General features: G+C 48.2%; 1 protein-coding gene across 6 annotated transcripts; it reads left to right on the top strand.

Annotated features, from left to right (window-relative positions):
• Positions 1 to 49,059: 49,059 nt before the first annotated feature.
• Positions 49,060 to 233,707, top strand: LOC138266072 (oxaloacetate tautomerase fahd2, mitochondrial). 6 transcript variants are annotated; one of them, XM_069214426.1, is made up of 8 exons: positions 49,060 to 49,395; positions 66,993 to 67,266; positions 106,147 to 106,363; positions 212,853 to 212,912; positions 213,160 to 213,322; positions 232,378 to 232,486; positions 232,808 to 232,895; positions 233,160 to 233,707. In XM_069214426.1, the coding sequence occupies exons 2-8, from the start codon at positions 66,998 to 67,000 to the stop codon at positions 233,220 to 233,222; spliced, it is 969 nt and encodes a 322-aa protein (XP_069070527.1). In that variant the 5' UTR covers positions 49,060 to 49,395; positions 66,993 to 66,997; the 3' UTR covers positions 233,223 to 233,707. The 6 variants fall into 6 exon arrangements, with proteins under 6 accessions (XP_069070527.1, XP_069070526.1, XP_069070524.1 ...); XM_069214425.1 differs by having other exon boundaries at positions 49,078 to 49,395; positions 67,069 to 67,266; XM_069214423.1 differs by having other exon boundaries at positions 49,382 to 49,510.
• The last annotated feature ends 54,651 nt before the right edge of the window (positions 233,708 to 288,358 follow it).

Genomic DNA, 288,358 nt, shown 5'->3' with positions numbered 1-288,358 from the left:
GGATTGGTGCCTTGTAATATTGTGGGCGGTACATTGTCTTCTGCCTGGCTGTTGGCGGGTACCGCCTCGATGTTTGTTTCTACCGCCGTGGCGGCTGGAGTGTTAAAGTGGCTGTGTTGGCGGTTTCCGCCATGGTCGTGATTCCATTTTTTTACCGCCGGCCTGTTGGCGGTATTACCGCAGCTTTATCACCGACCACCAGGGTTGTAATGAGGGCCATAGTGGATTATTTACTTGGCCTAACATCTAGAATGGCTGAGTACATGAAAAAGGCCACTAAAAACCTTCAGGCCAGCCAAGAGTTGCAAAAACAATGGCATGACCAGAAGGCTGTCCTGACAGTGTACCAACCAGCAACACAAAAGGATGATGGACGGAGTGCTGAACAATGCAAACACTCACCCCCAGTCACAGATCTGGGTTTAATCCATTGTTCTTTTGCTTACCATGCCACCTCAGTTTGGACCCACCATATGCAAATCAGTCTTGACCCTGTTTCTCACGGGAACTGTCCAGCCCAAACTGCCAAACCAGGTCCTCCCTCGACCGGAAACAAGCATCCTGGGACCAGTTTCAGGTTATCACCCTTCATCAGCCAGGCTAGCTTGAATCCAGTGGCACAGTTAGCACGGGACCCACGTCTAGACATACCCTTCCCACTTAGGGCAACTTTAGCAACACTAAAGGATGATGGACGGAGTGCTGAACAATGCAAACACTCACCCCCCAGTCACAGATCTGGGTTTAATCCATTGTTCTTTTGCTCACCATGCCACCCCAGTTTGGACCCAGCCATATGCAATCTTGACCCGGTTCCCATGGGAACTGATGGCTCAGTGGAAGGAGTTATTCTTGCAGACTGTCTTTCTGAAAAGCAGGAGGATTATTGCAGGAACCTCCTAGGACAATTTTGTGAACTTTTCTCTCTGACATCTGGTCAGGCCACTTGGTGTGAGCACACCATAGATACTGGAGACAGTTTACCTGTCAAAAGTACCCAGGGCAGATGAGCTTATTGAAACACTGGCATCTGCCAAGTATCTCAGCACTTTTGACTTGACTGCAGGGTATTGGCAGATCAAGCTATCAGAAGAGGCTAAACCCAAAACAGCTTTCTCTACCATTGGAGGGTATTATCAGTTTACTGTTATGCCATTTGGTTTGAAGAATGCACCTGTCACTTCACAGAGGCTGGTGAACAAAGTCCTCCAAGGTCTGGAAGCTTTTAGTGCAGCATATCTTGATGAGATTGCTGTCTTCCGCTCCACCTGGGATGACCACCTGGTCCACCTCTGGAAAGTTTTGGAGGCCCTGCAAAAGGTAGACTCATTATCAAGGCTTCAAAGTTCCAGATAGGACAGGGGAAGTGGTTTATCTGGGACACCTAGTTGGAGAACAGATTAAACCATTACAGGGGAAGATCCAGAATATTTTAGACTGGTTCCCCCTTACAACACAGACCCAGGTCAGAGCCTTTCTTAGTCTCACTGGTTATTACAGGAGGTTCATTAAAAACTATAGACCCATTGTTGCCCCTCTTAATGACCTCACACCCAAGAAGATGCCTAAAAAGGTATTGTAGCTGTCAGAAAGCTTTTGAGGAGCTTAAGCAGGCTATGTGTAGGAGGGGCAGAGCTAACTGCCGAAGATGGCCGCAGCATAACAGAGTAGCTCCGGACTGGCCCACAATACATTCTGAAGATTCCGGTGCTGCCCCCGGTTCAGCAACACACTGGGAGTGACGGCAGCAACCGTAGAACAGCGTTGCCTGAGGATGGAGGGTGACGACCCTCCAGTAGGGCAGACAGACGCAACGAAGATGTGGCAAGCCGCGACGGACCTGCCGCACAAAATGTTGGGCGCGGGACAGCCCTAGAAGGCAGACATGGGTGCCAACCATCGCCGGAGGTTCTGGCGCCCAGAGCTCTGAAGGGAGTGGACAGTGCTGAAGCTCTGGGCCCTTCCGCAGCTGAAGTGGGAGGCAGACGGCCGCAGAGGACGGTGGGTCAGAACTGCGGAGCAACAGACCTAGCACCTCCTCCCCACCAGGCCTCCTAGAGCGGCCGGGCTAACTGTGCCCTGCGCTGGAGTGGAGGACCCTTACGCACAGGAGGTGAGATGGGCTGGAAGTGGGGGCACGGCTGGAGGCGTCCCAGCAGTGTGCCAGACGGCAAGCTCCCCCCAACGGGCCCAGATGAGGGGGGTTTCATCGCTAGGGGTATGGGCCGCGCTTGGACAGAGTGCCCTGTGTATGGCGATACTGGGGTCTGACACAGGTGCCCATTGACTAAAACCTTAGCAAACAACTGTGATAGTGGCACGCATTACAGGGTCTGTGGCTACTGATACTTCAAGGTGGAACATCGCTTCGCGGTGCCACTCAGGTTGCTGCTCTAGCGCCCTAGAGACCCCTCACACATGCGGCGACGAACACAGGGCACTGTGAGACCAACCTGCTGTGATCCTACTGGACGAGGACTGCAGCCTTAAAGCGGAGGAGAGCCAAGGCGAGAGTGCACATAGCAGGGAACAGAACCAACCTGATGGACACTTGAGAGCCCGGGAGAGAAGCAGACAACCTGGTAAGCGAGGACTTGCCATTTTCTGAGAAATGTAGGAGGCTGGCCTGGCTTATAGTGGGTACCTGATGGTACTTACACCTTGTGCCAGGTCCAGTTATTCCTTATTAGTAGATTAGTAGTGTTCTAGCAGCTTAGGCTGATAGAGGTAGCTATAGCAGAGCAGCATAGGCTGACCTAGGAGACATGCAAAGCTCCTAAGGCAGGCTGCACTATACCACAGGTGAGGGTGTAAGTGCATGAGCACTATGCCCCTACAGTGTCTAAGCAAAACCTTAGACATTGTAAGGGCAGGGTAGCCCTAAAGAGTATATGGTCTGGGAGTCTGTCAATTACGAACTCCACCGTTTCATAATGGCTACACTGAAATCTGGAAAGTTTGGTATCAAACTTCTCAGCACAATAAAGGCACACTGATGCCAGTGTGGGATGTATTATAAAATATACTTAGAGGGCGTCTTAGAGATGCCCCCTGAATGCCAGTCCGACTCCTAGTGCTAGGCTGACCAGTTTCTGCCAGCCTGCCACAACCAGATGAGTTTCTGGCCACATGGGGTGAGTGCCTTTGTCATTCTGTGGCCAGCAACAAAGCTTGTACTGGGCGGAGGTGCTTCTCACCTCCCCCTGCAGGAACCGTAACACCTGGCGGTGAGCCTCGAAGGCTCATGCCTTTTGTTACAGCGCCCCAGGGCACCCCAGCTAGTGGAGATGCCCCCCCCTCCGGCCACTGCCCCCACCTTTGGCGGCAAGGCTGGAGGAGAAATACAAGGAGGAGTCACCCACCAGCCAGGACAGCCCATAAGGTGCCCTGAGCTGAGGTGACCCCTGCCTTCAGAAATCCTCCATCTTGAGTTTGGAGGATTCCCCCAATAGGAATAGGGATGTGTCCCCCTCCCCTCAGGGAGGAGGCACAAGGAGGGTGTAGCCACCTCCAGGGCAGTAACCATTAATGAGACCTCAACACACCCCTAAATTCAGTATTTAGGGGCAACCCTGAACGCAGGAAATCAGATTCCTGCAACCTACAAGATGGACTGCTGAGCTGAAAGCCCTGCAGAGACGACAACTGACTTCGCCTCAGCCCTACCGGCCTGTCTCCAGACTCAAAGAACCTGCACAACAACACATCTGACAGGGACCAGCGACCTCTGAAGACTCAGAGGACTGCTCTAAACCCTAAGGACCAAGAAACTCCTGAGAACATCAGCACTGTTCAAAACCTGCAACAACTTTGGAGCAAAGAAACAACTTTTAAAGAACTCTCTCTTCCCGCCGGAAGCGTGAGACTTCACACTCTGCACCCCACGCCCCCGGCTTGAGTTCAGGAGAACCAACACCGCAGAGAGGACTCCCAGGAGACTAAGACGACGTGGGTACCCCTAGTCGACCCCCCTGCACCCCCACAGCGACGCCTGCAGAGAGGCTCCAGAGGTTCCCCCTGACCGCGACTGCCTGGTAACAAAGAACCTGACGCCTGGACCAAGCACTGCACCCGCAGCCCCCAGGACCGAGAGGAACCACCTACCAGTGCAGGAGTGACCAGCAGATGGCCCTCATCCTAGCCCAGTCGGTGGCTGGCCCAAGAAGCCCCCCTGTGCCCTGCCTGCATCGCCTAAGTGACCCCCGGGTCCCTCCATTGCTTTTAATAGCAAACCCGATGCCTACTTTGTCTACTGCACCCAGTCGCCCCTGTGCCACTGAGGGTGTGTTTTGTGGGCTTGTGTGTGTGTCCCGTCCAGTGCTCTACAAAACGACCCTCGTCGGCTCCCCGAGGACACAGATACTTACTTGCTAGGAGACTGGAACCGGAGCACCCCTGTTCTTCATAGGTGCCTATGTGTTTTGGGCCCTCCTTTGACCTCTGCACCTGACCGGCCCTGCGTTGCTGGTGCTGTGGCTTTAGGTTTGCCTTGAACCCCCAACGGGTGGCTGCCTATGTCCAGGAGACTGACTGTGTATGTGCTTTACTTATCTGGGAAACCTAACTAAACTTACCTCCCCCAGGAACTGTTGATTTTTGCACAGTGTCCACTTTTAAAATAGCTTATTGCCATTTTAACAAAAACTGTGTGTACTACTGTTTTAAATCAAAGTTATATACTTACCTCTGTGAAGTACCTTGCATTCTATGTACTTACCTCAAATCTTGAATCTTGTGGTTCTAAAATAAATTAAGAAAATTTATTTTTCTATATAAAAACTATTAGCCTGGAGTTAAGTCTTTGAGTGTGTGTTCCTCATTTATTGCCTGTGTGTGTACAACAAATGCTTAACACTACCCTCTGATAAGCCTAATGCTCGACCACACTACCATAAAATAGAGCATTAGAATTGTTTTATTTTGCCACTATCAACCTTAAGGGGGAACCCTTAGACTCTATGCACCCTATCTCTCACTTTGAGATAGTATATAGAGAGCCAACTTCCTACACACCGGTGTTCAAAATATGCTCTCTCAAAAGAAGATTATACAAGCTCTCATAATCAGATACTTTGCTGCCATGTAACCAGCCTTCTAAAGCTTAATTAGAACAGTCCACAAAGTCAACCCAATCTTGGGAGTCCTTTTTTCTGGTCTCCCTGAACTTTATTCTATATTGTTCAGTGGTCACACCAATCCCATCTAAGAGTGCAGTCTTAAGAACACTGTAGTTGTCTGAGTCTTCTTCCCTGACAGTGAGAAGTCTATCCCTCCCCTTGTCAGAAAAGGAAAACCACAGAATAGAAGCCCACTGCCTTTTACAGACCCTCTGAACTAGGCTGTCCGTCTCAATTACAGCAAACCCCTTGTAAATGCCATACCCCCACCTTGTATGGGGGAACAATTCTGTGCAAGTTTCTGGAATAAGTGGTGTCCTCCCTGACTCCATAACCTTTGAAACTGCTGCTGCTGCCATCATGGGATAGTAACCCAACCCCTGCCTTTCCCTTTCCACAGCCAAGGTCTAGCTATCTAGGGCTAGCTGTTGCTGCTGCAGCCTCAGCCTGGCCTCCTCCAGTCTCAGTTTCCTGAGCTCTCTATAGAGTCATCTCCTAAAGTTGTGCCATTGGATCCCTCAGACACTGAGGTGATATGGGAATGGGCGGAGGTAGATCTTTCCCTAACTTTTGTGACCCTAGTGACCTGACCTCTGGGTGTGAAGGGAGCCCTACCTGTGTGACTACGCCTCCCACTACCAGCTACGCTAGTGGGTCTGCTAGGTACTAAATCTTTGGAAGAACCCTCCCCTTATCTGAAGGGTGATTCTCTGATTCTGTGGGGCATAATCTCCCTCTACCTCCTCCTCCTCCTGGCTACCAGCATGCTCCTGGTCATCCTTGAGAAGGAGGCTCAACAGGAAATTCTTATTGGGGTTCTTCCCCACATCTAGTTCTCTGTCTGTGCAAAGCCCCTTTAATTCCTTGAAGGTCATGCCCTCATAGAGAGTACCCTTGACCTCACAGCTAGGCCCAGCAAATAGTCATGATGTGTGTTAGTGTAGTGTAGGGAAAACCTACCCCACCTAACCTCTAGTCTCTTGGAAAGGAAAGGAAGAGACTATACCCTTATTCTAGGTATATATGTATAGCTCTAGGTATAGAGTAATCTTTCCTGTGGAAAGCACTAGGTGACAGAGTGATAAGGCAATTTCAAGTACTTATCCCACCACTGCACCACCAATGTAGGAGGCTGGCCTGGTTGGTAGTGGGTACTTACACCTTATACAAGGTCCAATTATCCCTTATTAGTGAAATGTAGGCAGTGTCTAGAAGCCAGGCTTTCTAGAGGTAGCTGTGGCTGAGCAGCCAAGGCTTATCTAGGAGACATGCAAAGCTCATGCAATACCACTATAGTCACACAGTACTCATACCCATGAAAGAAAATACTCAGTGTTACAAAAATAAAGGTACTTTATTTTGGTGAATCAAATGGCAAAAATACCGTAGAGACTTTACTCCCTTAGGAGGTAAGTAGTACACAACTTATATACACTAGCATGCAGAAATAGCTGTAAAAACAGTTAGAAACTAGTGCCAGTAGTGAAAATCACAATAGTTAGAAATGGGTATGGGGGAACACAAACAATATACTAAGAGAGTGGAATGTGAATGTCGGTTTCCAACCTAGGCAAGTGTAGCGTGTGGAGGGATGCTGGGAGTATTAGAAAACACCAAAGATAAGTAAAATAACCCTCCCAAGAGCTCAGGAAATCAGGAGTAAATCACAGTAACTTTGCTAGAACACGAGAAGAGACTGCAAGACATCAACAGTGGATTCTTGGACCTGACAACCTGCGGAAGAAGGGGACCAAGTCCAAGAAGCACAGAAGAGTCCAGGGAGAACTGGCGCCTATGCTGACCGTATGAAGGTGTAAAAGAAGAACCACAGGTGAAGAACAACAGTCAGTACTGCACCCAAAAAGATGGATGCGGGTTTCTGGTTGGTGCAGATGATGTCCCACGCCGGGTGCAGTCTGGTTTGCGTTGCTGGATTCCGTCAGCAAGCCTTGGCACATGCAAAGCTCACAATCAGCGGAAAATGGCGCTGCCCGGGACCAGGAGGGACCTGGCGGACTTTATCCCAGAGGGGGAGTAAGATGGGGTCTCAGCAACTCAGCACAGGAGTCCCATAGCATGGGGACAAAGAAGGTGCAAAAGGAGGCCCATGCAGCACCACAACAAAGGGTCCCACGCTGCTGGAGAACCACGCAGGAAGCTGTGCATCGCAGGATAGAGTGCTGGGGGCAGGAGCTGCACAGTGCATGAAGAACTTTGTGGAAGGATGCCAACAGGCCTTGGCAACTGCAAAACATGCTGTGCACGGGGTACTGTCTTGCGTGGGGAGGCAAGGTCTTACCTCCATCAAAGATGGACGTCGGGACCACTTCAGTCCACCACCCGTGTTGCTGGAGCCACGCACTTCTTCAGGAGAGGGGACCCAAGCCACCGGTTGTCGCTGCAGAAGGGTGCCTGCTGAAGAAGGGAAGTGACACCTTCATTCAAAGGGAGATTCCTTTGTTCTTCTGGTGCAGGCTGAAGACTGGCTGTCCTCTGAGGATGCACAACTGGGAAACAGTTGCAGCTGCTAGCAGGAGCTGAAGATACAACGTTGCAGAAGTCTTCTTTGTTGCAGCTTTTAGAGTTCCTGGAGGGTCCAGATGCAGTTTCTTAGATACGAAGGTGAAGTTAAGGATGCAGAGGAATCCTGCTGGAGTCTTGCAATCCAATTCTGATGAAGCACTAAGAGGAGAGACACCAAATAGCCCTGAAAGGGGGATTGGTCAGCTACACATGTAAGCACCTATCCGGGGAGGGCTCTGACATCACCTGCTGGCACTGGCCACTCAGATGCTCCCAGAGTTCCCTACCACCTTGGAATCCAAGATGGCAAAACCCTTGGAACGTCTGGAGGAGCTCTGAGCACCACCTCTAGGGTGGTGATGGACAGGGGAGTGGTCACTCTGCTTTCCTTTGTCCAGTTTTGCGCAAGAGCAGGGACTGGGGGTCCCTGAACCAGTGTAGACTGGATAGACGATGCAAGGAGGGCACCATCTGTGCCCTTCAAAGCATTTCCAGAGGCTCTGGGAGGCTACCCCTCCCATGCCTGTAATACCTATTTCCAAGGGGAGAGGGTGTAACATCCCTCTCCTAATGGAAATCCTTTGTTCTGCCTTCCTGGGCTTGAACTTCTCAAGCAACATGAGGGTAGAAATCTGTCTGTGAGATGGCAGCAGCTGGGACTGCTTGGAAAACCTCAGGAGGCTGTAATGGCAATACTGGGGGTCCTCTAATGAGTCCCCAGAGTGCATGGAATCACACAGCCAATGCTTGCAAAAGCCTTGGGGTATGATTCCAACATGTTTGATACCAAACATGGCCATATTCGGAGTTACCATTATGAAGCGGTATATAGGTAGTGACCTATGAACAGTGCACACGTAAAATGGCATCCACGCACTCACAAAGTCTGGGGAAATGGTCCTGGACAACATGGGGGCACCTCTGCTAATGCAGGGGTGCCCTCACACAGAGGTACTCTGCACCCAGCCTTTAGGGTTGGAAGGCCTGGTATAATATGGGTGACTTATAAGTGACCTAGTGCAGTGTAAATGGCTGTGAAAGGGTGCATGCACCATTTCACACAGGCTGCAATGGCAGTCCTGTAGAAGCCTTTGCATGGGCTTCCTATGGGTGGCAAAAGAAATGCTGCAGCCCATAGGGATCCCCTGGAGCCCCAATGCCCTGGGTACCTAGGTACCATATGCTAGGGACTTATAGGGGAGCACCAGTATGCCAATTTCGGATGAAATACTGGGTTACTACTATGCAGTGATAACATTTAGAGGTGAGAGAGCATAAGCACTGGGGTCCTGGTTAGCAGGATACCAGTAGACACAGTCAAACACACTGACATCAGGCAGAAATTGGGGGAACATGCAAAAAAAAGGGTACTTTGCTACACAACTCCCCCCACCCCCTCAAGCGAGGGACAATAAGGCTACCCTTGCCCAGATGAGTCTTCATTGTCTAAGTGGAAGTATCTGCAGAGTCCATCTGCATTGGAGTGGTTACTCCCAGGTCTATGTTCCACTGTAAAGACCATTCTCTGTAGGGAAATGGACCACTTCAACAATTTAGGGTTTTCACCTTTCATTTGTTTTAACCATAAGAGAGGTTTGTGGTCTGTCTGAACTATGAAGTGAGTACCAAAGAGGTATGGTCTCAACTTCTTCAGGGCCCAGACCATAGTAAAGACCTCTCTCTATGGCTGACCAGCGCTTTTCTCTAGGGTTCAACCTTCTGCTAATGAAAGCAACACGTTGATCCTGGCCCTCCGAATTAAGTTGTGATAACACAGCCCCAACCCTTACCTCTGAAGCATCTGTTTGGACAATAAACTTTTTTGAATACTTTGGGCTTTTTAGGACAGGTGCAGTACACATAGCCTGCTTTTTTTTAAAAATAATTTTGTTTATTGGCATTACAAGTAATACATATCTGTTAGTTCACAATGCCATAGCTTGATACTCAGATTTCGTATTCATGTTATACAGTCTGTAGGTATCCATTACATACATTATAAAACCACAATCACAAGATGACCTATATCATATTCACACCCTAGCATACAAATTTGTAGTGGCAAAGTATTACGTTTATCATGTTCTCAGTGGCATTTTTGCAAGACAGGGAGTTGGTATCCACCCCGGATAACTTTGCAAGCCTGTATGAGTGTCTTCCCTTACTGTATAAGCAAGTAACAGAATAGGAGTAAACAAAACAACATAAACAGTTAACCTAGTAACTTGCCCATACTTCTTCAAATCGGCCATATGGTGTTCCCCACCCCATCCCCCCCACCCTCCACCCCCACGGTCCCCCTAGTTACGAGGGGAGAAGGTGGGGAGCGTGGGGAACCACAAGGCGGACTGAGTACCGGGAGCAAGCAGGAGGGAGGGGAAGGACTGGCAGAGGGAGCCCCGCTCATGGGGCAGGCCAATGGTGACCAGGTCGCTGCTAGCTCTTGTCTATCCTTGGCTCACATGGGGTGGGGATTCCGCCTGAGTCATCATCCGAGGCGACACCTAGTGTCTCCAAGGTTTCTACCACCTTTGCCCACATGGGGGCGATTGGTCGGTGCCTCATTCCCATCATCTGCTCCCTCTGCAGAGACCTCTCCTCTGCCCTCGCCCAATGAGTTACGCCTGCCACCCATGCGTCCAGCCTAGGCCCATTCTTATTTTTCCAGGCCATCGCCACTCTCCTGCGTGCCAGTACTAATGCTAAGTCCGCAAACCTATTCCCCACTTTTTTATATTAAAGGCTTATCGAAAAGGCTCAGTAAACATACCGCTGGCCGATCGCCGAGTTGTCTATGTAAAAGGTTATTGAGACGGGCAACCACCTCTCCCCATTAGTGTCTTAACATTGGACAGTCCCACATCATATGGCGAAAATCAGCGTCAGACAACCAACATTGGGGGCGTGCTCCTGTTGTTACCCTGTATTTCTCGTTAATTCTACGTGAAGTGAAGTAGGTCCTGGGAACATACTGTAGTTATACTGTATATACTTCAGTCGTGTATTACGTGCAATCTTGTGTGCAGAGCCTAAAATTTTAGTCCATTCGGTGACCGTCATGGTTTTGCCTATATCCGTGTCCCATTTCAGTCGCAGTCCATCTATTGGTCTTTCAGTCATCCCATTTAATGCCTTATAGATCTAAGTAACCAGGTGGGATCCCAACTGCAACCAACATGGTCTGGAGGGCCACCACTGTGGGGGGTTCCTCACCACAATCTCTCCACAGTTCTTTCTGCGCACTTGCGACAGCCTCATAAGTTAGGAATTGGCCAGCATGCAAACCCCTTTGTTCCGCCAGGTCCCCGAAAGTAACCAGCATCCCTACCTGATCGAAGTCACCCACTGTAGTGATCCCCGCCTCTGTCCAATATTTTAGTTGTCTAGGGGTGAAAGAGGTACCAGTTGCACCATGTGGGAGTCTAGCAAGGGGCAGTGTGGGTGCCTAGGGATTAGTCGTGCCCGTTCTTTTAAGGGCTCTACGCCACGCAGTTACGCCTGTGGATACAACTGTATTTGTTCTGGGTGGTACTTGTTTCCCCCTGTGCAGTCGTACTGTGAATTCCTCCCCTTGCCCAGCTTCGCCGCCCAGTGTTGTTTCTAATAACTCTAACTCGTTTAGCCATTGCGCCGGCCACTGTAGTTGAGCCGCCAGATAGTATAGCTCAAAGTCAGGGGCTCCCAGTCCCCCCCTCTCAGACAGCAGACAGAGAGTCCCAAGCGTCATCCGATGACATCCCCTGTCCCATATCAGTTCGCGCAATAGTGTGTCTAGCGTCTGGAGCCATGATGCCGGGCTGCTCAGTAGCAGGTTGGTGAAATAGTAAAGGTGTCTAGGGAGCATGTTCATCTTGGAAAGTGTGACCCTGAACATGACTGGTAGCTTTAAGAAGTGCCAGAATGCCACCTACTTTTTCAGAGCCCGGTATGTCCTCCCCAGGTTGCCCTCCCAAAGGTCCCTTCTATTGTGATAAATCTGAATTCCGAGATATCAAAATGTCAGGGAGCCCACTGTACATCCACCGGGCACAAGAGGGGATGCGCAACTCTGGTGAGCATCGGGAATACATCTGTCTTCCTTCTGTTGAGCCATAAGCCTGAGTGTTTATTGAAATCTTCCAGTATCTGGAGCACCTGCGGGAGCACAACATTCCCATTTCGTATATAAATAAGGAGGTCATCTGCATAAAGATAGATTATGTGTGAGACCCCCCCCCTCTAAGAACACCCCACTCCCATCCCCTGTTCCTGAAACTCTCCGTCAGCGGCTCTATGGCCAAGGCAAACAGCAAGGGTGAGAGCGGGCAGCCCTGTCTGGTCCCCCTGTAGACATCATAACTGGCAGATATTGTGCGCCCAGTGTTGACCTTGCTATAGGGTGGGTGTAGAGCAAGTTAACCCATCTCCCCCACTTCGGTCCCAGACCTATGTGATGCATCACCGCCTCCAGGAAGTCCCATTGTACTGTGTCACAGGACTTTTCCAGATCTACGGACACTATTATAGCTGTGGGGTCAGGTGGGTGTCACTCCTCATAGAGTAGCATGTAGAGCCGCTGCAGATTACTTGATGTGTTTCGTGCACGGATGAACCCATTTTGGTACTCATGAATGAGGTCCCTCATATGTGGGAGTAACCGGTTCACTAGCACTTTGCTAAGTAGCTTGAGGTTGGTGTTTAGTATTGAGAGTGGGCGGTGGTCAGCAACTGTCGCCTTGTATTGTTTCCTCTTGGGTAGGGGTATCACCAACGCCTCCCTAGTGGGGAGAGGTAATTCTCACCTCCCATAGGCCTCCGTGTACATCTCCACCAGTCGCGGTGTCAATGCTCCCACAAGCCTTGGGTAAAATTCAGGGGGGATACAGTCAGTCCCCGGGGTTTCCCCCATCGCCAGGTCCCTGATAGCACTCTGCACCTCCTGAATCCCTACCAGTGCCCCCAGTTGTTCACTGTCTAGCACCGGCAGCGTTCGCAGGCACAGCCCCTACAGGTAGGTATGTAGCTCATCCCCCTCTGCCGGCAGAGGTTTGCGGTTTGCTGTACAGGGTCATGTAGGAAGATCTAAACTCATCATTAATGTGTGTCGGTGCATACAGTATAGTCCCATCCTGAGCTGTTAGGTGAGTAATTGACGTGCCCCGCTTTCCCGTTTGATCAGCCAGGCCAGTAGCCCACCCGCCCTCCCCTCCTCTTCGTGGATCCTGTTTGTGTGTGTTTTATAATCATGACATCAAAGGCGCTCTAATGCCTCATTATGTGTTTGCCGCGTTTCTAAGAGCTGTCGAGGAGCATCCGGGTCGGCACCTACTTTCGATTCCCACCTACGTAGGGCTGCACCTATACGAAGGACTTCAGCCGTCAGTTCACTTCTGATTCCCACTGTTTGACCCTGGCAATGTCCCCGAACCACCACTTTCAGAGCCTCCCATTCCACCCTCCGATTTGACGCTGTCCCCTTGTTTAGTGTAAAGTATTCTATCAGTTTGGCCGTTAGGGTGTCCCGGAAGACCTTGTCTTCCAGGGCTCTGGGGTACAGGTACCACGTCAGGATCTGTGGTAATTTCTCAGCTGTCTGCATTCTTACTAGCAACGGACTTTGATCAGACACTGTGCAACCTAGGTACTCTGAGTGTGTGAAAGTACTGCTGATGCCAGCCGTACAGAACATATGGTCAGTCCTAGTATGTATTTGATAAATGTGGGAGTAGTGTGAGAATTTCCTGCAGTGTGGGTGCTGTAGCCACCAAATGTCTTCCATTTCCCACCCAGATCTCCACCTCGTCAGGTCCTTTGCCACTCAGATTGCCACCGCCCCCTGCATAGGAGGAGTAGAGCAGTCCATGCCTGGGTTGGAGACGCTATTAAAGTCTCCCCCCAAGAGATAGGGGCCACCCGGGTATCTGACCAGCTGGGTAGACAACGTGTGAAGGAAGGGGACCTGATCTTGTTTGGGAGCATATATGCTCAACAGCACTAATAATCGTCCGTACAGGCGGCGTTCTACCAATACATACCGGCCCTCCTTGTCTGCGTCTACCAAGACAGCTCAAATGGCAGTCCCGCCCTCACACAGACCAGGGCTTCTAATGCGGAGTATGTGGTGGCAAACAGTTGCCCCCACCAGCATTTATGGAGGGAATCTGCTTCCACCCTAGTGAGGTGTGACTCCTGCAACATAGCGATGTGGACTCCTCTTTTCTTCATGTATGTCAGAATGTTATGGCGCTTTGACACGTTGCCCATCCCCAGAATATTCCAAGACATCAATTTAAGAGTATTTGCAGCACACATCAGAGATTTAGTGTGCCTCCTAACACGGGATCCCCGCAACACCTCGACACTACTTCCCACCCCCAATCACACACACAATCATTGCTTTGGGCATCAACAACAATAGGAGGACTATTTCATCCCCAACTCCCCATCCCCAGGACAGGGCGGCAATGGCCGACCGCCCAAACCTGTGTTAACAGTCTGTGACAAGCCATCTTCTTCACCCCGCTGGAGAAGTCCAGGGGCAAATGGGAGGTGTGCTCGCCTTATATCATTGTGATGGCGTCAGTTGTTGGTGATGTCTGGACCAGCCCAGATCTGCCTACTGGGTGTACCTCTCATAGGAGGAGTTCTGTGCAATGGTGGAAGGTGGCAGCTACTAAATAATGTCTTCGGCTGTCTGAGGTGTCACATGCGGAAGATCGCCAAGAGGGTCTGCAACCGACTCACGATCTGATGAGTCCTCCTTCTCACCGGCATCCGTGTGGCTTGTTTTGTCTTTGTCAGATATGGGCAACTGCGTAACGGACATGGCTGCCTTAATTGCCGCCCGTTTTCCTTGACTTGTTTGCATTTGCGTTGGCCGAAGCATTCTGTCACTGCGAAGCTGATCCCTGGAGCCGTGTCTCTTTTTCCGGCATCTAGTCGTGGGGGGCTCATTCGAGTTCTGGTCATCCTGTCCGGTGCGGTACGTTTCAAGCCAGGACCATGCCTCCTCTGGGCTCAGGCAGAAATTAGTGTTGCCATCCCATATTATCTTTAGTTCGAGGGAAATTACGGAGCGTACCGGATTTCTCCAGTCCTTAGGTCCTTCTTCACTTCAGTATAGGACGCCCTTTTGACCTGTACTGCTGCCGTGTAGTCAGGGTACATATTGACCCTGCTGTTCTCCACTTCAAAGGGGCCTGTTTTGTGTGCTCTCTGAAGTAGCAAGTCCCAATCCTTATAATGCAGGAGCTTGGCTACAACCGGTCTGGGGGTCTACCCGGCCCGAGAGGCTTTGCCGGGACCCTATGTGCCCTCTCCAGGGTGAAGAGTGGTGTGAGTCGTTGTTAGCCCATAAGCTCTTTCATCCAGGGTTCCAGGTAGGCCGCAATATCGATGCCCTCCACTCCTTCCAGTAGTCCTATGATACAGACATTATTACGCCGGCTGCAGCCCTCCGCATCCTCAGCCCTGTGTTCCAGTCTCTGTACTCTCTGTGAGGTGGGTGAGTTGGGTTTGTTGTGCCTGAGGCGATGTCCCCATTTTATTCAGTTCTTCCTCTGCATTTTCCACTCTTTCCACCAACTTACGGTGGTCAGTTCTCAGAAGGCCCAACTCGGTCGACACCTTCCCTATTTCTTGCCAGAGGATGTTCTTAAGGTCCTCAATCACCTCCAAAATCTTTTGTAAGGTGTCTTGCATTTGGGGCGGCTGGGGTGGCTTCTGCAGTGTCATTGTCTTAGCCCTTTGTTCAATGTCTGGGCTAGCTGCTCATGATTCCTGCATTTTAGGGTGATGTTTCCCCATTAGGATCGCTCGGCTGCGGTAGTCGCGCTCTGATCTGTATATTCCCGTTCACGGGGAGGAAAGGGGGCCTCTTGACACCAATTTTGGCCCCCTCTCCACCTCCAAGGGTTCCCGGTGTCCCAACGGATCCCTCACAGGGCAAGGCCGCTGGAGCTCTGAGCCGCCCTCCCGGGCAACCCCACAGCAGGTGCTAGGTGCTATTACTAGGCTTCCAGATGTGGGAAAGTACCATCTTGCCTGGCATGTTACCCCCATTTTTACTTGTGTGTCAGTTTGTTTTTGTCTGTCTCACTGGGATCCTGCTAGCCACGACCCCAGTGCTCATAGTTTGTGGCCTGAATGTGTTCCCTGTGTGGTGCCTAACTGTGTCACTGAGGCTCTGCTAACCAGAACCTCAGTGCTTATGCTCTCTCTGCTTTTTAAATTGTCACTGCAGGCTAGTGACCATTTTCACCAATTCTGATTGGCACACTGGAACACCCTTATAATTCCCTAGTATATGGTACCTAGGTACCCAGGGTATTAGGGTTCCAGGAGATCCCTATGGGCTGCAGCATTTCCTTTGCCACCCATAGGGATCTCAGACAATTCTTACACAGGACTGCCATTGCAGCCTGAGTGAAATAACGTCCACGTTATTTCACAGCCATTTTACACTGCACTTAAGTAACTTATAAGTCACCTATCTGTCTAACCCTCACCTAGTGAACGTTAGGTGCAAAGTTACTAAGTGTGAGGACACCATGGCACTAGCTAAGGTGCCCCCACATTGTTCAGGGCAATTTCCCCAGACTTTGTGAGTGTGGGGACACCATTACAAGCTTGCACTACATATAGGTCAATACCTATATGTAGCTTCACAATGGTAACTCCGAATATGGCCATGTAACATGTCTAAGGTCATGGAATTGTCCCCCCATGCCAAATCTGGTATTGGGGTGCCAATCCCATGCATCCCCGGGGCTCCAGCATGGACCCCGGGTACTGCCAAACTAGCTATGGGGTTTTTACTGCAGCTACCGCTGCTGCCAAACCGCAGACAGGCTTCTGCCCTCCTGGGGTCAGTCTTGGCAGCCCAGTCCCAGGAAGGCAGAAGAAAGGATTTCCTCTGAGAGAAGGTGTTACAACCTCTCCCATTGGAAATAGGTGTTAAGGGCTGGGGAGGATGATCCTCCCGCAGCCTCTGGAAATGCTTTGAAGGGCACAGATGGTGCCCTCCTTGCATAAGCCAGTCTACACCGGTTCAGGGATCCCCCAGCCCCTGCTCTGGCGTGAAACTGGACAAAGGAAAGGGGAGTGACCACTCCCCTATCCATCACCACCCCAGGGGTGGTGCCCAGAGCTCCTCCAGTGTGTCCCAGACCTCTGCCATCTTGAATGCAGAGATGTGAGGGGACAGTGGAGGCCTCTGAGTGACCAGTGCCAGCAGGTGATGTCAGAGACCACTTCTGATAGGTTCTTACCTGGTTAGGTGGCCAATCCTCCTCAGAGGGTTATTTAGTGTCTCTCCTGTGGGTTTCTCTTCAGATAACGAATGCAAGAGCTCACCAGAGTTCCTCTGCATCTCCCTGTTTGACTTCTGCCAAGGATCGACCGCTGACTGCTCCAGGACGCCTGCAAAACTGCAACAAAGTAGCAAGACAACTACCAGCAACATTGTAGAGCCTAATCCTGCCAGCGTTCTCGACTGTTTCCTGGTGGTGCATGCTCTGAGGGCTATCTGCCTTCACCCTGCACTGGAAGCCAAGAAGAAATCTCCTGTGGGTCGATGGAATCTTCCCCCTGCTGACGCAGGCACCAAACTTCTGCTTCACCGGTCCTCTGGGTCCCCTCTCATCTCGACGAGCGTGGTCCCTGGAACACAGGAGCTGGATCCAAGTGACCCCGACAGTCCAGTGGTCCTCCTGTTCAAATATGGTGGAGGTAAGTCCTTGCCTTCCCACGCCAGACAGTAATCCTGTGTACTTCGTGAACTACAGCTGCTAGGGCTTCTGTGCACTTTTGCAAGGAATCCTCTGTGCACAGCATAGCCCAGGTCCCCAGCACTCCTTCCTGCATTGCTCAACTCGCTGAGTTGACCACTGATTTCGTGGGACCCTCCTTTGTAGTGTTGAGACGACCGCCGTGCTCAGATTTCTTGAACGCCTGTTCAAGTGTGTAGGAGGCTGCCCTGGCTTGTAGTGGGTACCAGAGGTACTTACACCTTGTGCCAGGTCCAGTTATCCCTTATTAGTGTAGAAGAGGTGTTTCTAGCAGCTTAGGCTGATAGAAGGTAGCTATGGAAAAGCAGCTTAGGCTGAACTAGGAGACATGTAAAGCTCCTACTATACCACTGGTGTCATATGCACAATATCATAAGAAAACACAATACACAGAAGTACTAAAAATAAAGGTACTTTATTTTTATGACAATATGCCAAAAGTATCTCAGTGAGTACCCTCAGTATGAGGATAAGTTATGTACACAAGATATATGTACACAAACCAAAATGATGCAGGTAATAGCAAGAAAAGTAATGCAAGCAGTGTAAAGTTAGAATAGATTGCAATAGGAGCACTTAGGTATAGGGGCAACACAAACCATATACTCCAAAAGTGGAATGCGAACCACAAATGGACCCCAAACCTATGTGAGCTTGTAGAGGGTCGTTGGGACTGTAAGAAAACAGTGAGGGTTAGAAAAATAGCCCACCCCAAGACCCTGAAAGGTAGGTGTAAAGTGCACCTACTACCCACAGAGAGCACAGAAATCGTGATAGGGCAATTCTGCAGGAAGAACAAACACCAGCAATGCAACAACAGTGGATTTCCGGACCTGAGTACCTGTAAGACAAGGGGACCAAGTCCAATAGTCGCGACAGTGTCGAGAGTGGGCAGGAGCCCAGGAAATGCCAGCTGAGGGTGCAAGGAAGCTGCCACCTGTTGAAGGAAGCTTGGAGTTCTGCAAGAAAGAAGAGGACTAGGAACTTCCCCTTTGGCGGATGGATGTCCCACGTCGTGAAGAAGCAGGGGTGTTCCCATGCAGAAAGACCGCAAACAAGCCTTGCTAGCTGCAAGGGTCGCAGTTAGGGTTTTTGGATGCTGCTGTGGCCCAGGAGAGACCAGGATGTCGCCACTTGGATGAGGAGACATAGGGGGCGCCCAGCAATGTAGGGAGCCCTCACAGAAGCAAGCAGCACCCGCAGAAGTACCTGAACAGGCACTTAGAAGAAAAGTGAACCGGAGTCCACCCGAAGTCACAAAAGGGAGTCCCACAACGCCGGAGGACAACTCAGAAGGTTGTGCACTGCAGGTTAGAGTGTCGGGGACCCAGGCTTGGCTGTGCACGAAGGAAATCCTGGAAGAGTGCACAGGAGCCAGAGCAGCTGCAAATCACGCAGTACCCAGCAATGCAGTCTAGCGTGGGGAGGCAAGGACTTACCTCCACCAAACTTGGACTGAAGAGTCACTGGACTGTGGGAGTCACTTGGACAGAGTTGCTGAGTTCCAGGGACCACGCTCGTCGTTCTGAGAGGGGACCCAGAGGACCGGTGATGCAGTCTTTTGTTGCCTGCAGTTGCAGGGGGAAGATTCCGTCGACCCACAGGAGATTTCTTCAGAGCTCCTGGTGCAGAGAGGAGGCAGGCTACCCCCAGAGAATGCACCACCTGGAAACAGTCGAGAAAGCCGGCAAGATGAAGTGATACAAGGTTGCTAGTAGTCGTCTTGCTACTTTGTTGCTGTTTTGCAGGCGTTCTGAGCAGTCAGCGGTCGATCCTTTGGCAGAAGGTGAAGAGGGAGATGCAGAGGAACTCTGGTGAGCTCTTGCATTCGTTATCTGAAGAATTCCCCGATGCAGAGACCCTCAATAGCCAGAAAATGAGGTTTGGCTACCTAGGAAGGAGGATTGGCTACCCAAGAGAGGTAAGAGCCTATCAGAAGGAGCCTCTGACGTCACCTGCTGGCACTGGCCACTCAGAGCAGTCCAGTGTGCCACAGACACCTCTGTTTCCAAGATGGCAGAGGTCTGGGACACACTGGAGGAGCTCTGGGCACCTCTCCTGGGAGGTGCAGGTCAGGGGAGTGGTCACTCCCCTTTCCTTTGTCCAGTTTCGCGCCAGAGCAGGGCTGGGGGATCCCTAAACCGGTGTAGACTGGCTTATGCAGAGATGGGCACCATCTGTGCCCATCAAAGCATTTCCAGAGGCTGGGGGAGGCTACTCCTCCCCAGCCCTTCACACCTATTTCCAAAGGGAGAGGGTGTTACACCCTCTCTCAGAGGAAATCCTTTGTTCTGCCTTCCTGGGCCAGGGCTGCCTGGACCTCAGGAGGGCAGAAACCTGTCTGAGGGGTTGGCAGCAGCAGCAGCTGCAGTGGAGACCCCGGAAAGGCAGTTTGGCAGTACCCGGGTTCTGTGCTAGAGACCCGGGGGATCATGGAATTGTCCCCCCAATGCCAGAATGGCATTGGGGTGACAATTCCATGATCTTAGACATGTTACATGGCCATGTTCAGAGTTACCATTGTGACGCTGTACATAGGTAGTGACCTATGTACAATGCACGTGTGTAATGGTGTCCCCGCACTCACAAAGTCCGGGGAATTTGCCCTGAACAATGTGGCGGCACCTTGGCTAGTGCCAGGGTGCACACACACTAAGTAACTTTGCACCCAACCTTCACCAGGTGAAGGTTAGACATATAGGTGACTTATAAGTTACTTAAGTGCAGTGGTAAATGGCTGTGAAATAACGTAGACATTATTTCACTCAGGCTGCACTGGCAGGCCTGTGTAAGAATTGTCAGAGCTCCCTATGGGTGGCAAAAGAAATGCTGCAGCCCATAGGGATCTCCTGGAACTCCAATACCCTGGGTACCTCAGTACCATATACTAGGGAATTATATGGGTGTACCAGTATGCCAATGTGAATTGGTGAATTTAGTCACTAGTCTGTTAGTGACAAATTTGGAAAGCAGAGAGAGCATAACCACTGAGGTTCTGGTTAGCAGAGCCTCAGTGAGACAGTTAGGGATCACACAGGGAACATATACAGGGGCACATACTTACGAGCACTGGGGCCCTGCCTGGCAGGGTCCCAGTGACACATAGACTAAAACAACATATATACAGTGAAATATGTGGGTAACATACCAGGCAAGATGGTACTTTCCTACAAAGTGCTTCTGCGGGTGCTGCCTGCTTCTGCGTGGGCTCTCTGTGCTGCTGAGCGCCCCCTCTGTCTCCTCCTCCAAGGGGCAACCTCCTGGTCCTTCCTGGGCCTGGGCAGCAACCATTTTTTTCAACTGCGACCTTTGCAGCTAGCAAGGCTTGTTTGTGGTCTTTCTGCATGGAAACAACTCTGCATCCTCCAGCACGCCGCGGCGCATCTTCTGTGCAAAGGAGAAGTTCCTGGCTTCTTCTGTTGTTGCAGAATCTTCAGCTTCTTCCACCCGGAGGCATCCATTTTGCACCTTCATCCGGGGTTTAGTGGGCTCCTGCCCCCCTGGACACTTTTGTGACTCTTGGATTTGGTCCCCTTCCTTTGCAGGTCCAGGAATCCGTCTTCAGTGCTTTGCAGTCAGTTGTTGTCTTTGCAGAATCTCCTATCACGACTTTAGTGTATTTCTAGGGAAGTAGGGTAACTTTACTCCTACTTTTCAGGGTCTTAGGGTGGGGTATCTTGGACACCCTTAGTGTTTTGTTACACTCCCAGCGACCCTCTACACACTACACTAGGCCTGGGGTCCCTAAATGGTTCGCATTCCACTTTTTTAGTATATGGTTTGTGTTGCCCCGAGGCCTATTGCATCCTATTGTATTCTACAGTGTTTGCACTACTTTTCTAACTGTTTACTTACCTGATTTAGATTTGTGTGTATATTTTGTGGATTTTACTTACCTCCTAAGGGAGTATATCCTCTGAGATATTTTTGGCACATTGTCACTAAAATAAAGTACCTTTATTTTTAGTAACTCTGAGTATTGTGATTCTTATGATATAGTGCTATATGATATAAGTGGTATAGTAGGAGCTTTGTATGTCTCCTAGTTTAGGAGGCTGGCCTGGCTTATAGTGGGTACCTTGTGGTACTTACACCTTGTGCCAGGTCCAGGTATCTCTTATTAGTAGAATAGAGGTGTTTCTAGCAGCTTAGGCTGGTAGAGGTAGCTATGGCAAAGCAGCTTAGGCTGAACTAGGAGACATGCAAAGCTCCTACTATGCCACTTATACTCAGGGGGGCAGGAGCCCACTAAACCCCGGATGAAGGTGCAAAAGGGCTGCCTCCGGGTGTAAGAAGCCAAAGATTCTGCAACAACGGAAGGTGCTAGGAACTTCCCCTTTGGTGAGAAGATGTCCCACAGCGTGCAGGAGGTTGCAGAAGTGTTTCCACGCAGAAATACCGCAAACAAGCCTTGCAAGCTGCAAGAGTCGGGTTGAGGATTTTGGGTGCTGTTGGGGCCCTCGAAGGACCAGGATGTCACCCCTTGGAGGAGGAGACAGAGGGGGCGCTCAGAGAGCCCACGCAGAAGCAGGCAGCACCCGCAGAAGTACCGGAACAGGCACTTAGAAGACCTGATGACAGCGGTTGTCTCAGAGTCACAAAGGAGGGTCCCACAACGTCAGAGTCCAACTCAGCGAGTTGGGCAATGCAGGACGGAGTGCTAGGGACCCAGGCTAGGCTGTGCACAAAGGAAGTCCTGGAAAAGTAAACAGAAGCCGGAGCAGCTGCAAATCACGCAGTACACAGATTTGCTGTCTGGTGTGGGGAGGCAAGGACTTACCTCCACCAAATTTGGACAGAAGGGCCACTGGACTGTGGGAGACACTTGGACCCAGCTCCTGTGTTCCAGGGACCACGCTCGTCAGGATGAGAGGGGACCCAGAGGACCTGTGATGCAGACGTTTGGTGCCTGCGTTGGCAGGGGGAAGATTCTGTCGACCCATGGGAGATTTATTCTTGGCTTCCAGTGCAGGGTGAAGGCAGAGAGCCCTCAGAGCATGCACCACCAGGAAACAGTCGAGAAAGCCGGCAGGATGAGGCGCTACAATGTTGCTGGTAGTCGTCTTTCTACTTTGTTGCGGTTTTGCAGGCGTCCTGGAGCAGTCAGCGGTCGATCCTTGGCAGAAGTCGAAGAGGGAAGTGCAGAGGAGCTCTGGTGAGCTCTTGCATTCGTTATCTTAGGAATAGCCCAGAGGAGAAACCCTAAATAGCCCAAAAAAGAGGTTTGGCTACTGAGAAAGGAGGTTTGGCTACTAAGAGAGGTAAGCACCTATCAGGAGAGGTCACTGATGTCACCTGCTGGCACTGGCCACTCAGAGCTGTCCATTGTGCCCCAACACCTCTGAATCCAAGATAGCAGAGGTCTGGGACACACTGGAGGAGCACTGGGCACCTCCTCTGGGAGGTGCTAGTCAGGGGAGTGGTCACTCCCCTTTCCTTTGTCCAGTTTCGCACCAGAGCAGGGCTGGGGGATCCCTGAACCGGTGTAGACTGGCGTATGCAGAGATGGGCACCATCTGTGCCCATCAAAGCATTTCCAGAGGCTGGGGGAGGCTACTCCTCCCCAGCCCTTCCAACTTATTTCCAAATGGAGAGGGTGTAACACCCTCTCTCAGAGGAAATCGTTTGTTCTGCCTTCCTGGAACCATGCTGCCCAGGCCCCAGGGGGGCAGAAACCTGTCTGAGGGGTTGGCAGCAGCAGCATCTGCAGTGGAGACCCCGGAAAGGCAGTTTGGCAGTACCCGGGTTCTGTGCTAGACACCCGGGATGCATGGAATTGTCCCTCCAATACCAGAATGGTATTGGTGTGACAATTCCATGATCCTAGACATGTTACATGGCCATGTTCGGAGTTACCATGGTGACGCTTCATATAGGTAGTGACCTATATATAGTGCACGCGTGTGATGGTGTCCCCGCACTCACAAAGTCTGGGGAATTTGCCCTGAACAATGTGGGAGCATCTTGGCTAGTGCCAGGGTGCCCACACACTAAGTAAATTGGCACCTAACCTTCACCAAGTGAGGGTTAGACATATAGGTGACTTATAAGTTACTTATGTGCAGTGAAAATGGCTGTGAAATAACGTGGATGTTATTTCACTCAGGCTGCAGTGGCAGTCCTGCGTAAGAATTGTCTGAGCTCCCTATGAGTGGCAAAAGAAATGCTGCAGCCCATAGGGATCTCCTGGAACCCCAATACCATGGGTACCTAGGTACCATATACAAGGGAATTATAAGGGGGTTCCAGTGGGCCAATGAGAATTGGTAAAATTATTCACTAGCCTGCAGTAACAACTTTAAAGCAAAGAGAGAGCATAAACTCTGAGGTTCTGGTTAGCAGAGCCTCAGTGATACAGTTAGGCACCACACAGGGAACACATATAGGCCACAAACTTATAAGCACTGGGGTCCTGACTAGCAGGATCCCAGTGACACATATGAAACACACTGACAACATAGGGTTTTTCACTATGAGCACTGGGCACTGGCTAGCAGGATCCCAGTGAGACAGTAAAACACCCTGACATATACTCACAAACAGGCTAAAAGTGGGGCTAACAGCGCTAGAAAGAGGCTACCTTCCTACACCTAGTTCAGCCTAAGCTGCTCTGCTATAGTTACCTCTATCAGCCTAAGCTGCTAGAACACTACGAATCTACTATTAAGGGACAACTGGACCTGGCACAAGGTGTAAGTACCATCAGGTAACCACTTTAAGCCAGGCCAGCCTCCTACAGGCATAATACATGCTGCAGCCCTTAGAGACCTCCCCTGGCCACAGGGCCCTTGGTACCAGTGGTGCCATTTACAAGGGACTTATCTGTGTGCCAGGGCTGTGCCAGTTGTGGAAACAAAGGTACAGTTTAGGGAAAGAACACTGGTATTGGGGCCTGGTTATCAGGGTCCCAGCACACCTTCAATCATAACTTACATCACCAAAAGGTAAAATGTCAGGGGGTAACCATGCCAAGGAAGGCATTTCCTTACACTGTGTGTCTGACGTGTTACATCAGTACTTGATAGACTCAGATCTGACCTCTCCCCAAGAATTGGGAAAGAAGACAGACAAACGGGTCAGAACAAGAGTGAGCATAAAAGCTCAAACAGGGGGTGACAAGGACAAGAAGAACGAAGGTGATAAGTCTCAGGACAAGGGTGGGGACAAACACAAAAGTAAAGACTTCTCATCAGGTCCACAAAACTCCTCTGGGGGAGGGAATAAACCGTTTTCTTCTTTTTCCTCTTCTGCACACACTAAAAAGCCTTGGTGCTATGCGTGCAGAGGTAAAGGCCATAGGCCAGGAGACAAATCTTATCCAGGTAGAGACCCTGAGCCTACCCCCACTACTACATCCACTTCCACATCTAGTGCCCCCAGTAGTAGTACTAATAGTTGTGGGACTACTAGCAATAGTCTAAGTAAAGGTGTGGTTGGGTTCACTTTTTGATCCATAAAAGAAACTGGGGTAGGTGTAGAAACCCCCAAGACAGTTTTTGTCTCACCTGGTGGCATTGGCCTTGCCACCTTAAAATGGTTAAGTACAAGCAGTCAATTCAGATAAATAGTGTTGAGGCCCAGGCCTACAGGGACACAGGTGCCAGTATCACTTTGGTGACTGAAAACTTGGTGTCACCTGCACAACACCCCTTAGGACAGAAGTACCAAATTATTGATGTCGATAACTCCACTCAGACTCTCCTCTTAGCTGTAGTGCAACTTAGCTGTGGTGGAGTTACTGGCCCTATGCAGGTGGTGGTGTTGCCTAGCTTACCAGTAGATTGTCTCTTAGGAAATGACCTAGAGGCCTCAGGTTGGGCTGAAGTAGAGTTTATGACCCATGCATCCATGCTGGGTATATCCAAAGAATTGTTTTCTTTAATCTCAAGTGAGATAAAATAAAGAAGAGAAGAAGCCCTGAAGCCTCAGGATCCTCCTCACACCACAGGTAAAAAGGGTATGAAAGTATCCCCTACTACTAAGGATATCATTCCTGTGGTGGGAGACAACCCTCCTAGGGTCCTGTACCAAAGGAGTCAAAAGCTACCACAGCTGGACTCCCAGAGGTAAAAGTACATCTCTGTGAGAAACCCAAGACAGAAAAGCATCCCGGCCCTGTCTTAGAAAATTTGGAGAAACCCTCCAGCCCTCCCAAAGAAACTTTAGTGCAGCACCCCTGCACTACCTCTAACACCATATGACAACAACCCTGTTCTTATGTAGAGCCCTTGGGACAGCAACCCTGTCCGGCTCTACCTCTACCCCAAGAGGGAAAGCAGCCCTGTCCTCTTTTAGAGCCATGGGGACAAACGTTTTGCCTTGCTCAAGCCTTGCTAAGACAGTATCCCTGTCTGGCATTACAATCCTTAGGACAGCAACCTGTCCTGACACAGGGTCTAAGGGACAGTCATCCTGCCCCACTTTAAAACTTTTTCATAACCTTAAACCTAAACCTTAAACCTACGGAATCTCAGAGTCCACAGTTTTACTGTTCTGTAACTAAAAGTAACCAAACAGGGTGGTTTACCTCCCCACAGGGAAGGGACCACACAGTGGAAGATAAAGGGAGTAACCACTTTATTACAGAGCTGCTCTCCACTTGTCACAATTTAAGTCTCAACTGGCCAAGGTTAGACTTATTGACCTTCGTTTGGGGGAGTTGTGTAGGAAAGTAGTATCTTTCTAGCTTGGTTACCTCCACTTTTGGCCTGCTTGTCAGTGTGTTTGACTATGTCTACTGGGATCCTGCGAACTGGTGCTCCCTTGTAATTCCCTAGTATATGGTACCTGGGTACCCAGGGCACTGGGGAATCAGGGGATCCCTATGGGCTGCAGCATTTCTTTTGCCACCCATAGGGAACCCATGCAAAGGCTTCTACAGGACTGCCATTGCAGCGTGTGCGAAAAGGTGCATACACCCTTTCCCTGCCAGCTACACTGCACCTGGTCACTTATAAGTCACCCCTATAGCACGCCCTTCAGCTCTGAGGGCAGGGTGCAGAGTACCTGTGTGTGAGGGCACCCCGCACTAGCAGAGGTGCCCCCACAACCATTTTCCCAGATTTCGTAAGTGCGGGACGCCATTTTACACTTGTACTGGACATAGGTCACTACCTATGTCCAGCTACATAATGGTGACTCTGAACATAGGCATGTTTGGTATCAAAAAGTTGTAATCATACCCCAAGGCTTTTGCAAGCATTGGTTGTATGATCCTATGCACTCTGGGGGCTCCTTAGAGGACCCCTAGTATTGCCATTCCAGCATTCTGAGGTTTTCCAGGCAGCCCCAGCTGCTACCACCTCTCAGACAGGTTTCTGCCCTCCTGTTGCTTGAGCAGCTCAAGCCCAGGAAAGCAGAACAATGGATTTTCTTTGTGAGTGGGGTGTTATACCCTCTCCCTTTGAAAATAGGTGTTACAGGCTTGGGAGTGGTAGCCTCCCCAAGCCACTGGAAATGCTTTGAAGGGCACATTTGGTGCCCTCCTTGCATAATCCAGTCTACACCGGTTCAGGGACCCCAAGTCCCTGCTCTGGCGCGCAACTGGACAAAGGAAAGGGGAGAGTGCCCACTCCCCTGTCCATCACCAACATGGGAGTGGTGCTCAGAGCTCCTCCAGAGGGTCCCTGGGTTTTGCCACCTTGGATTCCAAGTTGTCAGGGAACTGTGGGAACATCTGAGTGGCCAGTGCCAGCAGGTGACGTCAGAGCCCTCCCCTGATAGGTGCTTACCTGTGCAGCTGACCAATCCCCTTTCAGTGCTACTTAGGGTGTCTCTCTTGGGTGGTTCTTCAGATTAGGATTGCAAGACTCCAGCAGTAATCTTCTGCATCCTTTACTTCACCTTCTCACGGAAGAAACTGCATCTGGACCCTCAAAGAACTTCAACAAATAAGCAAAGATGACTTCTGCAACATTGTATCTTCAGCTCCTACCAGTAACTGCAACTGTTTCCCGGTCGTGCATCCTCAGAGGACAGCCAGTCTTCAGCCTGCACCAGAAGAACAAAGCAATCTCCCTTAGAGTGAAGGGGTAACTTCCGTGCTCCAGCAGGGACCTGTCTGGAATGACAACCGGCGGAGTGGGTCCCCTCTCCTGACAGGATGCTGCATCACGGTGGTGGACTGAAGTGGTTCCGATGGTCCGGAAGTCCTACTGTCCAACTTTGGTGGCGGTAAGAGCTTGCCTCCCCCACGCAAGACAGTACCCCCGTGCACAGCGTGTTTTGCAGTTGCCAAGGCCTGTTGGCATTCTTCCACAAAGTTCTTCGTGCACCATGCAGCTCCGACCCTCAGCACTCTATCCTGCGGCACACAGCTTCCTGTGTGGCTCTCTGGCACCCTTTGTTGTGGTGCTGCGTGAGCCTCCTTTTGTACCTTCTTTGTCCCCGAGCTGTGGGACTCCTGTGCGCGCTGCCTGGTCTTCTGAGGGCTCTTTCACTTGCTGGGAGCCCCTTCTGGGGTAGAGTCCACCAGGTTCCTCCTGGTCTTGGGCAGCACCATTTTCCGCTAACCGCACGTTTTGCGTGTGCAAAGGCGTGTTGGTGGGAATCCGGCAACACACACCAGACTGCAATCATCCATCCAGCATGGGACATCATCTGCACCAACCAGGAACCCGCATCAGTCTTCTTGGGTGCAATACTGACTTTTGTTCTTCACTGGAGGTTCTGCTTTTCCACCTTCATCTGGGTTAGCAGGGGTGCCTGTTCTCCCTGGACTGTTCTGTGATTCTTGGACTTGGTCCCCTTCTTCAACAGGTCGTCAGGTCCAGGAATCCATTGTTGGTGTCTTGCAGTCTCTTCTAGTTCTTGAATGATCGTCTTTCTCATGTTCTTGTGTGTTCTAGGAAAGTTACTGTGATTTACTCCTGCTTTCCCTGGCTCTCTGGAGGGTTCTATTACTTACCTTTGGTGTTTTCTAATACTCCCAGCACCCCTCTACACACTACACTTGCCTAGCTGGGAAACAGACATTCGCATTCCACTTTCTTTGTACATTGTGTCCCCCCTAGACCCATTTCTATCTATTGTGATTTTCACTATTGGCACTGTTTTACAGCTATTTCTGCATACTAGTATACATAATTTGTGTACTACTTACCTCCTAAGGGACTATGGTCTCTATGGTATTTTTGGCATTTGTGTCACCACAATAAAGTACCCTTATTTTTGTAACACTGAGTATTTTCTTTCATTTGTTTGAGTACTGTGTGACTACAGTGGTATTGCATGAGATTTGCATGTCTCCTAGATAAGCCTTGGCTACTCAGCTACTGCTACCTCTAGAGAGCCTGGCTTCTAGACACTGCCTACATTTCACTAATAAGGGATAATTGGACCTGGTACAAGGTATAAGTACCATAGGTACCCACTACATACCCGACCAGCCTCCTACAGCAGGTTTTAGGAGTGTGACTTTAAGGGATTCCCCTACTGGGGGTTAGGTTCCCCATGCATCTATGATCCTCATAAAGTGGCAGCAGATGTGGCTCAGCTGCTCGGCATACACCTTGTAGAATTGAGATGTCAGTCCGCTAGACCAGGGGCCTTATCTGCTGGTATAAAACCTGATGGCCTAAATTATGTCATCCGTGTTGAAGGGGATGTCTAAGCATAGTCTATGGCTGTTATTCAGCCAAAGCAATTGTATGGTATCAAACTAATCAGTGTGCTTGTAGGTGACACTTCTTCCTGGGATGTGTAGAGTGTGGCATAGAATCTAAGGATGGTCTGAGGAGTAGTGAGGTTCCCAGATGGGCCCCAGAAATTCAGCGATATATGAGCTCCTATATCTTTTTTGAGCAGGGTTGCAAGAGTCCTGACTGCTCTGCCTCCCTCCCCATAGTGGCATGTGGTGGCCTCCTTGTGTAAGAAGCACATCTCACTTTCTCCACTGTCTTCATACTGTGGAACTGCTCTGAAGAGTGCATGTCTGCCATGTCAAACTAGCACAACATGAGCCGGCATAGCTCACGCTCCATCATTTGCAGATCACAGGGGATTCCCAATAATTTAGATATGCATATTCCTCAAATGTAAGCCTTAAAGGCCCCCAAGACCGCTCTGGTAGAGTTGACTGTACAAGTGTTCTATATGAAATATTCAGTGCCTACATATCTCTGTATGAAAGAGGGTGTTATTGAGTGCATCTAAGGGGAGTGCCCACGTGAAGAGATGTTCGGAGGTGCCTCCAGTCAACAGAATCTGGGCTGCTGACACATAGTACGAGAGCATTCGTGCTAAACGCTTAACCCTTTCAGTCCACACGCATATATCTCTGGTGGCAAGCCAGTACTCGTTTCGTAACCACACTCCACAAGAGGTGGTCACCCAGGTACCCTCAGTTGGGTGGGGATGTCTGGCACGCTGGATATCAACCAAATCATGATAGGTCAAAAGGGAGTTTCTGTTTGCCACAGCACTGGGATGCAGTCACCAGTGAGAATGGGACCTGGCGACCTGAGGTTCTGGAATAAGACTGAAGTCACCTCCTGTAAGGAAATGCCTCCTTGGCATGGTTTCCCCCTGACTTTTTGCCTTTGCTGATGCCAAGTTATGATTTGAAAGTGTGCTGGGACCCTGCTAATCAGGCCCCAGCACCAGTGTTCTTTCCCTAAAGTGTACTTTTGTCTCCACAATTGGCACAACCCTGGCACCCAGATAAGTCCCTTGAAACTGGTACCCCTGGTACCAAGGGCCCTGATACCAGGGAAGGTCTCTAAGGGCTGCAGCATGTCTTATGCCACCCTAGGGATCCCTCACTCAGCCTGTGCATACTGCCTCTCAGCTTGTGTGTGCTGGTGGGGAGAAAATGACTAAGTCGACATGGTACTCCCCTCAGAGTGCCATGCCAACCTCACACTGCCTGTGGCATAGGTAAGTCACCCCTCTAGCAGGCCTTACAGCTCTAAGGCAGGGTGCACTATACCACAGGTGAGGGCATTTGTGCATGAGCACTATGCCCCTACAGTGTCTAAGCAAAACCTTAGACATTGTAAGGGCAGGGTAGACATAAGAGTGTATGGTCTGGGAGTTTGTCAAACATGAACTCCACAGTTCCATAATGGCTACACTGAAAACTGGGAAGTTTGGTATCAAACTTCTCAGCACAATAAATGCACACTGATGCCAGTGTACAATTTATTGTAAAATACACACAGAGGGCATCTTAGAGATGCCCCCTGAAAACATACCCAACTTCCAGTGTAGGCTGACCAGTTTCTGCCAGCCTGCCACACACCAGACATGTTGCTGGCCACATGGGTAGAGTGCCTTTGTCACTCTGTGGCCAGGAACAAAGCCTGTACTGGGTGGAGGTGCTTCTCACCTCCCCCTGCAGGCACTGTAACACCTGGCGGTGAGCCTCAAAGGCTCACCCCTTTTGTTACAGCACCCCAGGGCATCCCAGGTAGTGGAGATGCCCGCCCCTCCGGCCACTGCCCCCACTTTTGGCGGCAAGGCTGGAGGAGATAATGAGAAAAACAAGGAGGAGTCACTCATCAGTCAGGACAACCCCTAAGGCGTCCTGAGCTGAGGTGACCCCTGCCTTGAGAAATCCTCCATCTTGAGTTTGGAGGATTTCCCCAATAGGATTAGGGATGTGCCCCCCTCCCCACAGGGAGGAGGCACAAAGAGGATGTAGCCACCCTCAAGGACAGTAGCCATTGGCTACTGCCCTCCCAGATCTAACCACACCCCTTAATTCAGTATTTAGGGGCACCCCAGAACCTAGGAAACTAGATTCCTGCAACCTTAATAAGAAGGACTGCTGACCTGAAACCCTGCAGAGAAGACGGAGACGACAACTGCTTTGGCCCCAGCCCTACCGGCCTGTCTCCCAACTTCGAAGAAAACTGCAACAGCAACGCATCCAACAGGGACCAGTGACCTCTGAAGCCTCAGAGGACTGCCCTGCACCAAAGGACCAAGAAACTCCAGTGAACAGCGACCCTGTTCAAAAACCTGCAACTTCTTTGCAACAAAGAAGCAACTTTAAAGACTTCACGTTTCCCGACAGAAGTGTGAGACTTCCCACTCAGCATCCGACGCCCCTGGCTCGACCTGCAGAAAACAAACACCTCAGGGAGGACTCCCCAGCGACTGTGAGCCCGTGAGTAACCAGAGACAACCCCCTTGAGTCCCCACAGCGACGCCTGCAGAGAGAATCCAGAGGCTCCCCCTGACCGCGACGGCCTGTAACAAGGGACCCCACGCCTGGAACCAACACTGCACCCGCAGCCCCCAGGACCTAAAGGAACCGAACTCCAGTGCAGGAGCGACCCCCAGGCGACCCTCTGCCTAGCCCAGGTGGTGGCTGCCCCAAGGAGCCTCGCCTGTGCCTGCCTGCAACGTTGAAGTGACCCCCAGGTCCCTCCATTACTTCCTATCTAAAACCAGACGCCTGTTTGCACACTGCACCCGGCCGCCCCTGTGCCGCTGAGGGTGTACTTTCTGTGCCTTTTTGTGTCTTCCCTGGTGGCCTACAAAACCCCCCTGGTCTGCCCCCCGAGGACGCGGATACTTACCTGCTGGCAGACTGGAACCGGGGCACCCCTGTTCTCCATTGAAGCCTATGTGTTTTGGGCACCTCTTTGACCTCTGCACCTGACCGGCCCTGAGCTGCTGGTGTGGTAACTTTGGGGTTGCCTTGAACGCCCAACGGTGGGCTACATATGCCCCAACTTTGAGACTTGTAAGTGTTTTTCTTACCTTCAAACCTAACCTTTACTTACCTCCCCCAGGAACTGTTGATTTATGCACTGTGTCCACTTTGAAAATAGCTTATTGCCATTTTTACAAAGACTGTATATGATATTGCTTTTATTAAAAGTTCCTAAAGTATCTAAGTGAAGTATGTTACATTTAAAGCATTACTTGTAAATCTTGAATCTGTGGTTCTTAAAATAAACTAAGAAAATATATTTTTCAATATAAAAACCTATTGGTCTGGAATAAGTCTTTGAGTGTGTGTTCCTCATTTATTGCCTGTGTGTGTACAACAAATGCTTAACACTACTCTCTGATAAGCCTACTGCTCGACCACACTACCACAAAATAGAGCATTAGAATTATCTCTTTTTGCCACTATCTTACCACTAAGGGGAACCCTTGGACTCTGTGCACATAATTTCTTACTTTGAAATAGTATATACAGAGCCAACTTCCTACACCTCCCCTTCCTCATATCACTGGTAAGCGACCAAGGGCAACTACCATGTCCCGTATCTCAGCAAAGAAGCCCAAGGAGTCAACATTTGGGCTGTACACATCCAATTGTGACGCACCAACACAAAAGGACCCAACACAAAAATACATATCTGCCCCCTATAGCTCAGTGATGCTAGCATATCCCACTAATGTCCTCTCCTGAAAATTACAGGTAATTCAACCGGCGAATAGGCTAAATATGTGAAGATGTGTGCCTCTCCAATCCACCCCAAATGTAGCTGCCACAGGTCTGCTCCATGAGGTGAATTTCTTGCAGTACTGGATAAGCAAATGTTTGTCTTACTCTGCTCGAACCATTCAATCCCTGGATCCGCACCTGGCTGCTCCACTGACGGCACCATAGGGCGGGGAATTCCTCAGCAGTCTTCAAACGGTGTGCCTCCAAGTGGCTGCAGCGCCCGGTAGCAGCAGGTCCCCTACTGCCCAGGGCCAGACCACTATTGTCGGGCTGCCCTGGTGCCCCCTAGCAGGCTGCACGGTGCATCAGCACATACACTTGTGTCCACTGGGGCAGGATCTGGTGTCAAGAGCATGGATGGCGGCCTCTATGCATAGTAGTGTAGGATGATTTGACCACGCCAGCAGAGCCTCAGTTTGTGACAGCCATCTTGCTGTCTGGCTCTTTGGCGGCCTCCGTCTTCTGAAATATTTTCCTCTGCCATCCAAGATCTGCCAAACTGGCTTGGCACAGCTGGGCCCACATGTATGGAATCAGGGATGTGAGCCTTGATCTTTTCTGTGGGATACAATTTAGCCATGAATCCTGGGAGATTCATTTTTTCCAGATATTTCTACTCATTCAATATCACCTACTTCACAAAATCATGAATCAGCATAGCAACACATGATGATTTCTTTTCACTGCCTCAGAACACAATCATTGGCAGTACTAGGCACACAATCAATTGGAAATCCCATATTTTCTTTGATATGACTTACTACCTCTGGTAAAGCCTCTCTGGAATTAGATTTCCCTTTAAAATCCTTTACGAGGGTGGGGGAATCATCAGATTTGCCCCATTTAGAAACATTAAGGGGCATATTTATACTCCGTTTGTGCCGAATTTGCGTTGTTTTTTTCGACGCAAATTCGACGCAAAACTAACTCCATATTTATACTTTGGCGTTAGACGCGTCTAGCGCCAAAGTTCATGGAATTAGCGTCATTTTTTTGCGTGAACACCTTCCTTGCGTTAATGATATGCAAGGTAGGCGTTCCCGTCTTAAAAAATGACTCCGATGCTATTGCGTCGGATTTATACTCCCGGGCAAAAATGACGCCCGGGAGTGGGCGGGACTAAAAAACCTGCATTTGCGCTGGATTTTAGCGCCTGGGTCAGGGCAGGCGTTAAGGGACCTGTGGGCTCAGAATGAGCCCAGAGGTGCCCTCCCAAGCCCCCAGGGACACCCCCTGCCACCCTTGCCCACCCCAGGAGGACACCCAAGGATGGAGGGACCCACCCCAGGGAAGAAAAGGTAAGTTGTGGTAAGTATTTTTTTTTTTTTTTAATTTGGCATAGGGGGGCCTGATTTGTGCCCCCCTACATGCCACTATGCCCAATGACCATGCCCAGGGGACAGAAGTCCCCTGGGCATGGCCATTGGGCAAGGGGGCATGACTCCTGTCTTTGCTAAGACAGGAGTCATTGCAATGGGGGATGGGCGTCGTAAAAAAATGTCGCAAATCGGGTTAAGACGATTTTTTTGCCTCAGCCTGACTTGCCCCATTTTTGGACGCCCAAACACCATTTTTTCCTACGCCGGCGCTGCCTGGTGTACGTGGTTTTTTTTCACGCACACCAGGCAGCGCCGGTCGGCTAACGCCATTCAATAAATACTGCGCCCGCATGGCGCTTCAGAATGGCGTTAGCCGGCGCTAATTTTTTTGGCGCTAAACTGCGTTAGCGCAGTTTTGCGTCAAAAAGTATAAATATGGCCCTAAACTACCAAAATTAACCTGCAAGCTCAGGACCGCCAACCCCTCTTGTTCTTTTTGAGAGAGGCAAGAGTCTCCAAAATGATTCTCTTTTGTCTCTCCTCATCCATTCCTCCCCCTCTCAATCTGTTAGGCGATGGAGAACGAGACCTTGATCTCCCAGATGATTAGGAGACGAGGAGGGAGTGACATGCCATCTTTTTTAAGGAAAAATTCTGCATTGTTCAGTTCAGTTGTCCTCGTGTGAAAGCGCACTCCCAACAGGTTTTATAAACGGGAAGAAAAAGCAAAGCCAGCAACTCACAGTGAATTCTTTAAGCAGAGTGCGCTTTCACATGAGGACAACTTCGTTTTTGCTATAATTAACCGGCCTGTCCAGCGGGGAAAGCAGCACCACTGCACATCGAAGTTGGTATGTGTGACTAAAATGGATTGTCACATATGAGCAATCAGGTTGGGATATTTACAGCAAATCTGACAATTTTACTTTGGATTTGCCTACCTAGGTTTTTGCACTTTGTCTAATTATTTCGTTTGGCTCCAGCAACCCACTTGGGGCAGAATGAAAAAATTGCAGGACTACCACAACCAGCATGCACTGTTACACACTTGAGAGGCCCACTGGGGCAAGGCTGGTATTTAAAATAGACTAATCAGGTTCCTGTAATTAGACAAGCTGAAGCCATGCAATCGGTCTTTTCACTAAGAAAAAATGCCTGGAACTCTTCCAGCACTGGCTGCACCTACGAGGGTGAAACACTTTTATATTTTTCTCTGCTGATGAAGGGATTGACCCAGAAACACGTGTCCAGAGATGATTTTACAACATAAGGCCTGGAATAATGAAACTGCTTAAAGCAGTGGTTCCCAACCTGTGGTCCGGGGACCCCTGGGGGTCCGCAAAGCCCTCTCAGGGGGTCCGCGACTGCTTAGAAAATGAATAAATATTAACAAATAATGACAAATTAGGTCCCAAGCTTCCGGTAATGACTCCGTGGGGGTCCCTGGATTCCAATGATGATTCAGTGGGGGTCCCTGGGTTCCATTAATGACACAGTGGGGGTCCACAGAAGTCAAAAGGTTGGGAACCACTGGCTTAAAGAATTCACTGTGAGTTGCTGGCTTGGCTTTTTCTTCCCGTTTATATAACCTGCTGCGAGTTGTGTCCACTGGGGCAGGATCTGGTGTCAAGAGCATGGGTGGCGGCCCCTATGCATAGTAGTGTAGGATGATTTGGCCACGCCGGCAGATCCTCACTTTGTGACAGCCATCTTGCTCTCTGGCTCTTTGGCGGCCTCTGTTTTCTAAAATAACAGTAATAAGTAGGAATTGGCACAAGAAACAACAAGCATTGGTAACAATTAGTGAAAAATATTTAGGGCCTTAGGGGAGGACCAAACCATATACTAAAATAGTGGAATGCATTCAAAGTGAAGTCCCCCACCCCAGGATATGGAGTCATTAGAGGGGTGCTAGAAGAACTAAGAACACCAAGAGTTGAGTACCTGAGTGACCCCCAGCCACCAGGAGAGCAGACGTAGGTACCTGGTCTTCCCCAGAACTAGCAAGAGGACTTAGGAAATGGATTGTGCAATAACAGGACTAGACTAGGGGAAACCAAAGGTGGATTATGGCTATAGAGGATCTGCAAAAAAAGGGGACAGAGTCCAGTCCACAATGGAGTATGCAGTAAGGGGCAGCAGCCACTACCCACCATTCTGAGGATGGAGTTCCAGGTTGAGGGGGGAAGTAGAAGACCAGCTGTGGAGCCCAGGAGCTGAAGCGGAGTCCTTGGAGCAGTGCAGATGGTGTCCCACGTCAGTCGCCAAGTTGGAGATGGTCAGTGGTTTAGGAGAACCACCAACAAACCTTGGCAAATGCAAGAAGAAGCGAAAGAAGATTTGCAAGGCTAAAGAGGACAAGCAAGGTCCAGTGGACTCGACCCTTGGAGGGGCGTCCGGGCTGACCCTCAGCAGTCAGGAGAGCCATAAGAAGAAGTCCCAGCCCCCAATGGCAGCAGTCACGGTAGGTTGCAGTGAGGCCCAATCAGCACACATGGAGAGGAGTCACAAGTCCCTGGAGCAGCAAACAGGAGACTGTCCTTGGCAGGATGACGTGCTGGAGGCCTGGGCTACTCAGAGCCTGAAGACTCCTTGGAGAAGGAGTCAACAAGCCTTGGTTGCTGAAAGAGTCGTGGTGCACAGGGATGATGTCCTGCAATGAGAAGCAAGGGCTCACCATCTCCCAAATTAGACAGCAGGCAGAGAGTACCTGCAGGGGAGTGACTCCTTCACTCCAAGGGAGATTCCTTCTGGTTTCCTAGTGAAGTCTTGCCGACCCCAGAGGAAACACAGCAGAGGAATTGTTGCAGTTGTTGGAAGGAGCTGGTGAAGCAATGTTGCATGGAAAGGTCGTCTCAGGAGTTGCAGTCTTGTCAGTTCCTTAAGTGACCAGTTGCAGCTCTGGTGGCTGGGAGCAGAAGTAAACTATATACAGGATTCCTGGTGGAGTATTGCATGTCGAATATGGGGACTCAACTGCAAGGGAGTCCCTAAATAGCCCTAAAAGGGGGTTTGGTCACCTTGCAAGGTGACCACCAATCAGGAGAGTCTCTGATGACACCTGCCTGACCTGGCCACTCAGATGCTCCCAGGGGCCTCTGCGCAGCTTGGTTTCAAGATGGCAGAATCCAATGGACACCTGGAAGAGCTCTCATCACCTGATGGACAGGGGAGAGGTCACTCCCCTTTCCTTCGTCCAGTTTCTCACCAAAGCAGGGACCGGGGGTCCCTACACTGGTGCAAACCAGTTCATCCAAGGAGGGCATCAAATGTGCTGTTGAAAGCAAACCGGTGGCTTGGGAAGGCTACCCCTCCCAAACCTTCTAACACCTATTTCCAAGGGAGAGGGTGCTGCCAACCTCTCCCAAAGGAAAATCCCTTTGTTCTGCCTTCCCCTGCATGAGCCGGTCAAGCAGCAGGACAGCAGAAACCTGTCTGAGGGGTGGCAGCGCCGGGTGACCAGGAAAACCCTAGAAGACTGGTAGGAGCTATACTGGATGGTCCTCTACGAAGCCCACAGAGTGCATGGAATCATGCAAAAATACTGGCAAGAGTAGTGGGGTATGATTCCGACATGTTTAATACCAAACATGCCCAGGTTCGGAGTTACCATTATGTAGATTGACATGGGTCCAGTATACAGGTAAAATGGCATCCCAGCACTTACGAAGTCCAGTGCAATGGAACTGGAGTTCGTAGGGGCGCCTCTGCTCGTGCAGGGTTGCCCTCACACACAGAAACCTGCACCCTGCCCTTTGGGCTGGTAGAGCCTACCACAGGGGTGACTTACAGTGACCTGGTGTAGTGACCTGTGGTGAAAGGGTGCATGCACCATTTCATGCAGGCTCCAATGGCATGCCTGCAGACACATTTTGCATGGGCACCCATGGATGGCATAATACATGCTGCAGCCCGTGGGGGAACCCTGGTGCCCCAATACCCTGGGTACCTAAGTACCATATACTAGGTGTGAGAGGGGCTCTTTTTGACATGGTCATCCCCCCCACTTTTTGCATGATGTTGATGTGTCCTAGATATTGTAGTGCCCAGGGCCCCTGCTAACCATGTTCACTGGGCCAGAGCGCTTTCCCTAAATCTGTTGTGATGCATTTGCACAATACACCCTTACCTACCACTATAAGTCTCTAGTAAGTGGGCACCTATGTGCCCAGGGCATAGGATACTATAGGTATGCCCCTGAGGGCAGCAGCACTGATTGTGGCACCCTCTAGGGCCAAGCATCCAGATGCACCCAGCACTGCCCATGCAGGCTGAGTATACATGGGCAAACCTAAAAATGCAAACTTGACAGGGCACACTACCTGTGTGCCCTCTCCACCATACACTGCATTTACTATGGGTAAAACACCCCTCTGGCAGGCCTTTCAGTCCTAGGGCAGGGTGCACCATATAATATGTGAGGGCATAGCTACATGGGCAATATGCCCCCACTGCGTACTTGCCAAACCTGGGACGTAATGAGTGAACAGAGCAGCCCTTTTAATACATGTGCTGGACACTGGTCAACATGAGTTTCCCAGCTAAATGATGGCCACTCTGAACTCTGGGTTGTTGGGAAATGTAAGGAAATGACTCCCTGTTGTAGTTACCCCCCACTTTTTGTCTGATACTGATGCTGACTTGACTGAGACGTGTGCTGGGACCCTGCTAACCAGGCCCCAGCACCAGTGTTCTTTCACCTAAAATGTACTATTGTTTCCACAATTAGCACACCCCTGGCACACAGATAAGTCCCTTATAAAAGGTACCAGTGGTACCAAGGGCCCTGTGACCAGGGAAGGTCCCTTAGGGCTGCAGCATATGTTGTGCCACCCTAAGGGACCCCTCACCTAACACATGCACACTGCCATTGCAGATTGTGTGTGTTGGTGGGGAGAAAAAGGCAAAGTCGACATGGCATCCCCCTCAGGATGCTATGCACACAAAATACTGCCTGTGGCATAGTTAAGTAACCCCTATAGCAGGCCGTACAGCCCTAAGGCAGGGTGCACTATACCACAGGTGAGGGCATAGCTGCATGAGCAATATGCCCCTACAGTGTCTAAGTCTATTCTTAGACATTGTAAGTACAGTTGTGGCCATATTAAGTATATGGTCTGGGAGTTTGTCAAAAACAAACTCCACAGCTCCATAATGGCTACACTGAATACTGGGAAGTTTGGTATCAAACTTCTCAGAATAATAAACCCACACTGATGCCAGTGTTGGATTTATTAAAAAATGCACACAGAGGGCACCTTAGAGATGCCCCCTGTATTTTACCCAATTGTTCAGTGCAGGACTGACTTGTCTGTGCCAGCCTGCTGCTGAGAGACGAGTTTCTGACCCCATGTGGTGAGGGCCTTTGTGCTCTTTGAGGACAGAAACAAAATCCTGCTCTCGGTGGAGGTGCTTCACACCTCCCCCCTGCAGGAACTGTAACACCTAGCAGTGAGCCTCAAAGGCTCAAGCTTCGTGTTACAATGCCCGAGGGCACTCCAGCTAGTGGAGATGCCTGCCCCTGGACACAGCCCCCAATTTTGGCGGCAAGTCCAGGGGAGATAATGAGAAAAACAAGGAGGAGTCACCCACCAGTCAGGACAGCCCCTAAGGTGTCCCGACCTGAGGTGACCCCTGCCTTTAGAAATCCTCCATCTTGATTTTGGAGGATTCCCCCAATAAGAATAGGGATGTGCCCCCCTCCCCTCAGGGAGGAGGCACAAAGAGGGTGTAGCCACCCTCAAGGACAGTAGCCACTGGCTAATGCCCTCCCAGACTTAAACACACTCCTAAATGCAGTATTTAGGGGCTCCCCAGAACCTAGGAAACTAGATTCCTGCAACCTGAAGACGAAGAAGGACTGCTGACCAGAAGCCCTGCAGAGAAGACGGAGACACCAACTGCTTTGGCCCCAGCCCTACCGGCCTGTCTCCCCACTTCAGGAAAAACTGCAACAGCGACGCGTCTCCCAGGGTCCAGCGACCTCTGAAGCCTCAGAGGACTACCCTGCATCTAAAAGGACCAAGAACTCCTGAAGACAGCGGCCCTGTTCCACAAAGACTGCAACTTTGCAACAAAGAAACAACTTTTAAAGGACTCCACGTTTCCCGCCGGGAGCGTGAGACTTTCCACTCTGCACCCGACACCCCCGGCTTGACCTGCAGAGAAACAACACTACAGGGAGGACTCCCCAGCGACTGCGATCCTGTGAGTAGCCAGAGTTGACCCCTGTGAGAAAGTAGCCTCTTTCTAGCCTTGTTACCCCCACTTTTGGCCTGTTTGTGAGTATATGTCGGGTGTTTTCACTGTCTCACTTGGATCCTGCTAGCCAGGGCCCAGTGCTCATAGTGAAAACTCTATGTTTCAGTATGTTTGTTATGTGTCACTGGGACCCTGCTAGTCAGGACCCCAGTGCTCATAAGTTTGTGGCCTATATGTATGTGTTCCCTGTGTGATGCCTAACTGTCTCACTGAGGCTCTGCTAACCAGAACCTCAGTGGTTATGCTCTCTCTGTACAAATTGTCAGTAATAGGCTAGTGACCGATTTCACCAATTTACATTGGCATACTGGAACACCCTTATAATTCCCTAGTATATGGTACTGAGGTACCCAGGGTATTGGGGTTCCAGGAGATCCCTGTGGGCTGCAGCATTTCTTTTGCCACCCATAGGGAGCTCAGACCATTCTTACACAGGCCTGCCACTGCAGCCTGAGTGAAATAACGTCCACGTTATTTCACAGCCATTTACCACTGCACTTAAGTAATTTATAAGTCACCTATATGTCTAACCTTTACCTGGTAAAGGTTGGGTGCTAAGTTACTTAGTGTGTGGGCACCCTGGCACTAGCCAAGGTGCCCCCACATTGTTCAGGGCAAATTCCCCGGACTTTGTGAGTGCAGGGACACCATTACACGCGTGCACTATACATAGGTCACTACCTATGTATAGCTTCACAATGGTAACTCTGAACATGGCCAGGTAACATGTCTAAGATCATGGAATTGTCACCCCAATGCCAGATGGCATTGGGGAGACAATTCCATGATCCCCCGAGTCTCTAGCACAGACCCGGGTACTGCCAAACTACCTTTCCCGGGGTTTCACTGCAGCTGCTGCTGCTGCCAACCCCTCAGACATGTTTCTGCCCTCCTGGGGTCCAGCCAGGCTTGGCCCAGGAAGGCAGAACAAAGGACTTCCTCAGAGAGAGGGTGTTACACCCTCTCCCTTTGGAAAAAGGTGTCAGGGCTGGGGAGGAGTAGCCTCCCCCAACCTCTGGAAAAGCTTTGATGGGCACAGATGGTGCCCATCTCTGCATAAGCCAGTCTACACCGGTTCAGGGATCCCCCAGCCCTGCTCTGGCGCGAAACTGGACAAAGGAAAGGGGAGTGACCACTCCCCTGACCTGCACCACCCCTGGGAGGTGCCCAGAGCTCCTCCAGTGTGCTCCAGACCTCTGCCATCTTAGAAACAGAGGTGCTGCTGGCACACTGGACTGCTCTGAGTGGCCAGTGCCAGCAGATGACGTCAGAGACTCCTTCGGATAGGCTCCTCCAGGTGTTGCTAGCCTATCCTCTCTCTTAGGTAGCCAAACCTCCTTTTCTGGCTATTTAGGGTCTCTGCTTTGGGGAATTCTTTAGATAACGAATGCAAGAGCTCATCAGAGTTCCTCTGCATCTCTCTCTTCACCTTCTGCCAAGGAATCGACTGCTGACCGCGCTGGAAGCCTGCAAAACTGCAACAAAGTAGCAAAGACGACTACTGCGACCTTGTAACGCTGATCCTGCCGCCTTCTCGACTGTTTTCCTGGTGGTGCATGCTGTGGGGGTAGTCTGCCTCCTCTCTGCACTAGAAGCTCTGAAGAAATCTCCTGTGGGACGGCGGATTCTTCCCCCTGCAACCGCAGGCACCAAAGAACTGCTTCACCGGTCCTCTGGGTCTCCTCTCAGCACGACGAGCGCGGTCCCTTGAACTCAGCAACTCTGTCCAAGTGACTCCCACAGTCCAGTGACTCTTCAGTCCAAGTTTGGTGGAGGTAAGTCCTTGCCTCCCCACGCTAGACTGCATTGCTGGGAACCGTGTGATTTGCATCTGCTCCGGCTCCTGTGCACTCTTCCAGGATTTCCTTTGTGTACAGCCAAGCCTGGGTCCCCGACACTCTAACCTGCAGTGCACGACCTCCTGCGTTGTCCTCCGGCGTCGTGGGACCTTCCTTTGTGACTTCGGGTGAGCTCCGGTTCACTCCACTTCATACTGCCTGTTCCGGCACTTCTGCAGGTGCTGCTTGCTTCTGAGTGGGCTCCTTGTCTTGCTGGGTGCCCCCTCTGTCTCCTCACGCAATTGGCGACATCCTGGTCCCTCCTGGGCCACAGCAGCATCCAAAAACCCTAACCGCGACCCTTGCAGCTAGCAAGGCTTGTTGGCGGTCTTTCTGCACGGAAACACCTCTGCAAGCTTCTTCACGGCGTGGGACATCCATCCTCCAAAAGGGGAAGTTCCTAGTCCTCTTCGTTCTTGCAGAATCCACAGCTTCTACCATCCGGTGGCAGCTTCTTTGCACCCACAGCTGGCATTTCCTGGGCATCTGCCCACTCCCGACTTGATCGTGACTCTTGGACTTGGTCCCCTTGTTCCACAGGTACTCTCGTCTGGAAATCCATTGTTGTTGCATTGCTGGTGTTGGTCTTCCTTGCAGAATTCCCCTATCACGACTTCTGTGCTCTCTGGGGAACTTAGGTGCACTTTGCACCCACTTTTCAGGGTCTTGGGGTGGGCTATTTTTCTAACCCTCACTGTTTTCTTACAGTCCCAGCGACTCTATACGAGCTCACATAGGTTTGGGGTCCATACGTGGTTGACATTCCACTTCTAGAGTATATGGTTTGTGTTGCCCCTATCCCTATGTGCTCCCATTGCATTCCATTGTGACTATACATTGTTTGCACTGTTTTCTATTGCTATTACTGCATATTTTGGTATTGTGTACATATATCTTGTGTATATTTGCTATCCTCATACTGAGGGTACTCACTGAGATACTTTGGCATATTGTCATAAAAATAAAGTACCTTTATTTTTAGTATATCTGTGTATTGTGTTTTCTTATGATATTGTGCATATGACACTAGTGGTACTGTAGGAGCTTCACTCGTCTCCTAGTTCAGCCTAAGCTGCTCTGCTAAGCTACCTTTTCTATCAGCCTAAGCTGCTAGACACCCCTCTACACTAATAAGGGATACCTGGACCTGGTGCAAGGTGTAAGTACCCCTTGGTACCCACTACAAGCCAGGCCAGGCCAGCCTCCTACAACCCCCCTCCCCGGAGTCTGCAACTCCTGCAGAGGGAATCCAAAGGCTCCACGTGACCGCGACTGCCTGCTTCAAAGAACCCGACGCCTGGTAAAGACACTGCACCCACAGCCCCCAGGACCCGAAGGATCCGACCTCCAGTGCAGAAGCGACCCACAGGTGGCCCTCTCCCTTGCCCAAGTGGTGGCTATCCCGAGGAGCCCCCCCACCCTTGCCTGCCTGCTTCGCTGAAGAGACCCCTGGGTCTCCCATTAAAACCAATAGCAAACCTGACACCTGTTTTCACTCTGCACCCGGCTGCCCCTGTGTCGCTGAGGGTGTACATTTTGTGCTGACCTGTGTCCCCCCCGGTGCCCTACAAAACCCCCCTGGTCTGCCCTCCGAAGTCACGGGTACTTACCTGCTGGCAGACTGGAACCGGGGCACCCCATTCTCCATTGAAGCCTATGCGTTTTGGGCACCACTTTGACCTCTGCACCTGACCGGCCCTGAGCTGCTGGTGTGGTAACTTTGGGGTTGCCCTGAACCCCCAATGGTGGGCTACCTTGGCCCAACTTTGAACCCTGTAGGTGTTTTACTGACCTGCAAAACTAACCAATACTTACTTCCCCCAGGAACTGTTGAAAATTGCACTGTCTAGTTTTAAAATAGGTTATTGCCATTTTTGCTAAAACTGTACATGATATTGTGTTGATTCAAAGTTCCTAAGATACCTGAGTGAAATACCTTTCATTTGAAGTATTACTTGTAAATCTTGAACCTGTGGTTCTTAAAATAAACTAAGAAAATATATTTTTCTATATAAAAAGCTATTGGCCTGGAATTGTCTTTGAGTGTGTGTGTTCCTCATGTATTGCCTGTGTGTGTACAACAAATGCTTAACACTACCCTCTGATAAGCCTACTGCTCGACCACACTACCACAAAATAGAGAATTAGAATTATCTCTTTTTGCCACTATCTTACCTCTAAGGGGAACCCTTGGACTCTGTGCATGCTATTTCTTACTTTGAAAATAGTACACACAGAGCCAACTTCCTACATTGGTGGATCAGCGGAGGGGTACAAGACTTTGCATTTGCTGGACTACTCAGCCAATACCTGATCACACTACTAAATTCCAAAAACTGTCATTAGAAACTGATTTTTTGAAATTTGAGCTATTTTTCTAAATTTTTAAAAGCCCTGCTAGGGCCTTGTGTTAGTCCCTGTTAGCATTTCTTTTGGAGTTTAAAAGTTTTGTAAAATTTGATTTAAGTTCTAAAGATAGTTTTAGATTCTTAAAAAATATTCCAACTTTTAGAGAAATAATGTCTACTGCAGAAGAGACGGTGGTGGAGCTCAACTTCACCCCTTACCTGCATCTTAGGATGTCAGAGTTAAGGACTCTCTGCAAAATCAAAAAGATAAAAACTGGGTCCAACTCTACCAAAGTACAGCTCCAGGAGCTTTTGGCAGAGTTCAAAGGGGACCACCCCTCTGAGGATAATCCTTCAGATGGGGAAATTAGTGAACAGGAGGATGACTTCCCCCCTCCTGTCCTAAATAGGGAGAACAGGGTCCCTCAAACCCTGACTCCTCAAATCATAGAGAGACTGGTTCTTCCACAGGGGAGACCAGTACCTCTGAAAGCATTGAGGGCAGCCTCAATGAAGAGGACCTCCTGTTAGCTAGGATGGCCAAAAGATTGGCTTTGGAGAAGCAGCTCCTAGTCATAGAAAGGGAAAGAAAGGAGATGGGTTTAGCTCCCATCAATGGTGGCAGCAACTTAAATAGGGTCAGAGAGAATACTGACATCCTAAAAATCCCCAAAGGGATTGTAACAAAATATGAAGATGGTGATGACATCACCAAATGGTTCACAGCTTTTGAGAGGGCTTGTGCAACCAGAAAAGTAAACAGATCTCACTGGGGTGCTCTCCTTTGGGAAATGTTCACTGGAAAGTGTAGGGATAGATTCCTCACACTCTCTGGAAAAGATGCAGAATCCTATGACCTCATGAAGGCTACCCTGATTGAGGGATTTGGATTCTCAACTGAGGAGTACAGGATTAGGTTCAGGGGGGCTCAAAAATCCTCGAGCCAGACCTGGGTTGATTTTGTAGACTACTCAGTGAAAACACTGGATGGTTGGGTAACTGGAAATGAAGTGCATGACTATGTTGGGCTTTATAATTTGTTTATGAAAGAACACATTTTAAGTAACTGCTTCAATGAAAAGTTGAATCAGTATCTGGTAGACCTAGTTCCAATTTCTCCCCAAGAATTGGGAAAGAAGGCAGACCACTGGGTCAAGACTAGGGTAACCAAATCTTCCACTGTGGGTGACCAAAAGAAAGGGGTTACAAAGCCTCCCCAGGAGAAAGTGGGTGACACTAGAAACAAAGAGAACGAGTACTCTGTAGGCCCCCAAAAACCAGACCAGGTGGGTGGGCCCCAAGACACAACCCAAAACAAAGGTGGGTACCAGGGTAAGAACTGGGATGCCACTAAGGCATGGTGCCAAAACTGTAGACAGACAGGGCACCACACCAAGGACACTTCATGTCCCAAACACAAACCCCCTAGCAAAATCCCAAGGGTGACCAGTGTAGCCATTGGGGATGACTCCTCAGATGAGGAGGTCTTCATAGCCTTCAACTGGAAAAAGGGCCCAACAAGTGAGTTTGAGATTCCAGAGGGAAGTAGACACTTCCACCACCTACTGGTGAATGGAATCCCAGCCACTGCCCTGAGAGACACTTGTGCCAGTCACACTATTGTGCATGACAGGCTGGTGTTCTCAAACCAGTACATCCCAGGTGAGACTGACAGAGTAAGAGTTAGCCCAGACAGGGTCACTGATAGGCCTGTGGCTTTTGTGCCCATAGAAGTGGGTGGGACTTTTAGCTGGAGAAGGGTGGTAGTCAGTACAGACCTCCCCCTTGATTGTCTCCTTGGAAATGACTACTCAGAGGTTAGTCAGAGCCAAAGAGAGGAACTGGTCCAGTGCCAGCCCTCTCCCAAGAATTCTGGAGGTGCTACCCCTGCAGTAACTGCAAGTAGGCCCCAAAAGAAAAAGAAAGGAAAACAGAGTAAGAAACGTGGACAACCTTTAGCCAAGGTTCCAGCAAGCCAAGGAGATTCTGCTCCAGTAGGGGAGAACTCCAAAAATGGCACTGGTAAAGTCCAACCTGACCCACAAGAAGTCCTGGCTAGTCAGGCAAATGTTAAACCTGAGTGGGTGGCTCCTCAGTTAACAGAAGATAGAGTGGAAGAAGGGTGTTTACTACAAGATGTAGTAACCCCCCACTCTTACACAGCAGACAGGCACCCTGAACCCAAAGAAGCCTAAAACGTAGCTCCTTCCCTTGCAGGTGAAGAGCTAAAGGTGTGGTTCTGGGCACTGACAGCTGTCAGTGGCCTCTGCTGGGTGTTAGCCTTTATGGCTGCACTATCCTTGGCATGGTGGTCTGACCCCATGCCAAATAGCAAGTTAGGCCCCCTCACCCTGTTGGTCATAGTGGGGTTACTCCAGCTCTGGGTAACCTCTTTGGGTAAGCTAGGGGTGACCCTGGCTAAAATCAGATTAGCAGAGGTGGATACCTCTAACCCCAAAATAGAGAGAATGGGTGAAAACATTAAAAGCACAGACAAGAGGCAATTCAGACCAGGTCCTATCACTGTGGAAGTGGGTCAGTTCCCCAGAGGGAATGACCTGAACAGGAGGATGTAAGGCAGAGTAGGCCCTGCAACAAACCAGCCTATTTCCTCTACTCTTCCTCGCCTGACAGACTAGGAAGACTCTCCCAGCTTTGGCTGAGTCTCCTGGCCTGTGGGCTGGGGGGGGGGCTTGTGTAAGGAAATGGCTCCCTGTTGTAGTTACCCCCCACTTTTTGCCTGATACTGATGCTGACTTGACTGAGAAGTGTGCTGGGACCCTGCTAACCAGGCCCCAGCACCAGTGTTCTTTCACCTAAAATGTACCATTGTTTCCACAATTGTACCCAAGAAAGCATTCTTCTTACTGGTTACCATTGGCTTTGTGTTTTGTCACTCATATTTGCTGGCTTTATTTTCTTTAGCCTATCCAGCATGTAATTGTCTCTCCTGTGGAGCATAGCTTGCTTACCAGCTGATTGGCTCCTTCTATTTTTCCACAATTGTGCACTTTCCAGGAACTCTTTTTGCTTATAACTAAAGCACTCTAGGAGAGGGTATATGTTTCCCAGCTGACTTCATGGTGTGCTTCTCTACACATCCCCAGTGCTACAAGTTGTTCTATCGCCTGTGTGTTTCTCTACCCCAGCCAACAATCCATGGTGTCCTCTCTCGGTCTGTCCTCTCCAACTACTCAGGCTCCCCCCGATTTTGTGTCCTTGTCTCCTCCCACCCAGTGCTCCGCTTTGTACCCTTTGGTCCATGCCGTTCCATCCCCACCTACCCTCGGTGTTGCTTTGTTCTATCCTCTTCCTACCACAAAGCCTTTCACCCGTTTTTGTATTTGTTTTGAATGGAGTGCTTTTGCGCAAAACTGAAAAAAATATTATTGCTTTTGCCATTGCTTTTTATTTACCAATCCATCTCAGATTGATGATTAAACTAAAATAATAACTCACTTCATTTTGTAGGCGCATGTTAGGTTATGTTATTTTGATTTGTTTAGTGTAATAATCATCCAATTAGGTATCCAGGCACTTGGGGAAGGTGTGTGGTCCAAATGTGCTTTTATCTGCAGCTTCTTGCTGAACTCCAGTGAGGAGGAGACTTTGATGTGTTGAGGGAGGTTGTTCCATGTCCTGGGTGTGATATCTGAGAATAAGCGACCTCCTGTTTTGCTTTTAAGGATGCGGGGAGTGTGTGCAAGTGAGAGTCAGGCACAGCGTACTTGTCTGGTGAGTTGCAGAACGTGTTTCGGAAACGAAGCTTCTGTAAAGAAAGTAACTTCGTTTGCGAAGCATGTTGGGTTTTCTGCGCCCATTAAATATCTTCACTTCAGCGATATTTGTGTGACAGAGACTCATCATTGACGACCGTGGCATGAAGTGACGATTCGCCTGGCCGGATTAATGTTTTGTTTTTTTATACGAAGGGGTCGCGACCCCGTCGCAGTCTGCCGCGCTGTTGGCGAAGGACATAGGCATGTTCTTTACTAGATATATATGTATATTAGCCGTGCTGCTGTACAGCATGGTTAAATATACTTGTCATGCCAATAGGTTTCAAGGGCGGGACCTACTGACTTTGCCAAGGCTTGTTTTTTTTTCGTCACGGGGAGATTCTGAGATTTGCTCAGTCGCAGGCTGTTGAGTAGACACCTGGATTCGGACCAGCTTCCACGGTTCCGAAGTTAGAAGCTCAGGACCCATTTCCTCTTGTTATTGTATTAAAGCACATTTAATATCATATCAATTGTCGGCAAAAACAAAAAAGGATGTGCATGCATGCCAAACAAGCTTGTTTTAATGTAAATAGTCGCGTTATACTATTTTCACTTACTAATTACAACCTGATGCATTTGAATATAAAGAATTATAAATGTGTTTTATCAGGCAGCATGGCGGCTGTTGCTGGGGCAACGTCTAGGAAAGTTAGCAGTCTAGATAAATAATAGATTTCTGCAGTGCAGCTTCCGCCCACGGGGCCAAACTTTCCTCTACTCACGTGCTCGATCAGGCGTTTAACACTCTTTGCATGTGTGCGAGGAACCCTACGTTTCTTGGAGTCGGACTTGCTAATGTTATAATTCATCTCTTTGTATCTACTAGGAATTGTAGGTCTACGCTATGACTGAGCGTAAAGGCGGTATTTCGGACTAAAGTTCTGCGACATTTGTAGTACCTGGAGTCAGCGAGTAACAAGATTTGTGGAAGCTCGGCGGCGTTTTGATTGTAACAGGAAGAGGCAGAGCAAAGGCCGCTTTCTATCGTAGCTGGAAGGGAAGATATCCGTGTTTATTCTCCTGTATTATACCAGGTAACACTTCCGCTGTTGAGACCCACAACTTCCGGTACCTCTATATAGCTGTTCGAGCGGACAACGTACATTTAAGAGTACAACTTCAAAGGAGCGTGAGCTCTTTCGCACTGAGGTTTGTCAAACGGACATCGCCGGGTAGTGTTCGTTCTAAAGTACTAGACGAATGCAATCTAAAGTAATATTTTAGCTCGATATGCTAGATACGGACAGGTAATAATTACTTTAAGTATGTATTTAGTGCAATTACATAAAGTCGTTTGCTGAACCTTTCCACATCGTAATTAAAGTACGCCTTGACAGGAATGCAAATTTGTCGGCTTTGACTTGCATGCACTCACTAAAATTGCATCATGGGAGTTGTATTTTTGGGAGCTAATAAATACATTGGCCTGAAGCAGCTGCAAACAACGATTTAAAAAAGGAAACCAACGGGAAGCGAACGAAATATCGTGGAAACCTGACGTTTTTGTAGCTCTACATAATATTTGCGTAGGCCTTTTCCCAATGATCCCGTGGCTGTGAGCTCTCACTTCCCATTTGCCTGCTGCTGACCACGGACGGATTGCTTGGTGCTGCCTGATTTACCTGCACCGCAAAACCTCAGATTACCTGGTTTATATCCGCAGCTGCTGCCCTGAGGTCTCACAAGTGGCGTGCATGTGGCTGCTGTATTGGTGGGTGTTTTTGTGGCAGACTCGGCGGGTTGCTTTCCTCCACGTCCCCACCTGCAATTCTGGGCTGATCTCCACCGCCATTGCCCATAGCGTCCCAGTGTGACATGCGGCGGGCTGGCGGCCCATGCTGCTTCTATACCCTGGGTGGGGGGGGATCCTGATCCTGGACATGTAGTACAGGATGGAGCAGGCCCTCCTTCAATCTCAGCTGAGGATTGTGCCTCGTCAGTGGGGCCCCCAATTTTGAAATTATTCAAATCCAGCCCGGCCGCTAGCCTACTTCAGGCCTGCGGTAAGGAGCGACTTGCATCAGAGAGTAGTTTTGACTCCGCTGGCAGCGTCGTCCCCCCCCCCTAAAATCTGTTCTTAACCAGCTGCAAGCCCAGGTAATTTGGAGACTCACCATACAAGTGGAAAACATGAGCCCTCCCGGTTAGTGATGCTCAATCTGGTGCAGGCTCAGAGAGCTGAAGTGCAGCAGCACTATGTTCAAGTTCTGCAGATACAGCTTTAATTCAGCGATCTCTAGCAGAGGTAACAAGCAATGTAACTGCCCTTACTACGAACGTGGCTGAGCTCCTGCAGCATGCGGCAGTTGCGGAAGAAGTGGAAATCATGATCGGTAGCTGGAGTTTGTCCAGTTGAAAATCGAGGATTTGAATAATCGCCAAAGGATAAATAATCTTTGCATGTTTGGAATTCTGAAAGGAAAAGAGTGGGTGATGATCCCTAGGAGTTTATAGTGCAGCTATTCAGGGAGGCATTCCCTGATCTTGGTGAGGGGGATATGAATTCACAAATCTAGCATGCACATTCTTACAATACTTTGGAACAGCAATGCTGCTTTCAGTAGCACTATATCTCCGCATCCACGCCCAATTTTAATCTAAATTGGCAATTTCTTGCTGAGCAGGCAATTTCATTGAAGGCCCACCCTACTACACCTGTTGCTGTTGACTCAATGTTGATCTCAGTCTGCTCTGATCTGTGCAACGCTACTATGGACAGACTTTGGAAGCTCTGTCAACTAACTGACCCCTGAAGGCAGTTAGGAAACAAGTACTCTTACAGGAACCTTCCAGGTTAAAAATTATTAAAGATGGTCTCAAACAGATGTGACACACAGACGAAGATGCTGTGTCTGCACTTAATACACTTAAAGGAACTGTATCATAGAATTAATTTATCGATTATGTTTTCCTATGTTCAGATTTTTAATTTAATTATTAGAAATTTATAGAGCGCATGGCTACCCGAAGGCCTCCCAGCGCTAATGCAGGACTATCAACGAGCAAAGCTGACAAATTATGCTGGGAAAAGAAAGGTCTTAAATTTTTTTATGGAACTGAAGTTCGGAGTTCTCTGTTCCACTGGAAGAGAGTTCCAAAGGATGTCTGCTTTGCAAGCAAAGGACCTGCCTCCGCATCTTATTTTCTTGGGGCAATATATGCTGATCAAAGAGGCAGATGAAGATCCAAGTGATCTTTGGGGGACGTAAGGGGTTATGAATCGCCTAAGAAAGGCCGGCCCCTTGTTATGAAGTGCCCGATGAACATAACAAGCAGCTTTAAAGTAGACGCACTGTTCAACGGGGAGCCAGTGCAGGGAGACCAGAGCAGCGCTGGCAGAATGATATCTTGGGGTGCCCATCAGAAGGTGGGTGGCTGCATTTTGCGCCACCTGTAGTCTCTTTTGGACGTAGTATGGAGAACTCAGAAATAGAATATTCCCATATTCGTGACAAGACGATATCATAGCCTGAACAATAATCCTTTTAGCTACAAAGGGAGGAAAAGTAAAAATGTTCCTACAAGTCTTCAGTAACTGAAAGCATGTGGCAGCCAGTTTCTTTAAATGCATTCCATTGTAAGGCAGGAGTCCAGCCAAACACCTAAGCTTTTTATAGTACCTTTGGGCAAGGGAAGATCACTTAGTTCAGGTAACGTTAGGGCAGGGGACTTCAGACGAGAACAGTTCCCTATCAGCATAACCTTTGTTTTCTCGTTGTTTAAGTTTGCTATTGGCCTTCCATCTGGCAACATCAGACAGACATGAAGAAAGGACAGTGGAGAAAGAGAAAACCAATTGGGTGTCATCAGCATAGGACACAAGGGACAGCCCATAGGGTTCCACAATCTTTGCTAAAGGGGCCATATAAATATTAAAGAGTGTAGGGCTTAAAGACGAGCCCTGTGAGCCCCCGCAGGTTAGTGGAAAAGTATCAGAGTAATATGCCTGATCAAGGACTTGGAAAGTTCTCAGATTCAGATAGGAAGTAAGCCATTTAAGGCAGGTGCCCTCAAGTCCTATTTGAGATGCTCTACGAAGAAGAACCATATGATCCACGGTGTCAAAGGCAGCACTCAGATCTAATAAAATGATTGCTGCGTATTCGCCAATGTCCACACGTCGTCCGGTATCTTCAGTGACAGCCAGCATGGCTGATTCAGTACTATATAAGTGGTCTGAAACCCATTTGAGTGTCATGAAGAAGATTGTGTTCCTCGAGGAAGCCTGACACCTGAATATTGATATGTTTCTCAACTATTTTCTACACAATGGGGAGAAGGGCAATTGGTCTGTAATTAGAAAGCACTGTTATGTCAAGATTGTTTTATTTTTTACTTTTATAAGGGTTTAACAATAGAGTGTTTCCAATGTTGTGGAACATGTCCAGAAAACAAAGAATTGTTAAGAATATCAGTTAGTACAGTAGTTATGACTTCTGATCTTAAAGCTAAAACAGACGGAGGAGACGGGTCTAAAAGAGAGCCAGATTTTATAGAGCCAAGAAATTTATCTACAAGCTCTTTACTCAGAGGCCGAAAAACTGAAAGAGAGACTCGGAAAACCTGAAAATCAGGGTAGAAGACAGGCTCATCTTCATTAGGGGGGTAACTGGGAAGAGTTGCCCGAATATCAGAGATTTTCTCTTGGAAGAAACGGGCTAATTCATTGCTGTGTGCTTTAGAACCCTCTCCTATGTTGTTGAAGGAGTGAGATTCAGTCATTTCCCTAAAAATAGAGAAAATCTCTCTAGGAGATTGGGAGGACTGTTCAATCCTAGAACTATAGTGAGAGGCCTGTGCAGCTTTCATTTCCTGGTGGAAGGATCAGATCATGTTCCTGTAGTCTCTTTTGAGGCCAGGATCATCTGATTTTTTTTTATCTACCTTTTCTGGTGTGTTGTGCTAATTTTTTTCTTCTCCCTCTTTTCTCTTAATTCTTTTCTCTTATCAGCCATTAGTGGTGTGGTGGTTGACAGTGAAAGGGGGGGGGGGCTGTGTGTGTGGGTGGGGGCAGGGAAGCAGCCACATGCACGCCACATGTGAGACCTCAGGGCTGTCAAGGTCATCGACAGCCAAGGGGAGAGGGATGGTTCCTTTTATCCAATACAGGGTGGGGTTCTGGAGAGTTGAATTTTTTTTTCATAGGTCTGTAATTAAATTTTTTGTCACAGTTGGCGTTGTTATGGTAAGGGTAAAGTGAGTCGGAGTGATCATTGCTTACTTTTTGATTTGATGTTTATTTCATAAAGTCAGATCTTGAGCTTTGGATGGTGTACCTGAGCTGATGGGATGGGATTTTCCAGATGGTAGGTTTAAATGTATGTCCTGGATTGTTTTTGGCTTAAATTAGTTTAGCAAATGTCAATTAGTCTGGGAAGAGATTAAATGTATAAGACACACTTTTTTTATCCCTAACTGAGACTCACCTTGCCTATAAGGATCGATTATTGTTAAAGCATCTTGGGTATAACACTATTAAATGTACATCCCAATCTGTTTTAATTCGTGGGGTAGCCATTTTTGTCGAGAATAACCTAGAACATAAGATTTTAAAAACTGCTGTGGATCCCAGGGGCAGGTGGGTGATCGCCCAATTGATAGTACATGGCAAGAGGTGCGTGCTATGTTCAGTTTGAGCCAAATGCTGATGAGCCACAGGCTTTTGACTTTCTCTATCTTGAACTACTGGACTGTTCTGAGGAACTACTGGTTATGGGCGATTTTACCTACAGTATCAGCTCCACTGATCATCATGCTTCTCCTTGCATGCTAAAAACAAGGACTTCTATTCTTGAATTAATCTATTTGCATGGATTGTGTGATGTATGGAGGGTATTCTATCCAACTAAACCAAGCTATACCTTTTCTCCTCACCACATAAACACTACTTTAAGATTGACATGTTTTTTGCCAGCGGCAGTCTAATACAGGAGGCGGGCCACAGACATCTGCACTAAAATTACTTCAGGTCATAGTCTCATATTGGTAAATTTTAATTTATATATATGGCCAGTGCGGAGCAAAATCAGTTCTGTTTTCCCCACCACTCCTCCATCTATTAAAAAATCCTGCCTACCGTGAACTTATGATAAGCTCACAGTCAGAATTTTTGCAATTCAATGAAGGTATGGCATATCCCCCAATAGTGTGTGATGCAATGAAGGCTTTTATAAAGGGTACCACACTACAGTTTGTACCCAGTAAAACAAAGACAGTCAAGATAGTTCTAGGTCCCTTCAGCAGTCCATTGTGCTGCTTGAGACTATGCATGCACATGCAATAGCAACTGAGATACTGAACCAACAGACCATATATTTCCACTCAATTGAAAAACTGTCACTTTTGAGGCGGGCGCTGAAAAAGAAGGTTGCAGCTATCTTTTCTAAGAATCAGGCTCTCCAATACGAGTATGGAGAGCAGGTGGGGCGTGTACTTGCACATCAAATCTTGTACAGAAGTCTAGGGGTGTTATTCAGTTGATTAAAGGTAGCAACAGTTCTATATATACCAATCTCCAGGTTATAGTGGAACAATTCTCTGCTTTTTATCAGGAACTCTAATGCACCGGGGTTTATGCAATATCTCTGGGGTTGCAGTCTGCCCGTTTTGGTGGAATCTCAGGCTTCTATTATTCAGAAATATATCATTTAGTGAAATTGAGGCAGCTCTTCTTGCTCTCCCTTCTAGCAAAGTGGCTGGAAAAGATACCATTCCGTTAGAATTCTATAAAGTACTTAAGGATATTATTGTCCCTCCTTTATTTAGTGTCATTCAACATATTGATGCTGGTGGAGAAGTGTCCCGCTCTTGGAATAGATCCTGGCAGTTCAATCTGCTCCTCTTCTGTCTAAACTTGTTTGGCAACAATAGCATAGCTTACTTCCTGGCTGGGATACTACCCAGCATGTCAATACTGCGGTTGCTGTGTTTGATGTAGTGAAAAAGTCTGGCTTAAGGATGGGTATGATACTTCTAGACCAGTGACTTTCAAACTTTTTAATGCTGAGTTCCTCCCAGTGGAAGAAAAAAAAATCGGGCCTCCATGAGAATTTTTCACAATTCTATTACGTTGGCAATTTTAAAATATGTCTAGGCTTATTTAAACATTGCGGTTATGTTATGTTAAATGCAACAACATATTTTTTGCTTAAAACAAAGCACTGTTATCTGCATAATGCTTGTTATGGCCAGAGCCTGGTGCCCCCACCCCCTTGGGATCACTTGAGGCCTCCCTCAGGGAGCACACCCCCAGTTTGAAGACCCCTATTCTAGACACAGAGAAGGCATTTGATCATGTTGTATTGGACTGCCTCTGGGTAACAATGGTAGCCTCTGTCATCAATGATCGCTTCTGCAAGTGGGTGCAGTCACCATACAGGAATCCTTAAAACTCAATTAGTCCATGCAGGCAAATGCTCTACGCCTTTTCAGATCTAATTTGGCAGAGATGCTGTAAGGAAATGCCTCCTTGGCATGGTTACCCCCTAACTTTTTGCCTTTGCTGATGCTAAGTTATGATTTGAAAGTGTGCTGGGACCCTGCTAACCCGGCCCCAGCACCAGTGTTCTTTCCCTAAACTGTACCTTTGTCTCCACAATTGGCACAACCCTGGCACTCAGGTAAGTCCCTTGTAACTGGTACCCCTGGTACCAAGGGCCCTGTTGCCAGGGAAGGTCTCTAAGGGCTGCAGCATGTCTTATGCCACCCTAGGAACCCCTCACTCAGCACATGCACACTGATTCACAGCTTGTATGTGCTGGTGGGGAGAAAATGACTAAGTCGACATGGCACTTCCCTCAGAGTGCCATGCCAACCCCACACTGCCTGTGGCATAGGTAAGTCACTCCACTAGCAGGCCTTGCAGCTCTAAGGCAGGGTGCACTATACCACAGGTGAGGGCATATGTGCATGAGCACTATGTCCCTACAGCGTCTAAGCAAAACCTTAGACATTGTAAGTGCAGGGTAGCCATAAAGAGTATATGGTCTGGAAGTTTGTCAAACATGAACTCCACAGTTCCATAATGGCTACACTGAAAATTGGGACGTTTGGTATCAAACATCCCAGCACAATAAATGCACACTGATGCCATTGTGCAATTTATTGTAAAATACACCCAGAGGGCATCTTAGAGATGCCCCCTGAATACATACCGACTTCTAGTGTAGGCTGACCAGTTTCTGCCAGCCTGCCACACACCAGACATGTTGCTGGCCACATGGGGAGAGTGCCTTTGTCACTCTGTGGCCAGGAACAAAGCCTGTACTGGGAGGAGGTGTTTCTCACCTCCCCCTGCAGGAACTCAAAGTGAGAGATAATGTGCATAGAGTCCAAGGGTTCCCCTTAGAGGTTGATAGTGGCAAAATTAGATAATACTAATGCTCTATTTTGTAGTAGTGTGGTCGAGCAGTAGGCTTATCAGAGGGTAGTGTTAAGCATTTGTGGTACACACACAGGCAATAAATGAGGAACATACACTCAAAGACAATTCCAGGCCAATAGTTTTTATATAGAAAAATATATTTTCTTAATTTATTTTAGAACCACAAGATTCAAGATTTGAGTTAAGTACATTAAATGCAAGGTACTTCCCACAGGTAAGTACAGAACTTTGATTTTAAACAGTAGTGCACACAGTTTTGGTTAAAATGGCACTAAGCTATTTTAAAAGTGGACACAGTGCAAAAATCAACAATTCCTGGGGGAAGTAAGTTTAGTTTTACACAGTCAGTCTGCTGGGCATAGGCAGCCCACCGTTGGGGGTTCAAGGCAACCCCAAAGCCACAGCACCAGCAACACCGGGACGGTCAGGTGCAGAGATCAAAGGAGGGGCCCAAAACACATGAGTACCTACAAAGAACAGGTGTGCTCCGGTCCTAGTCTGCTTACACGTAAGTACCTGCACCCTCGGGGAGCAGACCAGGGGGGTTTTGTAGAGCACTGGGGGGGGGGGGGGAGGGGGGGCATACAAGTTCACAGAACTCACTCTCAGCAGCACAGGGGTGGCCGGGTGCAGTAGGCAAAGTAGGCGTTGGGTTTGCTATTTAAAGCAATGGAGGGACCTGGGGGTCACTTAGACGTTGCAGGCAGGGCACAGGGCGGCTTCTCGGGCCAGCCACTGACTGGACTAGGATGAGGGCTGCCTGCGGGTCACTCCTGCACTGGCAGGTGGTTCCTCTGGGTCCTGAGGGCTGCGGGTGGAGTGCTTGGTCCAGGCGCCGGGTTCCTTTGTTACCAGGCAGTCGCGGTCAGGTAAAGCCTCTGAATCCTCTCTGCAGGTGTCGCTGTGGGGGTGCTGGGAGGTCGACTCAGGGTGTCCATGTCGTTGGAGTTGCCTGGGAGTCCTCTCTACGGTGATGGTTTTCCAAACTCGAGCCGGGGGCGTCGGGTGCAGAGTGTGAAGTCTCACGCTTCCGGCGGGAAGGGAGAGTCGCTGTAAAAGTTGCTTTAAAGTCGCAAAGTTGTTGCAGTTTCTGAACAGTGCCACTGTTCTCAGGAGTTTCTTGGTCCTTTAGGTGCAGGGCAGTCCTCAGTGTCCTCAGAGGTCGTTGGCCCCCGTCGGATGCGTCGCTGTGCCGGTTCTTTGAGTCTGGAGACAGGCCAGTAGGGCTGGGGGCCAAGTCAGTTGGTGTCTCCGTCCCCTCTGCGGGGCTTTCAGGTCAGCAGTCCTTCTTCTTTCTTCAGGTCGAAAAAATCTGATTTCCTGGGTTCAGGGTCGCCCCTAAATACTAAATTTAGAGATGTGTTTAGGTCAGGGGGGCAGTAGCCAATGGCTTCTGTCCTTGAGGGTGGCTACACTCTCTTTGTGCCTCCTCCCTGAGGGGAGTGGGGGGCACATCCCTATTCCTATTGGGGAATCCTCCAAACTGAAGATGGAGGATTTCTAAAGGCAGGGGTCACCTCAGCTCAGGGCACCTTAGGGTCTGTCCTGACTGATAGGTGACTCCTCCTTGTTTTTCTCATTATCTCCTCCAGCCTTGCCGTCAAAAGTGGGGGCTGTGGCTGGAGGGGCGGGCATCTCCACTAGCTGGGATGGCCTGGGGTGCTGTAACAAAAGGCATGAGCCTTTGAGGCTCACCACCAGGTGTTACAGTTCCTGCAGGGGGAGGTGAGAAGCACCTCCACCCAGTACAGGCTTTGTTCCTGGCCACAAAGTGACAAAGGCACTCACCCCATGTGGCCAGAAACTCGTCTGGTTGTGGTAGGCTGGCAGAAACTGGTCAGCCTAGCACTAGAAGTCGGACTGGTAGTCAGGGGGCATCTCTAAGATGCCCCCTGGGTGTATTTTACAATAAATCCCACACTGGCATCAGTGTGCATTTATTGTGCTGAGAAGTTTGATACCAAACTTCCTGGATTTCAGTGTAGCCATTCTGGAACTGTGGAGTTTGTAATTGACAGACTCCCAGACCATATACTCTTTCTGGCTACCCTGCACTTACAATGTCTAAGGTTTCATCTAAACACTGTAGGGGCATAGTGCTCATGCAACTATGCTCTCACCTGTGGTATAGTGCACCCTGCCTTCAGGCTATAAGGCCTGCTAGAGGGGTGATTTAGCTATGCCACAGGCAGTGGGTTGTGGGCATGGCACTCTGAAGGGAGTGCTGTCAGAGTCACCAGATCCTCGGGGTCTGTGCACGTTCCCAACTCTTCCACCACAAGACAGCTCCAATACTCTGATTAGATTTATCACAGAGTCTAAGAGAGTCCAAGTGGGGAAAAGGGGATTAGGACGGGAACAGCTGGGAAGGAGACCTGTAGGAAGCAAAAGGTTAAAACACAACATCAAAATTACATCTCATGAAATCAGTACCATGCTACAACTCTAAGCTTCGTCTTTTCTGAAAAACATGAACAACCCTAGAATAGTCCTAAAACTGACTAGGCTTTAGATGAGCGAATGCCTGAGGAGGAAACAGGAAAAGTTAAATAGGACTTTCAGATTCGAGTACTTTCTTTAGCATGAGAATCAGGAAACACTCTGAGCAATTTCTAAACAACCATATGAATCTCCTTTTAAGAATATATATCAGGACCACACAGCATTACATCTAGAACTCTGGTATTGTTGTGTTCATCTCAGAAAAAACATTGGGAAGTGAATTGCGCACATTGCAGATTTTTATATGAGTATTAAATACCATAAAGTATTGTGCACCATGAAATCACACAACGTAGATTCAAGGAATAAATCACGCAACGTGTCAACTTGAAATGCTACCAAGAAAATGTCTTAGAATAGTAGCGCACAGTAATTTACATTATTTATACACGAGGAAAGAATTGCGCGTCTTGGCGATTCAAATGCCACCATGCAAATGCCAAGAAATGGTAGCGCACAATGAATAACATGAAAAAACACTCAAGGAAAGAATCGCGCGTGTTGCCGATTCGATTGCCACCATGTAAATGCCAGAAAATGGTAGCGCACAATGAACAGTATGAATTACACACGAGAAGTGAATCTCGCGTTTCGCCGATTCGAATGCCACTATGTAAATGTCAAGAAAAGGTAGCGCGCGCGCAATGAACAACAAAGTTAAATGCTCATGAAACGAGTTGCACGTCTTGCCAACTCGTAAAACATCATGTAAATGTCAAGAAATATCAGCGCGCAATGAACAACAATGTAATAACAAAGTCAAATCTTTATGGAATAAATTGCGCGTCCTCCCTATTTGCAAACCACCATACAAATGTCAAAAAATGGCAGCACACAAGTAATCTGTTATTCACTTAAGAATTAAAATCAAGAATATGAAAATTCTCAATTACGGTGTTGGGAAATGTCCAAACACCGTCTTACCGCCTGGAAACAGTGATCACCAATGAGAGATGAGTGCAGAAGACTGGAAAATCCAAATAGGCCGCCGGGACAGGAGCTCAGGAAGAAGCTTCTGCTCTGCACCGGGACCTCTGAATAGTGGGCACTGGAAGTTGGGCTGACTCTCTTTTATAGAGTCTTGGCCCAGCCTAGAACCACGCCTAGGCATGTTGCAGGGAAAGTCTCTAGAAGGCCCTGGAAAGGGACCACACCCTAACACACTCTGAATGTCTGCAGCAATACATTGCAAATGTACAGTATTTATAAGCACCTTAAAAATGAATCTTTTGGATGGAATTCTGCAATGCAAAAGGTTAAACAATAACATATCATCACAATGCATAAATTACATTATCTTGCGAGTGTTGGGTTTTTGCATTCTAGATGCCCATAGAGCGCGCACTGTCCTGGTGTTGACAAGTGCCATGTCGGCTTAGTCATTTTCTCCCAACCAGCACACACAAGCTGTGAGGCAGTGTGCATGTGCTGAGTGAGGGGTCCCTAGGGTGGCACAATACATGCTGTAGCCCTTAGAGACCTTCCCTGGCCACAGAGCCCTTGGTACTAGGGGTCCCATTTACCAGGAACTTATCTGTGTGCCAGGGCTGTGCCAATTGTGGGAACAAAGGTACAGTTTAGGGAAAGAACACTGGGGCCTGGTTAGCCGGGTCCCAGCACACTTTCAATCATAACTGGCATCAACAAAAGGCAAAATGTGACTACCAACCTCACTATCCGTAAACATTGGTTTGTTGAATCTTTTTTGCCTTTCTTTTTTTTTTTCCGCTTATCATGATCATGTCTGACTCATAACAAAGAAAATAAAACTAAAAGTGGAGGATTTGTATGCTGTGTACAGAGTGTCTCCTCTCTCCTGGAATACGGAACCCAAGGAGCAGGGGGAGGGGTCCCCCAGAGGTGGGAGGAGTTGTGCTGACTTTTAGGAGCTACTGTGCATTCAGCCGATGTGGTAACAGTTACATACCAACTTCTGTTTCTAGCCATTGTTACCAGATGTGAGGCGCCAACCCTATCTCTAAGTGTGCTCCACTGGTGAGATAGATTTCAGCTGGCTGAGATATGTTGTCTGAAAATAATTTTTTTAGCCTTATTGGCTCATCATTGTCGCTTGGTTTAGCAGCCATGGTCCTGCTCATGGGAGGTGGTGTGAAGGTTAATTGCCATACACACAATAGATAAGACCGCACAGCCAGAAATATTACTTAAAAAGAAATACAAACTACTAAACAATATTACAATTACCGTGAACATGAAGAAGAATGTTGGTAGTCTCTTGTTATAGCCATTCAAGGAATATGCAAAAATGATTTTAGGTGAGGGGCCTCTTCCATGGACCTGTTTGGATCCAGTTTCACAGTGGAGAAATGTCAATAGATTTCTACTCGAGGAGCACCTTGCTGACTCGCTGTTGGCGGTCAGGATTTCAAATGTGTTGCTTGCTAGACAGTTTTAAGGTCGAGCGCACAAGTGCTCTAACCTATTATAATCCTTCTGTGGGCTTTTCGCCACGCCCACCGCACACCCATCACTATTATTCGTTCATGGGCTTGCCTTTCAAAAATCCTTTGTTATCATTGGTAAATGCTTCACGTTCGTAACTCCATGGGAAAGTTCTGTTACCGCCTCAGCACCAACCCTGTTACATGGATAAATGCACGTTTGCCGCTATGTTTGACTGCAAACAAACTTCTTTTTCCTTTTGTGTCTCTCCTTTGCGCTCGTGCTCATAGCAGCCGTGGAGCTTTGAATCAGCTTGTTTATGTCAACCACTTTACTTTGCATTTTCAATTTATGTGGCAAGAAAAGTACAGTTAAGAATTGACAACGCTAATAGCTCTAACTCGAGCAAACGCGAGACCCATTGCATTGCAAATGCTTGTTACAATCTTGAGTCTGGGAGGGAGGGGGATTCCTGGTTAGGACAGTGGGAGTTTGGACTGACTCTAGTTAGAAACAGTTTTTAATCCCAGTCTGAGACTTTGAAAGTTAATATGCTCCTGGCACAGGTATTATGAGCTCTTTTTTAAGGCTTGAACCTCTGTACTTCACAGGAGGGTTATGGAAGAGAGAGTGGATAAAGGCACAACGCTAGAAATGAAAAAGCAGAATAAGGCACATAATAAGGGATTGAAAGTAGGTTGACAAGCGGTATTTTGAGGCTCAATGTTCTCTTTACGGGCCTCTTCTCTTATAGGTCAAGTGCCCTTTGAACCACTTTAGGGATGCTAAATGCTTGTGTGCTCCAGCTGACTCTAAAAGCAACGCACGCCTGCCTCTTTGAGGCCACAGCATCCAGCTGTTGATCCTTACTCTTGTGAATGAAGCACTTCATGTGAATGGGGAGACCAAATCTTTTCCCCATGCATGTGGCGTGCTGCTCTTGATGCAACACTAGACAAAAGAGTTGTAACTACTGCATGATAAAAAGTGTTCTAGTGGCAATGTCTGGCCATCTCTCCGATAAAGGAAGAAAGTCAATAATATTCCTCACCTCCAAGGAATTTGTACCCAAAGAATGAGGAAACCTATTCTGTTCACCAGTTTGTGTATACATGTGTGTTTACCGAACCTCGATCCTATACATGTACATAATAGGAAAAGGTGGCTCATCTGATAAAAACAGACTGGGCAAATACCTGGCTTAAAGAGACGACAGAAACCATTACATTAAAACATCTTCAATTCAAAATAAATAGTTTGCAATTTCTGTTGCTTCCTGCAGTCAACGTGTTTACAAGCGAGGATGAACAAATACGATATCATGGCTGACTATAAAAGCAAGAGAATTGCTAGATTTACTTCAAATTGCCCTTCGGTGTTATTAAAATGCATTTTATTTTACTCTATAGTAGCTGAGTTTCGATAGGTGAAGCAACTGTTACATCTTTTCGAGTATCTTAATGATACACTACAAGAGCATTTATATCTTTTAACGTGTTGTTCTAACTTAGTTTTCATTGCGGTCAAGTCTTTTAGAAGATGTGAGTTTAAACCCTCAGGAGTCTATGTAGAATATGGACTGTATTAGTATGGTAAAGTAGGGTATTGCTGCAGATGCACATTCCCCTTTTTTCTAAAACGTCCAACTGCTAAAAGTGGCAATGTAGAATCGTGCGTTTGTGTTACACTGATTTATGTAATTTGCCTTATCAATGCAAGGGAATGCACATGATATGAGATTTTAGTTTGTCAATTAAAACATAACTTGCACAATTAAACTCCCAAGGAAATGAGTTGGAGGCCATCGAACACTAGGCATTCTTTTTTTGTTTTGACGATAGAGCTTGACTGCACATAATTACGCTGAACTATCTGTCTCTCAGACTTGGGATAAACAGATCACTAAGTGTTCTGGCAAGACAGCAAGTACACTTTCCTGAGCTTCCACTTGTAGCCTTTTAAGTTCAACTGAACCAATTCGATTAAAACCCTTGAAAACAGTGATTTGTCAAAGGAAGGGACAGGAAAAAAAATGTCCTGGTAACATTAGGTCATCTGGTAGCTCAAGATGAGAGGGGTCATGAGAATCCAGGTCAACTGGATTGCGGTTTTCTTTTTATGAGAACATAAACTGTGCTGGTTTCTACAAATGTTGAAACTAGAGAAATCTATCACATTAACTACATTCATACTTAACATCTGCCCAACTACTTTATTTTCACACTGCATAAAAAAATACAGCAAGCGGGTAATAGGTCGAGATCTTTGCAGACCGGTCGAGTAGATAAGTTCCCAGATATTCGGTTAAGGCTACATTTTTTATATATGTTTAAAACAAGGTGAGAATACAACTGGGACGAGTGAGTTAAAGCAGTGGTTCTTGATCTTTCGACTTCTGTGGGCCCCCACTTAATCTTTACTGAACCCAGGGACCGTCCTCTGAGTGATTATTAGAAGGTGGGACACCCGCCTAAGCATTTTTGATGATTTTCACCTGCAAAAGAGTACACAAAAATACAGAACCAAACATTCCTCAAACAGATATCCAAATTAATAAATATATTAGTTAATTTACAAACATGTATTAAAAAAAATCTTCGTTAATGGGAAGGATGGAGCTTTTCTAAATTCTATTGAAGCCACTTATTATTCATACTATATGTACTGTTTGATGCACTCACCTCCAAATTAAAATCCCTTCACATTTACAGAACGTTTTAAAATTTTCAATTCTACATTTTGCTTCTTTATTTATAGATATTTTATTACTCTGTTAATATTTCTTAATTACAAGGTGGGTTATAGAGTGGACAAAGTCACAACATGAATGAAAGTAAAACAAGATGATTAAGAGAGGGAAGTGACGAATCAATCTGGAGCAAGGAAAGAGGCACAAGCCATACGAGAGGTCCATGGTGCGAGATAGCTATGAGTGAGGGAGGTGAGCTGATTAGAATAAAGCACGCTATAAGATGAAGGAGTGGTTGACTGCGCCATACGTCAGCTGAAAGAAGAAACCAGGGAAAAAGGTAGATGAGAGAAGGAGGTGAGGCTCAAGACTAAGGTAAGAGGGGAGTTAGAACAGACTAGACAGTAGACACAAGATGAATAAGAGAAGGGAGTGTGGCAGAAGACAGACTGGTATGTGGAACAAGGCACAAGATAAAAAGTGGAGGGAACCGAGGAAGACAGTGGTGAAAAAAAGAGTTGAGGAAAAAGGTGGAAGACTGAGTAATGTGTGCATGTGATGGTTCAAAGAGATGACAACGTGAACGATAAGATACATTAAGATCCTAATTTTGTGATTAAGATTCCAGAAAAAGTGTACAGGCTTGCATTGTACCCGAAGCAACATAGAAGCCCTTGTGCAAAACACATACTACATAAAGACCTACACATCTGAAGTGCCTACACACTTGAGACCTAAGCGAATCAATATATGGGGTCACCCGCCAGTTAAGGCCGTCTTGCAAGATGGAAGCCAAACAAAAACCTTGATCTGTAGGTATTCTAGACCACAATCAACACATTCAGCGTTGGTTCCTGGCCAGTCAAACATGTGCAACGCACACTAAAGGATTCCTAAGATGTGGTCAATCAGAAAATATATGGTTTGCAGTTTTCACACAGCTCAGTATTTTTTCTCCAAAGAAACAGAGGGCTTCTTCCTACAAATGTTAAGACAGTATGTTTGTTTGTTAGCTAATAGGAATCCAGACACGCCATCACAAATTATAAAGCCATTACAAGTGATCCATTTTGATTATTAATTCTTCCCTAATAATAAATTTATGTCCAGCTGATACAAGTTTCACTCAGGCATGTTGGCCAATGAGTTTTCGCAAGGTGCTGAATCGTAGTCACACTGAAAATTTGTAGTTGCTGTTACAAAGTAAAAACATAGTTGCACTGGTCACCATTGAGTGCCCAGTAAGTCTTATGTACTGCAGTAATGTCATAAGTTAACTATTGCCCATGTGGTTAGGTCTGTACTCTCTAAATACTAAAAATAAATAAATTAAGAATGCCATGCTTACAAATTTCCCACAAAAACTTTGTTGGAGGCTTTGGTTATGTGGAGTAAAACACCAGGACCGTTGTGTACAGCTGTGTTTTGGGGTATCTCACTATGGAAGAGACACCGGAAAATGAAAACAAGCTCCCTACTGTCCAATTTACCTTTTCATGTATGAGGGAAGCCAAACAGAAACACCCACTTTATAGAAATTCTAAGTATGAAAACACAAGACTTCCATATTTTTCATGGTCTTTCATGTACCCACCGGGGTTAGATAGGCTTTCCACCAGCAAACAGAACTTTAGGGTATTCAGATGTTAACATATATTATTGTGATATGCTTTTCTAGAGGTCAGGTATTGAGATGTACTAGCAAATCACAGATACTTCCAACTGACATTCTGGATACAGTAATTTCTGAAATCGTTAATCTTCGCTCTGTCTGGCGTCGTAATCTGAGCATCACACAACCCTGGTATTTCTGTATTCCTGAGAAGTAGGGGAGGGTAAGACGGAACGAAAACATCTTATTCTGGAGGGGGAAAAAAATCTGAAAGATGTCATGTTTTGCACGATGGCTCAGCTGGCTAATCTGAGCTAAGGAAATTGTCCACCCCCACAGCAGAATTCCTAGGATGCGTAAACGTGGTTGTGTTGGGTTTCTAAGGCTGAGAGTCTGATACATACAACCTAATTTCACAAATTCTAATCTAACATTTCCGCTTCAGTTGCTTCTGAAATTGGCCGGCTTCACTAGTCTGAACTCAAGTTACCTGGATCCACTAAAAATACATTCATGGCTGGTATCCACATACACGGGGGATCCGGGTTACTCAATATATGAGGACCCTGTCTCCGGTGACATCTTTCATGATAAAGCTACATGAAAGTGTCAACTTTTTTACAGCTGCAAGAAATAAAATGAATGAAAAAATACCAATATTCCCTACGATCAGTTGGAGGGGAAATTATAAAGAGATGACTAAAGAAAGCTGAAAATGCGTTTTTAATGGCAAACCTCGTTTTTCTTACTCACACAAAGGTTAAAACAAATTATTACCCTAAACCTACTTTAGATGTCATGAAATCTAAATATATCCCAAATGCTTCTTAGCTTTCCTCCACACAGAATTAGCCCAGTGCGGCAGCTACAGCCTTGGGCAGTTTCCATTTAATTCTAACTGTGCCTAGTACTTAGCACTTGATTATTGCTATTTCGGGATACCCATCGGTACCCTATCAGGTGATCCGCAAATGGTGCCCTTTCTGCTCGTGTGCACCCTTCCCTTCCAAATCGCCGCCGATAAATTTCAATCTTTTTACAGATCTGATGTGGTTGCTGCTCCAAAACTGGTTAAGCCGGTCACGGACATTCCATGGTCTTATTGCATGTTTTCCCAGGAGAAGATTCTGCCAGCTATCCGGTGCCAGCATGAGACTCGTCCAGTTCACCAGCCCAGGCTCTGATGGGCGCAGGATTGGTGTGGAAGAGTCGGATGGAGGGAACGTTGTGGACTTGAACGCCTTTGATTCATCTCTGCCTCGGAACATGAGGGCCTTTCTTGAAGGAGGGGACAACGCTTTAGATGCAGCAAAAAGGTATTTGTGTGTGCGACTCTTACAGACTGTCGGAGGCTCAGGCAAAATTGTAAAATTGTCTCTTTCGATGCATTAATTGTTTTAAACGGGATTAGTATCACGTTTGACTTGTATGAAAACAGTAAACAACAGATTGATTTTATAGGCGCGACATTGCCCTTTCTAAAGTTAGTCTCCAGGTGCGCGCCCCCACCTTTAGCAGCTTGCAGTTAGCACAAGAAAATCAAATGGTGCGTCATAAATAAGCGAAGTATTTGCCAAAGCAGAGGCACAACTCTCTCTCTCAAGCGCCAGCTTCAGGCCTACCGTCTGCCATGGGATAAGGTGAATATTGCTGCTCTTTGTGTATTTGCATCGAAATATAAGGGCTGCCACACCGTGCCAGTTCCCCTAGTGCCGCAGCACAAACACATGCAAACCCTGTAGCTCATTTGGGTTGGGCTGGTGGTGCTCGGGAGCAAAGAGAACTGCAAATAGCACAGGCCGGTAACATTGGTCAGTCATTTAGTGGCAGATGGTTCACTTGATAGAGGTAGAATTTTTAAAAGGGTGGGCAGGGATAGTTTTGTATCAAATAGTACTGTTGTGGGCATACACCTCTCCTTTGAATTTTGAAACCGTTTTACGGTAACAGAGAACAACCAGGAGTATACCTTCCTCAGCAGAAGTTTCCAACTGATTGCACCAGTGGGGCATACTCTGATTCTATAGAACTCATGTAATCCCCAAATATGCCATGACTTCAGACAGTTAGGCCATTGCCTTGTCAGGCGAATACTACATACATTTGCTTTTCTGGTACAAAATGTACAGGTTTCGCCCTAAGATAGCAGAGCTCTGCATCAGCGGTTGCCAAAATGAAAAGTGCACATCTCGGACGGCAGGGCTATTATTCAGGCAACACAGATCCAACAGTTGAGGCATTTGACAGCCTGGCTGTCCCTCTGTTTAGAGTATTTCAGCTGCACGCCTGATCAAACATAACTCCGTTAAATGAGTTGCCAAGGAATACAAGAACTGAGCAAGAAGCTGGAAACTTTTCACTTGAAGAAACCTGAATTTTTTCGCAGGTGTAACTTTAGGAAGATGCCCAGGTGCCATCAGCACAGGGCATTAAATTGGCGCTTTAAAACAACCGTTGTGTCTTTTTTGCTGTGGGATGGAGTGAGAAATGAGACACTGACCCTGGGGGCAAAAACACCTGCACTAGCCAGTCTTGCACTTCAGCCCCTTAATTGCCTTATCCTCTCTCCACGGCATCCAGCTCTCATGGGGACTGCGGGGGGGAGGGGTGAGTGCACGTCTGGTTCATTACTGATATTCCTTTTGGAGCAATTTATTTCTCTTATTTCTTTTTATGCACAATTCGCCGCTGTTGGGCTCTATCTATTACTCTCTGTCTCTTTCCCCTTTTGCTGTCTCTTTCACGTTGACCTGCGTTGACTTCGAGTTACCTCGTTTTTGCCTGGCTACCAGGCCACTAGCACCTGACAAATCTTAAACTGGTTTATTAACTGTTAGTGAGATGCAGGGGGTTGGCACCCCTTCACCCCAAGTAAAACAGTTTTTAAATCATAATTGTTTTTGTCTAGTATTGCTGACCAATGTGCTTATAAGTGCAAATCTTTCACCTAAAAAAAATGCACCAATCTCAATAGATGGATTTGGAGCCATAGTGCGTTTAACTTGTGTACGGAAATGCCTCCCTTGGCATGGTTACCCCCTAACTTCTTGCCTTTTGTTGATGCCAGTTATGATTGAAAGTGTGCTGGAGCCCTGCTAACCAGGCCCCAGCACCAGTGTTCTTTCCCTAAACTGTGCATTGTTCCCACAATTGGCACAGCCCTGGCACACAGATAAGTCCCTTGTAACTGGTACCCCTGACACCAAGGGCCTTGTGGCCAGGGAAGGTCTGTAAGGGATGCCGCATGTATTATGCCAGCCTGGGGGACCCCTCACTGACTCACAGCTTGTGTGTGCTGGTGGGGAGAAATTGACTAAGTTGACATGGCACTCCCCTCAGGGTGCCATGCCCTCAACCCACTGCCTGTGGCATAGGTAAGTCACCCCTCTAGCAGGACTTACAGCCCTAAGACAGGGTGCACTATACCACAGGTGAGGGCATAGTTACATGAGCACTATGCCCCTACAGTGTCTAAGCCAAACCTTAGACATTGTAACTGCAGGGCAGCCATAAAGCGTATATGGTCGGGGAGTCTTGTCAATTACGAACTCCACAATTCCATAATGGCTACACTAAAATCTGGGAAGTTTGGTATCAAACTTCTAAGCACAATAAATGCACACTGATGCCAGTGAGGGATTTATTGAAAAATACACACAGAGGGCATGCGGGAGATGCCCCCTGTACACCAGTCCAATTCCTAGTGTTAGGCAGACCAGTTCCTGCCAGCCTGCGTCAACCAGATGAGTTTCTGGCCACATGGGGTGAATGCCTTTGTCACTCTGTGGCCAGGAACAAAGCCTGCACTGGTTGGAGGTGCTTCTCACCTCTTCCTGCAGGAACTGTAATTCCTGGTGGTGAGCCTCAAAGGCTCATGCCTGTTGTTACAGCGCCCCAGGGCATCCCAACTAGTGGATATGCCTGCCCCCCGGACACAGCCCCCACTTTTGGGAGCAAGTTTGGAGGAGAAAATGAGAAAAACAAGGAGGAGTCACCCACCAGTCAGGACAGCACCTTAGGTGTCCTGAGCTGAGGTGACCCCTGCCTTAAAAAATCCTCCATCTTGGTTTTGGAGGATTTCCCCAATAAGAATAAGGATGTGCCCCCCTCCCCTCAGGGAGGAGGCACAAAGAGGGTATAGCCACCCTCCAGGCCAGTAGCCATTGGCTACTGCCCCTCAGACCTAAACACACCCCTAAATTTAGTATTTAGGGTGACCCTGAACCCAGGAAATAAGATTCCTGCAACCTGAAGAAAGAAGGGCCGCTGACCTGAAAGCCCTGCAGAGACGACAGAGACGCCAACTGAATTGGCCCCAGCCCTACCGGCCTGTCTCCAGACTCAAAGAACCTGCACAGCAACGCATCCAGCAGGACCAGGGACCTCTGAGGACTCGGAGGACTGACCTGCAGCTAAAGGAGCAAGAACCTCCCGAGGACAGCGGCTCTGTCCAGAAACAGCAACAAAACAGCAACTTTAAAGAGACTTTCACTTCCCACCAGAAGCGCAAGTCTTCACACTCTGCACCTGACGCCCCCGGCTCGCCTTTGGAGAAACCAACACTGCAGAGAGGACTCTCAGGCGACTCCAACGATGTGGACACCCCGAGTTGACCTCCCTACACCCCCCACAGCGATGCCTGCAGAGAGGATCCAGAGGCTCCCGCTGACTGCCTGGTAACAAAGGAACCCGATGCCTGGACCAAGCACTGCACCCGCAGCCCCCAGGACTGAAAGGAACCACCTACGTGTGCAGGAGTGACCAGCAGGCGGCCCTCATCCTAGCCCAGTAGGTGGCTGCCCCGAGAAGCCCCCCTGTGCCCTGCCTGCATCACCTAAGTGACCCCTGGGTCCCTCCATTGATTTCAATGCAAAACCAGACACCTACTTTGCACACTGCACCCAGCCGCCCCTGTGCCGCTGAAGTTGTGTTTTGTGTGCTTGTGTGTGTCCTTCCCCCAGTGCTCTACAAACCCCCCCCTCTTCCCCCCTCCCCCTGTCTGCTCCCCGATGAAGCAGGCACTTAGCTGCTAGCAGACTGGAACCGGAACACCCCTGTTCTCCATAGGCACCTACGTGTTTTGGGCCTTCCTTTGACCTCTGCATGTGACCAGCCCTTTGTTGCTGGTGCAGTGGCTTTGGGGTTGCCTTGAACCCCCAACGGTGGGCTGCCAATGTCCAGGAGACTGACTGTGTAAGTGCTTTACTTACCTGAGAAACTAACGTTTACTTACCTCCCCCAGGAACTGTTGGTTTTTGCACTGTGTCCACTTTTAAAATAGCTATTTCCCATTTTAACCAAAACTGTGTACTACTGTTTTAAAACAAAGTTCTATACTTACCTGTGTGAAGTACCTTGCATTTTATATACTTAACTCAAATTTGAATCTTGTGGTTCTACAAATAAATTAAGAAAAGGTATTTTTCTATATAAAAACCTATTGGCCTGGAGTTAAGTCTTTGAGTGTGTGTTCCTCATTTATGGCCTGTGTGTGTGTGCAACACATGCTTAACACTACCCTCTGATAAGCCTACTGCTCGACCACACTACCACAAAATAGAGCACTAGTATTATCTAATTTTGCCACTATCCACCTCTAAGGGGAACCCTTGGACTCTGTGCACACTATCTCTCACTTTGAGATAGTATATACAGAGCCAACTTCCTACAACTTGTAACTCTAAGTATACATTCTTTTTTTTTTTCAAACTTAATAACGGTTTTGTTAATTTGGTTAAGAATCCCATCTTCCTCCTGTGTGTGAGAGAAGTAAAATTGTCCTGTGGCTTAGGACCTATCACAGAATGCTGTCCCTCCCCAGTTGTTGTTAAGGCGTGTAACAGGGTATATGCATGTTTTTAATATCTGGGGAATTCCATGGCACTGCTTCAAAGGTATGGGTGCCTCCTCTCATTCTATTCTCAGAACTGGTCATGCTCCCAGGATGTTGATTCTTGGGACTGGGAATCCTGCCATCACCTTGTTGTATTAGTCCCTGCAATGGGTAACTGTTAGAAATGGGGTTTTTGGTTGGCAGTCAGGTTACCCTCTGTCCAAGCAAGAACCCTCACTCTAGTCAGGGTAAGTCACACACAATCCAAATTATACTGTGGCCACCCTCTGGTAGCTTGGCACGAGCAGTCAGGCTTATCTTAGAAGGCAATGTTTAAAGCGTTTGTGCAATAAATCATACAATAACACAATATAACACCACAAAAATACACCACGCAGTGTTTAGAAAAATATATAATATTTATCTGGGTATTTGCAGGTCAAAACGATCAAAGATGCAATATGAATTTGTAGAGATATCACTAAAAAGTGATATGAAGTGTCTTAAGTCTTTAAAAAGTAAACAAAGTCTCTTTCATGCACAAAGTACATGGTTTGGAGTGGAAAATCTCCGCAGAGGGCCGCAGAAGAGGAGATGGGTGGAAAAATGGTATGTGCGTCGGTTACGCCCCTTCACACACGGACTTGCGTCGTTATTTTTCACGCGGGGAGACGTGCGTCGTTCTACGGGAGGAAAAATGGTGTGTGCGTCGGTTTCGCCCCTTCACACACGGACTTGCCTCGTTATTTTTCACTCGGTGAAGACGTGCGTCGTTTTCCGGCACGCGGACCGTCTCCTTCTATGGATCGCGGGATTACCAGATGTCCCAGGGTCTGTGCGTGGATTCCTCGGCTTGTTATCTGGCTGCGCGTCATTCCGGGAGGCTATGCGTGGAATTTTCTTCCTCACGGCAGGCGTCGCGTTGATTTCCTCTCTGGAAGTCCGGTGGCGTTGTCCATGCGAGGCCGTGCGTCAAAGTTCCGGTCGCACTGCAGGCGTCGCGTCGAGCGGCGTCTTTCCGGATCGGCGTGTGGTGAATTTTTCACCGCGGAGCAAGCTGTGCACCAACTTTCTCGACGCACACAGCGTCCAGTTGAAAAAGAGAAGTCTTTTTGGTCCTGAGACTTCAGGGAACAGGAGGCAAGCTCTATCCAAGCCCTTGGAGAGCACTTTTGCAGCCAGACAAGAGTTCAGCAAGGCAGCAGGCCAACAGCAAGGCAGCAGTCCTTTGTAGAAAGCAGTCAGGTGAGTCCTTTAGAACGCCAGGCAGTTCTTCTTGGCAGGATGCAGGTTCTGGTTCAGGTTTCTTCTCCAGCAAGTGTCTAAGGTGGTAGGGCAGAGGCCCTGTTTTATACTAAATTGTGCCTTTGAAGTGGGGGTGACTTCAAAGAGTGGCTAAGAAGTGCACCAGGTCCCCTTTCAGTTCAATCCTGTCTGCCAGGGTCCCAGTAGGGGGTGTGGCAGTCCTTTGTGTGAGGGCAGGCCTTCTACCCTCCCAGCCCAGGAAGACCCATTCAAAATGCAGATGTATGCAAGTGAGGCTGAGTACCCTGTGTTTGGGGTGTGTCTGAGTGAATGCACAAGGAGCTGTCAACTAAACCTAGCCAGATGTGGATTGGAAGGCACAGAAAGATTTAAGTGCAAAGAAATGCTCACTTTCTAAAAGTGGCATTTCTAGAATAGTAATATTAAATCCGACTTCGCCAGTCAGCAGGATTGTGTATTACCATTCTGGCCATACTAAATATGACCTTCCTGCTCCTTTCAGATCAGCAGCTGCCACTTCAACAATGTATGAGGGCAGCCCCAATGTTAGCCTATGAAGGGAGCAGGCCTCACAGTAGTGTAAAAACGAACTTAGGAGTTTTACACTACCATGACATATAAACTACACAGGTACATGTCCTGCCTTTTACCCACACAGCACCCTGCTCTAGGGGTTACCTAGGGCACACATTAGGGGTGACTTATATGTAGAAAAAGGGGGGTTTTAGGCTTGGCAAGTACTTATAAATGTCAAGTCGAAGTGGCAGTGAAACTGCACACACAGGCCTTGCAATGGCAGGCCTGAGACAAGATGAAGGGGCTTCTTAAGTGGGTGGCACAACCAGTGCCGCAGGCCCACTAGTAGCATTTAATCTACAGGCCCTAGGCACATATAGTGCACTCTACTAGGGTCTCACAAGTAAATTAAATAGTCAATCATGGATAAACCAATCAACAGTACAATTTACAAAGAGAGCATATGCACTTTAGCACTGGTTAGCAGTGGTAAAGTGCCCAGAGTTCAAAAGCCAACAACAACAGGTCAGAAAAAATAGGAGGAAGGAGGCAAAAAGTTTGGGGATGACCCTGTCAAAAAGCCAGGTCCAACAGTAACCCTTTGATCTCCAGATTAGAGCGTGGCACGTGCATCATTTTTCTGTGGTGTTAGTACCTGGGGTTGAGCGATAAAATGGTAGCCTACTTACATTTTGACACCTACTTAACAAACACATTAGAAACATGCTGGAACTTCAAGAAAGGGTGTGGGTTACCATAAGGACAGAAGGTAGCAGGGCCCCAGTGTTTTCGGAGAGAAGCAATCAAAGTCCATTTTTACACCCGTACATGTGAACATCTGTTTTTAAGTGTAAACACTAAACATATGAACGAACATCCTGTGTCTTTTTCATTTTGCCTACTGACTTTATTTTAGCGTTTGCCACTGCCACATTAGAGGTGCAGACGTTAGTGCAGAGGCTGCAAGTATTTTTCCGTGCCCGTGTTATGCAATGTGCTTTTTGCTCATGTTTTTCTCTACTTGTCTGTGTGTTCTTTCTCATCAAGGGCTAAGGCATAACATGGGAGAAGCAGGAATATAAGAATGTACTAGGATGATGTTTATGGTATGGTAGGGAACGGTTTGGTTTTGAGACAGCACCTTGCGATCCTCGCCAGTTCCAACATGTTCCTTGGAAGACTGACCTGAAGCAGCCAGCATTTTTTAACAACAATTTACGGACTGGGAGGGGTTTTCTAGAAATCTTTTCTCTGGCTTGTTTAAGGGATGTAAAGACCGAGAACAGTTTGACCATGAAGTGAAGTGCAGACCTCTGGCAGGATCGGGACGCTGATGCCTGTCATCTCTCCTGTGAGGGTAGATCTCTTTCTCTTCACAGTCGATCTTGGAGTCAACGACCAGTTGTTGGCGGGAGAAAGATGTGGCAGATTCAACTGTGCCCCATGGTGATGAGTTTTTAATTCTTTTTGTCTACTTTGCATTGTGCATAAAATAAAAGTTACTTACCTAAGTTAACGACATATCTGGTAGAGACATATTCTAGTTGCAGATTCCTTACCTTAGAATTTCCCCCAGGCGTCAGACTAGATCTGGAGATTTTTCATCGAGCAATACCTTTGCGCATCAGTAGGTGGCATTGGTCTACTCCGTGGGCGTTGTTGGCATCGTAGTTGCCTTGATGACGTCAGGAGTAGTACATAGATGCCACCTCAGCACAGTGACGTCAGTTTCTTATAACGACTTTCCACACCAAGGTGCAGAGCCACAAAGAACACTGAGATTGGTGCGCCAGAGCGAAGGAACTGAAGGGGGGGGGGGGGGGGGGGAGGGAAATTCCTGTCCCTAGAAATCAGTTCGCAAGGGGGGAGGAATCTGCAACTAGAATATGTCTCGATCAGATGGGGTTGCTTCTTTGCCAAAGCGTAGCACATCTTGATGCAAAGAAGTACCCATCGAGAGATGGTACGTTTGTGCACCGCCTTCCCTTTGTTCGCACCCACATACCCGACAAAGAGTTGATCATCCACCCGGAAATCTTTAGTACCATTAAGGTAGAACACCAACACTCTTTTTGGGTCTAGACAGTGGAGTCTCTCCTCCTCATGGGAAGGATGTGGGGGTGCATAGAAAGTAGGCAGGGTGATGGACTGGCCTACACGAAAAGGCGTAACCTCCTTCCGAAGGAAGGAAGCCTTAGTGCGCAACACCACTTTCTCAGGGTGCACAGACAAGTATGGCGGCATGGACAAAAGGACCTGAAGCTCACTCACGCTGTGAGCAGAGGTGATGGCAACAAGAAAGACAGTTTTGAAGGTGAGGAGCCGTAAGAGACAATTGTGCATCAGCTCAAAGGAAGTACACATTAAATAAGTAAGGCCAAGATTGAGGTCCCACTGAGGCATGATAAATGGAGCGGGAGGAAATAAATGGGTGAGAACTTTTAGGAATCTACTCACAATAGGGGATTTAAAGAGTGAGGGCTGATCAGGTAACCTACGAAATGGCAGATAAACACCCTTTAAGGGTGCCCAACGCAGAGCCCTGCTGGGCCAAAGAAAGAATGAACAAAAGAACCTCAGAGGGAGAGAGGGGATCAACAGATTTGTTGGTGCACCATGCCACAAATTTATGTCAACGACAGGCGTATACCGTTTTGGTGGAGGACGCCTGGCTGCCAAGATAACATCACAGACTTGGGGTGGAATATCAAAAGTCGTCAACTGTCGCCGTTCAATCTCCACGCATGAAGGTGGGGATTGGAAAGGTCCGGGTGGAGAACCGACTCCTGCTGCCGCAACAGAAGATCCACCTGACGAGGCAGTCTGAGTGGACGATCCATGGTCATACTCAATAGCTCTGGATACCATACTCTACGTGCCCAGTCCGAAGCCACCAAGATGACTTTGGCCTGGTCATTCCTGATCTTCTTGAGAACTCTGGGCAGAAGTGGTATAGGCGGCAAGGCGGAAAGGAGTCTGGAGTTCCACTTGAGACTAAAAGTGTCTCAGAGCGAGTGCCGCCTTGGAAACTCCAAAGCGCAAACAGCTGACATTGCGCATTCCTTGCAGAGGCGAACTGATCTAACCAAGGCTCTCCCCACTGCTGAAAAAGACCTTGCGCCACCTCCGGATGGAGACTCCATTCATGATCAGCTGTGCATCGACGGCTGAGTTTGTCCGCTCTGGCATTGAGAGAACCCACCAGATGTTGAACCACCAGGTTAATGCCCTGATGTTCCAGCCATGTCCGGAGACGTAGTGCCTCTTGACAAAGGGTCCAGGACCCTACTCCGCCCTGATTGTTGCAGTACCACATGGCGGTAGCATTGTCCGTGAACACCTGCACTACTTTCCCTTTGAGAGAGGGAAGAAATGCTTTCAACACATGCCTGATCACCCGGAGCTATAGAAGATAGATATGGAGCCCAGAGGCCTCAAATCTCCGCCTCTCCCATGTGGCTGCCCCAAACCAGAAGTGACGCATCTGTCACTATAGATGTATCTGGCTGGGGAAGGGAGAAGGATCTGCCAATGTGAATTCGAAAGCCACCACTGCAGGTCTTTCGCAGTCCACTCCGAGATCTGGACCATGTCGGAGAGATTCCCCTGATGCAGCGCCTACTGGAACTTCAAGTCCCACTGCAGAGCCCGGATATGCCACCTGGCATGTGTCTCTAGCAGGATGCAGGAGGCCATGAGGCCCATCCGCCTCAGAGTCAGTCTCACTGAAACCCAAGACAGAGGCTGAAAGATCTGAATCATAGCCTTCAACAGCCAGTCATCAATGTAGGGGAACACTGAGACCCCTAACCTGCGCAGATGAGCTGCAACCACGCCATCACTTTCGTTAACACCTGAGGGGCGCTGGTAAGGCCAAAGGGGAGCATGGTAAACTGATAGTGCTTATGACCTACCACGAGTCGTAGGTAATCTCTAAAGGCAGGCAGGATGGGGATGTGGAAATAAGCGTTCTGCAAGTCCAACGCTACCATCCAGTCTCCTGGGTCCAAGGCAGACAGAACCTGAGACAGGGTGTGCATTTTGAATTTCTCCTTCTTGAGGAAGTGTTGAGGTCCCGAAGGTCTAGGATAGGATGTAAGCCCTTGTCCTTTTTCCGGCACCAGAAACTAGTGGGAATAACAACCACGACCTGCTTCTGGCACAGGGACCTTCTCTATAGCTCCCTTGGCCAAGAGAGCTGCGGCTTCCTGGCGGAGAAGTGCCAAATGATCCTCCAGGAGTTAGCTGAGTGATGGAGGCATGGCTGGTGAGGCAGATCCGAAAGGGAGGGAGTAGCCCTTTCGAACGATCTGCAAAACCCACCTGTCCGTAGTGATGGATTCCCAGTGGGGTAGGTGATGGCAAATTCTGCCGCCAACTGGATGGCAGTGAGGGGACGGGCTAGGAGGGTTTGGAGGCTGCAGCGGGGGCTGAGGTGGACTGGGCAGACCTCTGGTACCCTGTCCCATGTCCACATCGGATATGTCTCAAGGCCACTGTCATAGCAGCCGATCTGCCCAGATAGTCGGTCGTGTCCAGCCCACATCGGATTGTGAACGTTGCCACATCTCTCCCATCGTTGACAGCTTGGAAGACAATAGCACAGGCTTCCTCCAGTATCTGCGGCAGCACTCGGCAACTGTATCCCACAGAAGCTGGTTATAGCGGCCCAAAAGGCATGCGGTGTTCACGGACAGCAGCGCAAGACTGGAGGAAAACAACTTCTTCCCAAATTGTTCCCTATCCTGACATGCGGAAGGGAATGCGCCTGAAGAAGAGGAATGATGGATGACAAGACTCAGGTGTGGGGTGTTGGGACAGGAATTTCGGAGCGGGCCGATGGCGGCATGCGATAGTCCTATTCACAGGAGCCCCTGTGTGTTGGGTTTGGACCAAGTACCTTGGTGAGGCTCTCTGGTTTGTAAAACAATGCCCTTAAATTGGTGAGGGCTTCATTGAAAGGTAAAAGTGGCTCAGATGTGGAAGCCCCTGGCTGAAGCACCTCCGTCAGGAGGTTGGACCTGACCTCTACAGTAGGTAGCTCGGGGCCAAGGACCTTGGCTGCCATACTGCCCACCATACCATAAGTCGCTCCCTCCGCAGTAGCAACTGTTGGAGGAGACAGCATGCCAGCGTCTGGAGAAGTGCCCAGTCCACTGGCATCGCCCAATTCCTGTGCCCAGTCCAAAGATGGGTCATCCTGGTATTCATAAGGGTCCAGGGGCCCCTCAAATCCTTCCCCGAATTCGTACCCTTATGAAAAAGTGTCCAAATCCGATCTAGGGGAATAGGCCCCATCGAAGACAAAGGCAGCATCAGCCGAGTTGTCGGGGATAAGGATCGGGTCGATGTTGATAGTGGGCACTACCGACGTCGGGAGCGTCAACAGTCGACCCCGCGCCAGAGAAGGTCTCAGTGGTGCATCCCGCGCCGTTGTGGATCCGCAAGCAGATCCGGAGGGGACCTAGGTGGCTGGAGCCGAAGCTGCCGGCGTGGAACCCAAAGGAACCTCAACCAAACCCCTTGGGCCGAATGGCACCGTATCTGGGTCGGTACACCCAAAAATGAGACCCATGGCCTCATAGAATTCCTTAAGTTGGGCTGGGGTTGCTCCAGCTCTCAGGGAAGCCCGGAGCGGACCCAGAAGCAGGCTCTGAAGATGGAGGCCTTGAGCGTTGACGTTCCTGCCGCGCTGCGTCAGCCGAGGGAAGGGGCGAAGTCGAAGTGAGAAGAGACCGCTTCGACGACGACTTCTTACCCGAAGATTTGGAGGAAGACAAGTGGAGATGGCTCCACGAGCAGTCTCAAGACCTTCCTATCAAGCGAGACTGGAACCTAAGCGGAGTCAAACGCTGGTCCGCCATGAGCTTGAGCCTTCGGGTGCATGGCCTGGCACTCTGAGCATGACTTTGGGTCGTGGTAGCGCTTGAGACACCACAAACAAACCCAATATGGATCAGTCACTGACATCATGCGATGACAGTCCCCTCACGGCTTGAACCTGGTGTTTGGGGACATCCTCAACGCACCAAAAGCTCACTAGAAAACTCGACAAAACGGTCGAAATTGGTGAAAAAGAGACCAGGGTAGGTCTCTCCGGATCAGCGCGTGGCGCGGAAAGAAAGGAACTGACCTCCCTGCACTGAGGCAGCATCTATGTACTACCCTGAAATCATCACGCCGACTACGACGCCTGCGGAGTCGACCTACCGACACACAAGGGTATTGCTCGAAGAACAATCTCCGGATCCAGTGTGACGCTAGGGGAAATTCTAAGGTAAGGAATCTGCAACTAGAAGTCTCTATCAGTACATATATATGATTTTTGCTTTATAGATTGAAGATTGTACATGTTTTCATTTCATTGCTGCACACATTTCTGAACATGCACTTTCAGTTATACTGACCTTTCTTTGCGAGCCTTGCAAGTGGTTTAATAAATGCATTTCTCAGACTAAAAGTTGCATACCAGAGATTCTTTTCAGTGTGTGTGCTTCATCTTGGTCAGTGTAGTGAAGCAAAACATTGAACTTACTGGCATAGTTGCTGGGTGGTTCCATCCAGCCTGCCACTTCCAGATGGCCAATATACAAACCTGGGGGAGAGCCATGGCTCTCTGGTTTGTAAAACAATGCCCTTCCTGGGTGGAGGAGCTAATACCTCCTCACTCAGGAATGTTCAACACCCTGGCGGTGAGCTTCAAAGGGTTACTTCCCCTGAAACTCGAGCCTCCAGGCCTTCTGCTATCAGCAGAAGGCTTCCCCCTTGCAAACCCCACTTTTGGCAGGAGCAAAGGTGGGAAACTAGACAAAGGGTAGGAGGAGTGGCGACACTGGGCTTGCACCACCTCTAGGGGCTTGCACGCGAAGTGGATCCTCCATCTCATTTTCTTCTATGTTGCATGGCAGGAGAATATCCAATAGAGTTTAGGAAGTGACCCTTTCCACAGGAAGTGGCCACTATAGTGGGTGTAGTGACCCAACGGTAATGTCCCATTGGACACTACCAGGTTCCCCCTAAAACGCCCACTAAATTTAGTATTTAGTGGGCTCCCCTAGACCAAAATTTTAGATTTATCTGGAAGAAAAGAAGACAGCACCGTAGGACCCACTAAGACGAGAACTGAGGACCTGCTGCATCAGAAAAGGCTCCAAGACCCCTGCTTGCTGCACCAGTGTCCCGACAATCTCTGATGCAGAAGAGCTGACCACTGGACCAACCTCAAAAGACCCTGAGGACCTCCAGGCTTCTCAAATAGCCTGAGAATTCCCTCCTGAATGGAGCCGCCACTCAAGAAACCACAGGAACCTGCAAACCGGTGAGGGACACTTCACCAACCGGACGATATCTCCACAACTGGAAGTCGCGGTCAGACCCAACGACACACCAATGACAGCCCGGATGAGACCTGCAAGTGTGCCAAGTTTGGTGGCACAGTGCTCTCCCGTGGCAGAGTTGTGGCAATAATGTAGGAAGTTGGCTCTTTATATACTATTTCAAAGTAAGAAATAGTGTGCACAGAGTCCAAGGGTTCCCCTTAGAGGTAAATTAGTGGCAAAAGTAGATAATCCTAATGCTCTATTTTGTAGTAGTGTGGTTGAGCAGTAGGCTTTGTGAGCGTAGTGTTAAGCATTTGTTGCACACACACAGGCAATAAATGAGGAACACACACTCAAAGACTTACTCCAGGCCAATAGGTTTTTATATTGAAAGATATCTTTTCTTGGTTTATTTTAAGAACCACAGGTTCAAGATTTGCAATTAATACTTTAAATGTAAGGTGTAGGAAGTTGGCTCTGTATGTACTATTTCAAAGTAAGAAATAGCATGCACAGAGTCCAAGGGTTCCCCTTAGAGGTAATATAATGGCAAAAAAAGATAATTCTAATGCTCTATTTTGTGGTAGTGTGGTCGAGCAGTAGGCTTATCAGAGGGTAGTGTTAAGCATTAGTTGTACACACACACAGGCAATAAATGAGGAACACACACTCTAGGTTTTTATATAGAAAAATGTATTTTCTTAGTTTATTTTAAGAACCACAGGTTCAAGATTTACAAACAATACTTTAAATGAAAGGTATTTCACTCAGGTATCTTAGGAACGTTGAATTACAATAGCATGTACAGTTTTGGCAAAAATGGCAATAAGCTATTTTGAAAGTGAACACTTAGTGCAAAAATCAACAGTTCCTGGGGGAGGTAAGTAAATGTTAAGTTCACAGGTAAGTAAAACACTTACAGGGTTCAAAGTTGGGTCCAAGGTAGCCCACCGTTGGGGGTTCAAGGCAACCCCAAAGTTACCACACCAGCAGCTCAGGGCCGGTCAGGTGCAGAGGTCAAAGTGGTGCCCAAAACACATACACTTCAATGGAAATAGGGGTTCCCCGGTTCCAGTCTGCCAGCAGGTTAGTACCCGCGACTTCGGAGGGCAGACCAGGGGGGTTTTGTAGGGCACTTGGGGGGGGGGGGAGGGGAAGGACACAAGTAGGCACACAAAACACACCCTCAGCGGCACAGGGGCGGGCAGGTGCAGTGTGCAAAGCAGGCGTCGGGTTTTGTATAGGTTTCAATGGAGGGACCCGGGGGTCTCTTCAACGATGCAGGCAGGCACAGGGGGCTCCTCGGGGTAGCCACCACCTGGGCTAGGCAGAGGGTCGCCCGGAGGTTGCTCCTGCACTGGAGTTCGGTTCCTTCAGGTCCTGGGGGCTGCGAGTGCAGTGTGGTTTCCAGGCGTCGGGTTCCTTGAAGCAAACAGTTGCGGTCAGGGGGAGCCTCTGGATTTCCTCTGCAGGCGTTGCTGTGTGGGGTCAGGGGGGTCAACTCTGGCTACTCACGGGCTCGCAGTCGCCGGGGAGTCCTCCCTGTAGAGTTAGTTTTCCGCAGGTCGAGCCGGGGGCGTCTGGTGCAGAGTGGAAAGTCTCACACTTCCGGCGGGAAATGTGTGGTCTTTAAAAGTTGCTTCTTTGTTGCAAAGTTGCAGGTTTGTTGAACAGGGCTGCTGTTCTCGGGAGCTTCTTGGTCCTTTTAGATGAAGGGTAGTCCTCTGAGGCTTCAGAGGTCGCTGGACCCTGTGGGATGCGTCATTGCAGTTTTTCTCGAAGTGGGGAGACAGGCCGGTAGGGCTGGGGCCAAAGCAGTTGGTGTCTCCGTCTTCTCTGCAGGGCTTCAGGTCAGCAGTCCTTCTTCATCTTCAGGTTGCAGGAATCTATCTTCCTAGGTTCTGGGGGCCCCTAAATACTCAATTTAGGGGTGTGTTTAGGTCTGGGAGGTTAGTAGCCAATGGCTACTAGCCCTGAGGGTGGCTACACCCTCTTTGTGCCTCCTCCCTGTGGGGAGGGGGGCACATCCCTAATCCTATTGGGGGAATCCTTCATCTGCAAAATGGAATGGTTTCTTACCTGTAACTTCAGTTCTCTCGTAGGGGTATTTCCATGATAGTCATAAGCACTGAATAGTTCTGCGCGTCTGCGGGGACCCCGGAGCACTGATGTGAAGTATATTCTTAAGTGCAAATACCAGCCCTTTGAAAAAAGTTCTGTCAAAACCACTTAAGAATAACACTGTGCAGCCTATGTGAACAGCTACATAGGCCAAATTGTTGAAAAGAAAACAGCTGTAGTGTAAATTCACGTTCAAATACCTATTTATTTTAGAAATGTAATAAAAATACATTCTCATACTTTATTTACACCTCTCATGAGAATACAACAATGCAGGTCAGTGTAGCCCATAGGCTGCCATTATACAGAATGTAAATAGAGCTGTGCCTTTAAGAAAGTAAAGTCTTCCTGTATCCCATCATGCACAGCAAAAGGCAGTTGCCTCAGTTCTTTTTGAAGGCTTGTAATCTGACATGAAGGAACAAAACATTCGTTGGAGTACCAACATCGATACTATTATGGCAACCTTTCCTATGTCAACTCCACCGGGGAGGAGGGAGGGTTGCTTATGACTATCATGGAAATACCCCTACGAGAGAACTGGAGTTACAGGTAAGAAACCATTCCTTCTCTCGTAGGGGATTTCCATGTATAGTCATAAGCACTGAATAGACTAGCAAACCCATCCCCATAACCGCGGTGGAGTAGACAGAATAATACTGACAAAAAACAAGTCATGCAAATAAATTCTTAAGCAAGGCCTGTCCAACCTGCGCATCTGCCCTAGCGTCTGTATCAAAGCAAAATATAAACGCTGTGGGAGAGCGTAACTGGATGGACGGAATGCGGAACCAATCAAACATTCACCCCCAGTCACAGATCTGGGTTTAATCCATCCATTATTTTGCTCACCATGCCACCCCAGTTTGAACCCAGCCATATGCAAATCAGTCTTGACCCTGTTCCTCATGGGAACAGTCCAGCCCGAACTGCCAGGCCAAGTTCTCCCTGGACCGGAAACAAGCATCCTGGGACTGGTTTCGGGGTTTCACCCCTCATCAGCCAGGCTAGCTTGAATCCAGTGGCACAGTGAGCCCGGGACCCACGTCTGGGCATACCCGGCGCACTTAGGGCGGCAAAAGCAAAGCAAAATATAAACGCTGTGGGAGAGCGTAACTGGATGAAAACAAGTCATGCAAATAAATTCTTAAGCAAGGCCTGTCCAACCTGCGCATCTGCCCTAGCGCCTGTATCAAGGCAGTAATGCTGTGTAAAGGTATGGACCGATTTCCAAGTGGCTGCCTTGCATATCTCTGCCAAAGGGATATTTCTCATTAAGGCCGCAGTAGCTGCCTTCCCTCTAGTAGAATGGGCTTTTGGCCTGCCACCAAGAGATTTGTTCACTAACTGATAACATAACAGTATACATGAAACAATCCACTTGGATAATGATTGCTTAGACGTGCCCAACCCTGTTCTAACTGGGCCATAGTTAACAAAGAGTTGCTGTGATTTACGTAAGCATTTTGTCCTGTCCAAGTAAAATTTAAAAACCCTCTTTACATCCAGAGAATGCAGAGTTCTCTCGGCAGGGGTAGTTGGATTTTGAAAGAAAGTTGGTAATGAAATGGTTTGGTTCACATGAAAGTCGGAAACGACTTTTGGTAAAGATTTTGGATGAGTCCTCATCACTACTTTCGCAGAATGAAAGACCGTGTAGGGTTCTTGAGTGCAAAGGGCCTGGATTTCGCTGACCCTACGCGCTGATGTGATTGCAACCAGAAAGACAGTTTTCCACGTGAGATGTTGAAGTGATGCTTTATGTATTGGCTCGAACTGAGGTAGCATCAGACGTGATAGGACAACATTCAGTTCCCATGGAGGAGATGGCCTCCTAATGGGAGGAAAGACCTTTTTTAAGCCCTCCAGGAAGTCCTTGATAACTGGGATCCTAAAAAAGGAGGTTTGAGGGGCTCTTTCTATTTGCCGTTAGAGCCGCCAAGTGCACTTTTATTGATGACAATTGTAAACCCGATTTTGCCAAACTTAGCAAGTATGGCAGGATAGTTTCCTCTCCACAGGATATCGGGTCAACGTTGTTGTCCAAACACCACACACAGAATCTTTTCCACTTGCTTGCGTAAGCCGATCGTGTGGAAGGGCGCTTTGCCTCTCTTAGGATTTCCATACAGTCCTGAGGTAGGTTCAAGTGTCCATATTGCACTAGCTCAGGAGCCATGCTGCCAAACTCAATGATGAGAGGTTGGGATGAGATATCTGCCCTCTGAACTTCGTGAGCAGGTCCGGACGATGAGGCAGTCTGATGTGTGGCTTGAGTGACCGGTGAAGAAGGTCTGGAAACCACCATTGGCGTGGCCATTCTGGAGCAATTAGAATCATTTTGGACTGGGCATTGGATAGCTTCTGGAGGACTGCCGGTATCAGGGGAAGCGGTGGAAAGGCGTAAAGAAATGCTCCTGACCAGTTTATCCACAGGGCATTCCCCATTGTCCCTGGATGGTAATATCTGGAGGCGAAGTTTTGGCATTTTTTTGTTTTCTGGGGTTGCGATTAGGTCTATAGAGGGGGTACCCCATAGTGCGAAAATGGAACGAACGTCGTCGTCGTGTAATACCCATTCGTGGTTCTCATCCATTACGCAGCTGAGAGCATCCGCTTGAACATTCTGGCTGCCCGGCAGGTGAGTTGCTACTAGCGACAGATTCCTGGCTAGAAGCCAATGCCAGATTGTCTGAGCCTCTCTGGATAATATCCTGGACCTGGTGCCTCCTTGTTTGTTTACGTAATACATGGAGGCCACGTTGTCCGTCTGGAGGAGGAGAGTTTCCGTTTTCAGAGAAGGTAGGAAGGCCTTGAGCGCAAGATGGACTGCGCGAAGCTCCAGCAGGTTGATATGATAGAGACTCTCTCTCTGTGACCACTTGCCTTGGACTCGAAGATGATCCATGTGCGCTCCCCATCCGAGCAGTGATGCGTCTGTTATGATGGTTTGAGCTGGAGGCTGTTGCTGGAAAGGAATCCCCACCAAGAGATTGTTGGGTGAACACCACCACTTGAGGGACTGTAGGGCGTGGGGAGCAAGAAGGACTCTGCTCTCCCAATCGTCCATCAGTTGACACCATTGATCCTCCAGGCATTCCTGTAAGGGTCTCATATGGAGGCGAGCATTGGGAACGAGGTGGATACAAGACGCCATCGAGCCCAGTAGAGAGGCTATTACTCTTGCAGTGGTCTGTGGAGTTCTCTCTAGTTGTTTGCACTTTTGGAGAATCGATAATCGTCGTTCCTCCGAAGGAAACACCTTTCCTTGATTGGTATCTATAATGGCCCCTAAGTAATGCAGCCTCTGAACAGGCGTTGCTGTGGACTTCAGAAGATTGACTTGAAGACCGAGATTCTGTAGCAGCTGTTGCACCCATTTGAAATGTTGTTGGGCCTCTAGATAGTTGGAGGCCTTTATGAGCCAATCGTCTAGATAGGGGTAGACAAATATTCGATGCTTCCTCAGATGGGCGGTTACCACCGCCATGCATTTGGAAAAAGTTCTCGGCGCTGATTTGAGGCCGAAGGGTAGAACCGCAAATTGGTAATGACTTTTGCCGACGGTGAACCTTAGGAATTTTCGATGTTTCTTGCTCACCGGAATGTGAAAATAAGCGTCGCAAAGGTCTATCGCGCAGAGCCAATCGCCCTGACGAAGATGCGGATAAATTTGGTGCAAGGATAGCATCCTGAATTTCTCTTTGCGAATCCACTTGTTTGCTGTCCTTAGGTCTAGAATGGGACAAAACTCTTGTTTGTCCTTCTTTAGCACTAGAAAATACCTTGAATAAATCCCTTTCCCGCGTTGGTTGATCGGGACGGATTCTATAGCTCTTTTGTGTAATAGAATAGCGACTTCTAACTGAAGAGCTTCGAGGTGGTGGCTGGCTGGTTTGGGTGGAACAGATGGAGGAGGACTGGTGAATCTGAGAGCGTAACCATTTCGCACAATATTCAATACCCAGGCGTCTGATGTGATGCGTAGCCACTCGTCCAGATGATTTGAGATACTTCCCCCTACCAGAGTGGATAACAAAGGAGGGGGAAGCGAAGATTCAGGGCTTAGACGTGGGAGCCTGGCGAGTTTCCGGAGTTTGCGGCATGGAACGACCCCTTGTCGACTTTCGCTGCGTCGAGAAGGGCCTTTGATGTTGCTGTTGTTGCTGGGGACGTGAGGACCTCCAAGAAATCTTCCCTTTTGTCCTTGGGTAGGTGCTCTGCAAACTGCAGTATAGAGTCACAAAGGGCCCGATCATATCTTCCTAATAAAGCAGTGGCACTGGCTGCTTTCATTGTGATGGCTGCGGTAGAGCATACTTTTCGGCCTGCAGCATCGATCTTTCTGCTCTCCTTGTCCGGAGGCGAGGAGGAAGACGGTGATGTAGAGTGTAGTTTCTTTGCAGCTACTATAACCACCGAGTCCGGCACCGACCTTAGAAATAGAGGATCTTGCTCCGGTGGGCGATACTTTTTAATAAGTCTGTAAGGAGCAGATTTCGTTGTGGCCGGTGTTAGAAAAATATCCATTGCCGGTTCAATAAGACCCGGGACCAGTGGAAGTAAAGGTCTTGAAGATGTCCTCTGGTGTAAAGTCTCGAAAATCACTGAGGTCGATGGGGCGGGTACCGCCAGCGGGATATTTAGTTTGGTCGCCCCGCGCACTAGGACCTCTTTGAATGTATTCACGTCATGTATGGGGGACACTCTCGGGGACGGTGAGTCCGATAGGGTTGGAGAGTAGTCCCGTGTAGACGAAGAAGAATGCCTATGACGTGAATGTGGAGATCTACGATGGTGCGAGAAGAAGATGAACGTCTAGAGGAATGTCTGGAATGTCTTATGGATTCCGCTGGAGTCCTCGGAACAGACTCTGAAGGGGGAGCCGGAAGAGGAGCCGTAGGTGTTACTGGTGTCTGCGGCAACGGTGGCTGTTGAGGAGAGAGCTGCGGCGAAGCTGGAAGTAGGATGAGTGAGGCCAAGGATTCTGAAGTGGTATAAACCCTTCTAGGTCTCTTTGACTGCCGCCTCGATGTCGACACACTCCTCGATGTCGAAGTACGGTGACGGCGGGTGCCTCTTGACGTCGATTCCCCTCATTGCTGTGATCCTCTCGACGACGACCTTCCTCGCCGCCGATGCGATGACGGCGACCGTCTTCGACGGCAAGCACTCTCTCTCGACGCCGATCGTCCTCGCCGTGTCGGCAGCGAACCGGACCCAGATCTTGTCGACGGCGACCCAGACCTTCTCGACGGCGAGCGTCCACGCCTTCTCGACGGCGAAACGGCTGCTGACGTCGAACGATGTTTCTTTCTCGACGGTGAACCGGTCCTCGACGGCGAGCATGTTGGCGCCGTTCCTGGTCTCGACGTCGATGCCCTCGACGTCGTCAGAGACCTATGCCGTTTCTGAGAAGGTCTGGCCGAAGTTGCAGAGGAAACAGGGTGAGCCCTGTTAGAAGACTGACCTTCTCCTCGCTCTGTGGCAGATTGACCACTTCTTCTCCTGTCCTCTCTCGCTTGAAGTCAAATTTTCTCCCTATCACGAAGAGTCCTTCTGGAGAAAGTTCTACAGATGTCACAGGAATCAGGTTTGTGGCTGGATGGAAGGCAAATTATACAGACCCGGTGTGGATCTGTTTTAGCCTTTTTTCTGCCACAAGAAGGACATTTATCAAAAAGTGAAGGCATTTCTAAAATAGAAAAACCTTAAATTTCTGTCAGAATTTGACAGAAAAGATTAGCAAATGTTCACTCAATATTAAAAACGTCGAGTGAAATTGAAATTCAAAAGATTTTAATTGAATTTCTGTCAAAAAAAGGCTTTGTGAGGTAGAGCTCAATGCTTCAGGGTCCTGTCAGAAGGAGCCGGAAAAAAGAACTGAGGCAGCTGCCTTTTGCTGTGCATGATGGGATACAGGAAGACTTTACTTTCTTAAAGGCACAGCTCTATTTACAGTCTGTATAATGGCAGCCTATGGGCTACACTGACCTGCATTGTTTTATTCTCATGAGAGGTGTAAATAAAGTACGAGAATGTATTTTTATTACATTTCTAGAATAAATAGGTATTTGAATGTGAATTTACACTACAGCTGTTTTCTTTTCAACAATTTGGCCTGTGTAGCTGTTCCCATAGGGGCTGCACAGTGTTATTCTTAAGTGGTTTTGACAGACCTTTTTTCAAAGGGCTGGTATTTGCACTTAAGAATATACTTCACATCAGTGCTCCGGGGTCCCCGCAGACGCGCTGAACTATTCAGTGCTTATGACTATCATGGAAATCCCCTACGAGAGAAGGAGGATTTCTAAAAGTCAGAGTCACCTCAGCTCAGGACACCTTAGGGGATGTCCTGACTGGGGAGTGACTCCTTGTTTTTCTCATTATCTCCTCCAGCCTTGCTGCCAAAAGTGGGGGCAGTGGCCGGGGGGTCGGGCTTCTCCACTAGCTGGCATGCCCTGTGGCCCTGTAACAAAGGGGGTGAGCCTTTGAGGCTCACAGTCAGGTGTTACAGTTCCTGCAGGGGGAGGTGAGAAGCACGTCCACCCAGTACAGGCTTTGTTCCTGGTCACAGAGTGACAAAGGCACTCTCTCCATGTGGCCAGCAACATGTCTGGTGTGTGGCAGGCTGGCAAAACTAGTCAGCCCACACTGGAAGTCAGGTATGTTTTCAGGGGGCATCTCTAAGATGCCCTCTGGGTGTATTTTTACCATAAAATGTACACTGGCATCAGTGTGCATTTATTGTGCTGAGAAGTTTGACACCAAACTTCACAGTTTTCAATGTAGCCATTATGGTGCTGTGGAGTTTGTGTATGACAGACTCCCAGGCCATATACTCTTATGGCTACCCTGCACTTACAATGTCTAAGGTTTTGCTTTGACACTGTTGGGGCATAGTGCTCATGCACCAATGCCCTCACCTGTGGTATAGTGCACCCTGCCTTAGGGCTGTAAGGCCTGCTAGAGGGGTGACTTACTTATGCCACAGGCAGTGTGAGGTTGGCATGGCACCCTGAGGGAAGTGCCATGTCGACTTAGTCATTTTCTCCCATCCAGCACACACAAGCTGGCAAGCAGTGTGTCTGTGCTGAGTGAGGGGTCCCTAGGGTGGCATAAGACATGCTGCAGCCCGGAGAGACCTTCCCTGGCATCAGGGCCCTTGGTACCAGGGGTACCAGTTACAAGGGACTTACCTGGGTGCCAGGGTGTGCCAATTGTGGAAACAAAGGTACAGGTTTAGGGAAAGAACACTGGTGCTGGGGCCTGGTTAGCAGGCCTCAGCACACTTTCAAATCATAACTTGACTTCAGCAAAGGCAAAAACTCAGGGGGTAACCATGCCAAGGAGGCATTTCCTTACATAAGGTACTTCACTTAGATACTTTAGGAACTTTGAATGAAAACAATATCATGTACAGTCTCTGTAAAAATGGCAATAAGCTATTTTCAAAGTGGACACTTAGTGCAAAAATCAACAGTTCCTGGGGGAGGTAAGTAAAGGTTAGGTTAGGAGGTAAGTAAAACACTTACAAGTCTCAGTCCTGGGGTATAGGCTGCCCACCTTTGGGGGGTTCAAGGCAACCCCAAAGATACCACACCAGCAGCTCAGGGCTGGTCAGGTGCAGAGGTCAAAGAGGTGCCCAAAACACATAGGCTCCTATGGAGAACAGGGGGGCTCCGGTTCCAGTCTGCCAGCAGGTAAGCACCTGCGTCCTTGGGGGGCATACCAGTTTTTTTTTGTAGAGCACCGGGTGGTGGGGGTGGGGGTGGGAGGGGGGACACGAGAAGGCACACAGAGTACACCCTCAGCGGCACAGGGGCGGGCGGGTGCAGTGTGGAAAGCAGGCGTCTGGTTTTGTATAGGTTTCAATGTAGGGACCCGGGGGTCACTCTAGTGGTGCAGGCAGGCACAGGGGGGCTACTCAGGACAGCCACCACCTGGGCAAGGCAGAGGGTTGCCTGGGGGTCACTCCTGCATCGAAGTTCGGTTCCTTCAGGTCCTGGGGGTTGCAGGTGCAGGGTTGGTTCCAGGTGTCGGGTCCCTTGTTACAGGTAGTCGCGGTCAGGGGGTGACTCGGGATTCTCTCTGCAGGCGTCGCTGTGGGGGCTCAGGGGGATCGTCTCTGGTTACTCACGGACTCGCAGTCGCAGGAGAGTCCTCCTTGAGGTGTTGGTTTTCTGCAGGTCGAGCGGGGGCGTCGGGTGCAGAGTGTAGAGTCTCACGCTTCCGGCGGGAAACATGAAGTCCTTGAAAGTTGCTTCTGTGTTGCAAAGAAGTAGCTGATTTTGAACATGGCCGCTGTTCACTGGAGTTTCTTGGTCCTGTAGTCCAGGGCAGTCCTCTGAGGCTTCAGAGGTCGCTGGTCCCTGTTGGATGTGTCTCTGGAGCAGGTTTTCGAAGTTGGAGACAGGCCAGTAGGTCTGGGGCCAAATCAGTTGTCGTCTTCCTTCTTCTCTGCAGGCTTGTAGGTCAGCAGTCCTTCTTCTTTCTTCAGGTTGCAGGAATATGATATCCTGGGATCTGGGGAGCCCCTAAATACAGAATTTAGGGGTGTGTTTAGGTCTGGGAGGGCAGTAGCCAATGGCTACTGTCCTTGAGGGTGGCTACACCCTCTTTGTGCCTCCTCCCTGAGGGTAGGGGGGGCACATCCCTATTCCTATTGGGGGAATCCTCCAGAACCAAGATGGAGGATTTCTAAAGGCAGGGGTCACCTCAGCTCAGGGCACCTTAGGGGCTGTCCTGACTGGTGAGTGACTCCTCCTTGTTTTTCTCATTATCTCCCCTGGACTTGCTGCCAAAAGTGGGGGATGTGTCCAGAGGGCGGGCATCTCCACTAGCTGGAGTACCCTGGGGCATTGTAACATGAAGCCTGAGCCTTTGGGGGGTGGGGGGTGTTAAGCACCTCCACCCAGAGCCGGCTTTTGTTTCTGTCCTCAGAGAGCACAAAGGCTCTCACCCCAGGGGGTCAGAAACCAGTCTCTCAGCAGCAAGCTGGCACAGACCAGTCAGTTCTGTACTGAAGGATTGGGTAAAATACAAGGGGCATCTCTAAGATGCCTTCTGTGTGCATTTTTTAATAAATCCAACACTGGCATCAGTGTGGGTTTATTATTCTGAGACGTTTGATACCAAGCTTCCCGGTATTCAGTGTAGCCATTATGGAGCTGTGGAGTTCGTGTTTGACAAACTCCCAGACCATATACTCTTTATGGTTACCCTGCACTTACAATGTCTAAGATTTTGTTTAGACACTGTAGGGGCATAGTGCTTATGCACCTATGCCCTCGCCTGTGGTGTAGTGCACCCTGCCTTAGGGCTGTAAGGCCTGCTAGAGGGGTGACTTACCTATGCCACAGGCAGTATTTTGTGGCCATGGCATCCCCACCAACACACACAATCTACAATGGCAGTGTGCATGTGTTAGGTGAGGGGTCCCTTAGTGTGGCACAACATATGCTGCAGCCCTTAGGGACCTTCCCTGGTCACAGGGCCCTTGGTACCACTGGTACCTTTTACAAGGGACTTATCGGTGTGCCAATTGTGGAAACAATGGTACATTTTAGGTGAAAGAACACTGGTGCTAGGGCCTGGTTAGCAGAGTCCCAGCACCCTTCTCAGTCAAGTCAGCATCAGTATCAGGCAAAAAGTGGGGGGTAACTGCAACAGGGAGCCATTTTCTTACACCCTGGTACTGACCAGTGCACGTCGGACATCACCAACAATAGCTCACCCAGAGCTGCAACTGGACAAGGAGGAAGATCCAGCGCGCCTGCAGTGTCATGCAGGGCCCGAAGAAGAAGAATATCCTCCAGCTCCAAAGGGTCCCTTTGCACACACCACCCAAGACCTCCAAAACGCCCACACCTGGCCGCCCTGATCCTTGCATTGCAGGATCTGCTATGTGCCCCGGGTCCCTAACCCCTTGCGATCTCAACAGCCCAAGAGGACCCCCAAGCACTAACTTTAAATCTGCAACTGTGCCTGTGCCTGTGCCAAGAGGTTTTCCAACGCTGCTCCTGCCGGAACCGAGAGCCGCCCGAGGCTCTCTAGCTGGCACACAGTGCCCAGTGACTGCCTCGGCCACCCGGCAAAAGAAGAGACTGGTAACGCAACTGTACGATTTTTTTGTTTGTTTGTTGTTAATTCTTTTATTTATTTTTTAAAGTGACTGCCTATTGATTCCTATGGTGCGTAATTACGTACCGAAAGACTAACTTTATTAAAAATTCAAAAAGTTATAACTCAAAAAGTACTTAACGTACTCTAAATATTTTGGTCTTAAAATCTATATAAAAGTCTGAAGTATTTTTATAAATTCTGGTCTCGAGTTATTCATTGTGTGTGTGTGGTGCATGATTTGATTTGTGAGTTCAGCAAATACTTGGCACATCTCCTGGATTAGCCTAACTGCTCGACCGGCTACCTTAAAAATTGGAGCATTAGGTGGCCTAATTTTTACCCCTGGAAACCAACGTGTGGTTGCCAGGACCCCCTGCACAGTATTCCTAGTTTTGCACACTACATATAAAGGGCCAGCCTCCTACAGTAAAGCACTGCTAATCGCCTATAAAGGTATCCATGCGCAAGGTTGCTATACTCCGTCAAAAAGCCAGGTCGAGTCTCTTCCTGAATTCTGCCAGCAAGGGTGATGTTCATTGGTGGAGGGGAAGGCCATTCCAAGTCTTGGCGACGAAGCAGGACAAGGAACAGCCTCGGCTGTACCTTCAGCAGATGCAATGTCTCTTTGCAAGGGCGGCGGAGTGAAGGTCTCTGGATGGTTGATGGAAGTTCAGGCGGTGATTGATGTATGCTGGTCCTAGGTCGTGGAAGGCTTTGTAGGCGTGTGTCAATATCTTGAATTGGCATCTTTTCTGGTCTGGGAGCCAGTGGAGGTCCCTTAAGTGTGGAGTGATGTGGGTCCACTTGGGCAGGTTGAGGGTGAGTTTGGTCGCTGATTTCTGTATCATCTGGAGTCTCCGCATGAGTTTGGTGGTGGTTCTTGCATACAGTGTGTTGCTGTAGAGCAGCCCGCTGGGGACTAGGGCTTGAGTGATGGTCTTCCTTGTGCCATGGGGAGCCATTTGAAGATTTTTCAGAGCATGTGTAGTGTGTGGAATCGGGCGGAGGAGACTGCATTGATCTGTTGTTTCATGGTAGTTTGCTGTCCAAGATGATTTTGAGGTAGCAGACGTGGTCTGTCACTGTGGGAGTGGGTACGAGTTTGGCAGGCCACCAGGTGTCATTCCGAGGGGAGGACTTGTCAAAGATCAGCACTTTGTTTTGTCAGTATTGAGCTTCGAACAGTTGGTTTTCATCTAGTCAGAAACATTCTTCATGCAGTTGTGAAAGTTGGTCTTCAGGGTGGTAGACTCTGCTGAGAGTGAGGGAATGAGCTGGGTGTCGTCTGTGTAGGATATGATCTTGAGATCGTGGATTCTGACGATGTCGACTAGAGGTGTCACTGTCTGGAGGGAGGGGGGCTGGAAGGGGTGTGGATGTCGTCAGTGGTGGTGATCAGGGTGGTCTTGGTGCTGTGGTTGGTGCAGTAACCGGATTGGGAGGTGTCAAGCAGGTTGTTTCTCTTCAGGTGTTCGGTGAGCTGGTGGTTGATGGCCTTCTCGAGGGCTTTGGCAGGGAAAGGGAGCAGCGAGATGGGGCAGTAGTTCTGGAGGTTGCTGGGGTCGGCTAAGGGTTTCTTGAGAGGAGGTATGACTTCTGCAGGTTCTATGCACTGGGAAAGGTGGCTGTGGCAATGGATGTGTTGAGGATGGTGGTGAGCTGGCCACTGAGGTTGAAGAGGTTGTGGGGGCAGGGGTCCATGTGTGCTCCCGAGTGGATTCAGTTCATGATGGCTTAGGTGTCCTGTGAGGTGAGCTGTTCCCATGTGGTGAGCGGCACGCCAGCGGAGTCTTCCAATTGAGTGAGGAGGCTGTGGAGGTTGGTTGGGGGCTCAAAATGTCTGTGGATGGTAGATATCTTTTTGTGGAAATGATTCACTAAAACGAATCTAGGTTGAATCAATGGAAATGAGTCTTAGGCAACTAAAATAAAGATCAAAGCCCCCAAAATCAGAATGTTCTCATAACTCCGCAGCCAAGATAAAAGCCCCATGCAAAATAAATAACATGGGTTTCTAAAGGCAATTTTATCTAAGAATTAGAGGTTTGGGTGTCCTCAGCATAGACCTATGATATCCAGGGTTTACTATAAACTCTGCTTAGTACAAGTCAGTGGGGAAAAGGTGTCAGAGAGAACGCTACAGTGTGCCAAGTGGCTGCTTTTAACCGTAGTTTGTCAGCTTCTTTGGATTAAAGGCTGACAACCCTGTGAGAGTGAACATAGTGGCTGAAACTCAATAAAATTGTTCCCATGTCCACGTAATAAAACACAAAATAAAAAAATAAAACAGACAAGGGCCTCAAAATGGCTCCTTGTATGGCCCAACTTGCAAGGTTAGGGTGGTAAGTCAGACAGTTCACAACATGTTGGTGGAAGCAGTTTGTTGCTCCTGGACCACTTACTTACTTACTTGCTAAAAAAGACTTCTGCACACTCTGCAGTCAGTTGGGCCTCGTTCTCTGACCTCCTGGTTAGGCTCCTGCTCAACTCCTCACACTTGTTACTGCAGCATCCTCTTCTTCAGGGAAAGTTACAACTGTAGGGCTTCTCCAGAGTCAAGGTATTTTCCTAGCCTTGGTGGAACATGCAGAGTCTTGTCTGTGGCAAACATCTCTCTAGATGCACAGGTTCTCCTTCAGACACCAAGATAAAGCACAATTATAGATGGATTTTTTCTTTGTGGCCACTGGGAAACCAAAGTGCATACTTTAGTCATGTCTCTAACACTCCCTAATCATGAAAAAGTGAGATATCCAAGATATCAACATCTAACCTAACAAAAAGTGGTGAAGAGTATCTAATGACCTGTGACATGCAGAAGCTAATTGGCATAGAAAATGTATTTTCCACCAGACATCTCCTGGTCTTGTGCTGTCCTTGGCGTAGTTTCTCCTGTCTTTTTTGCCTCTGCTTCCTATGCCTTTTGACTGTGCGCTGGACTTTGTTTTTGCTGGTTTTGGTACTCTGGGCACTTTACCACTGCTGACCAGTGCTAAAGTTCATTTCCTCCCTGTGTAAATTGCATATGTAATTGGCTTTTCCATGATTGGCATATTTGATTTACTAGTAAGTCCCTACTAATGTGTACTAGAGGTGCTGCAGGGCCTGTAAATCAAATGCTATTAGTGGGCCTGCAGCACTGGTTGTGCCACCCACATGAGTAGCCCTGTAAACATGGCTCAGACCTGCCACTGTAGTGTATGCATGTGCAGTTTTAAACTACCAATGCAACCTGGCAAGTGTACTCACTTGCCAGGCCCAAACCTTCCCTTTTTATACATGTAAGGCACCCCTACGGTAGGCCCTAGGTAGCCCTCCTGGGCAGGGTGCAGTGTATGTTAAAGGTGAGACATGTAGTGATATGTTTTACATGTCCTAACAGTGAAATACTCGCAAATTTGTTGTTTAAGTGTTGCAAGGCCTATCTCTCTCTTAGGTTAACATGGGGACTTTAAATATCCTTTAAGTGCAATTTCCCTTCCGGAGCAGATAGAGATGCAGTTTGGGGTCTTTGAACTCACAGTTTAACCCCTTCGCTGCCAGGCCTTTTCCCCCTCAGGTGCCAAGCCTTTTTTTGGCTATTTGGGGCAGTTTGCGCTTAGGCCCTCATAACTTTTTGTCCACATAAGCTACCCACGCCAAATTTGCATCCTTTTTTTCCAACATCCTAGGGATTCTAGAGGTACCCAGACTTTGTGGGTTCCCCAGAAGGAGGCCAAGAAATTAGCCAAAATACAGTGAAAATTAGTTTTTTTCAAAAAAATGGGAAAAAGGGGCTGCAGAAGAAGGTTTGTGGTTTTTCCCCTGAAAATGGCATCAACAAAGGGTTTGCGGTGCTAAAATCACCAGCTTCCCAGCTTTCAGGAACAGGCAGACTTGAATCAGAAAACCCAATTTTTCAACACAGTTTTGGCATTTTACTGGGACATACCCCATGTTTACGATTTTTTGTGCTTTCAGCCTCCTTCCAGTCAGTGACAGAAATGGGCGTGAAACCAATGCTGGATCCCAGAAACCGAAACATTTCTGAAAAGTAGACAAAATTCTGAATTCAGCAAGGGGTAGATCCTACAAGGGTTTCCTATAGAAAATAACAACTGAAAAAAAAATATATTGAAATTGAGGTGAATAAATCAGCAATTTTTCTCTACGTTTTACTCTGTACCTTTTTCCTGCAATGTCAGATTTTTTAAAGCAATATACCGTTACGTCTGCTGGACTCTTCTGGTTGCGGGGATATATAGGGCTTGTAGGTTCATCAAGAACTCTAGGTACCCAGAGCCAATAAATGACCTGCACCCTGCAGTGTGTTTTCTTTCTATACCGGGTATACAGCAATTCATTTGCTGAAATATAAAGAGTAAAAAATAGCTATCAAGAAAACCTTTGTATTTCCAAAATGGGCACAAGATAAGGTGTTGAGGAGCAGTGGTTATTTGCACATCTTTGAATTCCGGGATGCTCATATTAGCATGTGAATTACAGGGCATTTCTCAAATAGACGTCTTTTTTACACACTCTCTTATATTTGGAAGGAAAAAATGTAGAGAAAGACAAGGGGCAATAACACTTGTTTTGCTGTTCTATGTTCCCCCAAGTCTCCCGAAAAAAATGATACCTCATTTGTGTGGGTAGGCCTAGCGCCCACAAAAGGAAATGGCCCAAAACACAACGTGGACACATCCCATTTTCTTTTTTTACAGAAAACAGAGGTGTTTTTTGCAAAGTGCCTACCTGTAGATTTTGGCCCCTAGCTCAGCCGGCACCTAGGGAAACCTACCAAACCTGTGAATTTTGAAAACTAGAGACCTAGAGGAATCCAAGATGGGTTGACTTGTGGGGCTCTGGCCAGGTTCGGTTACCCAGAATCCTTTGCAAACCTCAAAATTTGGCTAAAGAAAACACATTTTCCTAACATTTCGGTGACAGAAAGTTCTGGAATCTAAGAGGAGCCACAAATTTCCTTCCACCCAGCGTTCCCCCAAGTCTCCCGATAAAAATGGTACCTCACTTGTGTGGGTGGGCCTAGTGCCCACGAAAGGAAATGGCCCAAAACACAACGTGGACACATTACATTCTCCCAAAGACAACAGAGGTGTTTTTTTGCAAACTGCCTACCTGTGGATTTTGGCCTCTAGCTCAGCCGGCCCCAGGGGAGGCAGAAAGGGCCTAAAATAAATTGCCCTGGCGCCTAGAGGTTTCTGCCCCCCCTGGGGGCAGATCGGCCTCATAACAATAGGCGGATCGGCCCCCGGGGGGGGGCAGAAATGGCCTAAAATAAATTTGACCCCCCTCCTGGGGGAGCGACCCTTGCCTACAAGGTCGCTCCTCTTGCATGACGGCGCAAAAAAAAAAGATCCCTGGTGCCTAGTGGTTTCTGCCCCCCTTGACCCCCAAAGTGGGCAGAAATGGCCTAAATACAATTTGCCCCTCCAGGGGAGCGACCCTTGTCTAAGGGGTCGCTCCACATCTCTAAAAAAACAAACAAACAAAAACAAAACAAAAAATGCCCTGGTGCCTAGTGGTTTCTGTCCCCCTTGGGGGCAGATTGACCTAAAATTGGCCGATCTGCCCCCAAAGCAGGCAGAAATGGCCTAAATACAATTTGCCCCTCCAGGGGAGCGACCCTTGCCTAAGAGGTCGCTCCCCATCTCTGAAAAAAAACAAAAAAAAAAAAAAAAAAAATTGCCCTGGCGCCTAGAGGTTTCTGCCCCCCCTGGGGGCAGATCGGCCTAATAACAATAGGCAGATCTGCCCCAAGGGGGGGCAGAAATGGCCTAAAATAAATTTCCCCCGGAGGAGCGACCCTTGCCTACAAGGTCGCTCCCCTTGCGTGACAGCACAAAAAAAAAAAAAGATCCCTGGTGCCTAGTATTTTCTGCCCCCCCTCGGGGGCAGGTTGACCTAAAATCGGCCGATCTGCCCCCAAAGCGGGCAGAAATGGCCTAAATACAATTTGCCCCTGGAGGGGAGCGGCCCTTGCCTAAGGGGTCGCTCCCCATCTCTAAAAAAAAAAAAAAAAAAAATTGCCCTGGTGCGTAGTGGTTTCTGTCTCCCTTGGGGGCAGATTGACCTAAAATCAGCCGATCTTCCCCCAAAGCGGGCAGAAATGGCCTAAATACAATTTGCCCCTCCAGGGGAGTGACCCTTGCCTAAGGGGACGCTCCCCATCTGTAAAACAACAACAAAAAAAATCCCCTGTGCCTAGTGGTTTCTGCCCCCCTTGGGGGCAGAGCGGGCAAATTAAAATAGGCTGATCTGCCCCCCTGGGGGGCAGAAATGGCCTAAAATACATTTGCCCCCCCAGGGGAACGACCCTTGCCTAAGGGGTCGCTCCCCTTACGTGAAATTCACGAACAAAAAACAAAACCTCCCTGGTGTCTAGTGGTTTCTGTCCCTCTTGGGGGCAGATTGGCCTCATAAAAATAGGCCAATCTGCCCCCAATGGGGGCAGAAATGGCCTAAATATAATTTGCCCCCCATGGGAGCGACCCTTGCCTAAGGGGTCGCTCCCCACCTCTAAAACAAAAAACTAAACAAAAAACAAAAACAAAAAATTATCCCTGGTGCCTAGAGGTTTCTGTCCCCCCTGGGGCAGATCGGCCTAATAATAGGCCGATCTGCCCCCGGGGGGGCAGAAAAGGCATTAAAAAAAATGCCCCCCCCTGGGAGCGACCCTTGCCCAAGGGGTCGCTCCCTTATGTCAATTTCATTTTTTAAATAAAATCCCTGGTGTCTAGTGGGCGTTTTGACAGCCGGATTGCTTTCAATCCGGCTGCCAAAATGCAGAGAGAGACTTCAAAGGGAAGGAAATAACTTTCCTACCCTTTGAAGCCTCTCTCGGCCTCCCCCAAGTGATCGGAAGAGAAATGCTTTGCATTTCTCTTCCGATCGCGCTCAGGTGGAGGCCCTGTGACTAACAGCACGCAATTGTGCGCTGACGTCACGGGGGTGGGATCGGGGGTGGAAGGGAAAGGGATTCCCCTTTCAGCCCTGGCCTGGGGGGGTGGGGGGCAGCCCTCTGGGAGCGCTAGCGCTTCCCCCGAGGGCCGGTCCCAGGAAGTAATGGTTACGTCCATGGCGCGACACGGGCGCAGCCATGGACGTAACCATTACGTCCGTGGCGACGAAGGGGTTAAAGTTGTTTTTTAAGTTGTCTGTTTGAAAATGCCACTTTTAGAAAGTGGGCATTTTCTTGCCTAAACCATTCTGGGCTTCTTCCTACTTGTGTATTCCCTGTCTGGGGTTGGGCTGTTTGTGAATCTCCACTAGACAGTGACTCAAAGGGGGCCGGGGTGTAGCCTGCATAACCTGATGGGCCATCTAGGCTAGAGTGGAGGGAGGACTGGTCACTTACACCTGAATGGGCTGTGCCTGCCATCACACAATGCAGTCTCCAACCCCCTGGTGTCCTTTGAAGTTTGCCTGCTTCAAAGGGGTATACGTAGTGGACCCAAAATCCCAGATTTTGGGATTACTTCAAGGAGAATCTCTGCCGTGAGAAGAGCTGAATAGCTGAAGGAGAAGTGCTGCCCTTGCCTGTGACTGTGCTTTGTTGGGCTTTCCTGCAGTTGCTGCTTCTGCCTGAGAAAGGGGTCAAAGGCTGGATTTGTCATATATTCCTGCTTGTGAAGTGTCTCCAAGGGCTTGGACTGAGCTTGCCTCCTGTTTTGAAGTCTCAGGGCCATCAAAGACTTCCTTTGTCTCCTGAGACTCCTGCCCTGCCAAGGAGTGCCCTATCCAGTCCCTGGTCCAGTGAAAGGTGAAGCTGTTAGACCAAGGACTGAAATCCACACACAGGAAGCCATGCAGGGAAAATGTCGACGCACCACCTGCAACGCGACTGAAAAAACAATACACCACCTGCCTCATGGCTGAAACTGACGCACCACCTGTATTGCGGCTGGGAAATCGGCGCATCACCTGCATCATGGCAGGAGAATCGATGTAAAACACCCTCTTGCAGCTGCTAAAATAAACGCAAACCCCACACAGTGCAGTTTTCCATCACTGTGTGGCAGGACTGCGCATGCATCATCGCCGGACGCCAAAATCAGTGTTAACCTGCACGGATTCGAGGTGCACCACCCGGAAATCGATGCAATGCTCTCTTGCGGGAGAGAGAAATGGTGTATCGCCTACCCAACTGGAGAAGAAATGACGCACGCCCTCACTTGTGAGTAAGGAATCGATGATTCGCTGACTTTTCTGATGCACGCTTACTCGTGCAGCTTTATTTTTGATGCAAACCAGGTACTTTGTGGAACAACAACGTATCTGTTGCTTTCAATGGAGTAAGACTATTTTTACTTAAAAAATTCGAAACTTGACTTGTGTGTGTTGGATTTTTGTTGTTTTGGTCTTGTGTGATTTAGATAAATATTGGTTATTTTTCTAAACTGGTGTGGTGTGCATTTTGTGGTGTTTTCACTGTATTACTGTGTGTTTTGGTACAAACACTTACACCTTGCCTTTGCGATAAGCCTGACTGCTTGTGCCAAGCTACTAAGGAAGTGTGCAGTGGTTGTCTTAGGAGTGTAACTCCCTAACCCGAACTAGATTGAGGGTCCCTGCTTGGACAGAGTGCAAACTGACTGCCAACCAGCGACCCCATTTCTAACACACATGAAGCCCTCAGGAAGACAAATACAATCACTTGGGCAACCATCATTTGTGTTTGTACTCTGTGGGCTTCCAAGAGGTCTCCTAATCACACATCAGAATGCCACTACTAACTGGGCCAGATCCCAGTTATGAGTGACTGCATGAATTATCCAGGGCTGGCAGGTGGTCCCCCTTCAGATTTAAAGAGTAAAAAAGGCTTGTGTCCCGACTTACAATCAGCTTTAGAATTTCCATATGAAAGGGTTATAGTAACCCCTATTTATGAATGGGTATACACTTCGGATGTATCCTCAACCAAGCAGAGTTTAGTTTGAACTGTACTGGATCGTCATGTCTACTGGTGGAAACCATGTGACAAGTCCGACATAGTCTAACATGCAGTTTGGCAGCAATTTTCCAGTCATGAAAAGATGTTCAACCCTCCAGAGGATACCTGTTGTGTGAGGCATATGGATTTTTGGTATTTTGGATGGCCCACCCCCATATAAAACTTTTCTGGTCAATCTTACACTTGACCTTTTTCTCTACACTACGTGCACTACAAAATGGAATGTTTGCATAGTTGATATAGCTGGCTTCAATAGGCCAGAAACCGTTTCTCCCTCTTACAGGCACCCCTCCAATTGTGGGTTATGGGTAGGTTTGCCCTTGTTCTTCCTATCCCCAACAGATCCTATTTGATCTCCACTTTCTGCCCCAGGAAGAGGCTGACCTGCAACATGCCTGGCTTGAGGTTGGCATCAGTGGCCAACACTCATTCAAACAAGTTTTGGTGTGCCAACGTGGTGAATGCCAGATAACCCATATAGTCCAAGATGGACTTGTACCCTAATTTCTAAACCCACCACATTCCCTAATTGAGATGGGCTTATTCCCATATTTCGCCTAAAACCCTTCGGCCCAGTACATAAAGCACACCTGTGATCTTATTCTGCCCTGTAGGACTTGTGTGCTAGTCCTCAGATGAAACACACTCCTTGGCCTTTGGTACTCCCAGATCAGACCAAGCTAAGCTAGGGCAGACCTCTGCCTAGTGGACTGCCTATCTGCTTTCTCAAGGGATGGAAGTACCATCATCATTTGAAGCCAGCCTAGAGTCCGATACTGTCTGCCTATTCTTCCGAAGTGATTGTTAACTCTGACAAGACTCAACGATGGCTTTAAGGTTTTTTTTTTTTAAAGAATAGGGGGGATTACCCCGCCAAATATAATAAAAATTTACAAAGCTAAGTGCATCCCAGCAGCCACGTATGGGTCCGGTATCTGGGGATACACCGATTGTAATCTGGTACAGACGGTTGAAAATGACTTTTTAAGATATTTATTGATGGTACCAAAAGGTACTTCATCATACATAATTCATTCAGAACTGGGATCCCCCTTTATTACCGACTTGATAAAGATTCAACCCTTACTGCTATGGCACAAAATCTGGACCTCGGAACATACTGAACTAAATAAGGCCATTTTGACCGACTGCATGGAGTCTATATACGCAACAAGGGTGCCTTGGCTAAAATACATTATGACCTTTTATTCAAACATGGGCAATAAAGCTTATTACACAAATCCAGCTCTCCTGGAAACAATCTCTAGGAAGGACCTGAGTGCCTGGCATTAAAATATTTAGAAGATTTACGATGGGAGGTTGAATCAAAAAAGTCCACCGTCATTCACAATCAAATAATCCTGTCAACGGAGGCTATCCAGCCTTACCTGATGAACGTGATAAATCCCCGCCATCGTTTTGTGCTCACCAGACTGAGGCTGGATACATTCCACCGTTTAGTGACCTTCCCAACCATGAATGATTGGAGCACCACCTTGAAGGCCTGCCCATGTGATGCAAAGGCACTACAAACCACAATCCATGTGGTTTTATTTTGCAAACTGTACGCCAAGCAAAGAAAGCGCCTAGTAGTCCCTCTCTTAAGGCTAATCAATCTCCCTCAGTGTCGTACTGCGTACGCCAGCCTCCAGGTACTATCATCCATTGAGATGTGCTGAACCTTGGCCAATTTTTTATGCTCCGTATAAATCACAAGAAGGCGCATGGGGGTAGCAACATAACTTGAACTATTTTAGATCTTTTATTATTGTAAATCATTAAGATTTTAGCCTATTTATTGTATATTAAAATGTAAAATATTGTTACTTTTATGACTTGCTGAAAGTTGAATAAAGTCTTTGTACTACTACTACTGACAAGACTCAAGAGATAATGAAATAACATATCCAGCAGACCAGATGAATTCTTTGACCTAAGTGTAGATAAGGGTGGGTTTTGGCCCCAACCCTCTTCCTAATATTTATAAACGTTTGTATTCCTTATCTATTTGCTTGTGATAACGATGCACCAAAATTAGGGGGGGTGAAGACACCATGCCTGCTCTTTGCGGACGATACATTATTGCTATCCCAAACTGCGTCTGATTTAGCAAACTTACTCCAAAAATTCAGATCCTTCTGTAGAGATCACGGTCTTGAAGTGAATTCTATGAAAACAAAGTACATGATCTTTGGTGATAACAAACATACAGTAAGAAAGAGCATCTCTATGGAAGGGATAGAGCTGGAGAGAGTTGCTGAATTTGTGTATTTGGGGGTTAGACTGGAAGATACACATAGATGGCAGGCTCAGATAGGAAGGGCTCATATGTCACTGAAGCAGAACCTGGGTGGCTTACTGAGATTTGCAAACAGGTTCCCTAGGTTCGCAATCACTCCAGCAATGGAAATATACAAGCTACAAGCAAGAGGGAATGCTCTTTATGGAGCGGAGCTATGGGGACGTGGTAACCTAAAGGATCTGGAGATTGCTGAAAACTCTTTTATAAAGTCTATTCTCAGAATACCCACTAGTTCTCCTACGTTGCCTGTACGCATGGACGTGAACCTTGATTCTATTGCTCATATAGCAGCGCTGAAACCAATATTATATTGGATCAGAATATGGTCCTTGGATACACTTAGCCCGTATAGGACATGGTTGAAAGCTCTGATTAGTGGAAACTATAGGGAAAAAATCCCCTGGTGCAAGTATGTCAGGGCTAGTGTGACTAAACTGGGGATGGCCCATTTCTGGATGGCCCCTAATGATTTACCCAAAAATGCGGCACAAGTTGTAAAGGATGGATATTGGCGGTGGCTAAAAGTGGGGAAATTTAGCAGAGGTCCCTCTAGGTAGTTTGACGGACAAGTTTACATCAGTCAAATGTCACTACGAGTTTGAATCATATATGGATTTGAATACATTCCCTGGAGCCCGCGCCCTTTACATCAGATTCAGGCTAGGCTCGCTACCGCTACGTTCTTTCACCTGTACTTGGTCTAAAGATGATCCTTATGCCAATCTTTGTCCGATGGGCTGCTGCCTTCCTGAATGTAGTGCACATGTACTATTCCATTGTCCTGCTTATGATAAACAACGAATCAAATGGATTGTACCTCTTTGTAGAATCATGGGCTTCCAGAATCGTTTTACTGCCCTCAGAATTTTTAGGTCTAATACCAAGGGCACAGTGGCATTTGCCTTAGCAAGCTATTTAGCTGAAATTTGGTGTGTTACAACAAAAATGTTAAAATCATTCCATTAATAGGAATTCATAATGGGAATGCTTTGTACTTTCATTTTAACCCATCTGTCGTTTTTAATTAGGAATATATTTGTGTCACGATATTTATTATGGAAAATTTAATATTTTTTTTCTATCACGCTTTTATATGGTATGATCTTAAAGGGAAAATGTTTTACATTCAAGGACTTTTATCTATAGTCTATTTTTGTAAAATTGTGATTTTTTGTGATGTGCTTTTATGGTATTTGTGTTTTACCGAAATAAAGCTATGATGATGATGATGAAGTGTAGATAAGCAATCCATGATTAGCAACACTAGTGTGCCTGTCGGTTCTGCACGCATGCACACCCCTGAAGAAATTATTTTTCTGCTCCCACGGAACAATGTAAACGATGTTAATCATGTAAGAACATTTCTGTCAGAACTACTGACATGGTATGCTATATTAAATAAGAAATTGGCTCAGACACACAAGTGTGTTGTTTTCGTTAATTGGTAACCTCCTATCCGGTGCCATCTGAATTGCATGGTATTAATGGCTGTATGTCTCCCTCAATGTTTTTCCCTTTGGCTGGGTATTTCCCATTGTGTTAGTATCTGGGATGTCCGCATGCTCTGGTTCCTTTCAGCTGAATGCTCCCACTGCATTAGAACATGCGTCTTCATATCCTTGTGCTTCACCGCCCACCTGTCCTTAGTGTCACAGCAGTAATCTCGGGATGGCTTGTTCGATAAATCTGCACTTATTTGCTGTGCTTTGTGTTCTTGTGTATTGTCAATGGCTCGTGTTTCTCCCCCCTTTTTTTTTGCAGAGCCTTGGAGTCCGGACGCCACATCGTCAGCAGTTCCAACGTCCACCTGATGTCTCCGATCACCGGGCCAGACAAAGTCATCTGTGTGGGGATGAACTATGTGGATCACTGCCTGGAGCAGAATGTGGCAATCCCAAAGGAGCCAGTTATCTTCAGCAAATTCCCTAGCTCCATCATAGGACCAAGCGATGAGATACGACTGCCAGCAGAGAGTCAGGTATGACACAAATCAGCAATGATGCTCCCTGCTTATAGCCATGCATTAAACGAATCACCCATCATGCCCCCTGCTTATAGCCTTGCATGGCAAACCACCCCTCATCCTTTGGCTTATAACAAGGTGTTATTTAGACCACCCATCGTGCCCACTGCAGATAGCAAGAGGTGACGTAAACCGACCTTCCTCCTGCTGACTTCACGGCGCTAAATGTGTCTCTCTGCTCCCTTGTGCACGCAACCATCTGTTCCTGTCTAACAAAACTAAGCCGACAGATGCATGCCTCGGCACTTAGGGCCTGCTGTATAAAAGCAGTGTTCACGTTCAAAGCCTGTGATTCACAAAATTGCAGGCTTTGTGACTACAAAAGCCTAAGTCGCAATGTACAAAAGTTACATTCTAAGTTACAATGTACAACATGTATCTTATTACGAATTACAAGGAAATGTGAGGGAATATATCAGTGGTTTGAAGCCGCTGTTGTGGTCGAAAATCACTGACTGGATGCAGATAGGGTGTGCAATACAGAAAAATTGAGAAAAAGCATTTTGCGAGTGAATCGCAAAATTTCTAGCTTTTATATGAGCATGAAATAACATATTCAATAATAATAATTACATGTATTCTTTATAATACCACTATTTCCTTTTTTCCCCAGTGGTTATTGAAGTGTTAAGAATACATATTGGTGCAACAGAACAAACAGGAGCAGTATAGCAGTACTTTATACATGAGGCATCAATAGTGAATATCTTCACACCACAACTATGTTTTGGTTCTCTATTTGTGAGACCATGGTCTGCATCAGTATGTGGTATACCTACAGTGGATTGGAAACTCACTTGTATCAACTGCTTATAGTTCATTGTTCGGACAGTAAACCATTGGGAAAATCGAAAGCAAATGTTTTTTTTTCGGCCAGCAGGCGTGGGGAACACTATATAGTGTAACTGCGAAACCTGCATGGTATCTCCTGTGAAGGAGGCAACAAGTTTGCTCTGTAACTCTAAGGAGCTAGTGAGGTAGGGGATGCGCTTAGGCTCCGAGGGGGAGAAGTATTGCCCACTTTACTAGGTTAATGGGAGTACCGGGGGAAGGGTGGCAGGAGTTAGGACACGTGGTATATCTCCATTGCATTGCATCCCTTGTATATTCAGTGACAGGGAGGGGGAAACCTATGTCTGCTGGCCCTAGGAGGTGAGGAATGGGGTAGGTACAGGCCCTCACTACAGCCTGTCATCTGTGTGCACAGTCAGTTTTTCTAGGTATGTAAAACAGCAAACCCATAGCTAGCAGTAAAGTGTTTGGGAGGTATAGCCCTCAGCTATGAACAAACATTAAAGTTGTGCTCTAAAGGTGTATTGTTTCCCAAATGCTAGTTGCACTACTAAATAACTCCCCCCCAGAATATTATGGTACAAGTCTATTCACAGAATGTTGAGAAGTACGTGCATATATAGGATTATAGATTCAGTCTTCCTAGCACCACATTTGCAAACCTTGAAGAGATATATACTCATATATATATATATATATATATATATATATATATATATATATATATATATATATATATACACATACATATATATACACACACACACACACACTCATCTCATAGGTACATTTATGTGGAGTGAGAAATAGAAAAACTATAGTTGCCTGTCGAGGTTTTGGAGTCAATGTTCTGTCCTCCATATTCTTGGCAATGGATATTTTGGTTTTGATATTCAGGGTGCCCACAGTGTGATTTTGTGTGAAGGAATATGTGGATTTTTAAAGGTATATATTAAAGCACACACAATCAATGTTTCACAATCCTACTTTAGATCATATCAATTAAATGGGAGTTAAAGTTGAAGGATGTAATGTTGTAAAGTAAGCATCCTCACAGCTTTGTAGGACCCTCAGCTCACAGCCATCCTGGCCACACCTCTTACCTGAGGTGGTGGATGTGCGGCCTCCACACTCAAACTTTGTTTGCCGGAGCATGTCCTACATGTAACATTCTGCATGAGGAAATCATCACACCCGGAAGGCCTGAAAGGATAAACCTCACCTCAGGTAAAGTTAGGAAACTTCATCTGCTTCATAAAGTGTGGAGTTTCTGACCAACTTCATTAGTGAAGTTTTAATTTAACTTGTCACTAATTTAAAATAACTTTACAGAGAGCTTGCAGGATATATATATATATATATATATATATATATATATATGTTCGATGGCATGTGTAGCTGCAGATACACATGCTGTGCATATCCCGCCATCTAGTGTTGGGGTCGGAGTGTTACAAGTTGTTTTTCTTCGAAGAAGTCTTTTTGAGTCACAAGATCGAGGGACTCCTCCCCTTTCAGCTCCATTGCGCATGGGTGTCGACTCCATCTTAGATTGTTTTCTTTCCGCCATCGGGTTCGGACGTGTTCCTCTTCGCTCCGTGTTTCGGTTCGGAAAGTTAGTTAAATCTCGGAAAATTCAACGGTATTGTTTGCGTTCGGTATCGGGTTAGTTAACGCAGATCGACACCGAATTTTGAAGAGCTCCGGTGGCCCTTCGGGGTTTCGATTCCCCGGCGGGGCCCGGTCGGCCCGACCACGTGCGTCTTCAAGGCTAATGGAACGGACCCCATTCCGCTTCTGCCCCGAATGCCACAACAAGTATCCTTACAAGGATCAGTATCTGGTCTGTAATTTGTGTTTGTCTCTCGAACACAAAGAGGATACCTGCGAGGCCTGTCGAGCGTTTCGGTCGAGGAAAACGCTAAGAGACCGGAGAGCAAGAAGACTTCAAATAGCGTCGGCAGGACACCAAGACTTGGAGGAAGAAGAAACCTTCTCCATCGCGGATTCAGACTCGGACGAGGCCGAAACCGAGCAGACGCTGAAAACCGTGAGTAAAACACCCCTGGCCAAAACTCACGGAAAATACATTAAAGCCCAGGGGGCGCCACCGCCGACAGGCCATGGCTTAACCCGAAAATTAGGTGACCGGCCATCGGCACCGAAAAAGGGCACGCAGGTGTCGAAGTCATCCGACTCTGGTCGAGATACCGGCACAGAACAGACTCGACATCGAGAAACTGGCACCGAAAAAGATCGGCACCGAGATATCAAAACACCGAAAGCCAAAAAAGTGTCTTCGGAGCCGAAAAAGACGGTTGAAAAAGTTGATACCGAAACATCCGCCTTCGGAGCCGAAACCAAGTTCCTACACTGAGGAGCAGGGCCTGTCCTCACAAATGCAAGGGCACAAATTCGGGCAGGAGCTAGAAGCGGGGGAGCCAGATTACACACAGAGAAGGCTCCACATTCAAAAGGAGACAGGGAAAATTAGAACTCTCCCTCCTATAAGGATGAAAAGGAAACTTGCTTTCTAAGATCAAGAACAGCCACAAGCAAAGGTGGCAAAACAAGTAACTCCGCCACCATCACCACATCGCTCACCACAGCCATCACCAATGGCCACTCCACCAATGATGCAGTCTCCAACGCATACAGGGATGAGCCAAGATGATCCTGATGCATGGGATCTTTATTATGCGCCTGTATCAGATAACAGTCCCGACTGCTACCCAGCGAGACCATCACCACCTGAGGACAGTACTGCTTACACACAGGTGGTGTCCAGAGCAGCCGCATTTCACAATGTCACCCTGCACGCAGAACCAATTGAAGATGACTTTTTGTCTAATACTCTGTCGTCCACACATAGTCAGTATTAGAGTCTCCCTATGTTACCGGGAATGTTGAAACACTCAAAACAAGTATTTCAAGAGGCTGTGAAAGGCAGGGCCATCACTCCAAGGGTGGAGAAAAAGTACAAACCACCACCAACAGACCCTGTGTACATCACGCAGCAATTAACACCGGACTCAGTGGTAGTAGGTGCAGCTCGCAAAAGGGCGAACTCACACACCTCGAGAGGTGCACCACCACCCGACAAGGAAAGTCATAAGTTTGACGCAGCGGGGAAAAGGGTTGCGGCACTAGCAGCCAACCAATGGCGCATTGCCAATTCACAGGCCTTGCTATCAAGATACGATAGAGCTCATTGGGACGAAATGCAACACTTCATAGAGCATCTACCCAAAGAGTTCCAAAAGCGTGCGCAACAAGTGGAGGAAGAAGGCCAGAGTATCTCTAATAACCAGATACGGTCAGCAATGGATGCAGCAGACACAGCTGCAAGAACTGTAAATACAGCGGTCACCATACGGAGACACGCATGGCTACGCACCTCAGGATTCAAGCCAGAAATTCAACAGGCGGTGCTGAATATGCCTTTTAACGGACAGCAGTTGTTTGGGCCGGAAGTGGACACTGCTATCAAGAAACTTAAAAAGGACACAGATACGGCCAAGGCCATGGGCGCACTCTACTCCCCACAGGGCAGAGGCACATTTCGAAAAACACAGTTTAGAGGGGGGTTTCGGGACAGAGCACAGAACCCTCAACCTCACAAACAAGGCCCACATACCAGAGCCAGTATCAGAGGGGAAGTTTTCGGGGACAATACAGAGGGGGACAGTTCCCTAAAACTAGAGGAAAGTTCCAAAGTCCCAAGACCCCGCAAAATAAACAGTGACTTCAGTGTCACAAATCCCCAACACATAACACCAGTGGGGGGAGACTAACAGATTTTTACCAAAACTGGGAGGAAATAACAACAGACACGTGGGTCCTAGCCATTATCCAACATGGTTATTGCATAGAATTCCTACAATTCCCTCCAAATGTGCCACCGAAAACACACAACATGTCCAAACAACACATTGATCTATTACAGCTGGAGGTCCAAGCGTTGTTGCAAAAAGATGCAATAGAACTAGTACCAAATCATCAGAAAGGAATGGGTGTTTACTCCCTGTACTTTCTCATACCCAAAAAAGACAAAACTCTAAGACCCATCTTGGATCTCAGAACCGTAAATCTTTACATCAAATCAGATCACTTTCACATGGTGACACTTCAAGACGTGATCCCCTTGCTCAAACAACAAGACTACAAGACAACATTAGACCTCAAGGATGCGTATTTCCATATACCCATACATCCTTCCCACAGAAAATACTTAAGGTTTGTAATCCAAGGGGTACATTACCAGTTCAAAGTGTTGCCATTCGGAATAACAACAGCGCCAAGAGTTTTTACAAAATGCCTTGCCGTAGTGGCAGCCCATATCAGAAGACAGCAAATACATGTGTTCCCGTATTTAGACGACTGGTTAATCAAAACCAATACGCAAGAACGGTGTTCACAACACCCAAAGTACGTTATAGAAACCCTTCACAAGCTAGGGTTCTCACTCAACAACAAAAAATCACACCTACAACCGTGTCAAATACAAGAGTACTTAGGTGCAACAATCAACACAAAAAAAGGGATTGTCACTCCAAGTCCACAAAGGGTACAGGCATTCCAAAACGTAATACAGGCCATGCACCCAAACCAAAGGTTCCAGGTAAAATTAGTAATGAAACTACTAGGCATGATGTCCTCATGCATAGCCATTGTCCCAAACGCAAGATTACACATGCAGCCCTTACAACAGTGCCTAGCATCACAATGGTCACAAGCACAGGGTCAACTTCAAGATCTAGTGTTGATAGGACTGCCACACATACACCTCGCTTCAATGGTGGAATACTATAAATTTAAACCAAAGACGGCCTTTCCAAGACCCAGTGCCTCAATACGTGATCACAACATGCTTCCATGATAGGGTGGGGAGCACACCTCAACCAACACAGCATCCAAGGACAATGGGACACTCAACAGAGACAGCTTCATATAAATCACTTGGAACTACTAGCAGTATTTCTAGCGTTGAAAGCATTTCAACCACTAATAACCCACAAACACATTCTTGTCAAAACAGACAACATGACAACAATGTATTATCTGAACAAACAGGGAGGGACACACTCAACACAATTGTGTCTCCTAGCTCAAAAGATATGGCATTGGGCGATTCACAACTGCATTCGCCTAATAGCGCAGTTCATACCAGGAATTCAAAATCAGTTAGCCGACAATCTCTCTCGGGATCACCAACAGATCCACGAATGGGAAATTCATCCCCAAGTACTAAAAACTTACTTTCAAAGATGGGGAACACCGCAAATAGACCTATTTGCAACAAAAGAAAACGCAAAATACCAAAACTTTGCATCCAGGTACCCACATGCTCACTCTCAAGGCAATGCGTTATGGATGAGTTGGTCAGGGATATTTGCATACGCTTTTCCCCCTCTCCCACTACTTCCGTATCTAGTAAACAAATTGAGTCAAAACCGACTCAAACTCATACTGATAGCACCAACTTGGGCACGACAACCTTGGTACACAACACTACTAGACCTGTCAGTAGTGCCTCATATCAAACTACCAAACAGACCAGATCTGTTAACTCAACACAAACAACAGATCAGACACCTGAATCCAGCATCGCGCAATCTAGCAATTTGGCTCCTGAGATCTTAGAATTCGGACACCTCGACCTTACACAAGAATGCATGGAGGTCATAAAACAAGCTAGGAAACCAACCACAAGACATTGCTACGCAAATAAGTGGAAAAGATTTGCTTATTACTGCCATAATCAAATTCAACCATTACACGCATCTGCTAAAAACATCGTAAGCTACCTACTACACTTACAAAAGTCCAAGTTAGCTTTTTCATCCATTAAAAAACATCTGACTGCAATTTCGGCTTATCTGCAAATTACGCATTCAACTTCATTATTCAGAATCTCAGTCATAAAAGCATTTATGGAGGGTCTGAAAAGGATTATCCCACCAAGGACACCACCAGTTCCTTCGTGGAACCTCAACATCGTATTAACACGACTCATGGGTCCACCATTTGAACCCATGCACTCATGTGAGATACAGTACTTAACATGGAAAGTAGCCTTTCTAATAGCTATCACATCTCTCAGAAGAGTAAGTGAGATACAAGCATTTACCATACAGGAACCCTTTATACAAATACACAAACATAAAGTAGTTCTACGCACAAATCCAAAATTCTTACCTAAAGTCATTTCACCGTTCCACTTAAATCAAACAGTGGAACTCCCAGTGTTCTTTCCAGAACCAGATTCTGTAGCTGAGAGAGCATTACATACATTAGACATCAAAAGGGCACTAATGTACTACATTGATAGAACCAAACAAATTCGCAAAACAAATCAATTGTTTGTTGCTTTCCAAAAACCTCATACAGGGAATCCAATATCCAAACAAGGCATTGCCAGATGGATAGTTAAATGTATTCAAACTTGTTATATAAAAGCAAAAAGAGAACTGCCTATTACACCAAAGGCACACTCCACTAGAAAGAAAGGTGCCACCATGGCTTATCTAGGAAACATACCAATGACTGAAATCTGTAAGGCAGCCACATGGTCTACGCCTCATACATTTACCAAGCATTACTGCGTGGATGTGTTAACAACACAACAAGCCACAGTAGGACAAGCAGTATTAAGAACATTATTTCAAACAACTTCAACCCCTATAGGCTAAACCACCGCTTTTGGGGAGATAACTGCTTACTAGTCTATGCACAGCATGTGTATCTGCAGCTACACATGCCATTGAACGGAAAATGTCACTTACTCAGTGTACATCTGTTCGTGGCATGAGACGCTGCAGATTCACATGCGCTCTCCCACCTCCCCGGGAGCCTGTAGCCGTTCGAAGTTGACAAAAAATTAAACTTGTACATTTGTAAATCTGTAAATATATCACTTTTAGTCACATTATGTACATACATACTTACTCCATTGCATGGGCACTAGTACTATATACACAACTCCTACCTCACCCTCTGCGGGGAAAACAATCTAAGATGGAGTCGATGCCCATGCGCAATGGAACCGAACGGGGAGGAGTCCCTCGATCTCGTGACTCGAAAAGACTTCTTCGAAGAAAAACAACTTGTAACACTCCGAGCCCAACACTAGATGGCGGGATATGCACACCATGTGAATCTGCAGCGTCTCATGCCACGAACAGATGTACACTGGGTAAGTGACATTTTCCATATATATATATATGTATATATATATATATATATCATTATGAGGAATTAGGGGCAAACAGTGTATTTTAAACATTTTAGGGATGCAACAATGGGAAAAACGAAATAAAAAGTAATTCCATTTTACAGGGAATGTGAGGATGGTCCCACAATGAATTTCACTATAAGGTTGTGACAAAAGATGGACAGTTCAATTATACTTTATCAAAAGCACCAACCAAAACTGCATGGATGTGCTCTGACAATGGCATTCACCCCTTATAGTTACAGGCAGGTTGTGTGAAATGTGTTGTACAAAAGCAGACCTTCATTAGACATCGACCAGCAAAACAGGTATGTATGGTAAAGTATAGGTGATTGTGAGACCCTGGGATGGGTCCATTTGAAGCCTGTGGCTTGGCTGTCATTAGCAGCTGCACCGTCTCTAAGGCTCTGAGTGATGGTTTCACAGTTTGCTTCTAGAATCCTCCTTAGTGATAACCTCTTTCTTGGATGATGCTTGCATGGTACCTCCCATTTGGATGCTACAGTCCTCCATTATCCAGAATTATGGACATTCTCTACTCTGTCACATGAAGTAGACTCCTTGCATAGGACCCTCAAGGTGCACCCTATATATATGGCTAACACTGCTTGGACGAGCATACACATTTTTGAGTGATAAATGTAGAAAGAATGGATGCCTGCCACATGTACTAGAAATAGAAAATATTTACTTGCAGAAGGATTTTTCGTTATTACCCTAGGTGCAGATAAAAGTCAAGCTTCATGTTATGAAACAGTTAAAAACTGTCATATTTAAATGTACACTAGTGTAGGAAAATGCCACTGCTGGCATGATTACCCCCTAACATTTTGCCTTTTGTTGATGCTACTTATGATTGAAAGTGAGCTGGGACCCTGCTAACCAGGCCCCAGCACCAGTGTTCTTTCCCTAAAAACGGTAGCTTTGTCTCCACAATTGGCACAGCCCTGGCACACAGATAAGTCCCTTGTAAATGGTACCCCTGGTACCAAGGGCACTGTGGCCAGGGAAGATCTCTAAGGGCTGCAGCATGTATTATGCCACACTGTGGACCCCTCACTCAGCACATGCACACTGCCTCACAGCTTGTGTGTGCTGGTGGGGAGAAAATGACTAAGTCGACATGGCACTCCCCTCAGAGTGCCATGCCCACAACCCCACTGCCTGTGTCATAGGTAAGTTACCAAGTTACCCCTCCAGCAGGTCTTACAGCCCTAAGTCAGGGTGCACTATACCACAGGTGAGGGCATAGCTGCATGAGCACTATGCCCCTACAGTGTCTAAGTCAATTCTTAGACATTATAAGTGCAGGGTAGCCATAAATAGTATATGGTCTGGGAGTTTGTCAAACACAAACTCCACAGTTCCATAATGGCTACACTGAATACTGGGAAGTTTGGTATCAAACTTCTCAGCACAATAAATCCACACTGATGCCAGTGTGAGATTTATTAAGAAATGCACTCAGAGGGCATCATAGAGACGCCCCCTGCATGCCAGCTCAACTGCTAGTTGTAGGTTGACTGGTCTCTGCCAGCCTGCCACTCCCAGACGAGTTTCTGGCCACATGGGGTGAGTGCCTTTGTGCACTCTGTGACCAGGAACAAAGCCTGCCCTGGGTGGAGGTGCTTCACACCTCCCCCTGCAGGAACTGTAACAACTGGCGTTGAGCCTCAAAGGCTCAAGCCTGGTGTTACAGCACCCCAGGCCATTCCAGCTAGTGGAGATGCCCGCCCTCCGTACACAGCCCCCACTTTTGGTGGCAAGTCCAGAGGAGATAATGAGAAAAACAAGGAGTCACCCTCCAGCCAGGACAGCACCTAGGGTGTCCTGAGCTGAGGTGACCCCTTCCTTAGAAAATCCGTTATCTTGCTTTGGAGGATTTCCCCCAATAGGGTTAGAGATGTGCCATCCTCAGGGACAGTAGCCATTGGCTACTGCCCTCCAGCGCTAAACACACCCCTAAATTTAGTATTTAGGGGCGACCCTGAACCCAGGAAAACAGAGTGAGTCCCCAACACCCTGCACCCGATGCCCCGGCTCGTGTCTAGAGAAACCAACACTGCAGCGAGGACCCCCAGATGACTCCCACGATGTGGTCACCCTGAGACGACCTCCCTGCACCCCCACGGCGACAACTGCAGAGAGAATCCAGAGGCACCCCCTGACCGCGACTGTCCGGTAACAAAGAACCCGACACCTGGAAGGAGCACTGCACCCGCAGCCCCCAGGCCCGAGAGGAACCAACTACTGGTGCAGAAGTGACCAGCAGGTGGCCCTCCTCTTTGCCCAGTCGGTGGCTGGCCCGAGAAGCCCCCGTTTACCCTGCCTGCATCGCCAGAGTGACCCCCGGGTCCCTCCATTGAAGCTAATCCAAAACCCAACACCTACTTTGCACACTGCACCTGGCCGCCCCTGTGCCGCTGAGGGTGTGTTTTGTGTGCTTGTGTGTGTGTCCCCCCAGTGCTCTACAAACCCCCCCTGGTCTGCTCCCCGAGGATGCAGGAAATAACCTGCTAGCAGAGTGGAATCGGAGCACCCCTAGTCTCCATAGGCTCCTATGGTATTGGGCCCCTCTTTGACCTCTGCACCTGACCGGCCCTGTGTTGCTGGTGCTTGATGTTTGGGGTTGACTTGAACTCCCAACGGTGGGCTGCCTATGCCCCAGAGACTGAACTTTTAAGTGTTTTACTTACCTGCTAAACTAACTTGTACTTACCTTCCCCAGGATCTGTTGAATTTTGCACTGTCCACTTTTAAAATAGCTTATTGCCATTTTCTGCTAAACTGTGTGCAATACGGTTTTGATTCAAAGTTCTATATTTACCTATGCCAAGTACCTTACGATTTATGTATTTACTTGAATTCTGAATCTTGTGGTTCTAAAATAAATTAAGAAAATAATATTTTTATATATAAAAACGAATTGGCCTGGAGTTAAGTCTTTGATTGTGTGTTCCCATCTATTGCCTGTGTGTGAACAACAAATGCTTAACCCTACCCTCTGATAAGCCTACTGCTCAACCACACTACCACAAATAGAGCATTAGTATTATCTATTATTGCCACTATCAACCTCTAAGGGGAACTCTTGGACTCTGTGCACACTATCTCTCACTTTGAGATTGTATATACAGAGCCAACTTCCTACATATATAGATATGTGTTCAATGGCATGTATTGCTGCAGAGCATGTGTATCTGCAGCAAGTCTGACACCTAGTGTTGGGTTTGGAGTGTTACAAGTTATTTTTCTTCGAAGAAGGTTTTCGAGTCACAGGATCGAATGACTCCTCCTTTTGGTGATAGTGCGCATGGGGATAGAGTCCCTTTTTAGATTGTTTTCTTTCAGCCGTCTGCTTCGGATGTGTTTCCTCTCGCTCCGGTAGATCTCGGTTCGGTATTATCTGAACTTCTCTCTTCTTTTCTATAAAAACGTCGGAATCGTTCTCAATCGCATTTTCTAACTGACATTCAATCCAACTGTAATTGTCGGGGTCAATTAAATGCCCTTTTCGGGCAACTGCGCTCTTCTTGGGCCTACTTCGACTCGTGGTTGTCGAACAATGTCAGGCTAATGGAACAGACTCTGTTTGCTTTTGCTCTCTGTGTCGCGTAAAGTTTCCATACACCTATCAGCACTCGGGTGTGCAATCTCTGTGTTTCTCCAGATCACAGAGAAGAAAGTTGTGAAGTGTGTCGACCATTCCAATTGAAGAAAACGTTTAGGGATCGAAAAGCACTTCGGTTGGAGATGACGTCCAAGTCGTTGGAACAAACACCCAACATCTTTGGAGAAGAACACGTTCAAGAAAAGATGGCTCCTCAGACTGCAGTTTCCATCACAGACTCCGATTCGGATTGAGATTCTGATGGTGACAACCATTCCATCCCAGTGGCGCAGTACAAGAGTACATCAGCGCCTTCCCTTCCACAAAAAGCAGCAAGAAACACTTCAGCACTGGTCATGGGTCCCCCACTGCTTGCTGGCCTTGGTCGGACCCGAAAAACAGAGTCAGATGACCAACCCTCGGGTTTGGCACCGAAACTGAAGACAAAAGTGCCTTCGTCAATAATCAAACAGCATGCAATACATGTTTCGGCATCAAGCCAAAAATCAGATACTTCCAATTCGGAGCCAACAGTTTTGGCCCGGCTAAAACATTTGGGCCCTCATTACAACCCTGGCGGTCAAAGACCGCAAGGGCTGTTTCGACGGAAGCACCGCCAACAGGCTGGTGGTGCTTCCCATGGGATTACGACCGCGGCGGAAGTGCAGCGGTCGCAGCGCCGGGACCAGCGGTTTCCTGCCACATTGGTCCCCCAGGGATTACGAGTCCCCCTCCCGCCAGCCTTTTCATGGTGGTATGAACCGCCATGAAAAGGCTGGCAGAAATGGGAGTCGCAGGGGCTCCCTGCCACGGCCCCATGGAGGTTTTCACTGTCTGCATACCAGACAGTGAAAAGCGCGACGGGTGCACCCGTCGCACCGCTGGCTCCATTTGGAGCCGGCTCCCGTGTTGCGGCCCAGATCCCTGCTGGGCCGGTGGGCGGAAACTAGGTTCCCCCAGCGGGGATCTCCAAATGGCCACTGCGGGAGTGCAGCCGCACTGGTGGCCGCATGGCGCCGCCCGCCAAAGTTGAAATGAGGGCCTTGGTTTCCAAACTTCTGGAGCGGAAACCTGTCGGTGGAAAATATGCTCCAACTACTACAGAGTCTTCTGAAATAAGGCCCATACTGGAAGTAATGGACGCTAAACAGCGCAAAATTAATATCCATAAAGACACAGGAAGAATTATTGCGTCTCCTCCTCCTACAACAAATTGACTTTCCAAGAGACTGTAGAAACTGGGCCTCCACCTGCTAAAATATTTAAGCAAAAGGAGAAACCAAAGGCACTACAACAGCCTTCACCACCACATTCTCCTTTACTTCCTGCTTTTCCGCCACCTGATACTCCACCTTCACCTACACAGTTTTCTCCACAATCCCCTATCTCAACACATGGGGATGATTTAGATGATACTCTTCAGGATATAGATCCATGGGACTTACATGATTCAGGTTCCATACCTTCTAATGATCATGATTTATACCCTGCTAGGCCATCCCTACCTGAAGATACCACTGTATACATTCAGGTGATAGTTAGGGCAGTTGCATACAGATCCCATTGAGGATTACTTCTTATTTAATACATTAACATCTACTCACAAAGATTTTCAATGTCTAACTATGCTCCCAGGCATGCTTCAACATGCAGAGGACATTTTCAAAGAGCCATTGAAGTCTAGAATTATCACACCAAGGGCAGACAAAAATTATAAACCTGCACCTTCAGATCCACTTTTTTAGTAGAGCCCAATTACATCCTGACTATAGTCAGTGCAGCAAGGAAAAGGGCAAATAGTCAATCCACAGGGGATGCTCCTCCCCCAGGAGAGTCGTACATTTGACGCAGCAGGGAAAAGGGTAGCAACTCAAGCTGCTAATCACTGGAGGATTGTAAATTCTCAAGCACTGGTAGCAAGGTATGACAGAGCTCATTGGGATGAGATGGAGGATTTCTTACAGTATCTTACACCAGAAAACGGCACATCAGATAGTAACACAGGGGCAAGCTATCTATAATAATCAAATTTAGATCTGCAAAAGATGCAGCAGACACAGCAGCAAGGGGTATCCATACCATTGTGAATATTAGAAGGCACGCATGGTTAAGAACCTCAGGGTTCAAACCAGAAATACAACAGGCAGTGTTGAATATGTCTTTTGATAAGCAATACTTATTTGACCCAGAAGTAGATACCACCATAGAAAAGCAGAAAAAGACTCCGATACCGCTAAAGCTATGGGTGCCCTTTACACTACCCCTACTTGGGGAACTTTTTGTAGGCCCCAGTTTAGAGGTGGATTTAAACCATCAACCTTAGAGTCATCCACATCCCAACAGAAACAAGGACCACATTTTTACAACCGAGGCTCTTACAGAGGAAATAACTTTAGAGGTAGAGGTAAATCAACCACCCCCACCAAACAGTGACTTTTTACACATCACCACAGAGCATACATCTCCTGTGGGAGAAAGACTTGAAAATGTCTACCAACAATGTCACAACATTACAACAGATCAATTATCCAACATGGTTATTGCCTAGAACTGATCGCTACTCCAACAAACATTCGCCCTTGCCCACACAGACTTTCTCTGCAACATCTAAATTTATTAAAACAAGAGGTACAGTTGCTTCTACTCAAAGGTGCCACAGGGATGGTACCTATATCCCAACAAGGGTCAGAGGTATATCCCCTATACTTCCTCATACCAAAGCAGGATGGTACTCTCAAACCAATCTTGGATCTCAGACCCCTCAATCAGTATATTCTATCAGAGCATTTCCACATGGTCACTCTACAGGACATCATTCCTCTGCTACAGAAACAAGACTACATGACAGCATTAGATTTAAAAGATGCGTACTTCCACATTCTTATACATACAGCACATCACATTTCCAAAGATTTGTGATAGCAGGCAAGCATTACCAGTTCAAAGTACTACCCTTTGGAGTAACAACAGCACCAAGGGTATCCACCAAGTGCCTCATAGTGGTCGCAGCATACCTCAGAAGGCAACATATACATGTCTTTCCCTATCTGGACGACTGGCTCATAAAAGCCAACCCCATTCAAACCTTTTAAGAGCACACACAACACTGGACATCCTACACAACCTAGGATTCACAATTACCAAAAATTTCATCTGCCACCAGCACAAATACAACCGTATCTAGGAGCAATTCTAAACACTCAATCAGCATTAGCATACCCAAACCCACTGAGAATTCAAGCTTTCCACAATCTCATATCCCAACTACAGTACAATCACAATTACACAGTGAGGTTCATCATGAAACTCTTGGGAATGATAGCATCATGCATAGCAATAGTACCCAATGCACATCTAAACATGAGACTGCTACAACAGTGTCTCTCGCAACAATGTTCTCAAGCACAGGGTCAACTTCACGATCTAGTGTTGTTGGACCGCCAAACATACCACTCTCTGCAATGGTTGAATAATACCAGGCCATTTCAGAACTATTTGCCACAGACCATAATCACAACCGATGCATCAATGATAGGTTGGGGAGCCCATCTCAACAACCTTACCATACAAGGGGAATGGCGCTCAATTCCACAAATTATCAAATAAGCTATTTGGAATTGCTAGCAGTGTTCATAGCACTCAAAGCTTTCCAACTACAGATCACACACAAAACAGTATTAATAAGGACAGACAACATGACCACGATGTATTATCTGTAAAAACGGGGGACACACGCATCTCTATTGTCCCTTCTAGCACAAACAATTTGGAAATGGGCAATTCACAATCATATTCAACTTCTAGTAGAGTATATGCCAGGGATACACAACCAACTAGCGGACGTCTTAAGCAGGACGCAGCAACAAATAAACAAATGGGAGATTCACCCATAGGTGATTCAACAATACTTCCAAATAAGGGGAACCCCAGACATAGACCTCTTTGCCACAAGTGAATACACAAAATGCCCAAACTTCGCATCCAGGTACCCACACCCTCAATCCAAGGGCAAAGCTCTATGGATCTATTGGTCAGGGATATCTGCTTATGCTTTTCCCCCCTCTCCCAATAATTCCATTTCTGGTCAACAAGCTTTGTCACACCTTCCTCATTATGATACTCATAGCTCCCACTTGGGCATGCCAACACTGGTACACAACACTCCTGGATCTGTCAGTAGTGCCCCATCACAAACTTTCAAACAGACCAGATCGGTTAACACAGGAAATCAGGCATCCCAATCCCAGTGTACTCAACTTAGCGATTTGGCTCCTGAAGTCATAGAGTGTGGATATTTACACCTTCCATTAGAATGTAGGGACGTTCTAAAACAGACAAATAAACCAACAACCAGACAATGCTATGCAAATAAGTGGAAACGGTTTATATACTACTGCCAACCTAACAATATAGATCCATTTAAAACATCAGTACAAGATATTGTGTGCTATTTTCTTTATTTACAAAAAGCAATCTTAGCTTTTTCCTCTTTTAAAACAGCCATATCAGCATACCTACAAACCATACAACATACTTCACTCTTTAGAGTTCCTGTCATAAAAGCATTTATGGAAGGGCTTAACCGCATTATTCCACCCAGAACTCCACCAGTTCCTGCATGGAATCTTAATATTGTACTCACAAGATTATTGGGGCCACCATTTGAACCCATGCACTCCTGTGATATTTAATTTCTCACATGGAAAGATGTTTTCTTAGTAGGAATTTCTTAATTAAGAAGAGTGAGTGAAATTCAGGCATTTACTCTACAGGAACTGTTTTTCCAAGTACACAAACATAAAGTAGTACTTTGGACAAACCCACATTTTTTTTTTCAAAGAGTGATTTCACCTCTTCACATTAATCAATCAGTGGAATTGCCAGTCTTCTTTCCACAGCCAAACTCTACTGCTGAAAGATCTCTACAGACTCTTGATCTTAAAAGAGCTCTAATGTACTACGTTGACAGAACAAAAGAGTTTAGGAAAACTAATCAACTTTTTGTTGCTTTCCAACAACCACATAAAGGTAATCCCATTTCAAAACAAGGATTAGCTAGATGGATTGTGAGATGTATTTAAACATGTTACCTTAAGACAAAAAGGCAACTATTAATAACTCCTAAAGCACATTCCACTAGGAAAAAGGGTGCCTCTACGGCATTCTTAGGGAATATACATATGCGAAGCTTCCACATGGTCCACACCACATACATTCACAAAACATTACTGTGTGGATGTTTTATCAAAACAACCCAAAACTGGACAAGCAGTGCTAAAATACTATTTCAGACCACTTCAACCCCTACAGGCTAACCGAACTGCTTTTCAGTCTATGCACAGCATGTGTATCTGCAGCTACACATGCCACTGAACGGAAAATGTCACTTACTCAGTATACATCTGTTCGTGGCATGTAGTGCTGCAGATTCACATGCGCCCTCCTTCCTCGTTGCAGTACTGATTTTCACATATGTATACATCTATAATTGCATGGACATCTTATCTACTTATTACATATAGCTGTACATACACATTCTTTCACTCTTTCCTATACCCTTCTGCGGGAAAACAATCCAACAAAGGAGTCAATGCCCATGCGCAATATCACCGAGAGGAGGAGTCACTCGATCCTGTGACTCGAAAAAAGACTTCCTCAAAGAAAAACAACTTGTAACACTCCAAGCCGAACACTAGATGACTCCTCCTTTTCGGCTCCATTGCGCATGGGCATCAACTCCATCTTAGATCGGGTTCGGACGTGCTCCTCTTCACTCCGTTTGTTTCAGAAAATTATTACAAACCCTCTACATTCGTCGGTATTGTTTACAGTCGCGTATCATCCATCATCAACACTTCGGTACCGGCAGATACAGATCTCTACTTGCCCTTCGGGACACCCGCGCCTAACTTGGGCCTGGTCGGCCCGACCAAAAGTATCGTCGAAGCCTCATGGACCGGACCTCGTTTAGATTCTGCCCTCAGTGCCACACCAAGTATCCCTGCACGGTTCAACATCTGGTTTGTAACCTGTGTTTATCGCCCGATCATCGAGAGGATACCTGCGAAGCCTGTAGATCCTTCCGCTCGAAAAAGACTCTAAGAGACCGAAGAGCGCGAACATTAGAGATGGCGTCCAGAAGCACTGAACGCCTCGACGCAGAAGAGGAGGAGATGATCCACACTGCGTCTCCGTTCGGGGGTCCGATTCCGAACAAGACTCCGACATCAACCGACCAATAACAGTGGGCCAGCACGTGAGTACGCTTGCCCCGACCCAATCCAAGCCCAAATACAAGGCCTCGGGGACGCCACTGCCAGAAGGCCATGGCTCCACCCGTAAGAAAGCTACCGTGACCAAGCAACATCTTCGGCACCGAAAAAGGCCACGCCAACAACGAAGCCTTCGGACTCCAGCCGAGGCACGGGCTCCGAAATTATAAGGCACCGACCCATCGAGTCAAAACCCCAAAAGTCACTTTCGGAGCCGAGGCCAACAAGTACTCCAGGCCCCTCGGTGCCGAAAAAACTGGCTTCGGAGACGAAAAAGCATACCTACACAGAGGAGCATGGACTGTCAAAACAATTAAAAGAAAGCCATAGATTTGATGATGAATTGTCACAAATGGAGGATTTCGATGAAAGACAGGCCAGGATACAAATCCACAAAGACACTGGCAAGATCCTCACAGCACCTCCTCTGAGAACAAAGAGGAAACTGGCCTTCTATGGACGTTTGGACACTGACCAGCCAACGGCTAAAGTGCCAAAAACAAGAGAAAAATCTCTGCCTCCCCAGTTTTCACCTCAACAGTCTCCTCCTCATTCTCCTCAGCTGTCTCCCCACCTTCTACACCTACTATACAGTCTCCATCACACACTATGCAGTCACAACATGACACGGATCCATGGGATCTATATGATGACCCAGTCTCAGACAATAGTCCAGAGTGCTATCCATCTAAGCCATCACCACCTGAGGATAGCACCTCATATACACTGGTTCTAGCCAGGGCAGTGGCATTTCACAACGTGGCCATGCACACCGAACCTCTGGAGGACGATTTCTTATTCAGCACATTGTCCTCAACTCAAGCCACATACCAAAGTATACCCATGCTTCCTGGCATGCTAAATCCTCCAGGAGCCAGTTAATGGAAGGGATATACCTAGGGGAGAGACAAAATATAAGCCACCACCCTCAGACCCCATTTTTATTACACAACAGCTACCCCCAGATTCCGTAGTGGTCAGTGCAGCAAGGAAAAGGGCTAATTCACAGTCCTCTGGAGATGCACCCCTTCCAGATAAAGAAAGCAAGAAATTCGATGCTGCAGGGAAAAGGATGGCGTCACAGGCAGCCAATCAGTGGCGTATAGCCATTTCACAGGCCCTACTAGCCAGGTATGACAGGGCTCACTGGGATGAGATGAAGGACATTATTCAGTATCTCCCCAAGGACCAACAGAAGAGAGCCCAGCAGGTAGGAGAGGAGGGACAAGCAATCACGAATAACCAAATAAGGTCGGCGCTAGACTCCGCAGATACAGCCGCAAGAACTATCAATACGGCTGTCACCATTAGGCGACATGCATGGCTTAGGTCATCAGGATTTAAACCTGAAATTCAGCAGGCTGTCCTCAACATGCCTTTTTAATCAACAACAATTATTCGGCACACAGGTTGACACAGCCATAGACAAAATTAAAAAAGAGGCCGACGCTGCCAAAGCTATGGGGACGCTTTATTCATCCCAATACAGAGGCTCATTTCGAAAGCCTCAATATAGGGGAGGCTTCAGACCCCAACCATCCGAGCCATCTACCTCACAAGCAAAACCCCTTACCAGACGCAATAACAGGGGTTTCGGGGATCCTACAGAGGACAACTCCCCAGATCTAGAGGAAAATACCAATCCTCAAAACAATCCATTAATACCAAACAGGGACTTTACCACCACCTTCCCTCACCACACTTCCCCTGTGGGAGGAAGACTGCAAAAGTTCTACAAACCACTGGTTACCCATCACAACAGACAATTGGGTACTATCCATTATCCAATATGGTTACTGCATAGAGTTCACACAAATTCCTCCAGACATTCCCCCAAAAGCGCACAAACTTCCATCTCAACACATTTCAATGTTGCAAACAGAAGTACAAGCACTATTACTCAAACAAGCCATAGAACTTGTGCCGTATCATCAAAAAGGAACAGGGGTTTACTCCCTGTACTTCCTCATTCCCAAAAAGGACAAAACATTAAGACCAATATTAGATCTCAGGACTCTCAACCTCTACATCCGATCAGAACACTTTCACATGGTAACGCTACAAGATGTAGTCCCACTGCTACAACAGGAACAATTTATGGCAACACTGGATCTAAAATATGCGTATTTTCACATATCCATCCATCTAGCTCACAGAAAATATCTCAGATTTGTAATACAGGGTAAACATTACCAGTTGAAAGTGTTACCTTTCGGGATAACAACAGCTCCCAGAGTATTTACAAAATGCCTTGCCGTAGTCGCAGCATACATAAGGAGACAGCATATACATGTCTTCCCATATCTCGACGATTGGCTAATAAAAGCCAACACTCAAAAACAGTGCCAACATCACACACGTTATGTAATAAACACCCTACACACAATAGGGTTCTCAATAAATTACCAAAAATCACATCTACAACCAGCACAAATTCAGCAGTACTTAGGGGCCACATTAGACACCCAAAAAACACTTGCAAGCCCAAGTCCGCAAAGAGTGCAATCGTTCCACACCAGATTGCCAAAACTCCAGCCAAACCAACAATACACTGTCCGATTTGTCATGAAACTGTTGGGTATGATGGCATCATGCATCGCCATTGTCCCAAATGCAAGATTACACATGCGGCCCTTACAACAGTGCCTCGCAAAACTATGGTCCCAGGCACATGGTCATCTTCGAGAACTAGTGTAATAGACCGCCAAACACACATTTCGCTTCAGTGGTGGAATCCCACAAATTTAAACAAAGGGCGGCCATTTATAGACCCTGTGCCTCATGCCATTCTTACAACAGATGCATCAATGATTGGATGGTGGCCCACCTCAACAATCACAATATTCAGGGACATTGGCACAACAAACAAAAACAATTTCACATAAATCACTTAGAACTGGTAGCAGTGTCCCTAGCACTAAGAGCCTTTCAGCCTTTTACTCACAAACACATTCTTGTCAGAACAGACCATATGACAACAATGTACTACCTAAACAAACAGGGAGGAACCCACTCAACACAACTTTGCCTTCCAGCACAAAAAACTTGGCATTGGGCAATTCACAACAATATACACCTGGTAGCTCAATACATTCCAGGAATTCACAATCAATTAGCAGACAACCTCAGTCGAGATCGCCAACAAACCCACGAGTGGGCAATTCACCCCCAAGTACTTCACAAATACTTTTGTCAGTGGAGGGACACCAGACATAGATCTGTTTGCCACCAACCACAACGCAAAATGCCCAAACTTCGCGTCCAGGTACCCACACCCTCAATCCAAGGGCAATGCTCTATGGATCAACTGGTCAGGGATATTTGCTTACGCTTTTCCCCCTCTCCTGCTCATTCCATTTCTGGTCAACAAGCTGCGTCAAAACAAACTCAAACTTATACTTATAGCACCAACGTGAGCACGTCAACCATGGTACACCACATTGCTAGACCTGTCAGTAGTACCACACATCAAACTCCCAAACAGATGGGACCTGTTGACACAAAACAAACAACAGATCAGACACCCCAATCCAGCAATGCTCAATCTGGCAACCTGGCTCCTGAAATCTTACAGTTTGGGTATCTAAATCTTCCATCAGAATGTATGGAAGTGATTAAACAGGCAAGAAAACCTACCACTAGGCAGTGTTATGCTAACAAATGGAAAATATTTGTTTTCTACTGTCAAGCAAAACACATAGCACCCTTAGACGCAGCCATACAAGACATAGTAGGTTATTTACTCCACCTACAAAAGCAAATTTAGCTTTTTCATCCATTAAGATACATCTCACAGCAATTTCTGCTTATTTGCAAAATAACCAAATCTCTATTTAGAGTGCCTGTCATCAAAGCTTTCATGGAGGGTCTAAAATGAATCATACCTCCAAGAACGCCACCAGTACCCTAATGGAATCTTAACATTGTACTCAAACGACTCATGGGTCCACCCTTTGAACCCATGCACTCCTGTCAGATTCAATTCCTAACTTGGAAAGTAGCATTTCTAGTGGCAATCACTTCATTACGAAGAGTTAGTGAAATACAAGCATTCACTATTGAACAACCCTTTATACAAGTACACAAACATAAGGTTGTACTTCGCACAAACCCTAAATTTCTACCTAAAGTCATCTCACTGTTTCATTTAAATCAAACAGTGGAACTTCCAGTCTTCTTCCCACAGCCAGACTCAGTGGCAGAAAGAGCACTACATACATTAGATATTAAGAGAGCTTTAATGTATTACATCGACAGAACAAAATCATTTAGGAAAACTAAACAGTTGTTCGTCGCATTCCAAAAACTCCATACTGGTAATCCTATATCGAAACAAGGCAGAGCCAGATGGAGAGTGAAATGTATCCAAACTTGTTACTTAAAGGCTAAAAGACAGCTGTTAATTACGCCAAAAGCACATTCCACTAGGAAAAAAGGAGCAACAATGGCATTTCTAGTAAATATACCAATGTCAGAAATCTGTAAAGCAGCCACTTGGTTGACACCTCATACATTTACATGGCATTACTGTGTAGATGTGTTAGCAACACAACAGGCCACAGTAGGACAGGCTGTACTAAGAACACTATTTCAAACAACTTCAACTCCTACAGGCTGACCACCGCTTAAAAGAGGGGAATTGCTTTGTAGTCTATGCATAGCATGTGTATCTGCAGCTACACATGCCATGGAACGGAAAATGTCATTTACCCAGTGTACATCTGTTCGTGGCATGTTCCGCTGCAGATTCACATGCACCCTCCCGCCTCCCAGGGAGCCTGTAGCCGTTTAAGTTACATTTAAAATTTGTACATATGTATATACATCTCTATTCCATTGCATGGACATCTCTTTCTGTACACTCTATCACTCCTACCTTACCCTCTGCGGGAAAACAATCTGTAAGAAGGAGTCAATGCCCATGCGCAATGAAGACGAAAAGGAGTAGTCACTCGATCCCGTGACTCGAAAATACTTCTTCGAAGAAAAACAACTTGTAACACTCCGAGCCCAACACTAGATGGCAGGACCTGTGCATAGCATGTGAATCTGCAGCGGAACATGCCACGAACAGTTGTAAGTGACATTTTCTTGGCGGCGAGGTGGGAGAACGATCTGCCACCAGTGGTCGTTCTATGGATGCGTGGAACGGTGGCGAGGGCACAGTCATCTGAGCGAAGCTGGCAGGTCGGGGTGTAGAAGGTGAGTCATCTGTTGAGGTATTCTGGTCCGGTGTTGTGCATTGCTCTGTGAGAGTGGGTGAGCAGCTTGAACGTGATTCTCTTGTTGGCGGGGAGCCAGTGCAGGTCTCCCAGTTGGGTTGTGATGTGGCAGGGGATGTCCAGGATGAGGTGTGCGGAGGCATTCTGTATGTGTTGTAGTCTTTTCTGGAGCTTGGCCGTGGTTCCTGCGTAGAGGGCATTGCCGTAGTCCAGTCTGCGGCGTACGAGGGCTTGGGTGACCGTCCTTCTGGTTCCTGTGGGGATCCATCTGTAGGTCTTCCAAAGCATGCAGAGGGTGTTGAAGCAGAAGGAAGAGACGGCGTTGACTTTGTGGGTCATTGATAGCAATGAGTCCAGGATGAATCCCAGGTTGCATGCGTGGTTGGTGGGTGTCAGTGTGGTTCCCAGTGTGGCAGGCCACCAGGAGTCGGCGCAGGCGGAGGGGTGAAGCAGAGGATGAGGACCTCAGTCTTGTCAGAGTTCAGTTTCAGGCAGCTGTTCTTCATTCATTCGGCGATGGCCTTCATTCCTTTGTGGAGGTTGGTTTTGGCAGTGGCGGGGTCCTTGGTGAGGGAGAGGATCAGCTGAGTGTCATCAGCGTATGAGACTATGTTGAGGTTGTCTGATCAAATGATGTTTCCGAGCGGTGTCATGTAAACGTTAAAGAGGGTCGGGCTGAGGGATGACCCTTGGAGTATGCCACAGATGATCCTGGTGGTTTCAGAGCGGAATGGAGGGAGGCGGTCTCTCCGGGTTCTGCCAGTGAGGAAGGAGGTGATCCAGCCAAGGGTTCTGTCGCAGATCCATGTGTCGTGCAGGCGTGTGCGTAGGGTGTGGTGGCAGACAGTGTCAAAGGCAGCCGAGAGGTCCAGGAGGATGAGGGCTGCGGTTTTGCCATTGTCAAGTAGGGTCCTGATGTCGTCAGTGGCGGCGATGAGGGCGGTTTCTGTGCTATGGTTGCTGCAGAATCCGGATTGGGACAAGTCCAGAGTGTTGTTCTCCTCGAGGACGCGGGTCAGTAGTCTGTTGACAACCTCCTCGATGACCTTGCCGGGAAGGAGAGCAGGGAGATGGGCTGGAAGTTCTTGAGGTCCTTTGGGTCCGGCTTGGGTTTCTTGAGGAGGGCGTTGATCTTGGTGTGTTTCCAGCTCTCTGGGAAGGTGGCGGTCTCAAAGGAGCTGTTGATGATCTTCCGGAGTTGGGGTGCGATGACGGAGTTCGCTTGGTTGAAGATGTAGTGAGGGCAGGGGTCGGATGGTGAGCCGGAGTGGATGGTGTACATGATTTTGATGGTGTCGTCAACGGTGATGTGGGTCCAGGAGAGAAGAAGGTGGTGCGGCTGGGGGGCGATGAGTCTGTGGTGTTGGTGGTTGACTGCTGGGTGGTTCTGGGTATTAAAGCTGTCATGGATGTCTGATCTTTTGGTAGAAGAAGGTGGCTAGGGAGTCGCAGAGGTCCTGCAATGGCGGGATGTCGTTGGAACCGGTGTTGGAGAGTTCTTTCACGATGTTGAAGAGCTCCTTATAGCTGTGTGCATTGTTGTTGATGCATTCTTTGGGAGGTTCGGATGAGTTGGTGGTGTCTGCAGATGGCATTCTTGAAGGCTGTGTGGTTGTCCGGTGTCTGTTCTTGGTGCCTATATATATATACATAAATATATATACCATACTTGTGGCTGGGTTCCCAGATTCGGCATGCAGTACTCCACCAAGACTCCTAGTCATCCTCTTCTTCTGCTGCTGGCCACCGGAACCGCAACTGGACACTTCAGGAACCGATTGGACTGCAATACCTGAGACGACCTCGCCTTGCAACATTATTTCCCCGGCTCCTTCCAGCAACTGCAACATTTCCGCGGCTGTGCATCCTCTGAGGTCGGCAAGACTTCAGCTGCACTTGAAAGCAAGAAGTAATCTCCCTTGGAGTCAAGTAGTCACTGTTTGGGAAACTACCTTTCCAACCCTCCTTAGACTGACGCAAAGAAAACACAAACACCAGGGAAGGCTCCGGTACAAAGGGTTTACTCGCAGGCCAAGGCAGAAGGCAGACGCACATCCCAGTGTTACAAGCAAGCATGTTCTGCCCTCAGACATAGACTAAATGTTTGCTCCATGTATAATAAGAATCTAGCCCACGTATAAGCACATATGATCCATGACTTTCCTTTTAGTTTACTAATAACATTGCCATCAAGGCAGGAGTGTTTCTCAGTTTAGTTTTAAACACTCACTTTTAATAAATATATTACTAAAGCATGATGTGGCAGCATACTGTCATTTACAGATAGTAAATTTCAAGAAATGTCTTAAAACCATTTCACTAACTTGCAGCTTTACTAATAATACCATACAGTGTATTAACAATAATCTGTGAAAACTGGGTTTCAGAAAAAATATTTCTCATTTGCAAATCACCAAGCAAAATATTTTGAGTTGTTTTCATCCTTTGAAAATATCTTTTTCATCACACAGAAGTACACAAAATGGGCTTTCACGACTACTGAAATATATTTTGAAATGTTTCCACACACAACATTTAAATATCTCTTTGTAAACAGGTCAGCGAACTCACCTTACAAAATCCTGGGACTCTGCAGTCAGAAGGAAAATTAATGTAAGACAAACTGACTTTTGATCTATGTCTCTAAATAGAGAGCTAATGGGACAGGATCATACGATTTAAAGGCATCTTTATTGCTCCTGCACTTTCTTACTGAACAGATGTAGGAAGCTTGCTCTGTATATATTATATCAAAGTGAGATATAGTGTGCACAGAGTCCAGGGGTTCCCCAGAGGCTTGACAGAGGCTAAACTAGATAATACTAATGCTCTCTTTTCTGGTAGTGTGGTTGGGCAGTTAGGCTTATCAGAGGGTAGTGCAAAACATTTGTTGAACACACACAAACAACAGAAGAAGCACACACTCAATGACTTCACTCCAGACCAATGCTTTTTATTTAGCAAAATGATATTTTCTTAATTTATTTTAGAACCACAAGATCCAAATTGCAGTAAGTATCTTAAAAGTTTCGTATTTCACACAAGTATCAACAGTACTTTATTTGAACTAGGTAAGTAATGTAGTTGTTGAAGTATTGGAAATAATCTATTTTAAAAATGAACACTGCAATTTTCAGAAACAGTTCCTGGAAGGAAGAAATATTAGATCATTTTACAGGTAAGTACAACACTAACAGTTTCAGTCTCTGGGTTTTAGGAAGTCCACCAGTTGGGGTTCAAGTTACCCCCAAACACCCACCACCAGCAACACGGGGCCGGTCGGGTGCAGAGGTCAAAGTTGAGCAAATTTAACGTGGGCACCTATGGACGCAGGGGGTACTCAGAATCAGGCCTGCCTGCAGGTAAGTACTTGCGGCTCGGAGGGCAGACTGGAGGTGGGGTTTGAAGGAGCATTGGAGGGGGCCACAAGTAGACACCAAACACACACCCTCAGCGGCACAGGGGCGGCCAGGTGCAGAGTGCAAACAGGACGTCAGGTTTCCAATGCTGGTCTATGAGAAGCCCCCGGGGTCACTCAGATGCTTCAGTCGAGGTCCAGGGGGTCGTCTCGGGCACACCACCGGTCAGACAGGGAGGAGGGCCATCTGGTGAACGTATATGCACTGGATGCCGATTTCTCCAAGACCCGGGGGCTGCGGGTGCAGTGTGTCTAGGCGTTGGATATCTTCGTCTGGAGATTCGCGGTCAGCAGGTCCTCAGGATTCCCTCTGCAGGCATCGTCGTGGAGGGGTGTAGAGGTCAACCCAGGATGGGCACTTGCTCACAGTAGCCTAGGGACCATCTTTTGCATGGTGGACCACCTGGACATGGGCCGTGGGGGTTGGGTGCACAGGGCTCAGGACTTGCGCATCTGAAGTGAGGTGGGAGTCCTTGGTTGTAGGTTTTTCTTGGAGCTGCTGTCCACAAGAGTTCTTGGTCCTTTTGGGAGCAGGGCAGTCTTCTGGAGTTGGGCAGAGGTTGCTGGTCCCCCTGGACGCGTTGCTGGTCTACTGCAGGTTCTTTGAAGCAGGAGACAGGCTAGTAGGGCTGGGGCCAAAGCAGTTGTCATCTTCCTTCTTCTCTGCTGGGGGTTTCAGCTAAGCAGTCCTTCTTCTTGTAGGTCGCCAGGAATCTGGTGAGCTTGGTTCAGGGAGTCCCTTAAATCCTAGATTCAGGGGCGTTTTAGGGGTCAGAGGGCAGTAACCAATGGCTACTGTCCCGGAGGATGGCTACATCCTCCGTGTTCCCACGCTCTTTGGGGAGGAGGGCACAAACCTAATCCTATTGGTTCCTGTCTTCTAAACCAAGATGGAGGATTCTGCAGGGACGGGGTCAGCTCATCTTTGGACACCTTAGGGGTGGTGCTGGCTGGAGTGGTTAGTCCTCCCTGTTTTCCCTAATTTTCCCACTGGACTTGCTGCCAAAAGTGGGGCTTTGTCCGAGGGCGGGCATCTCCACTAGCTGGAGTGCCCTGGGGCACTGTAATCTGAGGTTTGAGCCTTTGAGTTCCTGTAGGTGGGAAGCACCTCCACACAGGACAGGCTTTGTTTCTGACCACAGAGTGCACAAAGGCACTCACCCCGTGTGGTCAGAAACTAGTCTGAAAGTGGCAGGCTGGCACAGGTCGGTCAGTCCTACACTAGCAGTTTGGATAACATACAGGGGGCAACTCTAAGATGCCCCCTGTGTGCAGTTTTCATTTAATCCCACACTGGCATCAGTGCGGGTTTATTGTGCTGAGAAGTTTGATACCAAACTTCCTAGTATTCATTGAAGCCATTATGGAGCAGTGGAGTTCGTAATGACTAACTCCCAGACCTTATACTCAATAGGGCTACGCTGCACTTACAATGTCTAAGAATGGACTTAGACACTATAGTGGCAAATTGCTCCTGCAGCTATGCCCTCACCTGTGGTATAGTGCACCCTGCCTTAGGGGTGTAAGGCCTGCTAGAGGGGTGACTTACCTATGCCACAGGCAGTGATTTGTGGCTATGGCACCCTAAGAGGGGTGCCATGTCGACTTTGTCTTTTTCTCCTCACCAGCACACACAAGCAAGGCAGTGTGTATATGCCTGGTGAGGGATCCCCTGGGGTGGCATAATACATGCTACAGTCCTTAGATACATTCCCTGGCCAGAGGGCCCCTGGTACCATGGGTACCTTTTACAAGGGACTTAACTGTGTGCCAGGGTTGTGCCAATTGTGGAAACATAGGTAAAGTTTCAGGGAAAGAACACTGGGGCCTGGTTAGCAGGGTCCCTGCCCACTTTCAATCAAAGTTGGCATCACCACTAGGCAAAATGTGTGTGTGTGTGTTGGGGGGGTGTTACTATGCCAAGAGTGCCACTTTCCTACAACAGAACACCTGTTCTTTGTCACCTTGCCAGAAGGGGCGAGTAGGTCCTAAAAATAGCTCGACCTGATGAAATATGACTCGCCATAGCGAGTGAGTAAGTAGAATTTTCGAGGCCTGAAGCACTTAACTGTGATATTCTATTGGTAGAAAAAGATTGGCCAACTGTATTTTTTTACATGCTCCCACATGGGGAAGATTTAATTTTGCCTTCTTTCTCAGTCCTAGTTCCAGATGCGGTAAAGGAAGCCTATGCTGCTGACTGGGCTTTTTGCAGGCTCCCGCGCTGTACTGCAACCACGTAGAGTGGGATAAAGATTCCCCCTACCATGTAATACCCATCAGGTACGCACCCCAGCCTCAACCTCAATATCCCATTAAACATGGGTTAAAGCCCCAGTGACAGATATTCTCACACCACCAGGGAGTAATTGAACCCTGTGTCTCTGCAATGAATATCCTGTCATTCCCTGTTGCAAAATCAGACCATTCATAAGGCATAGTCTTAGATTACACACAAATGGTCATACGTGCACCTATGCAATCCAAAACGCACACAACACTATTTAACAATATAGTGAGCAAAAAATACAAAACAACCTTGGATATTTCCAATGTTTTTTTCTGCCAAATTCTAGTGCCTGAAAGTCAGGATCTTGGCGCTTTAAGCTCATTGGGCTTGCAGAGTTGCTTTTGCCAATTACTTCAGGGGTATATAAGAACAGTCCAGCATTGTTTTCAGCCCGTATAACATCAATATTACTTGATAATTGACCCCAAGGCACTGTCCTATGTGGATGATATTTATCTCACAGACGACAACTTCAACATTTTGGGATACAAGTTATCAGATGAAGGCAAGAGCCTGGCCCCACACTTTCTAGAGAATTGCACACAACATCAAACACCATCAAGAAACTACAGTCATTACTGGGTTTCTTCAATTTTGGCAGAACATACATACCTGATTATGCACAATGCATAAAACCACTTTATGAATTGATTCGTCCAGATTTCTCGAACACTGGAAACCAGAACATACACGCATTCTCAGAGAACTTCAGCAGAGCATGCTAGAAGCAAAACACTTACACACACTGTAGGAGGCTAGCCCTCTATATAGTGTGGAAAACTAGGCACATCGTGCAAGAGGTCTAGGCAACCACAGGTGGGTTTACAGAGGTAAAAACTAGACCACCTAATACTCTAATTTTTGTGGTAGCTTGGTTGAGCAGTTAGGCTAATCTTGGAGAAGTGCAAAGCATTTGTTGTACTCACAGTATCAATAAATGAGACCACTCACTCAAACGAATAACTTAAAACAAATAAAAAAAATACTTAGGATTTTATAAAAATATTTAAGTCCACAATCATCAACATCAGTTAAGTACTTTTTAAGTTATGAATTTTTGAAGTTTTAACAAAAGTAGTCTTTTTGTGTGTAATTACGCATCATAGGAATCAATGGAGAAACTACTTTAAAAATGCACATAAAATCAGGCAATGCCTTTACCAGTGTCTCCTTTTGCAGGTATGTTGAGGTCGTTGGTGGCACTATGGACCAGCAGCAGAAGTTTGGGTGGGAGCAGCTGCTGAAAGTCGTTAGAGCTGGTGCCCCGCCGGTGCGTGGGACCACTTGGAAAAGCACTGCACAGGTGGACTTAAGGGTAAGTCCGGTGGGTTCCCTTGGAGTGTTGAGTTTTGAAGGGGGTGGCTAACTCTTAGGTCACAGCTGGTTCTTCGGTGCAGGGCACGGGGCGGCTGGGTGCAGAGCGAATCAGTAAGCCAGGAGCTGTGTGCAAAGGTTCCCTTGGAAGCAGGAGGTAGGTCACTTTGAGGGTTGCTTGCAGGTCAAGAGGGACACTCTGGTGGGAGGTCCTGGTGGTTTCTGAAGTCCCTCGACTGGGGCTTTCTCCTGGTCCTTTTACAGTTTGGAATGGACTGTCCTTCATGGTGTCCGACGTGAGGTGACCAGTGTAGGAGGCTCGCCTGGTGTGTGGTAAGCACCTATGGTGTTATCACCTTATACCAGGTATCCCCTATTAGTGAAGTGTAGACAGTGTCTAGGAAGCCGTGGCTCTCTAGAGGTAGCTGTGGATGAGCAGCCAAGACTTATCTAGGAGACATGCAAACCTTATGCAGTACCACTATAGTCATACAGCACTATCACCCGTGAAAGAACCACACAGTGTTACAAAAATAAAGGTACTTTATTAGTGTAACACAAATACTAGAATACTGAATAGGCAGTCCCCAACTGAAGGTAAGTAAACACACTATTATATACACATTAGCATAAAAAGCAATACGCATTGGCAAAGCAATAGAAAATATTATAGGCTCTAGGGGAGGGCCAAACAATATACTAAATAAACAAGTGGAATGTGAGATGCAGCCCCCACCCAAGGATGTGGAATCGGTAGATTTGCCCAGGAAGGGGGATTCGTCACCTAGAAGGCTCACCACTTATCAGGAGGTGGCTGTGATGTCACCTTCCTGACCTAGCCACTCAGATGCTCCCAGGAGCCTCTGGCCATTGTCCAGTTCTGCGCCAGAGCAGGCACCGGGGGTCCCCGGACTGGTGCAAACCGGTTTATGCAAGTAGGGCACCAAATGTGCCCTTCGAAGCATACAGTGGCTTGTGGGAGGCTATCCCTTTCAAGCCATGCAACACCTATTTCCAAGATGATAGGGTGTTGCCTTCCTCTCCCACAGGAAATCCTTTGTCCTGCCTTCCTCTGCCTGAGCTGGTCAAGCAGCAGGAGGGCAGAAACCTGTCTGTGCGGTGGCAGCAGCGATGGTGCATTCCACCCTCAAGATACCTACACGCAGACCTTAGGAGACTGATCTGCATAGCTGGCAGAGCTTAGGGCTCTTATCTTGCCACTGGAGCATACAGATCCAGAACAGCCCACACTAATTGTATGCGATCCGTATTACTGTGTCCAGTCCTACAACAATTATCTTTATCACTGGCGTCTGAATGGGTTCAGAGATTCTAATGGGGAACACCATTAAACACAGAACATTGTGGGGGAGGGTAGCTGACCTACGGGACAGACTACCAAAAGCTTATGTAGTACATGCACTGGGACATCAACGTGTAAGAGTACACATTGCAGGAAATACCCTGGCTGATGAAGCTGCTGAAGCAATGGCTTCTGTTGCTGCAATAACTCGTTCTCATGTGAGATTGGATAATGAGAAGCTGGCTGCCATGAAAGCTTTGGCTGACAGCTAGCCTTTCCCAAAAGCTACCCGGTTCAAAACGTTGCATCTGCAACCATTCCAGGGGTGGGAGATCATGTGATCCCCAACCAAGACCATAGATTAGATCCCATCAAAGCAGCGCATGAGGGTGTTGCTTCTGCGCACGCAGGTGCAGCGGCCACAATTTCTCTTCAAGCAATATTTTCATAGATGTGACATTTGCCAACAAATAAAAGGATCCACCATCAAATGCCCACCATAGACATCCCCCTTAGTGTCAAACCGACCACTACAATGTAGGTACCTGGACCACTGTGGTCCCTTAAAACCTGATGGTGCATACAAATACATCTTAGTCTAGATTCCTGTGGGTATGGCCAAAATGGTCGGCTGATGCGCAAACTGTTAATAAAGATTTGCAGGTCTGTATTGGTACATATGCAGCTGCAGCATTCCATTTGCACCAGGGCCATGCTTTTGCCTCTAGGGCATTCAGGGACATCATGAGGACCATGGGTGTTGAGCTCCATTACTCCTCCCCTAACATCCTGAGGGTAATTTGGTTGTGGGGAGGAGCAATCAAGACTTAAAGCAATCCTTAACAGCAAGAATATTGGGTTTAAGTATTAAACAATCTTATCTTCGGCTTGCAGGCCTGTGCCCTACTACCTAGATAGCATGTGTAGGAAGCTGGCCTGGTGTTTGGTGGATTCCTATGGTGTTCGCACCTTATACCTGGTCCAGGCAACACCTATTAGTGAGTGAAACAGTGTCTAGGAAGCCAGGGCGCTCTAGTGGTTGCAGCCAAGAATTATCTAGGAGGAGTGTAAAACACTTTCAATATCAAAGTAGTCACGCAGTAACTTGCCGCACATGAAAGGAACCACACAATGTTAGAAAAGTAAAGGTACTTTATTACAGTAGCACTGAACTAGATCACTTATAGGCAATCCCCTAACTGGAGGTAAGTACACACTATTTATATATATATATATATATATATATATATATATATATACACACACACACACAATAAGTATTAGAAAATAGCAAGCATTGGCAAGAAATGGCAGAAAAAGCTAGGGCCCTATTGTTGGGGAGGGGGGCTAACCATTTACTAAAATAGTGGAATATGAAGTTCTGTCCCCTACCCAAGGATGTGGAATAGTTAGAAGGAAGCTGGGAGAACTCTGGACCCCAGGGGGTGAGTACATAGATGATCCCCAGTGACAAGGAGGGCAGAGGTAAGTTACCTGGTCTTCCCGGAGACTAACAAGGGGACTTTGAAAAAGAAGATTACAGGATCAGTCCAGTGGAACTCTGATGAATTCCGGAAGAAGAGGACCTGCAAAGGAAGCGGACAGAGTCCAGTCAACAAAGGATTGTCCAGTTGTGGCAGGAGCCACTACCCACGCCTCTGTGGATGCAGATCCGCGTCAACGAGGGAAGATGAAGACCAGCTGTAGAGCCCAGGAGCTGCAGAGAGGTCCTTGGAGTGGTGCAGATGATGCCCCATGCCGGTTGCAGATGGTCTGTGGTCAGGAGGACCACCAACAAGCCTTGGTAAATACACATCTGGGCAGAAGAGGATTTGCAGAGAAGAAGAGGACCAGCAAGGTCCAGGGGACTCGACCCTTGGTGGGGAATCCGGGCTGACCCTCAGCAGTGAGGAGAGCCAGCAGAGGCAGTCACAGCCAACCCACTGGCAGCAGGCACAGTAAGTTGCAGTGAGGCCTATTAAGCACACCTGGAGAGGAGACCCACCATGCTGGAGCAGCAGAGGAGGGACTGTCCTTCCAAGAATGAAGTGCTGGAAGCCGGAATTACTTGGAGCCCGAAGATCCCTTGGAGCAGGAGTCAACAAGCCTTGGTTGCTGCAAGAGTCGGTGTGCACAGGACCACTGTCCTGAAGGAAGAGTCAAGGGCTCACCATCTCCCAAGTAGGACAGTAGGTAGAGAGGACACAGAGGAGCCCTCCACACCACCACCTGTGTTGGAGATTCTTCCTGGAGCCGGATGGCAGAAGATCCCAGCAGCCGGACGTCATTGCCTTAGGTGCCAGTGGATGCATGGGAGTGACTCCTTCACTCCGAGAGGCATTCCTTTGTCCTTCTTTGATGCAGCCGACCCCAAAGGATGCACAACTGTGGAAATGTTGCAGTTGCTAAAAGGAGCCGGAAAAACAATGTTTCAAGGCGGAATTGTATCGGCAGTTGCAGGCTTGTTTGGTTCCTCTGAAGTCCAGCAGCGGTTCCGATGGCCAGGAGCAGAAGAGGTCGATGCAGAGGAGTGCTGGTGGAGTCCTGCATGCCGAATCTGGGAATCCACCCACAAGGGAGTTCCTAAATAGTCGTAACAGGGGGGTTGGTCTCTCTGCAGGATGACCACCTATCAGAGGGGGGTCACTGACGTCAGTCACCTATCCTGACCAACCAGATGCGCACAGGGGCCTCTGCACATCTTGTTTCCAATACTGCAGAATCAAGTGGCCACCTGGAGGAGCTCTGGGCACCACGCCTGGGGTGGTGATGGACAGGGGAGTGGTCTCTCCCCTTTCCTTTGGGTGCTTTCACACCAGAGCAGGGACCCGGGGTTCCTGCACTGGTGCAAACCAGGTTATGCAGGGAGGGAACCAAATGTGCCCTTCAAAGAAATCCGGTGGCGCAGGAAGGCTACCCCACCATAGCCTTGTAACACCTATTTCTCAGGGAGAAGGTGTTGCACATCCTCTCCCACAGGAAATCCTTTGTTCTGCCTTCCCGTGCTTGAGCTGGTCAAGCAGCAGGAGGGCAGAAACCTGTTTGAGGGGCTGCAGCAGAGTAGGCGGACCACAAACCCTGGAAGACTGGTAAAAGCAATACTGGGGGTGTCCTGTAAGGAGCCCCCAGAGTGCATGGAATCATTCCACCAGTTATGGCATTAGTATTGGGGTATGATTCTGACATGTTTGATACCAAACATGCCTAGGTTCAGAGTTACTATTATATAGCTGGACCACAGGTAGTGAGTGATCTGTGGCTAGTACATGGGTAAAATAGTTTTCCTGCACTTATGGAGTCCATTGTATCGGGACTGGAGTTCGTAGAGGCACCTCTGCCCAAGCAGGGGTGTCCTCACACTCGGGAACCTGCCTCCTACCCTCTGAGCTAGGCTACCAGAGGCGTGACTTACAGGGACCTGGTGCAGTGACCAGCAGTGAAAGGATGCATGCACTTTTTCATGTAGGCTGGAATGACAGGCCTGCATGGGCTCCCGTGGGTGGCAATATACATGATGTAGTCCATGGGGGACCCCTGGTGTACCAATGCCCTTGGTACCCAAGAACCATATACTAGGGACTTACAAGGGTACACCAGTATGCCAATTGCAGGGTGTAAAGGGTACCAAAGCAACTAAATTTAGAGGAGAGTGCACAATCGCCGGGGTCCTGGTTAGCAGGAACCCAGTAAACACAGACTAAACACACTGATAAACAGGCAAAAAGTGGGGGTAACCATCCAAAAAGAGTGACTTTCTTACAACATGCTCTGTTTTTATTATTTGTTTTTATTCATTTTAGCATGCTTGCATTTTAGAAGAATTATTTTTATTTAATAAACAGTTGTCATTCCATAAAAGTGTCATTATCAGTAATGTACGTATTAGAGTGTGATCACGTTCTTTTGCTTTACATTTGACAAAGAACAAAATGTGAACATGTCAGGTATTTTGTTATGACATTGCCGATACAAGATTGCACACAAAATCTAACATTTAGGTACATACCCACGTCAGGATATCTGCACAAACAATAAAATGGGCCTTATAAAAACACCTTGTGAGACAAAGGCCATCACAGGGGGTTCCACCCAGGATATTTCATCTATACTGCATGTCACTTCGCAGCAGACCTCAGCTTTTGTATTTTTACAAAGCCTGATTTGGAGGCTGACTTTGTCCTAAGGTAACTGGGGTTGGGGCGCTTCTCAGGGACATGGTATGGGCAGATTAGGTTTATCACGCCTCACTCTCTTTAGGGTAGAAAATATGCTTTATGGAGGAATTTGCATATTCATGTTTATTACAATTTGTCGGGGTTGTTCAAGTGCTGCATCAGTTAGAGCATATTGTTTGCACATAACACGTTAAGCAATAAAACCTCTGAATATAAGCCAACATTACTAATAGTACTATTAAAGCTATTGTAACCATTACACTTAAATTGTTTTTGTTTTAAACTTGACAGTTTGCAACCACTGATTGTTTGAAACTAATAAAGGTTCATTACACCAAAGGTGTTAATCTGGGTAGATGGAAAAAGACAGGGACTCCTTTCCTCCTGTGAAGATAGTCAGCAATTCTGTCAAAACTAGCCATAAAGGGAAACTTCTTGGCTGACTGAACAATGTAAAAAGTAACTGATCTCTTCTAGAAGGGAATCCACCTTTATATTTTTGGTGTTCACTGTTTTAGAGTGCTTTTAACAAAATTGTGTCCTAATGAAGCAAGAGGAAACTGCAGACAGAAGACATCTGTGTAGTGGAAACACAAGTACCACAGCAGGATCAGAAACAGTTGACACAGTTTTGACACTTTTCCCAACTTATATAACCATCAAACTCTCCGATGAGATTTTGATGCTGAGATGATATTTCATCTTTACAACTTAGGGGCTCATTAAGAACACAGCGGTCGAGACCACCATGCCGGCGACGGTGGAAATTACCGTCATGGCGGTCTCGACCGCCACATAACGAACACAGGGAGGACCGCCACAGGCAGCCCTCCACCACCGCAAGGCTACTGCCGGACAGGCAGCCTGACGATGGCGGAATTCTTCATCCGACAGGGCCGGATAAAGAACCCGTGTTCTGCCAGCCATACCCTGGCGGTTTCACCTGCCGTGAAAAGGCAGGCGGAAGGGGTGCCCGGGGCCCCCTGCACTGCCCATGCACTTGGCATGGGCAGTGCAGGGGCCCCCATGCAGAGCCCCATCGTGCAGGTCACTGCCCGATTTACGGGCATTGATATGCGCGACGGGTGCTGCTGCATCGGCTGCACTGAGGCATTGACGACAGCTCCATGTGCAGCCTTCAGCAATGTCCTGGCCCAGCATTTTGCTGGGCCGGCGGGCGGAAACACTGTTTCCGCCCGCCGGCCCAGTGGAATGTTGATTATACGGCTGCCGGTGTCTCAAAGGGGCTGGCTGTCTATGTTTAGACCGCCAACATGGACATGGCTGGGAATCCCGCCGTGTTCATAATGAGCCCCTTAATGTTGTTCGCATTCCTTCTTGGCAGTGGGTCACAGGATAAATGAAAGACAATGGGGAGGTGAAAAATGGACAGCGTTTTGGGCCTTGTCCAGACAGACATGTTTTCTGATACTTCACTGATCCTTTTCCTGGCTGGCAGCCTTTTGAAGATGCAGACACAGAGAAGACTGTGTTAGCGTGAGATGGCAGCTAATCAAATGAGGGAGAGTCTCCCTGTTTCCCAGCCTACCAACAAAGTGCTCTGTCCTGCACAAGTAAGTCAATGTTCCATGTCGGCTTATAGCCTTTTAAAAATGTTGACACAAAGCTGCTGGGTTAGTGTGATAGCAGCTAATGCAATGAGGTAGGTTCCCCTGATCAGCAACCAAGTAAGGGCACTTTACTCCACAAGTATTGTATATACAAAGATAAAGATCTTCTGTCCCTCACGGATCTCCACCCTTTTATTTGGAGAATAGGGAAACCAAATTCCACGAATAAATCTGAGGATACTAATTTAATTTTTACCCTCCAATTTCGAATTCCTTGACAGTTACAGTACATTTTCAAATTTTCAATTGTACATTTAGCCACTTTATTATATACACTTTATTAATCTGTTCATATTTTTTATTTACTAAGCAGTCGCAGATCCCCTGAGGAGGAGTCATAGGCCCCCAAGGGTTGCCGGATCACAGGTTAAGAACCACTGCCCTAGAGTAGCCCTAAACATCCTGTATTGGTGGATAAACTGTATAGCTGGCATCCCCAAGGATTGTACCTTGAATCTGTCTAGTACTGACTCACCCTTCTCTCCGAAGACCCAGGAGCCGTCTAAGGGCATGTCCATAAAGGATGCTTGCACATCTCTAGTAAACCAAGTTGATTGCATCCAGGCTTACATTCTGAGCACAACACTGGTGCCAGTCGCTCTGCCAATGCAGATTATGGTGGCCACTCAGGCCCAGAGGACATACTTGGCTGCATCCTGTCCATCTTCTAATGTTTGCGCTAAGGAGGCCCTGAGATTCTCAGGAACTGCAAGCAAGATGTCACTGACCATGTCCCATATTGCATGGGCATACCGCCTTAGAACAGCAAATGCTCTGACTGCTAGACTGGGCAAGAAATGCAACCTCTTCTTGAAAGCATCAATCCTTTTCAACTGTCTGTCTAGGGGGATAGTTGGGGAAAAATTGGTTTAAGTCTGTTCTCATTAAAGCTTGAACAATCAAGTTTGCTAGTGTAAAATGCTTAGTGAAAAAAATCCAGATCACCAGGAGCAGATCTGTCTCACCTAGCCTCAGCACAATTCGCTGGTGGGCATGAGGTCAGCTTAGACTAAATAACCATAAGAGTATCCAGAAGAGTTCATTAATTGGGAGTAAGGGCTCGGATGAATCTGGCTTGGTTAAGAAAATCTCAGTCAGCACATTAGTTTTCATATTCACTGTGGGCAACTGTAAGTCTAATACCTCAGCTACCCTACAAACTACCACTGTGGACAAAGCACTTTCTTCCGTGGGTGGCCTGAGTGGCGGGTCTAGCTCCACCTTACTAGTATTTTGCAAATCATCAGAAAACAAATCTTCTCCATATTGAGGGAGAGTGACCAGTCCCCTTTTGTGAGAAGCTGGCCTGGTTTGTAGGGGTATACCAGGTCCAGTGATAGCGGTAGCTGTAGCAGAGTAGCCAAGGCTGAACTAGGAGACATGCAAAGCTCTTGAAATACCACTATAATCACACAGTAATTATACACAAGAAAGACACTACTCAGTGTTACCAAAAATAACTTTATTTTAGTGACAGAAGGCCAAACATATCTTGGAGGCAATACTCCTACTGGAGGTACGTATTATACACAATATATACACTAGTAACCAAAATCAGGTAATTACACAGCCAGAAAATAGTGCAAACAGTGAAAAACACAATAGATTACAATAGGCCTAGGGGCAACAAAAACGATATATTAAAATTGTGGAATGCGAATGTCAGTTTCCCCCCTAGGCAAGCTTAGTGTGTAGAGGGGCGCTGGGAGTGTAGGAAAACACCAAAGGAAAGTAAATTATCATACCCTAGAGCCCAGGAAGGCATGAGTAAAGCACAGCAAGTTTCCTCAGAACACACTAGGAATCATGGTAAAGGATTATGCAAAAACCAAGCAAGTCTGCAAGACACCTACAATGGATTCTGGACCTGAAGACCTGTGGAGAGAGGAGGCCAAGTCCACAAGTCGATGAAGAGTCCAGGAAGAACAGGAGCCCCTGCTAACCCGGATGAAGGTGCAAAAGTGGATTCTCTGGTTGGATGAAGAAGTCAGAAATGCGCCAAAGAAGACAGTTGCGGGTTCCTGCTTGGTTGAAGAGATGTCCCACGTTGAGTTGTTGGATGCAGGCTGGTTTTCGTCGTTGGATTCCACCAACAAGCCTTGGATCACGCAAATGTCGCAGTTGGTGGGAAAAGGCGCTATCTGGACCCAGGAGGGACCTGGGTGTCTAAACTCGGGCTGATGATGCAGAGGGGACTCTCAGCACTTTGGAGAGCTCTCAGAAGACCAGGCAGCACCCACAGGAGTCCCAGAACACGGGGACAAAGGAGTTGCAGAATGTGGTCGTCGCAGCACTACACAAAAGGATCCCACGCTGCCGGAGAACAACTCAGGGAGCTGAGCATTGCAGGCTAGAGTGCTGGGGACCAGGGCTATGCTGTGCACGAAAGACTTTTGGAAGAAGTGCACAGAAGCCCAAGGAGCTGCAGAACACGTGACTCACAGGGGTAGTGTCTGGCAATGGAAGGCAAGCCCTTACCTCCACCAAATTTGGACAGCTGGACCTTTGGCCAGTCAGGATCACTTCAGTCCACCACCTGTATTCCAGGGATCACGCTCGTCGACAGGAGAGGAGTCCCAGATTACCAGTTGTCATTGCAGAGAGGTGCCTGCTGAAGCAGGGAAGTGACTCCGTAACTCCACTGGAGTTTCCTTTGGTCCTTCTGTCCAGCATGAAGACAGGCTGTCCTCAGAGCGTGCACAACCTGGAAAATGTTGCAGTTGCTGGCTGGGGCTGAAGTTGCAGGGTCACAGTAGCCTTCCTGGATACTCTGTTGCAGTTACAGCAGTCCTGGAGCAGTCTGTGGTGGAGTCTTGCAAACCAAATCTGAGGAGACCCCCAGAGAAGAGACCCTAAATAGCCCTGAGAGGGGTATTGGCTACCTATCCAAGTATGCACCTCTGAGGAGGGGTCTGAGACGTCACCTGCTGGCACTGGCCACTCAGATGCTCTCAGAAGGTCCCCACACCTTGAAATCCAAGATGGCTAATGCCAGGGACACACTGGAGGAGCTCTGGGCACCACCCCTGGGGTGGTGATGGGCAGGGGGAGTGGTCACTCCCATTTCCTTTGTCCAGTTTTGCACCAGAGCAGGGACGGGGGGGGGTCCCTGAACCGATGTAGACTGGATTATGCAAGGAGGGTACCGTTTCTGCCCTTCAAAGCATTTTCAGAGGCTCTGGGAGGATAACCCTCTCATTCCTGTAACACCTATTTCCAATGGGTGAGTGTAGGAAAGTACCATCTTGCCTGGCATGTTACCCCCATTTTTCACTGTATATATGTTGTTTTAGTTGTATGTGTCACTGGGACCCTGGTAACCCAGGGCCCCAGTGCTCATAAGTGTGCCTGAATGTGTTACCTGTGTAGTGACTAACTGTCTCACTGAGGCTCTGCTAATCAGAACCTCAGTGGTTATGCTCTCTCATTTCTTTCCAAATTGTCACTAACAGGCTAGTGACCATTTTTACCAATTTACATTGGCTTACTGGAACACCCTTATAATTCCCTAGTATATGGTACTGAGGTACTCAGGGTATTGGGGTTCCAGGAGATCCCTATGGGCTGCAGCATTTCTTTTGCCACCCATAGGGAGCTCTGACAATTCTTACACAGGCCTGCCACTGCAGCCTGAGTGAAATAACGTCCACGTTATTTCACAGCCATTTTACACTGCACTTAAGTAACTTATAAGTCACCTATATGTCTAACCTTTACCTGGTAAAGGTTAGGTGCAAAGTTACTTAGTGTGAGGGCACCCTGGCACTAGCCAAGGTGCCCCCACATTGTTCAGAGCCAATTCCCTGAACTTTGTGAGTGCGGGGACACCATTACACGCGTGCACTACATATAGGTCACTACCTATATGTAGCTTCACCATGGTAACTCCGAATATGGCCATGTAACATGTCTATGATCATGGAATTGCCCCCTCTATACCATCCTGGCATAGTTGGCACAATCCCATGATCCCAGTGGTCTGTAGCACAGACCCTGGTACTGCCAAACTGCCCTTCCTGGGGTTTCACTGCAGCTGCTGCTGCTGCCAACCCCTCAGACAGGCAGCTGCCCTCCTGGGGTCCAGCCAGGCCTGGCCCAGGATGGCAGAACAAAGAACTTCCTCTGAGAGAGGGTGTGACACCCTCTCCCTTTGGAAAATGGTGTGAAGGCAGGGGAGGAGTAGCCTCCCCCAGCCTCTGGAAATGCTTTGTTGGGCACAGAGGTGCCCAATTCTGCATAAGCCAGTCTACACCGGTTCAGGGACCCCTTAGCCCCTGCTCTGGCGCGAAACTGGACAAAGGAAAGGGGAGTGACCACTCCCCTGACCTGCACCTCCCCTGGGAGGTGTCCAGAGCTCCTCCAGTGTGCTCCAGACCTCTGCCATCTTGGAAACAGAGGTGCTGCTGGCACACTGGACTGCTCTGAATGGCCAGTGCCACCAGGTGACGTCAGAGACTCCTGCTGATAGGCTCCTTCAGGTGTTAGTAGCCTATCCTCTCTCCTAGGTAGCCAAACCCTCTTTTCTGGCTATTTAGGGTCTCTGTCTCTGGGGAAACTTTAGATAACGAATGCAAGAGCTCATCCGAGTTCCTCTGCATCTCTCTCTTCACCTTCTGATAAGGAAACGACCGCTGACCGCGCTGGAAGCCTGCAAACCTGCAACATAGTAGCAAAGACGACTACTGCAACTCTGTAACGCTGATCCTGCCGCCTTCTCGACTGTTTTCCTGCTTGTGCATGCTGTGGGGGTAGCCTGCCTCCTCTCTGCACCAGAAGCTCCGAAGAAATCTCCCGTGGGTCGACGGAATCTTCCCCCTGCAACCGCAGGCACCAAAAAGCTGCATTACCGGTCCCTTGGGTCTTCTCTCAGCACGACGAGCGAGGTCCCTCGAATCCAGCGACTCTGTCCAAGTGACCCCCACAGTCCAGTGACTCTTCAGTCCAAGTTTGGTGGAGGTAAGTCCTTGCCTCACCTCGCTGGGCTGCATTGCTGGGAACCGCGACTTTGCAAGCTACTCCGGCCCCTGTGCACTTCCGGCGGAAATCCTTTGTGCACAGCCAAGCCTGGGTCCACGGCACTCTAACCTGCATTGCACGACTTTCTAAGTTGGTCTCCGGCGACGTGGGACTCCTTTGTGCAACTTCGGCGAGCACCGTTTCACGCATCCTCGTAGTGCCTGTTTCTGGCACTTCTCCGGGTGCTACCTGCTTCAGTGAGGGCTCTTTGTCTTGCTCGACGTCCCCTCTCTCTTCAGGTCCAATTTGCGACCTCCTGGCCCCTCCTGGGCCCCAGCAGCGTCCAAAAACGCCAAACGCACGATTTGCGTGTAGCAAGGCTTGTTGGCGTCCTTCCGGCGGGAAAACACTTCTGCACGACTCTCCGAGGCGAGAGGGATCCGTCCACCAAAGGGGAAGTCTCTAGCCGTTTTCGTTCCTGCAGAAACCTCAGCTTCTTCTGTCCAGTTGAAGCTTCTTTGCACCCGCAGCTGGCATTTCCTGGGCATCTGCCCATCTCCGACTTGCTTGTGACTTTTGGACTTGGTCCCCTTGTTCCACAGGTACCCTAGATTGGAAATCCACAGTTGTTGCATTGCTGGTTTGTGTCTTTCCTGCATTATTCCTCTAACACAACTGTTTTGTCCTTAGGGGAACTTTAGTGCACTTTGCACTCACTTTTCAGGGTCTTGGGGAGGGTTATTTTTCTAACTCTCACTATTTTCTAATAGTCCCAGCGACCCTCTACAAGGTCACATAGGTTTGGGGTCCATTCGTGGTTCGCATTCCACTTTTGGAGTATATGGTTTGTGTTGCCCCTATCCCTATGTTTCCCCCTTGCATCCTATTGTAACTATACATTGTTTGCACTGTTTTCTAAGGCTATACTGCATATTTTTGCTATTGTGTATATATATCTTGTGTATATTTCCTATCCTCTCACTGAGGGTACACTCTAAGATACTTTGGCATATTGTCATAAAAATAAAGTACCTTTATTTTTAGTATAACTGTGTATTGTGTTTTCTTATGATATTGTGCATATGACACTAAGTGGTGCTGTAGTAGCTTCACACGTCTCCTAGTTCAGCCTAAGCTGCTCTGCTAAGCTACCATTATCTATCAGCCTAAGCTGCTAGACACCCTATACACTAATAAGGGATAACTGGGCCTGGTGCAAGGTGTAAGTACCCCTTGGTACTCACTACAAGCCAGGCCAGCCTCCTACATTGGTTGTGCAGTGGTGGGATAAGTGCTTGAGACTACTTACCACTCTTGTCATTGTAGTTTTCATAAGAGAAAAATATACAAAACAAGGTCAGTGTATATACACATAGCCAAAAAGTTTTGCATTTCCTCTTTTCACTCTTTTCTAAGTGCTGAAAAGTACTTCTAAACTTTCAAAAAGTTCTTAAAAGTTTAAAAAGTTTTTTTCTGTCTTTCCAAAAAGTTCTGAAAACGTTTTTCTCTTTTTCTATCACTTTAACTCTCTCTAAAAAATGTCTGGAACAGGCCAAAGTGTTGATCTGTCCAAACTTGCATATGACAACCTTAGCTGGAAAAGAGCAAGGAGTCTCTGTATAGAGAGAGGTTTGAGTGTAGGGAAGAACCCTGCCTTGGAACTATTACTTAACATGCTTAGAGAACAGGATAAGGCCAGAGGTGCCCCATCTGTTGAAAAAGTACCTAATAGTTCCCAATCTGATTCAGGGACTCCCCCAGGAAAAGATTCAGGAAAGAAACTTCCTAGCCTGCCCATTACTAGACAGTCTAGCATAGATGGTAATGATGATGAGCCACACCAGAGAAATAGTGTTGTCTCACATCATAGCAAAAGCATATATTCTCACCATACTGGTAGTAATGTTTCTGTAAACCAAGCTGTTAGGGTGCCTTCTGTAAGGGACAGGTCTCCTTCTGTTCATTCCCATCATAGCTCTGTTTCTAGAAATGTCCCTCCCACCAACCCTGATGACAGAATGTTAGAGAGGGAACTCAATAAGTTGAGGGTGGAACAAACCAGACTGAAGCTTAAAAAGCAACAGCTGGATTTGGATAGACAGTCTTTTGAATTAGAGAAGGAAAGACAGAAGTTGGGTTTAGATACCCATGGTGGCAGCAGCAGTATTCCCCATAGTCATCCTGCAAAAGAGCATGATTCCAGGAATCTGCACAAGATAGTTCCCCCTTATAAGGAGGGGGATGACATTAACAAGTGGTTTGCTGCACTTGAGAGGGCCTGTGTTGTACAGGATGTCCCTCAAAGGCAGTGGGCTGCTATCCTATGGCTATCATTTAGTGGAAAAGGTAGGGATAGGCTCCTTACTGTGAAAGAAAATGATGCTAATAATTTCCAAGTTCTTAAGAATGCACTCCTGGATGGTTATGGCTTAACCACTGAACAGTACAGGATAAAGTTCAGAGAGACCAAAAAGGAGTCTTCACAAGACTGGGTTGATTTCATTGACCAGGCAGTGAAGGCCTTGGAGGGGTGGTTACATGGCAGTAAAGTTACTGATTATGACAGCCTGTATAACTTGATCCTGAGAGAGCATATTCTTAATAATTGTGTGTCTGATTTGTTGCACCAGTACTTGGTGGACTCTGATCTGACCTCTCCCCAAGAATTGGGAAAGAAGGCAGACAAATGGGTCAGAACAAGAGTGAACAGAAAAGTTCATACAGGGGGTGACAAAGATGGCAACAAAAAGAAGGATGGTAAGTCTTCTGACAAGGGTGGGGACAAATCTAAAAATGAGTCTTCATCAGGCCCACAAAAACACTCTGGTGGGGGTGGTGGGTCCAAATCCTCCTTTAATCAGAACAAGGAAAAGAAACATGGTGCTATTTATGTAAAATAAAAGGCCATTGGACAACAGATCCCAGTTGTCCAAAGAAAGGCACCACAGCTCCTACCACTACAACCCCTACTGCTACACCTAGTGTCCCTACTAATAGCAGTGGTGGTGGGAGCAAACCTACTAATAGCCAATCCAAGGGAGTAGCTGGGCTCACTTTTGGTAATTTAGTTGGGGTTGGTCTGATTAGGGAGACCACAGAGGCTACTTTAGTCTCTGAAGGGGCTATTGATTTAGCCACTTGGTTGCTTGCCCCCATAACTTGGAGAAGTACAAGCAACTAACCCTAATAAATGGTGTTGAGGTCCAGGCCTACAGGGACACAGGTGCCAGTGTCACAATGGTGATTGAGAAACTGGTGCACCCTGAACAACACATACTTGGACACCAGTACCAAGTAACCGATGCTCACAACATAACACAAAGCCACCCCATGGCTGTTGTAAATCTCAACTGGGGGGGGGTAACTGGTCCAAAGAAAGTTGTGGTAGCTTCAGATTTACCTGTAGACTGTCTATTAGGGAATGATTTGGAGACATCAGCTTGGTCAGATGTGGAGTTGGAGGCCCATGCAGCAATGCTGGGCATCCCAGGGCATATTTTTGCTTTGACAAGGGCTCAGGCCAAAAAGCAAAAAGGACAGGGACGCTTGGATCCTGGAACAATGGACCAAGTGCTCCCTAAAGCTAGGGCTAGTAGAAGCAAACCACTTCCTACTATCCCTCCCTCTACAGTGGATTCTACTTCTGAGGAAGAAGAATTCCCTCCCTGTGCAGAACCTACACCAGGGGAGCTGGAAGGAGACACTGCTGAGCTTTTGGGTGAAGGGGGGCCTGCCAGAGAGGAGCTGAGTGTGGCACAGCAAACCTGTCCCACATTAGAGGGTCTCAGACAGCAAGCTGTCAAACAGGCTAATGGGGATGTCAGTGACTCTCACAGAGTTTACTGGGAGGACAACCTCTTGTACACTGAGCATAGGGATCCTTAACCTGGAGCTGCCAGGAGATTAGTGATCCCTCAGGAGTACAGAAAGTTCCTCCTAACACTGGCACATGACATTCCCTTAGCTGGGCACCTGGGTCAAATGAAAACTTGGGACAGATTGGTTCCATTGTTTCATTGGCCTAGGATGTCTGAGGACACAAAGGACTTTTGTAAGTCCTGTGAAACCTGTCAAGCCAGTGGCAAGACAGGTGGCACTCCAAAGGCACCCCTTATCCCACTGCCTGTGGTTGGGGTTCCCTTTGAAAGGGTAGGGGTTGACATAGTTGGCCCCCTTGACCCTCCTACTGCTTCAGGCAATAGGTTTATCTTGGTGGTAGTGGACCATGCCACAAGATACCCTGAAGCAATTCCTTTAAGGACCACTACAGCTCCTGCAGTGGCAAAGGCCCTCCTGGGAATATTTTCCAGGGTGGGCTTCCCAAAGGAAGTAGTATCAGACAGAGGAAGCAATTTCATGTCTGCATACTTAAAGGCCATGTGGAAGGAGTGTGGTGTAACGTACAAGTTCACAACACCCTATCATCCACAAACAAATGGACTGGTGGAGAGATTTAATAAAACTCTCAAAGGCATGATTATGGGACTCCCTGAAAAAATCCGCAGGAGATGGGATATCCTTCTACCATGCCTCCTTTTTGCCTACAGGGAGGTACCCCAGAAAGGAGTGGGCTTCAGCCCCTTTGAACTTCTTTTTGGACACCCTGTTAGGGGTCCACTCACACTTGTAAAGGAGGGTTGGGAACAACCTTTAAAAGCTCCTAAGCAGGATATTGTGGATTATGTACTTGGCCTCAGATCAAGGATGGCTGAGTACATGAAAAAGGCCAGTAAAAACCTTCAGGCCAGCCAAGAGCTCCAGAAGCAATGGCATGATCAGAAGGCTGTTTTGGTTCAGTACCAACCAGGGCAGAAAGTGTGGGTCTTGGAGCCTGTGGCCCCAAGAGCACTCTAAGATAAATGGAGTGGTCCCCACACAATTGTTGAAAAGAAGGGAAAAGTCACCTATTTAGTTGACTTAGGCACTGCCAGGAGTCCCCTTAGGGTGCTCCATGTCAACCGCCTGAAACCCTACTATGACAGGGCTGATCTCACCCTGCTCATGGCAACAGATGAGGGACAGGAAGAAGACAGTGATCCTCTACCTGATCTCTTCTCTTCTCTTCCACAGATCAAGATGCTCTTGTGGAAGGTGTAGTTTTGGCTGATTGTCTTACTGCTGAGCAGAAAGACAATTGCATAAATCTCCTAGGACAATTTTCAGAACTCTTCTCTACTGTGCCAGGCACCACTTCTTGGTGTGAGCACACTATAGATACTGGAGACAGTTTACCTGTCAAAAGTAAGATCTATAGGCAGCCTGACCATGTCAGGGACTGCATAAAGCAAGAAGTTCAGAAAATGTTGGAACTAGGAGTGGTTGAGCACTCTGACAGTCCATGGGCTTCTCCTGTGGTACTGGTACCAAAACCCAATTCTAAAGATGGAAAGAAAGAAATGCGGTTTTGTGTAGACTATAGAGGTCTCAACTTGGTAACCAAAACTGATGCTCACCCTATACCCAGGGCAGATGAGCTTATAGATACACTGGCATCTGCCAAGTATCTAAGCACTTTTGATTTGACTGCAGGGTATTGGCAGATCAAATTGTCAGAAGATGCTAAACCTAAGACTGCATTTTCAACCATTGGAGGACATTACCAGTTTACTGTAATGCCTTTTGGTTTGAAAAATGCACCTGCCACTTTTCAGAGGTTGGTGAACACAGTCCTGCAAGGGCTGGAGGCTTTCAGTGCAGCATATTTGGACGATATAGCTGTCTTTAGCTCCAGCTGGGATGATCACCTGGTCCACCTATGGAAAGTTTTGGAGGCCCTGCAAAAGGCAGGCCTCACTATCAAGGCTTCAAAGTGCCAGATAGGGCAGGGTAAGGTGGTTTATCTGGGACATCTTGTTGGTGGGGAACAGATTGCACCACTTCAGGGGAAAATCCAAACTATTATTGGTTGGGTTCCCCCTACCACTCAGACTCAGGTGAGAGCCTTCCTAGGCCTCACTGGGTATTACAGGAAGTTCATTAAGAACTATGGCTCCATTGCAGCCCCTCTTAATGACCTCACTTCCAAGAAAATGCCTAAAAAGGTATTATGGACAGCAAGCTGTCAGAAAGCTTTTGAGGAGCTGAAGCAGGCCATGTGCTCTGCACCTGTCCTGAAAAGCCCTTGTTACTCTAAAAAATTCTATGTCCAAACTGATGCATCTGAATTAGGAGTAGGGGCAGTCCTATCACAACTTAATTCTGAGGGCCAGGATCAACCTGTTGCTTTTATTAGTAGGAGGTTGACCCCTAGAGAAAAGCGTTGGTCTGCCATTGAGAGGGAGGCCTTTGCTGTGGTCTGGGCTCTGAAGAAGTTGAGGCCATACCTGTTTGGCACTCACTTCATTGTTCAGACAGACCACAAACCTCTACTTTGGCTAAAACAAATGAAAGGTGAAAATCCTAAATTGTTGAGGTGGTCCATATCCCTACAGGGAATGGACTATACAGTGGAACATAGACCTGGGAGTAGCCACTCCAATGCAGATGGACTCTCCAGATATTTCCACTTAGACAATGAAGACTCATCAGGTCATGGCTAGTCTTATTGTCCTTCATTTGGGGGGGGGGGGGGGTGTGTAGGAAAGTACCATCTTGCCTGGCATGTTACCCCCATTTTTCACTGTATATATGTTGTTTTAGTTGTATGTGTCACTGGGACCCTGGTAACCCAGGGCCCCAGTGCTCATAAGTGTGCCTGAATGTGTTACCTGTGTAGTGACTAACTGTCTCACTGAGGCTCTGCTAATCAGAACCTCAGTGGTTATGCTCTCTCATTTCTTTCCAAATTGTCACTAACAGGCTAGTGACCATTTTTACCAATTTACATTGGCTTACTGGAACACCCTTATAATTCCCTAGTATATGGTACTGAGGTACCCAGGGTATTGGGGTTCCAGGAGATCCCTATGGGCTGCAGCATTTCTTTTGCCACCCATAGGGAGCTCTGACAATTCTTACACAGGCCTGCCACTGCAGCCTGAGTGAAATAACGTCCACGTTATTTCACAGCCATTTTACACTGCACTTAAGTAACTTATAAGTCACCTATATGTCTAACCTTTACCTGGTAAAGGTTAGGTGCAAAGTTACTTAGTGTGAGGGCACCCTGGCACTAGCCAAGGTGCCCCCACATTGTTCAGAGCCAATTCCCTGAACTTTGTGAGTGCGGGGACACCATTACACGCGTGCACTACATATAGGTCACTACCTATATGTAGCTTCACCATGGTAACTCCGAATATGGCCATGTAACATGTCTATGATCATGGAATTGCCCCCTCTATACCATCCTGGCATAGTTGGCACAATCCCATGATCCCAGTGGTCTGTAGCACAGACCCTGGTACTGCCAAACTGCCCTTCCTGGGGTTTCACTGCAGCTGCTGCTGCTGCCAACCCCTCAGACAGGCAGCTGCCCTCCTGGGGTCCAGCCAGGCCTGGCCCAGGATGGCAGAACAAAGAACTTCCTCTGAGAGAGGGTGTGCCACCCTCTCCCTTTGGAAAATGGTGTGAAGGCAGGGGAGGAGTAGCCTCCCCCAGCCTCTGGAAATGCTTTGTTGGGCACAGAGGTGCCCAATTCTGCATAAGCCAGTCTACACCGGTTCAGGGACCCCTTAGCCCCTGCTCTGGCGCGAAACTGGACAAAGGAAAGGGGAGTGACCACTCCCCTGACCTGCACCTCCCCTGGGAGGTGTCCAGAGCTCCTCCAGTGTGCTCCAGACCTCTGCCATCTTGGAAACAGAGGTGCTGCTGGCACACTGGACTGCTCTGAGTGGCCAGTGCCACCAGGTGACGTCAGAGACTCCTGCTGATAGGCTCCTTCAGGTGTTAGTAGCCTATCCTCTCTCCTAGGTAGCCAAACCCTCTTTTCTGGCTATTTAGGGTCTCTGTCTCTGGGGAAACTTTAGATAACGAATGCAAGAGCTCATCCGAGTTCCTCTGCATCTCTCTCTTCACCTTCTGATAAGGAAACGACCGCTGACCGCGCTGGAAGCCTGCAAACCTGCAACATAGTAGCAAAGACGACTACTGCAACTCTGTAACGCTGATCCTGCCGCCTTCTCGACTGTTTTCCTGCTTGTGCATGCTGTGGGGGTAGCCTGCCTCCTCTCTGCACCAGAAGCTCCGAAGAAATCTCCCGTGGGTCGACGGAATCTTCCCCCTGCAACCGCAGGCACCAAAAAGCTGCATTACCGGTCCCTTGGGTCTTCTCTCAGCACGACGAGCGAGGTCCGTCGAATCCAGCGACTCTGTCCAAGTGACCCCCACAGTCCAGTGACTCTTCAGTCCAAGTTTGGTGGAGGTAAGTCCTTGCCTCACCTCGCTGGGCTGCATTGCTGGGAACCGCGACTTTGCAAGCTACTCCGGCCCCTGTGCACTTCCGGCGGAAATCCTTTGTGCACAGCCAAGCCTGGGTCCACGGCACTCTAACCTGCATTGCACGACTTTCTAAGTTGGTCTCCGGCGACGTGGGACTCCTTTGTGCAACTTCGGCGAGCACCGTTTCACGCATCCTCGTAGTGCCTGTTTCTGGCACTTCTCCGGGTGCTACCTGCTTCAGTGAGGGCTCTTTGTCTTGCTCGACGTCCCCTCTCTCTTCAGGTCCAATTTGCGACCTCCTGGCCCCTCCTGGGCCCCAGCAGCGTCCAAAAACGCCAAACGCACGATTTGCGTGTAGCAAGGCTTGTTGGCGTCCTTCCGGCGGGAAAACACTTCTGCACGACTCTCCGAGGCGAGAGGGATCCGTCCACCAAAGGGGAAGTCTCTAGCCGTTTTCGTTCCTGCAGAAACCTCAGCTTCTTCTGTCCAGTTGAAGCTTCTTTGCACCCGCAGCTGGCATTTCCTGGGCATCTGCCCATCTCCGACTTGCTTGTGACTTTTGGACTTGGTCCCCTTGTTCCACAGGTACCCTAGATTGGAAATCCACAGTTGTTGCATTGCTGGTTTGTGTCTTTCCTGCATTATTCCTCTAACACAACTGTTTTGTCCTTAGGGGAACTTTAGTGCACTTTGCACTCACTTTTCAGGGTCTTGGGGAGGGTTATTTTTCTAACTCTCACTATTTTCTAATAGTCCCAGCGACCCTCTACAAGGTCACATAGGTTTGGGGTCCATTCGTGGTTCGCATTCCACTTTTGGAGTATATGGTTTGTGTTGCCCCTATCCCTATGTTTCCCCCTTGCATCCTATTGTAACTATACATTGTTTGCACTGTTTTCTAAGACTATACTGCATATTTTTGCTATTGTGTATATATATCTTGTGTATATTTCCTATCCTCTCACTGAGGGTACACTCTAAGATACTTTGGCATATTGTCATAAAAATAAAGTACCTTTATCTTTAGTATAACTGTGTATTGTGTTTTCTTATGATATTGTGCATATGACACTAAGTGGTACTGTAGTAGCTTCACACGTCTCCTAGTTCAGCCTAAGCTGCTCTGCTAAGCTACCATTATCTATCAGCCTAAGCTGCTAGACACCCTATACACTAATAAGGGATAACTGGGCCTGGTGCAAGGTGTAAGTACCCCTTGGTACTCACTACAAGCCAGGCCAGCCTCCTACAGTGAGGGTGTAACACCCCTCTCCTAAAGGAAATGCATTGTTCTGCCTTCCTGGGATTGAGCTGCTAAGTCCTCAGGAGGGCATAAACCTGTCTGTGAGGTGGCAGCTGCTGGGGCTGCAGTGGAAACCTCAGAGAGCTGGTTTGGCACTACATGGTGGAGCCCCCAGGGGGCACGGAATTGGCCCCCCAACACCAGAATTGGATTGGGAGTACAATGTCTCAATCTTAGACTCCTCACACAGTCCTATTCTGAGTTACCATGGTGAGGCTACATATAAGTATTAACATATATGTAGTGCACGCTTATAATGGTGTCCCCACACTCACAAAGTCTGGGAAATTGGTCCTGGACAACGTGGGGGCACCTTTGCTAGTGCAAGGGTGCCCTCACACACAGTAACTTTGCACCTAGCCTTCAGTAACTGAAGGTTAGACATATAGGTGACCTATAAATTACCTTGTGCAGTGAATTCATGCTATCTTTGGTTGGTGACGTAGAGTCAATATCAGTACCGGGGACACTGGGCGCCAGTATGGATCTAGGTGCAGAGTTGAATTCAGTGCCAGAATCAGCGCAGGTCTATTGGTGGGTCCTGAGGGGCCAGAGGGCGGGTTAGAGGTTGACCTGCTGACAGAAATCCAACTGGTGACCCTGTTGCGTAAACTAGGGTGGTGACCTAGTGCTATAAGGTCAGGCTGTCTCGCCCACTGGTGTCTGAACTTAGTTCAGTGCAACAGTGCTTGTAGTTCAGTGCAACAGTGCTTGAGGGTGAAAGTCCAGGTTATTGTAGCTCTACACAACCCTACTTGACATTATTGTCAGTGTGGTATCTGTGCTTTCAGGGTTACCAATAGACCCGTAAAGGGGTCAAGGATGCAGTGGGTAATTCATATCCAATTTCGTTCTTAAGAGTAGCGCATGCAGGCACTGTACTAAGAGCAGACAATATATATGTTTAAAGTGCTTATTTCAATAGTCCCATCCTGTATCTTAGTACATGAGTAAAAAGATTATAATTAGAACAGCACCATGCATGTCATTAACAGCGATAATAATATGAACATTTCTACCATGATTGGGATGTTCCTAGAAGCCTAACACCCTACAGGCCACTACTATGAGCTACACTAGGAAAGTAGTAACTTGCCTCTAGAGTTTACCTGGATTTAGTGCACTGCATACCTCTTTATAGCAGAGAAACTGTGGGTATCGAGCTTTGGCTGGGAGAGTGTATTCCATCGGAAGGAAAATACACATCAGCTGGGATCAACTACTCTCCTCTCAATAGCAGCTCTCAGCATAGGAATGGATGCTGCAGCAGTACAGCAGTCTGGCAAGACCTCTTGTGATAACCTTGGGGGAAGACTCTCTAAATCGGTGGTGAATTAATTTATATAGGGTTGACACTGACCTTTACCCTTACTTGTAGGGGTTTCCATTTAGTCAAGGACAACCAGTATGAACCAGCATGGTGAAAATAACATCAACTTGGATGCATGTTTATTTTGCACAATAATTGTCAGACCTTCAAATGTAGACAACAGGGAACTTGAAGCAGCCTTGTGTTGCCTTAGTTGTTAGCAAAGTCATTGTTTGGGTGATTTGACACGTTCACGATCTTTGTGAATAATATTGACATGAGGCATATAGGCCAAAGACAGACAGACTAAACATGCTTAAAATGGAATTTGGCTTTGGGATCTTTACAATTCTTGTGGCTCCGTGGGGTCTGAAGTGGGCCCAGAGGGAGCTGAAACCAAACTAGAGATTTGCAGCATGAATTCAATTACATAGTAGGAAACGTGGTGCACTGGGACCAGTTACGGGATAGGCTCAGATTTAGGAGGCATTCGAGGATTGAGAACTTTACCATGACGGCCATACTAATCTTTTCCTTAGATTTCGAATATTGGGACTGTTTAATCCACTTGCCTTTCTTGTGCTTACATTTCCACTTTCCAGGAGTCTTCGAGCTGGAAGCCAACTTCTTGTGAGACTGGCACCATCACTGTGATCAGGTCCGCAGCACAGAGTTGGACCAGAACCTATGCTTCTACCTCAACCTCCTCCTATGTTCGGCAATGTATAGTTTTGCTTCCTGGTACCAAATGGTTTTCGTGTGCATAAGGGCACACCTATTTCATGATTTAAGATTTGTGACTGGAGACCAAGCACTTCAGACACATCCTGTGTGGGGGGCAGTGACTGACATCTGCTTCCTGCGGTCTCAGCACGGCCAGAATCTTGTTGTTTTCAGTGGGGTACTGGAACCTAGCACACTGCAGAGTTATTTAGGAGTTGCCGGAAGACTGATAATTTGAGAGGGGAGCTCCGGATCTGCTTACAAGAGTGCAGAAAGAAAGCACCACCTGCAGGCATGTGGGAGCATTGCTGAATAATTCTCTGGAGCCAGCCTATCACCTGGAGGTATTCTAAAGGAAAGGAATCTGCCGTTAGAAGTGTTTTTCAGAATGGAAGGGATTCAGCAAATTCTACCAAGCCATATTTGAATTGTGACAGAATAGTCATTCAAGCGTACAGCAGCTATTATGCAGAGTTACATCCAAGCTGATGCACAAAAAGTAAATTTGCACCTTTAGCTTCTAAAATGTATCTGCTCTGGTATTCCTGCCCCATGGCGTTCCCTCTTGTTCCCCTCACAGACCTTCCATGCAAACAAACCGGGGTTAATGTGTACCAGGCGGGCACAACCACTCCCTCTTTAGTACAGTGGTTAGTATGCAAAATGGTCCCTCGAGAGTGGTACTGGCAGACTCTCGCTCTTAATCCCTCCCCCACCCCCACCACCACCACCTCCTTCCCAATCAATATTTTCAGGTCCAGATTGGGCAACTGGTAGAAGAAAACGAATGGGGTTTCACTACAAGTATTGTCCAGCGGTAGTTCCGATATGATTAGGATTATTTGATAGCATGTTCATCTTTGCCTTCCTTTATTTGAACAATATTGCGAAAGGTTGAAGACAAAAGACTGATTTCTTCTTTAAGCTATGCGCGCTATCTGTAGAACTACATTTGGACAAGTTATAGATTCCACAATACAAATTTGGTTGTAGTTCTTGAAACTTCCACTCGATGTCACTGTTACTTTTCAAACACACCCTAATTTCTCCAGAAATAAACCGTCAGTAAATTTAAATATGTAGGACCTTTATGCGAGTACAGCTTTTCGATTTCGGGGTTTCACCAAGGTTTCGAAAACCATTCCTGAAAAGGATTATTGTTTTGTGAATCCCCATTGTGAGCCATGTTAGTATACATAATTATGCGTTCATTTTTTTTATTTCTTCTCAGGAGAAATATGTTTCTAATGGAAACTACTCCTTCATACTCCATCCAATTTTCTGTGCGTGCCCTGCCCACTCTCACCCGAAGAATGATAATTTAATCCTGCCCTTGACAGGAGTACATTTCCGATCATTTCCAGTGTGGAAATGAACTGCGAATGTCATCAAACTTATAAATGTCCATAGTATCTGGCCACCAATCAAGGAATGTAATCTTGAGCATATAGACAGCTCAGTGTATCTTGCTCGGAGTGTTGTCGTTCGTGTTCGTGCGTTCTCTCGTGTTCTCTCTCTCGCACCATGGCCTGGGCATTATCATGTTTCCACTTCTTGTGGAACACTTTATACTAGTCTTACTGCTCTGTGGAGAACGTCGTTTTTGCTCGAACTCTGACATGTGCTGGTTTGTCCCGCGGATATGCACACACGAGTTGCACTGACCAATTCTTAAATTGAGGACTAGATATAGCAAGGTCTTTCACAGAAACCTTTAGGCTTCATAAAACCCGTTGCAGTTAAACGTCAACACGCCATCACTTTACATTTAACCACTCCCTGACAAACCGAGGTCTCAACAGCAGCACAGGGCAGAATCTGTCATAATGTGTGCCGGGGCAGGGTAGGTTACAGTAATTAAGTCCAACGTGCACATCCTAGCAACCCACATTAGTTGAAAATAAACACAACCCGCTGATCCACTGCCAATACCTGTGCTCTCTGGAACAATGACAACCAGAAACGTAGACCCTTGACGAAAGCAGACATCAAGTCCTTACTACAAGAATGCATAAAGAGTGACAAGCCCATCTACCTAATGAGTTATCTGTGGTATGCAAAAGCCTCTCCAAGACAACTACCAGCATAAGGCAAGAATTCTACCAAGTTGACCAAAGTATTCCGCTTTCTGGTAGAAAATCGAGCAGCTGACCGGTATCCCTCAAGACATTAAATGGAGGATGGAGAACGTGGATACTCATCTGGAAACTCCATCTGAAATCTGAAGTTAGAGATTGCATCAGGCGTGATTACTTGTGTATCTGCTACATATCAGAAGAAACCTCCATTATAGGCTGTGCAGAACCACAGTTTGCATACATTTTAAATCTCGAGGAAGGTGAAGAAACCTTCATAAAAAAGGGTACACTTATAAAGAAATCTAAACCAAAAAAAAGGGTACACCAAGTAGGACTACAAAGACAAAATAATGGTAAATTCACAAAGGATATTGTAGGCAAACTCTCATCCTTTCAGCATAAGGAGCAAATTATCAGAGACATGTTCTCAACCCACACTCAACTTCAATAGCAACATCATTCTCCTACAAGATTTAGCTCCAAAATCCCTTTCAAAAAGTAAGCTCATTAAGCTAGTGGTAAAGAAGCAGAATAACAACAGAGTAAGATTTTGATGGATATTCCCAAGGGGGATGCAGTTTCTACTGGAAAACCTCAATCACCACACTATAAAAGTGGAAGAATGTGGTAAGGTGTTGGGCCTATGCAAAATACAGGAGAGCCCAACATCCTCTACCCCAGCATCACAATGGAAAATCCAACTCCTTGAGACTCCTAGGTGTCTAGATTACTTCCAGCATTGCGTACATTTCTGAGGCCAATGCCAGCCCACTAGTGTCCACGGTTAAATCTGACCTGTTTTGATGCTGTAATCTACATGTCTCTTGGCTTGGACTTTTGACAATACAGAGGTCTGTACTATACGTTATTATACGTTTCAGGCACTCGCTTCCTATATAGATTCAAATACCTGTTAATCATTAAAAAGAGACCTGGTGGAATCAAAAATATATAACAAGATACTTAACCCCCCCCCTTCCTGGGAGAGAGGGCATCTGAGATGACCTGACATTAAAATCTACCAGACACCCTCTCAACTCAGAATACTAGCGAAGTGATCAAGAAGGGAATATGCCAAGCATTGACATCCACATGGATGAAGCAGTGGCTGAGAAAAATCTATGGGATGTTGTGTGGTTTCTCAAAGCAGTGAGGCTACAACACTTATAGTAGCATAACTGGAATGACTCAATAGGTAAAACTCAACCACTAACTACATTACCATGCATCTGCCTTCTATCCACCGAAACGAGAAATTTAGACCTTTGCAGAAAAGTATGGTTTTTGAGAAATGGAAAGAGGAAGATTATTGTTAAAGACTTGTTTGAAAGATTTATGTACCAACAACCCTGGTACTGGGGCACACATCTAAAGGTTAAACCGGCAAAATCTGTGACCTGGTACCATTTGAAAAATACACTAGAGGGCTATACCAAGAAATGCAACCCTCTACTGGGAAAGGAGGAGACCCCAGGGAGAGACTGGGAACATGCATTGAAGTATATCCCATCACATGAAAAGGCAGTCCTATATGGATAATACTGTTAAAACAATGATGCTCTGGGACTTGCCTTGAGATAGATGAAACACATGTACCAAATCAGTGTGACAGGGATTGTGGGTGAATAAGCAGTCTACTACTTGTTTGGTGGGAAAGCCCCAAATTAAAGATCCTTACTTTTAAAATGTCCAGGACTTGATTCACCAACCTTTGGGAGGTGGCAGGGGCATTCTTTAAACCAAAGGGCATAACAGTGAACAGATAAAGCCCACCAGGTGTGGAGAATGCTGTCTTTTCTTTTGCTTCTTGTGCCAAGCAAATTTGCCAGTACCCTGCAGTCAAGTCAAAGGTACTGAGGAACTTTTTTTTTTTTTTCTTTTTTTTTTTTCGTCCTCATATTCATCACCCCTGCTTTGGTTGGGTAGGAAAAGCACTGGCACGGCAGGCGACAGCGTGCCTCCAAGTATATAATCCATACCTCGGATGATCCATCCCTCCTGTTCTGCTAATTGTTACTTTCTAGAACCCGATCATAACCAAAGCAGCACCCCAATAGGGTGGGGGGGGGGATCTAATCATTGGACTTTAAGAGTTCAAAAATTCCAAAAAGTGAAAGGGAAGAGACAAAACAAAAGAACCTATACAGCATAGAATAATATGTTATTGATACACATTTTCCCAATACAACCAAAAGTTATCTTTTCTAGACAGAGGACCCCGTTGTTCCAATGTACAAATTCGATTTACAGCTGTTTGCCAATCCAGCACACGAGGAGGAAGAGGATCAATCCATTTACGACAAATTTCTCGCCTAGCTAGAAGGATTAATATAAACAGCAAATACTCCTGCTGAACTGACAATTTCTGGTAGTTTGTATCCCGTTCCCGAACCCCAAACACCACTATTGCTAGGTTTAAAACTAAATTAACATTAAAGATTACCTTTAAGATACTGCCTATATCCCCCCCAGTAATTCAACAACTTAGAGCATTGCCAAAACATATGGATATCATCAGCCCTATCTTCCCCACACCTTGGACACTTCTTCTGAATTTTCCCAATAGCTGTTAATTTGGCCGGAGTCCAGTAAACCCTATGCAGTGTAAACAAGTGATTTTTCTTCAGCCCTGCTGGACTGGTGGTAAGCCACAATATTGAACAAGACTTTTGCCACAATGCTATAACATCTAGAGTTGGAAAAATCGCTCCCCACTTCAACAAGGGAAGGGATGCACTATCCTCTGTTGATTCCAACAAAGCATGGTACCATACTGCAACCTCTTTATTAATGATTTTCTGGTTTAGCTTCCCTTCCCATATGCTCCTCCCTATTTCTCCATCTCGACGAGACTTTACCCAACTAGATATCTGAAGGTACTTGAATCTAGAAACTGTCCCACCAGTACCTTCCTGGAATGCACACCAACTTAACAATTCAACTCCTTCTATTAACTGGCCCCATCTTACCATCCCACTTGCTCTCAAAGGAGTTGATAGTTTGTCTATAAGGCATTCCGGAGTGCCAGGAGAATCCCAAATGGGAGCCGAACTACAAAAATAAGGTATCTCTAACACCCTCCGAAAATACATCCAAACATTGCATGCATGTCTGGGAAGTTTCAAACGAACTTTCTTGAAGTACCTGGGGTGTCCAAATTTATATAAAAAATTGTCTGCTCCTTCTTCAAGGTGTGCTGTTAATGCTCTCCAGACTAAATCGTGCTCTGACTTTTTATTCAATAAGACTCTAATGTTTTTTAATTGGAAAGCCAAATAGTACCTAAAAAGGTCAGGAGACGCCATCCCCCCCACTCTCTTTTTCTACTCATCTTTTTCCAAGCAATCCTTACTCCCTTGGAAGCCCATACAAATGAGGATAAGTCCCCCTGTAGTTTTTTAAACCAGCTCTTCTTGAACTCTAGTGGGACAGTGTTAAATAAAAAAGTAAATTTTGGAAGAATACACATCTTCAAAATGTTGGATCTTCCAATTATCGTAAGAGGAAGAGCGGCCCACGCCTTTAACAGTTTTTTGGTGTCCCTATATGTTATGTCAAAGTTCAATTTAGCTACCTCATTAAGATCAGCTGCTAATCGAATACCCAAGTATCTGATCTCTTGTTTAACTAAGGGGGAAGCATACGACAAGTTCCAACACATTATTTCCGTCTTTTCTACGTTTATGCTGTACCCAGAATATCTACCAAATAGTTCCATCAAGGCGATGACCCTAGGTAGAGTAGACCTAACATCACTCGTGTATATCATCAAATCGTCTGCATATAACACTAGTTTTTTTTCCCAACCCGCAATTCGAAATGGAATAATCTACTTAGAAGACCGGAGTAAAGTAGCCAGGGGTTCAATGTATAAATTGAAAAGCAAGGGAGATAGGGGGCAACCCTGTCGCGTACCCCGCCAGATCCTAAATTCTTGTGATAATTGGCCATTAACCAGGATTCTCGCTGAGGGGCATCTATACAATTCCCCTATCGCTCTGACGAAGGGGGTTCCCAAGCCCGCTTTTTCCAACACCACCTTCAAAAACAACCAATTAACGCGATCAAAGGCCTTAGCCGCATCAAAAGCCAAAATCGCCAATGGCGCCTTCTCGTGTTCCGCCAAATCTACTGCAGCAAATAACTCGTGGGTTATCCCGTGAAGCTGCCTCCCCTTCATGAAACCCTTTTGGTCCAGATGGATCAGATTGCCGATGATTCTCCCCAATCTCTTAGCTAAGATTCCTGTATAAAGTTTATAGTCCGTGTTCAGCAAGGAGATGGGCCTATAGGAGGAACAAGACGATGAATCCTTACCTGGCTTTAACAATAAACAGATTGTCGCCTCTCTCCAGGAGTTAGGAATATGGGCCCCTTCTATCAACATAGAATTAAATAGCTCTAATAAGAATGGAGTAAGTTCCTCCCCCAAAGCCTTGTATAATTCATTAGGTAGACTATCTGGCCCCGCTGCCTTACCTTTTTTCAACACCTTTAAACCTTCAACCAACTCAGCCTCATTTAGCTTGTCGTTCAATAAGAGCATTTTAGACTCCTCTAAAGCTGGGAGGTGTGCTTTATCTAAAAATTCTCTTACCGACTCTTCCGAGTTGACCAAACTTTCTGAATATATCTCCTGAAAAAAGGATACGAATGCCTCCTCAATCTCTTCTTGCTCCGTGCGGGTCTGATTCGTAAGCTCTGATTTGACTGATAAAATGTGCTTTTTGGAAAGGTCCGACTTAACCTTCCACGCTAACAATTTACTGCAACCTTCTCCATATTCAAAGTGTGCATATTGACTACTTTCCCACTTTAACCTACAGCGATTTTCCCAAAAGGCGTCTAAATTAGACCGAACCTTTTCCTCTTGACAAGACAGCTCCTTTAATAAGTCCTTTTTCCCTTCTAACCGCGCATTATATAATGAGACTTGAAGCGTTTTTAATGACAATTCCATGTTTCCCAGTTTTTCCCTCTCTTCCCGATACTTATATGATGCTAGGCTGACTAACCTCCCTCTTATATAAGCCTTAAACGCATCCCAAACACACCACAAACTTGCAGTTCCTTGATTCACATGGAAAAATTCTCTAGTGTCTTTTTTTAACGCTTCTACTATTGCGTCGTCTAGAAATAAAGTACGATTAATTGTGCTCCTAGTAGTCCTATTAATGACCCTGCTGTCCAAGTGTAGTATTACTGCTGAATGATCTGACAAGTATGCTATATTGTGGGCTACTCTTCTTACCTTTGGGCATAAACTTTTATGAATTAGAAAAAAATCTATTCTGAATCTATGCCCATATTTTTTATTGTGAAATGTATATCTATCTCCTTCACCCCTTCTCCAGTGCCAAACATCTACCAAGCCTAAATCCTGCATCGCTTGTTTCACCAGTGCCCTTGTTTTAGGTGAATTTACTGTACCCCGGGGGGTTGACTTGTCCTGTGCAGGGTCTAGCAATATATTAAAATCCCCACCTAATACCACTGGGTACCTAGCTGAAAGTAGAATATTAAGTAGGTCTTGAAATGGCGTTGGGTCGTCAATATTTGGCCCGTAATAACCCGCCACTGTAATCCAGTGACCGCATACACACAGCTCTACCACTACCCACCTCCCTCTGGAGTCAACATGTACTGTTCCTGCCTTGAACCTCATGGATTTCTTAATCAAAACTGCCACACCTTTTATTGTACTGGTTTGAGAAGAACATACGCTAAATGAAACCCAATTCAGCCGTTTAAGCCAGGTCTCCCACTCACTTTGATGAAGGTGAGTTTCCTGCAGGATAATGATCTCCTCCTCAACCAATCGTAAATACTCAAAGATCTTCCTCCTCCTACCAGGCACCCTTAACCCATTCACATTCCAAGAGAGGAATCTCAACCTTACATTGCCATACATGAACATTCGTAGAGAGAAGGAAGAAAAAAGGAGAACCCCGAACCCCCCGACCTATGTAGGCAAGATATGAGGACTTTCTTATTTTTGTCATTTTCAACCCACCAAACCCAGAACAAACCCCAACACCCGTGCCTCCCACCCCTACACCCAACACCAACATACCCCCAAAACCACCCCCCACCCCCAGAGGAACCCTCCCTATTTCTACTGGGATAACCATCCTGTTATCCCCACTTTGAACTCCTCGCCGGACGGAACTTTCCACTAGATCTTATTGAGACGCCTTAATCTGATCTATAAATGTGCTGACCTCCCCGGGATCTCTCATATTATACATTTTATTCTTCCACATTATACGGAGAGCGGCCGGGAACCTTAGTTGAACTGTAGCCCCAAGTTCACGGAGCTCCCGCATAAAGTTTCCCAGCTCCCACTGCCTGTCTAAAGTTGCCTTAGACACATCTGATCTTATCCTAAGAGACCAATCCCCTTTGGGGAAAGCTCCAACCTTGAGGGCTTCGGACAAGATTCTTTCCTTTATAGAGTATGTGTTGAAATTTATCAAGATCCTCCTGGGGTTTTTCCTTCCTGAATTTTTCCTGAAAGGATCACGATGGACTCTCTGGATATCGTCTTCCAAATTAATCCCTGTTATACTAGGGAGGACCTCCTTAATCAACGTAATCACATAGCCCTTAATATCTTCCCCTTCCAAGCCCTCTGGGACTCCCAGGAGCCTGATATTATTTCTCCTCATGTTATTTTCCAATGTTTCCAATTTGTCCTGCAACAACTTTTCTCCCCGTTTTAATTGTAAAATGTCCTTAGATTGAGCTAAAACTCGCTCCTCATGGGCCTCCACCACCGCCTCTAACTTCCCCAACCGGTCTGTTAACAGGTTGATTTTACTTTCCAAGACTTCACAGACTTCCCGAATCCTATTTTGATTAGTTTCTGAAATCTCAAATTTTCCCCTAATCTCTTTAGTAAGAGAGATTAACAGAGCCTGTACGTCCAAGTCGTGTGATTTTGGTCCACTAGAGAAATTACTGTCAACTTCCAGTAAGGGTGGTGTCTTAGGAGGGTCCTCTCTCAACGTAGCTGGTTCCTTATCTAATAGTTTTTGAGCTGGGCCAACAGCTGAACCACCTTCAACTAGCTTTAAAACCCCTAGCTCGCCTAAGACCGGTTGAGCGTCTGCCATGGCTTGTGGTGGAGGGATTGTAGTCTGAAAATACCTTGTAATCAACGAATCGCTCCTCCCGTGAAGCTCAATTTGACTTTCCTCCCGGAGGGGTAAAGGGTGATCCACGAGTAATGTTGTGTAGTTTGACCCCTCACCGTGGGTTTTATGATCTAAGTCCGCTGCGCCTGTTGTTATAGTCCCAGACAACTGAGTCCGAAGATTAACACTTGCACCACGGGTACCGGGCTTACTTTTCCTGGCAACAATTAAGTCATTGACTTCTGCCCGGGCACCCCTGGGGCGGCGCTTGATTGATGACATACACTGTGAGGCTCCAACACTCTCACACTCCCTTCTTACCTCCTTCCCAATTAAGTTACTTCTTGTGAAGACCCCCGGGGTCTCCGGGAGACTCCCACGAAGAGAGCAACGGGAAGTATAAGATCTCCCACGTCGCACACCTCTCGCCGCTTCTGTCCAAATACTGGAATTTGGTGTCTGCCTCCAGGACACCCCACCACCCCTCCCCGTAGCCAGTGACCCCCCCTTCTTGTTCGCCGTGTTCATTCCTAGTTTTTTCCCGACGAAAGTCGGGAAAAAAGACACTATAGGGGGGTAATTAGGATATTAACGAGGCCCGATAAAAGGAGTATTTATCTTTTTGTTTTCTTTCCCCCTCTCTCTTTCCCTGGCCACTGGAAATGCTGGAAAACACAGTACACGTTGTGAGGATTCAAATACCCCCACTCCACAGGGAACCGAGCTGACCAATGGCCCACATCTTATCGCAAAGGCCTTTAAACCTGAAGAAATCCCATTGAAGCAACAAATCACGATCTCCAGCACTTCCAAAACAAACCGTGTACCACCACGAATACAAGAATGCTGAATAATCGGCGACCATCTGCGCTTCAAATCCCTTCTGCGCAGTGCGGTGAGCTTACACAAGTTCGTGGGATGTCAAGGAGCCAGAACTTAACACTCCTTGACAAAATGCAGTTGTGGAACGCAATACCAAGAACACGGTATTCCGCTAATCCATAGAAAACTCTTGCACCTACTTATTTTGCAAATGGCAACACATGTAAGTTTTATACGAGTTTGACTTAGGTGCCCCGTTGCTCCTGGAAAGGCAGCACCGGTAGTACAAACTGCCTCAGCCTGCTAAAGCCAGGAGAATAAATGCCCTGGTCTCCCCCCAAGCCGCCAAACAAATGATGTCACCGTCTTTGCCGCTCCTCGCTCGCTCCGCCGGCACGGCTCCAGGACTTCCCCAAAGTGCCAAACAGGAGCTCTGGTTTCCAAACGCCGGCTCCCGAACCAAAATGTACAAAGATGCGGGGGGAATCTTCTCCCCCGCCAAAATCCCTCCTGACAATCCGGCCGCCGGGGGCCAGGGGTTCCAAAGTTCAGAATCCAGCAAGCGAAAACCACCGCGGCTCTCCCGAGCACAGACCGGGGGAGATCTGCTCACGTCCAAAATCGCGCGATGCTTGGCGTCTCTCGTCCGTCCGACGGGAGTTCACGGGCAGCGCGTTAGCTGACCGTCATGTTCCTCCTCCTTCCCCAAGAAGAAATCATTTTTGGTGGCACTTTGCTGCACCTACATTGTCTATCAACTCATCAGCCCTGGGTATGGGGTGGGCATCAGTCTTAGTGACAGGGTTGATACCTCTGTAGTCCACTAAGAACCTAATTTATTTATTTCCACCCTGCGGATGAAGCTTAAGGACTAAGACCACTGGGCTAGCTCAGGGTCTGTCAGACGTTTCTTTGCCGATAGATCTTAAATTTGACAGAGGGTGGTCAGGGAGAGGTTCACTTTCTCTTCCTGATCTTCGTCAGTAACCATCAGCATGGTTACATCAGTGCTGCCACAGAAAAGGTTGAGGCGGTTCACATGCATCACCCTTTTCGGGGTCCTGCTAGTGCCTAGGTCCACTGAGTAGTTGACCGCACTTTTCTTCTCAAGAATGGGGTAAGGGCCACTCCACCGGTCTTAAAGTGCCCTGGGAGCCACAGGTTCCAGAACACATACTTTCTGCTCTGGTTTTAACTCCACCAGTGCAGCCTTTTGGTCATACCACTGCTTCTGGAGCTGTTGGCTGGCCTCAGGTTTTTGGATGCTTTCCCCATGTACTCTGCCATTCTAGAACGTAGGGCTAGTACATAGTGCATCTCACCTTACTTGGGCTTGTGGAGAGGTCTCTGCCAAACTTCTTTCACAAGAGCAAGCGGTCCCCTAATAGGATGGCCAAACAGAAATTCAAAGGGGGAACCACCTACTCCCTTCTGAGGCACCTCTCAGTAGACGAAAAGCAGGCATGGCGAGAGGACATCCCATCTCCTTTTGAGCTTTTCAGGGAGTCCCCTGATCATGCTCTTCAATGTCTTGTTGAACCTTTTAACAAGTCCACTGGTTTGTGGATGGTATGGTGTGGGGTACTTATAAGTCATCAATCAATCAGTCAATCAATCACAACATTTGTAAAGCGCACTACGTTCCCGTTAGGGTTTCAAGGCACTGAAAAGGGTGTGCTGCTACTGGTCGAAGAGCCAGGTCTTAAGACGTCTCCTGAAGGTGAGAAGGTCCTGGGTCTGTCGCAGGGAGGTCGGGAGGGTGTTCCAGGTCTTGGTGGCAAGGTAGGAGAAGGATCTGCCACCAGAGGTCTTGCGCTGGATGCGGGGAGCGAGGGCGAGGTTGGCAGAACGGAGTTGGCAGGTGGGGGCGTAGAAGTTGAGTCTGTTGTTCAGGTAGGCTGGTCCGGCGTTGTGGAGTGCCTTGTGAGCGTGGGTGAGGAGCTTGAAGGTGATCCTCTTGTCCACGGGGAGCCAGTGGAGGTCTCTCAGGTGGTGGGAGATGTGGCAGCAGCGGGGTACGTTGAGGACCAGTCGGGCCGAGGCGTTTTGGATGCGTTGGAGTCGTCGGATGTCTTTTGCTGGGATGCCTGTGTAGAGTGCGTTGCCGTAGTCTAGTCTGCTGCTGACGAGGGCCTGGGTCACCGTTCTTCTGGTTTCCGTCGGGATCCATTTGTAGATTCTACGGAGCATGCAGAGGGTGTTGTAGCAGGAGGAGGAAACTGCGCTGACCTGCTTGGACATGGTGAGGGCGGAGTCGAGGACGAAACCCAGGTTGCGTGCGTGGTTGGCTGGCGTTGGCGGGGCTCCCAGCGAGGTGGGCCACCAGGAGTCATCCCAGGCAGAGGGGGTGCGTCCGAGGATGAGAACCTCCGTCTTGTCGGAGTTCAACTTCAGGCAGCTGTATCTCATCCACTCGGCGATGGACTTCATTCCCTCGTGGAGATTGGCTTTGGCAGTGTGGGGGTCTTTGGTGAGGGAGAGGATGAGCTGGGTGTCGTCGGCGTAGCAGAGAATGTTGAGGTTGTGCTGACGGGCCAGTTGTGCGAGGGGGGCCATGTAGATGTTGAACAGCGTCGGGCTCAGTGAGGAGCCTTGGGGTACGCCGCAGATGATGTTGGTGGCTTCGGAGCGGAAGGGTGGGAGGGGGACTCTCTGGGTTCTGCCTGCGAGGAATGAGGAAATCCAGTTGAGGGCTTTTTCTTGTATTTCGGCTTCGTGGAGGCGTGTTAACAGGGTGCGATGGCAGACCGTGTCGAAGGCTGCGGATAGGTCCAGGAGGATGAGGGCTGATGTTTCGCTGTTGTCCATTTGCTGTCTGATGTCATCTGTGGCGGCGAGGAGTGCTGTCTCGGTGCTGTGGTTGCGTCTGAAACCAGACTGGGAGGAGTCCAGGATGGGGTTGTCCTCGAGGTGGTGGGTAAGCTGAGCGTTGACAATCTTCTCGGTGACCTTCGCCAGGAAAGGGAGCAGGGAGATCGTTCTGAAGTTTTTGAGGTAGTTGGTGTCTGCCTTGGGCTTCTTAAGGAGGGCGTGGATTTCGGCGTGCTTCCAGCTTTCCGAGAAAGTTGCAGTTTCGAAGGATAAGTTGATGACCTTTCGAAGTTGGGGGGCGATGGTAGAGTCGGGTTTGTTGTAAACGTGGTGGGGGCATGGGTCAGAAGGGGATCCTGAGTGGATGGAGTTCATGATGTTGCGTGTTTCAGTGTCGTCTACGTAGGTCCAGGTGGTCAGGCGGTTGGTGCAGGTGGAGTTTCCGGGGGTGGGGTCTGATGGAGGCGTGGTGTTGAGGCTGTCGTGGATGTCGGCGATCTTTTGATAGAAAAAGGTGGACAGGGCGTCGCAGAGTTCTTGGGATGGTGGGATGTCGTTGGTGCTGGGGTTGGAGAGCTCTTTCACGATGCAGAAGAGTTCTTTGCTGTCGTGTGCGTTGTTGTTCAGGCGTTCTGTGATGTGGGATCGTTTGGCGAGTCTGATTAGCTGGTGGTGCTTGCGGGTGGCCTCCTTGTGGGCTGACAGGCTGTCGGGTGTGTGTTCGAGGAGCCATTTCTTCTTTAGTTTCTGGCAGATGTGTTAGGAGGTTAGGAGTTCTTCAGTGAACCAGGCTGCTTTTTTTCTTTCTTGGTTGTCTGTGGGCCTCTTGAGTGGTGCGAGGGTGTTGGCGCAGTCGTTGATCCACCGTCGTAGGTTGAGTGCGGCGGTGTCTGGGTCAGTGGAGTCGGTGGGTGGGTTCTGGGTGAGGGTGCTGGTCATCAGTGACTTTGCTCCAGCGGCAGTGTGGTGGTTGTTGGGTGCGGTGGTGCTCGATGTGCTTCTTGAATGTGAAGTGGATGCAGTGGTGGTCGGTCCAGTGAAGTTCGGTGGTGTGGTTATAGGTGACATGGTTGCTTGCGGAGAAGATCGGGTCAAGCGTGTGGCCGGCGATGTGGGTGGGTGTGTTGACCAGTTTTCTGAGGCCGAGGTGGGAGAGGTTGTCAATCAGAGATGCGGTGTTGGCGTTGTTGTTGTTCTCCAAGTGGAAATTGAGGTCTCCAAGGAGGATGTAGTCCGTAGAAGGGAGCGCGTGGGTGCTCGTGAGGTCGGCGATGGAGTCGCTGAAGGGTGCTCATGGTCCTGGGGGTCTGTAGATGAGCGTTCCCCTGAGAGAGGTGTTGGGGTCAGTGTGGATCCGGAAGTGTAGGTGTTTGGCGGTCTTGAGGGTGTCGTCTGTGTGGGTGTGGATTTTGAGGGTGGATTTGTGGGCCCTCCGATTCCGTTGGGGCGATCCCTTCTGGTGATCTTGTAGCCGTCCGGGATGGCTATGGTGATGTCATGTGCTGAGGAGTCGTTCCACCAGGTTTCGGTCAGGAAGGCTACGTCTGGGGAGGTGATGTCGAGCAGGTCCCAGAGCTCGATGGCGTGCTTGCGTGCGGAGCGTGTGTTGAGGAGTATGCAGTGGAGGTGGTTTGTGCCGGTTGTTGCAGGTTTCCTTGTTCTGTCGCAGGTGAAGTTGCAGGCGCGGCAGGAGAAGGGTCCTTTGGTGTACTTTGGTGAGGCCTGGAAGCATGTTGTGGAGCAGCCGGGGTTGAGGGCGATGAGCTGGTTGGCCGAGTAGCGGCGTCTGGTGGTGCGGGGGTTGTGCGGACCAGGGGGGTGGCGCTGGGTGCGGTCCAGGCGCGGGCGGGCTTGCCTCTGGCGCGGACACTCAGCGCCAGCCATTAAGAAGGGAGGGGGGAGGGAGGAGCAGCTGAGAGGCGGGAGGGAGCGGCAAATGGGGGCGCGAGGGGGGCGGGGCCGCAGGGAGGCAGCGGCGTGGAAACGCGGCTAAGGGGAGAACACAAGAGGCAAAAAGGAGCCACAAAACAGTCAAAAAAAGCACAAACGGAAGCAATGGAGCAAAAAGGCACAATAAAGCAAGGCACAGAATACAGTCACAAATACAGTGAAAACGGCACAATGCACACGAGTCTAGCGACGCTTACCAGAAGCCCACTAGACACCAGGGATGAGGCTCAGGTGGATGCCTGCGGGTGGAGGAGGGCCTCAAACACGCTAGCAGCAGCGTGGGCGGGGGTCAGGGACACGGACCCAGCAAGGTGATGCTGCGGACGTGGGGGAGCGAGCTCTTGACCGAAATCAGGTCCGAGGTCGCTCACCCTCGACGCGCAGCGCCAGCCATTAAGAAGGGAGGGGGGAGGGAGGAGCAGCTGGGAGGCGGGAGGGAGCGGCAAATGGGGGCGCGAGGGGGGCGGGGCCGCAGGGAGGCAGCGGCGGGGAAACGCGGCTAAGGGGAGCACACAAGGGGCAAAAAGGAGCCACAAAACAGTAAAAAAAAAAGCACAAATGGAAGCAATGGAGCGAAAAGGCACAATAAAGCAAGGCACAGAATACAGTCACAAATACGGTGAAAACGGCACATCACTAATTCCACATGTTTCAGGTAAGCTGACATGAAGTTGGCATCTCTATCAGAAACTTCCTCTTTAGGGAACCCTAGCTTGGTAAAGACACCAATGAGGGCCTTTGCTACTGCAGGGGCTGTAGTCGACTTAAGGGGAATTGCTTCATGATACCTAGTAGCATGATCCACTGCAACCAGTATATATTGGTTTCCTGAGGCTTTGGGTGGCCCAGGTGGACCCACTACGTCCACAACAACCCGTTCAAAGGGCACCTCAACCACTGGTAGTGGAATTAGGGGGGCCTTTGGGTGGCCACCTGCTTAACCTGTCGCTTGGCAGGTGACACAGGAGCAGCAAAACTCCTTCACCTTTTCTGACATGATGGGCCAGTACAAATGGCTGAAAAAGGCTATTCCAAGTTTTGGTTTCACCCAGATACCTAGCTAGGGGGATGTTATGGGCTAGTGTGTGGATTAAATCCCTAAACTGCTGAGGCACTACCACTCGCCAGGTGCCACCAGTTTTGGTGTCTCTGGCCCCAGTGTACAAGAGACCCTCCTCCCAATAGACCCTATGGGAGCCACTGACATCTCCCTTTTCCTGTGCAGCAGCTTGCTGTCGCAGGCTGTTCCCTAGAGGGTCCCCCTGGCCCCATGAGCTCAACCCGGTAAGGTTCAGGTTCCATGAGCTCAGTTCCCTCTGGGGTGGGTAAGACTTCTTCCTGAGAAGTGAAATCTAGAACTTTTTGCAGTTCGGAAGCTGGTCCCCCAGTAGTCTTGCCCTTTCTCTTGGAAGGTTGGCCTATTATTCCAGGCTCCAACACTTCTTTTACACCCTGTGCTCGGCTCTGTGCTCTGGTTTTTACACACACACACCATCTCAGGGATTCCCAGCATGGCTGTATGGGTTTTGAGTTCTACCTAAGGCCTTGCTTAGGACTCCAGATCATTCCCTAGAAGACATTAAACTGGCAGAAGAGAACACTACCTGTTTCAGGCCTGTAACCCCTCCCCATTCTAAGGTCGCCATAGCCATGGGATGCACCTTAATGATATTGTCAGCATTGGTAATTGGATATGTTTGTCCAACCAAGTACTGTCCTGGGGAAACCAGTTTTTCCGTCACCATGGTGACACTGGCAACTGTATCCCTCGGGGCTTCTAATCGAGTCCATTAATCCAGGGATGCTGTCTGTATTTGTTCATGTTAGGAGGCCAGACCGCAGCAGTGGCAACATCTACCTCACCTTCGGAGACTTCAGTGTGAACCCTGATTTGCTCTGGGCACACTGTAGATCCAACCTGGAGACTGGCTATACTAGTGTTAGCTGGTGCAGTACTAGGAGGGTTATTTTTGGGACAGTCCAAGTCTCCGGTTTGGGGTCCATTCTGTCTACAGTTGAAACACCAGGCCTTTTTGGGATCAACGTTTTTACCCTTATACCCATGAGTGGATGGTGAGGAGGTTTTGGACCCACCCTCCTGAGCAGGTTTTTGGGGTGTATAAAAGACTCTTTAATTTATCCTTAAGCATCTGACCACACTTCCCCTGGGAAGGCATAGTAACCTCTTTCTTTGGTCACCCTAGTATTGACCAGTGATCTCCCTTCTTTCACAATACTTGGGGAGAAATTGGACTTAGGTCTACTTGATATCGATGCAACTTTTCACTGAAGGGGTTACTTAAGATGTGTTCTCTCACAAACAATTATAGAGCCAATCATAGTCATGCACTTCACTTCCAGTTAACCAACCATCTAGTGTTTTCACTAAGTAGTCTATGAAATCAACCCAGGACTGGCTTGACATTTTGTGAGCCCCCCCTGAACCTAATTCTATATTCTTCAGTGGTAAGTCCAAAGCCCTCAATCAGGGTAGCCTTCATGATTTCATAGGACCCGGCATTTGCTCCAGTGAGTGTGAGGTGTATATCCCTACACTTACCAGTGAACAGTTCCTAAAGGAGAGCTCCCCAGTGGGCCTCCTGATCGCAACCGGATCCGGTCGCGATCAATAGAATGGTCAGGAGGAGTCGATCCAGGATGTACTCAAGGTCAGAATCACCTGGGGGCCTTATCTGGACTGGTGGGCCATCTGGACACGGGCCGTGGGCGTTGGGTGGAGAGAGGGCAGGACTTGCAGATCTGGAGCAGTTCTGGAGTCCTTCTTGGAGGTTACTTTGTGGACAGGGCCGGTGTCCTTGTGAAATCTTGGTCCTTGGGTAGGCAGGCAGCCCTCTGAGGGTTGTAGAGGTTGCTGGTTGTGCAGGACGAGTCGTCTTCTTGTAGCAGGAGCCATGAAGCCACAGACAGACAGGCAGGTAGGGCTGGGGCCAAGTTAGTTGTCATCTGGAGTCTTCTTTGCTGGTCACCAGGAATCTGAAGAGCAAGGTTCAGAGGTGCCCCTGAATACTAGATTTAGGGGAGTTACAGGGGTCAGAGGGCAGCAGCTAATGGCTACTGACCATGAGGGTGGCTACACCCTTCCTGTGCCCACTCCCTTTGGGGAGGGGAGCACATTCCCAACCCTACTGGCTAACATCATCCAAAACAAGATGGAGGATTCTGTCCGGAGAGGTCCACCTCAGCTCTGGGCACTCTAATGGTGGGCCCCGCTGGGGTGGACACTCACTCATGGTGTGTACTCATTTCCCCGCCAGAGCTGCTGCCAAAAGTCTGACTTGGTCTGGGGGGAGCGGGCATCTCCACTAGCTGGAGTGCCCTGAGGCAGTGCAACAAAAGACCAGAGCCTTTGAAGCTCACTGTGTAGGAGTCTGACCTGGTTTGTAGTGGGTACCTAAGGTACTTACACCTTATACCAGCTCCAGTTATTCCTTATTAGTGAAATGTAGGCAGTGTTCTAGCAGCTTAGGGCGTCTAGAGGTAGCTGTATCTGAGCAGCTTAGGTTGAACTAGCAGATGTAAAGCTCCTGCAAGACCCCTATAGTTACACAGTACTTATACACAATAAAAGACAATACTCAGTGTTACCAAAAATAAAGGTACTTTATTTTAGTGACACAAGGCCAAAAATTTCTGAGAGGCGCAATACTCTTTCTGGAGGTAAATATTATACACAATATATACACTAGTAACCAAAATCAGGTGAGTAAACAGTCAAAGAATTGTTGAAAATACAATAGGTTGCAATGGGGCTGGGGCAACACAAACCATATACTAGAATAGTGGAATGTGAATGTCGAATTCCCCCCTAGGCAAGTGTAGTGTGTAGAGGGGTGCTGGGAGTGTAAGAGAACAACAAAGGTAAGTAAAGTACCCCACCCCAGAGCCCAGGAAAGCAGGACACACTACAAGTCGTAATAAAGGATTTTGCAAGAACCAAGGAAGACTGCAAGCAACAAACAATGGATTCCTGCACCTGAAGACCTGTGAAGAGAGGAGACCAAGTCCAGAAGTCAAAGAAGAGTCCAGGAAGGACAGGAGCCCCTGTCAACCTAGAAGAAGGTGCAAAAGTGGATTCTCCGGTCAAAAGTGCACCAAAGAAGATGGTTGCGGGTTCCTGTGTGGTGCAGGAGATGTCTCACGTCGAGTTGTTGGATGCAGGCTGTTTGCGTCGGTGGATTACCCCAACAAGCCTTGGTTCAAGCAAGTACGCGGTTTGCGTCAAAGAGGAGCTGCCTGGATCCAGGAGGGACTTGGGGGTCTCAACTCAGACTGAGGAGAAAAGGGGTCTCTCAGCATTTCAGAGAGCCCTCAGAAGACCAGGCAGCACCCACGGGAGTCCCAGAACATGGGGAGAAAGAAGATGCAAAGTGCGGTCGTCGCAGCACTACACTGGAAGGTCCCACGCCGCAGGAGAACAACTCAGGGAGCTGTGAGTCACAGGATGGAGTGCTGGGGACCTGGGCTACGCTGTCTATGAAGAACTTTTGGAAGAAGTGCACAGGAGCCCAAGGAGCCGCAGAAGACGAGGTGCACAGGGGTACTGCAGCAGCATGGGGAGGCAAGCTCTTACCTCTCACAAATTTAGACAGTCTGGGTCACTTCGGTCCACCACCTGTGTTCCAGGGAGCATGCTCATCATCAGGAGAGGAGTCCCAGAGTTCCACTTGTTGTTGCAGAAGGGTGCCTGAAGAAACAGAGAAGTGACTCCGTCACTCCACGGGAGATTCCTTCGGTTCTTCTGGTGCAGGGTGAAGACCGACATTTCTCAGAGGGTGCACACCTTGGAAACTGTTGCAAATGTCGGCTGGAGCTGAAGTTGCAGGCTAAGTTACAGCAGTTCCTGGAGCAGTCTGCGGTTGATCCGACAGTCAGAAGCTGATGCAGAGGAGTCCTGGAGGAATCTTGCAAACCGAATATGAAGAAACACCCAGAGGAGAGACCCTAAATAGCCCTGAGAGGGGGATTGGCTACCTACCCAGGTATGCACTTATCAGGAGAGGTGTCTGATGTGACCTGCTTGCATTGGCCACTCAGAGGTCTCCAGAGGGGCCCCACACCTTGGAATCCAAGATGGCTAAAGCCAGGGACACTCTGGAAGAGCTCTGGGCACCACCCCTGGGGCGGTGATGGACAGGGGAGTGGTCACTCCCTTTTCCTTTGTCCAGTTTCACACCAGACCAGGGACTGGGGGTTCCTGAACCGGTGTAGACTGGATTATGCTAGGAGGGCACCATTTGTGCCCTTCAAAGCATTTCCAGAGGCTCTGGGAGGCTACCCCTCCCATGCCTGTAACACATATTTCTAATGGGAGAGGGTGTAACACCCCTCTCCTAAAGGAAACAGTGTTCTGCCTTCCTGGGACCGAGCTGCTCAATCCCCAAGAGGGCAGGAACCTGTCTGTGAGGTGACAGCAGCTGGAGCTGCAGTGTAAACCTCAGATAGCTGGCTTGGTCCAGGGTGGAGTTCTCAGGGCGCATGGGATTGGCCCCCCATACCAGATTTGGATTGGGGGGGACAATTACTTGATCTCAGACACCTCACATGACCATATTCGGAGTTACCATTGTGAAGGTACATATATTTATTGACATATATGTAGTGCACACTTATAATGGTATCCCCGCACTCACAAAGTCTGGGGAATTGGCCCTGGGTGATGTGGGGGCACCTGTGCTAGTGCAAGGGTGCCCTCTCACACAGTAACTTTGCACCTAGCCTTCAGCAAATGAAGGATAGACATATAGGTGACTTATATATTACTTAGTGCAGTGTAAAATGGCTGTGAAGTAGTGTGTGCACTATTTCACTCAGGCTCCAGTGGCAGTCTTGATGAAAGGTTTGTATGGGCTCCTTATGGGTGGCAAAAGAGGATCTCCTGGAACCCCAATGCCTTGGGTACCTAGGTACCATATACTAGGGACTTATAAGGGGGGAGTCCAGTGTACCAATCAGAATTGGAATATGGAGTCACTAAACTGTAGTGACAAATTTGGTAAGTAGAGAGAGCATAAGCAGTGGAGTTGTGGTTAGCAGAACTTCAGTGACAGTCAAGCATACTGACAACACACATAGGCCACAAACTATGAGCACTGGGGTCCTGGCTAGCAGGATCCCAGTGAGACAGGCAAAACACACTGACAAATACTCACAAAAATGGGGGTACCATGCTAGAAAGAGGCTACTTTCTCACACACCGTGAAGTGTTGTAGTTCCTGCAGGGGGAGGTGTGAAGCACCTTCACCCAGAGCAGGTTTGTCCCTGACCTCAGAGAGCACAAAGGCTCTCACCTCATGGGGTCAGAAACATGTCTGTTAGTGGCAGGCTGGCACAGACCAGTCAGCCTCACACTAAAGGGTTGAGTGAAATACAGGGACATCTCTAAGATGCCCTCAGTATGCATTTTTTAATAAATCCAACACTGACATCAGAAGTTTGATACCAAACCTAACAGCCTTCAGTGAAGCCATCGTGGAGCTGTGGAGTTCGTAATGATAAATTCCCTGCCCATGTACTCAAAATGGCCACACTGCACTTACAATGTCTAAGAATGGACTGCATCCTGCCTTAGGGCTGTAAGGCCTGCTAGAGGAACGACTTACCTATGCCACAGGCACTCATTTGTGGGCACGGTACCCAAAGAGGGATGCTATGTCGACTTTACCTTTTTCTCCCCACCAACACACACAATCTGCAATGGTAGTGTGCCTGTGTTTGTTGAAGGGTACCTTGGGGTGGCATAATACATGCTGCAGCCTTAGAGACCCTTCCTGTCCACAGGGCCCTGGTACTATTGGCCCCTTTTACAAGGGGCTTAGCTGTGTGCCAGGGGTGCGCCAATTGTGGAAGCAATGGTACAGTTTAGGGAAAGAACACAGGTGCTGGGGCCTGATTAGTAGGATCCCAGCACACACTCAATCAAGTTAGCATCAGATATTAGACAATACGTTTGTGTGTGTGTGGTGCTAACCATGACAAAAGGGGCACTTTCCTACAATAGCCACTTGCATAGCCAGTCTCACATTTGGTTGAGTTAGAGCTATTGCCATTGTAAACTCTTAAGTGGCCTTTTCTTGCCACATAAATGGAAACAAGGCTCCACTGTTTAATAAAAAAAAAACATACACTTGAACATGAAGCATGGCGCCGAGCTGTGAGGAGAAAGGATCACGGCTGGGATTAAAGGCAAAACTGAAGCCAGATGGGAGGAGAGGCCCTCACACGCTATAACAGCAGGAAGCGTGACGTAGTGTGATGACCAACAAAAATGTTCTCTTGGTGAAATACCCTGGGACGGAACTTCGCCTGGAAAGGAGGGACATTTACCAAAACTGCACCAATAAAATTGAAGCACTTGAGGAAAGCAAAATAAAGAACGAATGGCAAGAGTGGGTGTGGTTAAAAGCCCATATTCAATACATGTCTTGCAGAGAGTGTTGCGCGCTGCCAAGCTTGACCTAAAAACAAAAGCCGTAAGAGAGTGCAGGAGTCAAAGGGATAAAATGATGTTCTCAATATGAAAAAGTGTGAAAAAGGGAAAGGGGAAGAGAGTGAGGACTCAGGGAAGGAATATGGTGGATGAGTTAGTGTGTCAGTGGAGAAAGAGAGAGAGAAGGAAAGAGAGGACAGTTTCAGGGTTGGAAAAATAGTGTGGTGAGGAAAATGAATAGTGTCAGGAAAGGATAAAGAACAAATAATGGGAGCCACCTGCAAGATGTGATGAGGACCCCCGAGTCTCCCATACCTAAGAATTATTCATTGGCTTTGGATTGTATGGGGCTCCTCTGAAGACTTAGACCCCCCCCCTCCTCTTGCTTCTGTCAGATCCCTCCCTGGGCCCTCTATCCTTCTGCCTCCTGGATGGTTCTGTAATTTTACATACAGCTGCTGTGGTTGACACCTTGCATATTTACTATCTTTCTTCCTTGGCTTGAGCCATGGTTGTCTTTCAAAATCTTTTTACGGCTTCAGGACCTCCTCACTCTTTCCAACTTTTATCTCTTCACAGGTCTCAGATTCCATCCTCATATTTCTTACGGGGTGTCATGTTTGGTTTCTTTGTGATTTCCAGGAGATCTAGCTGTGGTGGCTAGGTCCACTGTTTTTGGTGCAGCAGGCTATCCCTCTACAGGGGTTCAAATATTGCCAATGCTCTTACATATTAGCAGACTCCTTCCTTTATTATCTGTGCTTTCTGTTGCACAGTTCTTTGGCTGGCTTGGTATGCGGTTGGTCATCCTTCCTCCTGTTCCCCTGTCAGCTTGTATTCTGGCATTCATTTTTGCTCTGAGCTTTCACAGGAATGTCTGCTCCTTTTACCTTGTTGTTCCGGTTCTACTTCAGTGCTCTCTCTTTTCCCCTTCTATTTTCCATGCCAAGTGTATATCTGTACAGTTTGCACTTGCACGAGGCCTTACTGGTCTTTCCGATTTTGTTGTACCTTTTGAGTCTGGAGCTGTTTCTCTGCTCCTTCTGAACCTACCATCCAGTCTATCTGTGTTCTTTCAGTTTCTTCTTTCGCTTCTTTGACTGGAGGACTCTCTCATTTTGACTGTGAGATTGTTGTATGCCACAGTTCTGCTGGTCTTTCTCTTTGCATCTTTTACACGTTTTATGGCACGTGTGTGTCTGTCTTTTCTGGTGCCCCTTTACAGGGTTCCATTTCATCATCCCGCTTTTTTTTGCAGTTTCCCTTCCCTATGTGGGTGGTTGCTGCCTAGTCTCCGGTGGATTTGCTGTTCCTTTTCACTTATAAGTCACTTATGTTTTTCTTTTGCACGCTCTGTCTCGAGCCTGGTTATTCCTCTGTGTAACCGGGTTGTTTTTTGCAAAACTGGTGAGGTCTGTTCGCGTCCCTCCGCCAGGGGTGGGATTGCTTGGGTATCTAATTGTAAGATAAGGAATCTGCAACAAGTTGTCTCTATCAGATGGACAAGTTACTTACCTTTGGTAACGCCTTATCTGATAGAGACACAGACTAGCCGCGGATTCTGTATCAGATCCACACGTCCTCCCCGCTTACGAACTATGTCCTCTTCAGTTTCGCTTTGGGTGGTTTGGGGTGTTTTGTGGTTCTGCTATGTCTCTAGACTTTTCTTTTCCTTTCTGGTTGGCATATACACTATAGTGATGTTTTTCTATTCCATTGCCAGTTTCTCTGTGTTGTTCTGTGGCTTCAAGTCACCGAAGAAACTGACATCAGCTCGTTGGAAGAGGGAATATACGAACTCTGCTGACGTCATGTCCAGGGATGACATCGCTACGGAGTGGCTCAACGCCCTCTCCCGACGTGCAGAGGTACTGCTGAGGAAAAATTTCCAGATCCAGTTTTGACACCTGGGGAAGAATTCTAAGATAAGGAATCTGCGGGTAGTTGTCTCTATCAGATAGAGCATTACATTCACTAGATGTAAAATGTGGCCTTATGTACTACGTAGAAAGGACACAAACATTTAGGAAAATGCAACAACTTTTTGTAGCTTTTTCAAACCCAAGGAAAGGGAATCCCATCTCAAGAGTAGGAATCACTAGATGGATAGTAAAATGTATACAAATTTGCTACATCAAAGCAAAAAGAATATTACCAAAAATGCCAAGAGATCATTCAACAACAAAGCAAGCAGCATCAATGGCCTTCTTAAGGAATATCCTGCTAACAGACATTTGCAAAGCGGCAACATTGACACAACCACACACTTTTACAAAACAGTATTGTGTTGGCTGTACAAGACAAAAAATTGTAATATGGGCCCAACACTAGATGGCAGGAGGGAGCATAGCATGAGAATCTACAGCACTACATGCTACAAACAGATGCTTACAGGGTAAGTAACATACTCCTTCCCATCTCTTCAGACCTGGGAACCATAACAATGGGCTTCAAATCAAATAGAAAGGTCCACCTCCTTAAGATATAATGGAGACACTTTCCAGTTGCTAATTACTGCTAAACTTGTTATTGCATGGAAATTGAACAATGTATCATTTCACTTACTTTATGTGATACCAAAATCTTTTTGACTCTAGTGGTAGAACACATGTCCGTCTGTTTGGGGAAAAACAAAGATCATTTTCTGGTGGTGTGGCTACCTGTTGTGCAATAAATGGAAAAGGAGAGAGGGAAGTTAACTGTAGCCCCTGACTGAGAACCCTACAGGTGTTTGATTAGTAACGTTTAACTGATCCACCATGAGACAATTTTCTTTTATTTATCAAACTGTTTCTCCAATTAGCTCGGTTAGGTGCTTGAAATAAAAGGGGGAGGAAGTACATTATGAGATATAATGGTTTGGGGGTTGACAAGAGGGGGGTAAAGTAATAATACACGCATTTACACACTAGGCCTTTTTATTGTCGTAAATGCCTTGAGTGCTTTAAGACCATTGGTATCTATATATATTGATAAAAAAAAAGTAGCTAAAAATGCACCTCCACCAAAATATGTTAAACGCTTTCTCTGGATCCACAGTCAGCACCACTGGGTCAGATGCATATAGGGGTGTCCCCTCAAGTACCAGGAACAGGTGTCTGTTGGGGTGGGGGGGGCTGTTATGGCCTGACACACAGGCACTCCTGTCTGAATGGCAGATTGTAAGGTCTTAAGTATACACTTTACAAATTATGTTTTAAAATTTGCTCGTAGATGGAGAGTGGTCTAAATGACTTTTGATGTTTCACATCTCAAAATCATTTGGGAAGGCATACTAGCAGGGCTTCCTTTTGTTCTAGGTGGCAACACCTTTTCAAATATGCAGTCTCATAAAATGCCTGCAGTCTTGGTGTCAGGATGTCGACCTAGCCAAAGGAAAACACCTTCAGCCGATGGCCTACACCTAGAATTATATCTGATCAGAGTCAGTGTTCACTTTTTCGCATGTGTGTTCACTTTTTCGCATTTCTTGTGTTGTCAATGGGCACTCAACTTCCTCTACCTGAATCACCAATTGTTATGTTTGCCCTGAATAGATATCACAGTATATTTTGTATATCTACAATTTCCCCCAGAGTAGAACTATAAAAATATATTAATAATTACTGTTTGCATGTGAATTTCTTGACCGTTGTTGTAATTGCTGGAGGCAACTGAAACTTCCCTAGTATCTGACTTGATCAACTAGGCTGTTACATGCCTAGTCTTGTCACCCTCACTGTGTACTCTGACCAAGTACTGTAAGCAGTCCAGGCATTTTAATCTGTGTAGTGACTGTGCCTACATGTCACTGCCTCAGCTCAGGTATTCACAGGTTTCAATGTAAGAGCGGCATCTCTTTTGCAGTCTTTCAGTTCTATTTTACCTAAGAATTCCGTCTCATTCACATGTTGACCTATAACAAAGCCCCCGTTACAATAAATGCTTCCCATTCAATTAGAGTAGCAGTGACAGTGCAATCATTTTCAATAAAATAGTGTATGACTTTGTGTTTGAGAATATTGAGTCCTCCAGTGCAATCTGCTGGAGTTTCCAATATGGAATCGCCATTATGTGCCTGCACCAGTACAAATGCAAAATCAGTTGGTTGTGGTTGAGCCTGTTCTACATAAGTATTTGGTATGAGTAACCAATGCTATTAAACTCCTTCTTAGAGCAATACATGTTGTGTACTGTGACATGTAGTTTCTGGACACAGAAATACAAGGAGTGTTCTTTTACAATTGAGTTACATAATCACAAGAGTCTATCTGATAGAGAGATCTAGCTGCAGATTCCTTACTTTAGAATACTCCCCGGGTGTGAAACTGGATCAGGAATTTTTTTCCACAGCATGTCTGCGTGTCGGAAGAGGGTATCCCCTGATTCCGTATTGATGTCGTCTAGCGGATGTGATGTTGACCGAGTCCATATATTCCCCTCACCGTCGTCAGTTCCTTATTTTCCACACTTGCAACGCAGATCTGATGTGGTTAGGGGGCTTTTTCTGGCTCATCTTGTCAGTTTGTTGAGGAAACAGTGTACCTTTTCACAATGTCTTCAGGTTTTAAGCCCTGTGGATCTTGTGGCAGACAGATGTTGGTCACTGTTCCTCATACCATCTTTATGTAGTGCCTTGGATAACACCATGACTCCAATGTCCTTTTGTCGTCTTTGGCCGAAGGAGTTGATGGAGCGTTGCATGAAAATGGAAGTCCAGAGACTGATCGAGGAGTTGTTCATTTGAGGAGCCATCAACATCAAAGGATGCTCTGAAGCACAAACAGTCAAAACAGACGCGTAGGTTGGTTGTCTGCGATACCATCTGCCAATCTTTGGTTGCGATTCACAGGAGTCCACCCCAGGCCTCCCTAAATTTCCTGGAGCCGAAGCAACTCTAGCCCTAATGCAGGGGTATTGGAATTCCATGCATGAAGCCTTTGAGTCTCAGCTCCCCTCTGGTGTGCTTTCGAGCCCCAAGGAGGTGAGACGCACCCTGACTGAATCGACGCCGACCGGTTTGCCCTAGGTGACAGTTGGGCCCTCTGAATCCACTTCTGGATTCATGCCAGCGCCACTGCACAGCCCTTTGGAGTTCCCACCTTCAGAGTCAGGCCAGCCAATGATGTTGGTGGCACCAATTGACACTGAGCCCATTACTCTTTCCAACATCAATGCAATGCTGCAACGTCAGATGCGGCGCCAATGGAGCTGTCTGCTGTAGACAACTTACCATCTGTCCCTATACAACCTGTTACTGTTTTTCCCGTGTAATAACACAGTTGTGAAGGCAAAGGGGAGAGCTTAGGGTGCCAAAACTCTTTGGACAACACTGTCCAGCCTCCTTTGGAGGACAATTGGCTGACAGAACTGGGTGAGGCTAGTGGACTTGAATCTTCTCCAGTTTCAGATTTACTTTCCCCTCCCGGTATGGCAACAGAGGTGTGTTTCTCTTATGCTGAGGTATTGAGGAGAGCAGCTGTAGTCTGAGATTGGCAGCTTCCCTCAGTGGAGTTATCCATAGATCCTTTTCTGGATGTTATTCACCAAGATGAGACAGGAGTGTAGCCTTTACTCCCTTATAATGAGTTTTTATATGACCTTTGGTTGGGAGCATGGCCAAAACTAGTACCCCGAGTTCCAATTCACAGGGCTGTAGCCCATAATCATTGACCCTCCCCTGGCAATCCAGTTTGTCTTTTGCAACATCCCACCACAAAAGGTCTGGTGGTACAGGCTGCTATGTCTTCAGTGGACCATAGTGCCCTTCTTTCATTTCACCAAAGATTTGAGATGGCTGGAACATCGTGGGAGAAATATTTTCTCTACCGGCAGTTCAGGATTGAGGTCGTTAAACACAGCATGTGTACTAGGCACATTTTCTCATGCATAATGGGATACGGTGGCACGAATACTGCCGTCCCTTCCAGAGGAAGCCAGGAGTGAACTCCCACAGGTGGTGCAAGATGGTTGGGAAGCGGCTAAATTCACCATAAAATGTAGCATGGATACTACAGATTCAGTGGGGAGAGCCATGACTCAGTCTGTTGCGCTGCACAGACATGCATGGCTGCATCAATCTAGGTTTTCAGAGGCTGTGCAGAATAGCCTGAAAGATATGCCATTTGGTGGTGTACATTTATTTAGTGTACATGCTTGTCCGGCTTTGCAGCGATTTAGAGCTGGTTGGTGTAACAAAGGCACCTAGGTATGTCTTTGAATGTTCTGATTGAATTCTTTCTTTCCGCTTGGAACTGCTAGCTCCTTATTTAAAGGTTCAGGGTTCCACCCTATGTACAGTGTTATTAGCTTGCAGTATCCTAAATTTGAGAGATTTAGTGTCCCTTATAGCTTACTTTTGATAGGTACAACTCTATGGGAGTCTCAGTATATGATTTACCTTTCGATAAGTGTGTTGATTTACAATAATCCTCCTATTAGTCTAGGTTAATATGTTGAAATGTCTCTTATAATTTTAGATGGTATTTGTGTGACCTTATGTTTCATTTATGGGATTTCATCAATAGAATGATGTTCCGTTGATGTGCTTATACAGCGCTGAGGGTGTATGTCTCAAAATTCTTTCTTGTATTTTCAAAGGAGGTCACTTCTAGCCTTCGTTATTAGTTTATATGGGTTCTGCTTTCACCACTGGTACTTGCATTACGTTTAAGTGATAGATGACATTATTTATGATTGACAGTAAAAGTTCTCTACTTTTGATAGATTAAGTACATTGCACACCAGAAGGTTATCTTGTGAGCTTTAAGACACAATAGGGCAGTTTTAATAGCCCCTAGTGCTTCCTTGCACCACATTAGTGTCTTCTTTTTACACTAATGTGGCCCAATGAGTCCAAAATCGCAGCGCCAAATTTACAAAGTGGCGCAATGCATGCATTGTGCCACTTTGTAACTGTGTTCTATCATGCCAACACAAGTAATAATGTATGGGAAGGGGGCATTCCCGTGTTAGGGGGTCTGAGAAAATGGTGCAAAGATATCTAAGAGATTTCTTTGCATGATTTCTTTTGGCACTTTTAATGCCTGCTCAGAGCAGACCTTAACAGGAGGCACACCATTGTTTACAGTGGGCCTCAATGGGCTTTGCAGGATTAGTGTCAAAATGTTTGACGCTAATCCTGCAAAGCTCCAAACTAGTGTCCAAAATGTTGATGCTAGTTCCCTAACTACTACCATGGTGCGCCATTTCTTAGTTACGGCACACACATGTTGGCGTTAGGGGGGGCGCTAAGGGGTGCAAGAAAAGAGGTGCTGCACTTGGTGCAGCAACAATTTTCTTAAATCTGGCCCAATATGTTTTTATCTCTAAGGTTCTGTATTATCGCCGTTTGGTGACTATTCTACACATTTGTGTAGACATTTGTTGGTTTATACATGCTCTTTAAACATGGTTTCATTTTCCTGGGATTATATCATGCTATTATAAGTCTCCAAAGAGAAGTCGTCTCTCTGTTGATTCTGTTGTGAAGAGTCCTTAATATTCTTGACTCTTTAGGGGTTGTTAATATTCTTTTGTGTTATTACTCAACATTTCCTTCTTTTCTGAAGGAAATTTCCCTCTAAAAATGTACCTTTTCTTCTCTATGAAGATGTTCATATATGTTTGTACATGAGGAGAACAGGTGTTTGCCTAATAACTTCTTCTTTCTGTAGAATAATGTTATTACTATATTAAAGGATTGTTGCTCATGTAGGTGACACCTATTTTCATCATTTTAGGAAGCTGGCCTGGTGTGTGGTGGGTACCTAAGGTACTTACACTTTATACCAGGTATCCCCTATTAGTGTAGGCAGTGTCTAGAAGCCAGGCTCTCTAGAGGTAGCTGTGGATGAGTAGCCAAAGCTTATCCAGGAGACATGCAAAGCTCATGCAATACCACTGTAGTCACAAAGCACTTATACACATGAAAGAAAACACTCAGTGTTACAAAACTAAAGGTACTTTATTTTAGTGACACAATTACCAAAAATTTCAAGCGAGGCAACCCTCCAATAGGAGGTAAGTAACACTCTAGATATGTATAGGCATAAATAAGAATAGAAAACAGTGCAATAGCAAATAGGCGATAGTGACCCTAGGGGGAACCCAAACCGTATACTAAAAATATGGAATGCAAATGCAGGACCCACACCTAGGTAAGTGGAATGTGTAGGCTGGGGGTACTAGGAAACCCCAAAGGAAAGTACAGCAGTGCCCCCCAGCGACCAGGAAAAAAAGAGAGTTACTGGATTTTCCCCAAAACACCCAAAAGGAGGAAAAAGAAGAAATTGCAACACCCAGACAAGACTGCAAGAAACCAGCGGTGAATTCCTGAAAAGGAAGACCTTTGGAAGAAGGGGACCAAGTCCAGAAGTCACAGAAGAGTCCGGGGAGGGGAAGGAGGCACAAACCACCCAACTGTGGTTGCAGGAGTGTAGGAATGTAGCCTCTTTCCAGCTTCTTTACCCCTACTTTTGACCTGTTTTTCAGTGTGTTTGACTGTGTCTACTGGGATCCTGCTAACCAAGACCCCAGCGCATATGCTCTCTTGCCTCTAAATTTTGTCACTGCATACTGGTAACTCAGTATTTCACCCACAATTTGCATACTGGTCACCCTTTAGAAGTCCCTAGTATATGGTGCCTAGGTGCCCAGGGCATTGGGGTTCCAGAGGATCCCTATGGGCTGCAGCATTTCTTTTACCATCCATCGGGAGTCCATGCCATTGCAGCCTGCGTGAAAAAGGTGCAAGCACCCTTTCACTGACATTTTCACTGCTCCAGGTCACTTATTAGTAACCCCTATAGCAGGCCCTCCAGCCCTGAGGGCAGGTTGCAAAGCACCTGTGTGTGATGGCACCCCTGCACTAGCAGAGGTTCCCCTACGAACTCCAGGCCCATTTTCCCAGACTTCGTGAGTGCGGGGACACCAGTTTATGCATGTACTGGACATAGGTCGCTACCTATTGTCCAGCTACATAATGGTAACTCCAAACATAGACATGTTTGGCATCTAACATGTTGGAATCATACCCCAAGGCTTTTGCTAGCATTGGTTGTATGATTCCATGCACTCTGCGGGCTCCTTAGAGGAACCCAAGAATTGCCATTTCAGCCTTCTGAGGTTTTCCAGGCAGCCCCAGCTGCTGCCACCTCATAAACATATTTCTGCCCTCCTGTTGCTTGACAACCTCGAGCCCAGGAAGGCAGAACAAAGGATTTCCTTTGGGAGAGTGGTGTTACATCCTCTCCCTTTGGAAACAAGTGTTACAGGGTTGGGAGGGGTAGCCTCTCCAAGCCACTGGAATGCTTTGAAGGGCACATTTTGTGCCCTCCTTCCATAAACCGGTCTACACCAGTTCAGGGACCTCCAGTCCCTACTCTGGCCCGAAACTGGACAAAGGAAAGGGGAGTGACCACTCCCCTGTCCACCACCAGCCCTGGGGTGGTGCTTAGAGCTCTTTCAGATGGTCCCTGGGTTTTGCCATCTTGGATTCAAGGTTGGCAAGGAACTCTGGGAGCATCTGATCTGAGCAACAATAATGTTCTAAGTGCTGCAACATAGTCATCAATATTTTCATCAGAGTACTGTTTCCTATGGAAACATTTGTATCTTCATATACCAATACACACCATAGGGGAAAAAGATTGATCAAAAGCACTGATAACATTATCAAACACATTGGGATCTCCTTCCCCACCCACATCTTTAGTCATTTGGTTATACGCCTTCAAACCCTCAGGTTTTTCTGTTGCGGAGGCATTTCACCTTGGACATCAATAGTGTAAATATAGTTAAGAAAAAATGGTTTCCATTCTGGCCATTTCATACAAGGAACACTGCCCGCTGGCCAAAATACTTGAGGAGGAGGAAGGGAAAACTCTGTGCACACATAATTGTACGGCAAAAAAACAAACAAAGTGAATACACAAAATAATAGTTAACTTAAAAGTCATTCAGTTACAAAATATGGTAGAAAAAAACGCTCCTTGTTGATAAGAACTAAGTTGAGTGTTCCCCAAAAACGCAATCTCTTGAAGGTTTACCAGTTCCACAGGTATAAAAGATGCAGACGAAGAAAACAAACTATATGTGTAACAAAAAAGCAAACGGGTCAACAATTGACAATAACACTGCCTGATTTCATCCACCAATGAAACAGGAAGAACGTGAAAGTGTGACACGTCACTGCAAAGAATCCCTTGTTGAAGATAGAAGATGCAGCTGGGAGAATCCAAAGGATCTCGGGAAGAGCAAATTCATAAGTACGTGTTGCTTGGGCTGTGCGCATGCTGAGACCACGAAGCAAGCCTGGCATCTGTACTATCCCACAGACATACACAAAGGAGGAATAAACACACCCTTCCGTGTAGACACCTCACCAATGTCAGCAACCAATATGCATAAAAATAGAAATTGGCGCACTCCAGTAGTCACAGTACACTCCAGTATCTATGGCACATTTCAGTATTAACCACTCGTAAGGTCTGGGAAAGGACCCGTGCCAAAAACACAGAGCACAAAAAAAAAAAAAAATGATGGTAATCCAGGGAAATTAACGTAATCACATTCCCAGTAGAGAGCAAACAATGGTATCAGACGAGGCGATCACACGTTGATAAAGGGTCCTAGGAGTGGTGCCGCTCGTCGCCACTTGTAAAGTATGACTCCAAAATGTAGAAGATGAGTAGGATCTTTATTTAGGCACCACTCCAGAAAAGCATCCTACTCCAGATCAACAGAAACCCAACTGCCGATACACATTAGCAGTCAGTAAGGAGCATAAGAACAACTAGCATTAGGAAAAGTAATAGAAAACAGTGTAGGCTCTAGAGGAGGGCTGAACTATATACTACATGAGTGGAATGCGAGATACAGTCCCCCACCTAAGGATGTGGAATCATTGGAGGGGAGCTGGAAGAACTAGGAACCCCAAGAGGCGAGTACCAGGGTGACACCCAGCAACCAGGAGAGCAGGGGTAAGTACCTGGTTTTCCCCAAAACCAACAGGAGGACTTAATAAAAGGATTGTGCAAGATCGAGACTAGACTGGAATAACCCAAAGTTGGATTCTGGCAGAGGAGGACCTACAAAGAAAGGGGACCAAGTCCATTTAATGATGGAGTCGACCAGGGAAGAAGAAGACTAGCTGTGCCGTGCCGAAGATGAAGAGTTCCTGAAGAGATGCAGATGGTGTCCCCTGTCAGCTGTCTGGTTACAGTGGGGACGTGCTGCCGAAGCACCAACAAGCCTTGGCAAATACAAAAGAAGAAAAGGACGAGTTGCAAGACTGAAGAGGACTAGCATGGCCCAGTGGACTTGACCCAAGGAATGGAGTCGGAAGACCCTCAGCGGTCCGGAGAGAAACAAGAAAATAATGAAGCCATCACAGGCATCCCACTGGCAGCAGGCACATCAAATCACAGTGAGGCCCACTCAGCACACTTGAAGAGGAGTCCCACGCTCCTGGAGGAGCAGAGAGGAGACTGTGCTTGGCAGGAAGAAGTGCTGGGGGCCGGGTCTACATGGAGCCTTAAGATCCCGCAGGGCAGGAGCAAACAAGCCTTGGTAGCTGCAAGAGTTGTGGTGTACAGGGTTACTGTCCTGTAAGGAGAGCCAAGGGCTTACTGTCTCCCAAGTTGGACAGCAAACAAACTGACAAAGAGGCAAAAAGTGGAGGGAAGCAAGCTAAAAAGAGGCTACTTTCCTAAAATAATTCAACTGACTCTAGTTGATTGTAGTTTGGGGTCACAATTTTGCAGACTGTTGTCCCTATATGGCATATACAAAATCAGTTGGATTTTTTTTAAATTATAGAATCCTTTACATTTTATGGTTTAAGTATGAGAGACCTTTTATAAATCATTTGTAGATGGGCTCTATTCATATACTGGGGTCATGTACTAAACCTTGGTTTTCGCTAGGCTATCAAGGTTTCTTTTTCAACTTTATACTACTATTGCTTGATGGTGGTGTCTCAGGCAATTTGCATTACTCTGATGGTTTGGGTGGCTGTTGCTTTCCTAAGTGGTATGATGCCCACTACAGGTTCCATACTGTTATTTCAGTATTGTCTGAATGATTACTCTGCTTTATTTTTCTATCTATAAGTAATAATGTACTTGTGTTGGTGCCTAGGCGTTTAACTATTTTACTCCTACGTGTTTATATATATATATATATATATATATATAATAATAATGACACCCAGTGTACATCTGTTCGTGGCATGTAGTGCTGCAGATTCACATGCTGTGCATATATCGCCATCTAGTGTTGGGCTCGGAGTGTTCCAAGTTGCTTTTCTTTGAAGAAGTCTTTCTTTCGAGTCACAGTATCGAGTGACTCCTCCTCTCAGTGATAGTGCGCATGGGCATCGACTCCTTTGTTAGATTTTTTTCCTGCAGGAGGGTGAAGTAAGGAGTGAAGAACTGTGTATGTACAAATATACATAGAAAGTAAAGAAGATATCCATGCAATGTATATACATATTTACGTGATTAAGTACCACAACGACTACAGGCTCCCGGTGAGGAGGGAGGGCGCATGTGAATCTGCAGCACTACATTCCATGAACTGGGTAAGTGACATTTTCCGTTTGATGGCATGTGTAGCTGCAGATACACATGCTGTGCATAGACTGAAAAGCAGTTCTCCTCCAACGTTAGCGGTGGTTAGCCCGTAGGAGTTGATGTAGTTTCAGATAGTGTTTTTAGCACTGCTTGACCAACATTCGCTTGTTGTCGAGATAACACATCCGCACAGTAATGTTTAGTGAATGTTGCTGGTGTGGACAATGTGGGTGCTTTACATATGTCTGGCATTGGTATATTCCCTAAGAATGCCATAGATGCACCCTTTTTTCTAGTGGAATGTGCTTTTGGAGTTACTAATAGATGCCTTTTCGCCTTGAGAGCAGGGTTGAACACACTTTACAATCCATTTAGCTAATCCTGGTTTTAAAATAGGATTACCTTTATGAAGTTGTTGGAAAGCAAGAAAAAGTTGTTTAGTTTTTGTTAAGTCTTTCGTTCTGACTACGTAATACATTACAGCTCTTTTGAGATCAAGAATGTGGAGAGCTCTTTCAGCAGTAGAATCTGGCTGTGGAAAGAAGACTGGCAATGCGATTGACTTATTAATATGAAAGGGTGAAACCACTTTAGGTAATAATTTAGGACTTGTCCTAAGTACTACTTTGTGTTTGTGTACTTGGAAAAAAGGTTCTTCTGCTTGAATTTCACATACTCTTCTTAAGGAAGTAATTGCTACCAAGAAAGCAACCTTCCATGTTAAAAATTGAATAGCGCAAGAGTGCATGGGTTCAAATGGGGGACCCATGAGTCTTGTGAGCACAATATTAAGATTCCATGCAGGAGCTGGTGGAACTCTAGGTGGAATAATTCATTTAAGCCCTTCCATAAATGCTTTAATGAGAGGAACTCTAAACAGAGAAGTATGTTGTCTGTTTTGTAGATAGGCTGATATTGCTGTTAAATGAATTTTAATAGACTAATAGGCAAGATTTGCTTTTTGTAAATAAAGCAAATAACACAGTGTTCGATGGCATCTGTCGCTGTAGATACGCATGTTCTGCAATAGCTCGCCATCTGGTGTTGGGCCGGAGTGTTACAAGTTGTTTTTCTTCGAAGAAGTCTTTCGAGTCACGGGACCGAGTGACTCCTCCTTTTGTCTCCATTGCGCATGGGCGTCGACTCTATCCTCGATTGTTTTTTTTCCGCCATCGGGTTCGGACGTGTTCCTGTCGCTCCGAGTTTCGGAACGGAAAATTAGCTAATTTCGGAAGATTTTTGTCGGTATTGTTGCGTTCGGGATCGGCGTACTTACATTCAACACCGCATCGAAGATCGAAGAGCTCCGGTGCCCTTCGGGGTAGTTTTTTCGATCCTCCGTCGGGGCCTGGTCGGCCCGACCGCGTGCTGAAGAACGCCGATGGAACGGACCCCGTTTCGTTTCTGCCCCAAATGCCACAATAAATACCCCTACACAGACCAACACTTGGTCTGCAACCTGTGCCTGTCACCTGAGCACAGCGAAGACACCTGCGAGGCCTGTCGTGCGTTCCGGTCCCGAAAAACACTCCGAGACCGTCGAGCCAGAAGACTTCAGATGGCGTCCGCACCGGCAGCCCAACGGGAGTTCGAGGAACAGGAAGAGGAAGGTACCTTCTCGATCCAAGACTCAGACTCCGAAGGATTCGACGATACACAAACCGTGAGTAAGACGTCGAAAACCACACAGAGAAACATTTACAAGGCCCAGGGGACGCCACTGCCACCAGGCCATGGCTCGACCCATAAATTCGGTGACCGACCATCGGCACCGAAAAAGGCCCAAACAGTGCCGAGATCGTCCGACTCCGGTCGAGACACCGGCACGCAGCCTTCTCGGGACCGAGAAAGTGCTGGAGACAAGCCTCGACACCGTGATGCCGGTGTGGACACGGCTCGACGCCGAGACAGCGGCACAGAAACAGATCGACGCCGAGAGGTTTCGGCCCCGAAAAGGAAAAAAGTCACCTCGGAGCCGAAAAAACACGCAGACAAAGTTTCGATGCCGAAACAAACTGCAAGCGACCCAGCTTCAGGCTCTTATACAGAAGAGCACTCGCTAACCTCCCAAATGCAGAAGCATAGGTTTGAGGAAGAGCTACAAGCAACTGATGTGGACCATACGCAAAAGCGTATCTTCATTCAGCAGGGGACAGGAAAAATAAGCACCCTTCCCCCCATTAGGAGAAAGAGGAGGTTGGAGTTCCAGAAGGAACAAACACCACAACCAAAAGTGGTGAAAAGAGTTACACCACCACCCTCACCTCCGCCCGTGATTGACGTTTCACAAACTCCATCACACTCCCCAGCTCACACCACCATGAGCCAGGGTGACCAAGATCAGGACGCATGGGACCTATACGACGCCCCAGTGTCAGATAACAGTCCGGAGGCATACCCTGCGAAGCCATCTCCACCAGAAGACAGCACCGCGTACTCTCAAGTGGTGGCTAGAGCAGCACAATTTCACCACGTAAGCCTCCACTCAGAACAGGTCGAGGATGATTTCTTATTCAACACACTCTCCTCCACCCACAGCTCATACCAAAGCCTGCCTATGCTCCCTGGTATGCTCCGCCACGCAAAAGACATCTTTAAGGAGCCGGTTAAAAGTAGGGCAATCACACCAAGGGTAGAAAAAAAGTATAAGCCGCCTCCTACGGACCCGGTTTTCATCACTACACAGCTGCCACCAGACTCTGTCGTTGTAGGAGCAGCTAGGAAAAGGGCCAACTCTCACACATCTGGAGATGCACCACCCCCAGATAAAGAAAGCCGCAAGTTTGATGCAGCTGGTAAAAGAGTCGCAGCACAAGCTGCAAACCAGTGGCGCATCGCGAACTCCCAGGCACTACTTGCGCGCTATGACAGAGCCCACTGGGACGAGATGCAACATCTCATTTAACATCTGCCCAAGGACTTACAAAATAGGGCAAAACAAGTGGTTGAGGAGGGACAGGCCATCTCCAACAACCAGATCCGCTCCTCCATGGACGCTGCAGATACAGCTGCACGGACAATTAATACATCTGTAACTATCAGAAGGCATGCATGGCTCCGAACGTCTGGATTTAAACCAGAGATTCAACAAGCAGTTCTCAATATGCCTTTTAATGAAAAAGAACTGTTCGGTCCAGAAGTGGACACAGCGATTGAGAAACTCAAAAAAGATACGGACACTGCCAAAGCCATGGGCGCACTCTACTCCCCGCAGAGCAGAGGGAATTACAGCTCATTCCGTAAAACGCCCTTTCGAGGGGGGTTTCGGGGTCAAAGCACACAAGCCAGTACCTCACAAGCCACACCGTCCAGTTACCAAGGACAGTATAGAGGAGGTTTTCGGGGACAATATAGAGGAGGGCAATTCCCTAGAAATAGAGGAAGATTCCAAAGCCCCAAAACCCCTACTACTAAACAGTGACTCACATGTCACTCACCCCCTCCACACAACACCAGTGGGGGGACGAATAGGTCATTATTACAGAGCATGGGAGAAAATCACTACAGACACTTGGGTTCTAGCAATTATCCAACATGGTTATTGCATAGAATTTCTACAATTCCCTCCAAACATACCACCAAAAGCACAAAATTTAACAACACACCATTCCAATCTCCTGGAGATAGAAGTGCAGGCACTATTGCAAAAGAATGCAATCGAATTAGTGCCAAACACACAAATAAACACAGGAGTTTACTCACTGTACTTTCTGATACCAAAGAAGGACAAAACACTGAGACCAATCCTAGACCTCAGAGTAGTGAACACTTTCATCAAATCAGACCACTTCCACATGGTCACACTACAAGAAGTATTGCCATTGCTAAAGCTGCACGACTACATGGCGACTTTAGACCTCAAGGATGCTTATTTCCATATACCAATACACCCATCGCACAGGAAATACCTAAGGTTTGTATTCAAAGGAATACATTACCAATTCAAGGTACTGCCTTTCGGATTAACAACCGCACCAAGAGTCTTTACCAAATGTCTAGCGGTAGTCGCAGCACACATAAGAAGGCAGCAGATACATGTGTTCCCATATCTAGACGACTGGCTAATCAAGGCCCATTCGTTAATAGAGTGCTCAAATCACACAAATCATATCATACAAACCCTCTTCAAACTAGGGTTCACCGTCAATTTCACAAAATCCAAAATTCTGCCACGCAAGGTACAACAATACCTGGGAGCCATAATAGACACATCAAAAGGAGTAGCCACTCCAAGTCCACAAAGAATTCAAAATTTCAACACCATCATACAACGCATGTATCCAACACAAAAGATACAAGCAAAGATGGTATTACAACTCCTAGGCATGATGTCATCATGCATAGCCATTGTCCCAAACGCAAGACTGCACATGAGGCCCTTACAACAATGCCTAGCATCACAGTGGTCTCAAGCACAGGGTCACCTTCTAGATCTGGTGTTAATAGACCGCCAAACTTACCTCTCGCTTCTGTGGTGGAACAACATAAATTTAAACAAGGGGCGGCCTTTCCAAGACCCAGTGCCACAATACGTAATAACAACAGATGCTTCCATGACAGGGTGGGGAGCACACCTCGATCAACACAGCATACAAGGACAATGGAACGTACATCAAACAAAACTGCATATCAATCACCTAGAACTTCTAGCAGTTTTTCAAGCACTAAAAGCTTTCCAACCAATAATAGTTCACAAATACATTCTCGTCAAAACAGACAACATGACAACAATGTATTATCTAAACAAGCAGGGGGGGACGCACTCCACGCAGTTAAGCCTGCTAGCACAAAAAATTTGGCATTGGGCAATTCACAACCAAATTCGCCTAATTGCACAGTTTATACCAGGGATACAAAATCAACTCGCAGACAATCTCTCTCGAGATCACCAACAGGTCCACGAATGGGAAATTCACCCCCAAATTCTGAACACTTATTTCAAACTCTGGGGAACACCTCAGATAGACTTGTTTGCGACAAGGGAGAACGCAAAATGCCAAAACTTCGCATCCAGATACCCACACAAACAATCCCAAGGCAATGCCCTATGGATGAACTGGTCAGGGATATTTGCTTACGCTTTTCCTCCTCTCCCTCTCCTTCCTTACCTGGTAAACAAACTCAGTCAAAGCAAACTCAAACTCATATTGATAGCACCAACTTGGGCAAGGCAACCCTGGTACACAACGCTGCTAGACCTATCAGTGGTACCCTGCATCAAATTGCCCAACAGGCCAGATCTGTTGACACAGCACAACCAAAAGATCAGACACCCAGATCCAGCATCGCTGAATCTAGCAATCTGGCTCCTGAAATCCTAGAATTCGGGCACTTACAACTTACCCAAGAATGTATGGAAGTCATAAAACAAGCCAGAAGGCCATCCACCAGGCACTGCTATGCAAGTAAATGGAAGAGGTTTGTTTGCTACTGCCATATTAATCAAATACAACCATTACACACAACTCCAGAACAGGTAGTGGGTTACTTGCTTCACTTACAAAAATCTAACCTAGCTTTCTCTTCCATTAAGATTCACCTTGCAGCAATATCTGCATACCTGCAAACTACCTATTCAACTTCCCTATATAGGATACCAGTCATTAAAGCATTCATGGAGGGCCTTAGGAGAATTATACCACCAAGAACACCACCTGTTCCTTCATGGAACCTAAATGTTGTCCTAACTAGACTTATGGGTCCACCTTTTGAACCCATGCACTCCTGCGACATACAGTTCCTAACCTGGAAGGTGGCATTTCTCATCGCCATTACTTCCCTAAGAAGAGTAAGCGAGATTCAGGCGTTTACTATACAGGAACCTTTTATACAACTACACAAAAATAAAGTCGTCCTAAGAACCAATCCTAAATTTTTGCCAAAGGTTATTTCACCGTTCCATCTAAATCAAACAGTGGAACTTCCAGTGTTCTTTCCACAGCCAGATACCGTAGCTGAAAGGGCACTACATACATTAGATGTCAAAAGAGCATTAATGTATTACATTGACAGAACAAAAAACATCAGAAAGACTAAACAACTCTTTATTGCATTTCAAAAACCTCACGCAGGAAACCCAATTTCAAAACAAGGTATAGCCAGATGGATAGTTAAAGGCATCCAAATCTGCTACCTTAAAGCTAAACGACAGCTGCCCATTACACCAAGGGCACACTCAACCAGAAAGAAAGGTGCTACCATGGCCTTTCTAGGAAACATCCCAATGCAAGAAATATGTAAGGCAGCCACATGGTCTACGCCTCACACATTCACCAAGCACTACTGTGTAGACGTGTTATCCGCACAACAAGCCACAGTAGGTCAAGCCGTATTAAGGACATTATTTCAGACTACTTCCACTCCTACAGGCTGATCCACCGCTTTTGGGGAAATAACTGCTTACTAGTCTATGCAGAACATGCGTATCTACAGCGACAGATGCCATCGAACTGAAAATGTCACTTACCCAGTGTACATCTGTTCGTGGCATCAGTCGCAGTAGATTCGCATGTGCCCACCCGCCTCCCCGGGAGCCTGTAGCAGTTTGGAAGTTACCTTCAATTATTTATATATGTATCATCTCAACCTTAAATAGGTGCATACTTAGTCACTCCATTGCATGGGCACTATTACTACAATTCAACTCCTACCTCACCCTCTGCGGGGAAAAACAATCGAGGATAGAGTCGACGCCCATGCGCAATGGAGACAAAAGGAGGAGTCACTCGGTCCCGTGACTCGAAAGACTTCTTCGAAGAAAAACAACTTGTAACACTCCGGCCCAACACCAGATGGCGAGCTATTGCAGAACATGCGAATCTACTGCGACTGATGCCACGAACAGATGTACACTGGGTAAGTGACATTTTCAATCCTGTACTGATGCTTTAAGTGGATCAATATTTTTAGGTTAGCAGTAATATACAAAACGTTTCCATTTATTTGCTTAGCACTGCTTAGTTGTCGGTTTACATGCTTGTTTTAGAATGTCCATACATACTAATGGAAGCTGTAGGTATCCAAATTCTATAACCACAGGAGCCAAATCGCCAAGTTGAGCACACTGGGATTGGGATGCCTGATTTGACCCCTGTTTTGAGTTAACAAGCCTGGTCTGTTTGGAAGCTTGTGATGTGGTACTACTGACAGATTCAACAGTGTTGTGTACCAGTGTTGATGTTCCCACGTGGGAGCTATGAGTATCATATTGAGGGAAGTGTGACGCATCTTGTTGACCAGAAATGAATTCACAGGAGAATGGAAAAAGTGTAAGCGAATATCCCTGACCAGTTGTTCCATAGATTATTGCCCCTGGATTGAGGGTGTGGGTATCTGGATGCAAAGTTTTGGCATTTTGCGAAAAGGTCTATGTTTGGTGTTCCCCACATTTGAAAGTAATGTTGAGTTACTTGTGGGTGAATCTCCCATTTGTGTATTTGTTTCTGCGTCCAGCTTAGAAGGTCCGCTAGCTGAAATGTATTCCGCTAGCAGGTGAATGTGATTGTGAATTGCCCACTTCCATATTGTTTGTGCCAAAAGGGATAAGTGTCCCCCCCCCTGTTTTTTCAGATAATACATTTTTGTTATGTTGTCTGTCCTTATTAAGACTATTTTGTGTATTATCTGTGGTTGGAATGCTACGGTGGCTAAGAACACTAGCAATTACAAGTGGTTTATGTAAGTTTGATGTATTGAGTCCCATTCCCTTTGTATTGTCAGATTGTTGAGATGGGCTCCCCAGCCTGTCATTGAAGCATCTGTTGTGATTATGGTCTGTGGCCCAGGGTCCTAAAATGCCACCTTTTTGCTAAGTTGTTGTGATTCCACCATTGCAGAAATTTGTAAGTTTGGGGGTCTAACATCACTAGATTGTGTAGCTGACCCTGTGTCTGAGACCATTGTTGCGAGAGACACTGTTGTAGTGGGTCTCATGTTTAGACGTGCATTTGGCACTATTGCTATGCATGATGCCATCATTCCCAATAGTTTCATGACAAATCTTACTGTGTATGTTTGATTGGCCTGTAATTGGGATATGAGGGAGTGAAACACTTGTATCCACTGTGGATTTATGTAGGCTAATGCGGACTGAGTATTGAGAATTGCTCCTAGATGAGGTTGAATTTGCACTGGCTGAGGGGAGATTCCTGGTAACTGATTGTGAACCTTAATTTGTGTAGGGTATCTATTGTGTATTGTGTGTGTTGGCAGTTTGGAATGGTGGTGGATTTTATTACCCATTCGTCTAGATAAGGGAAGACATGTATGCGTTGCCTTCTGAAGTATGCTGCGACTACAGCTAGACATTTTGTGAACACTCTTAGTGCTGTTGTTACTCCAAAGGGTAGTACCTTAAATTGATAATGCTTGCCTGCAATTACGAACCTTAGATACTTGCGGTGAGCTGTGTGTGTAGGAATGTGGAAGTAAGCATCCTTTCTGTCTAATGCTGTCATGTAGTCTTGTTTTTGTAGCAAGGGAATGACATCCTGTAGAGTGACCATGTACAAGTGCTCTGACAGGATATATAGATTTAGAGGCCCGAGATCGAGAATGGGTGTGAGAGTACCATCCTTTTTTGGTATAAGGAAGTATAGGGAATATACTCCTGTTCCTTGCATGAGTTGGGAACTATTACTATTGCTTCCTTGAGTAGTAGAGATTTTACCTCGTTTTAGTAGAATAGTGTGTTCTCAAGAGAGTCTGTGAGAACGAGGTGGAATGTTTGGTGGAATAGAGATGAGCTCTAGGCAATAATCATTGCAGATAATTTAGAGTACCCATTGATCTGTAGTAAAACATTTTGCCAGTGAGAATGGAATTGTTGCAGTTTTCCTCCCACAGGAGATGTATGGTGCTGTGGACATTTTGGGAAGTCATTGTTTTGTGGATGTTGAAGCACTTTTTGAGGCTGGTAATTTACCTCTGGCCCTGAATTTGTGTCCTCTGTAAGAGCCTCTGAATGACCCTGTTGTGTAATACTGCTGGCCTTGATTTGAATGGGAGGTGGAAGCCTCTGTAGTCTGTTTTTTTAATCCTCCTCTAAATTGTGGTTTTTAAAAGGAACCCCGAAATGGTGTGGTATTAAGAGCTCCCATGGCTTTAGCTGTGGTCAGAATCTTTTTTTAGTTTTTCTATGGTTGTGTCCACCTCTGGTCCAAAAAGCTACTGTTTATTAAATGGCATATTAAGGACCGCCTGTTGTATCTCAGGTTTGAAGCCAGAGGACCTCAACCACGCATGTCGTCTAATAGTAATGCTGGTATTAATTCCTCTAGCTGCAGTGTCAGCTGCATCTAGATCAACCCTAATTTGATTATTTGTGATAGCCTGACCTTCCTCCACAATTTGCTGCACCCTTTTTTTGGTGTTATTTTGGGCAGATATTACAATAATTCTTGCATCCCCTCCCAATGTGTCCTATCATATCTTGCTAACAGGGCCTGTGAATTGGCAATACGCCATTGGTTGGCTGCTAGTGTTGCCACCCTTTTTCATGCCTTTTCCCCGCCACATCAAATTTATAGCTTTCCTTGTCAAAGGTTTTTGCCGGTGGTGGGGCAGTATCCAGAGTTTCCTGGAATGCTAACTTCCTTTTAGTCTGTGGCGGCAGAGAAGTAATAATTTTTCCAGTCTCTTTCTGGATTTGTATTTTCCTTTGTTTGCTGCCATAACCTCCAAAATGGGTTGAATGTCTGATTCCTCCATTTGATGTTCTGAAGCATGTTTTATGCTTTTATAGGAATGTTCGGTAAATGTCTTGGGCACATGCCTCATTCGAGTCGAAAGCCCTGTCTCTTCTGTGTAAGATGGTTTCTTTGGCTCGGAAGTTGGACAAAGATATTTCTGGTCTGAAGCTGTTTGCCGAGGTTTCAGCTCGAAAGCAGAGTGTACTTATTTCAGATCCAATGATGTTGGGTGTCGACCCAGTTCGGAGGTGGGGGCTTGTATTTTTCACTCGAGCCAGACACCGAAACAGGCGTGGTAGCCTGTTGAGGGAGTTCCCTGGCCTTTTCAGTCCTGAACCCAATAGTCTGACGACGATTAATTTCTTTCAGGTGGAACCATGGCTTAAAAGCAGTGGTGCACCTAAGGCCTTGCCTGATTTTTTTAATTGTTGGTGTTGGGGCAGGTGTACTCTCGAATGCGCGCTGATATTGGTTGGTTGTCGTCCTCTGAATCCTGCTCGGAGTCGGAGTCTGGGATCGAAACTGCTGTTTGTGCCTGCTCTTCTCCAAGGACGTCGGTAGTGGACTCTAAGTTTGGACGCCATCTCCAGTCTTCTTGCCCTTCGATCGCGTAATGTTTTCTTCGATCGAAAAGACTGACAAGCCTCAAAGATTTCTTCTCGATGTCCTGGTGAAAGGCAGAGCTTACACACCAAATGCTGGTCTGTGTATGGAAACTTGGCGTGGCACTGAGGACAGAATTGGAATAGAGTCCGATCCATTAGCCTATGATGCAGTAAGTCCGAACAGGCCCAGAGAGGGTGCCCAAAAGGGCGTTTACTTGATCCCGACAGTACTATCGGATCGAATGCAGAAGGAAACCGCGTTCAAAACAATACCGACGGTATGAGAAAAGTTTAAAAGATTCGAGAATTTCCAAACCGAAAATCCCAGAGCGAGAAGGAATACGTCCAAACCCGACGACAGAAAGAAAACAATCTAACAAAGGAGTTGATGCCCATGCGCACTATCACCGAGAGGAGGAGTCACTCGATCCTGTGACTCGAAAAAATATTTCTTCAAAGAAAACCAACTTGTAACACTCCGAGGCTAACACTAGATGGCGATATATGCACAGCATGTGAATCTGCAGCTACACATGCAACAAACATATATATACACCTTTCCCTGTTTTTTTTTTGTTACAGAATAGGTCTGTCTAGGATAGAACTTATTATGGCAAAGTGGGATTGCTCAGTGGCATTGCCTGCTGATCTATGCTTCACAAGCATCGAACATGCAGTTCAGGTCTGGACATCCGAGGAAATTGATTTATATTCATAGGATTATTTGGCAAAATTGTCCTGCTGTTATGGGTAACGTTGTCCCCATGCCTTCAATGTCTTTGTGACTTTTATTACTGTGGCCTTTTTACCAGTTCTTTTTTGATGAGATCCCACTAAGAGTGCGATAGTTATATGTTCATATTTTTGGGTGGCTTCTGACACAGATTTGTCATAATAATAAGGATTATTTCATTCCAATGCTTTTTAATGTCGTATGACTTTGTTTATCCGTAGTTCCTTCCACAGGTTTTTATGTTGTAGAGTATTTTATTGCTCACCTAAATTATTATGAATGCCCAGTCTTTTTTCTTTTGTTCTAGACCAGGTTGTTCTAGTTAGAGACTTTTAATGGTCTCAGTTCTCAGACCCACCTCTGGGGATGGTAGGACTTTGGTATCTGATGCTAAAGTAAGGAATCTGCGGCTAGATGTCTATATCAGATGAACAAGTTAATTAACTTTGGTAATGCACTATCTGGTAGAGAAAGGACCTAGCCACAGACTCCTAAACGATCCTCCCCCCCCCCCACTGCAAACTGAGCCCTCTTTTGTCTCAAAGATTTTGTCATGCCCTATGTGTGTTCAATGTGTCGTAAAACATAGGTGGGGCCCATCAACACTCATTTTTGGAGATTGGCACTTGTTTTGCTTCTTCAGATTTTAACCCAGAGCAAGAGAGTGAGAAATACATAGTGGGGAAAGGACAAGGAAGAAAAGATGGGGGAAAAACATGACCAACGTAGAAAGCAAGAGCCTGCAAAAGTGACATAAAGAGGCAGGGAGTGTCTGGTGGTGGCATGATGAGGAATCAAGACTGTAGCATTGGTATTCTGCACGCTGATATGCTGTAGCCCTAGCCGCGGGCTTATGAGCAAAGGTTTGGCTTAGCACTTACTCTTTCAAACATTAAGCACTGACTTACATCAACTTCTCTTTAACCTATTTTTTAAACTAGAAGTAGGGTTGTGGAAATTATAGATTTGTGTAATCAAATTACCTGTGAAATCCTGTGCTGTAATACTTGTTTACATATTATTAGGGCCACAGGTCTTTGTGATGGAGCTTACGTTTTCCTTCTCCTTTTGTGATGTTGCCAGGCGGGCAAGTTTGACACCTCTGTTGATTGCACCCCCTCACACAAAGGGGTTGCAAACCTTTCCTCCCCACCACTGCCTGAATGTGTCTGCTTGCTTCTCAGTGGGTGTCCAATTTCTAGCGCCATGTGTTCTCAGAGGTCTCCCTTCATCTCACGTCGCCATTTTATTAGGCCCCTAACAGAGCCTCATAGGGCAAATTTGCAAGGTTTCTTTTGCAAATTTGAGTCTTTTGGCCCAAAGGAAGTTCTCTCAGGTGTCTAGGAGGGGAGGCTTCCTCCACCATAGTGACTTGGTATTAACAGCTGAGGTGGGAAAAAAACTCCGCTCTGCCGGCAGAGATTGCAGAGTTTTGCCCACTCCATGTTCTGCTTGGTGCACAGAGTTTTGGCAAAACGCCGCAAACCGCTGTGTGGCAGAGTTTTTTCTCGGGCGGCTCGCCAACATTAAGTTGCCCAGCAGGTATTTGCATCTCCAAGTGTGTTTTTTGGGTGCTAAAAAGGCCTCTTGGCAAAATTTCTCAACACAGGCGGTCACAGCAGGTTGCTACAGCTCGCTTTGAGAAAGCTGCTGTTCTTGTTCATAAAGCTGGCACTCTAGTAGAAAATGTACTGGAGCGGCAGGAAGAAGCAGCGCCTTCTGTGATGCCGTGTGGTACCATTCACGCTGATTTTACAGCATGTGACAAGCTCCTGTGTTGAAAATTAGCATGAGCAGCGCAACGTACCAAATTTCCGCTGCTCATGGAACTCTGCAGAGTGAAACTCTGCAATTTCCACCCAGGCCTATTTATTAGGTTAGTCAGGAAAACTGAACACGACACCAGTGAAGAGCACAGAAAGAAAGCTTTTTAAACTGTCACTGTTCGCTGCCCATGCCTGCTGCAAATGTAATTATCTTAATGATAATTTTACTAAGGTTCCCGGTGTTTGACAGCAAGTGCCCCAGCAGGGAAGCTTCTGTGTGGTGCCAATATGCTAGTGTGCCAATGGACCTAGAAGACAGGTGCTGCACATAGGCTATTTCAGTAGCATTAAGGAATTACATTACCTGGTCCCTGACAGTACTTCTAAGAGCAATCATTCTGGGCTTTGTGTTCAGTGTTTTTTAAACCACATTGTCTGCAGGTGAAAAGCAGCCCTTGAAAACCCCGAGGCCACCTTTGTGCAGTACCTTCCTGTAGGAAGTTGGCTCTGTATATACTATCTCAAAGTGAGAGATAGTGTGCACAGAGTCCAAGGGTTCCCCTTGGAGGCTGATAGTGGCAAAATTAGATAATACTAATGCTCTATTTTGTGGTAGCGTGGTCGAGAAGTAGGCTTATCATAGGGTAGTGTTAAGCATTCGTTGTACACACACACAGGCAATAAATGAGGAACACACACTCAAAGACTTAACTTCAGGCCAATAGGATTTATATAGAAAAATATATTTTCTTAATTTATTTTAGAACCACAAGATTTGAGGTAAGTACATAAAATGCAAGGTACTTCACACAGGTAAGTACAGAACTTTGATTTAAAACAGTAGTACACATAGTTTTGGTTAAAATGGCTATTTTAAAAGTGGACAGTGCAAAAATCAACAGTTCCTGGGGGAGGTAAGTTTGGTTAGGTTTCTCAGGTAAGTAAAGCAGATACACTGTCAGTCTCCTGGGCATAGGCAGCCCACCGTTGGGGGTTCAAGGCAACCCCAAAGCCACAGCACCAGCAACACAGGGCCGGTCAGGTGCAGAGATCAAAGGAGGGCCCAAAACACATAGGCGTCCATGAAGAACAGGGGTGCTCCGGTCCTTGTCTGCTTACAGGTAAGTACCTGCGTACTCGCGGAGCAGACCGGGGGGGTTTGTAGAGCACCTTGGTGACGGGACACAAGCACACAAAACACTCCCTCGGGGCACATGGGCGGCCGGGTGCAGCATGCAAAGTAGGTGTCGAGTTTGCTATTGAAAGCAATGGAGGGACCCGGGGTCACTTAGGCAATGCAGGCAGGGCCCAGGGGGGCTTCTCAGGCCTGCCACCGACTGGGCTAGGATGAGGGCCGCCTGCTGGTCACTCCTGCACTGGTAGGTGGCTCCTTTCAGTCCTGGGGGCTGCAGGAGCAGTGCTTGGTCCAGGCATCGGGCTCCTTTGTTACCAGGCAGTCGCGGTCAGGGGGAGCCTCTGGATCCTCTCTGCAGGCGTCGCTGTGGTGGTGCAGGGGGGTCGACTCAGGGTATCCATGTCGTTGGAGTCGCCTGTGCAGTGTTGGTTCTCCTGAACTCAAGCCGGGGGCCTTGGGTGCAGAGTGTGAATTCTCACGCGTGCAGCGGGAGGAGAAAGTTGCTTTAAAGTTGCAAAGTTGTTGCAGTTTTTGAACAGTGCCGCTGTTCTCTGGAGTTTCTTGGTCCTTTGGGTTCAGGGCAGTCCTCTGAGTCCTCAGAGGTCGTTGATCCCTGTCGGATGCGTTGCTATGCAGGTTCCTTGAGTCTGGAGACAGGCCGATAGGGCTGGGGCCAAGTCAGTTGTCGTCTCCGTAGTCTCTGCGGGGCTTTCAGGTCAGCAGTCCTTCTTGTTGTAGGTTGCATGAATCTGATTTCCTGGATTCAGGGTCGCCCCTAAATACTAAATTTTGGGGGGTGTTTAGGTCTGGGGGGCAGTAGCCAATGGCTACTGTCCTGTAGGGTGGCTACACCTTCTTTGTGCCTCCTCCCTGAGGGCAGGAGGGCACATCCCTATTCCAATTGGGGGAATCCTCCAACCTCAAGATGGAGGATTTCTAAAGGCAGGGGTCACCTCAGCTCAGGGCACCTTAGTGGCTTGTCCTGACTGGTAGGTGACTCCTCCTTTTTTCCTCATTTATCTCGTCCAGCCTTGCCGGCAAAAGTGGGGAGAGTGGCCGGAGGGGCGGGCATCTCGACTAGCTGGGATGCCGTGGGGTAACAGCTGTAACAAAAGGCATGAGCCTTTGAGGCTCACCGCCAGGTGTTACAGTTCCTGCAGGGGGAGGTGGGAAGCACCTCCACCCAGTACAGGCTTTCTTACTGGCCACAGAGTGACAAAGGCACTCACCCTATGTGGCCAGAAACTCATCTGGTTGTGGCAGGCTGTCAGAAACTGGTCAGCTTAGCACTAGGGGTCGGACTGGTATTCAGGGGGCATCTCTAAGATGCCCTCTGGGTGCGTTTTACAATAAATCCAACACTGGCATCAGTGTGCGTTTATTGTGCGGAAAAGTTTAATACCAAACTTCCCAGATTTCTGTGTAGCCATTATGGAACTGTGGAGTTTGTAATTGACAGACTCCCAGACCATATACTCTTTATGGCTACCCTGCACTTACAATGTCTATGGTTTTTCTTAGACTCTGTAGGGGCATAGTACTCATGCACCTATGCCCTCACCTATGGTATAGTGCACCCTGCCTTAGGGCTGTAAGGCCTTCTAGAGGGGTGATTTACCTATGCCACAGGTAGTGAGAGGTGGGCATGGCACCCTGAGGGGAGTGCCATGTCGACTTAGTCATTTTCTCCCCACCAGCACACACCAGCTGTGAGGGACTTATCTGTGTGCCAGGGCTGTGCCAATTGTGGAAGCAAAGGTACAGTTTAGGGAAAGAACACTGGTGCTGAGGCCTGGTTAGCAGGGTCCCAGCACACTTTCAATCATAACTGGCATCAACGAAAGGCAAAAAGTCAGGGGGTAACCATGCCAAGAAAGGCATTTCCTTACAACTGCCCTTCCAACAGCCCTTTGACACAAAGTAAAGTAAAGCAGAACAAAGGCAATTTGAAACAAACATGAATTCCAAATAAACATTTACAAACCCAGTGCATAAAGTTAGTAAATCTGCTCTAAGACTTCTGATAAATGTCATTTAATGCAGCAGTTCATTCTAGTGTTCTGAAGTGAAAGGCTTTCACATTAAATACACTTTTTGAAGAGTCTTTAGCACGTTTTTTTACATGACCATTTACATACAATGCAGAGGGCTTTGTTTGCATTATAGCGCTTCGAGTCAAGCCTGATAATTTGCGGAGCTCTGGCTTGGCACTCCATAATTATAGTCCTCTTCCCCACCTTCAAATTGTCCCTGAAATATACTCAGGGTCACTGGAATTATGTGATTTTGCTGTTGCTGCCCTTTTTGCACAATTGTAAATTTGCCTCATTTGCCACCTAATCCATCATCTGCCACATAATTTGCAGATTTTAACAAAATAAATGTTTCTAGCTCAAACAGTATCAAATGTTATTAAAAACGCAGTAATACGAGAAGTTGCTCAGTGGAAGGCCTCTTGCAAAGGTTGACTGGTCACCTTTCTGTAACTAATGAGGTGCAACTAATTCCCAGACAGCGTTAACAAAGTTTAAAAATGGCAAAATAATGAAGTAATACTATCATAACTCTTCCGCATAATTTGTCTCTACCCAACACATAATTAAAGAGGAGAAGCAACAGCCCTTACAAGAACGGGGACGGCAGGGAGCACAGGATGAAGTGAAAGCAGACAGAAGACCCGTTTAAAATGAAATGGCCTTTTGAAGACCTGCAAAATACTATAAATGCGTCTCAGATGTCAGCCCCATCCCACCCGGCCCACAATAGCTCAAGAACTGCCTGTGTCCTTGAAGCTCAGGCTGTTTAGCTTGGGGTACAGCAGGTGATGGGGCAGTGAGGGCGTTGGAGGGAGGCTAAGCCCCTTTCAGCCCAATAAGCGTTGCGCATGCCTGCCTCCACGTTAATTCATCCACACATACATCACCCTTTGCTTCATCCCACCCCTCCATGTTGCTTCCCCACATGCGCCCTCCATTGTTTTTTTTTTACCGATTCTACTTGGAACCCCAAACAAAATGGAAACAAGCATTCGCAATGCAATAGGTCTCCCATTTGCTCGAGCTAGAGCTATTAGCGGTGTACATTTTTAACTGGACTTTTCTTGAAATATTAATTGAAAACTAAAACAGTTGACATAAGCAAGCCAATTAAAAGCGCCACGGCCGCCATAAGCAAGAGCGTGAACGAGAGACACAAAAGGAAAAAGAAGTTCCACTCGCAGTCAAATGTATTGGCAAACGCGCAGTTATCCATTTAACAGGGTCGATGGCCTAGGCGGTAACAAAACTGCCCCAAGGAGGGACAATTGTAAAGCATTTACCAATGATAACAAAGGATTTTTGAAAGGCAAGCCCATGAACAAGTTATAGTGAGGGGCACGTGGTGGGCATGGTTAAAAGCTTACAGATAGATTACAACACGTCAGAGCACTTGCGCTCGACCTAAAAAGGGTTCCCACATTTTTTTTTTTTATATATATATATATATATATATTTTTTTTTACTTTGGCCTTGCAGATGGAAAGTTTACTTTACCTACATTGCCACTGAGGTGAAGCCTGTGGGGAAAAAAGGAATACAAGAGTTACTTCAGAGTCGTCCAATTGGTACTCAATGATAGCAGCAGTGTCTGCAGACCTTCAAAACTTTCCTTGTGTTCTGAGTGAATGCTCTTGTCAGAGCATTCTAGACCTACTTCAGCTATCTGGATCATGGGTTGGAAGCAGTGAGTAAGCCGTGCTTGTACTTCGCTTCACTCCCGAAGTGCTTTAAAACATTTATCATTTTATTTTACTCATTACAGATACCTGCTGTTAGAATAGTATTCAGCGTGTTTTCTTTATTTTTAGGAAGTTGACTGGGAGGTGGAGCTGGCGTTCGTTATTGGGAAAAAAGGAAAAAACATCAAGGTAAGTCGTATTGTTCTGTCTGCACTCCCCAAAAGACATCTATGTTTCTCTTCTCCCTACCAAACCGTGAGCCTCTTTTGTGTGCTACCCTCCCCCTCTCTGGTGTTCAGCCTCCGTGGTGTTCTCTTGACCCCACACAATCTGATTCCATCATCATAAGTCACTTTCTCCCAAAGCCTGGTGAACCTGTCCTGTCATTCCCACCACTATCATGACCGCCTCAGATTCCCTTATTGTTGCCTTGCAGGAGGAGAATGCCATGGACTTTGTGGCTGGCTTTACAGTAGCACACGATGTCAGTGCCAGAGACTGGCAGATGCAAAGGAACGGGAGGCAGTGGCTTCTAGGGAAGACATTCGACACATTTTGTCCCATGGGACCTGCTATTGTAACAAGAGATGCAATCTCAGGTACATCAAGTGGTGTCTGTGTGTCACTTTCTCTTTGAATTATCATCATCGGACGTTGTCAGACTGGATTAAAAATCAGCAGGCGACTGTGTCAGATGTATGATTTGGTATTGTAAGATGTAGCAGCATGTCACCATCCCAGAACTGCTTTCAGAGGTACAGTGAGTAGTGTAAGTATGTCACCGTTCCAGATGTGCATTCAAAGTTACACTGAGATGTCAGCAGGTTACCATCCCCACAGCTGTATTCACTGATACAGGAAGTATAGTGAGACTGGGTCTGCAAGTTACCATCACAGGGGCTGTTCAGCTGGTGGTTAACGGAGTATAAGGAAAGGGAGTGTGTGCAACCAGTGCTGATCCAGGTTCAAGTGGGTGATTGTCAAGTTACTAAACGTCCAGGAAAACAGTGAATATTGTGAACCCATTTATTTTAGTCACACAAAGTACATCAGCTCTCAGCCTACGCAGAGTTTTAAAGGTGTTAAAAAGTAAATACACATAGAATGGCAGTAAAATGTAAAAGAGGTGAAGATGTAGGTGATCCGCAAAAAAAGATTATAAACAAGTGAGCAATACCACTGACCAAATTATCAAGTTCAGAATTTCCAACTTTACATGGTAGTTTGTGATATAATTTCTTCCCAAGATTTGCATAACATATAGGGATTAATAAAGCCTAAAACTAATCGGGGGACAGTGAGGCCCATGCAGCAGACAGTACAGGAGGGCAGTACAGGTAGGGAGAAAATCTTCTTCATATAGAGTTGGGTGGATGTGAGGGGCTGTTGTAGCAGAGGAGGGCTTAGGGTGGCCCTTATAGTGAATTAAATGATCTTGAAGAGATGGGTCTTAAGATTCTTCCTGAACTACTAGAACCTTGACACAAGCCTGATGAGGGCCAGAAGGACAAATTACTTTCCTTCGGTAATGCTTTATCTGGTAAAGACTATGGCCTTCATTACAACCCTGGCAGACGGCGGTAATTTGGGGAAAGGTACTGCCAACAGGCTGGTGGTACCTTTTCCCAAATTATGATATTGGTGGTTTGGCTCAAGCCAAACCGCCAATGTACCACTCCGTCCGCCAGGGTGGTAACGGCTGCTGGGCTGGAGACTTCGGTCTCCAGCCAGGCGGCCATCACAATCCCACCCTCTGGATTGGGTTACTGTTCGAACAGCCACGTCTTGAGTTTTTTTCTGAAGAGTGGGAGGTCTTTGGTTTTGCAGAGGTTGGTGGGGAGGGAGTTCCAGGTTATGAGGGCGAGGTAAGAGAAGGCCCTGCCTCTTGTGGTGGTTCGTTGGATGCCAGGCCGTATTATGGCTCATGATATGGCCGGCGGTGTTATGCTGGCTTGGCGCTGCTGCTGGCAGCAGCGTCACCTTACCGCCGTCAGCCACCATGATTTTCGTGAGCAGTACCCCTGCACACCTGTAAATGGTGTTGATCAGTTGTCAGCTCCATTCGCACCGTAAATGACTTTGCAGGCCCTAGACAGGCGCCACCCAGGCATGCAGATGTCAGTTTCTTTTCTTGACTTTCCACGATAGAAGCATAGAGCCATGAAGAACGCCGACAACTGGTGTGTTAAAACCAGGGCCCTAAAGGGGAAGTCCCTGCCCCTAGAAATAAGTTTGCAGAGTGGGGAGGGATGGGTGGGTCGGTAAGGAATCTGCAGCTAGATAGTCTCTACCGGAAAAAGCTTTACCGGAAGTAAGTAACTGGTCCATCTCATAGACTTCTAGCTGCTGATTCCTTACCTTTTAATAAATACCCAAGCAATACTGTCCCCTGAGGTGAGCCTGCAAACCAATTTCAAACAAGTAAGTCTTGCAGGACCGAACGGGCAAAGTGCCCACCCCCGCTGCACTGACTGTCTAGGCAGTAGTGTATGGTAAACATGTACAGAGATGCCCATGTTGCTGCCTGACAGATGTCCAGGACTGGAACTATGCACGCTAATGCAATGGTCGCAGGTAGCAGATCTTAAAGCTTAATACGACCCATCTGGAAATGGTCTGCTTCTGCACTGCCCGACCTTTCTTCGCACCCACATACCCTACAAAGAATTGGTCATCCACCTCGAACTCTTTTGTACAATCAAGGTAGAATGCCAAAGCTCTCTGTGTGTGTCTCGGTGGTGGATTCTCTCCTTTTCCTTAGAAGCATGTGGGGAGTGTAAAAAGTAGGCAAGGTGATGGTTTGGCCTACATGAAAGGACGCAACCACTTTTGGCAAAAAAGAGGCCCTAGTGCGAAGCACTACTTCGTCAGGATAGATAGGAAGGTAGGGCGATTTAGATGATAAGGTCTGTAGCTCACTCACTCTGCGGGCAGATGTAATTGCTACAAGGCTGTTTTCAACGCAAGAATCCTGAGAGGACAGTTGTGGAGAAGTTTGAAAGGAGCGCACATCAAAAAAGCTAGAACCCAATTCAGATCCCATTGGGGCATAATGAATGGGGATGGAGGAAAGTGATGTGTAAGACCTTTGAAGAACCTTTGGGCAAGTGGAGACTTAAACAAGGAACATTTATCAGGCAACCTTGAAAAAGAAGAAATACAGACAGATATCCACAGACAAATATAACTTGTCTGTGCACCATGCCACAAATTTCTTCTGACAGTTTGGTGGAGGGATGCCTGGCTGCTAAGATTATGTTACACACTTCTTGAGGAAGATCAAAGGCTGTCAACTGTTGCCACTCAATCGCCACACAAGAAAGGGAAGAGTGGTCAAGTTCCGGTGAAGAACCCTCCCCTGCAGCTGCAACAGAAGATCCTCCTAAAGGGACAGTCTGATCGGAAGATCGATGCACATGCACAGCAGCTCAGGATACCAGACTCTCTGTGCCCAGTCTGGAGCCACAAGGTTACTTGGGCCCGGTCGTTCCTGATCTTCTTGAGAACTCTGGGCAGGAGTGGTATGTTCAGAAAGGCGCACAGGAGGTCTGAACTCCACTCAAGATGAAGTGTGTCTCTGAGCTATTGCTGCCTTGGAAACTCCAGCGGGCAAAACTGCTGATATTGCGTGTTCTCAGAGGAAGCTAGCAGATTTAACCAAGGCTCTCCCTAAAGAGACTTGCACCACTTCTGGATAGAGACGCCATTCGTGATCTAGGCTTTGTTGTCTGAGTTTTGGCATTGAGAGAGCCTGCCAGATGTTGACCACCAGGGATATGCCCTCCTGTTCCAGCCACGACCAGAGGTGCAGACCCGCCTGACAAAGGGTCCATGACCCCACTCTGCTTGTTACAGTACCACACTGTGGTGGTGGTGCTCATAAACACCATCTTTCCCTTGATAGAGGGAAGAAAGGTTTCAATGCCAGCCAGACTGCATGGAGCTCCTGCATGTTGATGTGGAGTTCTGTTTCAGCCCGAGGTGCCTGTAATCTGCACTCCTCCCAGATGGCCACCTCATCCATGGAGTGACTTATCTGTCACTACTGTCAGATCTGTTTCGGGACGGGAGAGGTAGCTGCCTCTGGCCCAATCGCTATTCATTAACCACCACTGCAGATCTTTTGCAGTTTCCTCCGAGATCTGGATCATGTCAGAGACACTCCCCTGATTTTGTCCCACCTGGAACTTCAGAGCCCACATATACCATCTGGAACGTGTAACCCACAGGATGCAGGGGGCCATGAGGCCAAGCAGCCTCAGAGTCATTCTCACCAAAATGCAGAATAGAGGCTGATACATCGGTATCACAGCCTGAATATCCTTGACTCCCCACTTGGGAGGATAAGCCCAAAACTGCACTGTGCTCACAACAGCTCAGATTAAAGGGAGCATCTAAGAGGGGGTCACGTGGCACGTTTTGTAATGAAGCCTAGAAAATGCAGGAGGTCTGCCCTAGTCTGGAGGTGGGAGACAACAGCCTGGGGCGAACTCACCTTCAACAGCCAGTCGTGATAGGGTAAGCCTGAAACCACTGATCTATGCAGTTGAGCTGCAACCATGCCATCACCTCGGTGAACACTGGTAAGGCCAAAGAGAAGCACTGTGAACAGAAACTGCTCGTGGCATACCATGAATCGTGAGTAACATCTGTAGGCAGGCAGGACGGCTATATGAAAGTATGCATCCTGCAAGTCCAGTGCTACCATCCATTCTCCTGGGTCCAGGGCAGACAAGACCTGAGCCAGCATGAGCATCTTGAACTTCTCCTTCTTGAGGAAGAGATTGAGGGATCAAAGGTCAAGGATAGGGCAACCCTGTTGTCATTTTTGAGGAACAAAATGTAGCAGAAATAGGAACCACAGCCTTCTTCTGGCACTGGAACCCTCTCTATGGCAACCTTTGCCAAGAGAGCTGTAAAATTTTCACAGAGAAGGGACAAATTATACTCTGTCACTTGATCGTAAGATGGTGGCATGGATGGAGGGGTAGTTTCGAAGGGGAAGGATTAGCACCTTCAGACTGTTGGTAAAACCCACTTGGCTGATGTGATGGAATGCCAGTGGGGCAGGTGATGGTGAATCCTGCCGCTAATGGCCCTTGGTGGTGGGGCAGACTAGGAGGGTTTAGAGGCTGTTGCCATGGGGGTTGAGGGGTCAAAGGACTGACAAGACCACCGGACACCTGACCCATAAAGTTGGTGGGTTCCAGGCCCTCGGCCACACAGAGGCTGGGCAGCAAGCATGGCGGCTTTCCAGAAATTGGTGCGGTTTGGGATCCCTTCCTTAGCCTAGAAGGGGGCAAAAGGCAGAATGGGGGGGAAGAGGAGCCACCTCAAGGTCCAAAGACCTGGCTGTAGCCTGAGAATCCTTGAATCGCTCTTCTGCCGAGTTTGCCTTGTCTCCAAAGAGACATGCCATTAGGAGCATGTCCATCAAAGAAGACTGGACATCTCCCGAAAAGCCAGACGTCCTCAGCCAGGCGTGGCGCCTCAGGGTCACTGTTGTGGAAACCGATTTGCCTAGCAAGTCAGTTGTGTCAAGTCTGCAACAAATTGTGAACTTGGCTGCCTCTCTCCCATCAGCAACAGCTTGAGAGAGTACAGCCCTGGCCTCCTCCGGAATCTGTAACAGCACTTCTGCAACAGTATCTAACAGCATGTGGGCCAAAATACATGCAGAGTTCACTGACGACAATGCAAGGCTGGCAAAAGAAAACACCTTCTTCCAAAATGAATCCAACTTTTTGAATTCCCTATCCAGAGGAGCGGCATGGTAGGCACCTTGGGCGGTAGAGGCTTGCATCAGGAAACTTAGGTCCCCAGGTGTGGCGCAATGGGCAATAGTCCTGTTCACAGAAGCCCCTGTGCTGGGTTTGGACAGGTACCCAGTAGGACATCAGTTAGGGCATCACTGAACAGGAGCATGAGTTCTGTCACAAGATTATTCTTGATGGTCACTGAGGGTACTTGAAGGTCCAGGACCTAAGCCGCTCTCCTAACCACCAGAGCATAAGGAGCTTCCTCCTCCATAGTCGTGGTAGGGGGAGAACGCATGCCAGTATCTGAAGTAGTGTCCAGTCCTCACATCAGACCAGCAACTCCCTCCCATTCATCTTCCAGCCCAAGCCCAGAGAAATAGGGCTCAGGATCCGAGCGAGGAGGCAAAGCTTCTGCTGGTGCCAGAGACAGTGACTATGGCTGGGCTGCTATCAGCTTTAGGGACCCTTCCCTCAGAGCCTCTGGATGTTTAGCCTGGCATCTCGGAGCACAACTTTGGGTCATGCTCCAAACACCACCAACACATGAGGTACGGATCCGTTCCAGACCTCGCCCGACACACCAAAAAAGACTAAGGTGAAGCTGTCTTCAGATCAGTGTTGGCTGGCACGGATAGAAAAGAATTGGCGTTGGTGCATCTAACTAGCGCCTATGTAGGACCCGCAATGTCATTTGCTGCGGGGATGGCGCCAACGACGGACGCAGAGCTGATAGACGCCACTTACCGATGCGGAGGGGTACTCCTCATGAAAATCTTCCAGATTAAGGCCCTCATTTTGAACACAGCGGGATTTCCTGCCGTGTTCAGGCTGGCGGTCTTTTCATCGACCGCCAGCCCCCTGGAAAACCCGCCGGCCGTATAATGTTTTCCCCGGCAGGCAGGCAGGCGGAGACAGTGTTTCCGTCCGCCGGCCAGGCAGGGAACACAGCCGTAACATTGAGGGCGGCTCCATTAGGAGCCGCCGCCAATGTTGGTGTGCGGCAGTGCAGCAGCACCCGTCGCGCATGTCGCTGCCCCTAAATTGGGCAGTGTCATGCGCGACGGGGGCCTGCACGGGGGCCCCTGCACTGCCTATGCAAAGTGCATGGGCAGTGCAGGGGCCCCCAGGGGTGCCCCAGGGCACCTCCTCCGCTAGCCTTTTCCTGGCGGGATATCCCGCCAGGAAAAGGCTGGCGGCATATGGCAGCGGGAGCATGGCGGTGGGTGATGGCTGCCACTGGCGGCCGTCAACCTGTTCATTATGTGGCGGTTCGGCCCGCCATGCCAGATGGCGGCTTCAGCCGCCACTGCTGGCATGGCGGGCCGAACCGCCATGTTCATAATGAGGGTCTAAGTCTAACACCAAGGGAGAATTCAAAGGTAAGGAATCTGAAGCTAGAAATCTCTATCAGATTGTTGTTCCACGTTCAGTGTGCTTATATGGAGAAGTTTACCTCAAGATTACTTTCTTTTGTGCAATGCATTTCCGGTCTTGTGATGTTCTAGCCTCAGGTGATGCGCTGATCCCCACTGACAACAGTGAGAGAAGACACTATGGCGGTCATTATGAACATGGCAGTCCGGACCGCCATATAATGTTCATGGCGGGACCACCTCAGGTGGAACTCTACCACCGCCAGGCAGGCTGGCGATGGCAGAGTTCCTTATCCGACAGAGCAGCGCTGCCCGCCGGATAATGAACCTGTTTTGCCCCAGCCTTTCCCTGGCAGTTTAACCGACCAGGGAATGGCTGGCAGAAGGGGTGCCCCGGGGCCCCCCTGAAGGCTCCTGCACTGCCCATGCATTTGGCATGGGCAGTGGAGGGGCCCCCGTGCACAGCCCTGTTGCGCATGTCACTGCCCGATTTATGGGCAGTGATATGCGCAATGGGTGCTGCTGCACCCGCCACACTGCTACATTGCCGCCGGCTCCATGTGGAGCCGGCAGCAATGTACAGGCCCTGCATTCCGCTGGGCCGGCTGGCAGAAACACTGTTTACGCCCAGCAGAATGTTGTTTATTTGGCCGGCGGAGTCTTCAGCGTGCTAGTGGTCGTTTTTTCGACCGCCAGCACCAAACTCGGTGGGATTTCCCGCCGAGTTCGTAATGAGGGCCTATGTTTCCGGAAGTGGTGGGCGTTTAATGTCTGCCCTGTGTGTTCCCAGATGTGAAGAACGCAATTTTTGTATTCTTCAGAACTAGGTCAAAGCTAGAATCAGAATTAAAAAGCTCAAAAGCTTGAGTATTCAAGTTTGAAAAAACAACTGTTCGAAAGCAAAATGCAGGCAATTCCAAAAAGTTGAGTATTAACACTTTACTGTGATTAATTTCAGTAATGCAAATGGCGATGTTTAGTTTTAACACACCGGAAGAGGTTACTGCTTGGGAAAAGTTAGAGATCTCTTTCTTTAAGGCAAGACGTTGGTTGAGTTAATCTGTGTATTAGGGCAAAGGTTTGGAATAGTGCAAAGGTGTGGATAAGGGGTAGAATTAGGAATGTGAATGAAGTAGGTGATGACCTAGTGTTAAGGGGTGCAAGACAGAGTTTATAGTATTTAACAGCTTAAGGGAAATAAGGGAGTTAAATAGTGGCAGTTAGGTAGGGTAATTTAAAGTGCAGATAATTGCATTATAAAGAGGTCTGCTATAAAATACTTTCAAAAACTGTGTAGGAAAGTACCCTCTCTCTTCGCACGTTTAACCCCCGAATAAGTGATGACCTAGTGTTAAGGGGTGCAAGACAGAGTTTATGGTACTTAACAGCTTAAGGGAAATAAGGGAGTTAAATAGTGGCAGTTAGGGTAATTTAAAGTGCAGATAATTGCATTATAAAGAGGTCTGCTATAAAATACTTTCAATAACTGTGTAGGAAAGTACCCTCTCTCTTGGCATGTTTAACCCCATTTTCTGCCTGCTGTCAGTGTGTCAGACTGTGTTCACTGGGATCCTGCTAACCAATACCACAGTGATTATGCTCTCTCCCTTTAAACATGGTTACTTACAGCTCACATTTGGCATACTGGTGGCCCCATGTACGTCCCTAGTATATGGTACCCAGGGCATTGGGGTACCAGGGGATCCCCATGGGCTGTAGTATGTATTATGCCACCCATGGGGAGCCCATGCAAAGTGTATCTACAGGCCTGCCATTGCAGCCTGCATGAAAGGGTACAAGTCCCTGCACCAGGTCACTGTAAGACCCCCCCCTAGGGCAGGCCCTCCTAGCACAGCGGGCTGTGAGAAAGTACCTGTGTATGAGGGCTCCCCTGCAATAGCAGAGGTGCCCCCACGAACTCCAGTCCCATTTTCCTGGACTTCGTGAGAGCGGGGACGCCATTTTATGCGTGTACTGGACATAGGTGTAACTACCTATGTCCAGCTACATAATGGTAACTCCGAACCTAGGCATGTTTGGTATCAAACATGTTGGAATCATACCCCAATGCTGTTACTAGTTTTGGAAGTATGATTCCATGCACTCTGAAGGCTCCTTAGAGGACGCTTTCCATTTTTGTAGTATATGGTTTGGGCTCCCCCTAGGGTCACAATTGTCTATTTGCATATGCCCTGTTTTCTATCACTTTCTGTGCCACTTACTGATTACTAGTGTACGTATTTTGTGTTTTTATTTACCCCCTAATGGAGGGTTGCCTCTCTAGTACCTTTTGGTAATTATGTCACAAAAATAAAGTACCTTTATTTTTGTAACACTATGATTCTTTCATGTGTGTAAGGGTTATGTGACTACACTGGTATTGCATGTCTCCTAGATACACCTTGGCTGCTCATCCACAGCTACCTCTAGAGAGCCTGGCTACTAGACACTACCTACACTCCACTAATAGGGGATACCTGGACCTAGTATAAGGTGTAAGTACCTTAGGTACCTACCACACACCAGGCCAGCTTCCTAAATTGGTGGTGCAGCAGTGGGATAAGCACTTGCAAATGCCTTACCACTCAGTCACTTGATACTTTCCACAGGAAAGACCACTTACTAACTAGGGGTACACTCTGTACTTAGTATCAGGGAAGAAGCCGCCTAAGTTTGGGTAAGCTGGGGGTCTAGGCATAGCCCTTGCTCCCAGCTTCTTTGAGTAGAGTAAGGGCCACGTGTACAAATATTTGGATTTGCAATTTCCTAATTGCGATTTCATGCGAATCGCAATTAGGGAATCGCAATTCCAAATGTAAGAAACTCCACTGAGTTTCTTTTACAATTCCCGGTGGGTTGCAAAAAGATCTGCCTCATTAATGTTAAGAGGCAGGTCGCAATTTGCGACCCACTGTAATCGCAAAAATCACAGGGATGGTGGCCTGCTGGTGTCAGCAGACCATTGTTTCTGTGATTGCTTTTGAATAAAGCAATCTCTTTTTTTTTTTTTTTTTTTTTTTTAATAAACGCAGCCGATTTTCCGTAAAGTTAAAGTAGTCAGTGGGACCAATGCCTCCTCTTCAAAAACGTTTTTGCATGGATTCACAAAGGGGAAGGAGTCCCTTGGGGACTCCTTCACCTTTGTAAATGTGTTAGCACCAATTTGAAATTGGTGCTAACTGAGATTGTTTTGCGAACGCATTCACGGTCACAAAACATTCATACATACCATTTAGGTTCGCTATTAGGAAGGGACGCCCTGAACACACCCCTTCCTAATGCGGAATCGCAAAACTCAAATTGTGATTCGGTAATAAGTTACCGAATCACAGTTTGGACCTTGTACATCCCAAAAAGCATTTTTCTAGTCACAAACGGGCTGATTCCCAGAATCGGCCCGTTTTAGACAAATGCTTTGTACATGTGGCCCTAGGTTAGAGTAGTTAGGGATCCTACACCACTCTAGCTAGCTGAAACATCTTCAGCAGGGCACACTTCTCAGGCTATGGATTCTCCCTATGAGAACCTGACCTTCCAAGAACTTAGGGAGATGTGTGCTCAAAGAAAGCTGAAGACAGGGAGAAATCCCAATAAGACTCTGCTTCTGGGCCTGCTCCTCCAAGATGACCAGGAACATGCTGGTAGCCAGGAGGAGGAGGAAATAGACTCGAGCCCTCCAGTACTAGAAAAGGAAAACATAGCTACTGAGGTGGGTCAGGAAGAACCCAGGGAGGGTCAGAGAACGTCTAGGCACACTCACAGTCCTGTTAGGAGCACTGTTAGCAGGGTAAAGGGGGGCCACACGAGTAGGTCCACATTTGTCCTTAAAGGGCTGGTTGAGAGGGTGTCTAAGGGCAGAAACAGATCCTCCTCTGCCCACTCTCACATCTCCTCAGTATATGAGGAGACCCACTGTTCAACTCCAGGGGAAGATTCCCTAGACAGGGAACTCAGGCAACTGAGACTGGAGGATGCCAAGCTGAGGCTGCAGCAAAAACACCCCACAACCCCCACCCCCTACAAGGTGGGAGATTACTTTTACATGTGGTTCACTGCTCTGCAGAGGGCTTGTAAAGTACAAAGGGTCACTCAGAGAGAGTGGGCTGCTATCCTGTGGCTCTCCTTCTCTGACAAGGGGAGAGGTAGACGTCTAACTGTCAGGGAAGAAGATGCTGACAACTATGCTGTTCTGAAATCTGCACTCTTAGATAGATTTGGTCTCACCACTTAACAGTACAGAATCAAGTCCAGGGAGACCAGGAAAGAGTCCTCCCAATATTATGTTGATTTTGTCGACTGCTCTGTTAAAGCTTGAGAAGGCTGGTTACATGGTGGCAAAGTCAGTGATAAGGGGGCTTGTATAATCTGATTTTGAGAGCATATTTTGAACAACTTTGTGTCTGACTTGTTGCATCAATACTTGGTTGACTCAGATCTGACCTCTCCCCCAAAACTGGGAAGAAAGGCAGACAAATAGGTTAGAACTAGGGTGAGCTTTTTGGGGTGAGCAGAAAAGCTCATAGAGGCAGTGACAACAAGAAAAAGGAAGCAGGTAAGTCTCAGGACAAGGGTGGGGACGAAGATTAAAACAAGGAGGCTTCATCAGGCCCACAAAAATATTCTGGAGGTGGGTCTAAAACCTCTTCCTCCCATGTTAAAAAGCCTTGTTGCTCTATGTGTAAAAACAAAGGCGATAGGCCAGGAGACAGCCCCTGCCCTAAAAAAGGCACCAAGCCACCCACCACTACAACCCCCCCTTCTGCTTCTAGTACCACTATACTATTAACAGCAGCGTGGTGTTTTTTATTTATTTATTTTTTAGCAATACCCAATCCAAGGGTGTAGCTCGGCTCACTTTAGTAAGTGTAGTGGGGGCTGGTTGAATTAGAGAGATAACAGAAGCTGTTTTAGGGCCAGATGTAGGAAAGCTTTAACGACTCGCAAACGGTGAAAAACACCGTTTGCGAGTCTCTAAAGCCCATCTGGTATGTAGAAATGCATTTTGCGAGTCGGAACCGACTCGCAAAATGCATTTCTGAGTCGCAAATAGGAAGGGGTGTTCCCTTCCTATTTGCGAGTCGCACTGGTATGCATTTCCATTTGCGACCGCTTTGGACTCGCAGTTACCATCCACTTGAAGTGGATGGTAACCCAGTCGCAAACACATGGGGACCCCTTCCCCTTTGTGTCTGGCCGAAAAAATACCGAAACAAAAGGTTTCGGTTTATTTTTCAAAGTGCAGCTCGTTTTCCTTTAAGGAAAACGGGTTGCACTTTGAAAAAAAAAAAAACTGCTTTATTTAAAAGCAGTCACGGACATGGAGGTCTGCTGTTCCCAGCAGGCCTCCATGTCCGTGAGTGCCCTGAATCACTATGGGGTCGCAAATTGCGACCCACCTCATTAATATTAATGAGGTGGGTCTTTGCGACCCCATAGCGACTCGCAGAAGGTGTCTGAGACACCTTTCTGCATCCCAAATTGCGACTTGCAATTTGCGAGTCGCAGGGACTCGCAAATTGCAAGTCGCAATTTGGGACTTTGCTACATCTGGCCCTCAGTCTCGGATGGTGGCGTTGGTCTTACCATCCTTGCAGCCTGTCCCCTAAATATGGATAAGTACAGGCAGCAGCCCTTGATAAATGGTGTTCAGGCAGAGCCCTACAGGGACACAGGTGCCAGTGTCACTATGGTGACTGAAAAACTTGTGTCCCCTGAGCAACACTTACTCGGTCATCAGTACCAAGTGGCTGACGCCCACAGCAACACTGCGTGCCACCCCATGGCAGTTGTTGATTTCAGCTGGCGGAGGGGGGTGTTACTGGTCCTAAGAAAGTTGTTGTGTCCACAGACCTACCTGTAGTGTCTCTACTAGGGAATGACTTGGAGATTTCAGCTTGGGCTGAAGTGGAGTTGGAGGCCCATGCAGCAATGCTGGGCATATTTTTGCCTTGACCACTGCACAGGCCAGGGAACAAAAACATCAAGGAAACTTGGGGCCTTGAAAAATGGCCCAAGAGCTTCCAAACCCAAGGGGAGAAAGGGCAAAAAGGTGCCCCTACCTCCAGTGAATATTCTCCCTTTGAGGAGGACAAATCTACCCCTGTGGCAGAACCTACACCTGAGGAGTGTGCACTCTTAGGTGTGGGAGGAGGGGGGGTGCTGCCAGGGAGGAATTCAGTATGGCACAGAAAACCTGTCCCATACTGGAGGACTTAAGGCAACAAGCTGTCCTTCAAGAAGCGGGGGATATCAGTGGCACCCACAAGGTGTATTCGGAAGACTACCTCTTGTATTCAGAACCAAAGAAACCCAAATCTGGTGCCACCAGGAGATTGGTAGTACTTCTGCAATACAGAGAATTTTTGTTGACCCTTGCACTTGACATTCCCCTGGCAGGTCACCTGGGGCAAAATGACACTTGGGACAGACTTGTCCCTCACTTTCACTGGCCCCACGTCAGAAGACACTAAGGAGTTTTGTCACTCCTGTATCACCTGTCAAGCCAGTGGCAAGACAAGTGGCACCATAAAGGCCCCCCTTAATTCCACTTCAAGTGGTTGGGGTTCCCTTTGAGAGGGTTGGGTTGGATATTGTTTCCCCCCTAGACCTGCCCATAGCCTCTGGGAACAGATTTATTGTGGTGGTGGTGGACAATGCCACCAGGTACCCAGAAGCTATTTCTCTAAGGACCACTACAGCTCCTACAGTGGCAAAAGCCCTCCTGGGAATTTGCTCTAGAGTGGGCTTTCCTAAAGAGGTGGTATGAGACCGAGGTACCAACTTTATGTCCGCATACCTTAAGGTAATGTAGAAGGAATATGGTGTTACCTACAAGTTCACCACCCCTTACCATCCCCAAACCAATGGATTGGTAGAGAGATTTAACAAAACTCTGAAAGGCATAATCATGGTACTCACTGAAAAACTCAAGAGGAGATGGGATGTCCTACTGCCATGCCTCTTTTTTGCCTACAGGGAGGCCCCTCAGAAGGGAGTGGGCTACAGCCTCTTTGAACTTCTGTTTGGGCTCCCTGTTAGGGGTCCTCTTGTAAGGGAGGGCTGGGAGCAACCTCGCAAGCCCCCTAAGCATACATTGTGGACTATGTACTTGGCCTCAGATCCAGAATGGCTGATTACATGAAAAAGGCCAATAAAAACCTTCAGGCCAGCCTAGAACTGCAGAAGCAGTGGCATGTCCAGAAGGCTGTTCTGACTGTATACCAGCCAGAGAAGAAGGTGTGGGTCCGGGAGCCAGTGTCTCCCAGGGCACTCCAGGACAAGTGGAGTGGTCCCCACATAATAGTGGAAAATAAGGGTGAGGTCACCTACCTGGTGGACCTAGGCCTTCCAAGAAGCCCCCTCATGGTGCGTCTTGTAAAGTGCCGAAAACCCTACGACAAGGCTGACATGACCCTGCTCATGGCCACTGATGAGGGACATGAGAAAGAGAGTGACCCTCTCCCTCACTCCATCTCCAACACTGCAGCTGATGGCTCAGCTGATGGGACAGTCCTTGCTAACTGCCTTTCTGAGTTCCAAAAAGAAGACTGCATGAATCTCCTAGAGCAGTTTTCAGAACTGTTCTCTTTAACACCTGGTAAGACAACATGGTGTGAACACACCATTGATATAGGGCACAGTTTGCCCATATAAAGCAAACTCTATAGGCAACCTGACCATGTTAGAGACTGCACCAAAGCAGAAGTGCAAAAGATGCTCGACCTATGAGTCACTAAGCACTCTGACAGACCCTGGGCTAACCCAGTGGTGCTGGTCCCAAAACCTCACTCTCAGAATGTGAAAAGGGAGATGAAGTTCTGTGTTGACTATAGAGGGCTCAACACTGTCACAAAGACAGATGCTCATCCTATCCCCAGGACAGATGAGCTAATGGATACACTGGTATCTGTCAAGTATCTAAGCACATTTGATTTGACTGCAGAAAATTGGCAGATCAAATTCTCAGATGATGCTAAATCAAAGACAGCTTTTTCAACCATTGGAGGGCAGTGCCAATTTACAGTAATACCATTTGGTCTGAAAAATGCACCTTTCACATTTCAGAGGCTGATAAATACAGTCCTCCAAGGTTTGGAAGCCTATAGTGCAGCTTATCTAGATGATATAGCTGTCTTTAGCTCCACCTGGGAGGATTACCTGGCCCATCTTTGGAATGTCATAGAGGCTCTGCAAAAGGCAGGCCTCACTATCAGGGCTTCTAAGTTCCAGGTAGGGCAGGGGAAGGTGGTATATCTGGGCCACCTGCTGGGTGGATGCCAGTTTCAGCCACTACAGTGGAATATCCAAACTAATTTAGATTGGACCCCCCTACTACACAGACCCAAGTCACTGGGTACTATGGGATGTTCATTAAGAAGTATGGCTCCATTGTAGCCCCTTTTAATGACCTTAGCTCTAAAAGAATGCCAAAGAAAGTTTTATGGACAGCTAGCTGTCAAAAAGCCGTTGAAGATCTCAAACAGGCCATGTGCTCTGCACCTGTTTTGAAAAGACCTAACTACTCCAAGAAGCTCATAGTACAAACAGATGCTTCTGAGGTGTGGGTTGGGGCAGTTCTTTATAAACTTAACACAGAAGGCGAGGGCCAACTAGTAGCTTTTATAAGCAGAAGGTTCACACCCAAGGAATGGTGTTGGGCAGTCCTAGAAAGGGAGGCCTTTGCTGTGGTCTGGGCCTTGAAGAAGCTGAGGCCATACCTGTTTGGCACTCACTTCATTGTTCAGACAGACCACAAGCCCCTTCTATGGTTAAAGCAGATGAAAGGAGAACATCCCAAACTGTTGAGGTGGTCCATATCCCTGCAGGGAAGGGACTATACAGTGGAACACAGACCTGGGAGTAACCACTCTGATGCAGATGGAATCTCCAGATATTTCCACTTACACAATGAAGACTCATCTGGGCAAGGTTAGCCTTCTTGTCCTTCGTTGGGGGTGTGTGTAGGAAAGTACCCTCTTTCTTGACATGGTTACCTCCATTTTCTGCCTGTTGTCAGTGTGTTTGACTGTGTTCACTTGGATCCTGCTAACCAGGACCCCAGTGATTATGCTCTCTTCCTTTAAACTTGGTTACTTACACCCCACATTTAGCATACTGATGCCCCCATGTAAGTCCCTAGTATATGGTACCCAGGTACCTAGGGCACTGGGGTACCAGGGGATCCCCATGGGCTGCAGCATGTATTATGCCACACATAGGGATTCCATGCAAAGTGTATCTGCAGCCTATGTAAAAGGGTGCATGCACACTTTTCACTACAAGTCACTACACCAAGTTATTGTAAGTCACCCCTTAAGCAGGCCCTCCTAGCCCAGACGGCTGGGTGTAATTACCTGTGTGTGATTTCACCCTTGCACTAGCAGAGGTGCCCCCACGTACTCCAGGGCCATTTTCCTGGACTTCATGAGTGAGGGACGCCATTTTATGCATGTGCTGGACATAGGTCACTACCTCTGTCCAGCTATATAATGGTAACTCCGAACTTAGACATGTTTGGTATCAAACATGTCAGAATCATACCCCAATACTTTTGCCAGTATTGGAAGTATGATTCCATGCACTCTAGGGGCTCCTTAGAGGACCCCCAGCATTTCTCCTACCACCCTCCTGGGGTTTTCCGGGCAGCCCAGGTTGCTGCCACCCCTCGGACAGGTTTTTGCCCTCCTGCTGCTTGAACAGCTCAAGCCCAGGAAGGCAGAATAATGGGTTTCCTTTGGGGGAAGGGGGTAACACCCTCTCCCTTTGGAAATAGGTGTTACAAGGCTTGGGAGTGGTAGCCTCTCAAAGCCACTAGTATGCTTTGAAGGGCACATTTGGTGCCCTCCATGCATAAACCAGTCTACACAGGTTCAGGGACCTCAAGTCCCTGCTCTGTCACGAAACTTGACTATGGAAAGGGGCCACTTCCCTGTCCATCACCCTCAGCTCAGGGGTGGTGCTCAGAGCTCCTCCAAAGAGTCCCTGGGTTCTGCCATCTTGAATCCAAGGTTGTCAGGGACCTCTGGGAGCATCTGAGTGGTCAGGCCAGGCAGGTGACGTCAGACCCCGCTCCTGATAGGGGGTTACCTGGTTAGGTGACCAATCTCCCTTTCAGTGCTATTTAGGGACTCTCTCTTGGGTGGGTCCTCAGATTCGGCTTGCAAGATTCCAACAAGGCTCCTCTGCAACTGCTACTTTGACTTGTAGCCACTGGAAACACGACTGGACCCTCCAGGAACTGACAATTTGCATCCACGACGAAGAGACTGCTTGCAACATTGTTTCCAGGGTTCCTTCCAGCTTCTGCAACATTTCCCCGGCTGTGCATCCTCTGAGGGCGGCAAGGCTTCAGTCAGCACAAGAAAAAAGAAGGAATCTCCCTTGGAGTGAAGTAGTCGATTCCCCTGTATCCGCAGGCACCAAATGCAATGACTACCGGCTGCGTGGATGTCCCCTCATCCTGAGCTGCGTGGATACTGCATCACGGGTGGTGGTCCAAAGTGGTCCTCTTGGTCCTCTCTGCCAGCTGTCCAACTTTGGTGGAGGTAAGCCCTTGCCTTCCCACACACGACAGTACCAACGTGCACTGAGTCCCTTGCAGCCAACAAGGCTTGTTGGCATCTCCTCCAAGGGATCTTCAAGCTCTGTCTAGCCTCAGCACTCCTTCCTGTGATTTACAGCCCTCTGCGTGCTTCTCCTGCGACGTGGGACCCTTCTCCAGTTGTGCTGCGTGGGCTGCTCTGCGCTCCTGGTTCCTCTTCCAGTGGGTCTCCTGTGGGGGTTGCCTCTCCTTCTGTGGACTCCCTGCCTTGCTGAGGGTTCTCCTAGGACTACCCTGTGGGCTGAGTCCTCCTGGATCTTGCTGGTCCCTGGCAGCTCCACTTCTGCCTTTCCCAAGGCTTGTTGGTAGCTTTTCCACACCACTGACCGACTACAATTATCCATCCGGCGTGGGGCGTCGACTGCATCCTTCAGGAATTCTTCACCTGCTCCAGGGCTGCATTCTTGACCGTCTTCGTTCTACTGTCGACCAACTCCTGCATCCACAGTTGGGTGGGTAGTGCCTCCTTCCCCCACTGGACTCTTCTGTGAATTCTGGACTTTGTTCCCTTCTTCCACAGGTCTTCCTCTTCAGGAATACACCGCTGGCTTCTTGCAGTCTTGTGTGGGTGTTGCATTTTCTTCTTTTTGTTCCTTTTGGGTGAAAATGCAGTAACTTACTCCTTTCTTTCTGGGCATTAGGAGGCACTGTGGTACTTACCTTTGGGGCTTCCTCGTACCCCCAGCTCCCCTCTCGCACATTCCACTTACCTAGGTGGGGGGGTCCTGTGTTCGCATTCCATTTTTTTTAGTATATGGTTTGGGCTCCCCCTAGGGTCACAATTCCCTATTTGCATATGCTCTGTTTTCTAACACTTTCTATGTCTTTTACTGATTACTAGTGTACATATTTAGTGTGTTTCCTTACCTCCTACTGGAGGGTTGCATCTGTAGTACTTTTTGGTAATTGTGTCACAAAAATAAAGTACCTTTATTTTTGTAAAACTGTGTGATTCTTCCATGTGTGTAAGTGCTGTGTGACTACATTCGTATTGTATGAGCTTTGCATGTCTCCTAGATAAGCCTTGGCTACTCATCCACGGTTACCTCTAGAAAGCCTGGCTTCTAGACACTGCCTACACTACTAATAGGGGATACCTGGACCTGGTATAAGGTGTAAGTACCTTAGGTACCCACGACACACCACGCCAGCTTCCTACAAAGTACTTTTAATTAATGTGTAATATAATAAAATAAACGGCCATGTGACCCCTTATTCTAAAGGACTGTAAATATCAGCCCCCATGGCATTCAGCCATCGTAATTGCAGTCGCAGCTGTGGACATTGCATAATGACTCGTATACTCCCAATACGCAGAATGTTGATTGCTGATGTGTTTTTTTCAAATGTGCAGAACACGTGATGTTGAAGCATGTACAGGGTATTAAGTGGCTACTTTGTGTGTCAGCAAAAGCCTCAACACAGCATGATAGCTCAATGCGTTCGACTCATAGTACACTGAGTTAAGGTTTAGGTTATACCATGATGTGCAGAACACTGAATGAGGACACTGTATTTGGTCTCAGATGTGCAAGATGCTTAGCAATTGACCATGCATTAGGGAGTGAATATCCTGATATTGTCATATGTCACTCTACATTGCTCATTCCTTCACAGACATGGTTCAATATTGCTCCTTATTGAGTGAAGCGCTGTACTGCCCATATGGCTTAGTCTGTAGTATAGAAATTCCTATAATAAATGCCAGTTTCCTGAGGTGCAAAACATTTATTGCTGGGCAGATGTGTAGGGTAATACACAACAGAATGTACATTCCCCAACATGCAAGACATTGATTAAACTGATGTATGTTCTTAGATCTCCTGGGCGTAGTGTTACCGTGCCGTGTGTTATCAGATGTGGAAGACAACGATAAACAGCCCATGTATTCAAAGATGTGCACTTCTCTATCTCTCATTTAGACCCTCACAATCTGGGAATCCGCTGCAAAGTAAATGGGGAGCTTGTCCAGAATAGCAACACCAACCAAATGATCTTCAAGACCGAGGCACTGGTCTCTTGGGTGTCCAGGTAAGAATCTACTAGGACAGACCAGCGGGACTCTAAAAAGAGATAAGGCACCCACAGCCACTATCGTCCATCCTCTAGGGAGTGAGAGAGCATCCTAGTCTTTGATGTTCACTTGTGGGACAGAGGAATAGCACTTGCTGCCTTTTGTCCATGCTCTCAAAAATTAGAGAACCCACAGTCCTCGTGGACACCTTTAAGACAACCACTGCCCTCTTGTCCATCCTCTGGATAAACTGAGGGAAGAACACATTCTTCAATCGCACCCTCGAACACATCTACAAAAGCTCAGAAATTATCTTAAAGCATCTTTTCATTTGGCAGATTCGTAACACTATATCCTGGAGACGTTTTCCTCACAGGAACCCCTCCCGGAGTTGGAGTATTCAGAAAGCCCCCAGTATTTCTCAAGGTAATAAAAATGATTTTTCAGAGGAGTTATTGGGTGGGAAAGATCCATCAGTCTATAGTGAGCACAGTGATTAGAATTGATTATTGCAGGTTAAAGAGGGGGGGGGGCAAAGGGATGGAAGGAGGCAACCTAGACTGGGAGAGGAGCACTACAGAGTGTTGTAGTTCAGTTAGAGAGAAGTGCGGTTGGTCTCTGGTACTGTTTGTGCTCATTAGTTGGTGCCTGTTGCACCTTCAAAGTATTGACTTGTGACATTTTTTGCAGGCAGATGATGTTGTTGAATGCGAGATCGACGAACTTGGAGCAATCCGCAACAAGGTTGTGTAAAAATACTTCAAGACACTGTAACTAAGGCCTATCTGCACGTCACTGAAACTGTAATTGCCAAATTTATCCCAACCATCTGGCCACCCCGCCAGACTAAGGGAACCACTGACAAGACCTGCAGCTCTACACCAATGAGATGGTGGAAGAAGAGGTTCCAACAATTGCGCTAACAGTAAATGTTCTGCTTTGAAAAATGTTAACTAAATAAAAGTGGGGCTGCTATGGATTGATATTTGGGTATTTAAAAAGTAGTGGTTCCTAAAAGCCGCTGACAAAGGACATGATTGTTCAGGGCCAAGATCAACATTGCATTCAAATTCTCACGCTTTACGACTTTAGAAGAGCACTCTTGCCAGTAATGCCTTCAGGATCTCAATTTACTGACAACTGTCCTTGCCCTGTCACCCACTGACCTCGAGTCTTAGCTGGTGGTCACTTGGTCTCCCTGACCTCAAAGCAGTAAAATAAAACAGCATGGAAATGTACTGAGTATCCAAGTGTATTTTTAAATATAAACTAAATAAATGGAGAGCTGAATAAAAAGAGGAACAGGTGTAAACAGTACTGGAAGATAGATATGTTTATGATGATGCGCAGGGCCGGCTTTAGGGCGGTGCGAGCAGTGCAGCCGCACCGGTTTCTGACCAGGATTGGGGAGCGCTGACCTCAGGGGAGGCTTTGTGTTTAGCAATAACTTACAGAACTGGGTTGGGGGGCGCTGAGTTTAGCAATCAACTTATGAATGTTGTGATTTAAAAGCACCTAGTGGAAAGGTCCTTGTGCGCCCAGCCTTCAGGAAGCGATTAAAATGTTAAGATACCTCTTGTGATTAATGTTCCTGCTAGGGAGAGAGATGGGAGTTTTGTCTAGCGGCAGATTTGACTTGCCATAAAGTAGCACAGAGGGTTAATGTGCCTGCTGCAAAGAACAGAACTATATTTTGTGTGGATAGCTGGGTGGATTAGTAAAGCCAGCCTTTACAAGCACTTTAAAACAAATGAAATGTATGTGAAAGGGGGGCTATGAAAATATGAGGGGCACATTTGCTGGGTGGTAGTGAGGGAATCCTAGGAGGTGGTCATGGGGTAGGGAGTGCCGAAAAAGACTGTCGCACAGAACGTCACCAGTGCTAACGCTGGTCCTGATGATGCCCAACACAAGAAGTCTGATTGTGTTGTGTAGAAATTTTAGTTATGGCTCCATGCACGTTATTTTAACACACTAGGCCGCTGTGCACTTTAACCTAGATATATTTTATTCAGCTTTGTCTTATTATCGTTACAATAACCATTTTTACAGTCTTTTTTATTTTCTGTTTATCTTACTGTTTTTACCTAGGCCAGCACTCTGTTCTCAAACAAGACATTCTTGATCACTCTGTACTTCTTCCAAGGCTACAGCACGGTACATTTCCGGTGAACGTGGTAGACGTTTAGTCTCCAACATTCGTAGAAAATACACATCCTTACGTAGGGACATTCTCAGAACATCAGTTGTGTTGTTATAAAAACACTTCCTTGTCTCTTACACGTTAGGGAAAGATTTCACCCAGTGAACCACAAATGTATGCTGATTGCTTCGCTACAGATGCTAACGCAGACCGCAGGCCTTTGCTCAGGTTGATGTCTTTCCAGGGGAACCTGAAGGGCAGATTTAGAGCTTAACATGCTGTGCTCGATCATAATCTAGGTAGGGATAAGTCCATCGATTATATTGACAATATGATACCGTTATTTTTATGCTTCACTCTTCTTGTCACAATTTTAATACTGTCACGTTGTGTTGCCCTGGTTATTGCAGCTCACACTTTGCTATCTAAGATGCAGTTGTTTTATTAAATTCATTAATGAATCATATACTGCTTCTGTTTGTCATTTATATATGAGACTGGATTGTAAATGAGAGAAACGGATGAGACCTGAGTGACCATGACTTCCCTGAGAAGCCAAGTATGTCATGCGCTCGGCTGCCCAGTCATCACTGTCCTTGGGTAGAGATGAGGCACTGCTAGTTAGCCGGAGCAAAACCCTAATTGGAGCGACAGATGTCATCCACAGTGGGTTAGACTTAGTCTCCCACACCGTGGGCGATTCTGCTGCTCAAAATCCAGTAGTCTCATTAGAATAATGAGAGCCAACGCGACATGGCAACGCCAACGTTTGATCAGGCTCTAATTTTCGGGTCCTCCGGAGTATCTCTGTCTCATTATATACAACGACACCTCTATACCGTATACGGAGACGTCCGTGGTACTGAGGATTTCCACCCCAGCTACGTAGGCTATCATATTTGTAGCTGAAGGTTGTTCAAGCTTGAACTTTAAAAGGAAAACCCTATTTGGTGTGCCTACTCTGAACTTATAGTCTGTCTATAATGGCGAATCCACAGCAGATACAAATAGCAGTTAATATGAGACAACCTCTGACTGCACATTTATTAGCAAATGGCCTAACGCCCCAGGGGGGTCCAGTCACATTCGTGGTGGATGCTGATGCAGCTAATTTTTGTATTCTTGGGTCACATTTCCAGCAGTTGATGGGAACACAAATACATTTCATCATTATACACTTGCAAATGCGCCTGGACAATACAGAGCATACGCATATTTAGAAATACCTTTATCTTATCAAGAACATTTGTTTTATTAAATTAATTACTGAAACATATACTGCTTCTGTTTGTCATTTATATATGAGACTGGATTGTAAATGAGAGAAACGGATGAGACCTGAGTGACCACGACTTCCCTGAGAAGCCAAGTATGTCATGCGCTCGGCTGCCCAGTCATCACGATCCTTGGGTAGAGATGAGGCACTGCTAGTTACCCAGAGCAAAACCCGGATTGGAACAACAGATTTCACCCGCAGTGGGTTAGACTTCGTCTCCCACACCGCAGGCGATTCTGCCGCTCAAAATCCAGTAGTCTCATTAGAATGAGAGCCTACGCGACAATTGCAGAGGCAGAAATTCTGGTGAAGGCTTTAGCAAATCCCAGCCCTTTAATGTGTACAATACAATAGATGGCTCAGGGTCAAAATATCAACACAGTGCTGACAATCAGCCTCTCTGAATGACCAGGCCTTTCAAGACATTGCATGGGGAAAAGGCAGTTCATGTGGGAAATATTTAAAGCAGCGTTAAGTGGGAATTGCACAGAGACAGTAAGCAGTGTCTGAAAATTATTTAGGCATGCCTAAACAGATTTGCGAGCAAAACAAAAAAGTTACTAATTTTTGGTGGATACTCTACCTACAGTCAGATTTCTTACCACTTGAATACACATCCATGTGCCGGATTGGTCCAGAAAAACAACTTCTAACATATCTCCTGCAATGGTAGACAGTGCCGGCTTCATATTGATGCCGGAAAGGACATCCATATGAAGTTTCAGAACCCATAAAGCACACACACTACCAAGCAAACATCGGTTTCCTATCCATTTTTTTCTCTGAAGCAACAGTATGAGAATGAAATCAGATTTTGAAATGTGCAGAAACATAAGAAGTGGAACCTTACTGTAGTGACCCATAAACATCCATCAGAAACGGGAATGAGAGAGGGATCGGTGATAAATATTGTGGTACATAGAGTATCCACTAGAAATATTGTTATTAAAGGTGAGTAACTTTTCTTCGGAAAGATAATTCTACCGCCTGATTCTGCATCTCTTGATCAGATTTCCAAGTAATACCACCAAGGGATCGAGGGCTTGATGCATGGCTACACCATGGAAGACCAGCAACACAGACTAAGTGAATTGACCATCCCTTTGCACCACCGAATCCAGACAGCAATTCTTCGTGAAGGATTGGAGGAATGCCCAAGTGGCTGCTCTGCAAATATCACTTACAGAGACTGCCATGGCCGAAACAAATGTTGAAGCCGTTGCTCTAGTCAAGTGCACCCTAATGCCTCTCAGATGTTTCTTTTGTGCCATTGCATAGCAGATCTTAATACACAGGTGTAGGAAAATGCCACTGTTGGCATGGTCACCCCCACTTTTTGCCTAGTGTTGATGCCGGCTATGATTGGAATTGTGCTGGGACCCTGCTACCAGTGTTCTTTCCCTAAAACTGTACGGTTGTTCCCACAATTGGCACAGCCCTGGCACACAGTTAAGTCCCTTATAAAAGGTACCCCTGGTACCAAGGGCCCTGTGGCCACGGAAGGTCCCTAAGGGCTGCAGAATGTATTATGCCACCCTCAGGGACCCCTCGCTCAGTACATGCACACTGCTTTGCAGCTGGTGGGTACCTGTGGGGAGAAAAGACAAGACAAAGTCAACATGGCACTCTCCTCAGAGTGCCATGATCACCAACCACTGCCTGTGGCATCGGTAAGTCACCCCTCTAGCATGCCTTACAGCCCTAAGGCAAGATGCACTATACCGTAGGTGAGGGCATAGCTGCATGAGCACTATGCCCCTACAGTGTCAATCCTTAGACATTGAAAGTGCAGGGTAGCCATACTGAGTATATGGTCTGGGAGTTTGTCATTACGAACTCCACAGCACCATTATGGCTACACTGAATACTGGGAAGTTTGGTATCAAACTTCTCAGCACAATAAACCCACACTGATGCCAGTGTGGGATATACTAAAAAATGCACACAGAGGGCATCTTAGAGATGCCCCCTGTATGTTAGCCTAACTGCTCGTGTATGCTGACCGGTCTATGCCAGCCTGCCACTTCCAGACGTGTTTCCGACCACATGGGGTGAGTGCCTTCGTGCACTCTCGGGTCAGAAACAAAGCCTGTCCTTGGGGGAGGTGCTTCAGACCTTCCCCTGCAGAAACTAACAGCTGGCAGTGAGCCTCAAAGGCTCAAGCCTGGCGTTAAAGTGCCCCAGGGCACTCCAGCAGTGGAGATGCCCGCCCCCCCGACAAGCCCCCACTTTGGTGCAAGTCCAGAGGAATAACGAGAAAAACAAGGAGGAGTCACCCCCTCAGCCAGGACCACCCCTAAGGTGTCTGGAGCTGAAGTGACCCCCTCCTTGAGAAATGCTCCATCATGCTTTGGAGGATTAGGACCAATTGGGATAGGGCTGTGCTCCCCTCCCCAGAAGGAGTGGGTACAAGGAGGGTGTAGCCACCCTTAGGGACAGTAGCCATTTCCTACTGCCCCTTGACCCTAAACACACCCCTAAATTTAGTATTTAAGGGCGACCCTGAACCTAGCTCTTCAGGTCCCTGACGACCTCAAGAAAGAAGGACTGCTGAGTTGAAAACCCCACAGAGAAGAGAAGTAGACAACAACTGACTGGTCTGAGCCCTACCGGTCCATCTCCTGCTTCAAAAAGCTGCAAGAAAAGAAGCAACGCGTTCTGCAGGACCAGCAACCCATGAAAAGCCTCCAATGGACTGCCAGCATCACCGAGGACAATGAAAACTCCCACAGACTGCGGACCTGTCCAAAAAGAAGACAAAGAAACCATCTTTAAAGGGAGTCTCACCTCACTCTGAAGCGTGAGTCCAACTTCTCTGCACCCAACACCCCCGGCCCGTGTCCAGAGAAACCAACTAGCCAGAGAGTGTCCCCAAGCAACTCCGACTACGTGTCCACCCTGGGGTGACCTCTCTACACCCCCACGATGACACCTGCAGAGGGAATCCCGAGGACCCCCCTGACCCGGACTGCCCGGGACGTAGATAAACGTCGCCTGGAGAAGTACTGCCCCCATAGCCCACAAGCTCGTAAGAAATCAACCACTGGTGCAGCACCGACCAGCAGGCGACCCTTGCCCAGTTTGTGGCTTGCCAGAGAGGCCACCCTGTGCCCTGCCTGCAGCGCCTCAGTGACCCCGGGTCACTGCACACTGCACCCAGCCGCCCCGTGCCACTGGGGGTGTAGTTTTTGTGCCTAGTTTGGGCCCCTCCAGTACACCTTCAAACCCCCAACTCAGGTACTTACCTCAAAGCAGACTGGAACCGGAGTACCCCGGTCTCCATAGGGGCTCACATTATTTTGGCTCCTGTTTGGCCTCTGCACTTAACTGGCCCTGTGTTGCTGGTGCTGTTTGTTTGTGGCTACTTATGACCCGGAGATTGAAACCGTAAGTTTGTTACTTACCTCAAAAACTGTACTTTACTTACCTCCCCCAGGAACTGTTGAAAATTGCACTGTGTCCACTTTTAAAATAGCGTTTTGCCATTTTAAAGAAGACTGTGTGCATTGTTGATTCTATTGAAAGTTCTAAGTATTACTATGCAAATTACCTTTCATTTCATGCACTTACCTGCTAAATTAATCTTGTGGTTCTGGAAATAACAAAAGAATATTTTTCAATATTAAAACCTATTGGTCTGGAGTTAAGTCACTGAGGCCCTCATTACAACCCTGGCGGTCGGTGTTAAAGCGGCGGTAATACCGCCAACAGGCTGGCGGTAAATAAAATTGAATCGCAACCATGGCGGAAACCGCCAACACAGACAGCCACTTTAACACTCCGACTGCCACGGCGGTAGCAACAAACACCGCAGCGGTAACTGCCAACAGCCAGGCGGAAGACAATGTACCGCCCACCCCATTACAACACACCCATCCGCCAGCTTCTCCGGGATGGTACCAACGCCATCAAAAGCACGGCGGGAACAGTACTTGGAAGGGACACCACTCACCATTCGACACTCAAGGAAGAACCAGTACACCATGAAGCCCGAGCTGCACGTCCTGCCCATGCTGGTGTATCTTCTCATATATCAGGAGTACCAACGGCGGCGATGATGACCAAGGTGAGTACAGCACCTAATAGACAGGGGGGAGGAAAAAAGAGAGTGACACACATGCAACACACCCACCCTCACCCCCAACACTATACACACAAACACATGCAACAACATTACATATACATCCCATAACCCTCTGGAATAACGCGAGGACAAAAGTAATTGAGTCAAATTAGTGTTATATTAGAAAGACTCAGAAATACGTTAATATCTAAAAAACTGTATTTACAAAATATACAATATGTACAAAAGGTGGGACAATGTCCACCCAAAATGTCTGCGGCCCACTGGGCCAAAACACATAGGCCAAGCCCACACTTGACTTCTGCCTCAATATGGAGAGAACACTGCAGGGGCACCAGGTCCAAAACACACAGGCACCTCAGGGGAACGGGGAAGGGGAGGGCACCTCAGCCGGAAGATGGTACAACACCACTGCTCCTAGAGGGGGCTACATGCCCACAGCGATGTCCTGGGGAGTGCAAGGCCACAGTCTCTCAAGTCTCTCCAGTCGGTGGTTTTCCCACTGCTTGCTCCTCGGGATGTTCAAGGCTACAGTCTCTCAAGTGGGTGTTTGCTCACTGCTTGGTTCTGGGGAGTGCAAAGCCACAATCTCTCAAGTGGGTGGTCTGCCTACTGCTTCGTCCTGGGGAGTGCAAAGCCACAGTCTCTCAAGGGGGTGGTTTGCTGACTACTTGGTGCTCGGGAGTGCAAAGCCTCAAGTTGATGGCTTCTCCACTGGTTCTGGAGGGGGCTTTGTGCCCAGTGTGCTTCATCCTGCCAAGGATAGGGTTGTGTGAGAAGGTAGCCTCTTTCTAGCCTTGTTACCCCCACTTTTGGCCTGTTTGTGAGTGTATGTCAGGGTGTTTGTCACTGTTTTCACTGTCTCACTGGGATCCTGATAGCCAGGCCTCAGTGCTCATAGTGAAAACACCATGGTTTCAGTATGGTTGTTATGTGTCACTGGGATCCTGCTGGTCAGGACCCCAGTGCTCATAGGTTTGTGGCCTATATGTATGTGTCACTGGGACCCTGTCACACAGGGCCCCAGTGCTCATAGGTGTGCATGTGTATGTTCCCTGTGTGGTGCCTAACTGTCTCACTGAGGCTCTGCTAACCAGAACCTCAGTGGTTATGCTCTCTCATTTCTTTCCAAATTGTCACTGACAGGCTAGTGACCATTTTTACCAATTTACATTGGCTTACTGGAACACCCTTATAATTCCCTAGTATATGGTACTGAGGTACCCAGGGTATTGGGGTTCCAGGAGATCCCTATGGGCTGCAGCATTTCTTTTGCCACCCATAGGGAGCTCTGACAATTCTTACACAGGCCTGCCACTGCAGCCTGAGTGAAATAACGTCCACGTTATTTCACAGCCATTTTACACTGCACTTAAGTAACTTATAAGTCACCTATATGTCTAACCTTTACCTGGTAAAGGTTAGGTGCAAAGTTACTTAGTGTGAGGGCACCCTGGCACTAGCCAAGGTGCCCCCACATTGTTCAGAGCCAATTCACTGAACTTTGTGAGTGCGGGGACACCATTACACGCGTGCACTACATATAGGTCACTACCTATATGTAGCTTCACCATGGTAACTCCGAATATGGCCATGTAACATGTCTATGATCATGGAATTGCCCCCTCTATGCCATCCTGGCATTGTTGGTACAATTCCATGATCCCAGTGGTCTGTAGCACAGACCCTGGTACTGCCAAACTGCCCTTCCTGGGGTTTCTCTGCAGCTGCTGCTGCTGCCAACCCCTCAGACAGGCAGCTGCCCTCCTGGGGTCCAGCCAGGCCTGGCCCAGGATGGCAGAACAAAGAACTTCCTCTGAGAGAGGGTGTGACACCCTCTCCCTTTGGAAAATGGTGTGAAGGCAGGGGAGGAGTAGCCTCCCCCAGCCTCTGGAAATGCTTTGTTGGGCACAGGTGTGCCCAATTCTGCATAAGCCAGTCTACACCGGTTCAGGGACCCCTTAGCCCCTGCTCTGGCGCGAAACTGGACAAAGGAAAGGGGAGTGACCACTCCCCTGACCTGCACCTCCCCTGGGAGGTGTCCAGAGCTCCTCCAGTGTGCTCCAGACCTCTGCCATCTTGGAAACAGAGGTGCTGCTGGCACACTGGACTGCTCTGAGTGGCCAGTGCCACCAGGTGACGTCAGAGACTCCTTGTGATAGGCTCCTTCAGGTGTTAGTAGCCTTTCCTCTCTCCTAGGTAGCCAAACCCTCTTTTCTGGCTATTTAGGGTCTCTGTCTCTGGGGAAACTTTAGATAACGAATGCATGAGCTCAGCCGAGTTCCTCTGCATCTCCCTCTTCACCTTCTGATAAGGAATCGACCGCTGACCGCGCTGGAAGCCTGCAAACCTGCAACATAGTAGCAAAGACGACTACTGCAACTCTGTAACGCTGATCCTGCCGCCTTCTCGACTGTTTTCCTGCTTGTGCATGCTGTGGGGGTAGTCTGCCTCCTCTCTGCACCAGAAGCTCCGAAGAAATCTCCCGTGGGTCGACGGAATCTTCCCCCTGCAACCGCAGGCACCAAAAAGCTGCATCTCCGGTCCCTTGGGTCTCCTCTCAGCACGACGAGCGAGGTCCCTCGAATCCAGCGACACCGTCCAAGTGACCCCCACAGTCCAGTGACTCTTCAGCCCAAGTTTGGTGGAGGTAAGTCCTTGCCTCACCTCGCTGGGCTGCATTGCTGGGAACCGCGACTTTGCAAGCTTCTCCGGCCCCTGTGCACTTCCGGCGGAAATCCTTCGTGCACAGCCAAGCCTGGGTCCACGGCACTCTAACCTGCATTGCACGACTTTCTAAGTTGGTCTCCGGCGACGTGGGACTCCTTTGTGCAACTTCGGCGAGCACCGTTTCACGCATCCTCGTAGTGCCTGTTTCTGGCACTTCTCCGGGTGCTACCTGCTTCAGTGAGGGCTCTTTGTCTTGCTCGACGTCCCCTCTCTCTGCAGGTCCAATTTGCGACCTTCTGGTCCCTCCTGGGCCCCAGCAGCGTCCAAAAACGCCAAACGCACGATTTGCGTGTAGCAAGGCTTGTTGGCGTCCATCCGGCGGGAAAACACTTCTGCACGACTCTCCAAGGCGTGGGGGATCCATCCTCCAAAGGGGAAGTCTCTAGCCCTTGTCGTTCCTGCAGTATTCACAGTTCTTCAGCCTAGTAAGAGCTTCTTTGCACCAACCGCTGGCATTTCTTGGGCATCTGCCCATCTCCGAGCTGCTTGTGACTTTTGGACTTGGTCCCCTTGTTCCACAGGTACCTTCAGACAGGAATCCATCGTTGTTGCATTGCTGATTTGTGTTTTCCTTGCATTCTCCCTCTAACACGACTATTTTGTCCTTAGGGGAACTTTGGTGCACTTTGCACTCACTTTTCAGGGTCTTGGGGTGGGTTATTTTGCTAACTCTCACTATTTTCTAATAGTCCCAGCGACCCTCTACAAGGTCACATAGGTTTGGGGTCCATTCGTGGTTCGCATTCCACTTCTGGAGTATATGGTTTGTGTTGCCCCTATCCCTATGTTTCCCCATTGCATCCTATTGTAACTATACATTGTTTGCACTGTTTTCTAAGACTATACTGCATATTTTTGCTATTGTGTATATATATCTTGTGTATATTTCCTATCCTCTCACTGAGGGTACACTCTAAGATACTTTGGCATATTGTCATAAAAATAAAGTACCTTTATTTTTAGTATAACTGTGTATTGTGTTTTCTTATGATATTGTGCATATGACACTAAGTGGTACTGTAGTAGCTTCACACGTCTCCTAGTTCAGCCTGAGCTGCTTTGCTAAGCTACCATTATCTATCAGCCTAAGCTGCTAGACACCCTATACACTAATAAGGGATAACTGGGCCTGGTGCAAGGTGCAAGTACCCCTTGGTACTCACTACAAGCCAGGCCAGCCTCCTACATTGGTTGTGCAGTGGTGGGATAAGTGCTTTGAGACTACTTACCACTTTTGTCATTGTACTTTTCATAAGAGAAAAATATACAAAACAAGGTCAGTGTATATACACATAGCCAAAAAGTTTTGCATTTCCTCTTTTCACTCTTTTCTAAGTGCTGAAAAGTACTTCTAAACTTTCAAAAAGTTCTTAAAAGTTTAAAAAGTTTTTTCTGTCTTTCCAAAAAGTTCTGAAAACTTTTTTCTCTTTGTCTATCACTTTAACTCTCTCTAAAAATGTCTGGCACAGGCCAAAAAGTTGAACTGTCCAAACTTGCATATGATCACCTTAGCTGGAAAGGAGCAAGGAGTCTCTGCATAGAGAGAGGTTTGAGTGTAGGGAAGAATCCTTCCTTAGAACTGTTAATTAATATGCTTAGAGTACAGGATAAGGCCATAAGTGCCCAATCTGGTGAAAAAGTAGCTAATGGTTCTCAATCTGATCCAGGGACTCCCCCAGGAAAAGGTTCAGGAAAGAAACTTCTCAGCCTGCCCATTACTAGACAGTCTAGCATAGTTGGTACAGAGGTTGAATCACACCATACTGATGATGTGATCTCACATTATGCTGGTAGCCAAGCTGTTAGGGTGCCCTCTGTAAGGGACAGGTCTCCTTCTGTTCATTCCCATCATACCTCTGTATCTAGAAATGTCCCTCCCACCCACCCTGATGACAGATTGTTAGAAAGGGAGCTCAATAGATTGAGAGTGGAACAAACCAGACTGAAGCTCAAGAAGCAACAGCTGGATTTGGATAGACAGTCTTTAGAATTAGAGAAGGAAAGACAGAAGTTGGGTTTAGATACCCATGGTGGCAGCAGCAGTTTTCCCCATAGTCATCCTGCAAAAGAGCATGATTCCAGGAATCTGCACAAGATAGTTCCCCCTTATAAGGAGGGGGATGACATTAACAAGTGGTTTGCTGCACTTGAGAGGGCCTGTGTTGTACAGGATGTCCCTCAAAAGCAGTGGGCTGCTATCCTATGGCTATCATTTACTGGAAAAGGTAGGGATAGGCTCCTTACTGTAAAAGAAAATGATGCTAACAATTTCCAAGTTCTTAAGAATGCACTCCTGGATGGTTATGGCTTAACCACTGAACAGTACAGGATAAAGTTCAGAGAGACCAAAAAGGAGTCTTCACAAGACTGGGTTGATTTCATTGACCATTCAGTGAAGGCCTTGGAGGGGTGGTTACATGGCAGTAAAGTTACTGATTATGAAAGCCTGTATAACACAATCCTGAGAGAGCATATACTTAATAATTGTGTGTCTGATTTGTTGCACCAGTACCTGGTAGACTCTGATCTGACCTCTCCCCAAGAATTGGGAAAGAAGGCAGACAAATGGGTCAGAACAAGGGTGAACAGAAAAGTTCATACAGGGGGTGACAAAGATGGCAATAAGAAGAAAGATGGTGAAAAATCTCAAGATAAGCATGGGGATAAGGGTAAAACCAAAGATCCCACTTCAAATCTTAAACACTCTTCAGAGGGTGGGGATAAAACAAATTCTTCCTCTTCTTCCCAACCTGCACACATTAAAAAGCCTTGGTGCTTTGTGTGTAAAAACAGAGGCCATAGGCCAGGGGATAAGTCCTGTCCAGGTAAACCCCCTGAGCCTACCACCACTAATACATCAAGCTCTAGTGCCCCTAGCAGTAGTGGTACTAGTGGTGGGACTGCTGGCAACAGTCAAGCAAAGGGTGTAGTTGGGTTCACTTATGGGTCCATAGTGGAAACTGATGTAATCAGTCCCAAGACAGTTTCTGTCACACCTAGTGGCATTGGCCTTGCCACACTGGCTGCTTGTCCCCTTACAATGGATAAGTGCAGACAGTTTCAATAAATGGTGTTGAGGCCTTGGCCTACAGGGACACAGGTGCCAGTTTCACTTTGGTGACTGAAAACCTAGTGCCTCCTGAACAACACATCATTGGACAACAGTATAAGATTATTGATGTCCATAACTCCACTAAGTTTCTTCCCTTAGCTATAATTCAGTTTAGTTGGGGTGGAGTTACTGGCCCTAAGCAGGTGGTGGTATCACCTAGCTTACCTGTAGACTGTCTCTTAGGTAATGACCTAGAGGCCTCAGGTTGGGCTGATGTAGAGTTTTATGCCCATGCAGCCATGCTGGGCATCCCTGAGGAATTGTTCCCTCTCATTTCAAGTGAAATGAAAAAGCAAAGGAGAGAAGGCCTGAAAACTCAGGATCCCTCTCCATCAACAGGTAAAAAGGGTATCACAGTATCCCCTAACCACCCTACCATTCAGGATACTATTCCTGTGGTGGGAGAAACCTCTCCTGGGGTGGCACCTGTTCTAAGGGAATCATCAGCTGGCAAAGCTGGACTCCCTGAGGTGGAAGTACCTCTCTGTGGGATAACTAACATTGGTGAGAAAAACAGCACCATTTTAGTTAACATGGAGCATCCCTCCAACCCTTCCAGAGAAACTTTAGTGCAGAAACCCTGCACTACCTCACAACACTTAGGACAGCATCCCTGCCCTAGTGTGGAGCTCATAGGACAGCATCCCTGCCCTGCTCCAACTCAAGAGAAACAGCATCCCTGTTCTCTCTTCCAGCCAGATGGACAAAGTTTTTGCCCAGCTATGGCTTTTCTGAGACAGCATCCCTGTCTGGCATTTCCATCACTACAAATAGGTTCAGTGGACAATTCCCACTGCTCTAAACTAAAACTTACTGATAGAAACTCTGAAAATACATCTTCACATTGTTGCTTAGCTAAAAAACTTCAAACAGGGTGGTTTACATCCCCACAGGGAAGTAACCATATAGTGGATGATAAAGGGAGTAACCAGTCTATTGCAGAGCTACTCTCTACTTATCACCACTTAGACAATAAAGTCTCAACTGGCCAAGGTTAGCCTTATTGTCCTTCGTTTGGGGGGGGGTTGTGTGAGAAGGTAGCCTCTTTCTAGCCTTGTTACCCCCACTTTTGGCCTGTTTGTGAGTGTATGTCAGGGTGTTTGTCACTGTTTTCACTGTCTCACTGGGATCCTGATAGCCAGGCCTCAGTGCTCATAGTGAAAACACCATGGTTTCAGTATGGTTGTTATGTGTCACTGGGATCCTGCTGGTCAGGACCCCAGTGCTCATAGGTTTGTGGCCTATATGTATGTGTCACTGGGACCCTGTCACACAGGGCCCCAGTGCTCATAGGTGTGCATGTGTATGTTCCCTGTGTGGTGCCTAACTGTCTCACTGAGGCTCTGCTAACCAGAACCTCAGTGGTTATGCTCTCTCATTTCTTTCCAAATTGTCACTGACAGGCTAGTGACCATTTTTACCAATTTACATTGGCTTACTGGAACACCCTTATAATTCCCTAGTATATGGTACTGAGGTACCCAGGGTATTGGGGTTCCAGGAGATCCCTATGGGCTGCAGCATTTCTTTTGCCACCCATAGGGAGCTCTGACAATTCTTACACAGGCCTGCCACTGCAGCCTGAGTGAAATAACGTCCACGTTATTTCACAGCCATTTTACACTGCACTTAAGTAACTTATAAGTCACCTATATGTCTAACCTTTACCTGGTAAAGGTTAGGTGCAAAGTTACTTAGTGTGAGGGCACCCTGGCACTAGCCAAGGTGCCCCCACATTGTTCAGGGCCAATTCACTGAACTTTGTGAGTGCGGGGACACCATTACACGCGTGCACTACATATAGGTCACTACCTATATGTAGCTTCACCATGGTAACTCCGAATATGGCCATGTAACATGTCTATGATCATGGAATTGCCCCCTCTATGCCATCCTGGCATTGTTGGTACAATTCCATGATCCCAGTGGTCTGTAGCACAGACCCTGGTACTGCCAAACTGCCCTTCCTGGGGTTTCTCTGCAGCTGCTGCTGCTGCCAACCCCTCAGACAGGCAGCTGCCCTCCTGGGGTCCAGCCAGGCCTGGCCCAGGATGGCAGAACAAAGAACTTCCTCTGAGAGAGGGTGTGACACCCTCTCCCTTTGGAAAATGGTGTGAAGGCAGGGGAGGAGTAGCCTCCCCCAGCCTCTGGAAATGCTTTGTTGGGCACAGGTGTGCCCAATTCTGCATAAGCCAGTCTACACCGGTTCAGGGACCCCTTAGCCCCTGCTCTGGCGCGAAACTGGACAAAGGAAAGGGGAGTGACCACTCCCCTGACCTGCACCTCCCCTGGGAGGTGTCCAGAGCTCCTCCAGTGTGCTCCAGACCTCTGCCATCTTGGAAACAGAGGTGCTGCTGGCACACTGGACTGCTCTGAGTGGCCAGTGCCACCAGGTGACGTCAGAGACTCCTTGTGATAGGCTCCTTCAGGTGTTAGTAGCCTTTCCTCTCTCCTAGGTAGCCAAACCCTCTTTTCTGGCTATTTAGGGTCTCTGTCTCTGGGGAAACTTTAGATAACGAATGCATGAGCTCAGCCGAGTTCCTCTGCATCTCCCTCTTCACCTTCTGATAAGGAATCGACCGCTGACCGCGCTGGAAGCCTGCAAACCTGCAACATAGTAGCAAAGACGACTACTGCAACTCTGTAACGCTGATCCTGCCGCCTTCTCGACTGTTTTCCTGCTTGTGCATGCTGTGGGGGTAGTCTGCCTCCTCTCTGCACCAGAAGCTCCGAAGAAATCTCCCGTGGGTCGACGGAATCTTCCCCCTGCAACCGCAGGCACCAAAAAGCTGCATCTCCGGTCCCTTGGGTCTCCTCTCAGCACGACGAGCGAGGTCCCTCGAATCCAGCGACACCGTCCAAGTGACCCCCACAGTCCAGTGACTCTTCAGCCCAAGTTTGGTGGAGGTAAGTCCTTGCCTCACCTCGCTGGGCTGCATTGCTGGGAACCGCGACTTTGCAAGCTTCTCCGGCCCCTGTGCACTTCCGGCGGAAATCCTTCGTGCACAGCCAAGCCTGGGTCCACGGCACTCTAACCTGCATTGCACGACTTTCTAAGTTGGTCTCCGGCGACGTGGGACTCCTTTGTGCAACTTCGGCGAGCACCGTTTCACGCATCCTCGTAGTGCCTGTTTCTGGCACTTCTCCGGGTGCTACCTGCTTCAGTGAGGGCTCTTTGTCTTGCTCGACGTCCCCTCTCTCTGCAGGTCCAATTTGCGACCTTCTGGTCCCTCCTGGGCCCCAGCAGCGTCCAAAAACGCCAAACGCACGATTTGCGTGTAGCAAGGCTTGTTGGCGTCCATCCGGCGGGAAAACACTTCTGCACGACTCTCCAAGGCGTGGGGGATCCATCCTCCAAAGGGGAAGTCTCTAGCCCTTGTCGTTCCTGCAGTATTCACAGTTCTTCAGCCTAGTAAGAGCTTCTTTGCACCAACCGCTGGCATTTCTTGGGCATCTGCCCATCTCCGAGCTGCTTGTGACTTTTGGACTTGGTCCCCTTGTTCCACAGGTACCTTCAGACAGGAATCCATCGTTGTTGCATTGCTGATTTGTGTTTTCCTTGCATTCTCCCTCTAACACGACTATTTTGTCCTTAGGGGAACTTTGGTGCACTTTGCACTCACTTTTCAGGGTCTTGGGGTGGGTTATTTTGCTAACTCTCACTATTTTCTAATAGTCCCAGCGACCCTCTACAAGGTCACATAGGTTTGGGGTCCATTCGTGGTTCGCATTCCACTTCTGGAGTATATGGTTTGTGTTGCCCCTATCCCTATGTTTCCCCATTGCATCCTATTGTAACTATACATTGTTTGCACTGTTTTCTAAGACTATACTGCATATTTTTGCTATTGTGTATATATATCTTGTGTATATTTCCTATCCTCTCACTGAGGGTACACTCTAAGATACTTTGGCATATTGTCATAAAAATAAAGTACCTTTATTTTTAGTATAACTGTGTATTGTGTTTTCTTATGATATTGTGCATATGACACTAAGTGGTACTGTAGTAGCTTCACACGTCTCCTAGTTCAGCCTGAGCTGCTTTGCTAAGCTACCATTATCTATCAGCCTAAGCTGCTAGACACCCTATACACTAATAAGGGATAACTGGGCCTGGTGCAAGGTGCAAGTACCCCTTGGTACTCACTACAAGCCAGTCCAGCCTCCTACATAGGGTGACTGGATGCCTTTCTCCATTGGTACTGGAGGGGCCTTTGTGCCCAGTGAGCTTCATACTGCCAAGGATAGGGTGAGTGGATGCCTTTCTCCACTGGTTCTGGAGGGGCCTTTGTGGCCAGTGATGCAGCACTTGGGGGTGCCAGGTCACAGTCCCTCACCTGGGTGTCAGAGCCACGGGATTGCAGTGGTCCGGATGTATGCTAGTCCATGGAGGCAGGGCTACAGTCCATCTGCCGGCAGCGGCCACAGCAGCACAGTGGTGGTAGTGCAGGTGGTGGTGGGGGTGCTGCCACTGGTTGGGGGAGGCTCCTGTCCTTCTCCTGCAGGCTGGGACGGCTGCCCACTGGGGCTGCTGCTGCTGGCAGTGGTGCTACCGTCAGCGGTGCAGGTGGCGGGGCTTGTGGCTGTGCTTGCTGTGGTGCTGCCTGTGGTGCTGCCCGTGGTGCAGGTGCCAGTGCTGCCAGTGGTGGGGGAGGCTCCAGACCCTCTCCTGCAGCCTCAGACGGCTGCCCACTGGGGCTGCTGCTGCTGACAGTAGTGGTGCTTGCGGCGGTGTTGGTGGCAGGGCTTGCAGCGGTGCAGGTGCTGTCACCTTGGGTCTGGCAGCTGGAGTTTTTGAGGTTGCCTTGCTGGCTGGTTGTGGCTCCTTCCCCTTGCTGGATGCTGTCCCCTTCTTCACCTTGACAGGTGGCGCAATATTCTTTGCCTTGGCAGGGGTTGGTGGCACACTTGCTAGGCTGACGGGTGCCCCTTTTGTGCCTGTACAGCTGCAGGTATCACAGCGGACGTGGACTTAGGTGGCTGAGGTGCTAGGCTGGGTTTAGGCCACCCTGGCTCGAGGTGAAGGGCGGGGGAGGGAAAGGTTGGGGAGGGGTAGGGACAGGTCAATGTTGGCTAGGAAAAGCCTCTTAGGGACATTGGGGCGGGAGGAGGGTGAAGGTTTGGGAGTGGAGGAAGAGGGAGTGGATGTAGGAGGTGTCAGTCTGTTGTGTTTGGGGGTAGGTGCATGAGCTGGATGCTGTTGTGAGGTGGATGGCTGTTGGGTGGGTGTGTGCTAGCGTTTATGTACTTTGGGAGGAGGGGTCACAGACACAGTGGGAGCGGACACGGGACGTGTGCATGGATGTAGGGGTGGTGACTGCAAGTGAGGGGTGTGTAGTGATGGTCGTGCTGGTGATGGAGGTTGTGGATGAGGATGTAGTGCATGCAGGTGTGAGTGGAGACGCTACTGGGACAGAGGTGGACGAGGAGGAGGAGGGGGACACAGTGGAGGCAGTGGATGTTGGTGTGTCTGCATGGGGATGGTGCTTGTGTGAGTGCCTGTGAGATGAAGAGTGGTGCTTGTGTTTGCCTGAGCCACTTCGGTGTGTTGATTTGGGTGAATGCTGGTCTGAAGGTGTGCTTGGGATATGCTGGGATTGAGGGGATTGGGATTGGGTAGAGGAAGTTGGAGGGGAGAGGCTAGAGACAGGGACAATGGCTGCTATCAGTGTGGAGGCCAGAACCTGAAATGCTCTCTGTTGGGCTGCCACGCCAGAGTGAATGCCCTCCAGGTATGCATTTGTTTGTTGCAAATGCCTCTCGACACCCTGGATGGCATTCAGAATGGTTGACTGCCCAACAGTGAGGGATCTCTGGAGGTCAATAGCCTCCTCACCGAGGGTAGCAGGGCTGACTGGGGCAGGGCCTGAGGTGCCTGGGGCAAAGGTGATGCCCACCCTCCTGTGTGAGCGGGCACGGGAAACACGCTGAGGGGATGCTGGGAGGGCGGTGCTGGTAGGGGGGTGGCGGCTGTACCTGTTGTTGGGGTGGGAACAGAGGTGTCCGCCACTGCCAGGGAGCTCCCATCGGTGGAGTCCCCCTGTCTGTAGTGTCCCCTCCTGTCACCGTCGTGGTGCTCCCCTCACCCTCCGTCACACTGGTGCCCTAACGCTCAGTGGATTTGGCCTCCAGGCCCATTTGGGATGCAGCTCACTCCATTGCCGGTGCCTCTGCTCCTCCGCCAGAAGATGCTAACGCACACAAGGACAGGGTGACAAAACAAAAAGGGGGGAGGGGGTGAGACAGAGGATACACTTGGTCAATGCCAGCAACAACACTACCGTTGGCGTACACAACACACAGGGAAGCTGCCCTATTCACTAGGCCATGCACTACCAGTTACAATGCTAGTCACTAGCCCATGGGGGACACGGCATAACGCCATCAGCTGCACACCTGAAACCCACAGCACCCTGCCCAGTAGTAGATGCCCACTAACACCATTGGGTTTGGAGTGCTTCAGAACCTGCCCTGGCCTAGGGGCACCCACAGTCCACATCCCACACCCAGGTAAAACCTTAACGTGCGCCAACTCATGAATCTGAATTTGTACTCACCCCCTTGTGGCCGCTGTGATGCCCTCAAGCGCCCATCCAACTCCAGATAGGCCACTGCAAGGGTGCGGAACATCAGGGGGGTCAGGGTACGACGGGCACCCCTTCCTCATTGGGATTCCAGCCACAGCTGGGCCTCCACCGTCCTCCTTGCCCATCGGCGCAGGTCCTCCCACCGTTTGCGGCAGTGGGTGCTCCGCATGTCATCGGCCCCAAGGGTCCACACCTCCTTGGGGATGGCACGCGAAATACCCTTTTTCTGATGGGCGCTGACCTGCAGGAAAAATACAACAGAAAAGGGATTAGTAATACCATCCGGACCTTCACACTCATGGCCCACCATATCCCTCCCACCCACTAACGCACATACATTGACCACCATACATGCAGCACTCTGCCCAGGACACCTCAGCACCCCCATGCATGTGGCTTACACACACAGCACTCCATACATTCATGGCCCATGCATCATGCTCACAGTGCACTCACTTGTTTGTCTGGAGGACCATAGAGTAAAGTGTAATGGGGTAGGACCCCATCCACAAGTCTGTCCAACTCCTCCGCAGTGAAGACAGGGGCCCTTCCCCCAGACACATGAGCCATTGTCGCTTCCAGACACAGGTCACAGCAGCACTTGCAGTGTAGGTCCTCTCCTGTTGAAGGTCAGGTAGTGAGTGAAGAGATAGAAAACGGCGGTCACGTCCGCGGCGGTGCGTACCGTCACCGCAGACGTACATCGCCATTGGCTCCTGGAACCCATACGGCCCAATGATAACCAATGCTAAGTTGTGCAGCGGTCGTCGACTGCCTACCGCAACGGCGCACAATGCCAGCGGAATAACCTAATTTCCACTTGTCCCTCCTCACAGTTCAGGCAGCCGCCATTTCAGGGGGGCACAGGCCATGGCACCTAACTGCGTCACAGCAAACATTGGCACATCAACTGACTCTCGGATTCATATACTGGTTCTGTAAATGAAGAGATGCATCATTATTGCAGTAGATGTGTGAATATGACTCTCTGCTCACCGTTTTCCTCCCTAGGCTTCAACCGCCGAGGATGAATATGAGATGGAGACATCCTCCAGTGTACAGACCCCTGGTGGACCTTGCGGCAATGGAGGACAGACACATTGTCCTAAAATACAAACTTGATTGGGCCACAATCCAAGAACTGTGTGCCCAATTGGAGCCAGACCTGATATCAGCTATCCGCCAGCCCACAGGTATCCCCCCTCTAGTGCAGGTCCTGTCAGTGCTCCAGTTCCTGGCAAGTGGTTCCTTACAAACAACAGTGGCCATGGCATCAGGGATGTCTCAGCAAATGTTCTCAAACGTGTTGACCAGAGTGTTGTCTGCCGTGCTGAAAAACATGCGCAGCTACATCGTATTCCCCCACGTGGAGGATTTGGCCACAGTGAAAGCTGACTTTTATGCCCTGGGACATATCCCAAATATCACTGGTGCCATTGATGGTACACATGTAGCATTTGCCCCCCCCCCCCCACCCCCCCCGGAGAAATGAACAGGTGTTAAGGAATAGAAAAAGCTATCACTCTATGAATGTGCAGATGGTGTGTTTGGCTGACCAGTACATCTCCAATGTGAAAGCTAAGTATCCTGGCTCTGTACATGACGCCTTTAACTTGAGAAATAGCAGCATCCCACATATAATGGCTCAACTCCAGAGGCACCGGGTGTGGCTAATAGGTGAGCCCAAGGTCCCCACCCAGTATATGTTGGTGTCTGGGTATGGGGTTGTCCCTAAGGGTTAGTGTGTGTCTAACAGTTGTCCCTCGATATTTGCAGGTGACTCTGGTTACCCCAATCTCTCATGGCTACTGACCCCAGTGAGGAATACCAGGACAAGGGCAGGGGAACGTTACAATGAGGCACATGGGCGAACAAGGAGGATTACTGAGAGAACCTTCGGCCTCCTGAAGGCCATGTTCCGGTGCCTCCATCTGACAGGTGGATCCCTGTACTACTCACCCAAGAAGGTGTGCTAGATCATCATTGCATGTTGCATGTTGCACTACCTGGCCTTGAGACTTCCGGTGTTTTTTCTACAGGAGGATGAGCCTGGAGATGGTCTTGTGGCAGCGGTGGAGCCTGTAGACAGTGAGGAGGAAGAGGATGAAGATGTGGACAACAGAAGTAATATCATACAGCAGTACTTCCAGTGACACACAGGTAAGACACTGTAACTTCACTTTACTTTTCAGTTTTCTGTTGGACATTGTATATGGCAGTATGATTTCCCTATGTCTATGGCCACTTACTGAACCCTTTGGCATCTCTATTTTCAGATCTCTGTGCCCCACTCTGGCTCCTGGTGTGTTTACTGCTGCCCACTACAGATCATACCAATGTATAAATTGTTGTACATATGAATTGCAATGTTTTCAGAATGTTGTACTGTAAGGAAATGCCTCCTTGGCATGGTTACCCCCTGACTTTTTGCCTTTGCTGATGCCAAGTTATGATTTGAAAGTGTACTGAGGCCTGCTAACCAGGCCCCAGCACCAGTGTTCTTTCCCTAAACCTGTACCTTTGTTTCCACAATTGGCCCACCCTGGCACCCAGGTAAGTCCCTTGTAACTGGTACCCCTGGTACCAAGGGCCCTGATGCCAGGGAAGGTCTCTCCGGGCTGCAGCATGTCTTATGCCACCCTGGGGACCCCTCACTCAGCACAGACACACTGCTTGCCAGCTTGTGTGTGCTGGTGGGTAGAAAATGACTAAGTCGACATGGCACTCCCCTCAGGGTGCCATGCCAACCTCACACTGCCTATGGCATAGGTAAGTCACCCCCCCTAGCAGGCCTTACAGCCCTAAGGCAGGGTGCACTATACTATAGGTGAGGGCATAGGTGCATGAGCACTATGCCCCTACAGTGTCTAAGCAAAACCTTAGACATTGTAAGTGCAGGGTAGCCATAAGAGTATTTGGTCTGGGTGTCTGTCATACACGAACTCCACAGCACCATAATGGCTACACTAAAAACTGGGAAGTTTGGTATCAAACTTCTCAGCACAATAAATGCACACTGATGCCAGTGTACATTTTATTGTGACATACACGCCAGAAGGCATCTTAGAGATGCCCCCTGAAAACATACCTGACTTCCAGTGTGGGCTGACTAGTTTTGCCAGCCTGCCACACACCAGACATGTTGCTGGCCACATGGGGAGAGTGCCTTTGTCACTCTGTGGCTAGTAACAAAACCTGTACTGGGTGGAGGTGCTTCTCACCTCCCCCTGCTGGAACTGTAACACCTGGTGGTGAGCCTCAAAGGCTCACCCCCTTTGTTACAGTGCCCCTGGGCACTCCAGCTAGTGGAGATGCCCGCCCCCTCCGGCCACGCCCCCACTTTTGGCAGCAAGGCCGGAGGAGATAATGAGAAAAACCAGGAGGAGTCACTGGCCAGTCAGGACAACCCCTAAGGTGTCCTGAGCTGAGGTGACTCTGACTTTTAGAAATCCTCCATCTTGCAGATGGACGATTTCCCCAATAGGATTAGAGATGTGCCCCCCTCCCCTCAGGGAGGAGACACAAAGAGGGTGTAGCCACCCTCAGGGCTAGTAGCCATTGGCTACTAACCCCCCAGACCAAAACACCCCCCTAAATTGAGTATTTTGGGGCTCCCAGAACCTAGGAAGATAGATTCCTGCAACCTGAAGACGAAGAAGGACTGCTGACCTGAAAGCCCTGCAGAGAAGACGGAGATACCAACTGCTTTGGCCCCAGCCCTACTGGCCTGTCTCCCCACTTCAAGAAAAACTGCAACAGCGACGCATCCCCCAGGGTCCAGCGACCACTGAAGCCTCAGAGGACTACCCTGCATCTAAAAGGACCAAGAACTCCCGAGGACAGCGCTCTGCTCCAAAGAAGAAACAACTTTGCAACAAATAAACAACTTTAAAAGGACTCCACGTTTCCCGCCGGAAGTGTGAGACTTTGCACTCTGCACCCGACGCTCCCGGCTCGACCTGCGGAGAAACAACACTACAGGGAGGACTCCCCGGCGAGGCAATCCAGAGGCTCCCCCTGACCGCGACTGCCGGCTTCTAAGAACCCGACGCCTGGTAAAGACACTGCACCCGCAGCCCCCAGGACCTGAAGGATCCAACCTCCAGTGCAGAAGCGACCCACAGGTGGCCCTCTCCCTTGCCCAGGTGGTGACTACCCAGAGGAGCCACCCCCCTTGCCTGCCTGCTTCGCTGAAGAGACCCCTGGGTCTCCCATTGAACTCCATTGTAAACCCAACACCTGTTTGCACTCTGCACCCGGCCGCCCCCGTGCCGCTGAGGGTGTACTTTTTGTGCTGACTTGTGTCCCCCCCGGTGCCCTACAAAACCCCCGTGGTCTGCCCCCGAAGACGCGGGTACCTACCTGCTGGCAGACTGGAACCGGGGCACCCCCTTCTCCATTGAAGCCTATGCGTTTTGGGCACCACTTTGACCTCTGCACCTGACTGCCCCTGAGCTGCTGGTATGGAAACTTTGGGGTTGCCCTGAACCCCCAACGGTGGGCTACCTGGGACACAACTTTGAACCCTGTAGGTGGTTTACTTACCTGCAAAACTAACAAATACTTACCTCCCCCAGGAACTGTTGAAATTTGCACTGTCTAGTTTTAAAATAGCTTATTGACATTTTTGTGAAAACTGTACATGCTATTTTGCTGATTCAAAATTCCTAACATACCTGAGTGAAATACCTTTCATTTAAAGTATTGTTTGTAAGTCTTGAACCTGTGGTTCTTAAAATAAACTAAGAAAATATATTTTTCTATATAAAAACCTATTGGCCTGGAATTGTCTTTGAGTGTGTGTTCCTCATTTATTGCCTGTGTGTGTACAACAAATGCTTAACACTACCCTCTGATAAGCCTACTGCTCGACCACACTACCACAAAATAGAGCATTAGAATTATCTCTTTTTGCCACTATCTTACCTCTAAGGGGAACCCTTGGACTCTGTGCATGCTATTTCTTACTTTGAAATAGTACATACAGAGCCAACTTCCTACATGTACTAATACATATTTCAATCAATCGACAGACTCCAGAATTGTATTTGTTCCAAGTGTGTTTATTTAAGTGCTAATAAGTAGAGGGGGGTGTGCAACGGGATGGGGTGATGGTGGAGAAATGTCCAGGGTAGAGTCCAGTCTCTTGGTATCACAGGTGCATTGTCCAATGGGGCATAGGAAGGGGAGCAACGGCAGTTCAAAGTGGACAGGGTGACAGAATGGGACAGAAGGGTGACAATCAAGAGTCTTATTTCCTGGTGGGGTCTTGGCAATGTTCTCTGGCTTCTGTCTGGATCTCCGGGACCCTTTGTGGCTTGGTTCTCCTTCTGCAGGGGGTGGGGTGCTGGTGGCCTGTTGTTCCAGTGGCAGGGCCTCCTGTCCACTAGCGCCGGGGGAGGTGGAGGGCTGTTCATCGAAGTGGCTAGTGTCAGGGGCCCTTTGGTGTGCCACTTCCTCCCTCATGGTTTTGGTCATATCAGCTCGCACCCCTGCAATGGTGACCAGGCTGGTGTGGATATGTTTGAGGTTCTCCCTGATCACCAGGTATTGTCCCTCCTGCAGCCGCTGGGTCTCCTGCAACTTGGTCAGTATCTGGCCCAAGGTCTCCTGGGACTGTTGGTATGCTCCCAGGATCCCTGCAAGTGCCTGGTGGAGAGTGGGTTCCTGGGCCTGTCCTCCCCCTGTCACACAGCAGACCTCCCAGCTTCCCTGTTGTCCTCTGCCTCTGTCCCCTGAACCGTGTTCCCACTGCCACTGACCCCAGGTCCCCGATTTTCTTGGGTTTGTGGGGTTGCCTGGGGTCCCTGTAGTGGTGGACACACTGCTGGTTGACGTGTCCTGGGGACAGTGGTATGGGCCCGCTGGGTGGGTGTTGTGCTGGTGTTTCCTAAGGGTGGAGGGTCTGTGGTAGGTTGGGACTGTGGCAGGGTAACCGACTGTCCAGAGGTCCCTGACGGGCCAGGTTGGTCATCGTGATCTAGGCGTACAGAGCTGCTGTCATCACTGTGGGCCTCTTCTGTGGGGGGACTGGATGTGGCTGGCACCTCCTCTCCGGTGAGGTTGAGTGGGGGTCCTGTGGGGATGAAAATGCAGTGTCAATGTATCTGCGTGTGCCATCTTGTGCATGGGTGTGTTTCCCTGCATGGTTGTGATTGCCCTGTCAGCTCTGCCATGTGTGTGTGGTGATTTTGTGGGCTAGGTGATTCTCTCTAATGGGCATGCTGTGGTGATGGGTGTCCATGCAGGTCTTTGATGGGGTCCATGCATTTGCATGCAGGGCTTGTTAGTGGGATGGTTGGGTTGTGATAGTGGGGTGTATTTGAGGTGGTGGAGTGATTGGGATGAGGGTAGCCGTAAGAGTTTGTAATGGATGGCGGTAGGGTGGGGGATATAGTAGTAAAGATTTGACTTACCAGAGTCCATTCCTCCTGCGAGGCCCTCAGGATGCATGATCGCCAAGACTTGCTCCTCCCATGTTGTTAGTTGTGGGGGAGGAGGTGGGGGTCCATCGCCAGTCCTCTGTACAGCTATCTGGTGTCTTGCAACCACGGAACGCACCTTCCCCTGTAGGTCGTTCCACCTCTTCCTGACGTCATCCCTTGTTCTTGGGTGCTGTCCCACGGCGTTGACCCTGTCCATGACTCTCCGCCATAGCTCCATATTCCTTGCAACGGACGTCTCCTACACCTGTGATCCAAATAGCTGTGGCTCTACCCGGATGATTTCCCCAAACATGACCCTTAGCTCCTCCTCTGAAAACCTGGGGTCTCTTTGGGGTGCCATGGATGTGGTGTGAGTGATATGTGTGAGGATGTGTGGGGTGATGTGTTTTGGTGTGTGCTGCGAGGTGCATGGATGGTGTATGGGTGATGGTCTTCTGTGGCGCAGATTGAGTGGGTGCTCCTGGCTTGCCTCTCTGTTCGCAATCTTTTTTTTCGTTGAATGGGTTGTGGGTAATGTGTGTGTGTGTTTTATAGTGGTCTGAGTGTGTTGGTGTGGTGGGTGTATGTGTGTCAGGTGTGTGTAGTTTGAATTGTCCAATGTGGTCTAGTTTTGTAAGTGTGTGTGTATTTTGAGCGCGGCGGTGTGTACCGCCAATGGTTTTCCGCGTTTGAAAGACCTCTGCAGTGATTCATGGGTCCTGATACTATGGGCGTGTTCCTGTTGGCGTAACGGTGTGGGTTTTGGTACCACCAGTTTATCACTGACCTTTGGTCCAGCGGACTTGTGTGGGTGTCTGTATAATGCCGGATTTCTCTGTGTGGGTCATAATACCCGTAGTGGTATACCGCTGCGGTCACGGTATGTTGGCCGCCATCAGCAAGTGGCATTTTCCGCCAAGGTTGTAATGAGGGCCTGAGTGTGTGTTTTCACTTATTGCGTTTGTGTGTACACAACACATGCTTAACACCACCCTCTGATAATCCTAACTGCTCGACTACACTACCACAAATAGAGCATTAGTATTATCTATTATTGCCTCTGTCAAGCCTCTTGGGGAACCCAAAGACTCTGTGCACACTATTTTTGATATAGTATATAGACTTTGCATTTGCTGGACTACTTGTCAAGAAAACTATTGCCAGTGTTGTTAAGTTCTTCCCTCAGCAAAAACGATTCCCCCTTTCCTTGTACCCACGTTGGTTGCAGCAGTGTCCTCACTCCCAGTGGCTCTTGCGGAGGTTGTTCTTAGAACTAGCTTCTTCAGATTTAACTGCCACTGATGATGGTGGCTGCAAATCTTTGTGAGGTCACTGCTCTAGTGTTTCTACCATAGTCTTGTGCTGAAGCTTCCCTCCAGCTGTTTGTCTCTGGGAGCTGTGCACTTCAACTGTCATCCTGAGGAGAATGAGCAGTGTTCCTGAGGCGCTTCGTTTCATAGAGAATTCATCCAGTTTTGAGTAATTCATTGTTTTTCTTGTTACAGTGTGTGCACAAGCTATTTTTTCCCTTCTGGAGAATCTGAATTTCTTCCTTCTTGCAACAGCTGGCTATCGGCTTTCTGAGGAGAATTTGTTTTGGCTTAACAGAACTTCAACCAACTGCAGTAAGGAATCCTTTTGTATGATTTCCAGACTTACCAATAAAAACTCTTCGCCTTGCAGACTTGCCAGTGTTAGAGACAAACCTCAGTGCTCAGACTAATTCCTAGAGACTGTGAGTGAGAAAACTGAACCTTGAGAACGAGTTTTCGTTTCCTGTAAAAGACATTAGTAGATTGTATATTTGGGAACCTTTAATCTGTTCTCCAGAGACTCTTGGATACCCCTGACTTCTGGACAAAAGAAGATATTAAGTTAACATTGTTCTCTTAGAGAGAGGCTAGTCTCTCAAATGATGCAGGTTAGGAGAACAATAGAATTGAGTAAATGTGAATGGCTGAACAGTTGAATCCGCAGTAGGAATTTACTTATCTATGCTCTTATCACCCGACTGCAAGTCCTTCCATTAAAGAAATGCCAATAAAAAGGAAGTTGCAGGTTACGGAAGCACACACTGAGTATCCTATCTTCAAGTGGGAAACAGGCTGGAACTGGATCTGAGGCAGTCTCTCTTTTTCTATTCCCATTCCTCTTCCTCCTAGCGGATGCAGGGTTCAGATAATCAGTAAAGTCTGAGAAAAACTTAACCAATACCTGATCACACAACTAGATTCCAAAATTGCCCTTAGAATTTATTTGGGAAATTTTGACTATTTTTCTAAATTTCTTAAAGTCCTGTTAGGGCCTTGTGTAAGTCCCTGTTAGCATCTCTTTTTTAATTGTAAAAGTTAGGATTTAGTTACTAGAAATAGTTTTTAGTTTCTTAAAAAGTAATCCCAACTTTGAGCCATTCATTATGTCTCTAGAGGATATGGTGATAGAACTCAACCTCACCCCTTTACCTTCATCTCGGGATGACAGAGCTAAGGTCCTCTTTAAGCTAAGAAAGATTAAAACTGGTTCCAACCCTACCTACGTCAAGCTCCAGGGGCTCTTGGCAGAGTACACCAGGGACCTCCCTACTGAAGGAGAAGACCTTCCCTCAGATGGGGAAGAAGATTGGCAACAGGAGGTAGAACTTGCGAGGTAGAACTTCCCCCTCCTACCCTAACCAGGGAGACCTGGGTTCCAAGACCCCTGTCTCTACAGATAAGACTCACAGACTCTGGTTCTTCCACAGGGGAGTCCCGTTCCTCTGTGAACAGTGAGGGCAGCCTCAATGAGGAGGATATCCTTTTTGCAAGGATAGCCAAAAGATTAGTTCTGGAGAAACAGCTCCTAACTATAGAAAGGGAGAGAGCAGAAATTGGTTTAGCACCCATAAATGGTGGCAGCAACATAAATAGGGTCAAAGAGGATCATGACATCCTACAAATCCCCAAAGGGACTATTTCATAATATGAAGGAGGTGGTGATATCACCAAATGGTTCACAGCTTTTGAGAGAGCTTGTGCAACCAGAAAGTTAAACAGATCTCACTTGGGAGCTGTCCTTTGCGAACTGTTCACTGGTAAGTGTAGGGATAGACTCCTCCCACTCTGTTAAGGATGCAGAATCCTATGACCTCATGAAGACTACCCTGTTTGAGGGCTTTGGAGTCTCAACTGAGGAGTGCAGAATCAGGGGGGCTCACAAAACATTCCAGACAGTACTGGGTTGATTTTGTTGGCTACTCAGTCAAAACATTAGATGGCTGGATAACTGGCAGTGGAGTGCATGACTATGATGGGCTGTTTAATTTATTTATGAAAGAACATCTGTTAAGTAACTGCTTCAATGACAAGTTGCATCAACATCTGGTAGACCTAGGTCCAATTTCTCCCAAAGAATGGGGAAAGAAGGCAGACCATTGGGTCAAAACAAGTGCGACCAAGACTTCCACAAGGGGGCTCACCAAAAGAAAGGGGTCACAAAGCCTCCCAGGGGAAGGGTTGTGAGACATCCAAGGACAAAACTAAAGAGTCTTCTCAAGGGCCCCATAAACCTGCTCAGGAGGGTGGGCCTGAGCCTCTTCACACACCACAAATGGGTAAAAGGGTAAAAACTTTGATCCCAAGACAGCCTGGTCTCACACCTGTAGACAGCATGGACACCAAACTGGAGACAAGGCCTGTCGCGAGAAAAGTCCCACAACCTCTACTCCAGTTTGTACTCGAATAGCCAGTCTCCAGATGGGATCAACAGTGTGCCCATAACAAATCAGGGTTCACACTGAAGCTGCTTTAGTCTCGGAGGGTGAGCTGGATATAGCCACACTAGCTGCCTAACATGCAAAAATACAGGCAGCAGCTCTTGATAAATGGGACAAAGGTAGAAGCCCTGAGGGATAAAGGTGCCAGTGTCACCATGGTGACAGAAAAGCGGGTTTCCCCAGGGCAGTATTTGGTGGACAGACATATCCAGTTCTGACAATGAAACTAAAGTCCATCCATTGGCTATGGTGACTTTAGAATGGGGGGGGGTTACTGGCCTATAACAGGTGGTGGTCTCTTCTGCAACCCCAGTAGAATGTTTGCTAGGGAATGATTTGGAGTCCTCAGATTGGGCAGAGGTAGAACTCAAAACCCAGAGAGCCATGTTGGGTATCCCTGAACTGGTTTGTGTAAAAACGAGCACAAGGCAGAGCACAGGGTGAAAAAGAAGTGTTGGAGCCTGGAATAATGACCCAACCGTCCAAGAGAAAAGGTAAGAGGACTTGGGGACCAGCCTCCGTGCAGCAAAAGAAACAGGACCTCTCTTCCGAGGAAGATGTCCTACCCCCTGAGAGAACTGAGTCCATGGAGCTGCAGCCTTACCAGGTAGAGCTTCTGGACCCAGGGGGACCATCAAGGGAACAGCTGTGCCAGGGACAAAAGACTTGTCCCACTCAAAGGCCTAAGACAGCAAGCTGCTGAACAGGAGAAGGGAGATGTCAGTGGCTCCCACAGGGTCTATTGGGAGGATGGACTCCTTTACACTGAGGCAAGAGATCCCAAACCTGGTGCCACTAGGAAAGTGGTAGTGCCTCAAGAGTTTAGAGAGTTAATTCTCATTCTCAAATTGGCCTATGACATCCCTCTAGCTGGGCATTTGAGACAAACCAAGACATGGGACAGATTAGTGAACCATTTCTATTGGCCCAATATGTCACAGAAAATAAGGGAGTTTTGTAGCTCCTGTGTCACCTGTCAAGCCAGTGGCAAGACAGTAGGCCATCCCAAGCCCCCCCCATTCCCCTTCCAGTGGTGGGAGTCCCCTTTGAAAGGGTTGGTGTGGACATTATGGGCCCACTTGGCCCTGCCACAGCCTCAGGGAACCAATGTACAAGTTACTTACCTTCGGTAACGAGGTATCTGGTAGAGACTATCTAGCTGCAGATTCCTTACCTTAGAATTCCCTGGCGTCAGCTTTGAATCTGGAGTTTTTTCTGAGCAGTACCCTGTGTGCTCGCGGTCGGGCGACGTCGTTCGGATCCGCGTGCGTCAACCAGCTCCGCGTGCGTCGTCAGTGTCGTTGGAGCCGTCTATGACGTCACAGTTGTCTATATAGACACCGTCTCGACGCATGTACATCATTTCTTTTCCACAACTTCCCACGCCAGAAGCGCAGTCATGGAAGAACCAACCATTATGTATTTTACCTCTTTGACTGTTTGAAGTAAAAAAAAAATTAATGCCTTTAAGAAAGGCAAAAAATGGCACGATCAAAAATATACATATGTACACATAAATACATATATACATATCTACATAAGAAAAAATGTCTGCAGAGCGGGGAGGCTTGGGCGGCTGTAAGGCTTCTGCAGCTAGATAGAGTCTCTACCAGATACCTCGTTACCGAAGGTAAGTAACTTGTTCATCTGATAGAGACTTCTAGCTGCAGCTTCCTTACGTTAGAATAGATACCCAAGCTATAACCCATGGCGGTGGGTCTGAAGGAGATTTATTTTTATTTTTTATACTAGGAAGTCCTGCAAGACAGAACGGGCAAAATGCCCCTCTCTTCTCACCTGGCTATCCAGGCAGTAGTGTTTTGCAAACGTGTGCAAAGAAGCCCACGTTGCAGCCTAACAGATGTCCACCACCGGTACGCCACGTGCTAACACAGTGGTAGCAGCTTTACCCCTAGTAGAATGAGCTCTCAAGCCCTCGGGAGGCTGCTTCTTCGCCAAAGCGTAGCATATTTTTATACAGAGAACGACCCAGCGCGAAATGGATAGTTTCTGCACTGCCCGACCCTTCTGTGCACCAACGTACCCCACAAAGATTTGGTCGTCCACCCGGAACTGTTTAGTGTGGTCAAGGTAGAATGATAACGCTCTTTTTGGGTCCATCCGATGGAGACGGTCCTCTTCCTTAGAGGGATGCGGTGGTACAGAGAAGGTGGGCAGGGTGATATTTTGACCCGGATGGAATGGGGTCACCACCTTGGGGAGGAAAGAGGCACGAGTTCCGAGAACCACTTTTTCAGGAAAGATTGTGAGATACAGCGGTTTTGATGACAAAGCCTGTAGCTTACTAACTCTTCTGGCAGATGTAATTGCCACCAAAAAGGCTGTCTTAATAGTGAGCAGCCAAAGAGGACAATTATGCAAGGGCTCGAAGGGAGCAGACGTAAGGAAGGCAAGAACCAAATTAAGATCCCACTGGGGCATAACGAAAGGCACAGGTGGGAATAAATGTACAAGCCCTTTCAAAAACCTCTGTACTATAGGTGATTTAAACAGAGATGGTTGATCAGGCAACTGAAGAAAAGCCGACAAGGCTGCAAGATAGCCCCTGAGAGTCCCCAAGGAGGAACCCTGCTGGGCGAGAGACAAAATAAACAAAAGGATGTTAGACAAAGAAGAAGAAAGAGGATCAATAGACCTCTCTGCACAATATGAAACAAAACGTTTCCAACAGCAGGGGTAGATCGACTTAGTAGAGGGACGCCTGGCTGTCAGGATGACATCACAGAACTCAGGAGGGAGGTCATAAACCATCAACTGTTGCCGCTCAATCTCCACGCATGAAGGCGCAGAGTTGACAGGTTCAGATGGAGAACCTTCCCCTGCTGCTGCGACAGAAGATCCTCTCGAAGAGGTAGCCAGATTGGAGGACCGATGCTCATTTTGAGAAGCTCTGGACACCAAACTCTCTAATCCGGAGCCACAAGGTTTACTTGGGCCCGGTCGTTCCTGATTTTCTTGAGAACTCTGGGCAGAAGTGGTATAGGCGGAAAGGCGTACAGGAGGCCTGAACTCCACTCGCGACGAAAAGCGTCGCCTAGTGATAGCCTCCTTGGAAACTCCAACGTGCAAAACTGCTGACATTGCACATTCTCTGCGGAGGCGAACAGATCTAACCAAGGCTCTCCCCACTGCTGAAAGAGTCCTTGCGCCACCTCCGGATGGAGACACCATTCGTGATCCTCTAAGCATTTTAGGCTGAGTTTGTCTGCTCTGGCGTTCAGAGAACCTGCCAGGTGTTGAACCACCAGGGTTATGCCCTGCTGTTCCAGCCATGTCCAGAGACGTAAAGCCTCTTGACAAAGGGTCCACGACCCCACACCGCCCCGCTTGTTGCAGTACCACATTGCAGTTGTGTTGTCCATGAACACCTGCACCACCTTCCCTTTCACAACAGGAAGAAATGCTTTTAATGCTAGCCGGATCGCCCGAAGCTCCAACAAGTTGATGTGGAGCCCGGATTCCGCCGGGGACCAGTGACCTCTGATCTCCACCTCCCCCAGATGGCCGCCCCATCCCAGAAGTGACACATCTGTCACTACCGTTAGATCTGGTTGGGGAAGGGAGAGGGGTCTGCCCTTGACCCACTTGCAGTTCACTAACCACCACTGCAGATCTTTTGCAGTCCCCTCCGAGATCTTAACCACGTCGGTAAGATTTCCCGGATGCTGTGCCCATTGAAACTTCAGGTCCCACTGCAGAGCCCTCATGCGCCGTCTGGCATGCTTGACCAACAGGATGCATGAAGCCATGAGTCCCAGCAGCCTCAGAGTCTGTCTCACCGAGATCCAGAATAGAGGCCGAAACATCGGAATCATAACCTGAATATCCTGGACCCGCTGATCGGAAGGATAAGCCCGATACTGCACTGTGTCCAGAACAGCTCCGATTAAAGTGAGCTTCTGAGAGGGAATCAGATGTGACTTCAGCACATTTATAGTGAACCCCAGCGAATGCAAGAGGTCCGCTGTCGTCTGGAGGTAGGCGACGAGAGCCTGGGGTGTGTAGGAGCCTTCAACAGCCAATCGTCTAGGTAGGGGAAGACTGAAATCCCTGACCTGCGCAAATGAGCTGCCACCACCGCCACCACCTTTGTGAACACCCGAGGGGCACTGGTGAGACCGAAAGGAAGCACGGCAAACTGAAAGTGCTCGTGGCCCACCTTGAACCGCAGGTAACGCCTGTGGGCTGGCAGGATAGGAATATGGATATATGCATCCTGCAAATCCAACGCTACCATCCAGTCTCCTTGGTCTAGGGCAGACAAAACCTGAGCAAGAGTGAGCATCTTGAATTTCTCCTTCTTGAGGAAGAGATTGATGTCCCTTAAATCCAAGATAGGGCGAAGGCCTTTGTTCTTTTTGGGAATCAGAAAGTAGCGGGAATAACAACCACTGCCTACTTCTGATATCAGGACTCTTTCTATGGCTCCCTTGGCCAAGAGAGCTGTAACTTCCTCGCGCAGCAAAGCTAGATGGTCCTCCATCAGCCATTCCTTTGTCAGAGGGATAGAAGGAGGGAAAGACTGGAAGGGAAGGGAGTAGCCCTTCCGTATGATCTGCAGGACCCACTTGTCCGTGGTGATGGAAGCCAGTGAGGGAGATGAAAACGAATCCTCCCTCCACCTGGACGGACGTGATCCAGCAGAACCACACTAGGAGGGCTTGGGCGCAGTGGAGGGGGGCTGTGTGGCAGCCGAACTCTGGCCAGACCCTCTGGGTTTGATGGTACCACGTCCTCTTCCGGAATGCTGTGAAGCCTGAGGACGGTGACTGAACTGTGGCTGGCGTGGTACCACACCCCTTCCGAAGCCTCGAAAGGGGCGAAAGACAGACTGCTGTTGTGCTGGCGCTGAAAGGCCCAAGGATCTGGCCGTGGCTCGAGAATCCTTGAACCTCTCAAGCGCGGAGTCTGCCTTTTCGCCAAAAAGGTGAGAGCCATCAAAGGGTATGTCCATCAAGCTGGATTGGACATCCCCTGAAAAACCAGTAGAACGTAGCCAGGCGTGGCGACGTAGGGCCACTGACGATGAAATCGCTCTGCCCAGCGAGTCGGTCGTCTCCAAACCACACCGGATCGTAAACTTGGCTGCATCTCTCCCATCCTTGACAGCCTGGGTGAGAGTGTCCCGTACGCCCTCCGGGACCTGGGGCAGCACCTGTGCCACCGTATCCCATAAAGTATGGGAATAACGGCCCAATAGGCAAGAGGTGTTTACGGACCTCAATGCCAGGCTGGAGGAAGAAAACATCATCTTCCCAAGCTGATCCAGCCTCTTCGATTCCCTATCCGGGGGAGCGGAAGGGAAGGCACCACGGGAAGCAGAGGCTTGGAAAACCAAGGTCTCAGGAGTGGGGTGTTGTGTCAGGAAACTAGGGTCGCTTGGAGCGGGTCTATGGCGGCGGCCGACCATCCTATTCACAGGAGCCCCTGTGCTGGGTTTGGACCACGTACCCAGAAAGACGTATGTAAGAGCCTCATTGAAGGGCCACAACGGCTCCGATGTTGACACCCCCGGCTGAAGCACTTCTGTCAGGATATTCGTCCTGACTGGCACCGTAGGCAAATCTAGGTCAAAGTAAGAAATAGCATGCACAGAGTCCAAGGGTTCCCCTTAGAGGTAAGATAGTGGCAAAAAGAGATAATTCGAATGCTCTATTTTGTGGTAGTGTGGTCGAGCAGTAGGCTTATCAGAGGGTAGTGTTAAGCATTTGTTGTACACACACAGGCAATAAATGAGGAACACACACTCAAGGCCAATAGGTTTTTGTATAGAAAAATATATTTCTTAGTTTATTTTAAGAACCACAGGTTCAAGATTTACAAGTAATACTTCAAATGAAAGGTATTTCACGTAGGAACTTTAGGAACTTTGAATTAGCAAAATAGCATGTACAGTTTTCACAAAAATGGCAATAAGCTATTTTAAAACTAGACAGTGCAATTTTCAACAGTTCCTGGTGGAGGTAAGTGTTTGTTAGTTTTGCAGGTAAGTAAACCACTTACAGGATTCAAAGTTGGGTCCAAGGTAGCCCACTGTTGGGGGTTCAGAGCAACCCCAAAGTTACCACACCAGCAGCTCAGGGCCGGTCAGGTGCAGAGGTCAAAGTGGTGCCCAAAACACATAGGCTTCAATGGAGAGGGGGGTGCCCCGGTTCCAGTCTGCCAGCAGGTAAGTACCCGCGTCTTCGGAGGGCAGACCAGGGGGGTTTTGTATGGCACCGGGGGGGACACAAGTCAGCACAAAAAGTACACCCTCAGCGGCACGGGGGCGGACGGGTGCAGAGTGCAAACAGGCATCGGGGTTGCAATGGAGTTCAACGGGAGACCCAGGCGTTTCTTCAGCGAAGCAGGCAGGCAAGGGGGGGGGGGCTCCTCGGGGAAGCCACCACCTGGCAAGGGAGAGGGCCACCTGGGGGTCGCTTCTGCACTGGAGGTCGGATCCTTCAGGTCCTGGGGGCTGCGGGTGCAGTGTCTTTACCAGGCGTCGGGTTCTTTGAAGCAGGCAGTCGCGGTCAGGGGGAGCCTTTGGATTCCCTCTGCAGGCGTCACTGGGGGGTGCTCAGGGGGGTCAACTCTGGCTACTCACAGGGTCGCAGTCGCCGGGGAGTCCTCCCTGTAGTGTTGGTTCTCCGCAGGTCGAGCCGGGGGCGTCGGGTGCAGAGTGCAAAGTATCACGCTTCCGGCGGGAAATGTGTGTTCTTTAAAAGTTGCTTCTTTGTTGCAAAGATGTTTCTTCTTTGGAGCAGAGCCGCTGTCCTTGGGAGTTCTTGGTCCTTTTAGATGCAGGGTAGTCCTCTGAGGCTTCAGAGGTCGGTGGACCATGTTGAACGCATCGCTGTTGCAGTTTTTCTTGAAGGGGGGAGACAGGCCAGTAGAGCTGGGGCGAAAGCAGTTGGTGTCTCCGTCTTCTCTGCAGGGCTTTCAGGTCAGCAGTCCTTCTTCGTCTTAGGTTGCAGGAATGTCTCTTGCTTGGTTCTGGGGGGCCCTAAATATTCAATTTAGGGGTGTGTTTAGGTCTGGGGGGTTAGTAGCCAATGGCTACTAGCCCTGAGGGTGGCTACACCCTCTTTGTGCCTCCTCCCTGAGGGGAGGGGGGCACATCCCTAATCCTATTGGGGGAATCCTCCATCTGTAAGATGGAGGATTTCTAAAAGTCAGAGTCACCTCAGCTCAGGACACCTTAGGGGCTGTCCTGACTGGCCAGTGACGACTCCTTGTTTTTCTCATTATCTCCTCCGGCCTTGCTGCCAAAAGTGGGGCCGTGGCCGGAGGGGGCGGGCAACTCCACTAGCTGGAGTGCCCTGGGGTGCTGTAACAAAGGGGGTGAGCCTTTGAGGCTCACCGCCAGGTGTTACAGTTCCTGCAGGGGTAGGTGAGGAGCACCTCCGCCCAGTACAGGCTTTGGTACTAGCCACAGAGTGACAAAGGCACTCTCCCCATGTGGCCAGCAACATGTCTGGTGTGTGGCAGGCTGGTAAAACTAGTCAGCCCACACTGGAAGTCGCATCAGTGTGCATTTATTGTGCTAAGAAGTTTGATACCAAACTTCCCAGTTTTCAGTGTAGCCATGATGGTGCTGTGGAGTTCGTGTATGACAGACTCCCAGACCATATACTCTTATGGCTACCCTGCACTTACAGGTGGTCATTCCAACCCTGGCGGTCGGTGTTAAAGCGGCGGCCAAACCGCAAACAGGCTGGCGGGAAAAAAAATGGAATTCCGACCCTGGCGGAAACCACCAACAGAGACCGCCACATCAACACACCGCCCGCCACGGCGGTACAAACAAACAGCGCGGCGGTCACAGCCAAGAGACAGGCGGGAGACAATGTACCGCCCACTGTATCACATCCTCCCAATCCGCCACCTTTTCCGGGGCGGTAGCCCCGCCGATAAAAACACGGCGGAAACAGCCATTTCGAAGGGAAAACGCTCACCTCCATACACCCCACGAGGAATCAGGACAGCATGGAACCCGAACTCCACATACTCCCAGCGATAGTGTTCCTGCTCCTCTACCAGGAGCACGAACGCCGGCGCAGAAGATAACGGTGAGTACTGCACCTACGACACAGGGGAGGGGTGAGGGGAAATTATTACGGGTACACACATATGCGACACACCCACCCTCACCCTCACCCACTACAACACACACATAAATGCATAGCAACACATCAGAGTGACACCCCCCAAACCCCCCGGAAGAATGCAAATACAAAAGGAAATGATTCTAAACATTGGAATATATTGTATTACTGCCCAAAAAATATATATACACATCAAAAACTCTTATATACATAAATGTACAAGTCCGAGCATTGTAGCAGGCATTGTTCGTGGACCACTGGGCCCAAATCACATGGGCAAAGCCCACACAGGATACCTGACTCCAACGGAGAGAACACTGCAGGGGCATCAGATAGCAAAACTACAGGCACCTCAGGGGGAAGGAAAGGGGGGGCACCTCAGCCAGATGAGTGCACGACGCCAGATCCACGAGGGGCCTCCATGCCCACTGTTCAATCCTGGGGAGTGCAAAGCCACAGTCTCACAAGTCCAGACAGTGGGTGGGCTGCCCACTGTTCAATCCTGGGGAGTGCAAAGCCACAGTCTTACAAGTCCAGACAGTGGGTGGGCTGCCCACTGTTCAATCCTGGGGAGTGCAAAGCCACAGTCTCACAAGTCCAGACAGTGGGTGGGCTGCCCACTGTTACATCCTGGGGAGTGCAAAGCCACAGTCTCACAAGTGGATAACAGTCTCCACTGGTTCTGGAGGGGGCCTGGTGCCCAGAGTGCTTCGTGCAGCCCTGCCCGACACAGATGCGGGCCAGCCCCTGCCGCTCATGGGCCAGCGGTACTTGAGATGAAGGGCCCAGTGCAGCGGTGCTTGAGACGGCGGTGCCCAGTGCAGCGGTACTTGAGACGGCGGTGCCCAGTGCAGCGGTACTTGAGATGAGGGGCCCAGTGCAGCGGTGCTTGAGACGGCGGTGCCCAGTGCAGCGGTGCTTGAGACGGCGGTGCCCAGTGCAGCAGTGCTTGAGACGGCGGTGCCCAGTGCAGCGGTGCTTGAGATGAAGGGCCCAGTGCAGCGGTGCTTGAGACGGCGGTGCCCAGTGCAGCGGTACTTGAGATGAAGGGCCCAGTGCAGCGGTACTTGAGATGAAGGGCCCAGTGCAGCGGTACTTGAGATGAAGGGCCCAGTGCAGCGGTGCTTGAGACGGCGGTGCCCAGTGCAGCGGTGCTTGAGACGGCGGTGCCCAGTGCAGCGGTGCTTGAGATGAAGGGCCCAGTGCAGCGGTGCTTGAGACGGCGGTGCCCAGTGCAGCGGTACTTGAGATGAAGGGCCCAGTGCAGCGGTACTTGAGATGAAGGGCCCAGTGCAGCGGTGCTTGAGACGGCGGTGCCCAGTGCAGCGGTGCTTGAGACGGCAGTGCCCAGTGCAGCGGTGCTTGAGATGAAGGGCCCAGTGCAGCGGTGCTTGAGACGGCAGTGCCCAGTGCAGCAGTACTTGAGACGGCAGTGCCCAGTGCAGTAGTACTTGAGATGAAGGGCCCAGTGCAGCGGTACTTGAGATGAAGGGCCCAGTGCAGCGGTGCTTGAGATGGCGGTGCCCAGTGCAGCGGTGCTTGAGACGGCGGTGCCCAGTGCAGCGGTGCTTGAGACGGCGGTGCCCAGTGCAGCGGTGCTTGAGATGAAGGGCCTAGTGCAGCGGTGCTTGAGATGAAGGGCCCAGTGCAGCGGTACTTGAGATGAAGGGCCCAGTGCAGCAGTACTTGAGATGAAGGGCCCAGTACAGCGGTGCTTGAGACGGCGGTGCCCAGTGCAGCGGTGCTTGAGACGGCGGTGCCCAGTGCAGCGGTGCTTGAGATGAAGGGCCCAGTGCAGCGGTGCTTGAGACGACGGTGCCCAGTGCAGCAGTACTTGAGATGAAGGGCCCAGTGCAGCGGTACTTGAGATGAAGGGCCCAGTGCAGCGGTACTTGAGACGGCGGTGCCCAGTGCAGCGGTACTTGAGACGGCGGTGCCCAGTGCAGCGGTGCTTGAGATGAAGGGCCCAGTGCAGCGGTGCTTGAGACGGCAGTGCCCAGTGCAGCAGTACTTGAGACGGCTGTGCCCAGTGCAGCGGTACTTGAGACGAAGGGCCCAGTGCAGCGGTACTTGAGATGAAGGGCCAAGTGCAGCGGTGCTTGAGACGGCGGTGCCCAGTGCAGCGGTGCTTGAGATGGTGGTGCCCAGTGCAGCGTGCTTGAGACGGCGGTGCCCAGTGCAGCGGTGCTTGAGATGAAGGGCCCAGTGCAGCGGTGCTTGAGACGGCGGTGCCCAGTGCAGCGGTACTTGAGATGAAGGGCCCAGTGCAGCTGTACTTGAGATGAAGGGCCCAGTGCAGCGGTACTTGAGATGAAGGGCCCAGTGCAGCGGGTGCTTGAGACGGCGGTGCCCAGTGCAGCGGTGCTTGAGACGGCGGTGCCCAGTGCAGTGGTGCTTGAGACGACGGTGCCCAGTGCAGCGGTGCTTGAGATGAAGGGCCCAGTGCAACGGTGCTTGAGACGGCGGTGCCCAGTGCAGCGGTACTTGAGACGGCGGTGCCCAGTGCAGCGGTACTTGAGATGAAGGGCCCAGTGCAGCGGTGCTTGAGACGGCGGTGCCCAGTGCAGCGGTGCTTGAGACAGCGGTGCCCAGTGCAACGGTGCTTGAGACGGCGGTGCCCAGTGCAACGGTGCTTGAGACGGCGGTGCCCAGTGCAGCAGTGCTTGAAATGAAGGGCCCAGTGCAGCGGTACTTGAGATGAAGGGCCCATTTCAGCGGTACTTGAGATGAAAGGCCCAGTTCAGCGGATCTGGCCATGGCGGGGAGGTCATTTGCCACCTGTCCTGTGGCTGGCGGGGCCCTCCTGCCCATCTGTCCTGTGGCTGGGGGGGCCCTCCTGGGCAGCTGTGCCGGCCCTGTTGGTGGCCTCCTGTCTACCTGGGATGGGGCTGGTGGGGCCCTCCTGGCCAGCTGGGCTGATGGCGGTGTTGTCGGGCGTGCTGCCTTTCCCAGCCTTCCCTGATCGCCTGTGGCCCTTCCCCACCTTGGGCGGTGTGCCAGCTGTCTCCACACTTCCTGCCGGAGCCATGGTAGGGGTTTTAGTCCCTGGTGTTTTCACCCTCTCGCGCCGGCCACTGCCTATCTTGGGATGTTTCTCCGGGGGTGGGCTGCCCGTGCCTTGGCTTCGTACCGAACTGGCTGCCCTGGAGGGTGGGGCACTCCACAGTCCATGGCAGACTGTGATGACAGGGGCCGGTTTTGTTGTGGCTGAGGTGCTGACTGTAGTCCTATGACATGGACGGGGTGGGGGAGTTGGGGGAAAGAGGTTGAGTTTTGACAGGAAAAGCTTTTTAGAAGCAGTGGGACGGGTAGGTGTAGTGGGTATGGGAGTGGAGGAAGAGGTTGTGGTTGTAGGAGTTGTAAGTTTGGTGTCTTTGGGTGCAGGTGCTTGGGCTGGAGGCTGTCATGAGGTGGATGGCTGTTGGGTGGGTGGCTGCCTGCGTTTGTGTATCTTGGAAGAGGGGGTCACAGACACACTGGGAGAGGACACAGGGGACGTGTAAATGGCAGTGGGGGTGGTGACTGCACGTGTGCGGGGGGTTCTGGTGTGTGTGCTGCTGAGGGACGTAGTGGCTGAAGATGTTGTGCATGCAGGTGTGAGTGGAGACGTGACAGGGAGGGAGGAGGGAGACGAGGAGGAGGGGGACACAGTGGAGGCAGTGGGTGTTGGTATGTCTGTATGTGGATGTTGCTTGTGTGAATGCCTGTGTGATGTGTGGTGCTTATGTCTGGCTGAGCTTCCCTTGGGTGTTGAGGTGTGTGCAGGCTGGTCTGATGGTGTGTCTGGGATAGGCAGAGGTACAGGTGATAGGGTATGGGTGGAGGAAGTTGGAGGGGGGAGGCTAGAGACAGGGACAATGGCTGCCATCAGTGCTGAGGCCAGAGTCTGGAACGAAGCCCTGAAGGGCAGCCTGACCAGAATGAATGCCCTCCAGGTATGCATCACTCTGGTGCACCTCCCTTTCTACACCCTGGATGTCATTCAAAATGGTAGATTGCCCAACAGTGAGCGTCCTCATGAGGTCAATGACCTCCTCACTGAGGGCAGCAGGGGTGACTGGGGCAGGGCCTGAGGTGCCTGGGGCGAAGGAGAGCGGCTGTACCTGTTGTTGCGGGGGGCACAGATGTTGCCGCCACCACAAGAGAGCTCCCTTCAGAGGACGAGTCGGTGTCACTGATGTCTGCCCGAGTCCCCGCTGTGGAGCTCCCCTCGCCCTCTGTCCCACTGGTGAATTCGGAGTCCGTTGCATGGCCCTCCATGGCCATGTGGGATGCAGCTCCCTCGTGCTCCGATGCCACTTCTCCTCCGCCTGATGATGCTAATGCACACATGAACAGGAAGACCACAAAAAAGGGGGGGGGGAGAAAATAAAGACATGTTGAGTGCATGCATTGGCGACACCGTTGGCGGACAGGACAGACACAGAAGCCCCCTGCACTACGCTGCACACTTGGGGTCGACTACTCAATCCGTGGGACATGGCCTACAAGCCTATGGACGACATCTGCACACATAGATGACACAGGGCCATGAATAGCTGTACTAGGCACCCTACAGAGGTGGGGGGCGGGGGCACAGGGCCATGCCTTACGGAGGGGCCTAGCCTACAGAAATCGCCCTGGCCTAGGGATACCCACAGCCCTCCTCCCCCACCCAGACACCTCCACTGCGCGCAAAGTCAGCAGAATGAGAGTGTACTCACCCCCTTGTGTCTGCTGTGATGTCCTCACGCGCCCATCCAAATCGGGGTAGGCCACCGCCAGGATCCGGGACATCAGGGGGGTCAAAGTCCGACTGGCACCCCTCCCACGTTGGGAGACCATCCCCAGCTGAGCCTCCGCCGTCTTCCTGCTCCAGCGGCGGATGTCCTCCCATCTCTTCCGGCAGTGGGTGCCCCGTCTGTGGTGGAACCCCAGGGTCCGGACGTCCTTGGCGATGGCACGCCAAATATCGATCTTCTGGTGGGCGCTGATCTATGTGAAATGTACAGGGGGAGAAAAATAGTCATCACCTTCTGCATATTCAATGTGAGTGGCCCCCCATCCCTACCCTTGCCATGTGGCACATGCTCTCACCGTCGTTTGATGCATGCCTCAATCGCTCCCCTCCCCACCATCTTTCATCCACCCCACTCAACACAGGCATTGCCCATAAAGCATGCTCCCAGTGTACTTACCTGTTGGTCTGGAGGACCGTAGAGTAGCGCGTACTGGGGGAGGACCCCATACACAAGTTTCTCCAACTCCTGAGCTGTGAAGGCAGGGGCCCTTTCCCCAGTCGCATGAGCCATTGTCTCTTCCAGACCGAGGTCACAGCAGCACTTGCAGTGTAGGTCCTCTCCTGTCGAAGATCAGGTATCGAGTGATTAAGCAGATAGAAAATGGCGGTCACGCCCGCGGCGGTGCGTACTGCGACCGCCGGCGCACATCGTCATTGGCTCATGAGACCCATAGGGTTCAATTTTAAACAATGCTGCTTTGCGCCGCAGTCTTCGACCGCCTCCCGCCAGGGTGTGCCACGCCAGCGCATTTACCTCACATCCCATTGTCGCAGTTCACAGGTCAGGCAGCCGCCATTTCAGGGGCCCACATGGCTTACTTTTTACTGCGTCACACATACCTAGGGCTTGCATCAACACTCATACAAACCATTCAATGGAGTGAGAATCGTGTTATGTGCAAGCTGTGGTTACGTACCTGTGGGTTGATCGACTCTGTGCTCGCTGTTGTCCTTCATAGGCACCGTCCGCTGGGACATGCGAGGAGATGACGGAATCTTCCGGTGTACAGACCGCTGGTGGACCTGTCGACAATGGAGGAAAGACATGTCATACTGACATACAGGCTTGACCGAGCCACTATTCATGAACTGTGTGCCCAGCTGGAGCCAGACCTGATGTCACCAATCCGCCAACCCACAGGGATCCCCCCTCTAGTGCAGGTGCTGTCAGTGCTCCATTTCCTTGCAAGTGGGTCATTTCAAACAACAGTGGCCATATCATCAGGGATGTCCCAGCCTATGTTTTCCAAGGTGTTGTCCAGAGTGCTGTCTGCCCTGCTGAAACACATGCGCAGCTACATCGTTTTCCCTGAGGTGGGGGATTTGCCTACAGTGAAGGGTGATTTCTATGCCCTTGGACATATCCCCAACATCATAGGTGCCATTGATGGGACCCATGTGGCTTTGGTTCCCCCCCACAGAAGTGAACAGGTGTACAGAAACAGGAAGAGTTATCATTCGATGAATGTGCAGATGGTATGTTTGGCAGACCAGTACATCTCCCATGTTAATGCCAAGTTCCCTGGCTCAGTGCATGACGCGTACATCATACGGAATAGCAGCATCCCTTACGTGATGGGTCAACTCCAGAGGCAATGTGTGTGGCTAATTGGTGACTCTGGTTACCCCAACCTGTCATGGGTACTGACCCCAGTGAGGAATCCCAGGACAAGGGCAGAGGAACGCTACAATGAGGCCCATGGGAGAACTAGGAGGGTGATCGAGCGGACCTTCGGCCTCCTGAAGGCCAGGTTCCGCTGCCTCCATATGACAGGTGGATCCCTATTCTACTCACCAAAGAAGGTGTGCCAGATCATCGTGGCCTGCTGTATGCTTCACAACCTGGCTTTGCGACGACAGGTGCCTTTTCTGCAGGAGGATGGTCCAGATGGTGGTGTTGTAGCAGCTGTGGAGCCTGTGGAGAGTGAAGACGAGGAAGCCGAAGAAGACGACATAGACAACAGGAACACAGTAATACAGCAGTATTTCCAATGACACACAGGTAAGAATGCACACCGGCATATTACATATACTTAAACACTACTACCTCTCTACTGTCTGTCCTTTTCCCCCAGTGTATGGTAACTGAGTTGTGACTTTCCCTTCCGATTTCAGAGATGTGGGCCCCACTGCGTGACATCTGCTTTGTTTCCCCATGGACTACAGCTGTGTGACATTGGCATGTTGGCATCACAATGTAAATAAGCATTTTGGCACGGTAATGTCTAATACATTTGTTCAAAATCACAGCCAGACTCCTGATTGTTTTGTGCAATTACTGTGTTTATTACAGTGCTCTATATTGGTGGGTGGTTGCAAATCGGTGAGGGGTGATGGTGGAGGATTGTCCATGGTAGAGTCCAGACTATTTGTATCACTGGTGCATTGTCCAAATGCCTGTGGAAAGTGGAGCAGGGGCAGTTTAAGGATGGACAGGGTGACAATGTGGGACAGTGGGATGACAATCAGGGAGGTATCCTTTCCTGGCTGGGGTCTTGGCATCTTACTCTGTCTTCTTCCTGGATCTCAGGGCCCGCTTGCGGGTGGTTCTCCTTCTGCAGGGGGTGGGGTGCTGGTGGCCTGTTGCTCCTGTGGCGGGGCCTCCTGTCCACTAGCGCCGGCAGTGGTGGTATGCAGTTCTTGGTCCATGCTAGTGTCAGGGGCCCTCTGTGGTGCCACAGTGTCCCGCAATGTGGTGACTGCCAGATTCAGAGCCCCTACAATGGTGCCCAGGGTGGAACTGATGGTTCGTAGTTCCTCCCTGAACCCCAAATACTGTTCCTCCTGCAGGAGCTGGATCTCCTGAAACCTGGCCAGTACCGTCGCCATCGTCTCCTGGGAATGATGGTAGGCTCCCATGATGGAGGAGAGGGCCTCGTGGGGAGTGGGTTCCCTGGGCCTGTCCCCCCCCCTGTCGAACAGCAGCCCTCCCAGTTCCCCTGTTTCCCTGGACGGTGTGCCCACTACCACTGCCCCCAGGTCCCTGTTGTTGTTGGGGTGGTGGGTTAACCTGGGTGCCCTGTAGTGGTGGACACACCGCTGATTGACGTGTCCTGGGGACAGAGGTATGGGCCCGCTGGGTGGGTGCTGTGCTGGTGTTCCCAGAGGGGGGAAGGTCTGCTGTGGCCTGTGGCTGTCTGAGGGGAACCGACTGTCCCGAGGTCCCCGATGGGCCGGGCTGGTCATCTAGATCCAGGTCGACAGAGGTGCTGTCATCACTGTGGGACTCTTCTGGGGGTGGAGTAGACATTTGTGGACCCTCCTGCGCGGTGACGTGGCGTTCGGGTCCTGCAGGGGTATAATGGGATGGTTATTGCATCTGTGTGTGCCATAGCATGCAATGGGTGGGTGCCCGTGTACCCCAGTGCTTGCATTCCTCTGTGGGGGCTTTTGTGACGGTGGTTTGGGGCGGGGGAATGGGGATGTGCAGTGGGCATGCTTTGGTGATGGGTGTCCATGCTTTGTGGTCGCATGCAGGGCTTGGGGTTGGGATGGGTGGGTTGTGATGGTGAGACATTTGCAAGGAGTAGGTGTGATGGGGGTGAGGGTGTGGGTGGGGGTATGAGTTGGGATGCTGGTGGGGTGGGGGGGATGAAGTAGTGAAGATGAGACTTACCAGAGTCCATTCCTCCAGATACTCCTGCGAGGCCCTCAGGATGCAGGATCGCCAAGACCTGCTCCTCCCATGTTGTAAATTCTGGGGGAGGAGGTGGTGGACCGCCGCCAGTCCGCTGAACCGCGATGTTGTGCCTGGATACCATTGAACGCACCTTCCCCCGTAGGTCGTTCCACCGCTTCCTGATGTCGTCCCTATTTCTTGGGTGCTGTCCCACAGCGTTGACCCTGTCGACTATTCTGCTCCATAGCTCCATCTTCATGGCAATGGAGGTGTGCTGCACCTGTGTTCCGAAGAGCTGTGGCTCTACCCGTACGATTTCCTCCACCATGACCCTGAGTTCATCCTCAGAAAACCTGGGGTGTCTTTGCGGTGCCATGGGGTGGTGTGGGTGATGTGTGGGGTGGCTTGTGTGGTGCTAAGTATGGTGATGTGTATTGGTGTGTTGTGTGAAGTGCGTGGTAATATTGCTGGGTGAATGTAATATGCGCGTCTGGGTGCTCGGATATCTATTTCTCTGTGCGTGGTACCGATTCTCTAGGAGTGGAGGTTTGTGGGTGATGTGGGTGTGTGTTTTATATTTAATTGGGTGTGTGGGAGTGGTGTGTGTATGTTTATCAGGTGTGTGTATTTTGAATTGTCCAATGTGGCTGTGTTTTGTAAGTGTGTGTATTTTGAGCGCGGCTGTGTGTACCGCCAATGGAATACCGCGGTTAAAAGACCGCCGCCTGGATTCGTGTGTCGTGATAGTGTGGGCGTATTTCTGTTGGCGTGACGGTGGAGGTTTGGTCATCGCCAGTTTCTTGCTGGCCTTTGGTGTGGCGAACTTTTGTGGATGTCTGTATTTTGGCGGTTTGCCTGTTGTGGGTCAGAATGACCGTGGCGGTTTACAGCGGCGGGATGTTGGCGGTCTTCTGACAGCGGTAAGCGGCTTTTACCGCCACGGTTGGAATGACCCCCACAATGTCTAACGTTTTGCTTAGACACTGTAGGGGCATAGTGCTCATGCACCTATGCCCTCACCTATGGTATAGTGCACCCTGACTTAGGGCTGTAAGGCCTGCTAGAGGGGTGACTTACCTATGCCATAGGCAGTGTGAGGTTGGCATGGCACCCTGAGGGGAGTGCCATGTCGACTTAGTCGTTTTATCCCCACCAGCACACACAAGCTGACAAGCAGTGTGTCTGTGCTGAGTGAGGGGTCTCTAGGGTGGCATAAGACATGCTGCAGCCCTTAGAGACCTTCCCTGGCATCAGGGCCCTTGGTACCAGGGGTAGCAGTTACAAGGGACTTACCTAGATGCCAGGGTGTGCCAATTGTGGAAACCAAGGTACAGGTTAGGGAAAGAACACTGGTGCTGGGGCCTGGTTAGCAGGCCTCAGCACACTTTCAAATCATAACTTGGCATCAGCAAAGGCAAAAAGTCACGGCGTAACCATGCCAAGGAGGCATTTCCTTACACAACCCTCCCCCCCCCCCAAACGAAAGAGGATGAGACTAACCTTTGCCAAGAGAGTCTTCATTTTCTAAGTGGAAGAACCAGGAAAGGCCATCTGCATTGGCATGGGCAGTCCCAGGTCTGTGTTCCACTATAAAGTCCATTCCCTGTAGGGAGATGGACCACCTCAACAGTTTTGGATTTTCACCTTTCATTTGCATCAGCCATCTGAGAGGTCTGTGGTCAGTCTGAACTACAAAGTGAGTAACAAAGAGGTATGGTCTCAGCTTCTTCAGGGACCAAACCACAGCAAAGGCCTCCCTCTCAATGGCACTCCAACGCTGCTCCCTGGGGAGTAACCTCCTGCTAATGAAAGCAACAGGCTGGTCAAGGCCATCATCATTTGTTTGGGACAAAACCGCCCCACCCCATGTTCAGAGGCATCAGTCTGCACAATGAACTGCTTGGAGTAATCTGGAGCTTTGAGAACTGGTGCTGTGCACATAGCTTGTTTCAGGGTGACAAAGGCCTGTTGGCATTCTACAGTCCAGTTTACCTTCTTGGGCATTTTCTTGGAGGTGAGTTCTGTGAGGGGTGTCACTATTGATCCATATCCCTTCACAAACCTCCTGTAGTACCCAGTCAAGCCAAGGAATGCCCTGACTTGAGTCTGGGTTTTTGGAGCTTCCCAGTCCAGAATAGTCTGGATCTTGGACTGGAGTGGCTGAACTTGGCCTCCACCTACAAGGTGTCCCAAGTAAACCACAGTTCCCTGCTCTACCTGACATTTGGATGCCTTGATAGAGATGCCTGCTGCTTGCCGGGCCTTCAAAACCTTCTTCAGGTGGACCAGGTGATCCTGCCAGCTGGAGCTAAAGACAGCAATATCGTCAAGATAAGCTGCACTAAAGGACTCCAAGCCAGCAAGGACTTGATTCACCAAGGGCATCAGAGTGAACTGATAGTGCCCATCAGGAGTACAGAATGCTGTATTTTCTTTTGCTCCTGGTGCCATTTTGATTTGCCAGTAGTACCCTGCTGTCAAGTCAAAGGTACTTAAGTATCTGGCAGCACCTAGCTTATCAATCAATTAATCTGCCCTTGGAATGGGATGGGCATCTGTCTTGGTGACAGAGTTAAGTCCTCTGTAGTCCACACAAAACCTCATCTCTCTCCATCTTTGGTGTGAGGTTTGGGGACTAAGACCACTGGGCTAGCCCAGGGGCTGCCAGAGTGCTCAATGACTCCCAATTCCAGTATCTTGTGGACTTCCACTTTGATGCTTTCCTTAACTTGGTCAGCCTGTCTGAAAATTTTGTTTTTGACAGGTATGCTGTCTCCTGTGTCCACATCATGGGTACACAGGTGTGTCTGACCAGGGGTTAGGGAAAAGAACTCAGCAAACTGTTGCAGGACCTTCCTACAGTCAGATTGTTGTTGGCCAGAGAGGGTGTCTGAATAGATCACTCCATCAACTGAGCCCTCTTTAGGGTCTGTGGAGAGGAGATCAGGGAGAGATTCACTCTCAGCTTCCTGGTCCTCATCTGTTACCATCAACAGATTCACATCTGCCCTGTCATGGAAGAGTTTGAGGCAGTTCACATGGATCACTCTTTTGGGGGTCCTGCTTGTGAGAAAGTAGCCTCTTTCTAGCCTTGTTACCCCCACTTTTGGCCTGTTTGTGAGTGTATGTCAGGGTGTTTTCACTGTCTCACTGGGATCCTGCTAGCCAGGGCCCAGTGCTCATAGTGAAAACCCTATGTTTTCAGTATGTTTGTTATGTGTCACTGGGACCCTTCTAGTCAGGACCCCAGTGCTCATAAGGTTGTGGCCTATATGTATGTGTTCCCTGTGGGGTGCCTAACTGTCTCACTGAGGCTCTGCTAATCAGAACCTCAGTGGTTATGCTCTCTCATTTCTTTCAAATTGTCACTAACAGGCTAGTGACCAATTTTACCAATTTACATTGGCTTACTGGAACACCCTTATAATTCCCTAGTATATGGTACTGAGGTACCCAGGGTATTGGGGTTCCAGGAGATCCCTATGGGCTGCAGCATTTCTTTTGCCACCCATAGGGAGCTCTGACAATTCTTACACAGGCCTGCCACTGCAGCCTGAGTGAAATAACGTCCACGTTATTTCACAGCCATTTTACACTGCACTTAAGTAACTTATAAGTCACCTATATGTCTAACCTTTACCTGGTAAAGGTTGGGTGCTAAGTTACTTAGTGTGTGGGCACCCTGGCACTAGCCAAGGTGCCCCCACATTGTTCAGGGCCAATTCCCCGGACTTTGTGAGTGCGGGGACACCATTACACGCGTGCACTACATATAGGTCACTACCTATATGTAGCTTCACAATGGTAACTCCGAATATGGCCATGTAACATGTCTATGATCATGGAATTGCCCCCTCTATGCCATCCTGGCATAGTTGGCACAATCCCATGATCCCAGTGGTCTGTAGCACAGACCCTGGTACTGCCAAACTGCCTTTCCTGGGGTTTCACTGCAGCTGCTGCTGCTGCCAACCCCTCAGACAGGCATCTGCCCTCCTGGGGTCCAGCCAGGCCTGGCCCAGGATGGCAGAACAAAGAACTTCCTCTAAGAGAGGGTGTTACACCCTCTCCCTTTGGAAAATGGTGTGAGGCAGGGGAGGAGTAGCCTCCCCCAGCCTCTGGAAATGCTTTCTTGGGCACAGATGTGCCCAATTCTGCATAAGCCAGTCTACACCGGTTCAGGGGACCCCTTAGCCCTGCTCTGGCGCGAAACTGGACAAAGGAAAGGGGAGTGACCACTCCCCTGACCTGTACCTCCCCTGGGAGGTGCCCAGAGCTCCTCCAGTGTGCTCCAGACCTCTGCCATCTTGGAAACAGAGGTGCTGCTGGCACACTGGACTGCTCTGAGTGGCCAGTGCCACCAGGTGACGTCAGAGACTCCTTCTGATAGGCTCCTTCAGGTGTTGCTAGCCTATCCTCTCTCTTAAGTAGCCAAACCCTCTTTTCTGGCTATTTAGGGTCTCTGTCTCTGGGGAAACTTTAGATAACGAATGCAAGAGCTCATCCGAGTTCCTCTGCATCTCTCTCTTCACCTTCTGCCAAGGAATCGACTGCTGACCGCGCTGGAAGCCTGCAAAACTGCAACATAGTAGCAAAGACGACTACTGCAACTCTGTAACGCTGATCCTGCCGCCTTCTCGACTGTTTTCCTGGTGGTGCATGCTGTGGGGGTAGTCTGCCTCCTCTCTGCACTAGAAGCTCCGAAGAAATCTCCTGTGGGTCGACGGAATCTTCCCCCTGCAACCGCAGGCACCAAAAAGCTGCATTACCGGTCCCTTGGGTCTCCTCTCAGCACGACAAGCAAGGTCCCTCGAATCCAGCAACTCTATCCAAGTGACTCCCACAGTCCAGTGACTCTTCAGTCCAAGTTTGGTGGAGGTAAGTCCTTGCCTCCCCACGCCAGACTGCATTGCTGGGAACCGCGACTTTTGCAGCTACTCCGGCCTCCGTGCACTTCCGGCGGAAATCCTTTGTGCACAGTCCAGCCTGGGTCCACGGCACTCTAACCTGCATTGCACGACCTCCTAAGTTGTTCTCCGGCGACGTGGGACTTCTTTGTGCGACTTCGGGTGAGCACCGTTTCACGCATCCTCGTAGTGCCTGTTTCTGGCACTTCTCCGGGTGCTACCTGCTGCTGAGAGGGCTCCTTGTCTTGCTCGACGTCCCCTCTCTCTCCTGACGCAATTTGCGACATCCTGGTCCTTCCTGGGCCACAGCAGCATCCAAAAACGCTTACCGCACGATTTTCAGCTAGCAAGGCTTGTTGGCAGTCTTTCGGCGGGAAAACACTTCTGCACGACTCTCCACGGCGAGAGGGATCCGTCCACCAAAGGGGAAGTCTCTAGACCTTTTCGTTCCTGCAGAAACCTCAGCTTCTTCTGTCCAGTAGAAGCTTCTTTGCACCCACAGCTGGCATTTCCTGGGCATCTGCCCATCTCCGACTTGCTTGTGACTTTTGGACTTGGTCCCCTTGTTCCACAGGTACCCTAGATTGGAAATCCATTGTTGTTGCATTGTTGGTTTGTGTCTTTCCTGCATTATTCCCCTATCACGACTTCTTTGTCCTTTGGGGAACTTTAGTGCACTTTGCACTCACTTTTCAGGGTCTTGGGGTGGGCTATTTTTCTAACCCTTACTATTTTCTAATAGTCCCAGCGACCCTCTACAAGGTCACATAGGTTTGGGGTCCATTCGTGGTTCGCATTCCACTTTTGGAGTATATGGTTTGTGTTGCCCCATCCCTATGTGTTCCCATTGCATCCTATTGTAACTATACATTGTTTGCACTGTTTTCTAAGACTATACTGCATATTTCTGGAATTGTGTATATATATCTTCTGTATATTTCCTATCCTCTCACTGAGGGTACACTCTGAGATACTTTGGCATATTGTCATAAAAATAAAGTACCTTTATTTTTAGTATAACTGTGTATTGTGTTTTCTTATGATATTGTGCATATGACACTAAGTGGTACTGTAGGAGCTTCACTCGTCTCCTAGTTCAGCCTAAGCTGCTCTGCTAAGCTACCATTATCTATCAGCCTATGGTGCTAGACACCCTATACACTAATAAGGGATAACTGGGCCTGGTGCAAGGTGTAAGTACCCCTTGGTACTCACTACAAGCCAGTCCAGCCTCCTACACTGCTAGTGCCTAGGTCTACCAGGTAGGTGACCTGACTCTTCCTCTATAGCACTGGGTAAGGGCCACTCCATCTGTCCTGGAGTGCCCTGGGAGCCACAGTCTCCAGAACCCAGACTTTCTGCCCGGGCTGAAATTCAACCATAGCAGCCTTTTGGTCATACCACATGTTCTGGAGCTGTTCGCTGGCCTCAAGGTTTTTGCTTGCCTTTTCCATGTACTCTGCCATTCTTGAACGTAGGCCTAGTACATAGTCCACTATATCTTGTTTAGGCTCATGAAGAGGTCTCTCCCAGCCTTCTTTTACAAGAGTTAGTGGTCCCCTGACAGGATGGCCAAACAGAAGTCCAAAGGGGGAAAACCCTACTCCCTTCTGAGACACCTCTCTGTAGGCGAAAAGCAGACACGGCAGGAGGACATCCCATCTCCTTTTGAGTTTTTCAGGGAGCCCCATGATCATGCCTTTCAATGTCTTGTTAAATCGTTCTACAAGACCATTGGTTTGTGGATGGTATGGTGTGGTGAATTTGTAAGTCACCCGACACTCATTCCACATATGCTTCAGGTATGCTGACATAAAGTTGGTACCCCTGTCAGACACCACCTCCTTAGGAAATCCCACTCTGGTAAAAATACCAATGAGTGCTTTAGCTACTGCAGGGGCAGTAGTGGGCCTAAGGGGAATTGCTTCAGGGTATCTAGTAGCATTATCCACTACTACTAGTATGTATTGGTTCCCTGAGGCTGTGGGAAGTTCAAGTGGACCCACTATGTCCACACCCACTCCTTCAAAAGGGACCCCCACCACTGGAAGTGGAATGAGGGGGGCCTTTGGGTGTCCACCTGTCTTACCACTGGCTTGACAGGTGGCACAGGAGACACAAAACTCCTTTACCTTCTGGGACATGTTGGGCCAGTAGAAATGGTTGACTAACCTCTCCCAAGTCTTGGTCTGTCCCAAATGCCCAGCAAGTGGAATATCATGAGCTAAGGTCAGAATGAACTTCCTAAACTCCTGAGGCACTACCACTCTCCTAGTGGCACCAGGTTTGGGATCTCTTGCCTCAGTGTAGAGGAGTCCACCTTCCCAATAGACTCTATGTGTTCCAGTGATTTTTTCCTTTGGACTCTTCAGCAGCTTGCTGCCTAAGGCCTGCAAGAGAGGGACATGTTTCTTGCCCCTTACACAACTGTTCCCTTGTGGGTTCCCCTGGGCCTAGGAGCTCAACCTGATAAGGTTCTAACTCCATGGGCTCAGTTCCCTCAGAGGGTATAACTTCTTCCTGGGAAGAGAGGTTCTCTTTCTCTTGTTGTGTTGAAGCTGGTTCCCCAGTCTTCTTTCCTTTTCTCTTGGAGGGTTGGGCCCTTTTTCCAGGCTCCAACACCACTTTTTCACCCTGAGCCTTGCATTGTGCCCTTGTCTTGACACACACCAGTTCAGGGATACCCAGCATGGCTGCATGGGTTTTGAGTTCTACCTCAGCCCATGCTGAGGACTCCAGGTCATTTCCAAGCAAACAGTCTACAGGGATATTTGAGGAGACCACCACCTGTTTCAGGCCATTGACCCCTCCCCACTCTAAAGTTACCACAGCCATGGGATGTACTTTAGTCTGATTGTCAGCGCTGGTGACTGGATAAGTTTGTCCAGCCAGGTATTGACCAGGGGAAACCAGTATCTCTGTCACCATGGTGACACTGGCACCTGTATCCCTCAGGCCTTCTACACTTGTCCCATTAATTAAGAGTTGCTGCCTGTATTTTTGCATATTAGGGGGCCAGGCAGCCAGTGTGGCTAAGTCCACCCCACCCTCAGAGACTAATGTAGCTTCAGTGTGAACCCTGATTTGCTCTGGGCACACTGTTGATCCCACTTGGAGACTGGCCATTCCAGTGTTAGCTGGAATAGAGTTAGAAGTGGAACCTTTCTTGGGACAGGCCTTGCCTCCAGTTTGGTGTCCCTGCTGATTACAGCTATGACACCAGGCCTTTTTGGGAACAAAGCTTTTACCCTTGTATCCAAAATTGGATTTTGAAGGGGCTTTGGACCCTCCCTCCTGAGCAGGTTTTTGGGGCCCTATAGAAAACTCTTCACTTTTTCCCTTGGATGTCTCAACACTCTTCCCCTGGGGACTCTTTGTCACCCCTTTCTTTTGGTCACCCCCTGTGGAAGTCTTGGTCACCCTAGTCTTGACCCAATGGTCCGCCTTCTTTCCCAATTCTTGGGGAGAAATTGGTCCTAGGTCTACCAGATGCTGATGCAGTTTATCATTGAAACAATTAATTAACAGGTGTTCTTTCACAAATAAATTGTACAGCCCATCATAATCATTTACACCACTGCCAAGAATCCAACCATCCAGTGTTTTAACTGAGTAGTCAACAAAATCAACCCAGGTCTGGCTCGAGGATTTTTGAGCCCCCCTGAACCTAATCCTGCACTCCTCAGTTGAGAATCCAAAGCCCTCAATCAGGGTAGCTTTCATGAGGTCATAGGATTCTGCATCTTTTCCAGAGAGTGTGAGGAGTCTATCCCAACACTTTCCAGTGAACATTTCCCAAAGGACAGCACCCCAGTAAGATCTGTTTACTTTTCTGGTTGCACAAGCACTCTCAAAAGCTGTGAACCATTTGGTGATGTCATTACCATCTTCATATTTAGTTACAATCCCTTTAGGGATTTTCAACATGTCAGGAGAATCTCTGACCCTAGTTATGTTGCTGCCACCATTGATGGGACCTAGGCCCATCTCTTGTCGTTCCCTTTCTATGGCTAGGATCTGTTTTTCCAAAGCCACCCTGGCTAACAGGAGGTCATCTTCATTGAGGCTGCCCTCAATGCTTCCAGAGTTGCTGGACTCTCCCGTGAGAGAAGCAGCATCTCTGACTATCACTTGTGGAGACAGGGTTGGAGAAACCCCGGTCTCCCTAACTAGGAGTGGGGGTGGGAATTCCTCCACATTCCTCCATATCACTAGCTTCCCCCTCTGGGAAGGTATCATCAGAGGGGTTGTTTTTAGCAAACTCTGCCAAAAGCTCCTGGAGCTGTACTGTGGTAGGGTTTGAACCAGTTTTAATATTTTTGATTTTGCAGAGAGACCTTAACTCTGACATCTTAAGATGCAGG

Source organism: Pleurodeles waltl, chromosome 11 (genome assembly GCF_031143425.1).
Source record: "Pleurodeles waltl isolate 20211129_DDA chromosome 11, aPleWal1.hap1.20221129, whole genome shotgun sequence".
NCBI lineage: Eukaryota > Metazoa > Chordata > Amphibia > Caudata > Salamandridae > Pleurodeles > Pleurodeles waltl.
Note: the sequence above shows the minus strand (reverse complement) of the source record. Positions and strands in the feature narration are given on the sequence as shown.

Excerpts from the sequence above, each read along its gene's own strand:
- LOC138266072 (XM_069214426.1), top strand. The coding sequence starts at position 66,998 with ATGTGGTTGCTGCTCCAAAACTGGTTAAGCCGGTCACGGACATTCCAT. Across the intron at positions 106,364-212,852 it reads GACTGCCAGCAGAGAGTCAG|GAAGTTGACTGGGAGGTGGA; the intron begins GTATGACACAAA and ends CTTTATTTTTAG. Across the intron at positions 232,487-232,807 it reads CTGGTCTCTTGGGTGTCCAG|ATTCGTAACACTATATCCTG; the intron begins GTAAGAATCTAC and ends TTCATTTGGCAG.